At 40.2% G+C, this 288,358-nt stretch overlaps 3 protein-coding genes and 1 pseudogene across 4 annotated transcripts; 1 reads left to right on the top strand and 3 right to left on the bottom strand.

Moving 5' to 3' along the window:
• Positions 1 to 874: 874 nt before the first annotated feature.
• Positions 875 to 1,465, bottom strand: LOC308660599 (enhancer of rudimentary homolog; annotated as a pseudogene). The gene has a single exon. The product of its transcript is annotated as an enhancer of rudimentary homolog (transcript).
• A 120,443-nt stretch (positions 1,466 to 121,908) lies between these two features.
• Positions 121,909 to 126,251, bottom strand: LOC308660113 (retinol dehydrogenase 14-like). Its single transcript, XM_081314332.1, has 2 exons — positions 125,492 to 126,251; positions 121,909 to 122,936 (listed from the first exon to the last, which is right to left on the bottom strand). The coding sequence occupies exons 1-2, from the start codon at positions 125,867 to 125,869 to the stop codon at positions 122,319 to 122,321; spliced, it is 996 nt and encodes a 331-aa protein (XP_081170458.1). The 5' UTR covers positions 125,870 to 126,251; the 3' UTR covers positions 121,909 to 122,318.
• Positions 126,252 to 132,815: 6,564 nt separating this feature from the next.
• On the bottom strand, positions 132,816 to 140,817 carry LOC308660112 (cytosolic 5'-nucleotidase 1B-like). Its single transcript, XM_081314331.1, has 6 exons — positions 140,161 to 140,817; positions 139,391 to 139,558; positions 136,676 to 136,805; positions 135,383 to 135,505; positions 134,530 to 134,714; positions 132,816 to 133,559 (listed from the first exon to the last, which is right to left on the bottom strand). The coding sequence occupies exons 1-6, from the start codon at positions 140,314 to 140,316 to the stop codon at positions 133,197 to 133,199; spliced, it is 1,125 nt and encodes a 374-aa protein (XP_081170457.1). The 5' UTR covers positions 140,317 to 140,817; the 3' UTR covers positions 132,816 to 133,196.
• A 10-nt stretch (positions 140,818 to 140,827) lies between these two features.
• LOC308660114 (uncharacterized protein) lies at positions 140,828 to 268,846 on the top strand. Its single transcript, XM_081314333.1, has 4 exons — positions 140,828 to 140,974; positions 147,350 to 147,395; positions 169,393 to 169,528; positions 268,715 to 268,846. The coding sequence occupies exons 1-4, from the start codon at positions 140,883 to 140,885 to the stop codon at positions 268,789 to 268,791; spliced, it is 351 nt and encodes a 116-aa protein (XP_081170459.1). The 5' UTR covers positions 140,828 to 140,882; the 3' UTR covers positions 268,792 to 268,846.
• The last annotated feature ends 19,512 nt before the right edge of the window (positions 268,847 to 288,358 follow it).

The following is a 288,358-nucleotide window of genomic DNA, read 5'->3' as shown; positions in this document are numbered from 1 at the left end:
AGAAGGAGACACGAGGAGAGGCCTGGCTGCAAGGTAAGTGGGTGCAGGGCATGTGGGGCAGCTCCACTCCCCCCGCCCTAGCTTGATTTTTAGGTGTGAGCCTCACCCCAAAATTAGGGCTTATTTTTGTGGTAGGGTTTCTATTAGGCCCATCCCCAAAAATCAAGCTAGGGCTTATTTTTCGGGGAAGGCCTTACTTTTGGGTAAATCCGGTAGAAACAATGAAAAGTATAGGTTGATAGGAAGTTATCATTGTATCCAAAACTTTAGTCGGGCCTACAGGTAAAAAAGGTAAAGGTTTCCCCTGTCCAGTTGTGTCTGATTCTAGGGGGTGGTGCACATCTCCATTTCCTAGCCAAGGCAGCCAACATTTTCCGAAGATGCTTCCATGGTCATGCTTCCATGGCTTCTATACTGAGGAACACGTAATGCTGTTACCTTTCCACCAAAGTGGTACCTATTGTATGTATTCACACTTGCATGTTTTTGAACTACTAGGTTGGCAGGAGCTGGGGCAGGGACAGGAGCTCACCATGCTTGTGGGCGTGTGAGTTAATGGGGAACCTTGGTGTGGTTTTGCTGCAGAAATCCACTGAGATTAGGGATAGAGTAAAAAGATGTACCTGTCTGTATCTCCTTCCTAAGACACACTTGTACATATTTAAATAAGGCCTAGATGGTGTTTGTGTCTGGGTGATTTTATGAATTGGAAACCTCAGCTACTTTCTTGGACTGTGCATTCTTCAGGCATTTTCATGACATTCAAACTTCAAAACCAATATAGCATATACAAATATAAGCCATCTTCTCTCTCTCTTTTTTTTAACTAAAGAGCATTTATTTTATTTTTCACTATGATTTTTACTGCCTCCAAGTAATACTATTGATCCCCCCCCTCTCTGAGGAGTACATATAGCAATGATGGCGAAGGAGATGTGAACAATCTTGAGGACCCTGAACAAAATAAAACTAAGTAAAGTGAAAAAATTAAAACTAAATTCCTGTAAAAGACATTTTCTTCTGGAACTGAACAAGTCTCTTACAGTTCTAACTGACTCAGTCCTAGTCATAGGCTTATAAGAATGAATAGTGGACTACAATACAAGACTTTCACTACAGAATGCTGTACGTGCCCTCCCTCAGTGCCCCATTATTTGCTTGCTTGCTGAGCTTGTCTGAGGAGAAGAACATAGATCTTCTCCTTTATCCAATTTTTATTGTATGGCTGGTATGTCTGAATATCAGCACGATAGACAAGGCAGCTAAGGTCAGCCAAATCATTGATGAAATCAAATAACTGGCTAATATCATATGTAATGGAAGGGCTGTTAGGATTCATTCTCTTCAGGTGTTCTTCATACATTTTACAGACTCCTTCCATACATTCATTTACAGATTCATAATCTGCATAAGTCCTGCCTTCAAGTCATTTGGTAGGCTGAACAAGGAGAATTGTATGAGACATGGCGACTCGTTCCGCTCGGCTCAGGCGCGAGCCTTTTTAAATAGCTATTCTTTTTTTCTGTCTTTTTTTTCTCATATAAAGATTCAATTTATCAGGAATAAAATCCTTGGTTGATATTATCTCAGTGGGAAGAAGATCCCTTCAGGTGAAAACTGGAGTCTAAGTCATAATTTCATAGGAGTTTTCCAATCCAGCTTGGTAGACTGCAAACAAGTGAGGTCCCACCTGGTGGAAAAATCACAAAGAGGTTTATTTGGTTTGTCACAATTCAAGCTGTTTGTTAGGTTAAAAAATATCTGACAATGGAGCCGCTCTGATCTTTCAACTTTGCATTTAATATTCTAGGTCTGTCAGCCTGGCACCATTTGCCAGCAAAAGATAAATAATAAAGATGGAGGATATGGGTCAGAGGACTAAGTATCACAATTAACACTTGCTTATGCTTCCTAGAACAACAACTGTGTCTTTAAAGTAGCATGTGTAGTCTGAAGAATCCTGATCAAACTTCCTGAATTATTAAACACGGTAAGAAATCAATGCTCTCCAAAGTATTTTTATGTACAAAAACAACTTACAGCATGATTTACCCCTCTGCATTGCAATGTAGTAAATAATAGATTAGCTGTTTTATAGTCTGCCCTAGCTTATATCTTGGCTCCTCTTTAAAAGTAAATTAATGTGCCCAAACCATTTTTCCTAGTCAGTTCAGGATTGCAGTTTGTAAATTAATGCATGACCTTTTCCAAGAATTTATTGTGTTATATATTTTTTTCCCTTTTTCCCAAGTTGTGGGGCTCATTTTTTCTTGTCCGAGCAAGTCAAAGCTTGAGTTTATCCCAGCAGAGTGTCAACTGCTTTTGAACCTCACTGCCCAATTGTTTCATACCTTAGTTCCAATGAAAAATAGTAGCTCTACAAAGAAACCAGCATGGCTGCATAAAGAACTCTCTGATAAATTGAAAGACATAAAGGACAAGTATAACAAGTGGAAGGAGGGGCACATAACTAAGGCAGAATATCAGCAAATCGCCCGAGCCTGCAAAGGTGAAATGAGGAAACCTAAGGCTCAAAATGAATTAAGGCTTGCAACAAAATTCAAAAATAACAAAAAAAGTGTCTTTCAACATGTAAAAAACAAGAAAAAAGTCAAGAAAATGATTGGTCCATTAGTGGGAGAAAGTGGCAAGGTGACAAGCAACAGGGAGAAAACAGAGCTATTTAACTCGTTTTTTGCATCTGTCTTTACACAAAGGGAAAAAACAGCCCAACCTATAAAAAACAGTACTGTAAAAAACAGATTAGAAACATAAGTTAAGATAGGCAAGAAAATGGTAAGTGAGCACCTGTCCAGCCTAGATGAGTTCAAATCACCAGGACCAGATGGATTACACCCCAAAGTTCTCAAGGAACTGGCAGATGTGATCTCAGAACCACTGAACTATATCTTTCAAAGATCCTGGAGCACTGGGGAACTACCAGAGGACCGGAAGAGAGCTGATGTAGTACCCATCTTCAAAAAAGGGAAAAAAATGGATCCAGGAAACTACAGACCTATCAGCCTGACCTCAATACCTGGGAAGATGCTGGAAAAGACTTCTTAACCCAAGCAGGAACAACCAGGACCAGCTGTGGCTCAGAGATGCAGTCAAGTGACATACATCACTTTTTACACCTCTTCCCTTAATAAAGAAAATGGCAATTGGTCCCAATTAGGTCCCAACTGAAGTTGTAACATGATGACTACCTGTATTATGAAAATTGTCCTTCACCACCAAATACACTCCTGAAGAAATTGTTTCTGGCATCCCCTTCTTGTCTAGGGGTCAAAGTCAGGAAAATGCTTCCAGAAATTTGAGTGTCATGCAGGATGATTGTGCCCTGCAAGTTTTTGCCCTGAGTACCTGGGAGGTTAAGAAAGAAAACCTCAAGAGCGCCCAGGGGAAAGACATCAAGTGTGCTTTGGACAACAGCCTTGCCAGCCAAGTTGATACCTTCCATCTTCTCAAATGTTCATTTTCCTCCTCACCAGAGGAGCCAGACAAACAGTGTCTCTGCCATAAAAAATATGGTGAGACATAACTTTTTTTAAAGCATACCAGCTTGGCCATTGCCCTGGTTACAGGAACCATGTTAGGTTTGAAGTTCCTGGACATTTGGTGGAACATGGACTATAGGACTCATGGCTGCTGGGTGAGTAACCAGTCCAGCAGCCTTGCCCAAAATAACTCAAATTGCAAAGGTAAACCAGGGGAAGTTGGCAGTAGAAGAAGCCAGCCCAGCTATTGAACTGTTTATGTTTGGAAACCGGGAGCTTATTTTTTTGCCTCAGAAACAACAAAACTCTGTAACGAAAGAAATCGGAGAATTGAAACAAAGAATCAATGAGCATCTAGAAGAACACATAAACACATCATAAGGTTGTCATCATTGAAGCTTGTTCCAAAGAAACAGCTAGCACAAGAATGAAAAGATGCCAATACTGTAATAGCAAATATAAGCATTAGATCACTATAAGAAACAAACAAACAAACAAACATACAGCACCATTGCAGTTATAATTGAATACCCAAGCAGAAGGAAAATTGCCCTACAGCAGAGGAACAAGACCTCAACTCCTGACTGACAAGACAATTTAGGGAAACTGCAAGAAAAACAAGACTAACTTGAATGAAGCGTGGATTGATTATGAGAAGGCATTTGACTCCATGCCACCTGATTGGATAATCAAGTGCCTAGAAATAAAAGCAAAAGCTTTGTCAAAGATCAATGACACAATGAAAGACACAGTGGAAGGTCAATGGTGATAGATTGGGAGAGGTTAAAATGAAGAGAGGACTCTTCTAAGGAGACCCAGTATCACCACTACTGTTTGTCATTGCACTAATTTCTCTGTCGACAATAACTCAGGCTATGGCTATCAAACATCCAAAACATCTGCCAGACTATTCCACCTCCTTTACATGGGCATTCTGAAGCTGTATGAAAAAACACCATCTGAAATAAAATTGCTGCTCAACACTGTCTTTACTCAAGGAATAGGTTAGAATCAAACGTATCAAGAGAGTGAAGAAGATCTTAAAGTCCAAACTCATTGGAGGAAGTACCATCAAGACAATTAACACCTGAGTAATTCCAGGCATTAGTTATTCTGGACTCAAGCAGAACTAAGGGCCGTGAATAGGAAGATCAGAAAAATAATGACAATAAATCATACCCTTCATCATCACAGTGACGTTGACAGACTATATATACCAAGGAAAGTATATAGGTGTGGAATGTGCCCATTCCAGGTTCTTGAGAAGGACTCAACAGGTGAATAAAAATGCCAAATCCAGTCTGAACATCTGGCTGACTGTGCAGCGAGCCATAATAATTACTGACTACAAAACCCCATGCTTTCTCTCCTTTACAAGGATCCCATGTGGAAGGAGGCAGCTGTAAATATCCTTAGCAGTGCTGGTACAAAAGGAAGAATATTTTTCTCCTCCCATCCAGGGGTTGATCCCTAAACTCAGCTGTAGTAAAAAATCTGTTAGGCCTTGTCATCCATCTAGGTATGGAGGGAATTTAGATGACCACCAAGATTGGGAATAGAGTCAGGACAGGGATTAGCAATGGAGACCGATATGCTGTATCTTTCTTCCAGGATTGGGGAGTTGGTAGCGTACTAACAGCAGCCATGGGGAAAGGTTCCAATGTAACCACTGGCTGTGATGTGCTCATAAAATTCCACTAGATGGAGGCAACCTCTTGCTTTGCTGCATTGCTGAATTTCAGGCATGAGAGAGGATGTCAACGGCTTTTGAAGTATTTGTCCAAACAGCAAAATAGAATAGGAGAAACGTGAGGTAACTGGAAGTAAGTCTTGCCAACCAATGCTGTGAGATAGTGGGGGGGGGGGGGGGAAGCAGGCGAAATCTTATTTTCTGTGTGAAGATAAAGCAGTGGCTATAAATCACATTCGATAATGTCATGTAATTAAGCATATATCTAAGTGCTTAATTGCAGGGTGTCGTGCTGCATACCATGGTGAGGAAATGCAGTTACTCTTTAAGTGTAGATTGCTCAGGAGCATATATGATCAGACATTCAACTTTTAATTTGAAACTCATTTTTTAAAAAAAGAGTGATGTGAGTTGTATCACACAGGTTATCAGTGGGGGAAATAGTCACCTAAAACAATTAGACTGTTTGCAATAATTTTAACTCCTTCGTAGTATAGTCTTAAATATATAAAAGACTATACTGCAAAGGAGTTAAATTAATGGAGAAGGGAAGAATTACAGCACAACTCTACAACTTATACATGTTTTAGAGAAACATTTGTAAGAAGTGTCTCTGAGTTCCTATATCTTGAAATCAGTTCTCCAATTTCTTGTACAATTTCTCTCCCCCTCCTGCCCGCAAAGAGTATTTGATTCTTTTTTTTAAAAAAAAATCATTGTGTTTTAGACTTTGTTTGGGTTGGGCTACTGAATTTAATTACTTCAGCGGGGCTGGTAAATTATTGTTTAAGTTCAGCATCACTCTGAAGCCTTTCTTGCTCTGTCTGATTTTAAATTTCTCTCTTGCTTTCAAGGTTGGAAATGATTGGGATTACCGGTATATTAGAAGCTCTTCTACTTGAGGTACATAAACTATTAATTTCAGGGACTGGAGCTCAGTCTTCCAGAAAAAACAAATAATACACTCACTCACCTAGACTTTATTAACTAATTTATTTACATCATACCTTTATTAACTCAAGGTGGCAAACATTCAAGATACTCCTAATTCCTCCTATTTTCCCCACAACATTCTTGGATCCTAAAGAATTCAGATACTGTACTATTGCAGCTCAAAACTCTTGGGCCAAAGAATAAATATTCCCATATGCATTGGTGAACTTCCCATAAGTTTCATTAAATACATGTATGGAGAAGAAAGAAGAAAAAAAAAATAAAACTTTATAAAATGTTAAACATTCGTATCAAAACATATACAGCTAAAACCACAAAGTTCACGATTAAAATCTGAGCAATTATTTTTTTTCTTCCAAGTATTTTATATACTCTGTTACCAGCACTTGGGAATTCTGTAATAAGATTAGAAAAGCAAAAGCTCATAAATCTTTTTCCTCTAGGTTTATTCTGAATGTCAAACCTGCTATTTGGTGATGAGACTTTGGCTCAAAAAATTATGTAAGGCAAGTTTTGGAATTCAGTCATTTTTAATTTATTTGAAGTCCACTCTTCAAACCACCATAATTTAATTTGAACGTCAGCCAGTTAACCATTAATTTTTTAAAAATGCACTTAATATGTCTCCAGTTCTAAATAAATAAATAAATAAAATATCCAGCTGAGTTGGGGGGGGGGGTGGGGGGGAAATCCTACACTTTGTATATAAATCAGACCTCAAAAAGGAAAATGAGTAAATCTCAGGGAGTTAATACATTTGAAACAGAAGCTTTGAAAGTAAATTGTAATAAATCAGATCTCAGAATCAAAGGGAAAAACACACAGTGATATTCTTGTCTCCTAAACTAAGGAAAAGCTACTCCCTAATGCTCTCAGGGAGATAAAGTCTCGGCTTCTAATACATCCTGATATATTTATGGATGAATAGACTTACAAGCTAAAAGTTAGGGGGGGAAAAACATGAAACCCACTGCTACAATCTAGACATGCTTGACATTAAATAGTTTAACAGTCCAGTAATTCTAAGAATGTTTGGATAAACATAGGGCAATGAATGGCCCACACATTAAATGATGCCCTGGAAGAGTCTTGGAGATACCATAAATTATACCAATTTTTAATTAACAATAAAGTCACTTAGATGTAAGTGGTACCTGGACTGTTGTTTCTAGAGTGGAAACAAATCTTTCAGCTGTTTGTTAAATGATTCATAATAAATTAAAGAGAGAGGAAAGATCCATTGAAATTATTTCCCATTTTGGATGGAAATCAGTGGCTGCTCATTGCAGTTTTATGATATTGCAACATTTCTTCCCTCAGATTTCATTTAGAAACCTCACTAATTTCTGCTTACATGATTTGGCCTCAATTGAGGTTGATAAATATTATGCTTGTTAATATAATTTTGCTTAGATTTAGCAAGTAAGTGGTGGATTTGTTTCATATCGTTTTGCATTAACTATTCTTTCTCAGCATAAACTAGGTAGAGCACATTTTATGAGAAAGTTGAAATTTTGAATGTACTTTGAGTGACTTATCATTGCTGTATGTTCTCCCTGTTTTGTGGTTTGGGTTTCCTTTTCCTTTAAAGGTGAAGTACAATCTCTGTCTGTTCACAACCAGATGACTTCAAAGAACATAAATCCTTCCATTCACCCCCCCCTCCGCCCCACCCCCATTCAGTTAGAACTGAGGAAGCTTCTTGGATGAGAAGCAAAATGTCTTCAAGGAAAAACATCCAGTTGCCTTTTGAAAGATATACATACATACATACATACGTACGTACGTACGTACGTACGTACGTACGTACGTACGTATGTATGTATGTATATGTATATGTAGATCTTTGGTCATTCGGGTTTTTCCCCACATAGAATTGGAGGTATCAGGGCAACGTTTCGACGAAATCTCATCCATCATCCTCAGGCTGGTGACTTCAGCTTTGTTCTTCTGGGACAAGTGTGTGATAGTGGCTGTTTTTTCTTCTTTTTTTAAACTGCCAGAGGGGGTGTGTTCTGTGGGTGGAGGCTTGGCTGTGTTCTGATGGGGTGGAGGTGTGCTCTGATTGGGTGGGGGCTTAGCTGTGTTCTGATTGGGTGGGAGTGTGTTTTGAATGGGGGCTGTGTTCTGATTGGGTGGGGATGTGTTTTGAGTGGATGGGCTGGTCTCAGCTGCCAGCCTTAGACCTGAACTGGTGAGTTGTGCTGCTTTTGTTCGGCTCCGTGTTTGTGGTGGTGCCATGTTTTTATAGTGGGTGTCAGTTTGCTTATTGTGTGGTTTGGAGGGGTTTAAAGTGGCTAATGTTGCAGCTGTAGTTAGGTTTCTGTTTTGTGGTTGTGTGTCGTTATCGTTGTGGGTTCGGATTTGCTTTTTGAATGGTTGTGTGGTGGTGATGTCATGTGATGTTATCATGAGTTTGGGTCTGGTATCATTCTTGGTGGTTGGGACTCGTCTGTCAATCAAGGCGGGTTTCCAAATGGCTGGTAGGCGAGAGGTATCATCTCATTTGTTCATGCTGTGGGGGCATTTTTCTATCTCGATGGCTTCTCTGATTATTCTGTTGTTAAAATGTTCAATTTTGGCGATAGTTCTGGTTTTTTAAAAATCAATTTCGTGTCCCGTGGCTTTAAAGTGTTGAAACAGGGATGAAGTTTGTTCTCCCTTTCTGAGTGAGTTCCTGTGCTCTTCAATGCGTGCACTTATTCTTCTGTTGGTCTGTCCGATGTATGTGGTGGGGCAGGTGGTGCATGGGATTTCGTATACTCCTTGGTTTTCTAACCCAATTATGTCTTTGGGGTTTCTTAGGATGGTGGATATTTTTCTCTCTGTGCAGAATGCTGTTTTGATGCTGTGTTTTTGGAGGATCTTGCTGATTCTGTCTGTGGTCCCTTTTATGTTTTCTGAGGTTTTTGCGGGTGTTGGTATGTAGATCTTTGGTCATTCAGTTTTTTCCCCACGTAGAATTGGAGGTATCAGGGCAATGTTTCGACGTTTCTCCCAGAAGAACGAAGCTGAAGTCACCAGCCTGAGGATGACGGATGAGATTTCGTCGAAACGTTGCCCTGATACCTCCAATTCTACGTGGGAAAAAACCCGAATGACCAAAGATCTACACACACACACACACACACACACACACAAACACACACACACACACACACACACACACACACACACACACACACATATATATATATATATATATATATATATATATACGGTGGCTCAGTGGGTTAGGACGCTGAGCTTGTCGATCAGATGGTCGGCAGTTTGGCGGGTCAAATCCTGAGTGCCGTGTAACAGAGTGAGCGCCTGTTACTTGTTCCAGCTTCTGCCAACCTACCAGTTCGAAAGCACGTAAAAATGCAAGTAGAAAAATAGGGAGCACTACGGTGGGAAGGTAACAGCGTTCCATGTGCCTTTGGCATCTAGTCATGCTGGCCACATGACCATGGAGACATCCTCGGACAAGCGCTGGCTCTTCGGCTTTGAAACGGAGATGAGCACTGGCCCCTAGAGTTGGAAACGACTAGCACGCATGTGCGGGGGAACCTTTACCTTTACTTTATAATTGTATAATGACATCTTGCTTCTCTGTATTTCTAGTATTTACGTGAATTGTAGAGCGGTATAAAACCTATTCTGAGGGCTGAATACAGAGCTACATGCATGATGGGGTAACTCTGATATTGCTTCTTCTTCCTCTCACCTTTTTGGGTCACCTCTACAGTGCTAACATTGTGGTGTTCCAGAACAACATATTTATTTGGCTCATGCTGATGAAATCTGGTTGGACAAAGGGATGTCTCTGTATCTTTCCCTGATGTCTCCAGGAAATTTGAGAGGCAATGAAGTGCTGTAAACATGGAAAAGTATCCAGCTTAGCAGGCTTCCAATTTCAGTTGTCCATATCAGGTGCTGGAAATCTGGAATAGACTAGGGATTCTGTTAATTCCTCACTTGCTGTACTGCCCAACCATCTGCTTTCCAGGGCTGACAGAAATGGTTTCCAATTTGCCTTGAGAGGTTTTTTTTTTAGGGATCTCAACACTGATTTCAAGATAGCCTTATTTAGAGTGGCTTAGATTTCAAGCTCATCTGATATATTATGTCAGCCCCGGAATTTGTGGGTCTTCACCCACGTTGGATCTGATGCTATGTAATGAATGAAAGAAGCTTTGTGGGAGGATAATAACGGGAAGATCATTACCTGATCAGGTTGTTTCTCCAAACTGTTCATGACCTCATTGAGGAATGAATCAAGTTTGTCGAGTTTGCTGCTTGATGACCCCAGATGAAAATTAAGGAATCCAGATGGCTTTCTGACTACTCTAGGGGTCTTTCTTTTCATGTGAGGCTGCTTGGAAAACAGCTTTAGAGATGTATTCTTTCTGCCTTTCAAAAGAAAACTAATTATAGTAGTTGCAGCTGTCATCTGCAGCATTTGAAAACATATTTTAACCGGTTTATTTTTTTTTTAAGATTTGAAAGTAATTTTCTAATTTGCTTCTCCCATTTACTACTTTGAATTGTAAGATGCTTTGGAAAGAGGGTAGTATTGAAAATCTGCTAAGAAATGTTTGTAAATAAATGTAACTAAATAAATGAACAAAAATAAGAAAAGTGCACAAATGGAAGTTTTAGACTGTAAGAATTGGGAGGAGATCTTAGAGGTCCTCTAGTTCACTTTGCATTTCAACGTATGTTTTCCAGTGAATATTTGACCAAAGGCTGTCTCCCTCTACTTCATTATTTTCATTTTCATTATTTCCTGCTGGTTTTGTAACCAAGCAAGCTTTTTTTTAGTCTTTCATCTGTCCAGAATTTAAATTCCAAAGAAAGGGAATGTTTCTTTGCAAGAAAAGAAACTTCAGCCCTTCTGATGAGAAAGTATGTACAATTCAGCTTGTGCCATTTAATGGGCTATAAACATTGGATTTGACTTCTGGAACTTCTTAATCTACTTGAAGGTTACACATAACAAAATGTGTCTTTAGGTGGGTCTCCTGAGCCTTTTCTACAGTACTAATTTACTGAAACCCATGCAGAGTCAAAGCTGATCTGTTTTCCAGCAGTTCTGATGTTTCTAGCCTAAAAATTTTAGAGAACTTGCATTTTTGTTTGATAATATTAAGAAAAATGTATAAAAGTAAACCAAATGATTGGATACTATACTTACTTATCAAACCTGACTCAGATTTGGGGGTTAGTATATCTTTCTATGTACTGTTTCTACTCCTTGTGCCAAGATAAATCACACATCTACTGTTTTGACTGGATTTTAATAATATTTGCTCCCAAATTACTTTCCCCCTTAATGAATAGATAAAACAATTGTATTCTTTTGTTTGTACTTAAGGCTGCTTGGCAAACCCTTAAATCCTGGCACCTTAGAGACTGGATGTTGGCAAGCTGGAGTTAAGTGAAGAACAGCCTTTACTGGGCAAAGTAAGAGGAAATAAAGTGATTGTGGTCTCAGAGGCCCACTTGACCTTTCCAATTTCCACTGAATTAAAGGCCAACCCAGCCTTTGTCAGAGATTGTGCAGCAACACTTACCAGGGTCACATAAAGAGATTTTAAAAGTGGGTGGGATGCCAGTTTGGGCTAGTGGTTAAGGCGCTAAGCTAGAAAGTGAGACTGTGAGTTCTAGTTTTCTCTTAGCTGTGAAAGCTGACTAGGTGACTTTAGCTAGTCCCTCTCCTCAGCCCAAGCCACCTCACAGGGTTGTTGCTGTGGGGAAAATAGGAGAAGGAAGGAGTACTATGTATGTTCACTATCTTGAGTTACTTATAAAAAAATAATATAGGTAGGATAAAAGGAGCCTTGGTGGAGCAGTGGGCTAATGCCTCCTTAAGTAACACCAGCTGCCTGCAATTAGTGCAGGTTCGCATCCCACCAGGCTCAAGGTTGACTCAGCCTTCCATCCTTCTGAGGTAGGTAAAATGAGGACCCAGATTGTTGGGGGCAATTAAGCTGACTTTGTAATAATGCCGCTTGGGGTGTGTGTGAAAGCCCTAATAAGCAGGCATATACATAGAATGATGGCTACTGCTAAGCTTGTAAGCCGCCCTGAGTCTTCGGAGAAGGGCGGGATATAAATGGAATTAAAATAAAATAAGTAAATAAAAATAAAAATCTAATAAATAATATTAATTAATAGCAATAGCACTTCGATTTTTTTATATACCGCTTCCTGATGCTTAACAGCCCTCTCTAAGAGTCAGCATTTTGCCCCAGGAAATCTGGGTCCTCATTTCACCGACCTCGGAAGGATGGAAGGCTGAGTCAACCTTGAGCCAGTGAGAATCGAACTGTCAAACTGCTGGCAGCCGGCAGTCAGCAGAAGTAGCCTGCAGTACTGCATTCTAACCACTGCACCACCATGACTCTGTATTAATACTGTTTTTATATTAATGAAATTCTTTTCCAATGAAACTTTAACCTCTCCCTGACATAACATACCTACTTATCTTCGAAGACTACCTATCCCCACACATCTCATTTGCTTCCCAATCAAGTACAAAAACAAAATGCAGATGTAAAACCACAATAGCATCTCTCATCCCCTGTGCAGTTGCACATTAGTCTCATATCCAAAGAGGAAGTAGCATGGGACCTGAAGGGATGTTTTGGGCGGCAAGTTCTGCATGTATGCTTTATTTGTTGTTTGTTTCCAATATTCTCCTGAATGAAAAATACGCTATGCCCAAAAGGTGCTAGAGATGCCTTATGTCTGATGCGCTTATAGAATGGATATATTTTACCCCTTGGGATCCCATTAGCCTGGTTTGGGGAATTGTGCTGGAGATCTTTCTTTCTCCCGATGAGGGCAGGTGGTTACCATTACAGGGGACAAAGGATGTACAGCATACTTATACAATGAGCTATGAAAACCAGCTGAATTGGTTTTCTGGGAACTAAGTGCCAGCATCAAAATCATTTAGGCCTCAGGCTCGCAGACTGATTAGTTTGTCCAGGTTATTTTTCTCTCATCTACCAAGAGAATGAGGTTTTTGGTAATCAATGACTGATGAAATACTCTGATCTCCAAACCCAGTGTGGAATGTTGAGTCTAGAATCAGAATGTTAAATTGGACTCACCACCTGATAGCAAGCCAGTTGTGTGATTCACGTATTGCACTGATTAAGTGCGTCTAACAGTCAGGAGTGAACGTCCACATTTTTGGATGTGGAAAACCAATAAAGCTGGCTGCGGGTTTCAGCTGTGGGATGAGTGGGGGTTGGCTTCAACAATTTGGACTAGAAATTGCACACAGGAATGGGCTCCAATGTCATGTTTATGGATACTGCACAGTCCAGAAAACACATACATTCCTATGGTATTTGAGCTATTTGTGTTCTAGTCCTGGCTCTGTTGCTGCAGGGTACATTTTCGTATTCAGTCTATGGAGTCATCATCAACATTAAAGCCAACACAATTTGGGCAATAGTTTTAACCTGTGAATTCTAGACTGTTTAGAAGTTCATCTAGAATTCTGCAAATCATTCGGTAGGATAATAGAATTGTGAACAGAACAGTAGATCACTCGTCAGTCATTAATCACTCGGGCAGACATGCTCAAACGGTGGGTTTCAACCACAGAGGGGAATCATGAGCAACTTAAATAGGGGGCATCTTTTTTTAAAGCCAGTTGGGCTTGCCTGGTCAAGACAGATGTGCTGATCAAAACCTATTCCTCTTCAGACTTGCTCAGGCATATTGTGGAGCAAAACCTGGAGTATATTTAGAGAACACTTGGGTTACCTGTGCCTAAGGACTTTCAGTAAAATCAGGGCTGCTGTCAAACCCTACCTTTGCTTCAGGGGATGGATCCTATCTGCTGACAAGCATGTCGTACAGAAGACTGCAACTTGAAATGTAAGTGGAATAAATGGTAAACAGGATAATTAACAAATGACATTAACTAAGTGAAAGAATGAAAAAGAATGTTAAAAGAAAGAAGGATCTTAATGAAAGTGATTTGACCTTGTGAAGGAGGGGAATTGATGTATATGGAGGATAAGTTAATTACAAATGAGAAGGCTCAAATAATATATCAAAAAGTATGAGATTATGTTCTTTAGACTGTTTGGGGCAGGTATGAAAGGAGGAACCCATAGGTTGGTCATAGCTCTGGGTTAGGCTCCAGTGAATGGGGTTAATGGAAAAAGGAGATTAGTTTTAGTGAAAATCATGCCACATTTTAAATGACTATGATTCAAGGTCAAAAATTCAGTTTTAGCACAAGACAGTACAGGCAAAGTGAGTGGGCATTCCAAAAACTCAAGTATGAATGAACATTGTAATTGGTCCTCCTTAGAAAAAGATCTATTTCAAGTACATGCTTTATGTATGTTTGTATTCATGCATTTACATGGAAAAAGAATGAATTAAAACCATGATTGACTTGTATGTGTGAGACAGGGCAGAGATGCTGCCTAGGGAGCAGTCAGATAAGAGACAGCATGGCCTACAGCTGGATAGTAAGCAGGGCAAGAAGCTCATAAGGGACACTTCCCTAGCGTCTCAGGTTGTAAAGAAGATGGGAGAATTGTACTTTCAAATTTGCAAGATTCTGTTAATGTAGCTTTATGGTAAAGTAAAGGTAAAGGTAAAGGTTCCCCCGCACATGCGTGCTAGTCGTTTCCAACTCTAGGGGCTGGTGCTCATCTCCATTTCAAAACCAAAGAGCCAGCGCTTGTCCGAGGATGTCTCCGTGGTCATGTGGCCGGCATGACTAGACGCCAAAGGCGCACGGAACGCTGTTACCTTCCCACCGGAATGGTCCCTATTTTTGTACTTGCATTTTTATGTGCTTTCGAACTGCTAGGTTGGCAGAAGCTGGGACGAGTAACAGGCACTCACTCTGTTACGCGGCACTCGGGATTTGACCCGCCAAACTGCCAACCATCTGATCGACAAGCTCAGCATCCTAACCCACTGAGCCACCACATCCCCTTATGGTAAAGTACCATTAGTTTATATGGTCATATTTCCTGACTGATTTACCTGGTAAGGCTGACATTAGGTCTCTGTCTATGAAACTAGGTTTGTTGAAGGTATGGGGCAGGGGAAACCTGGCCTCACTATGTCTGTAGGCCTCAGGGGAATACTTCCCCTTCAATGTAATTATAGAAACTACTGAATATTGGCTTACCGTAGTCTCCCATTCTCCATCTATGTGGAGGTTCCATATCAATAAGTTGTAATGGTATGTAAGAATGACCTTGGAAGACAGGAGAAAGAGCCACAGCAGGTGATGTTAGAAAATGTAATCTTTCAATAAATTAGAACTAGTTCTTCTGGACATGCTTCCTGTCCACACTGCCTTTCAAGGCTGATATAGAGTCCTATATCTATAATGTATCCTAGCGCAGAACTTTCTTGTGTTCTGGGCAGGAGCAAATTGAATAGCCACCTCATATTTCATAGAATTTATTGGGATTATAGTCATTTGTTTGCCACAGGCTATGTCCAAATTGGGCAAGATAAGAAGGGACGCGGTGGCTCAGTGGGTTAGGACGCTGAGCTTGTCGATCAGAAGGTCGGCAGTTTGGCGGGTCGAATCCCGAGTGCCGTGTAACAGAGTGAGCGCCTGTTACTCGTCCCAGCTTCTGCCCACCTAGCAGTTTGAAAGCACGTAAAAATGCAAGTAGAAAAATAGGGACCACTATGGTGGGAAGGTAACAGCGTTCCGTGCGCCTTTGGCGTCTAGTCATGCTGGCCACATGACCACGGAGACGTCCTCGGACAAACGCTGGCTCTTCGGCTATGAAACGGAGATGAGCACCGGCCCCTAGAGTCGGAAACGACTAGCACGCATGTGCGGGGGAACCTTTACCTTTACCTTTACCTTAAGAATAAATGCACAAGCCTTTATCTGGATTGTAGATTCATGCATATCAGCTTGTGCTTGGTGGGTATGCTTGGAGGGGGAAAGGTGCCACGCATTGCCAATCAGATCAAAATACATAGGCTTAAAAATCTTACAACATCTTAAAAAGCACAGTTGAAGTAACAACTCCATTTATCAGTTTCAAAGAAGTGGTCGTGTGAATCAAAACATTTCTATCTTTTGTTCTCATCTACTTATTTAGCTAAAGTTTGGCCAAAAGGAAATATTGTAAGAAATACTGGTCTTTATCTCTGTGTAAATCAAATAGTTGGTTAAATAATTGACTTTAGCGCATGCTTAGCAGATGACTCGTCAATGGCAAAGAGCAGCTGGTTTGTATTTGATGTGCAGGTAGAATGTGCTTGTAATTGCTAGCTTGTATATTGTAGTTTTGGCGTGTTTTTGAACCAGATGTTTTAGATGGAGAAAAGCTAATTTTCATAAATGTATTGTCTGCACTGTTTTATGTGTCGGCTGCTTTGTTTACGATAGAGAATTAAAAAACCATTCATTTTAAAGCAAAAGGGCATGTTATGCAGTGAGCTTTGAGGTAGATTTCTTAGGACTATCATATCAGGTCTGGTCAAATGGTGACCACTTTATGACCATGTCATGGATGGTCTTGGGCAGCCATGTGATTGCAACAAAGAGATATTGAAACTATACCTCTTTCTTGCATTTGAGTACTTGTCTAGATTTTTGCAGCTCATAGCTCTTCTCAGTTGCATACCTGTAGTTATAGCCAATTTTTAGAATCTTATTTATGAACATTAGAATAAACAAAATATCCTGTATTAACTCAACTTACTATGGACACTAATTAAATACTTTGATGCTGATGTTCTAAGAAGGTGGACTAAACAGAGGTAGGCATTTCTGCATATAGTTAATTGAGTAGGGCAGGATACCTTCTCACAATCCTAAATAATTCCCTTGAGTGTTCTCAATAAATGCCGTCAGATAAAAAATCTAAGGTTGCTTCTCCTGATTGCTGCTGCCTAGATTTTGGGTAAATGTTGTCATTGTGCATCCCTAGGCTTGTGTCATAATCACTGAAGACTCCTTCTACTCCATTTCATTGCTTACAAGGCCAGGACTTTGTTGGGTAGTGTGATAGCTGTCATACCAGCAGAACCTTTGTCTTCACTTGATCATGAAATCAAGTCTTGGATGGGACTAGATGGACCAGAAACGGAGGTGTTGGTTCTCATAATTAGTGAGAAATAAGGTAGCTCAAACAAACCCAACCACATATCTCTAAATTCTAGATATATAATGACATTATTAATGTTATCTTTGTCATTCGGCATTGATCTACTTTCCAACAAGAACAGAGTCAAAACCTCTGGTAACTCTAGGGGACTTCCCAAATTTCGCCATACATAGAGCAGGAGAGGTACAGATACTAGAAATGAAATGCTCTACTTCTCATTGGAGACTTTCCTTTCACCTACCACCATATCTCCTTTTTCCTTTGCCCCATAGTTATTAATTATGATTAATAGAAGCATTAATGCCATTGGAGAATGACATATAAATTGGAACGTAAGCTGAATAAATTCTTTTTAGAGTTAAGCTTAATACTTAATGACTTCATGTAATATTCTGAACAATGAAAAGGAAATGATTTGCCACTTTTACTTCCAGGATATTTCTGTTTAGCATACAATCCTAATGTTCCTTAAAGCAGGGGTCTGCAACCTTGACAATTTTAAGACTTCTTTGACTTCAGCTCCCAGAATTCCTCAGCCAGCTATGAAGTCCACAAGTCTTAAAGTTGTCAAGGTTGCAGACCCCTACCTTAAAGAACTACCATTCAAATCAGAAAAGTGGAGCAAACAGGGGAAGAGATGGAGAATAAACACAGCTGCATAAAAGTATGGAAAAACAAATTAAAGTTAAAAAAAAGGAGCTAGTGAAAGATGGAATCCATTTCTTTCCCATCACATTCACAACATGACATACAGGCCTGACCCATCGCTGTTTCTGCTGCTCTGCTATACCCAGCTTATTGTGTGTGCAGGGAGGTTGTCCTGCAACAGCCCAAATGTTTATTTTATTTATTTATTTGTTAAATTGATTTGCCACCTATCTCGCCATGGGGCGGCTCTAGGCAGCTTACAGCAGTAAAAAGGAAGAAATGAAAAGAGGGCAAACAAGAGTAAAATAATAGAACAATAACGTAATCTATGCAAAAGAAAACAACAACAAATGTTCCCACTACCACCCAGATCTTGCTGAAACAAAGAGATCCTTTGAGGCTTCATCAGGGAGGGTGACTTCAGTCCTGGACTAAATACCCCCTCTTCCTTTCCAAGGTCTCCAGGCAATTGGATCAGCAACAAGCAGTGAAGCAAGAGTTTAATCCTAGGCTGTGTTTGATCATGAGGGGGAAGAAAAGGGAAGGTCAGGCTGCTTTTGCTTTCCAGGAGTGCATTGCCACTTAATGGAAACATTCCTCTCTGTTCCCTCAATCAGCTCTTTTGCTGGGCTACCTCAGCAAAGATGTAAATTGGAACGGCTTTTGCCTCACTTACGAGGTGATGCTGAAGGAGATCGAGACCTCTTAAGTCTGAAACATCTGCAACCACCGACAAGCCGCCTCTCCTTAGACAAACTCTGCAGAAGAGGCAGGAAAAGTGTCAAGGGCAGAGGGCTTTTCTTACAGGGGTAGTTGCAGTGAAGGTGGGGGCACTGCCTGAAGACCTTCCCTACGTGGCTCTGGGGCATATAGTGAAATTCTGCTACAATGAAAAGGCAAGTAGACGGCACCTTTTCCTTCCAAGATTTTTTTTCCTCCCAGACAGACAAGACTCCTGCAGGTTTCCAAAGGCTGCTATTTGCTTTGGCAGGAAAGGCCACTGTTCTGACTAGCTTCCAGAGGCACAAAGCGATGGAGACATCGCCGGCCTATGGGCCACTTGCTTTTATATAATTCTGGTGAGGTAAACCTCACTCCAGGCATTTTGGCCTGCTTTGCATCATGCTTCATTTTCTCCTCCTGAAACCTTATGGAATGATAGATAGATAGCGTCTATTGACATATCAACATTCTTAATCTCCCATCTCCCTCACAGAGGGGCTCTATTTAATGCCACCATTAACTGAGTGTGGCCGTGAATCACAACATTTTTAAAAATGGCAGCATCGACTTTATTTTTTCCCCCATTTTTAAAAATCATCTTGTTCCATGCCAGTAATCCCTGCACTGGAATGCTCTTTTTGTTTTGACCTGGCAACGGCTGCCAAGTTAGAAAGAACAGAAATATTTTAAATAGTTGTTTCAGCACGAGAAGTGCCTTTGGTCAAATTTATGATGTTTGAGGGGGGGGGGGGGAAGTAAATGGAAACAGGCTTTGAAATCAAAACTAAGAAGGAAACTTGCTTTCATGTATTATGCAGTTCAGAAGAATTATATTTTATGTTATTTAATTATAATTATATTTTGGAATGCACAAATTATTTGTTTTATTTATTCATCACATTTTAAAATCGCCTATCTCCCTCACAAAGGGGACTCTAGTTAATTGCTAGAGTGTTTTATGGATGGTGCCTCTTGTTCTGATTGCAGAGGGGGAAAGTCATGAGTGGATTCCCTCCACCCATCAGCAGAATGTAGTGAGTGGGACCTCAGAAAGGGGCCTTATGAGGCTTGGACTAAGAGGGAGCAAGGTACAACTTTGGAGCAGTATGTCCATCCCACATTAGACTTATGAGCCGCCAGAAAATCTGTGTTGTTCTGATCTAAATACAATTCCCCCTATTCTTCACAATGAGAAATATTTTCTAAAAGAAAACACCTCTATTGCCTCTTCTTTCTTTCTTTTTTTTAAAAATATGCTGATCTAAAAATATTCTAAAATATTCCAGTTTCAACTTAAGTTGTAATTAGTTTGCCAAAGCTTTAAAAATAGTTAACTGATGGAGGATGTACTCTCCTTTAAATATTGGTTTTAACAATTGCTTTACCAACGCCAAGTTGTAAGGGACCCAATAGTTCATATAACCCTTTGCCAGATACATAGATGAGCTTAAGCGGGTCTTCTTAATATCATAATCCATTTTTCCCCTATAATTTGGAGTTCATTGCTTTGTTTTTTTCCTCTGAAATAAAAAAACAAAAACAAATAAATGCTGGATGATCTGGTGGCAGTTCTTCAAATGTTTGAAAGTGTACTTTTAATTATATTTGAAGAAGGTTTGATCATTCTAAGATTAGATTCACTAATATTTCATTGTGATCATGAGAATATATATATATATATATATATATATATATATATATATATATATATATATATATATATGTATGTATATATATGTATATATACACATAAATAATAATAATAATAATAATAATAATAATAATAATAATAATAATAATAATAATAATAATATAAAGTTGGAAGGGACCTTGGAGGTCATCTAGTCCAACCCCCTGCTCAGGCAGGAAACCCTATACCATTTCAGGCACATGGCTGTCCAGTCTCTTCTTAAAAACCTCCAGTGTTGGAGCATTCACCACCTCTGGAGGCAGGTTGTTCCACTGGTTAATTGTTCTAACTGTCAGGAAGTTTCTCCTTAGTTCTAGGTTGCTTCTCTCCTTGACTAGTTTCCATCCGTTGCTTCTTGTCCTGCTTTCAGGTGCTTTGGAGAATAGCTTGACTCCCTCTTCTTTGTGGTATATACATATACATATACATATACAAATACATATACATATACATATACACACACACACACACACACACACACACACACACACACACATATATATATATATATATATATATATATATATATATATATATATATATATATATATATATAATGGGACTTATATGCCGCCCTATCTCCCGAAGGACTCAGGGCGGCTAACAACAGTAAAATACAAGTAAAAATACAAATATTAAAAATTAAACTATATCTATAGCCCCAACTACAACCAATAAAACCTTAAAAACCCCTTATCATCAGTCCAGGTTGGCCTGTTGGAAAAGAAATGTCTTAAGGTCACGACGAAAGGACCGGAGGTCTGGGGTCATCCAGAGCTCCAGGGGAAGCTGATTCCACAGGGCAGGTGCCCCCACAGAGAAGACCCTCCCCCTGGGGGTCGCCAGCCGACATTGTCTGGCCGACGGCACCCTGAGGAGGCCCTCTCTGTGTGAGCGCACAGGGCGATGGGAAGTCGTTCCTGGCAGCAGACGGTCCTGCAGGTATCCCGGGCCTAAGCCATGTAGGGCTTTGTAGGTAAGAACCAACACCTTAAATCTCACCTGGAGGGCAACCGGTAACCAATGCAGCTCACGCAGGAGGGGTGTAATATGGGAGTATCGGGCCGCATTCTGCACCAGCTGAAGTCTTTGGGTGGTCTTCAAAGGCAGCCCCATGTAGAGAGCATTGCAGTAATCAACACGGGAGGTAACGAGTGCATGAGTGACCGTACGTAGGGCATCTCGGTCCAGATATCCATATCCATATCCATATCCTTTCTGGAGTAGTAAAAAAGAGAAATTTTCTGAGATAAAAAATTGCCAGTGGAGCAGTTATTGGCAGAAAACAATCCAGATTAAAAGCATTCTCCAGACAAGGTTGCTGGGTTTTATTTTTACCTTTTTTTAAAAAAAATCACTTGTAAGGTCATAAAACATGACTCTTCAAAAAGTAATGAAGCAGAGAAGGTCTAGCATTAAGCATTCTTAATAATGGAATTAATTCTATAAATGTATATTATAAAGTATATCCTGAGTTAGTCGTCTTAAACCCAGTGAAATCAGTGAGAGTGAAATCAGTGAGACTTAAATTAGAGTCAATTAATTGAAGACTTATTGGATGTGAATCAGTGGATACATTTTAAGTAAAACTAACTTTAAATTTCACCCATGGAGAAACAAATTGCCATCAGAGCTCTGATGTATAAAGATTCAGTTTTCCTTTGCAATCAAATTGGGGATCTCTGAAGCTCTGATTTAACAGGAAGTTGTGGGAAGTATTAAAGTGATCAAGTTGATGTCTACAGGTAATTGAAATACCACTGAAAAACATTAGATAATATATCAACATATGCCATGGCAGTACACAAAGTTATTGAATGACTGTACTGTGTGTTATGTATCATCTGGAGAGACTATTTAATAGTCCTTACTATTAGGGAATTCCCCTTACTGCTTTTCCTGAATTTTCTTTCTTTTAAACCAACATGTTAGCATTATCCTGCTTTTGAATTCAAGGCCCCTGAAGGTTCCAGACTTTTAGGTATTTTGCAGCACAGAATTTTTCTTCAGTCATGATCCTCCTCTCCATATAACTCCTGTATATGAGTTTTCCTTATTAAACTTTATGATGACTTGACTTCCTTCCTCTAGTGAGTTGTCCTCTCACTAGCATTATTTTTGGTTCTAACTTTTTCATTGTTTAGTGTCTTGAAATCATTCAAGCCCCCAAGGATTGCCGGTCTATGATGACCAGTACATAAGTAGTGCAGGGAAATATACTATGCAACATTTTTGTCTTAACTAAGTTATGAAAATCTTGACATCTTGCAGATTTGCAGGACTACATTAAATATGAGTGAAATGAGATTGTTAGGGCCAAGTCAGGGTATGCAAGGCCTCTAAATAAAGTGCCTCTTGTTCCATTTTAATTTCTCACCAAACCCCACAGAAGAGTGGAAAATTATGTAAGTGTCCTTGTACCATATCAGATTAATCCACAACAGGGTCCCATATTGTTGGTGAACTGCAAGGGTACTTCTGCTTTTTTTCAGTTGACCTAGTAAGATGACAGGGAATTGTTCCTGATGTTTTATGTATACTCTCTTCCAACATCATCTTCACATCTGATTCTTCAATGAGTCTTTCTGCCAAGTAGAGTATGAAAGACAGCTAGGAGATAAATGAGCTTTCCAATTGTGGCACCCAGTTGATGGAATATCCTTCAAAGAACTGCCTGCTTGTGTCTATATCATTGTCTGAAGAAAGGCAAAACTCTTTTGATTTTCCCAAGTCTCTTTAATTGGGTTATACTTTTTATTTTATTTTATTTTTTTTGCTTGAGCTCTGAGGATATTTCATTTCTTCGTTCTCTTTGATCAGTTCTGAATTTATCCAGACAACTGCGTGTATTTTGGCTTCTTCAATCAGGCATTCCTCCCTGAGAAAGGGGGGTTTATTATATTGTTTGGACAATAGAAAAGATTCAGCATCATATGGCATGGCCACTGATGCATCAGTGTTTGTCTTTAGAAGTAATTAAAAATAAAAATAAAATGCAAGAATCTTAAATTGTTGGTATAGCCATAGCCAATGTTTAATACTATCCCCTGAAGGCAAGAAAAGAGAGAAAAGCCTGTGATAAACACTTTATTTATAAACATAAGTAATGTCTTTTAATGACAGAGTGGGAGATGATGTCCAGGGGCTTCTTTCTATGTACATGGTTCTAACTGTAGCCCAACTTAAATAGTATTAATTTGTGATTGTAGCAAAAGCACAGGTAGACCCTGGGTGGGTGGGGTCAGGAGAGGAATCTGCCTGGAGTTATTAGGTTCCCAGAAGTGGTCTAAGTCCAGCCCCTCCTGAATTCTGTTAACTCTTATCTAGTGCCAATTTAGTGCTGATCGTTAGTTGACAAGATTCTTGCCCATAGGCTTGACCAATAAATCATCTTGACTGGAACTTAATAGGTGGTCCTGATTCGTTGCACTTGAGACTTGTGCTATTTTGCCTATCAAAATTTAGCTTCTCAATCAGTTTCATTCAAGGACACTGGGATGCCTAGCAGTACATTGTTGCAGCTAGATGTTGGGAAGTGAATAAGGAACCAATTTACACCAAAGGTTGTGTAACTCCTCAAGAATTTTGTAAACTATGAATACATGGACAGGAGAAAAGAGACAATTACACCAGAGACAACTCAGCCTGTCTAATGCCCTATGTAAAGGGCACCTAACTGTTCTTGTAAATCAGTTTTCTCAATTGCATGGAAAGACTTCGTGCCCAGGTTTATACGCAGTTACCTCTTGCATGTAAACAGCAAAGATATTACCCAATTTAAGAAGAATTGAAGGGGGCCTTTCTTTGTTAAAGAACAAGTGATAGTTTTATTTTATTTTGAATCTGATGCTGCTTATGCAGCCAGTTCAAACAACTGGTAATGATATTTCTAGAGAAGAGTTGGGCATTTGGCTCCACACAGGCCCACAGTTCTCACAATATATGCATTATATATTAGTGCAGGTTCGCATCCCACCAGGCTCAAGGTTGACTCAGCCTTCCATCCTCCCGAGGTAGGTAAAATGAGGACCCAGATTGTTGGGGGCAATTAAGCTGACTTTGTAATAATGCCGCTTGGGGCGTGTGTGTGAAAGCCCTAATAAGCAGGCATATACATAGAATGAAGGCTACTGCTAAGCTTGTAAGCTGCCCTGAGTCTTCGGAGAAGGGCGGGATATAAATGGAATTAAAATAAAAAAAATAAAAAAATATAGTGTACCCTAAACAGACTGGAAAATAGAAATGCCTCATTTACTAGAGAGAAAACTGCAAAGAACATTAAATGAAACCTAAGAAATTCAGTGTCTAAGCCTATTGTCTTTTGGTGGATGAAGGGAGTGTAAAATAGTATTTTTTTTATTTGTTTCATTTTTGAAATGTTGTTTTCATCTTGCATTTTGTTAAACAATTGTTTGCTGTTCTGCATTTTTACAGATGAAATGATTTTATAAGTTTGCAACGCAACTCTCTGGGATTTTCAGAAGGTGTAGATGTCAGACTTGTAGCATAGTATTTTAAAGAAAAGTATTGAGCCTGAATGAGTAATTCAGAAATATTGGGAATGGAACAGTGGGTTTTAATGACAGTGGAGCCTATGTTGCTTGCCAGCGAACTTAGCAGAACAGGTTACATTTAATACCCCCCCTCCAAAAAACAAAAACAAAACAACCCTTCGTAAAGAAGGTACTCCGAGCATCAGTACTTTTCACTCAAGGGAATTCTATTATCAGAGAGCCATTTACTACAGTGATTAAAACACCAGACTATAAACTGGAAGGCCGTGAGTTCTAATCCTCCCTTAGGGTCAGTCACTGTTCAGGAAGAAGGCAATAGCAATCGACTTCTAAAACCCTGCCAAGAAAATTGCAGAGATCAGTCCAGCTGCCTGGAGACAAAACCCAGAGAGAATACCACCTCCCAAATCCTACTACAGTATCATGTTTTCCCTTAACCATTTTTCAAACTAAACATGTTCAGGGTTCCCCCCCCCCAACAATTCCTTGAAGGAATTGATTTCAAAATAGTTTACTTTCTTGATCACTCATCTTTGAGAAGTATGGTTCTTAAAATGAGATGATGCAATGATGAGTATGCGTGTGTGTTTATAGTCTCTCTCTGTGTGTATATAGTGTATGCATGTATGTGTTTGTACGTGTGCATGCACACTCACAAACACCTACGCATGCATACCCACAAGCGCACCCACGCTGCTATAAGAGCCTGTTTGCTGCAGTGATGAAGCTGCTGGCTTAGGAAGTAGGACTCTGAATTCTAAGCCTCTCTTAGGCATGAAAACCAGCTGAGTGACACTGAGTCAGTCATTCTATCTCAGCCCAACCTGCCTCACAGGACTATGGTTATGGGCAAAATAGGGGAAGGAAGGAGCATTAGGTATGTTCACCATCTTGAGTTGCCCAATGTCATATATATACTGCTCAAAAAGATAAAGGGAACACTTAAACAACACAATGTACTGTATTTAATAGTAGGATGTCTTATTTTCTGTTCCCTTTATTTTATATATATATATATATATATATATATATATATATATATATATATATATATATATATATATATATATATATATATATATATATATATATATATATATATATATATAAATGAAGATGTAGTAACAATAATAATAAGGGTGTTTGTGCATGTATAATGTGCGCTTGATATTTTGCATCAAAGGAATATTACGTGCAAAGAAAGGCAGCATTTTGCTACTTGTCTACAATAAGTATAATTTGCAAATTTATATTATTTTTCGTAATTCTCTGCAATTGTCTGCTTTAAAGTCATGCAAATATGCTATGAATTTTTAAAATGTTCTATTTAAATGTTTCAACCGATTTGAACAGGGTTTTTTTTTTAAGCTGCCGTGAAAATTGTGTTTTCTTTATTTAGGCTGCTTTTTTATTCTAAGACATTTTGTAATTAAGTTCAAAGTGAAACACAGTGCAAGGTTTCAGAATTAGTTGAAAGGGTTTTTTTTGTAAAAGCATAGGATTTTAGCAGGTCACCTTTTGCATGCTACTGGAGGATTTATTTTTTTTTATTTTTTTTACTGAAACTAAAAAGGAATCTTCGTCTGGTATTTGAGTACAAAACCTGATTTGCAAGCATGGTATTGTGCCTTTTATCAGACCTCCAACTATCTTTCTATAAAGAAATACTGTATGAGAACAAAATGCATTTTAATTAGTTGTGATCACTGAGAAGTTATGTTTGATAAAGTAAGATGAATTTGATTCCTCCCACAAAGTTTTTATTTTATTAAGTGAATTGTATGTACCATATCTACATTCCTCCAAAGATGAATTGCTTAAGATTGTAGGAATAGTTTTCAAGACTTTGGACCTCCTCTTGCACTGTGGAACTGACTGATGAGATAGGTGAAATGCTCTTTAAGTGCATTACATTCCCTAAAATGTACCTGAAGTAGGCTACTCCTCATTTTCATGGGTTCTGCATTTCTGCTAATGAATTAGTGAAATAAAGATTTAAATATCTGAAAAAGCTGTGCTGACCAGGGTTTTGTTTTGTTTATGCCCTGGTTGCTTTTTCGTTTTTTGCAGTTATTGGGAAAGGGAAGGCCTATTAAAATGGTAGCTCAAGATGGCTCTGCTTTTGCAGAGCTAATGTTTGTGGTGAAAAGAGAAGCTGGTAAATAGATCAGCTCCTTGGAACTCCTCTCTGGATCAAGGAGAGGACAAGGATCACCCACAAGTTTCTCATTACAGAATCTTGTTGAGAAAAAAATAGTAAAAGAGTGATCTCCAGCAGGCTTGAGAATTATGGGAGCTGGGGTGGGTGGCAACCATCTTGTCTAAGCCATGGTTAGTTAAGAACCTTCTGAAAAGCAAGTTTTATTTTGCCAGGAGAATCTCTTTTTTTCCTGGATGAAAGAAATTTTAAAGATTTTTAAAATTTAAAAGAAAAACTTTTATTTCTGAAAAACAGCAAAGGTGGGACTAGCATGTGGATTTTGGAAAGTTAAGAGGCTAGCTGGACTAGAAAGAATATTTCCTGTGGGATCCTTAGCATTTTATAAAAAAAATGTATGATGACTTTGAAATTAATTGTAAAAAATCCTCCTGTGGGAACATTTTGCGAAATGGAAAATAAACAGATAAGAAGAGACTTTGAAGGTTGACTAAAAGTTATCAAAGAAAACTAAGGATTATAATTAAAGGAAAAAACCAGTTCATACAATGGAGCAATAATATTTAATTATGTAAGAATTCAAGGGTATTTGAGAACAATGCACTCAGAAATGTCTTACAAGATTGTCTTTCTATTAACTCATCTGTTAAAACCATTTCTTTGATCTATTTGATGAGTTAATATTTCAGCTAAAATTAGTGAATGATTCCTGGTAAAGACTAGGGAATACAGAAGTTAGGAGCCTTTAGTAAAATGTAAAACTGAGGACTGCTTATACTTAAAAATAAAGGGAAGACAATTGCACTGTCAATCATAATAACTTTGGTTTCCTAGCTGAGAACACTGAGACCAGGTTAATTAAGAAAGAGTTCATTTCTTTTTCTCAGATTTATTATATTGGTGTCAGGTATGTCTACTAGGTAAGCTAAAAGTCATTTGATGTCAATTTGTCATATGATACCAGACAAGGATTGGCTTGGTTTGCGCATAAAGATAAACTATAATGGCATCTGTTGATTTAGTGTCATATATAAATCAGGTTTGTTATGGTTAATTCAACAAACCATGTTATAGCTGCCATTTAATCACATTATTTTGTCTTTTAATCTTGTTATCCACCTTGAGTAAACAGAAAAATGGGATAAAAATGAAATAAAGAAAACAATCACCATGAGAATTAATCAAAAGATAGACCTTGATTTCCAGTCCACCCTCTAAATACAGCAAATCAATCCTTAATATCTATACTGTATATTCCCTCCTATTTTACCTGAGACTAATGTAGCTTAATGTCAATAGCTCAAAGCTAAAGGCAACTTTCCTTTCCTAGTCTCAAGCACATCAGTCCACACTCTTTTAAATCACCATGCCTCTTTAGAATTGAAATAACATTTCTCCTATCAATCTGTAAAAAAATCAGTGAGGATAGACAAAAGAGCATGTGCTTACAGTTGAGGTTTTGGCAGCAGATATTCTGTACAATTGATGGTTAAAATATTGTGGTTCAGGATTGGAAACCAAATTATTCGTGAGTGGAAGGATTCTACAGTTCTGGGCAGCTGATCCTGTAATAAAATGAATAAGTAATAAAAAGTCACTTCCTGTTTTGAGAGTTTGTATTTCATACTTCCAACATTTACCTATTACATTCAAATTTCATACTTCCATAAATAAACCTGGCACCTCGTAAAATAATCTCCCAGCTGTTTTAAAGTAGAATTGTTTTATTTAAAGTCCCTTTGGGATCTAGACCAATAAGGAGAACCTAACATTTTGTGAAGAATCTAACATTTTGACATGGAAATATAATAACATTTTTTCCAACATTCTCTTATATTTGAATTCTTTCACAAGTAATAATGTTTTTGATCTTTTATTTATTTTTAAAACTTTAGCCAGGTTTTTTGTATACCCAGTAAACCGTTCTTTTCCAAGTAATTTTCTTGGTATGTCATTCTGTACTTTCTTTGTCTTGTCAGATAAAATTCTCTACTTTGTCTTGTCAGATAAAATTTGTTCTACATCTGTCATTCCTTTATTAACATCTTTTGGATGTGGTCTCTCCATAGAAGCAGACATCTTTCCTGACAGTGTTGATATTGTAGTCACTAAATTCTGGCTCCGTTCTTCAAAGATCTCTTTTACTATTTTTGATATTATAATGCTATGTGTCATTTTGAAAATCGTAGTATTAACCGAGATCAAGAACAGCCTTGCATTTTTCCCCCCTATGTTTAAAACCTTTAGTCCCTCTGTATCCAATTTTTAAAATCATCACTTATTTGTTATGACTTGCAATAACCAAGATAGCCAAAATAAGTCTCTTTCCCATGAGTTCTTTTTTATAGTTAATTTCAAAATCTTATAGTAAAAGTCAATATTCCAAGTTTATCGGAAATCCTTAATCCATTTATAACTTTCTTGGTTCAAAATCTTATTTTTGCCGTTTAATTCAAATTCTTTTAGATCTTACACTTCTAATTATTTTTTCTTTTTGTTCAGAGTTGATGAAGTCGTTTAAAACTTGTTATTCCAAAGGTCTCTAGTAGCTTTAAGATAGTTACTAGACAATTTCTGAAAGTTATTAGAATAAGCTTGAGAATGTTGTGTCTTTTCAATGTCTCCACCATGGTTGCAGGCAAGATGGCTGATCCTGCTGATTCCCAGTGCTCAAAAATGCAGAAACCAGTACCCTACGGTTTCCTCATGGGGAGCAGCTGTCTAGAATAAATGTTGGCAACCTCCCATCTTCTCCTTATTTGATGAGGTTCCAAGGAATTGGTCTACTCACCAGTTCCTTAGTCTTCGCTCAGTTGTAGCAGACCACCTCCAAACATTCAGACAGCTCTAACTCTTAAGGCCTTGAAGCTAGTAAAAACTTGGTTCTTTGGGAGGATTTTATTTATTGATGGACCTTACATACTGTAGTTCCCTATATCAATCATTGCGTCTCACAATACAAGCCCTAAAAATTATGATCCAATTAAACTACATATGTTGGGCTTTATTAACAACTTGCCCCAAAGCCTGAAGAAAAAGCCAACAAGGTTGATGCTATCTGAATCTCAGAGAAACAAACCATCCCATAAGGCCTAGGACAATGCATACAAGATGGAGGCCTTCAGTGCCTGTATTTGTCAACGTTTTCAGATTGTTATTACTGTACTTCGGTTTATTGTTGTTGCTTTATTTTTTATTTGTAAACTGCGTAGGTCCCTCTGAAGGGAGACAGGGATAAATCATGTAAATAAGTAACATTGATGCTTTCCAGATATTTTGGACTGCAACTCCCACAATTCCTTGCCTGTGGTAATAATGAAGAGCCAATGTTTTAGGCAACAGTACGAGGAATGTAAGCATTCAAGGGAACAGTTAAGATGCCTGACCATCTGTGGCTCAAAGAATTGAGGGAGTAGAATACAATACAACAAAAAGTATGTGCGATTGGAAAGTGGAACAGTAGTATCATTTAGAGCAGCAGTTCTCAAAATGAGGTCCGGAGACCACTGGGGTCTCTGAGACCCTCTTTCAGGGAGGTCTACAAAGCCAAATAAATGTTTTAACGTTTCTCAGTTTTAATTTCTAATACAGTAAATATTGCTTACATAAACCAAAGCTCTTTAGGGTCATCAATCATTTTTAAGAATGTAAAGGAGCCCTGAGATCAAAATGTTTGAGAGCTGCTGATTTAGAGTGTTGAGCAAGTTTAAGGTGGGTGGGAGGGAGGGGTTTGTGGTCTCCTCTTTAAAAGTAAGAAAAAAAAATGGATTCTGGAAAAGTAAACAACATTCTGTTCAGAAATGACTATTAGTAAGTCATAGAAACTATCCTTTTATTACAGTATGCAGTTGCTGGTTTTTTAGAGTCTGAAAATCATCAAAGATATTCTGCAAAACCCTAAGAAAGGGAAAAAAGAAGTACACATTTAATTTGAAGGCAAAGTACTAAACTGCTTTCAAGAAGAATGAAAGTATAAGTGTTTCTGACGGGTGCTTTCCTTGGAATATGAATTTATAAGGTTATTTTTAGGGCTTCTACAGCTAAAACCAGTCAGATGCTGTCAGTCATTTTCAGAGCATCCTGGAGAAAGATAACTTTCCTTCCTACTGGGTTTGTACCTGCTTACAATCAGCCACCCAACCAAAAGTAGCTTCTTAGTAGCAACAACAGACCATGTCATAGTTTGCATAGAGCAGGGGTGTCAAACTCAATTTCATTGAGGGCCGCATCAGCATTGCGGTTGCCCTCAAGGGGCTGGGTGGGTATGGCCAGGGTGGGCGTGGCCTACTGGGTGGTCATGGCCAGCTCTACATCGTTCGCATCAAGGGTGCCTATGGCAGTGGGGGCCAAGGCAATGGGGGCCATTCCCTCACTGTTTCCAGGATGGCTCTGTGACAACCCAGAGGGTCTTTCTGTTCCTGCATTTCTTTTGGCAACGCCACTACAGCATTTCATAATATCATCAAGACATCAAAAAACATACATCGATCCATCCTCCAGTGCGTTGCATATTATCTATCAGCAATGCCTGATAGACTTTACATTGAACAAACTGATGAATAACTATGCCCAACATAAATGGATACAAATATTAGAAAGTATCTAAACATTAATTTAAATTACATTTTAAAAAATATAATGTGTTCACTTTTAATTCTTATCTTCACATTTTTTAAAAAAATAAAATAAAAGGAAGCTAAAACATTCAAACAGTTAATATTCATAAACTGTGGAGATGGTACCAAGAAGGTTCAGCTTTAGAAGATGTGAAGCCTCAAATACAGGTTTTTTTGAAATAGGATTTTAAAAGTAGTTCTAGACTTCAATGGTTCCAAGATATCAACCCCATGAGGCAGCTGAGCTGATTTATTTCTATAATATTATTATCCTGGGCTTGCTAATCTATAACTCTATGGAAAGCTATCCAGGCAATTAACCTTTCTTGCCATCCAGTAAAGGTTTGCTAAAACTGGAAGAAAATAAACAATGGCATAGGATTACAACAAGAATATATAATAACTGGCAGCCATGCTCTATAAGGAAGACAATATGCTCCTAACTATAACATGACCTACTTACTACTTACAGTCTAAGCCAAAAATATAACTGCCCCCCCACACCCCTCTAAGGCCTAAACTGCCTAAAAGGTGTGTGTAAGGATATGCTGTTCACCTGTGATTCCTCCAGATGGGTCGAGATTTCAGCTGAAGAACTGTGAGTGGCTTCTCTGAATGGACCATGGAGGCTGGAATGGACTTCCTTCTCTTTCTCATCAATGCTTTGTAGCAGGAAGTGATGAGACAGGAAAGAGGAAGTATACTGCACCTACTTTGGCTAGCAAGGTCAGGGCTGCCAAACTTATTTATAAGGTAGCTAAATAGAAAGAAATTAACCCTGTCTTGCCAGAGCAGCAAATGCTCTGGGGGCAGAACAATTGTTACTACAGTGGGTTGCACAGTCATCCTTATCTTTAGACTGGATTTGATATTTTTACCTGTCTAGCAATAGCAGTAGCACGCAACCCTCCCTAAGACAGGGCTTTTCAACCAGTGGTACGGGTATCACCTGTGGTACATTGGCACCTGGCAGGTGGTACGCAACCATCCTAGAAAAGTGGTAGCGGGGGAGGGGAATGAGCTGAACCAGTGGCAGCACCGCACAAGCCTGAGCGAGAGACGGCTGGAGCTGCAGGGCTGTCAGGGCTCAGCGGAAGCGCCAGGATCAGTGCCAGGCTCCAGCTGGAGCTCAGCGCTGATCCCGGCGCTTCTGAGCCCAGAAGAAGCACCGATCAGCTGGAATGTTGCAGCATCTCCAGGGTCTTGTGATTTACATTCAGATGCTTGGCAACTGATTCATATTTATGACGGTCACAATGCCCACGGTCATGTGAAGTGACCAAAACCTGCTGCAACCACCCAGCAGAGGGGGGGGGAAATAAAAACCAAACACCCCCTACCCCACCCCCCACTGCCAATCCTCAACAGAAATGATCACAACAATGAAAACCTCGGACAGGAGGAAGAGTGCCGCCGGGCAGGCAGGCAGGTGTCTTGCTTGGCTGTGGCTTGGGGGGCACTTTTTTCAATGCCATTGTAACTTCGAACAGTCACTAAGCAAACTGTTGTAAGTTGAGGACTACCTGTACTTCATCACTTTTTTCCTTTTTTTTTGGTCAACATTTTGACACCTTGCTAGGCGGCTGGTGGTACTTGGATGTTGCCGTATCCTAAAAGTGGTACAATGGGTGAAAAGGTTGAAAAGCCCTGCAATAAGCGGTTTAACAGAATCAGTTTATTGCCCCCAACAATCTGGCTCCTCATTTTACTGACCTCAGAAGGATGAAAGGCTGAGTCAAACTTCAGCTGCTCAGAATCGAACCCGTGGAGTGAGCAGCAAGTCAGTCTGCAGTACTGCATTCTAACCACTACACCGCCATAGCTCTTAAGGACTGGCAATGGGCAGATGTTGCTTTCTTTTGCCACAGTTGTTCTACTACTATTTGCAGATTTTTAATTTTGTGATTTCTTTTACAGTTCTTTCTCTTTATTCTGTACAGCTGTGTTTACTATCCAGACTTTTTTTTTGTCTAATCAGCTATTTTTAAGTATGGGGTGTTATGTGGTAGCTGCTTGTCTGCTTGAATTCTAAACTCCCAGAGTATTTTAGCTTCTTTATTTTCTGTTACTTTCTCTATTTTTTTTGTTCTTGCTTACAGGCAAGTGGTATTTCTTGCAAATATTGCAATGCACCAATGTTGCTACTTTGTCATGCCATAGTTTTTAATCAGTCTGTGTGATCTTATTGCAGCAGCTAACTAGGTGGTCCACTGTTTCTTCAGCTTCTCTGCATTTACTATCCATTGTTGTCTTCTCAGCTTTGGCTTTGTATGCATTTGTTCTTAAGGCTTGGTCTTGGGTAGCTGGAATTAGTCCTTCTGTTTCTTTCTTCATTTCCCTGCTCTTAGCCCTCGCCATGTCTTCTTATCTGGTTTGCCTGCTAGTTTTTTTTTTTTTTAAATTTACTGGCCATGTAATATTTTGCCTCACCATGCCTCTTCTCTATTCTTCATTTGGTCTTTCTTATAAGCCAGTTTGTCTCTTGGTACAGGTAGTCCTTGACTTAAAACAGCTCATTTAGTGACTGTTCAAAGTTATAACAGCACTGAAAAAGTGACATGATAATTTTCACAATTACAACCTTTGTAGCATTCCCATAATCATGTGATCAAAATCCAGATGTTTGGTAACTGGCTCGTACTTACCTCTGTTGCTATGTCCCAAGGTCACGTGATCCTATTTTGCAATCAGCGGGGAAGTCAGATTCACTTAACAACCATGTTATCAACTTATCAACTGCAAGGGAGTTGAGAGGGATCTCGGAGTCCTAGTAGACAATCACTTCAATATGAGCCAGCAGTGTGCTGCAGCTGCCAAAAAAGCCAACACAGTGCTAGGCTGCATTAACAGAGGGATAGAATCAAGATCAAGTGAAGTACTAATACCACTTTACAATGCTTTGGTAAGGCCACACCTGGAATACTGCATCCAGTTTTGGTCACCACGATGTAAAAAAGATGTCGAGACTCTAGAAAGGGTACAGAGAAGAGCAACCAAGATGATTAGGGGGCTGGAGGCTAAAACATATAGGGAATGGTTGCTGGAATTGGGTATGTGTAGTTTAATGAAGAGAAGGGTGAGGGGTGACATGATAGCAGTGTTCCAATATGTCAGGGGCTACCACAAAGAAGAGGGAGTCAAGCTATTCTCCAAAGCACCTGAAAGCAGGACAAGAAGCAATGGATGGAAACTAGTCAAGGAGAGAAGCAACCTAGAACTAAGGAGAAACTTCCTGACAGTTAGAACAATTAACCAGTGGAACAACCTGCCTCCAGAAGTGGTGAATGCTCCAACACTGGAGGTTTTTAAGAAGAGACTGGACAGCCATTTGCCTGAAATGGTATAGGTTTTCCTGCCTGAGCAGGGGGTTGGACTAGATGACCTCCAAGGTCCCTTCCAACTTTATATTATTTTATTATTATTATTATATTATTAAGGATTCACTTAACTACTGTGGCAAGAAAGGTCATAAAATGGGGCAAAATTCACTTAACAAATGTCTCACTTAGCAACAGACATTTTGGGCTCAATTGTGGGCGTAGGTCGAGGGCTACCTATATTCAGTAATCTTCATGGTGTATTACAGGGGTCTTCAAACTTGGCCCTTTTATGACTTGTGGACTTCAACTCCCAGAATTACTCAGCCAACGTGCCTGGCTGAGGAATTCTGGGAGTTGAAGTCCACAAGTCATAAAAGGGCCAAGTGTGAAGACCCCTGGTGTATTAGCTTCAGTGCATCTTTTCACTGTCCTTCAGATATTCTTCCAATGGCATTTTTGTTCTTCAACTGTCTGACATACTTGCAACATTCCATGCCCACCTCTGTTCCATAGGTGAAACACAGCTGCCAGTTCTTTAGCTGGGTTGGCCTTCCTATGCATTGAATTTTTCCCAAGAACCTAGGACAGGGGTAGGTAACCTTGGCCTTTTTATGACTCGTGGACTTCAACTCCCAGAATTCCTGAGCCAGCCATGCTGAGGGGAAAGGGAGAGGTTTCCAAGCTGAGCCATGCTGGCTCAGGAATTCTGGGAGTTGAAGTCCACGAGTCATAAAAGAGTCAATGTTGCCTACCCCTGACCTAGGATGTCGTAATGTATCAACATATGTGTGAATCCAAGCAATGTATCCTTTTGTAATTTACAGATAAAATGTAATTGACAGATGGTTATTATTATCTGTTCATAACAATGTGAAGTCACAGCTGCCAGTTCTTTACCTGCTGTTGGCCTTCATATGCATCAAGTTTTTTCCAAGAAACTAGGATGTCATAATGTATTGGTATAGTATATCTGGGAATCCAAGCAATGTGGCCTTTTGCAATTGACAGATGGAATTTTTGTCAATGCACTGATTTTCTAAATGCCGTTCAAAATTTTTGGGTATGGTATCCAATGTATCAATAACCGTTGGGACCACCATAACTGTTTTATGTCCTTCAACTTTGCTTTATCTTCTATTATCCTCTGGTATTGCCGCATCAATTATCCACATGTTCTTCTTTTCAGCCACAGTTATATTTGGTGTGTTTATGAGCCAAGATTTTATCAGTCTGTATTTGGAAATCTCACAATATTTTAGCTTGCTCATTTTCTACTACTTTTTCATCTGTATGTTCCCATCAATTTTTCATTAACGGTGCATGACAATTTTACAGATGTTCCAGTGAATTATTTTGGTGACTGTGTTATGTCATTCCTTATTATCAATGCTTTTTTTAAAAAAAAAAGGTGCCGGAACTCACACACGTTATAGAACCCGCCTTGCCTACCCTACAACATTTACCTTTGTAGTTGAAAAAAAACAACCCATCAATTTTTAGTGTATCTAAAAGACTAGGATTTTGTTCAAGGTAAGTTAACACTATTAATCTTACCATGCACTGTGTGGCTTTAAATTACAAGAAGGCATTTTATTAATCTTTTGGAACATTTACCATTGGCATACCCATTTAGTTTAATGAGTGGAAATGTCAGCTTTCTATGTAGAATGAAATTGGCCCAATAAAACAAAATTTGGTTGCTTGTAAAAGATTGAGTTATTTTTAAGAAGTTGACAAACAAGGTGGAAAAATTTACATTTGGAGTTTAATATGGATATTGATTTGAAACAAATTAAAGTTGAAACTTTGTCAGTGAACAGATTACTTTTAATTTACCTTTAAGTTAAACCCAATTTAATAAATAGATCTGATTAAACCTCACACTATATAGGTCTACCTTTATATCTGACCAATACGTAATTAATATATATTATTATTAATACCGTAATAATACCTCCAAATCACAAGACATTGGCTTTATTCTTATTCTTCCCCTCTGCAGTTTGAATATAAAGTATAAAAGACTAAAAAGAGACTTTTGTAGACATCCCAGCCTTTGAACTACCCAAGGAACTGAAACAGCAAAGTGTCGCTGTTGGGCAAGCTTCCACGCCAGCTGCCTTTCTTTCCTCTCACTTCGCCTCTTTTTATTTTTTATTTTTTGTAAATATTTTATTAGAATTTTTTTAACATAACATAAATCATTATAAAACAGAATGTTGTCTGGGTAACATTTATAAGACAGTCCTTAACAATTAATTTCTATAATCTACGTATATTCCATATGTTAATTTCATTTGATTTTCCGTTTCCCCAACGTATCTTTCTTCACAAAACATTAGATTAAGACAATTTTATTTGCTGAAAAGGTAAAGGTAAAGGTTCCCCCGCACATGCGTGCTAGTCGTTTCCAACTCTAGGGGCCGGTGCTCATCTCCGTTTCAAAGCCGAAGAGCCAGCACTTGTCCGAGGACGTCTCCGTGGTCATGTGGCCGGCATGAGTAGACGCCAAAGGCGCACGGAACGCTGTTACCTTCCCACCGTAGTGGTCCCTATTTTTCTACTTGCATTTTTACGTGCTTTCGAACTGCTAGGTTGGCAGAAGCTGGGACGAGTAACAGGCACTTACTCTGTTACACGGCACTCGGGATTCGACCCACCAAACTGCCGACCTTCTGATCGACAAGCTCAGCGTCCTTAACCCACTGAGCCACCGCGTCCCTTTTTATTTGCTTAACAACAGTTAAATATATAGCTTCAATAATCCTTTGTATCGTTTTAGTTGTCTTATCATAAAACCTGTCACCATGTTTATTTCAGCTTATTTCTCCCCCCAAATTCTAAATATTTTCACAAGTGACCATCTTTTTAACACTTAACTATATTTACATTGGTGGATTTCATTCTGTTTTTTCCATACAAACCCTCTCATGCTTTTATATTACCCAATCAATAAGTAAAAAAGTAAAACAAAGCAAAGCAAAACAAAACAAAAAAAGAGCAGATTATTTCTCCCTCCAAATTCAAAATGTTCTTACAAATAACAATCATTTCAACATTCAACTATATTTACAGTGGTGGATTTAGTTCTGTTTTTTCCATATAAACCCTCTTATGCTTTTATATTTCTTAATAAGCAAAAAAATAAAAGTAGAAAGAGAGAAGGAAGAGAAACAAAAAAGAGAAGAGAGAAAAAAAGATGTACTAGACTACAAAAAATAACATATGAAAATATGTATTTCTCCTAATTTAATATATATTTATTCCCTCAATTTCTCATTCTTTTTAACCATAGCTAAGAATGTATTTAATCTATTTAAACTTTGAACATTCCATTCAATAGTTCTAATCATCTAATCCTTTCGAATTCTTCAACTGCTTCGCTGAAAACAGGAACCGGAAACCTTGCCTCTTTTTAACCTCACACACCACCTTCTGTAAGAGAAGGCAAAAGGCTCACTCACCCTCTCGTGAAAGATGGCTTCCATGTTTATGGGCCTCCCACCATCACCATCAGCTTCCACACATATGGTGTGACCCAGCCAATCAACCCACGCTCTGGCTGTGTGCCTCATGGCTTCTCCTAGAGGAGGCAGACAGCACCAGAGGGGACCTCGCTTGCACAGTACCGCCAGCAGGGCATTTTCAAAAGCAAACAAGGACAGGAAGGGAAACAATAGGAAAAGAACGCAACTGTGGAAAATCCATTGAAAAAAAGGTGCTGGAACTCTGTTCCAGTGCATTCTATGACAAAAAAAGCTCTACTTATTTATCAGTCTGTGTAATCTTCTAACATGAGCTAAGTATATGATATATAAGTCTAATAAACTAAACTAAACTAAACTACTGTTTTTTTTCCTGCTTCTTTGCACAATCTGCACTTTGAGTCATTTGATGCTGATCTTGATTTTAACCTGCTCTTGTGTAGCCCTTTATTACTTGTTTATTTGCAATGGTAGAGATCTGCAGAGGTGGAAAACTCTTGTGTCTCCTGTCCCTCTAGATCAGACATGTCAAGCTCGCGACGTCACGTGACATTGTGCAACGTATCGGGACGGTTTTGCCATTGCCGGCAGTGGGGTGGGCGCGGCTTCCAGATGACACATCTGGCCCGTGAGCAGGCAGTTTGACACCCCTGCTCTAGATCCTGACTTTCAACTGTCTGAGCAGGTTCTTTATAGAGGAGCAGACTTTATTTAGTATGGATGAAATAGAGAAAAATTCTAATCTGCCTTTCCTCTCTTTTTTTTTCCAGTAGGAGATCATCAGCTACACAAAGAGGCTGCCGAGTTTTTAAACTGCTGTTTATTTTCTGCTGTGTACTGTGGGAATGTTGTTTACACTGGTACAGTAGAAACAGTATTGGTGCGGAGCTGCCATGAGTAAGGCAGAAAGAAAACTTGTTGAACAATGACTGGAGTATCAGTCAGTCCTGTAATTTATTATGCCCTAAGATCAGCATTGGAATTTTTAAGACAGGGTGACTATTGTAAACCAGACCGCTTCCCTCCATTATGCATGCATGCTCAGATATGTTGTTTGCAAAGAGTGAAAGAAACGAAAGCAGGGAAAGGAGAGAGTGCTAGCAATTCATTTCATTACTATGTATTTGAGATAGATTTGTTCCACTTCTAGAAATTAATGAGTTCTATTTTGGAAAGATTGGGGTCTACGTTCAGTCCTGTGCAGATGTGCTATTTATTAATGATCTCTGTAGAAAAGGAACTGTCCCAATTGATTTCCTCATGAAATAGCTGTAGTGACAAAGAGAAAGCACTTTCTTATCCTCATACATTTATATATATATGGTTGACTCAGCCTTCCATCCTTTTGAGGTAGGTAAAATGAGGACTCTGTAAACCACTTAGAGAGGTCTGTGAAGCACTGTGAAGTGGTATATAAGTCTAAGTGCTATTGCATTACGAAAACACATGCACACCCATACAAAGATATGCAGTTCGGCCTAGAAAATCAATTATCTTTGGGCAACCATGTGTTTTAAGACTAAGACTTTTAAGTTGAGCAGTTGTTTGCAAAGCTTTCAAAATAGTCAACCATTTTGACACAAAATTTTAAAATTGAAATGACACCAAATCCTTATGTCAGCGTCCTTTGATCCAGACTATACAGTAAGCAGCCAGACTGCAGTTCCAAATTACTGATTTTGCAAGACGTTGCTTTTTTTTTTTTGGAAATATGTTTTTTTGCCACCACCCCCTTCTATAATTGACACAAACCCACCATTTCCATCACCCTCAGATCAGCTTTTCTTGGCTTCAGCTCTCTAAAAATGATATAATACTCTTTTACACTCCAAAACATCCAGTGTATTATTCCAAGAGCTGAAATCATTTTTTTTTGTTATTGTTATTGTGGTTTGGTCTTGCATTTTTAAGATCACATTTGGCTGAATAATGTAAGGGCTTTGGTATTTCATCTATGGAAATCTGTAATGAGATGGTGCTCTTGAGTATTGGGGTAGAGAACTGAAATAAAAGACTATATGATCAGGGCATAGTTCTATATTTTGCGATAAAACAAACAAACACACTTGCCTCTGATTGGAATCTAATGATGTACTTCCATGAGCAAGTTTAAAAACTGAGCTATTGAAAGTTGAAAGTACGATTTTCTGCTTCGCTATAGCTAAAGTGAGACCTTTCAAAGATTGGGCTATAATAACAAAACCTACCTTTTAAAAACCTGATTCATTCCTTACTTTCCTTGACTGTACTCTCATAGCTTTTGCTTCTTCTAGTGAGTATCTGTTATTTTCCAAGCTTCTTCCCCTTTCCTCATTTGTTATCAAATCTCCGTCTTTATTTCCGATCATGATTGATCTGCCAATCATCTGCTTCCTTCTGTTTCTCCAGCTGCTTCAACAATGCCACCTATAATGTATCTTAATGCTGCTCACTGTCAATGTCCTTTTCCCGATGCAGGTAAGAAATCATGTTTTTATTTGTCTCAAGCTAGAGCATTATTTAACTTGTCACTGAAACAAGAATCAGACTTTTGTCTGCAAACCCTGTGACCTCATCTGTGCATTTTCTCTACACCTCCACTCTAGAATATAAAGCAAAAGCAGTTTTTCCCCACCAGATGGCAGCAAAACATTCTGTAAGCTCAGCTGCCTCTTCCCGAAGAACAAAATTAAACGTTTTTACACAGAGAAGTAAAAACAAAACAAAAACAGCAAAAGGTTGACCAAAGAAGCAATGTACAAAATGTTAAAGGATTGGAGAAAGAGATTGATTTCTTTTTTGGAGTCAGTTACTGGATCCATATTTCCTCACTTGTTTCGTATCAATAATTCAAATAATTATTTTGCATCAATAGTAATCCCAACACGATCAAAAACAATTTGCCCAAGTATCTGAACGTTGGCCTCAGCAAAATCAGCGGTGGATTTCTCAGGTGGCAAATATTACCATAATCATGGTGCTTTATTCACAGATTTAATAGGGTATAGATGTCTGTTGGTAGCCAATATTTTTCATCATAGAAAATCTGTTGGAGAAAATATGGAGCCACAGGATGACTCCTGATTGACGTTGCTTGGAGACCCTTCCTTATAGTTCCTTAAAGTTTCTTCACCTTCATGGATGACTACCTTGTCGTGGCGAAGGGGCTTGCGTAATTCAATGAAGCTATGAGCTATGCCGTGCAGGGCCACCCAAGACGGACAGGTCATAGCAGAGAGTTCTGACAAAACGTGATCCACTGGAGAAGGAAATGGCAACCCACTCCAGTATCTTTGCCATGAAAACCCCATGGACAGTACCAAAAGGAAAAAAAGATATGATGCTGGAAGATGAGCCCCTCAGGTCGGAAGGCATCCAATATGCTACTGGGGAAGAGCAGACGGCTAGTACTAGTAGCGCCAAAAAGAATGAAGCGACTGGGCCAAAGCCGAAAGGACGCTCAGCTGTGGGTGTGTCTGGTGGTGAAAGGAAAGTCTGATGCTGTAAAGTTTTTTACTCCATAGGAACCTGGAATGTAAGATCCATGAATCAAGGAAAGCTGGACGTGGTCAAACAAGAGATGACAAGACTGAACATTGACATCTTAGGAATCAGCTAACTAAAATGGACAGGAATGGGTGAATTTAATTCAGATGACCATCAGGTATATTACTGCAGGCACGAATCCCTCAGAAGAAATGGAGTAGCCTTCATAGTCAATAAAAGAGTAGGAAAAGCAATACTGGGATGCAATCCCCAAAATGATAGAATGATCTCAGTTTGAATCCAAGGCAAACCATTCAATATCACAGTAGTCCAAGTCTATGCCTCAACCACCGGTGCTGAAGAGGATGAAATTGACCAGTTCTATGAAGCCCTACAGCACCTTATAGAACTAACACCAAAAATGATGTCCTTATCATCATGGGGGATTGGAATGCTAAAGTAGGAAGCCAAAAGATAACTGGAATAACAAGCAAGTCAAAATGAAGCAGGGCACAGGCTGATAGAATTTTGTCAAGAGAATACGATGGTCATAGCAAACACTCTTTTCCAACAACCCAAGAGACGGCTCTACACATGGACATCACCAGACGGTCAACACAGAAATCAGATTGACTATATGCTCTGCAGCCAAAGATGGAGAAGCTCTATACAGTCAGTAAAAACAAGACCAGGACCTGACTGTGGTTCAGACCATGAGCTTCTCATTGCAAAATTTAGGCTTAAACTGAAGAAAGTAGGTAAAAGCACTAGGCCACTCAGGTATGAATTAAATCATATCCCTGACGAATATACAATAGAGGTGACAAATAGATTTAAGGAATTAGATCTGATAGACAGAGTGCCTGAAGAAATATGGATGGAGGTTCGTAACATTGTACAAGAAATAGCAACTAAAACCATCCCAAAGAAAAAAGAAATGCAAGAAAGCAAAATGGCTCTCTGAGGAAGCTTTGCAAATAGCTGAGGACAGGAGGGAAGTGAAAGGCAAAGGAGAAAAAGAAAGATACACCCAATTGAATGTGGAATTCCAGAGAATAGCTAGAAGAGATAAGAATGCCTTCTTAAATGAACAGTGCAAAGAAATAAAAGAAAACAATAGAATAGGGAGTACTAGAGATCTCTTCATGAAAAATGGAGAGATGAAGGGAACATTTCATGCAAAAATGGGCATGATAAAGGACCAAAAAAAGTAAGGACCTAACAGAGGCAGAGGAGATTAAGAAGAGGTGGCAAAATTACACAGAAGAACTATACAAGAACAAGCTTAACGTCCCTGATAACCATGATGAGGTGGTCACTGACCTCGAGCCAGACATCCTAGAATGTGAAGTGAAGTGGGCCTTAGAAAAGCTGAGCAACAACAAAGCTAGTGGAGGTGACAGTATTCCAGCTTAGCTATTCAAAATCTTAAAAAACGATGCAGTGAAAGTGCTACACTCAATTTGCCAGCAAATTTGGGAAACTCAACAGTGGCCACAGGATTGGAAAAGATCAGTTTACATTCCAATTCCAAAGAAAGGCAGTGCCAAAGAATGTTCAAACTATCGTACCATTGCACTCATTTCACATGCTAGTAAAGTTATGCTTAAAATCCTACAAGCTAGACTCCAGCAGTATGTGGATTGAGAACTACCAGAAGTACAGGCAGGATTTCGAAGAGGCAGAGGAACTAAACTGCCAACGTACACTGGATCATGGAGAAAGCTAGACAGTTACAGAAAAACATCTACTTCTGCTTCATTGACTATGCTAAAGCCTTTGATTGTGTGGATCATAACAAACTGATGGGACAAACAAAGAGATGGGAGTACCAGACCATCTTATTTGTCTCTGGAGAAACCTATATGCAGGTCAAGAAGCAACAGTGAGAACTGGACATGGAACCACTGATTGGTTCAAAATTGGGAAAGGAGTTCGGCAAGGCTGTATACTGTCACCCTGCCTATTTAACTTACATGTAGAGCACATCATGAGAAAGGCAGGGCTAGATGAATCAAAAGTTGGAATTAAAATTGCCCAGAGAAATATCAACAACCTAAGATATGCAGATGATACCACTCTAATGGCAGAAAGTGAAGAGGAACTAAAGAGCCTCTTATTACAAGTGAAGAAGGAGAATGCAAAAGTTGGGTTGAAACTAAACATTAAGAAAACTAAGATCATGGCATCTGACCCTCTCAATTCCTGGCAAATAGATGGGGAAGAAATGGAGGTAGTGACAGATTTTATTTTCCTGGGCTCCAAGATCACTGCAGACAGGGACTGCAGCCAAGAAATTAAAAGATGCTTGCTCCTAGGGAGGAAAGCCATGGCAAAGCCCCATGACAGAGAATGAGGTGGCTGGATGGAGTCACTGAAGCAGTAGGCGTGAGCCTAAATGGACTCGAGAAGATGGTAGAGGACAGGAAGGCCTGGAGGAATGTTGTCCATGGGGTCGCGATGGGTCGGACACGACTTTGCAACTAACAAAGTTTCTTCACCACATATAATTGTGGACCATAAGGCTTTTTTGATGTAGTAGACACAGTTCTTAACTTACCTTGGCTGATCTCAGGATGTCAGCCCTGGTTAGTGCTTGGTTAGATTGCAGCATCTGTAATGGTCCCAAGGAAACTGCACAGATACAGCCACTAGGAGGCATAGGTGACATGAGGATGTCTTTATTATTCAGCTGCACCTACTGTGCTGGACCAGATTATAACCAGCTTAGTAGCTAAGAACTGTGTTAGAGTATTTAGCTTTTACAGGGTTAATGTTCTATCCTTAGCAGAATTGTATGAAAGAACATTTAGCTTTTAAAAGGTTAAACGGTGTTTCCTTAAGAGATGGCTTCTGGGAAATGTAGTCTAGTTGTTAGTAAATCCTATAGCTTATCTAGAACAGTGGGAGGAATTTCAAAGTTTATTGCAGGACTTCCTAGCTATGCGCCATTGTATTATCTCTCTGCATGAATCCAAGCCATGAGGCTCCTTTGCTCCATACGAACATGGGGTTATTTTTTTTTACACTGCTAGAATATTTGTTTAAAACCATTCTGCAGAGTTTATGCTATCTGGATCAGAATTATAGAGCATCTCTAATTCATGGTTCCAGAATACCTACTGTGTTACAGTAATCAGGTTCCTACCATTTTTAAGAGGCTCTACTGAAAATGAAAAGTTTAAATCTAGAAATTATCAGGCAGGGCAACGCACAACTGATAATTTTAGTGCTGTTGTTAGCAGCTAAACAATGATAGGTAGTCCTCAACTTATGGCCACAACTGAGCCCAAACTTTCTGTGGCTAAACGAGACATTTGTTAAGTGATTTTTGCCCCATGGTACAGCCTTTCTTACCATAGTTGTTAAGTGAATCACTGCAGTTAAGTTAGTCACACGGTTGTTAAGTGAATCTGGCTTCCCCATGGACTTTGCTTGTCAGAAAGTCACAAAAGGGGATCATTTGACCCCGGGACACTGAAACCACCATAAATATGAACCAGTTGCCAAGCCTCTGAATTTTGATCATGGGGATGCTGCAACAGTTGTAAATGTGAAAAATGATCATAAATCATTTTTTTCAGTGCCATTTTAACTTTGCATGGTCATTAAATGAACAGCTGTAACTCAGGGACTACCTATGTTCACAACATTCAATTAGGAATCACACAGGAGCTGAGGTGCATTGTTTGATAAGTGCTATATTGCGTATTCAAATGAGGCTGAAAGTGTTTGGGGAATTTATATATATATTTTCATGTTCATCAGAGCTAGAGATTCCATAATTTTTGTTGCCATGGAATAAGTACATGCAGATTTATCACGTGCACTTCTGGTTTTGAGCAATATTTAAATGTGTTGCCAACAGGAGCAAAAATCATCTGCCCAATTCCTTGTAAGGTAAGATGCCTAATTTTTTTTTGCCGCTGCAGTTTAAATATAAATAATCTTTTGAAATGCTTCTTTCTTAAGCATGCATTTAAGTTTTGTCCATACAAGCTATATTTTTTAAAATGTCATACACAAGTCTTACTCTGGATGGCAGTATAATATTTAATATAACACATGTGATAATATTTCCCAGAGATTGCCACAATTTACACATGTCTAGTTTTGTACATTTCTTATACTCTAAATTCAAGTATCATGGGGAATATCATTGAATTTATACTCTAAATTCAAGTATCATGGGGAATATCATTGCTTGCACTGGACTAGTTCATCTTCTTCCAATTCAGCTTCCCATAATATATATTCAGCATGTAGGTTGCATAAACAATGAGAGCGTATAGAGCTTTGTCTCCTTTGGTGGGATGCAGCCAGTCTGTTTCACTATGTTCTGTCCAGGGTGCGGCCTTCTGATCTGTCCATAGTTTTGCATGAGATGTTCTGGTTCCCTATTTCATTAAGCACATTTAACAGCTTGACATATTTGATGCAATTTAGGGCAGTGGTTCTCGACTTTTTCTTCACCATGGACCCCCTTTAAATATCTTTGGTGGCCATGGAGCATGGCCACGGACCCCCAAGACTTAACTCAAGATTTAAATCATAACATTTCTTCAACCTTTTGTGGACCCCCTGTGATGACATTGCGGTCGTCCCCCAGGGGGTCCACAGACGCTGGCTGAGGAATTCTGGGAGTTGAAGTCCACAAGTCATGAAGGGCCAAGTTTGAAGACCCCTGCTCTAGAACACTAATGGGAGGTTGGAGCCTCTTCCTGAGTTTGGAGTTGTTTTGGAAAAAAGTTCTTTCTTTTCTGATTTCCGTGCCCATCTTCAGCGTATTTACAGATGTTGTTGTGATACTTGTCTCTTCTAACAGTTGTCTTAAATTCTTTGTTAAGTTCCTTCCTGAGATGTTTGTCTTCCTTGGCCTCTCTTTGGGCCAATTTCCGCCATTTATTCTGATATCTAGTTAGGTTTCCCCCCCCCTCCTGTATTTGGCAGTCTTGTTTCATATTCCTCCTTAACAACTTCTTTGATTCATTCTACAGTTCCTCCAGTTCTCTATGAATGAGGTTCAAGACTTAAAAGTGATTCATGATGCTCTCCTTCAAAATGGTGGATCTGTGCTTGAGATCATTTCTTGGAAATTGCTTGGTTTCCCTCTTCCACTTTAGCTTGATTTGGAATTTAGACATGTGCAGTTCATCATCTGTTCCACAGTCAGCCACTGGCTAAAACTTTGCTGTTATAAGTTGGCTCTTTCACCTTCTTGTACCTATAATATGGTCAATTTCATTGCTTTGTATTCTGTCTGGTGATGTCCGTATGTATAGCCATTGTTTCAATTGTTGGAAGACTGCTAGCAATGTAAAAGTCATTACAGATTGGCAGAAACTGGTAAGTTATTCTCCTGCCTCATGTTTCTTTACGAGTTAATAATAATAGAGTTGGAAGGGACCTTGGAGGTCATCTAGTCCAACCCTCTGCTCAGGCAGGAAACCCTATACCATTTCAGGCAAATGGCTGTCCAGTCTCTTCTTAAAAATGTCCAGTGTTGGAAGCAGGTTGTTCCACTGATTAATTGTTCTAACTGTCAGGAAGTTTCTTCTTAGTTCTAGGTTCATCCGGTCCAACTGCATTTTCCCCTTTACTATATCTGAACTTGGCATTCCAGTGTCCAGCCACAAGCGGCAGCTCTTCCTTGCATGTTCAGTCAATATTTTATTCGTCATACTTAGATACTGCCCATCTCATTCACAGAGTGATTGTATTGCCTAAGAGTCATGTGAAGGCATGAAGATGGGATTGCTTGCCTCTTTCTACATTTTTTTTAACTTTTCTATCCTGTTTTTATCTTTTAATGTTTTATTGTACACTGCCCAGAGTCTCTCTCTCTGAGGGAGATGGACAGTTTAAAAATGTGACAAGCAAACAAATATTTGCCATCTGCATTTGGGGAAAAAAGCTGCAGCCGAGCAGAAATGCTTCCTGCTTCTGTTGCCCCAAGGCTCAGTTCGGTTCCTGCTTTTTCTCAAAGGGCCATAAAAGTTTACACCCCTAGAAACTTGAGAGGAGATGGACTCATTGATCCATTGGTCCTTCCTCTGTTCCCCCCCCCCCGTTGCATAGTGAGTTCTTTGGAAGCAGGAGGCAAGACCAGAGGGTTCAAAGAGGAACATTGCTTTATTGAAGTAACAGGAACAGAACTGAGAACAGAGGCTTCTACGTAGCTACTTATACGGTTGGCCACTAGGCGGCGGCCAATAGGTTTAAAAAGGAACCTATTCCCGCCCCAGAGCCAACCAATGATCATCCTGGAGACTGCATGTCTGGGCAGCCAGTGACCATTACACAGACACCCTAATTAAGCAATCTCAAGCAGCATTCAAAGACACCTGAAAACAGTTCAAGTAAAAAGGCCCAATATATTACACTCCCTCTGTCCGTTCATCCATCCATCCCTCTCCTCACTCAGTTTACTCACAAGCATCTTTGCTGGTGTTCCAGCTGTCTGATTAACTGAGTCAAGAAGAGCAAGAAACTCTCAGGCACTGATGCTACTCCTGCTGAGAGACAACAGCTGCCTTGAAGCAGCAACAGAGGAAGATGACACAGTATAATACTCTTCCTTTATCCCCACTTTCCTTCCATACCCAGGCCTCACCCTTGAGCTACCATGCCTGGAATAATAATAATAAAAAAGTCTTGGTGGCCACTAGACTTGGCACAAAGAAACACAGAAGAATGGATTTGGATTAAGAATTCTGGTTTCTCTTCAGATCCTATAAATCTTTCAACAGTTGTATCTCATTAATATCTCATGTAAATATTTGTTACTCTACACCACATTTCCTCCCCCCCCCATACATTTGGGATCCCAGAAAAGATTTATCAAATGCATGGAGCGGGAAGATGTTTGTTTGTTTAAGGGTGAACAAATGTTCATTAGAATTCAAATGATTCAAATTTAATTCTCTCACACACACACCGATAAACTTGGGAAATGTGGTAGAGCAGAGCAGAGCAGAGCAGAACAGAACAGAATATTTTATTGGCCAAGTGTGATTGGACACACAAGGAATTTGTCTCTGGCACGTAAGTTCTCATGTATATACAAACAACAAAGTAATATAATAGGATGCCAATAGGAGAAAGTAGTTGAAAAGATGTGAGGGGTAATAGTAACACAGCCATACTACATGGGTAAATGTTCTTAGACATAAGATTATCAGTATTGCTTAGTATCAAGTCCTGTGAAAATGGCTTACCAGCATTAGAAGGCATTAGAAGGCTTCTCCCTGAACTGGGCTAAATGAACACTAGTTGGATGCGTGGAAGACAGTCCCTTCATTAGGAAAATAAACATCCAGAAGCACAGGATGAATTGACAGGGATGTAAGTTCCATTGATCTCTGAAGGCAGGGAAAGGAAATCAAATAGTGTTTCCAAGGGCAACCAGAGGTCAAAGTTTGGAAGTGTGCATCTCATCAGCCCTGGTTTGCAAAACATTACTGGGCAGTAAAAGAGGGTATGTGGCACTTAAAGAGATGGGGAGGAGGAATTAATAGCTGGGAATGTTCAAGAAGAGGAATGGCTCAGCTAAAACAAGCTAAGACAGGAAGAAGCTACAGGAGAAAACAGAACACAATCAGATGCAAAACTGTAAAGGACGCTGTAGTTATATTCCCAACCTCCTGGACAACTGACCCACATTACCTCACCCTTGTCCAGGGGTAGGCAACCTCGGCTCTTTTATGACTCATGGACTTCAACTCCCAGAATTCCTGAGTCAGCTATGCTGACTCAGGAATTCTGGGAGTTGAAGTCCATGAGTCATAAAAGAGCCGAGGTTGCCTACCCCTGCCCTTGTCTGACTCCTTTTAAAATCTCTTTCCTTTGTGTGTAAAGACTTTTAAATTGTAAAATGGGTTTAGTATGTTGCCCTGGAAGTGGTTTTTTTTTTTTTGCTTCCAAACTCTGTGGCAAAAATGCTACAAACAAACAAGCAAAAGAACACAGAAACTGCAGAAAGTCACGGAGTGCCAGTTATCTCGGCATCATGTCAGCCTGAGAGCTCACATTTGCCTTTTTAGTTATGTTTGGGCTGCACGTGCGAAAAGCCTTCAGAGCCAACTAAATCATGTTGCACAAGGGCTTTCTTCAACAATGGCAGGTTACAGGTTCAGCTGTGAGTCTTCCAGGAACAAAAAGAGGGCTGTGAAATTGAACCCCATATTAGTACTGTAGATACTATCCTTCCAAGGCCCGTAAAATGAGGACTCAAATTGTTGGGGGCAATATGCCGACGCTGTAAACCGCTTAGTGAGGGCTGTAAGGCACTATGAAGATGTATACTGTATAAGTCTTTAAGTGCTATAGCTAAAAATAGCTATTGCTATTTTTGATGAAATGCAGAGAATAGAGAACCTGCATTGTTCTTTGCCAAAGTTTATGTTATTCTCTGGTCTATACTGCAATGTTAGCCTTAAAACTTTGCCAGTTTTAGAGGACCTGGGAAATTCCTGCTGTTGTTCTAGTTTTAGCTCCTGAAGTAAAATAGTGATAAAATCAGTATCAAAAAGAAGCTGTTTCAAGATTCCCTATGAAACCATACTGTTTCTGAATAATTTGATTGAATATAGACTTGTTAGCATATGGGCCCTTAGACCGTCTAGAATCCTAAAAATCACATTATACGCCCTGAAGTCAGAAAGAAAAAAGAGAGAGGAAAGTTGACAGAACCTGGCAGATAGGAAGCTTTAGAGCTTTTGAAATTTAGAGCAGTTTTTCTAAACTGGTACTCTCCAGATGCAGTACTCTAAAGCCCATAATCCAGAGCTTCTTGCCTGGCGTGTTACGCCCCCTTTAAGGTTTCTATGTACGTGCCTTACGTACACGGGCATCTGTGGAATAAGATCACTGCTTTCATCCTACCAAACTGATGGAATATGAGTCAGATAAATAAGGGATGCAATGAAATACAAATCAAATATGCTAAAGAAATAGATCAGGCCAGTACACAGTATAAGTGATCCATCCACTCTATACAGCCCATTTGGGATTATGTTTCCACTGTCGATTAGCCATTAGCCCCCAGTCTGGCTTTGCAGATAGCTTTGTTTAAGGCCAGCTGCTTTTTCTTGAGCTGATATGATGATGGCTCACTGCTTATGTTTGGGACATATGCAGAAATACAGAGGGAGAGAGAGAGACACGAAGAAAAATGGAGGGGACAAATTAATAAAGAGAGAATCAGGTTCATGACACTAGGCCCTGTCAGGCACCTCTGCATGCTGATTAATTCAGCATATACAGCTCTGTGCATGTGTAATTTCAGTATGCACATCCTTTCTCCCTGTGATCTTTTCAGGGCTTGGGCAAAGGTTTAGTTTTCAAGTTAATAAGAATGGTTGTTTTCCAAACTACTTTTAGATACTCTCTGCCTTCCTCCAGTCCCAAAGAACCAAAAAAACCCAAAACCCAACAACAACAACAAAAGCTTTCTTCTAGAAAGAAATGTTCACAGCTGAAATGGGATAGAACACAGGCCAGTAAATCACACATGAAATGAAAGAGTGAGATACAGTCCTGTAACATTGGACACATCTGTTTTAGGTGTTCTTAAGCAAGCAAAAAAGTTGCTATACGTTCTTGCATCCCTACAGGAAATGTTTTATCAAAAAGCTGGCTCTGCTTCTGCAGGTTAAGGAGGGATTGCCATATCTCTTCCAGATGTGCTGTGTTTCAGATCAGAAAACATTATTGCTTCTTCGTGCTTAGCAGAGGCAACTCTTTTCACCAGAATAGAGTCTGACTGGGGGTTGTATGTAGCTACTTTTGCTCCGGTGGGGAAATTCTCTTTGGTTTGGGCCCGAAGCAAAATCAGTTACAGAAAATGTCAATCCTTTGGGAAGGCTGTAGAGACAACGAATATACATTATTCCACAATTGCGGAATAATTCCAATTGTCTTTAGAGCTTCTGAATTCTAATAAACACATGATGCCAAATTAGAAATGGGAAACACTTGTGCACGATAATACTCTGTTATAAGTTGGCCCTGAATACTTTCAGAGCCCTTATTTATTTATTTGATCTATTATTTTTAAAATTCAGTTCAGAATAAGGAGGTTCATACATACAACATTTAAATCACCATTTCAGAATAAAGCGAGGGTGGAAAACCTGCAGCCATCAGCTACTGAATTGCAATTTTGCTTACCTTTTCCCACAGGCCACCTTGACTAGAAATCTTCTCAAATTGTCATTCAGCAATAGTTGGAAAGTCAAGGTTCCTGACATCTAGACCAGAGGCTAAAATTGTTACTTAGCATGGTAGAGAAAGCAAAAAGGTCTACACACTCTTACTTGCTATGGTTTGGATGTGACCAGGGTCAAATTTAGCTCCTTTTATTTTTTATTTTTGCTTCATCCTATCAGAGAATCTCCAGTGTTTTTCTCCTTAACAATAGACTTCTCCACCTCTACTACTGCCTCTGAAAGGGCAGTTTTGCTCTAAAAATATTGTAACTCTTGGCACTGCCTGTCTTCCACAGAATTTACTTACCAGTCAATACCCTAGGACTTCCTGCCCTGTAGCCCTCAACTTCTATCAAAATTTTTGCTTTCTCATTATTTGGAGTTCCTCTTTCTTGTAAAACCTAACCCAATAATTGCTGAATAAATGATTGGTTATTTCTCCTCAGTGTTGTGTTCTATTCTGAATTTTCCAAAACAGGTAGTGTAAGCAGTCATTACTTAACATGCCCCCTTGTTCAATGACTGTTTGAAGCTATGGCAGTGGTGAATGAGGATACTTACAACTGGTCCTTGTAGTTGTGGCCATCGCAGCATCCTCAGGGTGACATGTTTACCATTTGTGAGCTTCCCTACCAACTGGTGATAAAGTCCGGGGGTGGGGGGGGTGGGGGAGGGAAGCCTGGCAATCAGTGACATTGCACTTAATGAGTGCATGGGCTTTGCTTAATGACAATAAGCAGAACTGTTGCAACTACCATCACAGTCTGCACACTCATGTGATATCACACTTTGCAATATCACTTTTCATGATGAAATTGCTGGCCCCAGCGTGCCTGGCTGAGGAATTCTGGGGGTTGAAGTCCACAAGTCATAAAAGGGCCAAGTTTGAAGGCCCCTGTATTAGATACTGGAAATTATTTTCTGAAACATTTTGTATGGCATCCTTACCTTGTATAACTAATACAGTAGAAGCCCTTCTCCAAATTAGATTTGGATTACTGCATTGTGTGTGTGTGTGTGTGTGTGTGTGTGTGAGAGAGAGAGAGAGAGAGAGAGAGAGAGAGAGAGAGAGAGAGAGAGAGAGAGAGACTTTTCAGGCACATTTGTTTCTCATTTTCATTACCTATCAAAGCTGCTAAATTTACAGACACTCACCTGTTATCAGAAAGTTTTCCCAATAGCAGCACTAAAAACAAGGTTTGTTTAATCTGGAAATTGGAAAGGATGAAAGGTTAAAGCTCCCCCCCCAAAAAAGGGCTCTGGGCTTAGCTGATGAAGGTTGAGGACTCCCCTTGGCTGCTATATTTTAAACTTAATTATTAACTTACATGCAGAACCACTTGTGATTGTGTAATCTTTTGTTATGTCCAGATGCTCCTCACATTCTTTGTTTTATACCGTATTTAAACATGTAATTGAAATGCAAGCATATTCTCCTTACGCTACCCCTGCGGGGATAAGCAATATTATGCTGATTGCAGGGAAGGAATTAGCAAGCAGTGAAGCCAAAAAGTTAAAACATACGATAAGAAAAAGAAGTAATAACCTAACTGAACAATGCACAGCCATTTAAGTCTCAATAAGATTAAGTGGGAAGTTGGATTCACCCCATCGGGACCCACACAAACTCCAGTCACTGGGACAGGACCACAGCAGCATTGCTTGGCTGGCTAAGGATTGAAAGATGTAATTGTTTTTTTATTGGATTTATGTTCCCCATCTCATCTCGGGCTGACTAATTGGGCATCATCAGCATATTAATGATATTGATCCCCAACTGGCAGATAACCTTGTTCAGCATTTCATGCCAATGTTAAATAGGAAGGGAAAAAAGAGTCAAACCTTGTTGCGCTCCACAGAGGACAGGCCTAGAGAGCAAACTCCTCCTCCACCAAAACTGATTGGAATCTCCCATGAAGGAAGGAACAAAACCACTGTAAAATGAGGTCCCTAACTCCTCATCCTTGCAGCTGGTCCAGAAGGATACTAGGAGCAATGGTCTGGAAAGCCACTGAGGTATTAAGGAGCAAGAATGCATGCACTCTTATCCTGGTTCTGCCAAAGGTTACAGACCACGATGACCAGTGCTACCTCCATATTGAATCCTGGCCCGAAACAGGTCTAGATAATTCACTTCTGCCAGGGTTCTCTGCAGCTGCTGTCCAACTACCTTTTCAACACTTTATGAAGGTGATTGGACTGCAGTTCTTCAATTCTTTCTTTTTAGATTTACAAGAAAGAATATGAGGCAAAATGTTATTTATGCCCTGCAATTAAATGTTGGAATTCTCTTGTGATCCCTATTGATGACTTGCATGATCAGATGATCTCATGGTAGACTGCTTGAAAAAGATAATCAAGGCTTGGCCACAAAATTAATTGGCTGAAGCAACTTGTTCTTTTCAGTATGACCATTAAATATTATGCTAGTCGGCTCAAATTCAGGCACAGAAGTCCCAGTACACAGAAATTGCAGGTTGAGAAACACTGGCTTAAAATACATGCAGGTATAAAACATCCTATAATGTGTACCAAAACGTATACATTGTTGACGATGGGTTGGATACAGGGTTGGTTTTCTGTAGGAGAAAGTACTCATTCTCATTTTTAATTTATCTTATCAGGTTTATTCCTGCCTTAACTGCCAGGCTCCTTTGACTAAAGGAAAGCAAGATCTCATTTCTAGATTTCTTTTGCAACAACTATGTGGCAGTTCTCTAGGATTCCTTGACCCTCCAGACTAGCTTGGGGGTGGGGTGTTAGAGAAGCTTGCAGAAGGAAAAAGATTGCTTATTTGGGACATGAGATTTCTTATTGGGAATGTAGCTCTTTTTATTTGGTCTTTGAGCCTGACTGCATGCAAGAGTGACTGCGCCCTGCCTACATGATTGAAACAGCATTTGGTCTCCTGGGTATCATCAAACCATGATCAACAAGGGCATTGGGAGAGGGAACAAAGCCGTGGTTCCCTCTGTCCAATAGCCTTTCCTGACTAATGGGACTGAAAGATGGAACACAAATGGATACTGCCATAGACTATAGATAGGGCTGCCTCTGAAGACCATTTGTTATAGCTGATCCAGGATATGGCAGTGCAACAGTGATGCATATATTGCAATATACCCATGAGTCACCACTGCTTCCTGAGCTGCACTGGCTACCAGTTGGCTTCTGGGTTTAATTCAAGAAGCTAATTATTACCTATAATGGGGGCCTAGGGCCTGGTTATCTGAGGGACCGCCTGTCACCAATAGTTTCTGCCTGGCAGTGGTTTGTTCTCTGAGCTTGCCGTTTAGCTCTGGGATGTCTTGTTACCAAACTAAGTAACATCTTCAGCAGGACTTTGAGTGAAGTGTTTTGTTCGGTTTTCCTTCTGTTTATATAGGTCTTGCGTGGTGTTGTGGTCAATTGGTCGCATGACTGGTTGTTCACATGGCGCAAAATTCAGCTGGTGAGGAGGTGGTCGGCTCTGTTGTTGATTGGTTGATTCTAAGACTAAGTCAATGTCTTTATTGATGGACCTGTTTGTAGAGTGCCAGGCTTCAATGAATTCACCAGCGGAGTGGGTTTTTTTCTGTTCCTATATAAACAGGAGAGAAACTGAACAAGACACTTCACCCAAAGTCCTGCTGAAGATATTACCTAGTTTGGTGACGAAACATCCCAGAGCTAAACAGCAGGCTTGGAGAACAAACCACTGCCAAAATATACAACCCAAGGTATGAATATTCTCTACTTGTTTAGTTTCTGTCTAGAAACTAAAGAACAGGCAGGGTGGGAACACTTCAAGCCCCCTGAATTAAACAATGTTGTCTATTGGATCTAGGCAGTGGATCTAGGTGTTGTCTTTTTTCCAGGTTGCATGTGGTTCTTTATTTTATTGTTTCTTGTCCTTGAATGTAAATCACTAACAGTTGCCTAGGTGTGCGGTGGCTTCCAAATCTAAATAAATAAATAAGAGAGCATGCTCAAATGAAGCCAAATGGATTCCAGCCCTAAGGCCGGATACAAACAAAATATGTAATAATGCAAGTATTACATCCATCTTTAGATATGCATAACAGGAAAAAAAACCAGCAAGTATAATAGAATTTGCAAATAATTAAGAACGAAAATACTAAAATAAACCTAAATAAAATACTATTATAATACGTTGTAAAACTAAGCAATGGTGCAGCATATCATACAAATGGTAGCATAAAACTGGATGACTTTGCAGCTTATTTTGGAGTGTTTGTCTGAAAGAAGAAACATTAAAAAGAAATCACACTTCCTACCTAGAAATGTCTTCAAGACAAGATATACAAGGTTCAGTCTAGAGTTCTTTATATAGGACACATTTTGATAAAATAATAATAATAATAATAATAATAATAATAATAATAATAATAATAATAATAATAATAATAATAATAATAATAATAATAATAATAATAATTTTATTTGTATACCGCCCTTCTCCCGAAGTACTCAGGGCAGTGAACAGGGCAAACATATAAAAATACAAAAATACAAAAGTTAAAAGAGAATTAAACACAATGCCCAAGCTAAAACAATAAATAGATATATTAAAAACAACAATAAAATCCCAACCCATCCCCCATCAGGCCAGGCCGGCTTGTTCGAACAAGTGAGTCTTCAGATCGCGTCGGAAGGAGCGAAGGTCGGGCGCCATATATAGGGCTTAGAATTTCTATTGGGCCATCATTGCATGGACATAACTGAAGGTGCACAGGCTAAAATAAAGGCCTAATGAAGCATGCTAGTAACCTTGTCACCTACCAGTATTAAACTGCAGTTGAAGTGAAGAATGCAGGCTGGTTAATTGAAAGCAAAATGCTTTTCAAAATAGTCCCATCTCTAAAAAAATAACCTGTTAGGTGTCCTTCCCAATATTTACTATACGACAGCAGCAACATTGTGACTGTGTTGAGGTAGCACAAATACAGAAGCCTAGTGATCTCATTGAACTGTACTTAATGTATTATTAAAACCTGTATTAGATAGGATAGGATGATCCTTCCCATAGCCATTGCTTTCCTACCACCTCACGGCATTGTGATGTTTCATCTTCTTTTGCAACAGCAACATTCAGTACCGAAAACAGCAAGGTCAAAAAAGAAGCCCATCTTTATTTCCAGCTAGAAAGAAAACATGCTTCAAAACAGAAACAGCTCCAATCGGGGTGAAAATTCGTGTGTTTTTTTTTAAAGCCACATGTATGGATAGTTCTTCCTTTCCAACCATGTTGTCATTTTTTTTACAACCAGAAAAAAGGACTGTTTGTACGTGTATGCTTAAATACATAATACGCATGTCAGCGTGTATAAAAAGACTGGTTGTGTTTTTAAATTAAATATTAGATTAATCATTTGTATCAGTTCCAGGCCACAAAGAATGGTTGCCGTCTAATGGTTAAATGCCCTTTAGAATTTAAGGACTTTGATTTATTGGAAGAAACCTGCTGGGCAGAACATACGGTGGAGCTGATTAATGTCAGTTGCTGTCATCAGTTTCCACTTAGATTCTTGGCCAGCATCAGGATCTCCTCCCTTAAGGATCCAGAAGAATTCCAGGCCTGATCCAAGAGCTGAGCTGGCATGGGCTTTGCAGAATGTGGCACTTGCAAAATTAACGAGATGAATGGAAGTGGAATTTCATGTTCTCTACTGGACTTGTTTATTCGACTCATTTCTCTGGAGAAAGCAGACTAATACCAGGACCACACCAGCAAAGGGGAACAAATCAATCGCATGTTCGCAGAGTCTGTTACAGATGTCTTGCATTTCCTTTGCCGTTTTTACAGGCTCCCTCATAGGTTGTCAAAAGTGGAAAACTTGTCTAGAGCAAAAAGCAGAGCTACCATTGCTGTCTAGATTTACATTCGTCACTGAAGTTGCAGGTCTCCTCTTACAAATCAGTTGATTGCGTATGCTGATAAAGAGATGAGACATCCGTTCTCTAAACTGGGTTAGGGAAATAAGGAAGGGGAAATTTTGCTAAGTATCTGCGTATGTTATTTAGAAAGGTTGTAAATTATATATATATATATGTCTTATGTATATATAGAAGCATAGCTTTGCACATGCTTCTGATCCTTAATGCAATTTCTAATCAGTTGACATGAGAGTTAAATTTTTCAGGACAGGACACATAGTTGGAAATCTGAGCTCTATCCTTCTGTCAGTAATATGTTAACAGTAATCTTATTGTATATAAAACAAATAAGTCTGATATAAAACAGAACATACTAAATACTGTTGATAGTTCAATATATCCTCATCAACTTGAGTGAATTTGGGAATCAGGAAAACACTGTCATAGGTACAAATCTTACAATTGTTTCACGCATTTTAACAAATTCCAGAAGAGTAACCATGCTGGTTTCTTTGTTGTCATCTAGTGGTTGCTCAGATTTGTGCTTCCCAGATATGGAAACCCTAGTTTAGAAGTACTTATGGAATGGTTTCTTAAACTATGGTCCTGGGACCCCCCAAGACCTCTTAGGGCTCTGCAAAGTCAAAGTTATTTGCTAGCCTATGTTGAACAATAATCTAATATTAAAATCCCATCAAACAATTATGAAAAACAGTAGTGGCTACAGATGCATAATTTTTAATATGATAAATATTTATGAATACAAGCAAAAGATCTTTTGGTATCTTCCATAATTTTGAAAAGTGGGATGGGGTTCTGAGAGAAAAAAAGTAGAAATACAGCCCTAAGAAATAGCATATTTATGATCCATCAAGGGTTCTGTAATAATAGGTAGCCTTCAAAGTGCTGGAACATGTAGTCATAGTAGAATAATTACTCTTTACAGATGGAACAATTGCTATTACTATACTATAGCAATCCGTCCAAGAGGATTGCTAGGGGTTTAAAAGCATCTGTAATACATTGCACGATACAAAAACAGTAAGGCCAACAAGTTCTTTAGTGATACTGTAATAATATTGTCCCCCCCTCCCTCCAGTATACTGGCCAAATGAAACCATGTTTAAGGTAATTGCTAAAAAGAAACTATTTAAAAAATGGATCCATTTAGCAACATAATTCTACTGTGAATAATCTAATGGCAATAGCTTGTCAGCCGATGAATACTTTTCATATGGATTGTTTCAAGATTGCAAGCTGTGTACAAAAACTGGAAAGACTGAATCTCTTTGGAAACAGATGCACCATACTCTGTGCAAACAATTTACTTTTTACAATTAAATTTCATGAAAAGTAGTTTGGAAAAAATCTAATGATGTCATGAGGGAGGGACCACTCTTCAGCATTAAAGCCCAGTATTGCAAAAGACCGCAGAGTCATTCCTTAACGCCACAAGGGTGGTGTTCGGACTGTAGTGTGGACACTAGGTAGTTGCTGTTCTCACCATATGTAGACCAGACTAACTACAGCCATCAGGCTAAGCTGGGTGGGAATGATGAGATCTGAAGTCCAAACCTATCTTGAAAACCTAATGTATTTTCAGGGTGGGCACAAGAGAGGGAAGGCCAATGGGTATAGCAAATACTAGTTTGCCTTCTCCCATTCAGTTTGCCAGATGTCATCTGGGTATTTCTTCTGCATTCTGATAGTAATAGTGCCATTTTGGGGACGGATGGAGGCAAAGGTGAGTAGCTTGACAAGCTGCTGGAAACACAGTAGATGTTTAAAACTGGCACATCGGAGCCTACACAGTGAACCAGTCAAAGGTGATGATAAACAATAGCACAAAGCCCGGATATATCAGTAAAACTGTTAAGAACCCTCTGTTGTCAAAAATGGGTACCACCCTTGGCTATTCAGAGGAAAATAATTCAGAGCAGTCCTTTCTGCAGTGAAACTGATGGCAGAATACAAGTTGTGAGAGAATAGCAGACCTTAATCAGGAGCAAGAAAGTGGTCTTGGAGGCCCTTCCAGTGGATTCCTTCCATCAACTGACAAACACCTAGGATTCAAAAATATCTCTTAAAGCTTCTGCACCTCGTACAAAGCAAGCAAACCGCTGCCAATAGTTTCGCCCCACTTAACTCTTGGTGTGTGGAAAATAGGAGATGACTTTGATCTATTATAGGTAGTCCTTGACTTACAGCCAGCACTGAAAAAAGTGACTTATGACATTTTTCACACTGTTGCAGCCTCTCCATGGTCACGTGATCAAAATTCAGGGGCTTGTATTTATGACAGTTGCACTGAACCGGGATCACGTGATCCCTATTTATAGTCTTCCCAGCTGGCTTCTGACAAGCCAAGTCAATGGGAGAAGCCAGATTCACTCAACAACCGTATGATTCACTTAACAACCGCAGTGATTTGTTTAACATACGTGGCAAAAAAAAGGTTGCAAAATGGGACAAAACTCACGGAACAACTGTCTTGCTTAGCAACGGAAATTTGGGGCTTAGTTGTGGTTATAAATTCATGTACATTCATGTAGAATGGCCCACTGCCTGCCTCCCTGAGAAATTATAAAATACATTTAAATAATTGCCATCTTTCCTTGTATATTTTTGATTCAATCTTCACTGCGTGCCGGAGGTTGAACTACATCTTTACATGTGTGAGTAGCCATGAAGTATTTCATTTTAAGTCAGAATAAATTAAGTCAGGTTTCCTGATTCTTTGGCCCCTGTTCAGATCAGCATCGTAGGCTCTGCAATTTACATTTGCAAAAAGCAGTCCTTAGAACACAGTGTAATTGGAGGTGGGGGTCCGGGTGAGAGACAGGAAGAATCTTGGCTTTCTTTTCCAAGAGAGCATGCTTCCATAATGAAGACTAACCTTTAAAACCATTAGCAATTTCACATGTTTTTTTCTCTGATCCAAAACTGTACATATAGATTCGTAGCTATTTAATTCTCAGATGCATCACCTCAATGATAAGGCTATGCCACTAAAACTAGAAATGGCTGGTTTGAAGGAGATTATGCCTCTGAAAAAATAGAAAAGGGTAATTTATAGTTTACAATCAGCAGTTTTCTTACTTAAAACCTAATAGGCGGAACAGCTGCTTCATAAACCAATTCATTTCCTGGAGAGAATATCAAGTGCTTAACAACTTGACAAAGTAGAAGGCATGGACAAAACACTGAAGAAAGAGAATTCATTCTGGTATTTTGCTTGATTTTAGTAAGGTGCATGTAAAGTCGCGTGCTTCACATAGAGACGGACACAGAGCTGGGGTAAAGATGAGTTTATTCTGAACAGAACGAACTGGGGAAACAGGGAAGCCTGGCGTCTATTTGTACCTGCCCAGGTGGATGGCATCCAATCAGTTCAAACCTGGGCTTCCTGCCAGTGCAGGTGACAATGGGTGTAGATCCTGGCTTCCCACCAGGCTGACCATGCCTGGGGCTGTCAACAGCTTAACTCATTAGGCTTATCCTGAGTGAGCAGTTATCGCCCGGAGCTGTCCAACCCCTCTGCTGATCTGCACCATCAGCCTCCTGCTGTGCTGTCCTTTGTGTATGCTGGGAGGCATACACTGCAGTGCAAGGCAGTAGAAGTAAGACATGAGCTTGGCTTATAAGTACAGCATCTTTATCCCGCTAGAAGTCAGGAATATAAAGCAAGCCTTGCTTTTCATAGTGGTAAATCTGGAACAGAGACACTGAATAATGGCAAGGCAATTAATTATAAGTGCAATGCCAGTGCACTGATAAGTGTGGAAGCAACAGGAGAACTAATTCAGTAACAGGAACAAAAAGAAATTTGGCTTAGACTGTTGGCTTGAGAAGTTTCTCAAAGATTACATTGGACTGAGCTTGATTGCATAAAGAAGTATAAATGCTAGGAGACAAATCGTTATAACCATAACTATATCTCTCTATCAAGACAGATTCATAAAAATGAACCTGATTAAACCTAATACTTCTGTTTCTAATTAGTCCTCATAAAGCAAGAAAGGGAAGCCTGAAGCTTTGTAACAGAAAAATGTTTTACACCACTTCTGTGTCTGTCACAGAAAGACAGTGACAATTCTAAAGCCAGAATGGAGAGTTTCTCCCCCATTTTTCTTAGCCACTGTACATGCCTTCCTAAACTTTTTGATCATTCGAACGGGCCGGGATGAAAAGTTCTGAAATATATCAGTAGGGGAAGATGTATGAAAGGATGTTTGGCTAAAAAATGTTGAGGCAAGAATGGGAAGTGGAAACATGGTGATGCCGCTTATGGTTCCAATTGCAATATAAGTAGTACTCACTCAGTGACCATGCTGCTCAGCAACAATTCAAAATTATGACGGCACTGGAAAAATAACTTTTCAACCAGCCCTCACCTTTTTGACTGTTGCTGAGTCTCCATAGTCACATGATTGGGCCTGAGGCATTCACAAGTGGCAGACATTTGCAGTAGTCCCACAGTCAATGTGATTGTCGTTGACATGCTTCATATCTGGCTTCCGACAAGGAGAGTCAATGGAGAAGCTGGCAGTAAAATCAAAAGTTGCAGTCCCTTGATATCTTTTTAACCGCTATGGGTGATTTGCTTAATTACTATAGCAGAAGTGATGTATGTTATGCACAGTTAAGTGATATTTCACTCAGCAACCACATCACTTAGCCATGGAGTTGCCAGTCCCAATTGTAGTTTGATAAGGGAGGAATATCTTTATTGACTCTGTACCTCAGTCATCTGTTACTGCTGAACCAAAGGTGCTGAATATAAATATACAGTATATTACTTTTGTTATTAAATCTGGCTGCAGATTTGGACAACTATGGAGGGTTGCGATGATCAAACTAAAACAGTCTATGAATTACTGGCTTAATTTACCTTATCTTGTTTTATACTTCAGTAACCCATCTAGCAGACTTTCAGGATTTGAAAGCTAGGTAGAAAGGAGAGATTATGATACATCTCCTCAATAATCAGAGTCAATACTTTAAAGAAACTGGAATCTTTGTAAGTGAATGGGGGAAAAAAAGGAATTGTGGGCCTATATATTGAATGATATATGTCTTCTAACCAGGCCTTCTGTATACCTGCTAGCATCTCAGTCCATAAGCTTCTGAGGTTTGAAGGTCATATGAGCTGGGCATTATAGAAATTGATGTGTGATGGCTCAGTGGTTAAAGACGCTGAGCTTGTCAATTGGAGACCTGACAGCCCAGGTTGGAGACCTGAATTCTGTGCAATGCTCCTGTTACTTGCCCCAAACCTGGCACTTTGAAAGCATGGAAATGCAAGTAGATTAATAGGTACCATTTTGGTGGGAAGGTACTGCCACATGACCATAGACATTGTCTCTAGGCAATGCAGCTCCCTCGGCCAAGAAAAGGAGATGAGTGCTGTGCCCTAGAGTCAGACATGACTGACAGGGAAACGTTTACCTTTTGTATCCAATGATTATTTCTCCCAGTAGTAATTAGTAAGTGTCTGTCTGTCTGTCTGTCTAGCAATCAATCAGCTGTAGGGAGGAGAATCAGTACAAATCGATTTCAAGATTAAGAGCCAAAAGCACAAGTCATTTAAAAGGCAAGCAATCCAGTCTGTAACAGTATATACCCTAAATATTCTTAGAAAAGAAAGTTGTAGAAATCTGGAATTCTTCTATATACTTCCCCTTCAAAATGGATTTACACTGAAGCTCCAGTAACACCATCCATATTTGTTCTGCAGTGTTGCCACTTTCCATAACAAATAATACTGTGTAGAAAAACCCTGAAATTGTGGTTCAAGTGCTTTAAAATTATTAAGATGCATATCAAATGGCTTCTCTACTCTAGAAATTATATCTGAAAATCCATTGATTTGGGTTCAGGAAGTTAGTGTTAGGAAACAGACCAAATTATCAGCAATTCCCATTACAAATTAAGCTTCACTTTGGAGGATTTTACAAAGTTTTATGCTTGTGTTAACACCTGTGTCTACTCTGAAGTTTCACCGTCAGTGTATTTAGGTAAGCAGCTACTCCTGATAATATTTTTTTTTAAAAAAGATGGTCTATGACTGTAATAAAGATTTGATTTGACTTTTGCAGCTTTTCATTTTCACAAAATATCTCTTTATGCTCCATGACATTTTCCTGGCTCATCTATTTAACTTTGATGTGGTATAAAAGTTAGCCATGCTCACTGCTAGGAAGAAGTAAATTGCCTGTATTCAGTTTTTACAGGGGTATAAAATTAACTGATTTAACAACTGCAGCCACACTATTCTGTGTTTATAGGTTTTTATTCCACAAGGCATCTTGAAGCAAAAAGCATAGTGAAGCTGATTCCTAGTATATTGTATATTGTTTCTCTCTTCATCATTCAACTATAGCAATGTTTGTGAGTACATACTAATGGTGGTACCATCTGTGGTAAAAGGTGTGCATTTCTTCCTAGGGTGCCATTTTTCAATGCATTCTTCTTCCAAATCCTTGAAATATATCATGCCCCGTTGCAATACTTTTCAGTGGTATTAGCTGTAATAATTCTATTATTTTCAAATTACAGTCCATATCTGTAATGAATGTTATACAGGTGCCCAGTACCTGAAGTATATGTACTTGTGGTAATAGTTACTGACAGTGCTTTGACATCTTTACCTATTTAAATAAATTGTTTCTCCACAGTATATACTATACATGTAATTCTGGAGACCAGTGTATAGTAAACAAAAGATATATCTTCAAAAAGTTCTTCTTATCAGGATATGGAATTTGACTGGTCCAGCGATATCTGCAGCATAAAGGCAAAATAGTTCAGAAGAATCTCTCTCTCTCTCTCTCTCTCTCTCTCTGTGTATGTGTATGTGTGTTTTACAAATAGTCCATCTGTAAAAGATTGCAATGAGTTAGCTATCACTATGCTTGTTATAAAACTTGCTTTTGCTGAACTTTCACTAGACCTGTAAGATTTATAAAAACAAAATAAAATAATTGTCTGGCAAACGCTACATTAAGTTTCTGAATTTCTTTGCTCTCAAAATTTTCCAGAGATTTCATCATATATATATATTTTTTGCAATGCCTGCTTTTGCAACACTGCTAAACATAAGAGTAACTGGTTGCTGACAAGGAAGGTGTTGAATTTAATTGATTACTTTTAGAAACAAAATTACAAATAATCTCACTTGTCTTGAGAAATCCCTTTTTCTTCCGTGGTTGTTCTTTTGATATTTTGTTTTCACCAAAGATATGGCTGACATCATCAAAAATCTTCTGGGTGTTAACATTGACCTGTTACATAACAGATTGCCTAAACGGTGTCCAAAGCTTCTTTCATAAACTCATATGAATAAACAGGGACCCTGCTGTGTCAGTGTTGCTGTGTCAGTGTTCTGGTTCATTAAGTTCTCTTATTTCATTACTTCCTCTTCTAGAACTTTTATGAGGGGGCCCTCTTCATCCTGATGCATGGAGCCTGATGTATATTAGCCCAAATCTGCCATGACAGTGTGTTAAGTAGGAAATCTAGGTCAATAGTGCCACTACTGGTAGTCCTCAACTTTCAACAGTTCATTTAGTGACTGTTCAAAGTTACAACAGCACTGAAAAAAGTGACTTATGACCAGTGCTTTTTTTGTAAAAGAAAAAGGTGCCGGAACTCACACGTCATACAACCTGCCTTGCCTACCCTACAAGGTTCCATCCAAAAAAGGTGCCGGAACTCCGTTCTGAGCGTTCTATGACAAAAAAAGCCCTGCTTATGACCATTTTTTTCACACTTATGACTGTTGCGGCATTCCCAGGGTCATGTGATCAAAATTCAGACTTTCTGACAAGCAAAGGCAATGAGGAAGCCAGATTCACTTAAAAACAGTGTCACTAACTTAAACAACTGCAGTGATTCACTTAAGAACTGTGGCAAGAAAGGTCATAAAATTGACTTAACAAATGTCTCACCTAGCAACAGAAATTTTGGGCTCAATTGTGGTCATAAGTCAAGGATTGCCTGAATTCTAAATGGGTAGATACTTTATAGGAGCAGGATGATTCAAAGGCTCTCACCTCCTTTGCTGTTGCTTTTGTGACGGTGTAGACTTGTCAATTGGCCTAAAATATCAAAGCCTATGGCACTTGTGTGGGGCATCTCTGGCCTCATCACGACCTGTGGACTTCAACTCCCAGAATTCCTGGCTCAAGAATTCTGGGAGTTGAAATCCACAGATTGTGTAGGGACCATAGCCGCCCACCCCAGGAGTAGAAGGTTCCTAATTTCCCATACAGAGAGACATAGTGTACCATCTTAAAGACTTTGGGGTGTTTCATGTGCTCGGTATTTTGACTGCACAGAGTGTTGCTGGTTATTAAATCATTGCTATGGGGGAGGGCAGTTGAATATTATCTTAGTGCATGTACCCATCCAGTGTGATGAGGTACTTTGAACACGTGGCTCACACTCTCAAAGATGGTGTAATCCTTCACTTGTCAGCACTGTGCTGAAGGTTGAGTCTGGTGTTTCTCACTCTGCAAACTTCCATCTGTCAAGGGATGCTTAATTTGCAGCTTATTCTCACATTTACCCCAAGGCTGTCTAAATTTAAGAGCTGCCAGTTGTTGAGCTAATTCAGCTGAGAAGAAGGGTATGTGGGGGGTGGGGAGGGGAGGAGAAGTGGCATGTTATCCCCTACTCTGTCTGAATCGTAGGTTAAGAAGAACTCTGCTTTCTTTTCCTTTGATGGCTTTCCAGCATAACTGGAAAAAATAATAATGGATAACTTCGCTTTCCAGCAATGAGGGCTATTGGGGAAAGTCCTTTTGAATTGCAGTTCTTAAGCCAGCGTTGCAATTTACAAGGACATCGAAAGGCTCTGTTCTTTTACCATTAATGGCCAGCATAGCCCTGCAATTTCTGACCTACCAAATCCTTACAGAGCAGAATCTGCATATCCCACCAAGTAGGGACAATTTTGCTACCTTGGCAGGACTGCAAAAATGGGACCAGGTTGGCAGGAGTATCGTCCAAGGCTCTTGGTGGATGCAAATCCAGTGGTGGGATTCAAATATGTGAGCAACTGGTTCTCTGTGTGGATGCCCCTTCTGGAAGTCCGTTCTGGGCCTGGGCAACAAAAAAAATTAGCTACAAGTTCTGCCGAAGTGGTGCGAACTGGCTGAATTCCACCACTGGATGTGGTGGAATGTCAGCTGGCTTATATTTAAATTTAAAGTAGAATGATTCAAATCGTGCAGATATGTCATTGTAATGGTAAACCATCAGAATTCCATAGTATACTTATCTATTGCAAATATTGTTCTGCTAGGTATATGTTTCTGATACATCTCTGCAACTATCATGCTCTTTTAATTCACTGCAAATGATTCCCATGTTTCATTATATCGTCCATGCAATATCTAGGTCTGTAGGCAATCTGCTCATAGACAGCGAGTATAATCAGGGTGTCAACGCTGCTACCATTGGATGTTTTTGCATTGAAAACAGTTGGAAATGTAGCCATTTTCTTCCTTTTGCTTTTAGAGTTAGATGATCCTGGGGATTGGGGATGTGAATGAGAGTTCAGCTAGACATAACAACACTGGACCTAGCCTGAGAATCAAGGTTGTTGAAATTAAAGCTGATAAAGAATTGGTGGGCTGGAGAGCTGGAGAGTAAGCCCGTGCTTCAAGCTAATTGGGAATGTGATTTATGACTGTAAATTGGAGGAGGGAATTGTGCTTTGGTACTATGTGCCCAGGGGAGGGGAAATCAGTTTTTGGTGCTGATATTATGCTACTTGAATAAAAGATTCTTTAAGGTAAACAATGCCTTGAAGTTCTTTTGAAGAGTTTCATCTGTCGGAACCATGACACAGGGCTTCAATCACTGCGTAAAAGACGCCCTATATTTCTCTTTCCAATGCTACAACATCAGTTGTTTAGCCAGAGTACAGCCATGGAGAATCCATTTATGTTGTCTGGTTATCAAATTCCATGTAAGAAGTATGCAGTTTAAGAGAATAATATCCTCTGAGAATTTTATATTTTCTCACATAATCATATTTATATAATCCAGTACTTTGTCCCCAAACTTGGTAAGTCTAGCTCATTGCATAAATGTATGTTAAAGAAATATTATCCTTACTTATTTCCATACATCTTACATGGGCTTTTTTTGTTCACTTTTTTGTTGGAGCATTTTTATGTCTCTTTTATTTTTGACAACATATGTATCACTATTACTATCATTTTTATGTTTTGCTCTTTTTTTCTTATTGTTATTAATTAAAAAAGCGATAAAAGTACATTCTAAATGAATTGTGCAGGTATATACCACTGCCTGTCCGTTTTCCCCCCAATTTTTCTTCCCATGCAAAAGAAGCTTCTGTATTTCTACATTTATTTCTGGATGCTTTTCTGTATCTTTAAATGCTTTTTTTAAAAAAAATGGCCATTTTTTACAATCACAATCTTTGGGAAGGGTTCAGTTATTACTTCTTATGTTCAAAATTCTAGCACTAGTGTGCACACATGAAAGGGTGTGGATATTGGTGTCCAATCTCTACTCCAACAATTACTGCGGTTCTGGGTGGGGTTCTGGGTGGGGGGATTTGCCCTCTCTTTTCCTTCAATATTTGATATTTGAAGGTTTCTACTATCTTGGCATAGGCAAAGTGATACAAATGGCCTCGTGATAATCATAGTGGGCAGTTGTTAGCACAAGTGGTTGTTCCAGTGCTTTGGACAACCTGGTGCTTGTCTTTGTTATAGTTTAGAAGATTGTCTGACAAAATTGCTTTAGGGAAACAGCATTAAAATCAAATATGGTTGTTCTGTTGCACTGCTCTGTACTATCCATCAGAAGTCATGGGACTGTGGTAGAACTGAAACTCAATGAATGAATGAATGAATGAATGAATGAGTTGGTGAGTGAATAAAAAAAATTATGAGTAAAAAGTAAATCAAGGCCTCTTAATTACTGATATTGAGATGCTTTGAAATACAGTAACATTTTCTAGAGCCACCCAACCATAATTGTGCCAAATAGTAATGAGCAGGGCTTTTTTTCCTCATAGAACGCTCAGAATGGAGTTCCGGCACCTTTTTTGAATGGAACCTTGTAGGGTAGGCAAGGCGGGTTGTATAACATGTGTGAGTTCTGGCACCTTTTTCTTTTACAAAAAAAGCACTGGTAATGAGAATAGGCTTTATCTTACTTCAGTGCTGGGTAACTGATGTGAAGATGTTCTGAGTCATTAATACACAAATGATGACAACATGATTTCAGGAAAAGCAGGAGGAACAGGTTTGCCAACAAAATACTAGGCACTGATAAATTTCATTTATTCTTTCACAGCAAGTCATCCCTGAACCGGATGGATTTATCTCCCCAAATGAATGTGTCTGCTTTTCCAAATTTTTAAAAACTACAGTATGTAAAACTCAGAAAACTCATTTTTCTACCAGTGATAGTTAAGACATCTTATACTTGTGTGCCTTGTACAATAAAATGCACGCAAAATGTAAAGAATGCTCAGAAATACCCATTTTGAAGTAAAACAGCAGTAAAATCCAAGTGTATATATGCCAGGGGTGTCAAACTCAATTTCATTGAGGGCTGCATCAGCATTGCGGTTGCCCTCAAGGGGCCGAGTGGGTATGGCCAGGGTGGGCATGGCCTGCTGGGTGGGCATGGCTAGAGTGCGTATGGCCTACTGGGTGGGCATGGCCAGCTCTACATCGTTCGCATCAAGGGTGCCTATGGGGGCCTGGGCAGGAGTGGGACAGATCTGAGGGTCTCTGGCAGAAGGAGGGTCTCTGGGCCAGGGCCAAGGCAGTGGGGGCCGTTCCCTCACTGTTTCCAGGATGGCTTCGCGGGCCGCATGAAACCACTTCGCGGGCCGGATCCGGCCCCCGGGCCTTGTGTTTGACATGTCTGATATATGCATATCTAAATTTGGGACAGGAAGAAAAAGTATGAAACTGGCTTAATGCAGTACTGCAGGGTACTTTTGCTGCCAGCAGTTCGGCAGATCAATTCTCACTGGCTCAAGGTTGACTTAGCCTTCCTTCCTTTTGAGGTTGGCAAACTGAGGACCCAGATTGTTGAGGGCAATATGCTGATGCTGTAAACCGCTTAGAAAGGGCTGTAAAGCACTGTAAAGCAGTAAATAAGTCTAAGTGATATTGCTATTGCTATTAATCCAAATATCTTGACAGACTTGAATACTGGGCCCTATCTAACAAAATGCAATTCAATGGGTGAGAAAAGTAAGGTTTTACACTTAGGCAAGAAAAACCAGAAGCACAGGTATAGAATAGGTGGTAGCTGGTGCAACAGCAGTAACTGTGAAAGGGATCTGGAAGTCAACAGGACACCACTTAAATATGAGCCAGCAGTGTCTTGCAACTGCTAAAAAAGCCAAGGCACTTCCAGGCTGCATCAGCAAAGGATAGCATCAAGGTCACACGAAGCGTTAGCACTGCTTTTTACTGTACTGGTAAGACCATTCTTGGAATACTGTGTCCAGTTTTTGTCACCATGATACAAAAAAAAAAGATGTTGAGACTCCAGAAAGAGTGCACAGAAAAGCAACAAAGATGATTAGGTGATGGGAGGCTACAATGTATGATGAATGGTTGTGGAAAATGGATATGTCTATGCTAATGAAGAGAAGGACTAATGGAGATATGATAGAGAAGAGAGGACAAGAAGCAGTGGTGGGATTCAGCCAGTTCGCACCAGTTCGGCAGAACCGGTAGCTAATTTTTTTGTTGCCCAGGCCCAGAACGGACTTCCGGAAGCGGCATCCACGCAGAGAACTGGTTGTTCACGTATTTGAATCCCACCACTGACAAGAAGTAATGGATGGAAGCTTCTCAAAGAGAAAACCAATCTAGAACGAAGGAGAGATTTCCTGAAAGAACAATTAATCAGTGGAATGACTTGCCTCCAGAAGTTGTGGGTGCTCCATTACTGAAGGTTTTCAAGAAGAGATTGGACAGCCATTTGTCCGGAACGGTATGGGGTCTCCTGCTCATGCAGGGGTTTGGACTAGAAGACCTCCAAGGTCCCTTCCAACTCTGTTGTTCTGCATTCGGTATGTCATTTGGTATAAATTCTGTAATTAGTTCTGCAGTAGGTAGATTCCTATTTCAGTACAGAACTTCTGAGATGAATTTCATCCAGTTATTGACTCAGCCAATGTATCTGCTGCCTAATTCTGGTTGGTTTACTGAAAATGCAGTAACAAAACACAGCAAGACCAGGCCTCGTCTTTCAGAGGAGGGCATGCCGAAATGGTTTTCGGTTCTGTCATTTGTCAGCATTGCCTGAGCTGTGTCTTCTACATAGCTGGTCAACTATTTCTTATTAGTTGTAAGAAACCATGCAAAAGGGCCCATCAGCAAGCAAATTCGGTGAAGAAGAAAGGGCTTTTCATGCAGATCATAGGAAGGAAAAAAAAATGCTGTTAGCTGTGTTTCTACTCAAACGGGCTCTTAACTGAATTGAGAGCAGGCTCCATGAAAAAAAAAACCTGGACAGCGTTGTGCACAAGATTAGTACTGGTGGTATCTTGTTCTGATCTTTAACAGGTTCCTGTAAACAGCCACCGACATTTATAAACCATCCTACACAGCAGCAGCTAATATTTTACATGTCAAGAAAATCTTACACTTCTGCACTTTTGCTCTCACCCTCTCCTTTTGGTATACATGGTGACAAGACCCAGTTAAGAAAGGGAAAGAGGAGGAAAAGAAAAACATAGCATGTTGCCAAGAATGTCTCCATAGACACAAAAAAGCATCTTTTAATCGCAAATGAAAACATTTTCTTTAAAAAATGAGGAATTTCTTTCCCTCCAGCACCCTCCCCCCCCTTTGTTTAGATTTCCCTGTGGATGCATTCAGAAAGGGTAATTTACTCTTCCACACTTTTGTTCACAACTAAAGTATATATATAAAATACCAGCCAATATTAGTTGTAGACATTGTAAATGGATACTCCTACGTGGCTATTTTTAAAAAAAAAAACCATAAATCCCCTTTTACCCCCTAAAAATCTTTCGCTGACTTGAATTTCTTTTTAGAGTGGTAAACAAATCCTCCTTCCATTGAGTTACTCTTTTTCCATTTGGCAATTGCAACTCCTGCTGCCTTTCTCATAGCGTTTGTGCCAATTGGATCCATTTTGTTTTGTTTATTTCCTTCCTTTGGGGCTAGGAATCAATCATCAGTAACAATGCCAATCTCTTGTCTCCTCTCCTTATCTGCCTTCTCATCATCACCCATTATGAATATAAGCTAGGCGGATTTCATAAAGGTGTTCTAAAAAGCCTTTCTTCACTTGAGAAATGATTTGAAAACCCCCCCCCCCATAAAACTCACTAAATGTTATTAATGCATGCATTCATTTCCCTTACATTCATTCCCCAGAGGGAGCTTGAATTCCTGAATGTCTGAATTAAAATGACCAGGTTAAAATAACCCCATAAACAGCTTTTTTAAAAACCGTATTTGACATTGCTGTAGAGTGCCGACTTGGGAATTGTTATTTGCTAAGGAGTATATCTGAGGGCGCATGGCCTTGCAACGACTGGAGACCTTACAGTTAAAAATCCCATTAAGCCATAAATCCATTAAGCTCTTGGCTATCAGAACTGATACTCTGGTGAAATCTGTCTTCCAATTTTTAGAAATGTTTTCTGCCGGGCAAGATGTTCTAAAAACCTAAAGCATTGCTCTTGTTCTTTAGCTGCAAATAGAAGTACATTTGTGACCACCCATTCTTTTTTTTTATTGAAAAGTTTTACAGTACATTTTATTTTTACCACAACAAAACAAAACCCCTCCCAACCCCCTCCCCTCTTCCCAACCCTCCCCAACACCTCCCTCCCTCCCCCTCCCCCCTCCCCGACTTCCCAGAGCTAAATACAAGGTATAAAAATACAAACAATCCTAGTCTACCATATGCAAACAACAATAAACTATTAAATCTATCACACTTTAACTCTTATAAAATAACTACAAGCCATATAAATATCACATCAGTACTTATTCAAATGCTAAGTGAAACTTTTTAGTCCCATATTTATTCTGAATATAATCAATCCATTTTTTCCACTCCACAATATATCTCTGTTGCGAACGGTCTTTCAAATACGCTGAGATCTTTGCCATTTCTGCCAGGTTGGAAACTTTTAAAGTCCATTCTTCTATAGTCGGCAGTTCTTCCTTCTTCCAATATTGCCCTACTAAAAGTCTTGCTGCCGTAATTAAGTTCAACATCAACTTAATGTCCACAACAGTAGTGTCAGTAGTAATGCCCAGTAAAAACAATTGCGGACAAAACTTTATCCTTTTCTTAAATATCTTCTGCATATTCCACCAAATTTTAATCCAAAATGCTTTAACCTTTTTACAGGTCCACCATATATGAAAATACGTTGCATCTTCACCACCACACCTCCAACATTTAGGCTGGCAGTTCGGATACATACTTGCTATTTTTTTAGGATCTAAATGCCACCTATAAAACATTTTATAAAAGTTCTCTCTTAAATTTTGAGCTTGCGTAAATTTTACATTTCTCACCCAAATCTTTTCCCAAGTATCCATTGTAATGACTTCTTGAAAATTCTGAGCCCACTTTATCATACAGTCTTTAACAAGTTTTGTCTCTGAATCAATTTCTATCAGTGCAAGATATATCCGTTTGATATGTGCTTGACCTTGATCTCTAATTTGCTTTACCAAATTTTCATCAGTCATTGAAAAACCAATTTTCTGATCTTCTTTCCACCTGGCCTGTAATTGCCCATACTGAAACCAAGTTTGAACAATCTTTTCTTCTCGTAAGATATTATACGGCTTCAAATACCATACATTCCTTTCCAAACTTAAAATTTCCTTATATGTAGTCACATCATGTTTAAACCCAACACTTATATTTTCTATTGCGTGTTTCGGTATTGCCCATAAAGGTATCTTATAATTTAGCTTATGTCTATACTTTTTCCAAACTCGCAACAGAGCATATCTTAAAATATGCACCTTGAATACATTATCCACCTTCTTATCATACAATAGGTATGCATGCCAACCGAATAGCAAATCATGACCTTCAAGATTTAATAATCTCACTTGTGTTAAATTAATCCAATCACTTATCGCTGACAAAGCAGCAGCTTCATAGTATAGTTGACCACCCGTTCTTCAAAGAGGAGAAGCAATCACTTTTCAGGGTGTGCATCTGACTATCTTTTATGCCAGGGATAGGCAACCTTGGCTCTTTTATGACTCGTGGACTTCAACTCCCAGAATTCCTGAGCCATCATGGCTCAGCATGGAAACCTCTCCCTTTCCCCTCAGCATGGCTGGCTCAGGAATTCTGGGAGTTGAAGTCCACGAGTCATAAAAGAGCCACGGTTGCCTACCCCTGTAACTATGCACACTTTGAGTTGGACACAGTTGAGATGGAGATTCTGATATCTTCCATTCAGTGCCCCTCCATTCTCAAGCCAAGGCAGCATTCTCTATTTCCCTCTTCTCCTGATACTTGGGAGTTGCTCAGCAGTCTGATCCCTTATAGTCTAGACATGAAACTTTTTGTTTGTGTGAAACTGGGCTTTGTGGCCTAGGCTGAAGAGGATTGAATGGTCTCCAATTATTAATACTGTGCACTAATGTTGATGCTCTTGTATCTAATAGCAAAGCTAAATGCTTAAACATGTTCTTGGTGCATTTTGCTTTGTCACGTGAATAGATAAAATAGAACATAAATGTCATTTTTTTGTTGCAATTATCTGAGATATAAAATGAATACATGTACCTTTACAAAGTTTTCCAGCAACCTTTTACATTTCCTTTCTCCCAGAGCAACATGGAATCGGTTGGAACATCTGGGAATCAAGAGAGCTTCAAACACTGCCTGCTGGTTACAAAATCAGTAGCACATGAAACAACTGATTTCCCTTAGTGCAATCAGAGGAAAAAAATTAGTAGAGATGTTCAGGCATCTTTAGAATGTTCTTTAGAATCTTCACAGTCACAAAAGGAAACAACTGCCAGAAGGTTTGCCAGTTTCCATGTCCCCATAGAGGGGCAAGTTAATCTTTCCATGAAAAGCAGATCCCACGTTGTAGTTATCTGAATCAAGCTTTATATATATATATATATATATATATATATATATATATATATATATATATATATATATATATATATATATATATATATATATATATATATACATACACATATGTGTGTGTGTGTGTGTGTGTGTGTGTGTGTGTTTTCTGAGGTTTTCGCGGGTGTTTGTATGTGGATCTTTCGTCATTCGGGTTTTTCCCCACGTAGAATTGAAGCTGTAAGAGCAACGTTTCGACGAAATCCCATCCGTCATCCTCAGGCTGGTGGCTTCAGCTTCCTTCTTCTGGGAGAAGCATGGGAGAAGCATGGGAGAAGCATGCTTCTCCCAGAAGAAGGAAGCTGAAGCCACCAGCCTGAGGATGACGGATGGGATTTCGTCGAAACATTGCTCTTACACCTTCAATTCTACGTGGGGAAAAACCCGAATGACCAAAGATCCATATATATATGCACATGTTACATTTTACTGCAAAGCCATGTGCATCTTCAAACACTCCTCGTAAATGAAGTTATATTAGGAAAATTGAGGATGACCATGCCAATCACATCCAATGTTTCCCATGAAATCAGAGGTCGATATCTGCAGGATTGGGAAGAAACGTAGCTTGTAGCCCAGAAATGTTATAACTTTGGCACCAAACAGAATTGCACCATTTGGTGGTCATTCTGGAGTGGCTGCTGTTTCTAGAGCAGTAAGTTAGAGGCCTGAGCTGGGGAGATCTTTGCCCAGCTTTGGCTGGTGCTCCAACTGCGAGCTTTCTGCTCCAAGAGGCCCTGATGATAGTAACTCCTGCCCTCATAATTAGACTATTGCATCATTACCTTTATGAGCTTCCTTTGCTCATGATTTGGAAGCTATAATTGGTTGTAATAAGGGGTCTCAGATTTAGCAGTGTGATACCACCTCTAGGGTCATTGCATTGGTTACCTTTTTGCTTGCGGCTCCAGTTGAAAATGCTGGTTATCTTCAGTAAAGCTCTACGTGGCTTGGCCCTGGGATAATTGCAGGGCCATATTTTCCAACAAGATTCATCCCGCTGTACATGTTCTTCATGGGAAGAAATAGTGAGGTCCCAAACTGATGTGAAGTGAAGATGCAGGAGCCAAATGATGTGCCTTTTTTGTGGTTGCTCTGTCTACCATGTTTTCCTCAAAATAAGACTGGGTCTTATATTAGTTTTTGCTCCAAAAGATGCATTAGGGCTTATTTTCCAGTTAGGTCTTATTGGGGGGAAAATACAGTACCAAATGTGTCTGTCTGTCTGATATCTTATTTTTGGGGTGGGGCCCATATTAAAGCATCCTGAAAAATCATGCTAGAGCTTATTTTCCAGTTAGGTCTTATTTTCTGGTAAACATGGTGTCTGTCTGTCTGTCTGTCTGTTTGTCTGTCTGTCTGTCTGTCTATCTATCTATCTATCTATCTATCTATCTATCTATCTATCTATCTATCTATCTATCTATCTATCTATCTATCATCATCTTCTTAATTTACAAGAAGAAAGAAAAAAGATGATAGATGATTAATTAATTTCTCAATTTATAATAAATTCTAGATATAATTTTTAATTAACTTTCAGCAAAAAACAAAACAAAAAGGAAGGGTTAAGAAAAACATTAAAGAAAAAGCAAACCTAGAAGTGCAAAGGGGAAAGAAAAATTTAAAAAAGGGAAAGGGGAATAAAAGAATAACTTTCTATTTTCTTTGGTACATATAATATATATTATTATATATTATATAAACTATCCTGTGATACAGAGGGCCCCCAGCCTTCCAGCCTTTGGAAACGTGCTTGTTACAGTATTTCATGGGACCTTTGGCACTAATTATGATATGAATGCCCTTAGTCAGTTCTGAGGGATTTTCTTTGGGTTTGTATGCTTCTGTTGGTATTATTGTAAGCTAGCTTGTCCTAGGAAGTAGATAGTGTATTATGTGTGCGTCTGTGCGCGCGCGCGCGCACACACACACACACACACACACACACACACACACACACACACAGAGAGAGAGAGAGAGAGAGAGAGAGAGAGAGAGAGAGAGAGAGAGAGAGAGAGAGAGACCAGTTAGCAAACAGACGTATCTGCATCTTGTTTGATTTTGACTTAGCTACTCTATTTTTAGTATTATGTGAGATAACAGCCAAGTGGGCTTATCCCCTAAGGAGCCATCTGTCCCTCAATAATACTTCAAGTGCTTGAGGCACAATGGAGGCAGTTATGCTGCTCTCCCTCAGCATAAATGGCAGAACCTGGACTTAGCTAGACTGCCATTTAAGGAATCTCTCTAGTGTGTAGCTTTTCTTGTAAAACAAAGGAAATAATTTTTCAAAGCTGCCCACAACTGCACAAACCAGGCTTGGCTTACTTTATAAGGAATCTTGTCAAGAGGCTTTAAGCCCTGCATTTGGATATGATTGTTCATCTCTGGAAAACATTACTTGTTGTGCTTCCATCAGTTCTAGTATTTTTCCCAAAGGATCCTGCACATCTCATATAACCAAAATCCCCAGTTTTATTCTGTTCTTAACACCACACCCTTGAGTAAAAATACACAAACTACTCTGGATTGTGTTAAAACACCCAGCCATTTCCACAGCACAGTTCCATGTTTGCAGTATTTCTGTATAACAATGAAACTACAACTTGTTTTCTCTTTAGTGGACATAAACGTTCTGAGGGAAAAATTGAATCTGTCAATAAGCAGAGAACTCAGCAAAATGATGATAATTGCAACTCACAAGCCAGTAATATTAAATATAATCAGGCTACCAGTATTTGCTCTGCATGTTGATAGATATTAAATCTGCTCCAAGACACAATGCTATTGTTGGACAAGGATGCAAGTCAAGTCAATATCTTCTCCTGTGCTATCCTGGCTAAATTAAATTAGAGGACACAGCAGGGGCCTATATCCTCCAACACCCTCCTGCTGCTCCCAGCATTTACCATGTGGTAACTGTGTCATTTTGCCTTATATTAGGCCCATCCTGGCTCATTTACTGGCAATTTAAGTTTAGTTTCTGAGCTATATTAGGAGAGGGAGAGCCACTGTTTTACCTTCTGTTGATTTGAGTTAAAACATCTGGGTGAATTTATTGCCTATATTCAAGGCAACTAGGTCACTCCGTGTACTTTGATATTGCAAAACTAATTCAGACTGAGAAAAATGCCTCCAGCCCCCAACTTAAAATTATACTTTTGCCCCTATCCCAACACTACCTCAACTCACTAAAAGATAAAATTTTAGCCTGAATCATCCCATTTTGTATCACCCAGATTCCCATCTCCATTTTAAATATGTTTCTAAAATTTATCAAAACCTAAGAAATATTTAAAGTTTCTTTTCTTCATATTAGGGTGGAGACTATTGAATTGTTTTCAATATCTATGTATTCAGGCCTCTAATCCTATTGCCAATTTCTTTTTTAAAATGGCATTTGAAATGAATGTTAAAGATCTGAACCCAGATGTTAATATTCTAACAAGTTTCTGAAATATGCCGTACTTTGGAGCAATCCTCCGATGAGGTATGCTCCCTGAACAAATTTTTGCAATATTTGTATTCTTATACTGTTTCATCTTTTTCCCACTGAATAATCTGAACTCCGCTGAGATTCCCTGGGTATCCCAAATGACTGCAGTTCTTGAGAATATAAAGATGCTATTTTTACCCTTGGGAAGAGGGACTCATGTATAAAATATTTTTCCTGGTCAGAATCCACTAAAGTCACTAGCTCTTATGAAGAAGTCATGCTTGCTGACTTCAAGTAATGCACAGAGATAATTTGAGTGGTTGGGGAAATTCTCTTTAGTGGCTCTATTTCAAACTCCGCCCATGTTGAAAAATGGCAGCCAAATCTCCCTGGAGCTGGACTTTCTCTGACTGACTTTTGGGGTCAATTCAAGGGTTCTTGACATTGCTGGACAAATTGCTGGTAACATTCTTTCCACAACCTTGGGAGCTGATTGCCTTAATTGGTACCATATATATATGGTATGTGTATGTGTATGTGTATGTGTATATGTGTGTATATATATATATATATATATATATATATATATATATATATATATATATATATATATATATATATATATAAAAGGGACGTGGTGGCTCAGTGGGTTAGGACGCTGAGCTTGTCGATCGGAAGGTCGGCAGTTTGGCGGGTCGAATCCCGAGTGCCGTGTAGCAGAGTGAGCACCTGTTACTCGTCCCAGCTTCTGCCAACCTAGCAGTTCGAAAGCACGTAAAAATGCAAGTATAAAAATAGGGACCACTACGGTGGGAAGGTAACAGCGTTCCGTGCGCCTTTGGCGTCTAGTCATGCCGGCCACATGACCACGGAGACGTCCTCGGACAAGCGCTGGCTCTTCGGCTTTGAAACGGAGATGAGCACCGGCCCCTAGAGTCGGAAACGACTAGCATGCATGTGCGGGGGAACCTTTACCTTTACCTTTATATATATATATATATATATATATATATATATATATATATATATATATATATATATATATATATATATATATATATATATATATATATATATATATATAAAGGTAAAGGTAAAGGTTCCCCCGCACATGCGTGCTAGTCGTTTCCGACTCTAGGGGCCGGTGCTCATCTCCGTTTCATAGCCGAAGAGCCAGCGCTTGTCCAAGGACGTCTCCGTGGTCATGTGGCCGGCATGACTAGACGCCAAAGGCGCACGGAACGCTGTTACCTTCCCACCGTAGTGGTCCCTATTTGTCTACTTGCATTTTTTTTACTTGCTTTCGAACTGCTAGGTGGGCAGAAGATGGGACGAGTAACAGGCGCTCATATATATATATATATATATATATATATATATATATATATATATGGGGATCTTTGGTTATTCGGGTTTTTCCCTGCGTAGAACTAAAGGTGTAGGGGCGACGTTTCGACGGAATCCCATCCGTCATCATCAGGCTGGTGGCTTCTGCTTCCTTCTTCTGGGAGAAGCATGTGGCTGTTTGTTCCTCTTTTTTAAACTGCCAGAGGGGGTGTGAGGTGCTGATCAATCGCAATAGAGATATATTGTGGAATGGAGAAGATGGATTGAATATATTCAGAATAAATATGGGACTAAAAAGTTTCATTTAGCATTTGAATAAGTAGTGGATTTTTATGATGTATGATTAGTCATTTGTTATTTTACTAATATTATGACTATGGAGAGTTAAAGTCCGACAGAATTTAATGTGTTATTTTTGTTGTTAGCATATTTTAGTTTATGTTTGTATTATTATACCCTGTATTCAGCTCTGGGAAGTTGGGGAGGGAGGAGGGGAGGGTTGGGGAGAGGGGAGGAGGAGGAGGGAGTTTTTTGTATTTAAAAATGTATTGTAAAACTTTTCAATAAAAAAATGTTTTTGTAACTGTAATTAGGAGCAGGAGGGTGGCTCAGGCCACAGTTTCATCATACACAATATGCTGGACTCAGCATTTTAGGTGGGAAGGGACCATGCTTCCATGGCCATCATTGAAACAAAATGGAGGACAATAACTGGATTTTGTAAAGTGTCCTTCCTTTTTTATTAGGCTGAGGCAAGAAATTGGAATAAAATGAAATGTCCTCTTCTTAAAAGATTTTCCTCAGCTTTAGCTAAGTTAGAGAATGCAGCTATAGTGGATATACAGTATGTGCACCTCTGTGTGCCTATGTCTGTTCATGGAACAATAGCTAGTTTTATACTACTGTTTAAAATAAGAAAGCAACTGCTTTTCATGTTCTTTTTCTTTTTTAAGCTGTCTTTTGGAGGAAGTGGAACTTAACATGATTAAAATGTTGGGGGATTTAAATTCAGTCAACTTATGTTCATTATAAACAATCCCAAATTCCTAAGCTAGTATGGTATGACTAACATATGTCACACACTACAGTAAGGCTGATGTACCCTTTAACTTTTTAACAGTCCATCAGACATTAATGTGACTTAAACATCAAAAACAGGTTCATTTTGCCATTAATATCCTGAAACAAGAACATCTAATATACACATCCTGAGATTTAATCTGTAAACATAACCAAAAATGTCTGGGCTAGAGGGAGTTTTGTTTATATTTCAGTAGTGCTACTTCCATGAGGCATGAGTGGGCTATCTTTGGGGTTAACTTAAAAGGCTCTCTTTGTGATAGACTTCTGATGTTATAGAAGCCTTCTGTTGACATCCTAGCCCTTTTGTGGCGGCACCGTCATTGCAGTCAATGATAAATGTAGCTAACCTCCACCAGGAAAATGTCAGCAGAATAACAGCACATGGGCAACTTATGTGTGTGATTGTACGTATATCCTGTTTCCCCCCCACACTCTGAGTTGGATGTGAAAGAAAGCAAACCGCAACAGAAGCAACTTTAAAAAATACAGCAGTGAGAGTAACAAGTAGAATTAGAAGCTCAGACCATTCCTTTAGTAAGAACAAATGTAAGAATTGTGAATCTGGATGTTTATAGTCCAGTAACCCTTTACACTGGATTTCTTCAACTTAGCTTCCTCTACATAAATTGAGGCTGCTAGTTGCTCATTCTCTGCCAACATTGCAAAAGGTTCTCTTGGATGCGAATTTTGAGAAGTATAGTCACTCATCTGGGGACACTAGCTTGTGAACAGTGCACTGCTTTGGATCCACTCCTTGTTCAAAGCCAACTAGCCACCAGTTCTGCAGGGACAGAGTGAGGTTTATTAAGTCACGGGATGGATGCCTCCCCTAACTCAACCAGGAGCATAGAACAGATTTTTATAACATCATGTCCTTCAAAAATGGAGTTTGAGACACTTTTGCCTTCCCAAATCAGGGAAACATCAACTTGAGAAAACTTGAGGAGGGTCTACCTTAAAAGCAGGAGCTATTTGCTCTTAAATGCCACTTACTTACATGTTGGGATTTGTACATTTGTATGTTGAAGATCTGTTTAAGCAGATTCGAGCAGTTTAAAATGGAAGAAGCTGTGAAGAGCTTTAGTAACCTGAGAGTTGAAACGGTTACAAAGCAACTTCATTTTTCTTACTTTAATATTTGTTCAGCTCAAGAATGCACATGTCAACAGTGTGAAACAACACATAACCTCACAGGATTGTTGTTCCCACACAAACTCTTGTCAGAAGCTACTCCTTTTGGTCCCGCTGCAAAAAAATAAATAAAATAAAAAGATATTTTTTGACTTTCCTGCCTCATACTCAAAACCATATAACATAAAGGATTTTGTACAAATGGTGGAAAGTACACTACAGTGAGGCAACCTTGCTCACGAAGATGGCTTTAATGATAAATTGCCTTTTAAATTAATAAAGCCAAATCTTTAGAGATAAAAAATAGTATTGGGGGGGGGGCAAAAAGGCAGGAACAAGAACCACTTTGGTGTTGTGGTTAAGGCATCAGGCCAGAAACAGGGAGACTGTGAATACTTTTCTGTCTGAGACACAAAGCCAGCTGGGTGATCTTGGGCCTGTCACTTTCTCTCAGCCCTAGGAAGTGGGCAATGGCAAACTCATTTTGAAACCTTGCCAAGAAAACTGCAGGGACCTGTCCAGGCAGTTGCCAAGAGTCAAGATTGACCTGAAGACGCTAAAAGGAAAAGAAAAAAAAGGTGAAATACAAAGAACATGGTAACACAAGAATTACATTGATAGAATTTCTAAATAAAATCTATAAACCAGTTCAGTGGCAAGATTTGGAGAAGCTCCGGGAAGCAAGCCCCAAGTATTTAGGGTCATGCAACCTTCATCTATGAGGTTTCTTCTACATGGTTGCAATTTTAAACTTATTTTTGAATAAGCCACATTGAACTTTGTAGGGCTGCCCTGATCATTAGCTATAAACTTGTTCAGCCTTGTAGGTGCCACATTTGAATAAGCTTATAGAGAATCTGGCAATAATAATAATAATAATAATAATAATAATAATAATAATAATAATAATAATAATAATAATAATAATAATAATAATAATAATAATAATACAAACCTATATGATCCTGTCAGAAATTAACCCCTCTGAATGAGATCGGTGGGACATTTCCAAGTAAGAGTGTAAGAGTGCAGTGTAAAACTGTGACATAAATAACAATATTGTTCTAGCTCAATTGGATGTTCTTATGATTTTGAAAAACAAAAACAAAATATAATTAAAGGCAACCTGAAGGTTTTGAGGGATATGACCCATTTCTACTGTATGTAAATATATCTATTTGATGCTATAAAACAGAAGTTGGAAGGCAGGGAAAATCCACCCAGCCTAACCTTGTCATGATATCTTCTCCGTTTTACTTCACTATTCTTGGGTCACATCCTGATTTGCCAGAAAAAGGTTAACCACAGTGCACTCAGACATCATTCCAGAGACAGGTTTTTCAGACTTGCAAATCCACACTTAAAGCTGTGTCAGACCTAAATTTCTCAATTCAGATTTCTTTTTCTTTCCTCCCTTTCCTTTCCTTTCTTTTTAAAGCCCTTGTGGTTTAAATAAATTGGTGATTCCATCTAATGTCTTGGGATGTTTGGACTTTCAAATTCAACATTGTCAAATTCTATGCTTAGTGCCAAGAACACAGGTTAAATAAAGGTCAGGGCTGATATATAAGCTCAGGAGGCCGAATTTAGATTAGCATCTTTCAGGAAATCTATAATGGCTGTGCTACTACTAGCCCAATTTGCTTAATGATAATGTAGTATGCATATGTGTGTGCATTATGCACTAGCAGATATGCATAGGATCACACTTAAAGGGACTATAATTGGCTTTCTTTTCCAGTCTTTCATATCATTTTTTTCAGTGTCACTTTGCATTTCTGATGTTGCCAGCTGTTTATGCTTTGTATATGAGTTTCATTTACTCATTCATCAAGGCTGAAAATCTATACGGTACACACATGCTTGCTTAGGAAGATAATGAAGGTAATGGAAATTCATTTTAACTAAACAGGCATTTGTGTTGCCCTCAAAATTTGAAACCTTAAGGCAATTAATTCACAAAGAAATGAATTTGATTGCTAAATTCTGTAAAATCTATTAAAGGTTTTATTTAAAAAATGTACCTTACTATAAAGAGGGGTGGAAGGATGTGTTTGCATATTTAGCAGTAGCATGCACTCAGATGTCTTTGAGGAATATAGAAACAAATAACTGTTTTTATCAAAGCAAAATAAAAGAGGATGAAAGCAAGCAGATCTTTCCTTACTTGCTGCGTAAGTTGACCCCGTAGAATGAAGCAAAACGAGAACTTTGAGAGGAAACAAAATTAGAGCAGTATATAAAAAAAAAGGTACATAAAATTTGTCCAGAAAATAAAGATGTAGAAACTTGGAGTGGGTGGGTCAAGGCCTGTAATAGGAAGCATTTGTGCAATATGTTTGGGACTCCATTTGAATGGGTAAAAAGTAAAGTGTAGATGTTCACAGTAAAATCTACATTTTTCTTCAGCCCCATTCACCAACCCTAAATCAATTCCTTCTTATGTATCCTTATTCCATTCTTAAATACCTAAGTTTCATTTACTTGTTGAAAACCAGCAACTTCTATGGTTTGGGCTTTGATACGCAAAAGATTCACTGGAGAAGAGCCTAATGCTGGGAAAGATTGAGGGCAATAGAAGAAGGGGACGACAGAGAATGAGGTGGCTGGATGGAGTCACTGAAGCAGTAGGCGTGAGCTTAAATGGACTCCAGAAGATGGTAGAGGACAGGAAGGCCTGGAGGAACATTGTCCATAGGGTCGCTATGGGTCGGACACGACTTCGCAACTAACAACAACAACAACGCAAAAGAAAAACAAAAGTATTACGAAGGGACCTTGGGCAGAGATTAGACACCATAAATTCGACAACTCTACCATCACTAGGAAGCGCAGTGAGCTGTGAGGAGTGTTGGGAATCATCTTTGCAACATCTGAGTGCCACCAATTGCTTTCCACGGCCTTAAAATACCCTTGGCTCAATGTTTGACCTGTTATTTCACACAGTAGGTATTCTTCCTTACTACTTCCACTCCAGTTCATTTGATTCTTCTAGATCCAGTCTGCACCGAGAGTAGCTAGAACAGGGCAGGCTGAATGTGTATTGGACAGCCATTTATCCGGAATGGTATAAGATCTCCTGCTTGAACAGGGGGTTGGGCTAGAAGACCTCCAAGGTCCCTTCCAACCCTGTTGGTCTATGTTTTATGTATTCCTCTCTCTTCACTCTCGAAATGATTGCTCAAATCCACCAGAACACAACCCTATAATATACAATACAACTTCACTATGATGTTCAGTGAAAATGCTTTCTGTTTCCAGTCTGACCTACAATGGCCCATTCAGTTGTTTCTTTTTGGGGGTGCAGTTCCTCTGATGGGGAATGCCTGAGTGAGTCTCTTTTCCCAGGCCACTGTCTCTTTGCAAAGGCAATAAACCTCAGGCAAGGCTTTTAACTCCGTCTCCCAATGCCCAGGCTAAGACAAGCAGAACTGATTCAAAGCAAATTGCTGCTACTTGTAATAAATATTTCGTCTCCATTTTACCAGGAACCACCAGGCCACTGAAAAGGGGAAAGGGGAGAAGTGGAAGCATCTTATAAAGTCAACTCCTTTCAGGCTTTGTGTTCTGCTTAAAAGAAGCACATCATATTTGGTTATTATTTTGCTAAATCTGGTTTGTTTTTTTTTTTAGTTCCTAAACTAATATAAGCCTGCCTAGCTGTCAAATCATTCTTAGTTTTCTCCATGGTTCTGTCAATCCACTGGGACTATAGTGGAAAATTTGTTCTTACATGAATCTGAGTCAAACCTAGCAATCTCAAATTTGTCTTTCGGGGATAGCCCAGTTTACAGGATTGCTACTTTCTTTGTGACATGGCTTTCATTTGGGGATAGAATTAGACTATTAAGATCATTGTTTCCAGATGCAAAGGTTTGAGAAGACCAAAAGAATTGGCAGGAAAAAGATGGACAAACTGGTGGGATAATGCTAGGACATACTGAAACAATCTGAAGACAGAAGATACAATATTAGCCAAGGCTGTCAGATGAATGCTTTCTATATATTCTTTGTTATAAAGTATTGTATCTCCTGCAAAATCGTCCAGCCAAAAACTGGGAAATATGCATACAGAGGAAGGTTTCCTTGTTTGGCTTCAGTTATTTAGGACAAGAGCTAGTATATATTATTGGGAGTCAGAGCCATTGATTGGGAAGAAACATCTCAACAAATATGAACAGGCTTCTACCCCTATACCTGATTCTCAACAATTCTCAACCTATCAGTATACATGCTTTTGAGGGACTTTGCGCCGGCTTTTTCATTGCAATAGATACTTGCAATGAAGTCAGCATATCATGTAATCCCACCAGGACTCTGTATAGAATCAGCTCTGCTTAGCTTTAGCAAGATGGTTTCCCCTGGCCCTTTAAATGATGTTTTGGGAGAGAATGTTTATACTTTGCAGATATTGTGCATCATGTTAGCAGTGCTTAAATGATGGCAGAGGCTTGTAGGCAGAATATTCACCGGTAGTATAAGCAATTGTATAATATATTAAATGATGGTGCGGGGTTGATTCCATACAGCCTTGGTTGAGGTATGTAAGTCTTACCTCACCGTATCAAGATGTGAAGAAACCCTTTGCCCATGCATTTATCTCTTCTCTCCTATGTTTCTATTTCATCAAGGCTTCAGTTAACCATGGTTTCCTATGACTAAGAGATAGAACCATCCAAAATGTAAAGCAAGTCATATGCACAGCCTTCCATATCCAGTCTGTGTCTGTATCACATGCAGTCAGTGGTCAATCTATTTCATCAATCTTCTGCATGGTTGTGCCATTTTAATCTTTTGATTTCATCTTCGCTTTCCCTAATGTGCACATCTGATAATTGTGTACATGCTGTACATCCTATATATATATATATATATATATATATATATATATATATATATATATATATATATATATATATATATATATATATATATATATATATATATATATATATATATATATATATATATATATATATATATATATATATATATATTTGCAAGGAAGCTTCTCTAATATGCTCATATCCAAATGTATACATTTTTCTGCATACAACTGCTCTTAATGTACACTCATATTTGCATTTTCTTCTAATTAGATCTTTTTCGAATGCAAATATGCAGCCCAGAATGAGAGGTGGTCACTTAGCGGAACTGTGGATGATATACGCTCGCTTGTGCCATGATAGATTCCTTTTTGGCAGTGCACATAATTTTGTGTGAAAAGAAATCCATGATAGACTACTTCAATATGCCTACTTCACAAATTTCAGCCCATGGTTTAACTTCCTGACTCATTCTGAATTTGATAACCATTATCCTCTTCCTCCTCAATCTCCCTTGTCCTACATGAAAAACCTAACGAAGAGCTCTAGACAACATGACAATTTTCTCATCATCATTGTGGTTGATCCTGCTCCGATGAACTTGGATGGATTTTAATAGCTACACTTAGTTTGATTTCCACAAGGGGTCACCCAAAGCCCACAAAATTAATTGCTCCTCTTTATTATATATTTTCCAGATGGTTGTCAGTGGAAAGTGCTCAGGGCTCTCTTGGTTTGAATGACATTACAAGGCATGCAGCATATATACCAGCTGCCAGTACAACAGCTGAGTTTTTATAAAATGGGGAAAGTTCTCATTCTCAACATATTAGTACTATCTTAAGTGAAAAGTATTTGCTGTGTTGCAGCTTTGTTGGGTTCCCAAAAGGATAGAACAAATCCCTTTGAACAGAGACAGTCAACTAGTAAAGCAAGTGCAGATGGATTTTCCATTTTGCAAAATAAATTTTACCTTATTTATTTCTATTAAACTATTTCTCTTCTTCACAGTCAAGGTAACTAAACAACTATGAAAGCCAGTTGTTTCTCTATGCCTTGTTGTGTTGGAGGCTAAAATGTTCTCTCTCTCTCTCTGTGTCTCTGTCTCTGTCTCTCTCTCACACACACACAGACACACACACACAGAAAGAGAGAGAGAGAGAGATTGAGAGCAGGACTCTGGCCTGAGCAATAATTAGTACAGAATATGTTTAACTATAAAATAAAACACATTTCTTAACAGGAAATATGAAGATAGGCAAAGAAAACATTTTTAATTGGAAATACAAAGATAGGCAAAGCATAGCATCAACAAGCTAAGTCCTATCAGTAGAAGAATCAAAAGAGCACATGCTCTATATGTGTGCCTGGGAAGGAAGGCAGAAGTAAATGACCTCATATTAATAGTCTCCTAGGCAAAAAGCAGGCAGAGAAATAGATAAAGAGGGGTCATAAAGTAAACCCTTAACTTTCTATCTATACCACAAAGTCCCCTTGTGGTTGTGAGCCATGAGGTGCTGAAGAATACGTGCCATTAAGTTTGCATCCTTCAGCATTGTTTTCTCATTGACTTGTGTGTCTATCCACAATTCCCATCATCTTTTAAAGGATCCTGTATCATTTTCTGGGTAAAGGCTTAACAAATGTATCCACTGGTGTCTTCTGATGGACAGTACTTTTTTTTCTTCTTCCAATTTTTAACATTTTATTAGATTATAGAATAAAATACAAAAATACAAAAGCAAATAATAGGACACAGTGGGGAGGGAAAAAGGAAAGAAAAATGAAGAAGAGAAGGAAGAAAAAAGAGCATTAACTTTTGACTGCCTCTGTTGCAGTAGAATAAAGCCAGTGGTACGGGTACCACCTGTGGTACATTGGCACCTGGCAGGTGGTGCACGACCATCCTAGAAAAGTGGTAGCAGGGGAGGGGAATGAGCTGAACCGGTGGCAGCAACGCACAAGCCTGAGCAAGAGATGGCTGGAGCTGCAGGGCTGTCAGGACTCAGTGGAAGCACCAGAATCAGCGCCAGGATCCAGCTGGAGCTTGGCACTGATCCTGGCGCTTCTGCTGAGCCAGAAGAAGCGCCCAATCAGCTGGAATGTTGCAGCATCTCCAGGGTCTTGTGATTTACATTCAGATGCTTGGCAACTGATTCATATTTATGATGGTCACAGTGTCCCAGGGTCATGTGAAGTGACCAAAACCTGCTGCAACCACCCAGCAGACGGGGGGAATAAAAACCAAACACCCCCCACCCCACCCCCGCTGCCAATCCTCAACAGAAATGATCACAACAATGAAAACCTCGGACAGGAGGAAGAGTGCCGCCGGGCGGGCAGGCAGGCAGGTGTCTTGCTTGGCTGTGGCTTGGGGGGCACTTTTTTCAGTGCCATTGTAACTTCGAACAGTCCCTAAGTGAACTGTTGTAAGTTGAGGACTACCTGTACTTCATCACTTTTTTCCTTTTTTTTTTGGTCATCAAGTTTTTGACACCTTGCTAGGGGACTGGTGGTACTTGGATGTTGCCGTATCCTAAAAGTGGTACAATGGGTGAAAAGGTTGAAAAGCCCTGGAATAAAGTATTAACATTGAACCTCAACTTTTTATTTTTCCCCAATGGTATAAACTAGCCATTTTTATGACAGCAAATCAATCTAATCAGTAAAACCCAAAATCAAAGGTTCATTTTTTTTCCACCTCATGCACAAATTCCAGAAGCAAGTCTCCAAGTAGAAACCAAAGTACTTATATTCTTTTCTTTAACTACAACCAGTGCTTTTTTTGTAAAAGAAAAAGGTGCTCACACACATCATACAACTTGCCTTGCCTACCCTACAAGGTTCTATCCAAAAAAGGTGCCGGAACTCCGTTCTGAGCGTTCTGTGAGGAAAAAAGCCCTGACTACAACGGTCAATTTGGCCATCTCTGCCAACTCCATTCTGATGGACAGTCCTTCAATTCATTGAGACTCTCTTCTCGATCATTTTCCATCTACTGGTATTTGGTATCTGACTACTTCAATGTCTTCTTTCGCAGCCTTTCTCCATTGGTCTCCTTCAAGTTTGTTCTCTGTGCAAGGATCTTCCATTTATTTCTTTTTGATGTGAGACAAAGGACAGTTTCATTGTGGAACCCCTTGGTTGAACACCTTACATCATCTGAGCTGTATTCCCTCAATTTCTCCTTCTGGCTCTATCATGTGGTGAATTTCTAGGCACCTGATAAGGATCACCTTTGAACCTTATGCTACTTATGCTTTCCCTGGAGATGGGGAACAAAAAATGACACAAGATGGGTAGTCTTTTTTTTCAGGAGTTCATCAGAACAATGATTCTGAGCCTGGTTACCTGCAGAGCCTTCTTCTCCTCATTACATTGGCCTGTACACTTGGTCAGGCAGGGAAAGTATGCTGTGGACCCTGTCAATGAAAGAATTTTGACTGGTGAGGTCCAAGAAAATAGCCTTCTCTATCTTTGGAACATTCTGCTCTTGGCCTTTTAGAAATACTTGAAGACCTGGCTCTGCTGACTTTCGTGAGGCCCTCAAAAGAGCACATAGCCGTGGGGTTGCTTAGCAGCCTCCAGTCCCTTCCCACTTTTTAAATTGTAATTATTTTATTCTTGTTTTTAACTGTTTTTTATTATAATATTTCTATGTGTGGCTTTTACGTCTTTGTGTCTATTTGTACACCACCCAGAGTTGCTCTATGAGGGAGATGGGTGTTTTTAAATATGATATACAGGTAGTCCTCGACTTACAAGAGTTCATTTAGTGACTGTTCAAAATTACAACAGCACTGGAAAAAAATGACTTTATGAGCATTTTTCACACTTACGACAGTTGCACCATCCCCATGGTCACATGAATTACATTCCAATGCTTGACAACTGGTTCATATTTATGACGGTTGCAGCATCCCTGGTTCAAATGATCACCTTTTGCGACCTTCTGACAAGCAAAGTCAATGGGGAAGCCAGATTCACTTAACAACCATGATACTAATTTAACATCTGCAGTGCTTAACAAATGTGGCAAGAAAAGTCATAAAATGGGGGGGGGGGAAAGTCCCTTAACAGATTCTTTGAGGTTTTCTTCCCAATGTATTCCTTACTAAAGTTACATATTCTTTAACTTTTTGTTTCTAGCGCTTGACTTTTTTTGACTGAGCAAGAACCAAAATGGTTAACTTGTGTAATTCTTGACGAATGTGAGAGAGTATACATTTCCACCAGGTGTGGCTTTAATGGCTTAGTAGCTTGGCCTATATGCAACATGCACACCTGGACTGATTTACCGTAACTGTAAGCTTTCATTTGCCCACACCCTCTTTACTAATAGCATCTGGATCTCTGGGTCCTGTTCTGTGTGTCATAAATTTATGCAATTTCTATGGTTGAACTTCTTCGCTGTCTTTTCTGTATCTTCTGCACAATTTTATTTTTTTTAATTTTAATTCCATTTATATCCCGCCCTTCTCCGAAGACTCAGGGCGGCTTACAAGCTTAGCAGTAGCCTTCATTCTATGTATATGCCTGCTTATTAGGGCTTTCACACACCCCCAAGCGGCATTATTACAAAGTCAGCTTAACTGCCCCCAACAATCTGGGTCCTCATTTTACCTACCTCGGAAGGATGTAAGGCTGAGTCAACCTTGAGCCTGGTGGGATGCGAACCTGCACTAATTGCAGGCAGCTGGTGTTACTTAAGGAGGCATTAGCCCACTGCTCCACCAAGGCTCTACAAATTATTTTCCTGGAGCAACTCTCTGTTCTCAGTTATGTATCAATGGTTGTCTTTCTAGCTTACTTCACACCCACTCTGTGTGATATATTGTACTAACCATGGATGTACATCTTAAATATATGGCAATCTCTCCTTGGCCTAACGTACAACCAAAAATTGCCTTTTGTTTCTCCCGGCTGATGTTTTGCTCTTAGCCAAGCAAACGACTGATATACATTCACTGAATTCTGTAAATTTCTTTCTGTTTGATAAAATTAGAGATTGCTGAAAAATCCAAAGAGATACCATTTGATGGCCCATATGGCTCAGCATTTATTGCTCTTATCTTCTATCTGCCTTTTTTTTTTTTTGCTGAGCTTAAGCAAGTCAAGACCTTTGTATTTTGTCCCTTTCTTAGGACAAGAGATTTACAAATGACCTCAGTTATTTGCGTATGAAATGTTTCCTTTCTTTTCTCCTGGCCTTGCAAGCAAATTCCTGACTGAAAAATCACATTTTGCTCTTCTGAGTTATGTGAATTATAGATGGCTTGCTTTATTTATTTAATTTTTAATCCCACCTTTATTATTGGTTACAAATAACTCAAGGCAGCAAACATACCTAATACTCCTTCCTCTTCCTATTTTCCCCCAACAACACCCCTGTGAGGTAGCTTGGGCTGAGAGAGAGAGACTGACTGGCCCAAAGTCACCTAGCTGATTTTTCATGGCTAATGGAGGACTAGAACTCACAATCCCCCGGTTCCTAGGCCAGCACCTTAACAACCTTTACAAACAATTTATAATAAAACTAATACTTGCTTCATTTTCTTTGTCTCTATTGCTTGGTAACTTCTAGGCAAAAACAAAATGTTATTTATAATGAGGACCCAGATTGTTGGGGGCAATTAAGCTGACTTTGTAATAATGCCGCTTGGGGTGTGTGTGAAAGCCCTAACAAGCAGGCATATACATAGAATGAAGGCTACTGCTAAGCTTGTAAGCCGCCCTGAGTCTTCGGAGAAGGGCGGGATATAAATGGAATTAAAATAAATAAAATAAATAAATAAATTTCTTCCTGTAAGGGCAGGTTTAGTCACAAGCTGATTGACAATAGTTTTTATTTGATTTAAATATAGATTTAGATCCCTTCCCCATGCTTGTTGCATTACTTTCTGAAAAGATGCACTTTAGAGGCTGTTTATTTTTCCTTGTATAAATCTGAGTGGGTTTTTCTAAACCCTTTAAATGCACAGTAATGAAGTCATTCACCATCAGGCAGATCATTCCAGCTGTTCGGTTATCTGCAGTGGCCTAAATTCTCTGCCTTTGTGGGTCTTTTTTCATCTGGGCAAAGGCAAGTCCCTGAGGCCACAGAAGTATTTCTGTCTTGAATGCCCAAATGGAGGATTCTGACTCTTCCAGCTTCTCCACAGGCTGAAACTGTCCTGAGTCCATTTCTGATAGTTGACCAACCTGACAGTCAAAATGGGATGTTCATATCCACACATGCAGTTATTGAAGCTTTTTCAATATGAGGCTGCTGCTTTTATTCTCACATTTTATACTGTTTTTGCGAGTTGCTGCAAAATGTCAAAGAGATACATAGACAGACAGACAGACAGACAGACAAACAGACAGACAGAGATATATTTGAATCTTGATTCTCAAAACAACTTGAACTGAAGCAACTTAGTTTCAAACTGGAACCATACATTTGAATTGAATGTATTTTTTCTTTGACTCTCAAATGTTCAAATTGAACCAGAATTGATTCAAAGAGGTCTATCATCTATCTATCTATCTGTCTGTCTGTCTGTCTGTCTGTCTGTCTGTCTATCATCCATCCATCTTCAATGATTAAGAGGAAACATGACAATGTTTTCTCACTGTTTCTCAGTGTATGCAGATAGTATCAGCCTCAAAAGTTAGACCAGACTAAGAAATACCATACAGATCAGGATTACTTTTATTGCAACAGATAAACAGAATCTTTTAACTCCGAATATGTTTCCCCTTCCTTCCCTTTATCTTCATGTAAACTGAAGAGGGGCCTGTCTGAAATGTTTAGCCAAACAAATTTCTTGGCTTGGGCTCAAGTCCCTCTTATCTAACCATTGTCTTGGTAGCAGCTCTTCCTCCTGTACTTCAAGGCCATTCCCTATGTCCCCTACAGATAGCTTGATATATCTTTATTGATGATTCACTGTGGACTCTATGCGCTCCATCTGTTCTATATTGAAAGCGGCATGAAATAACTGTGACTGTTTTGCAGATGCTGGTAAACTTCAACATGGGGGATATAATCCTATTTTTTCAAATTGGATGGAAAAGAACAACTCATGGGCGTGTTTGGTGCTCTGCAGCTGCTCAGAATTGATTCAGAAAAGTTTCAGACCTATTTCCATTGTTCTTGAGTTTCACTCCTCAAAATCTCCACCCCCCCACTCCAAAGAATTCAAGGCCCTCCTTATTTAAGGAGTATAAGATCTGAGATGTAATGCTAAGACTGGAATGTCCATTGGCTAGCAGAAGCTCAACATTCTAGACCCAAACTCTGCATTAGTACAGGAGTAAGCAATGTATAAAGGGACGTAGTGGCTCAGTGGGTTAGGATGCTGAGCTTGTCGATCAGATGGTTTGCAGTTTGGCGGGTCGAATCCCGAGTGCCACGTAACAGAGTGAGCGCCTGTTACACGTCCAGGCTTCTGCCAACCTAGCAGTTTGAAAGCACGTAAAAATGCAAGTAGAAAAATAGGGACCACTACGGTGGGAAGGTAACAGCATTCCGTGCACCTTTGACGTCCAGTCATGCCGGCCACATGACCACGGAGGCGTCCTTGGACAAGTACTGGCTCTTCAGCTTTGAAATGGAGATGAGCACCGCCCCCTAGAGTTGGAAACAACTAGCACACATGTGCGGGGGAACCTTTACCTTTACCTTTACTAGGCAATGTATGGCCCTCCAGAGGTTGATGAACTCCAGCTTCCTTTAACTCCAGCCAATACAGATAGTGATACAATACAAAGAGTTGCACATATTAGACGGGCACAGGTTGTCTATGTGTTCTTTTGAACACACATTTTGGTATTCTGGAAACACATCAATTTAAATACTTTATTTTGGTCATAGGAATTTACTGTGCAATCCTGAATAAAATCCTTTGGTAGCTATCAGCAAAATAATGTGGATACTCCAAAATGTCCAGGATATGTTGAACCTATGACTTTTTTTCAGGAAAGAAAAGCAATGACAAAAAAAATAACTTTCGTGGAAATACTTGCTACATTACCAGCTGACGTGAAGGTTACTTGTAAAGAGTTTAGAAGATGACCTTGAAGGGGAAGGAAAAGTGTTACCAAGGCAATGATTCCTCCTAATTCTCAAGCAATAGTTAGACTTGCAGGACCCTGTTAATGTAGCCATTCTAATAAAAGTAGTTTTAGGCCTATATGGCATTTGTTTCTTGGTCTGGTCTCCTTTGTAGGGCTAACGGGAACAGAGAGGAAAAGATTATCTTAATATTAAACACTGTTCAGTAGGTGACATGCAGTGAGTTTATCGTGCTTCCAAAGCACATAGGTCTTTCATTGTCTGCAGTGTTGATATACCCAGATTTGTTTTGTTCTTTTCTGTCCAGACTGTAAATAGTTCTGGTTATACAACTACCACAGAATGTGCAATGTTTATTACAGAGTTCTACTGTGATTGCACATCAAAATGTAGTTGCAGTTTGAAAGTAACTACTTGGACAGCTTTCTATAAATCCAGTTTAATGTAGAAACGCTATAGCACGAGCAAAAGAAAATATGATATCCAGCCATTTACATAAGCCAATGCAATAAGCTTCTGTAAGGTGTTCCTTGTAAGACATGTAAGAAACTTGTTGACTTAACCTTGAAACTGATCCAGATTTTCTGAATCCTGGGTCTTAACCTCTAAAACATTCTTATTCAAAGGTGACCATCAAGATGAAATCTGCTATAATCAATTATTATTTTTTGTTACACTGTCTTAAAAGCTTATATCAGAAACATTACTTTGAGAATTCATTGGATTCCATTTCATTTTACTAGTCTTGACAATACACACACACACATCATTTCCTAAGATCACCTTTTTCCACTTGAACTGTTTAGTTTATGAATGATTTCTCTTCATTGAATGTTTCAGCATTTTTATGTTTTTAGAACACATGTTTATAATCACAAAAAATTATGAGCAACTCCAAAAGGCTTTATTATCTCTGAAATCAAATTTACCCAGGGGGGCTGGCTTCCAAGAAAATTTAGTCAGGATTAGAAAATGGAATTTGCTAACGCTCCAATAGTTTCTTTGCCATCATTTTTTGTTTTTTTCCCCCTCCCAAACTTCTGCCTGTTGTTCTTTTGTACTTTGGAAGTTTAGAATGTAAAGATTGTGGGAAAGCAGTCAATCCACAGCAAGAACAAGAGAAGGAGAAAAGTCAGCATGACTTCAAGCACGTTAAATTTAGTGGAGAAAATGGCTGATTGGTGGGTCTTCAGATGCATGGAAGAGACAGAGAAATAAAAGAAGAAAAATCATTTTACTGAATGGGGTGGAAAATTCAGCTGGCTTTGCTGTGCCGTATTTTTATGCAACTTGCTTTTAAGCTTATAGCATCTCTGATAGAGAAGATCCTGAAGAATTTGTCTTCCATGGGTTCTGTTCATTGGAACTCAGTCCTTCCAGTTTTGTATTCCAGTCATGATGATTATTCCATCAAGTGATGCTGATCAAATCCTGTTTCTTTTCTTGAGTAAAAATCTCTAGCTATCCCAGTTTATTTCCGTTAAAAGGTGTAAAAACATCTGAGCTTTTGAATGCCACATACTGTACTTCTTTCTGTGCTAGAATTTCCTGTGAATTCAGTCCCCATCCTTTCTTCTTCTTCTTCTTCTTCTTCTTCTTCTTCTTCTTCTTCTTCTTCTTCTTCTTCTTCTTCTTCTTCTTCTTCTTCTTCTTCTTCTTCTTCTTCTTCTTCTTCTTCTTCTCCTTCTCCTTCTCCTCCTCGCCTATAAATCCAGTTGTAATCTTATGAGATGCAACCTTTCTTTGATGACACTCTAAAGGATCTGGTGAGACATCTTCCAAATACCTAATTACCATTGCTGAAAGATAAATTCCATATCTTCCCTGGAGCCCCTTGTAAAGGTAGCACAGGCACCTGTCACCCAATCCAAACCCTTCCCAGTGACATCTTACATAGCCAGTTATTGATTTTCTAGGATTGTATACACTCTTTTTCTATCATGACCCACAACAGGAAGAAATGATGAGAAAAAAACACAACAAAAACTAAATGTACTCCCATTTTCCTCACCTTCTGGCCTAAGGCTTTATGATCTCCAGAAATTCTTTCAAGGTCTTTCTTGGCTATGTTATATTTCACATGGATTGGGAGGAAAGGAGAATTGCCAGAGCATTAAACTGCACATAATTACACTGTATCCCCTTCAGAGGGACTCACTCACTTCTGTAATCCTCTCTTTTCCTCAGGTCGACTGAGGAATTCTGGGAATTGAAGTCCACAGGTCTTAAAGTTGCCAAGTTTGGAGACCCCTGCTCTAGAGGAAGAGGTCATCCTGAGCTCCACTGTTACTAAATGTCTCTTTAACGTCTTGCTTCATTGGGTCACATTCTTCCATGTGATTTCCTTTGCCAAAGTTTGCCCTTGTTATTTATTTAGCGCTCTCTTCACTTCTGTGATTCTCTTGGAGGGCTTCAGCTCTCTGTGGGTTTGTAAAATATGTTTGCCCATCATACTGGATTTGTGTTTGCATTTACACCTGGACATATTGCTCAACTTGTATTTTCTTCAGGAGGAATGCATTTTTCTGGAGTTCCATTGGGACTAGGAGTTATTAGTTTTCATAAATTACCTGGTTGGAGGCGAGCAATGACAAATTTCCAGATGATACATTGGTTTGGCTTACCTTCTATATAAAGAGAGCCTGCATTGCTTCAGGCTTTTTAGTAGGTTGGGCAGGGGGGGGGGCTGGTTTGGGATGGTTAGATGGAAGAATGTGACTAAGTGGGAACATTATACAAGGTTTTGATGTTCTGCATGATCGAAAGAGGAAAAGTAGATAAAATTCTCCCTCTTTCTCATAATACTAAAAACCAAAGCTTCCATGGCAATATGTTTAGGACTGGGGGAGAGGGGGGGGAAAAGAGAAAATTCTTAACAGAAGCTGAATGTTCCAAAAACCAAGGATAGCTGCAAAGTCCAGATGGTGTTAAAAGTAAATGAGCAAAATTCTGGGAGGAGGATTGTTAGCTCTATTCATGGCTATCAACTATGATAGATAAGAAGATCTTTCAGATTCGGAATAGGGATAAAATTAAATTAAATTAAACTATTGTACAAATGACAATATTGAATTACACTAGCCTTCTTCTTTCTTCTAGAAAAAAAAAGTAAATGAAAATCTCATTTTCTCTGCAAAATACGCATCCAAACTTTCTATAATTTCTTAAGGATGGTATAAAAGTGACTGTGCAAAATTTGCAAGATGTGGTTTACTTAACAGGTACTTCTGTGGAGATGGCAGTTGCTGTTGTTGAAAACAGTGAAATCATTTTGCTTTGCTGGCAGTGGGAGCTGATGTACACCCATGCAGAAACCACCGTTCACAAGTCCCAAAGATGCTTTTTCAAGAGGCAAGTGGACTTTCTTGTTTTTCTTTGAAGACGTTTCACTACTCATCCAAGAAGCTCTGAAAGTCCAGTTGCCTCATGAAAAAGCATCTTTGGAACAACTATGACCTGAATGACTAAGAATCTCCATAGACACTGTTCACAAGGTGGGTTCTTTGATCAAGGAAGATTACACAAACACAAACACACACACACCCCTCTCTTTTTGAGATGCTCTTCTGAAACAGAGGGGTACAATATGCTTTTAATAAGGCGAATAGCCACCTCATGGTGGATCACCCAAGATCCATCTGCCTTCAATAAGTGTCTTCAGTAAGTCACACACACACACACACACACACACACACACAGAGAGAGAGAGAGAGAGAGAGAGAGAGAGAGAGAGAGAGAGAGAGAGAGAGAGAGAGAGAGAGAGAGAGAGAGAGAGATATTTTACATTGGGGAAGTTTTAAATCCCTTGAATCAGGTAAATTTATATGAAGGAGGGCAACAGGGGGATTTTGTAATAGAAGATTTATATTAACAACCCCATAAAGGATATCCCAACTACTCAAGAAAATTAAAATACAGCTCTACTAGGACAGTATTTTATACATTTATTTATATATTATCTATTTAACTATGCATTTATTTGTTTATATTTATCAAACTTGTTTGCTACCCATCTTGCCAAAGGCAACTCTATGCAGCTTTATAAAATGCACTATAAAACATTAAAATGATAAATATGGGTCTTAAATTTAAAATTCAATAAAACTGAGCAGGATGGAGAGGGAGGCAGCAAAGTACACACAGGGAGGAACTGAAGTGTTATCTACTCCATTAGCCACCTCCAACATGCTGCATCCCCATTGGGACCGCAAGCTAGTTGGCACAGTCAAAGGGTGGGAGAGGATCTAACTTGGGGGGGGGGGAGGGAGGCAAGATGCTCCAGAGGGTGAAAGCTATGGCAGAAAAGGCTCCTTCTGGATCCTACCAGCCAAAATGTCTTGGCTGACGGAGTCTGCAGCATGCCCCTTCTGCCAGCTCCTTCATTCCCACTTTATCTTTGAATTCCACTTAGGGACCCTCGATAAGACATCCTTATAACATGAACTTCCCGGCAATCCAGCTGGCTATTGTGCAAAGAAGCAGAATGAACCTGATGATCTTGATGACTTGATGGGAACTTTTTATAAATTTGGTGGCTTAATGGAATGATGGTGGCTTTGTTTTCTATACAGAACAATAAATCAGACTTCCTGGACTAAGAAAATGAAAGGAGTAAAAAAAAATCCTGCAGCTATTGATTGCCTTGCTTTCTCACAGGAACTTATAGATGAGAATGTTAAAAAAAAATTATGATCACTTATGGGAGTTAAATCTGTGGATCTGGATCAAGCTCAAATCACAGACAACAGAACAAGAAAGCTAAGCCTACTATGAAACTAATGGGTCTTTGACATCCTACCTCTAAAAGTATTTGGAAAAAGTGAGATTTCACATTAAGAAATCTTTCATACAGTCTAAATATGTCTTACATTTTAAACACCTGCCTGGTTAAATGCAAATGGTAGAAGAGGAATCTCATATGTGGGATATATCTGGAATATTTTATGTAACCTTTATGTGAAAATCCTTAATTAATCTAAGAGGTTTCACATATAGTAATGGCAAGTACAGAAATAATGGAGAACATATTCAACCTAACTTTCCCATTTATATTTTATTGGCCCCAATTTTTTCTCCCTCTCTGGGTGTGTTCATCACAATCTTGCCTTCTGTTGAGCTGTGGTAGCCTTTGCTACATTCCTTGACTTTAAAACGTTGGGCAGACAGTTGATACAACAGGACAGCAATTCATATGAATGGAGCATAATACCCACTTGCCCCACGCTGAGGTTTTCCCATGGATTTTATCTCCCTTCCTAACTTTGAGGGGAAGCAGGCATTCATTTCTGCACTGTTTCATGTGTGATATTTTGATATGGTTAGCAAGTGATTTGCACTAGGCAACCAATCAGGCTGCTTAGATGTCTAAATGTTGTTGCCGTTGACAATATTTAAACATCAGATGGAAAGGAGAGGGTAATGCTGAGATCCATTTTAATAACATTAACTTTGTACCGATTTCTTTACCTGATAATTTGTAGCACATTACTTAAGAATGCATTTAGGCTTGCTTATCGTAAGGGCATCCTTTGTTTTTATTTTAATTTCTTAAATTAAAAGTTACAATATAAAATGCAAATGAAAATAAAGATAGTAGGAAATGGGAGAAGTAAAAGTGTGGGGTAAGGGTCAGAAGAAGAAGAAAATATTGACTTCCAACTTTTTTCAGTGCACTAGAATAAAAATAGTACAGTACAGCCTCGACTCTTTAATTTTATATACATTGCATGCTAGCCATTTTTGTAACAACAAATCCCAATTTATCAGCAAATCCTGAAGTCAAACTTTCATTCCCCCCCCCCTGTCTCAGGCCATAAGAGGCATCCTTTATGATGCAGTTAGGACAAAGAAGTTCCATTTTACTTAACAAGCCTGTGCTCTGGATCCAAATTTGCTTGCAGGATATCATGAAATATAAAGAGAAATAATTCTGGGTAACGTATACTTTCCCAAACTATTAGTAGGTGTTTAAATAGCTGGGAATTGAATGTGTGGGATGTCAAAGGCAAAACGCAGTTGTGACTTAAAAGGAAACCTACAACGTCTCCTTTCCTCGTACTATAAAAGATCATGTGAATGAGAAGGGAAGCCGTCCCTTCTGTTCATCTATGGACCTCCGTGAATCAGAGAATATCCACAAGCATTTTGCTTAATCAAAATTGTGTTGGGATCCTAGCCAGATTCCCATGGAAACTAAGCCATTGTCTGAAATACCAAAATAAATAAAGAAAAGGACCTTAAGAATTTGATATCTCTTCAGGTATTTCTATCCTCCTGAGTAATCAGCCTCCAAGATAATACACAGTACATGAACTATTGGGAAACCAGAACAGGAGAAACATTACATTTTGCTCATATGCTCAAATATCCCTCATACTGGGCATGCACCTATTGGAAATGGATAAACAGCCTACTGCACCATTTCTCAAATTATTTTAGGTCACCACCACCTTAAGTTGTATCAAGTTTTTTTTAACATCCCTTATCTGATGTTTGTGTGAATTACAATTTTTTAAATAACTTATTTATTGCACATTTATTTTTGCAAACAAAAAATATTTTAACAACAGGTTATGTGGCCTGAACAAATTGGTACATCTTGGACAGCAGCCCATCAACTTTAAGTTTTGTGGGTGAATGCATTATTTGAGGATAAGATATCAAATATGAAGTCTACTTTCAATTTGCATTTATTGCATCAGTACAAGGCGTGTCTTTGTCGAAACCAATTATACAGAAAGGGGTAAGAAAAATATGGTAATGATAGAGGACTTAATTATGAAAAGTATAGAATGTTTCAGCTTTATGGGTTGGGGAGGCCTTGACATACAGAATCCCATAAAACTGACCACTTTCATGTATTCCATGTCTATACAAGCAACTATCTTACAGCAGGTTGTTGCAATAAACACAAGTAGTTCAAACACTTTTTAAGCACTGCTCTCTCTTTTTTGTATAAGGGACATGGTGGCTCAGTGGGTTAAGACGCTGAGCTTGTCGATCAGAAGGTCGGCAGTTTGGCGGGTCGAATCCTGAGTGCCGCGTAACAGAGTGAGCGCCTGTTACTCGTCCCAGCTTCTGCCAACCTAGCAGTTCGAAAGCATGTAAAAATGCAAGTAGAAAAATAGGGATCACTACAGTGGGAAGGTAACAGTGTTCTGTGCGCCTTTGGCGTCTAGTCATGCCGGCCACATGACCACGGAGACGTCTTCGGACAAGCGCTGGCTCTTCGGCTTTGAAACGGAGATGAGCACCGGCCCCTAGAGTCGGAAATGACTAGCACACATGTGCGGGGGAACCTTTACCTTTTTGTATAATTCAAGATTTTCCGCACTTGTTTTCAAACTGCAAACAGCACGTTAGCTCTATCATCCTGTAAGATTTTGAACAGCTCTGCTTGTATTTTATCAACTCCTCTATTTTTATTTGTTTGTTTTTCTGCTTTTATCATTAGCAATATTTTTAAGGGCCCATTTAAATTTTCTTTCCAGAATGTCAGGCTGTACTTCAAAGGACAAAGCTATACATACACTATCAATTTTGGTATTTTTGTGTATATTTCCTCCATGTATTCATATCATCTCTTTTTTATATCTTCTTTCTTCAGTAGATCTTTGCCTTTGTCTTTTATCCTGTTCTCCATTCCTGGTTTATTGCAAATGTCTTAATGGCAACTTGGTTTCCATTAATGAAGTTCCCAAGAATTGTAAATGGTTAGAATCCATTTCTAGCAATAGTAACCGAAACGTATGCCACACAATCTGGTGCAACTGATACAGTAATTATGCAAGGAGTAAAAGTCATTGAATCTGATAGGAATACCTTCTTTTGATACAAATTGCAGATTCAATATACCTTTGTAAAACAAATGTTAGCAGTCCCAATTCAAGACAACATTGTATTTTATTTGTTAGTTACTAGAATTTAGAACACCAGGGGATGCCTCTGTTTTAAACAATTGTACCTCTTCTTTACATTGTAATTTAGTTGGGAAAATATTTTTAAAAATTCTTTTTAAAACATAACACGAATGCCTGCTAATCAAACTGTATAACTGTACATCAGCTATTCTTCCATTAGATTAATAGTTTAAAATAAAAAGGTAGCTTATGTTTACCTACATCATCTTCAAACAAAAGGGAAATATGGCAGTTGTTATCAGCTCTGTCAAACTTACATAGCTAGAAAAATATTCCAGGCATTCCAAGGCCTTAATTGGAATGTTTTCATAACTGGACATTTCTAATCTCCTTGGACTTTTGAGCAGATGTTTAGGACTTCAAATAATTCCCTTTCAAGCGAAATCACTGGGCTTATTATAATATTTGCAATATGTTTCTTTTGATCCCAATATTGTGACATAGTTCAGGCATCTTCACTGTTTGCATGCTGTTTCTCCAACACTGGTGACAGATGATGTCATTCTGACCTTGATCCAGAAGGCAACTGGTGGGGCACTGGCCTATGTCTCCTGCTGCTTGAAGTCAGCGTGTCTTGCTTAAGAGTTGTTGGATTAGAGTTCCCGAGTTGGCAGAAGAATAAGACAATTGTGGAGAAGATCGTTGGAAGAAAACTTAAATGATAATAACTGTGGAAATTGGAAGAATGTCGGTTGTGCAGATGGTGGGTTGCAGCTGTAGCAAAGGCAGAGTTTGCGGCGCCAACTGGAGATACGGGAAGACAAGAGTTTATAAGATGCTTACCTTCAGAACTGATTAAGGATAAGAGGCCCTGCTCCTCTGAATGTAGATTCCATAATTTTGAACTTTTAAAGTATTAAGCTGAAATTGGAATGCTACAGCAATTGAAAAAAAGAGAAAGAAACTACCATTTGAAAAGTTTTCAATAGCAGTACTATGTATAAATAGATTAATTACATAGTGATATGGAGGAAGGTGTGTGACTGGAAACATTTTTTTTGTTATATAGGGCATTGTCATCCATTACAGTAAGAAATGAGTGAAAACAATTTTGGACGCTTCAGGTTTGGAACCTCAACTCCCTGAATTCTCAGCCAACATGGTAAAAGGCTTGGAATTTTGGAAATTATAATCTTAAACCAGGGGTAGGCAACCTTGGCTCTTTTATGACTCGTGGACTTCAACTCCCAGAATTCCTGAGCCAGCCATTCTGAGGGGAAAGGGAGAGGTTTCCATGCTGAGCCATGCTGGCTCAGGAATTCTGGGAGTTGAAGTCCACGAGTCATAAAAGAGCCAAGGTTGCCTACCCCTGCCTTAAACCATCTGAAGATGCTTAGTTATAGACAAAGCTGTATTGTCTGCACAGGACAGACATTGTGTTATATTATATAATGTTATATATATAAACAAGAATAAACTGGGAACATTTTTTTTGTTATATAGGACATTGACATCCATTACAGGAACAAGTAGGAGAAAACAATTTTGACTTCAAAGACACAGAGTGAAATGGATTTATTCCTTCATTATCTTAATTTCTCAAGAACACTGCTTAATCAGCAGCTATACTGAATAGCTTTTCTTAACCAAATACAAGCATCATCCCCAAAACAAACAATCCTTTATTTGAAAGCCTGATATTCATTCCTATGAATTACAATGCTGAAAAATCGGTGCTTCCTTCTCTTTCTCCTGTACAATCGAAGAGTGACTATTCACCTTTTGGCAACCTCAGTCTTGAGAATAGAATTAAACCCAAGTATTGTTTAACTTTGGGGATATCCTTTCTGGGCTGTAAAAAGTATTGCCATCTAGTGATGGTCTGGACCTTTGTGAACCAGAGGGAGAAGCATTAGGACTCTTCTCCCAGTCAATCTGCATGCCTCCCACTCTTCAGCTGAGTGGTATAAATTGTGCCTCTCCCAGAAGCTTAGGGATAGTGCATTATGGCCACCAGCAACATCAAAGCATTCTAGACCAGCGGTCCCCAACCTTTATGCTTGGCAGTTTGGCTGGGGAGGGGAAGAAGGGAATTGGGCCTTGTGAGTGGTGGGCTGGCATGTGTGCACATGCATGTGCAGTTCAACTTGTGCAAATTGAGCTGTGTGTGCATGCACGAGCTCACTGGGCCATCGCTCACATGGCTCGGTTCCAAATAGGCCACGGCCCACTAGTAGGCAGCAGCCCAGGGATTGGGGACCGCTCTTCTAGACTGTATGGCTAGATTTATCTACAATTAAAGGGGAAACAGTACTTTCCTACTAGAGGAACGTACAATAATTTCAGGCTGCCTCTGCAGCGGGCTGGGATAAAATTAAAGTGATGGTCATGAGGACATGCCTCTGCAAAATGATTGCTAGTTGGGAAATTCTGTGAGTTGAAGGCCATACATCTTTAAGTTGCTAAGGTTGAGACACACTGCTCTCCTATGACTAGATGTCATCATAATAAAGGCTAGGTTTATGTTTGAAGGGAGTTTGTTTTCTTTTAGAACGGAGTAGCAATACAATCCACTGGCATTTCAGAGTTCAGAATTTTAACCACTTTTATCACAGCACTGAGAGGCAAGTCAATATGGCTGGGATGGTGTACATCTTATAAAATGCTATATGAGGGAACTGATGCAAATGCTTCTTGAATCTGTTAGCCATATTCTGCTATCTTTAAAGATCAAACGTTCCTCCTCGTTTGTTGTACATTAATTCATGCAGGTCGGCAGAAGGCCCTAGTATGGTTAGACAAAAGCAGTGCTCTTGTGTCGAAGAGAGCATCTGGGGTAGATACGAGTTGCAATTTCATTTTTTCTTTATCACTTTTTCAGAGAGTATGTTCTGCAGCCAGGGTGACATGGAAAATGTGGTGATGGGAGAGTGGCCAGGTTATCATGTCCCTCACTATCTATGCATGTGGATGGCGGGAAGGAGTTGGGTCAGAAGCAACTTTGCCCAGGGCTACCATACATAATGATGGCCCATTCTTGAATAGAAGGAAGGAGTAGACAGGAGAAAAAAATTAAATCCCCCTTGCCACCAGCATTTTCCTCTAAATTGTTTTCAAAAAGCTGCCTTCCATGTGGCTAAGCTGTGTGGAAAGTAAACCTTTACAAACCCCACTCAACCCCCCCCCAAAAAAAAAACAAAAAAAACCCCCCAAGAAAACAATTTCAGTGGAAACCCCAGAGTGAGAGGAACACGGCATTTTCTTTTTTTTTCTTCTTACTGTTTAATTCCACTTTTTGATTCCACCATTTTATAAGGTTCTGGTCAAATTCTGCTTGGGATCTGCCCCTGCTGGCTCACTGCACCCTGAGCACTGCCATGTTTGCTGGCTAGCACTGTTCCAAAATTGTGACTTTGCTTATTAATGATTGTTCTCTCTCTTTTTTATTAGTATTATTTCTGGGTTACATGCCAATGGCTTCTGCCAGTACTACAAAAATAGCAAGGAGTCTGACTCGTTGGAATGAGCTGGCTTCCTACACAATGAGTCTAGCCAGATGGTGGATTGCTCTAATGGGGCACATTTGTAATACTTCAGGCACTGAATTAATAATAGTTAGTTTAGCCCAATGGGAATAGAACCTAATAGAGTGTCTCCTCGGCATATCTGGTCGCTATCATTGTGATTGCTTTGTGCCTGTGAGGTTTTACTTGAGGCTTAAGGGTGATCGCTCAAGGATTCAGGGGTTTAACTATGTAATGCATTCAGGGGGCTGGAGAAATAACAGGTAAGGGTTGAAGTATACATTTTACACACAGACAAATGAACAAAGTAAAAAGTGTGACTCTTAGAAGTTTTTCATCTGTATATTCTCTTAAGGATATTTCATTTTATTCCAGGCTTAGAGGGGTGTTCCACTGTTCATGTACAGGGCTAACATGTGTATGGGAATTGGAGTATGCCCATGAGGCAATCCTTACATGCTTGGCTCTGTAAAGAAATCCATACATGTTCTGGATAATTCAAAGAATTACAAATGACTTTCTTTGATGATGTTTAAAATCCTGTTCCCAATCAGAAACTCTGATTCATCGGAGTGCCTGAGTTCCAGAGCTGTAGAAATTTTTACCTTCTGTGACAACCAGTTTTACTTAACATCCATAGAGTTAATTTTACTATTGCAGTGACTGTTTCTTTTCCGTACATTTTCTCATCTGAGTCTGATGCACAGTTTAGTTCTAATAAAGCCATTCCCAATGAGTTTGCATGGAGCAGAATGCATTGCTGAAGGGCTTCTCGCTCGGCCAAATACACAGATTTCTGGAATTTAAAATCCTGTCATTTTCAAGCAGCGTGAAAACATCTCAGAAAAGCAGAGGCGATGAAGGTCTGGCTTACTAAGCTGTCTTAAAGACTCACCAAGGGAACAGCCTGTGGCACCAGAAATCTGTGAGCTCATTTAGAAGGAAAAATAGAATAAATGGAGGCAACTGAAATGAAAAGACTAGATTTTGACTAGGAAAGCTCAAAAAGTAGCTGAGAAAAAAAATGGTGGAAACGAATACTGAGTTTTAAAAGTTGGACTTTTAGTAGCGCAATATTGGAAGAAGGAAGAACTGCCGACTATAGAAGAGTGGACTTTAAAAGTTTCTAACTTGGCAGAAATGGCAAAGATTTCAGCGTATTTGAAAGACCAATCGCAACAGAGATACATTGTGGAATGGAGGAGATGGATTGAATATATCCAGAATAAATATGGGACTAAAAAGTTTCATTTAGCATTTGAATAAGTAGTGGATCTATATGATGTATAATTAGTTAGTAGTTATTTTATTAATATTTTGACGATGGAGAGTTAAAGTGCGATAGAATTTAATGTTTTATTGTTGTTAGCATATTCTAGATTATGCTTGTTTGTATTTTTATACCCTGTATTCAGCTCTGGGAAGTCGGGGAGAGGGGAGGGGGAGGAGGGGGGTTTTTTGTATCCAAAAATGTACTGTAAAACTTTTCAATAAAAAAAAAGTTGGAAATGTTTTGTTCTTGAGAAATTTTTAAAACAGTACAATAAACATACCTTTTCCTTTCACATAGTGAAGGCAACACAAATGGGATTTGCCAGCAGCATCGAAATTTGCAAGATGGTGGCTAAGATCCATGGTCTTCTCTTCTTCTCTGAGCAGAGAAGGTTGAAGCTTCGGCTGCAATGCCATGTCCATCATCCTGCAGATTGTGACACCTTGCCTCCATGGACACCCCTGGGATTTCCAAAATTTTTCCTTTGTTCCACAATAAAATGGAATTTTAATATTTCTTCCCTATGACTTTTATGAAAACGTATACAGATAAAGTGTAAAGATTTTTTATGATTAAGATTTATCCACTATATGGGAATAGGCCTTCAATGAACAGTACTTGCCCATCATACACATTTCTGTATGTGCTTTATTAGTACTACGTTTTTTATATTGGCTTCATTCCATTTCCCTTTCAATTTGTTTTAATGTTTATACAACTTTAAAACAAAGCATTACATTTTCGGAAGGCACTCTTTCCACAATATACATATTTTTTCCGTATGCAATTACCACTCACATTATGTATTTTTGTGAGCTATTTAGATATTCTCTTGGATTTTACAGCATACCTTTCCAAATACATTTGAAATATTTTGAGTGAGAATATGAATTTAAATATGTAGTTTGAAAAAAAATTGTAAACATATTTAGTCCTTCTTTTTTAAATCCCCAAATTAATGGTAAAAGAGAATGAAATCAGCAATAAATTATGCAAAAGTAGCATGATTAGATTTCAACTGATTTAGCAATCTCAGTAACTGTGAAGAATATACTTAAAAGGTAGATTTGTTTTTCCATCCCGATTGTTCATTATAACTATTATATACATTAGATTGAATCTTTCAGATTTTTAAACTGGCAGATACTTTCATTATTTGTATATAAATTACAGATATTTATAGTTAAAAATTGAGTGTGTGTGTGTGTAAAATATATGACAAAAATTTCTGCCACAAATAATCTGCCACCTGAGTTATTCATAGCAATTTTCATCCTATTATTTTAAAAATTAACAAAGATTCCATTATACATGCAACATACTCAACACACACACTTTAATAATAAAATTAATTTTAATGAGTCATACAATACCCAGCAAACTACTAGCCTGAATTTGACGTATAGAAATGGATAGTAAGAAAATCAAATTTCTTCAAGTCTGAATGTTTACTGTCAAGAAGAGAGAAGGTGAATCAGGAGAAATGCAAAAGAAAAAAAAGGCAAAAAAGAGAGGAAAACCTAATGTTTTTACACAAATAACTTTAAAGAGCCAGAAAAATACTGAATGGATAATGAGTGAAAGCTTGAGAAAGTAAATACGATCCTTTCTGAGAAACCAAACCAAATAAAAATATCAAAGATCAATAAATTGGAAACAATGCTGTAATGCATTGATAAAAAGCAGAGCCATCTATTAAGCACATGGGCAAATAAGTAGCAACGCCCCACTGCAAATTTTAAAACAAACAATATGCTTTGCTTAAAGCAGTCTACTTACTCGCTCGTTCAAGGGAACATGCTAGCTTTTCTAATTTGCTGAAAGGTCTCAAGATGGCAGAGTTGGGTTTGACATTAATTGGTTCAATAAAAGCCAAGGCTTCACACTCCTCCGTTCAGAAGAAACCCTGATGGAAAGCAAGAACAAAACAATCCTTGCCAAGAAGCTCAAGGATTCCTCAATAGCAGGTGTTCTTGTGGCCCAAAAGTAACCTGAATTTAGACATTTTAAATGAGATGTCTAAGCAGTTAAGTTTCAATGAGGCTACCTTTTGAAAGGATGGGAGGTACAAGGAAGGGTTTGGACGTCATGCCCTCCAATTTGATGCCAATCCATGTTGGTAAGTTAGCATTATGCCGAACAGGTGGCTAATGTGGAATGGTGGAAATTGTAGCCATCATCTGGAGTTCATCAGACAGGAGGAGGCTGGTTCACAAAATACTTTTGGAGGAGTCTACTTCATACCATGTGCCTGAGATGAGTCTGTTTACTGCCATTTAATACTGTTGAAAGAAAAATCAGGTCCAGTTCCAAGCCAGGAATAAAAAATGGAGACTGACTGCTGAGGAAAGAAGTTCCTGTTTATTGATGAGCAGAACCAGCAATAGCATGCAGTTTGGCTGTTTGGCGGGTCGAATCCCGAGTGCCGCATAACAGAGTGAGCGCCTGTTACTCGTCCCAGCTTTTGCCAACCTAGCAGTTCGAAAGCACGTAAAAATGCAAGTAGAAAAATAGGAACCACTATGGTGGGAAGGTAACAGCGTTTCGTGCGCCTTTGGCGTCTAGTCATGCCGGCCACATGACCATGGAGATGTCCTTGGACAAGCGCTGGCTCTTCGGCTTTGAAACGGAGATGAGCACCGGCCCCTAGAGTCAGAAACGACTAGCACGCATGTGCAGGGGAACTTTTACCTTTACCTTTACCTTTAGGTTTTTATACCTTCTTTGGGCTTTTGTATATGAGGTGCCTGTTCCTGTGCAGTGTACTTTGACCTGTGCTTGAGTGTGCCCTTTTGGTATTCTAATTATTGTTGCTTGACTGCCTTTGTGACTGGAAGGTCATGTCCTGTCCTTGGAGCTGGGGGGGGGAGAGGGAATGTAAATTCTTAATCCCATCAGCTGTGGGGGTTGAAGGCATTTTGCTTATGAATAGTGTGCCCCAGTCTTTCTGAATGGATTACTAAATCTGCATTTCTAAAGATTAGTCTCTGAGTTACTTTTGGTTTCAATATACCCAATTGAAAGCTAGGTGGAAGCTGGATCAGAAGGTTGGCATCACAATTACAGATGAAAATTTAGTAAAACAAATTAGAGATTCAAATTGTGCACATATAAAGAGGATATATAATGTTTTAATTGAATTGGATTCGGAAACGGAATTAGTTAAAGATTGTATGATAAAGTGGGCACAAAATATTCAGGAACCAATTCCGTTGGATACTTGGGAGGTAATTTGGGTTAGAAATGTTAAATTTACTCAGGCTCAAAATTTAAGAGAAAATTTTTATAAAATGTTTTATAGATGGCATTTGGATTCCAAAAAGTTGTCTAATATGTATCCTAATTTACAGTCTAAATGCTGGAGATGTGGTAGTTTAGAAGCCACCTATTTTCATATGTGGTGGACTTGCAGAAATATAAAAGCTTTTTGGGTTAAAATTTGGTGGAACATTCAAAAGATTTTTAAGAGAAAGATAAAGTTCTCTCCACAATTGTTTTCATTGGGTATTGTTGTAGATTGTGATGTTAAAGAAACCAATTTGATGTTGAATTTGATAACAGCAGCACGGTTACTGGTGGGACAATACTGGAAGAAGGATAGTTTGCCTACTATAGAAGAATGGGTATTTAAAGTATCGAATCTTGCAGAAATGTCTAAGATTTCTGCTTATTTGAAGGATCATTCACAAGAAAGATATATTTCAGTTTGGAGGAGATGGATAGATTATATTCAGAATAAATATGGGACTAAAAAGTTTCATTTAGCTTATGAGTAGATTTTAGATGGATATTGTTATCAATTGTAGTGTTAGTATTTATTATATTTTTGTTTAAGATATTATCATTATGTTTTAATACCTTGTATGTATCTATGTTAAAGGGGAGTTAAAGCACATTATGAATTTGGTTAATTTTATATTATGGATAATTTTAGTTAGAATATGATTATTATATCTATAACCCTGTATTCAGCTCTGGGAAGTGGGGGGAGAAGGGGGGTGGTTTGGGGTGGGTGGGTTTTGGGGATATGTATTGTAAAATCTTTTTTTGTAAAACTCTTTAATAAAAAAAATAAAAAATAAAGATTAGTCTCTGCTTGAGGCAGGAAGACTGGGGGCTGTTTTTTTTGTCTTTGTTAAGATTTGTCTCCATTTCTCCTTTAGGGGAAATATTCTATCCTGCCTTTTTTTTAATATCCCCCAAAATATTTCATTCCCTGGGGTGGGGGGTTGCTGACTCCCTACAATACTAAACACTTTTTTAAAAAAAAAATACTGATTAATTTTTAACCAACACCCCTAATTCTAAGTACTCTTGCACTTACAATCTCAACCAGCTGGAAAAATAACAGAAATCCTCCATCATTCTAGAGTCAGAGAAATTTTGAACAAGAGGAGAGAGCAATTTACAAGAAAGATCCACATTAGCTCTTACATTAGAACAATAGCAGCAATCCATGTAGATCTGAACATACTTTTTATTAGGAGCTTTGGTTGCTACTATCAGTTTGACAGATGATGAATACAAAATTTTATTTTTAGCCAGGGATATTATCCCAGATCTTCAGGTCTTCAGGGCACCAGATACAGATATTGTCTTAAAAACCAGAGTGTGATGCTTAGGACTTTTTCTGGGGAGGTTCAGTTAAAATCTTTGCTTATCTATGAAACTCTCAGAGTGGCTTGGACCAGTCTTGAGATCTCATAAACATGTAGATGGTCACTGTGGCAAATGCCTTTGATTTTTTCCAGCCTTTGGTCTGCATCACACTGGCTATGTTTCGCTTAAAGTAGATATTTTAAAATATATTATTCTGAAATGAAATAAGACAGTTTGCTGAACCTAGAAAAAACAGCTGCAGTGCTCGCCTTCTGTGGAATGACCACTAACAGAGCACTTTGCTTCTTTTTCTGGGTTCTGCTTAAGATATTTGAACACTGTTTTAATATTCAGAGAAGTTCTTAGATCTTTCGCCAGTCACAGCAGACCTAAAGGTGCTAGGGGTTGCTGTGAGACTGGGTGGAATAAGGCCATTTCCCTCTATAGCAAACAACAGCTCCACTCTCAAAAATAATACCCTGCTGTCTACATTGCTTGAGCTGTTTTGCCAGGTGACAAATACATATAAGACTAGTTTGGGGGGGGGGGAGGAAAGCGACATGAAAAGCAAAGAACGGCAAAGAAGCTGATTTGCATTTATTTGAAATACTTTTGGAATTTAATTTTTTCCACCACTTTAAGTAGAAAAGAATTAAGGTAGCTCAACTGGAAATCAACTCATTTCCTGACACCCTGTTTCTAAATCTAATTTTTAGAAGGAAATCTTGCTGTTTCAACAAGTACCCCCATAGTATAGCTTGATGAATGAAAGACATATAACATACAGAAACAACTAAGTATTCTTGCTCTTTTTTGTCTCATCCAATGTTCACAACTGTTTAAGATTGCACCAGCAGGGTATCATTCAAAATATGAGAGCCTTCGGGTGTAAGTGGTATTAAAAAAAGGCTTTATTTTTGTCTTGCGACCAATTATAATATCTCTTCTCACTCTGTTACATCTCACTGTTTAAGCTGCCAAAACTATTCTCTGCAAAAAGCATTGCCTCTTTAGGGTATGAGGTTTCACATTTGAAAAAAGCCAGTAGCCTTTTGAGAAGCACACAGAATATATCCCCTATTATAAATCTCAGTACAGGAGTAAGGGTTTTTCTGAAAATAAAAAAAAAAACATAATTCTGAAATAATTCATGCAGGTGTGTATCTGGGCATGAGATAAAATGTAATGAATACTTTTGTAGTTCTCGAATGTCTATATAAATCTACTCAGAGTGCCACATGTGGCGAGATGAATAGCACAGTCTCATTTTCAGAAATAAATCCCAGAATTCAATGGGACTTGCTCATATAGTCTACCTATCCAGAAAAAAATACAAATACGGTACTTTGAACAAAGCTTACTTCACATATCTGTGACATAGACTGAGAATACCAAACTTAACAAAAGCGTTACCTTTAGGAAAAAGTAAACAAAAACATAGATATGCTGTATGATAGGTGATAGTAAATAATTTAAATCGGTATACACAATTAGTCTACTTCAGACATGTCAAACACAAGGCCCGGCCTGCGAAGTGGTTACATGTGGCCCGCAAAGCCATCCTGGAAACAGTGAGGGAATGGCCCCCACTGCCTTGGCCCTGGCCCAGAGACCCTCCTCCTGCCAGAGACCCTCAGATGTGTCCCACTCCTGCCCAGGCCCCCATAGGCACCCTTGATGCGAACGATGTAGAGCTGGCCATGCCCACCCAGTAGGCCATACGCACTTTAGCCATGCCCACCCAGTAGGCCACACCCACCCAGGCCACACCCACCCAGCCCCCTGAGGGAAACCGCAATGCTGATGCGGCCCTCAATGAAATTGAGTTTGACACCCCTGGTCTACTTGATCACAGTCTGAGTCAGCAGTGAATTGCTAAAACAACAAAGTCAAATTCAGATTCCATCCACAGAAATATGATTTCTCAACCATGGAAAGTGAAGATTCTGAATACCTTGCATTACTTAATTCCACCCCAAGAGTTGCATTCTGGCATCAGAGCTGACAAAATAAATTGGAGAAACTATACTGGGTACAGAGAAAGGAACCAGCATGATTAGAGAATTGGAAAGAAGTAGGGAATTAGGTTAATCTTAAGAAATAAGGATTGATCCAAGCTATCCAGACTCAGGCTCTGGATATCTATGAGACCACCTCTACTTCTGCCTATCTAATGAGATCGGAAAGCAAGAGCTTGCTGGGGCTCTGTTTTTTGAGGAAATTCCATCTGCAAAGACCTGGAGCTGACATTTCTCAGTAACAGTCCTGTCAGGGAATTGCTTTCCTCCAGATGTCTCATTATGTCCCCAAAGGCCCAGAAAGACTAGTCTTTTTAGCAATGCACTTGGTTGTGTGGAGATTTGGGGATAGACAAATCATAACCCATTGGGTCATTGCTTCAGAGAAAGAGGATGACCAAGGGAAGGAAAAGTAGAGGGAGAGGGAACAAATTCTGACTTCCTGCTAACTTGACTGTGGCTGACCACCCTCCACCAGCAAAGGTTAAGACCAGTGTAGCCAGCCTTCAGAGGGCTAGGGCCGTGGTGGCAAACCTATGGCATGCGTGCCACAGATGGCACGCAGAGCCCTCTCTGTGGGCATGCGTGCCGTTGCCCCAGTCCTAGGCCTTCAGTTGGGTTTTATAAAACCTTTTCGGTTTAGGCCTCTGCTGCTGGGTGCAAAAAAAAAAGGTTCAATCAATCAATCAATTTCAACTTCTCACGGGGAAAAAAAGATCTCGCAAAGTTGGAATTGATGGAACTTTTTAGTCCCACCCAGTCTCCCATTACCACCACAGCCACGCCCACCCAATGGGCCATGCCCATCTGGCACCCGATGATACATAAGTGGGTTTTGGTTTGCAGTTTGGGCACTCGGTCTCTAAAAGGTTCACCATCACTGGGCTAGGGTGATCTCCAGCAGCCAAAGGAGGGCTGTCTGGAGAGCTCAGTGGGATGGGTGTACTGAACGTCCAGGTGATGGTGTGACAGCACTGAAGCAACCACAAATTTGCCAAATTTCAATCCCACATGAGGAGTCATGGATCCCAGATATTGGATGTATTCTGTAAGTTAGTCCATTTGAGGTAGCGTGGGTCAAAAATTGTGGCCTAATGATACACAGTTTTCCCGGTTAAAGGTTACAATCATGAGGGTTTCAGTGGCATATAGACTGAGAAATGTCAGTGTTATAGTACTTTGGTGGGTGGTTAAGGTGCTGATGTATTTTGGCATACTATAAACTATTTAGCCCAGGGCAAAAAAAGCACATCACAATTACATTCTTAATGAGCAAATATGAAACAATTTACTCTATTTAGAAGTTAAAAAGTAGACTGTTACATGAGGGAATTGCATACCAAAAGTCTCTGAGGTTTCCCTGATATGTGCTCAGAGGGCACTGTCTCACAATATGGCACGCAGTCTGCTTTGGAGCACCCCAGCTACATCCCAAAGAGGATAACATTCCTCATTTATGGAGAAGACTAGCAGACCTGCCATGTTGAGTCCTAATCCTATTAAGGATTGACCAGCTCTTACAGGGTAGGTTAAATCCTTTTGGTTCAGCTGTAAACCAGGGACGCTCTGGTTGTGACAATCTTAAAGAGCAGCAGAGGACCATAATTGTATAAAGGCCTAAAGCAGATTTGTTATCCAGCAAATTTCTAGCTGTCCTAATTAGGTGTAGGAGATGACCAGGCTGAGCCTGAGGGAGGAGTCAAACGCATCATAAGTCACGAGTCCCTGCATACCTGCAAGAAATCTAAGTATAGCCCATCTTAAATGCCTCTCTTATCTCCCATACAGTTCCCTTGACCATTAGTTGGTCGGATTCTTGTAGAGAGCTTAAGGTTGCAATAAATATTTATGCTCATTTCAACTGCCTGAATCTCCTGATTTCCCTGGCACCTGACAACAGGTGGATGTCTGGAGCAAAGCCTGTTGTTTATAGCATCAGTGATACCTGCATTGATTGGCAGGTGAAAATTACTAATTGTTTTCTTACACGCTTTATTTCCCTTTGTAGATGTGGTGGATTGTCTAGAGCACAGGTCTGCAACCCGCGGCTCCGGAGCCGCATGCGGCTCTTTCAGCCGTCTCCTGCGGCTCCCAGTCTTCTGCCGTGTGTAGTCCAAAAAAAAAAAAGTGGGACTAAAAAAGTTCAACCAATCAATTCAAATATGCAAGGTAGGCGCATATCTCGCCTTGGCTCCACTCTTCAGTCAAATCCTGTTCTACACATGCACGCATGTACGTGCATGCCCACACATTTTTTGTGGCTCCCAGTTTTTCCTTTTGCGAGGGAACCGGTTCCAAGTGGCTCTTTCACTGTTTCAGGTTGCTGACCCCTGGTCTAGAGGCTATAGGAACTTAGTAAAACAGATACCTAAGTATGTGGCTATGGCCGATTTGTGTTTGTGTGCGCACACACATAATAGCATTTTTTAAGTAACCTGAAAGAGGAAACATGTAGTCATTGAAGCGGTTGGGACACAATACAGAAAGAACTTCCGAATAGAGGATAATAGAGCTAAATGCCAGAGAAGTTGGAAGCTCATGGTTACATGGAAGCTAGTTAGCCACCTACCAGGGGGGGAATTCAAGGTTCTGATTTCGTGTTTAAAGTCCTTCATGATATAAGTCCTGGCTATATAAGGGACTGCTTATCACCAATTATTTATGCAATCAAATAGACTGAATATGTTCTGGGTCCCCATCAATTAAACAGGTTTATTGTACAGGACCAGAAAGCAGTCCTATTCTGTTGCAGCACCTGCTCTCTGGAATGATATTCCAAGAGATTTCTGCAGCTCCCACCCTTATGACATTCATGAACCCACTCAACACCTGATTGTTCTCACAGACCATGTGATAAGAGTGGTTGTGAAGCTCTCTTTAATTATATTTGGTTTATAATTGGTTGAATTGTTCTCCCACAGTCAAGATCTCTTTTTATGCATTGTAATTTTCTTGTCACCAACAGATTCATCAATTAGTTGGGCTTGGGCCCCATCAAAATTGCATAAGCAAATGAATAGAACAGAGCTGGAAGGGACCTTGGAGGTCTTCTAGTCCAGCCCCCTGCTCAAGAAGGAGAACCTATACCATCTCAGACAAGTGAATGTCTAGTCTCTTCTTAAAAATCTTTTAGTGATGCAGGGCCCACAATTTCTAGAGGCAAGCTGTTCCACTGGTTGATTGTCCTCACTGTCAGGAAGTGTCTCCTTATTTCCAGGTTGCTTCTCTCTTTGTTCAGTTTCCAACCATTCTTTCTTGTCCTTCCTTCTCGTGCTTTGGTGAATGTGACCCCCTCTTCTTTGTGGCAGCCCCTGAAATACTGGAATACTGCTATCATGTCTCCCCTATTTCTTCTTTTCTTTAGACTAGCCAAACCCAAGTCCCGTAGCTGTTCTTCATGTTTTAGTCTCCAGGCCTTTGATCATCTTAAATAAACGTTTTAATTTTGCCCTGAAGAAGGGGATGTCCTGAAAAGCTTATGAAGCCCCTTCCAGTTCTATACTGTAGTTCTACAAAAGTAAGCTATATTCCCATATTAATATGGGAAAACATACAACTGAAACTCTTTCTCAGAACAATGGAGTGAAATCTGGAGGCAAGTTAGTAGGTCAGGAAAGAATAAAGCAGTATCAATTTTCACTGTAACTGGAATAGGGGTCTTGGTGCTTTCAAGGTGCTTTTTTCAGTTAGAAAAGAGATCAAATGTTCTAGGTGGGTTAGACTTTCTTACTTAAAAAGGAGCAGAGGAAGTAATCAGGTTATGACATGAAAGCAGCTGGCAGACAAAAAAAAATGGCTATAGGAAGATTTTAGGAAGGAAAAGGTTGATTATGTTTCTTGTTGAAGGCTCCGTAATTGCTTATCACTTGATGTGGTATCATGTGAGCTTTAGCCTGGAGGAAGCCACCATGACAGAGAGACAGGGGAAACAGAAGCACTTAAGAGCATCTTAGGCAGATTTCCACCCCATCCCCAAATCTTTTTCTGGCTTCAGTTACTAATCTCCTGGGATAAAAAAAAAGTCTCCCAAGCAGCTGATAGTTAGGTTGTTCCCCTCAGAAAATGAAAACAATCTGAACATTCTATTTGCTTATATATTTTCTCCTGTTTTTTTAAAGACAAACTACTGTACATAACAGAAAAAAGCAGTAGTATTCTGATGGCTTGGTCCCCAAAAAAGTGATTACTTTTTTTTTTTTGCTCTAATCTAATGAGAGGAAACCTCTCCCCCTTTTTTATTGTCCTGATATCAATCACATTTTCCCTCCCCTGCCCCCTTTGCACTGGGAGAAATCTTTTAAAACTTTTGTCTTCTGTTACAACTCTTTGGCACACCAAGGCACTACCAACTTCCCTATTCCCATCACCCCACTTAAGTTTTTGAGAGATACATGATGCTGCTTCGGCCCCATTCCTATCCCACAGCGGAAGCAACGAAGAGCTGTCTTAGTTCTTCCAAACTGGAAGTATTTTTTTTTTTGCTTGATATAAAAGATAAACAATATACTATAGGTTGTTCTGGGAGAAACTTGAGGATGATGCAATTAGCAACGGCAATCTCCTCAGCTCGAGTTGTCCTGGCAAGTTGCTATGCTTCCACAGCCATCTTGAATTTGACCATGAAAGATCAGACATCTGTGGTTTTTTTTTTCTTGTTACACTATCAAACTTCCACTTCATTGCTAGGGACAGCAAAGAATCCTGTTATTTGGTGTGGATGCATGCTTTACGTTGCTCACATCTTGCATCCAATCTAACATCTTTCACTGGTGCACGCTTCCACAGCTAGGTTTTGTCTGGAAGAACCAGTGCTTTTTTTGTAAAAGAAAAAGGTGCCGGAATTCACACATGTCATACAACCTGCCTTGCCTACCCTACAAGGTTCCATCCAAAAAAGGTGCCGGAACTCCGTTCTGAGCGTTCTATGAGAAAAAAAGCCCTGGGAAGAACTCAACACCTTTTCATACCCCTTAAGTCTTCATGAGGGATCTGAAGGAAACATAAGCAGAGGCCAAACCAGAGAGCTCTGTGCCTCTAGATGTCTTTCCCTGTGTTTCTTCTGAATCATCTTTGGGTTAATTCCCTCGCCCACCCCCCCACCCCGATCCTACAGCTGTAAATGTCTATATGATCTCTCTAGCCTAGAGGCCCCCAAACTTGGCAACTTGTGGACTTCAATTCCCAGAATTCTGGGAGTTGAAGTCCACAAGTCTTAAAGTTGCCAAGTTTGGAGACCCCTACTCTAGCATACACACAAATATACACAACACCTTCAGGGACTCCCCCCCCCTCAAACTAGAGTGTCCAAAATCCCGATAGCTTTTTTAATTTTAAAAACCACTCAGCTATCTTTTTATTACGGCATTTGTGTTTTGTATGAAATATCCCCCAAATCATTCTTTTTTCATATGACATTTTTACTGTAGTATTCTGTCCCTGTCTCTCAGACACAAGGCTGCTGACTGGAAAGGTACAAAGCTTCTCGTTTAAATGAGGAAACAGAATGCTGCCACGTTGATATATTTTATTTCGGATAGAACTGTATTCACGAAATGTACATTGCATGAATTAAACCAAAAATGAATTATGTGAAATATTAACCGCTCTGCATGGCAGAGATTAACTAATGCAAATCAATACTAATTTAACTGTATTTTGAATAAGGTGCTTATTATACATACAGTATGTATATATTTTGCATGTGCAAATGTGTGTATGTATTTCATCTCTGCTCCTCTAAACCAGAGGTCCCCAACCTTTTGGGCACCAGGGACCGGTTCCGCGGAGAAGGGTTTTTCCATGGATCAGAGAAATGTATGGCTTTGTGTGCTACCTGCATCCCACGGATGGGGCTTTGCTTGTTTGTGTGGACCGGTTGCTGGCATGCCGTGGCCCAGTACCAGTCCATGGACCGGAGGTTGGGAACCCCTGCTCTAAACCAATTCAGAAATCAAATTATCACTTCAAAGACTGTGGAAGACAGGTTTCATACTATGATAAAGCCCTAGGAATCACTTAAACTTAAAAGCACTGCCCCTTTTGAGACTTAATCTTCGGAGTGCATTGAAGCAGCAGTTCTTAATAGCCCTGCCAAATGGAGATACGCCAGTTCCAACCACAGTCCATGGCCACTTCCTCCAACTATGTTTAACAGTCCTCTTTTACATTTATGCATTGGGAGGCATCCTTTGTGGTTTACGAAAGGCAGTTTCTACAGAATTATTTATGCAGTTGATAATTAAATGCATTTGGACTAAATTCTAATGTCTAGTTTCATGGGAAAGTCCCATTTATATTTTATTACTGCAATATTATTCAAAATTATACTGAAGATACTAACTAGACCCAACTGATAAATATCCTATTTTTTAAGGACATAAGAAATAAAAGGGAAAATCTAAGGGGATAAAAGGAAAGGGAAATAACTTCCATAGACTTTAATGAAAGTTACTTATATAGCTTAACAGATTTGTCAAGAGAGCAAACTGGCTACCTTATGGCTGACTGATTCTGGATAAAGACTCCAATCTTAGAAAGTATAGGTAGAAAGGCTGAGTAAATTTGAACTTGGGAGTATCCCTAAGAAGCTTCATGCTTAGCTTCAGATTCTGCCCCAGACTGCTTTTAGATTCTGGCATTTGCAGATAAGGGGAGAAGGGTATTCTCCTTGGTGGAGCAGTGGGCTAATGCCTCCTAAAGTAACACCAGCTGCCTGCAGTTAGTGCAGGTTCGCATCCCACCAGGCTCAAGGTTGACTCAGCCTTCCATCCTTCCGAGGTAGGTAAAATGAGGACCCAGATTGTTGGGGGCAATAAGCTGACTTTGTAATAATGCCACTTGGGGGGGGGCGAAAGCCCTAATAAGCAGGCATATACATAGGATGAAGGCTATTGCTAAGCACATTGGTTTGTGCTTTAGATTGTAAGCCGCCCTGAGTCTTCGGAGAAGGGTGGGATATAAATGGGATTTTAAAAAAAATACGAGCAGTATGCTTGAGAAATTGTATTTCTGAAATAATACAATAAACCAAAAAGGTTTATATTCCCAAGAGGAAAAAAAAATGGGGCAACCCAGGATTTATAACAAATGCACTACAATACACCCTCAGCAAAAAGAAAAAAAAGGCAGGGGTAATATCATTCAGATGCAGAAATTGCCTTCGACAACTTGGGAGTGGCCTTTCTCATTAACGGCTTTAAACAGAGTGGATCCAGGAGAAGAATTTTAAAACTGGATGGAGAGCACATATCAGTGGCCAAGGGCAAAGATCACAACAAACAAAATCATCTCCACAAGTGTTCCAATAAGCAAAGACACCAGGGGAGGGTGTCCATTTGACTCTCGTTATTTGTAATGGCTTTAGACGTTTTAGAGGATAAGATTCAGCGAGACAAACAAATGCCTGAGAATAAGATCTAAGGAGACAAATACAAGTTGAAATGCTAGGCAGATTATGTATTATTAACCACAGTGCAACCATGGAGCACTGGAAGGCTTTCATGGCAGAGCAGAAAGGCTGGCACGAGATATCACAAGCCACATTTTCTCTTTACAGTTTTTGACTAGGCTTCCTACCTAAAGCGGAAATGTAGGCCACGCTGAATGAGAAAATAGAAAATAGGTCTCTTTTGTTTTGTTTTAATAGAACATTGCTGCAACACATTTCAAATATAGCACCATGCACAGCTAATTCAGGTACAAAGCACCGAACTCTGAGCCCACAATTTGAAAATAGCCATTCTGGGTTTTTTTTGTTTTTTTCATTTTCACAGAGGATTTATATATCTCTCTTGAAATATATTAACGTTTTTCTTATTATACTCTAATTCTTTTCATTAAATATTATGTTTTCTTTCTATGGTAATTTTTTGTTTTTTGTTTTTTTAAAAAAAGTGGAAAGAATAAAGATTTGACACAGACTGCTCTGAATCCCAAGATAAGTGTCTCAAAAACCAAGGGGATAAAGTGCAAGGAAAATAACGAGTCTCAAAAATAGCCTCGACCATTGTTTCAATAAAGTGCTTCTTCTAGGTCATTTTAATAATCCCACCATCACTTCACTGATATCCCACAATTTTCTTGCAACCAAGTCATCTGTGGCCTTGGGCAACAACTGCTCCTCCTTGCAGTCTCCAAAATATTTCCCAGATATACCCTCTACGTCAGGAGAAGTGGCCAAATAAACAATGGCTTGGGCTCCTTCCGATGGAGACTTGAAAAATGCCCAAGATACCAAACTGAAAAGGGGCTTGGCTAATAAAGGAATATGTATATACCTACCTAGATTTGTTCTAACCATACCAGGATGTAATACATTCACAGTGACACCTGTGTTTTCTATGCGTCGGGCTAACTCCCTGGTAAACAATATGTTGGCCAGTTTACTTCGACTGTAAGCAAAGCTTTTGTTATAACTTAATTCACTGTTTAAGTCATCAAAGTTGATTTCTCCATATTTGTAAAGCTTGGAGGATACCACTACAATCCTGCTGGGAGCAGAACTTTTTAGAAGACCAAGGAGGAGATTTGTGAGCAAAAAGTGACCTAAGTGATTGACGCCAAACTGCATCTCAAAACCATCCTCTGTCTTCATATAGGGACACTGGAATATCCCAGCATTGTTGATCAGAACATCCAGCCTTGGTTCTTCCTGCATGAGAGAAAGAGAGAGAGAGAGTAAAATCTAAAGGGAAAAAAGGTGAAAGATTAATATTCCATGTTCACAAAGCATTTTGGTTCTTTTTTAAAAAATTTCTACTTGCACAATTTTGAAAGACTGTCAAACTTAGACAAATAGTTCCTGAGAAGAAAAAAAAAGCACGTCTAAAGAAAATCATGCACAACACAAAAGCAACATAGCCAATCCTTACAGCTTCCTTCGTGATTACCTGATTCTTGTGCTTTTTTAACACACACACAAACAAACACACAAACAAACACACTTGTTAAAATTATAATGCATCTTTTCTTCAGCAATTCACATGGAGATCTCCTTCTTATTCCCACAGCAACAACCTTGTGAGATTGGCTGGGTGAGAAACAACAACAGTCTCAAAGTCATCTACCGTAACACTCTCAACATGTCCATAGATGAAGACTATCTGGAACCTGAGTTCTCATGCTGGCTGCAGGTACTAGTGTATGGATTAGGAATGGGTGGCCATCCAGATGTTACAATTCCCAGAAATCCTAGCCACCAAAGCCATGATGGGCTGTATTGTTAAGCAACACTTATGAGGCTCATAAGTTTGGGACTGTAGCATTCCTTCCTATTAGTTGTGCCAGTTAGATTCAGGAACAATTACAGTACAGCAGCCATAGGAAGTAGGCACAGGTTTTCCATTTCTGCAGCAGGATAAAATCTATTATTAGCTGAACTTCTATCGAACAAGCAAAGGCAAACCCAACATTGCTCACATACTTATTTACTAAATATTTTTGCAATTCTCTTCATATGCTCTGGAGATCAAAACATTCCTACATTTTAGTCTGACATACAGTCTTCTGTTTGATTATGATAATTTAAAAATAAAACACCCTCCTCTGTTTCTTAAAATACCAAGATAATTTTACCTCTCACAATATGAGTACAAAAGAAGCCAAGAAGCCTGAAGGACCAGCCTATCTACCTCATCTACCCAATTTTAAATCAATAGATGATTGTGAGTATCTTAATTTTATAACATCAAAGTAGTGCTTAAGGTTATGGGGCATTCAATTGTGCAAGATCATCTTCTTAGCTAGTCTGCATTTCAGGCCTCACATCCTGCCCTCACCAGTTAACACACTCTGCAATGCTAATATTCATGCTGGAAAGGCTTTTCATTGCTTGTTCAGCAATGTTTGGGAAAAAGAACCCAGTCTCTTGATGTTCCATGCTCCCAGTGGAAAATCACAACTAATTTTAGCCTACCAACTTGTATACACACAATGCACTGTACATGTTGATATCCTTTTCCACATCTGCTGCATATTAATTCCCATAAGCTGAAGTGGTTTCTCTGGAGATATAAGGGAAGGATCTGTCTACATCAGCAATCCACACACATATCCTTCCTTACTGCAGCTCACAGGTGAGAAGGGGATGATAAACAAAGCTCATTTGCACTGATGAAGAGGCTGGATAAAACATGGATCTTTAAAATTCAACACAAAGGATCCTCCTGATTTCACAATTTTTACATAGCACCTACCAGAATCCAATATTAAAAAGTAAAATAGATGCATTATTGCCTAGTACATTTTAACTATCATGGATCTATGTTTAGCATCATCATGCTGCAAAAATATGAATGTAAACAACGGATCCTCTTAATGTTGCATGATTTTTGGAATACATAAACAATTAGTATCACATTACAGACAATTTCCATCTACAAGCGATGAGTCATCTCAACCACAGAGTTGACTATTTAAAGTGCCACCTGTAAGAGCTGGTTCACAAGCTATTAGGATGGCCACTAGGCGTTTTCAAAACAACAGGTGCACCTGACAATTCATAAGCGGGTTTTGGGTTTCAGTTTGGGCACTCGGTCTCTGAAAGGTTTACCATCACTGGTCTATGACTTTGCTATAATCATAACTATAATCATAATAACTGAACCTATGTAAAAATAATGTGAATGAAGAACCGTTCTCCAGATTCCCACATTAGCATACGGCAGGACCACAAAATAATCAGAGACAATTATTAGCATGCATACTGTGTGGAAAGACCACGAAGCCCTGCATAAAGTCACGTGAAATCAAGAGGATCTGCATCCAGAACCCATGTTTTTCTGTCAACGGATCAGCCTAAAAGGGCCTGACCTATTTGAGAGCGCAATAGGTTATTTACAGCCATAATCTATTCAGGTTTCAAGGTGAATCCCACGTAAAAGCCGTATCGAACGAGAAGACCTACGTTTGGTTCCAAGGGCTGCAATGCGGACCCTTGACTTAAGCATAACCTGCTGCAGAAGAAACGTTGCTGCCTCGGCAAGCGCCCTAATGCACCGGGCGAGGGTCCTCTTTACCTTCCAGGCTCAGATGTCCCAGTGGGATCCTGTTCGTCCCATGCACGAAGGATCCCAGGACCCCCTTTGTGTCAGAGGAAAGCAATTTCTGCACTCCCCGGGGCTGAAATGTGTCTTTCCTGGAGCAGGGAGAGTACCCGAGGGGTTTTAAATCTCCTCCGCCCCACCTCTGCTCTCACCCGACCCGTACCTTCAGCACCTGCTGGCAGAAGCTGCGGACGGAGCGGAGGGAAGCCAGGTCGAGCTCGTGCACCACCAACTCCCCGCGGCACTCGCCCCCGCCGCGCGAGCAGAGGCCCACTTCGGCGCGGAGCTCGCGGGCGGCCTCCTCCGCGCGGCCGCAGTCCCGGCAGGCCATGATGACCCTCGCGCCTTGCCGTAGCAGCTCGGCCGCCGTGGCCCGCCCCAAGCCGCTGTTGGCTCCGGTGATGATGGCAGTCTTGCCCTCCATCGGGCCGCCGGCCGGCATCCTCGGCGCAACTTTTCTGGCCGCGGAAGAGAAGCACCGCGCGAGGAAAAGCAACCCTCCCCCCAGAGCGGCGGCCAGGAGGATCCCAGCCACGGCCATCGCCTAGAGAGCCCCAGGCTGGACGGGATTGGGCGCGAGCTAGGCCGACCGAGGGATCACTCAGAGTTACGACCCAATGACATCGCGCGGCGGGCGGGGTGGGGTGGGGGCGGGGAAGGAACCTCCGGGAGTTGGGTAGGTTGGCTGGCTCTTCTCGCTTGGCATTCTGGGAAATATAGTTAGCGGGCGCGAAGTCGGGATTCGGTTTTTACCTGGCGCTCGCCCTGTTCCGTCCTGATTGGAATTTTCTTTTCTTTTTTTTTACATGTAATATTTGTCATTATTAGGCAAATAAATGAGCCCAAATGAATGTCATCTTGCTTTAGACATGTTGCACCGGTGCAAAAAGAAACCGGGTTTATTTGTTAGACTTATCAACAAAGCAGGAAATTTGCTTAGCTGAAAGGTTTATGCCAGGGGTCTTCAAACCTGGCCCTTTTATGACTTGTGGACTTCAACTCCCAGAATTCCTCAGCCAGCGTGTCTGGCTGAGGAATTCTGGGAGTTGAAGTCCACAAGTCAGAAAAAGGCTAAGTTTGAAGACCCCTGGTTTATGCTGTTATCAGTGTCTACAGTTAAGAATGGTCTTTATAATTTGGTATTCCTTCAGGTTCAACTTCCTTCTGACCTGTTTAATTTCCACTAGCTTACATGTTTTTCTTTTGTACTATGTGCAGAGGATAACGCTTTATGTATCTGACCAACTGGATTCTGTTCTACAGTTTAGGTATAATAAAATTAGTGTGTTTAAAATTGCCAACAGATTCTTCTTTTCTGTTTGCAGCATAAACATAGAAAGATTAAATTATTCACATCTAGTTCCCTGTTTGATTTAGGATCTCCAGTACAATTACTTAAAGGAGAACAAATTCCAGATGTCTGCATTCAACTGTTTTATAGAGTGAGGAAGGTCAGCTTAAGCAGATACACTTTTGCCACTTGGGATATGTTTTATTTAATAAGTATTGTTAGAAATTCAACCAAAGACGTGTGTACTTGTGTATCTGTATGTACATTTATATGTAATCACATCCTCTAGTTGGGCAGAAACAATCCAATTGAGGGATATCCATTAGATTGAAAAGTATGCATCATGAAAATTTCTGTCATGATGATGTCATGAAACAAATTACATCATTTTGTCAGCTCTAATATCATAAAAGGTACTAATTGCTGCAGATGTAATTTGTGTAATATAGAGGTGAATAATATCATTTAGACTACTTTCTAATGAAGTTGTCAAATGGTGGGTCAGGATAGGAGCTGATATAGTCACACACAGGGACAGCACTTAAAGAAATGAGGGAATTTATTCTAAACACTGCCAAACAAAGCCTTTAATCGCATATTTCCACTGTCCGGTATCTGAAATGCCTTAAATATGACACAGTCTCTTCTGGTCTTTCCATTTGTTCATAACACACCGGGATTTTCATCCTGGTCTGCTTCCTGCCTTCCAAAATCTCTGGATTTGTAGGCTCCACTTCATTCCACGTTTCCCAAGGGGAGGTCTCTCCAACAACATGTCCTGCAGTATCTGCAATTTTAAAAAATCCCTTCTCTGCTTTCTTTTATATCCTATATCTAGGACATACATGTGCCAGTCTACAAGTACCTTTCAACATTTCCCTCTACCTGCCTATGTGTTTACAGGTCTTGTGCTAAGTCATCTGTCTATAAAAACCTATGACGTGGGCACAGACCCAACCCCTTTCCTTTAGCCGGGCACTGCTGTAGTTGCCATTGTGCTAACGAGATAGATTGCAGGAGAAATCTGATGTGCTGTATGCAATATTTGTTGTGGCAAAATCAAGATTTCGGTGTAATGCCTTTGGACAACAACTTTAAACAACAGCCCAGGATTGTTATAAATCCAGTGGGAAAAGAATAGTAACAGGACTGTATAGAATCACTTAGATGAGATAACCAGAAATGTTAAATAATAAATATAGCAGTGTTGTTTTGAACCATTCCCGACTCCTTGCTAATCTCACTTTTAATTTATAATATCAATGGTAGATTCTCTAGGAGGGATGTCAGAAGCAGCAGTGTGTAGCCTTTAGTTGTGGCTGAACCCCCCCCCCCCAATGCACATCAACTTTATCTCAAAGCAAGATCTTGCTAGGGATGTCCTGTTCCTGCTCACCAAGCAGAATGAGATTCCCCTAACCTCTCCTTTTCCAAGACTAAAGCCTTTTTTATTATTATTTTATTTATTATTATTTATTAAATTTTTATACCGCCCTTCTCCCGAAGGGCAATAAATATCAAAATACAAAATACAAAAGTTAAAAAAGATTAAATAATTATGCCCAATAGTTAAAAACTATATTAAAACTCAAACCCAACCCCCAAACCCATCAGACCAGGCCGGCTTGTTCAAATAAATAGGTTTTTAGATTGCGTCGGAAGGAGCGAAGGTCGGGGGCCATCCGGAGCTCAACCAGCAAGCGGTTCCACAGGTCTGGCGTGCCCACAGAGAACGCCCTCCCCCTGGGGGCCACCAGTCGACATTCTCTGATCGGAGGCATCCTGAGGAGGCCCTCTCTGTGGGAGCGCACTGGACGGAGGGAGGTTGACGCCGGCAGCAGGTGCTGCCGTAGGTAATCCGGACCCATGCCATGAAGGGCTTTATAGGTCATCACCAGCACCTTGAATCTCACCCGGAGGGCAACTGGAAGCCAATGCAGCTCGCGGAGCAGAGGTGTAACATGGGAGTATCGGGAGACCCCCAACACAACTCGCGCGGCCGCATTCTGCACCAGCTGAAGCCTCCGAGTGGTCCTCAAGGGCAGCCCCATGTAGAGAGCGTTGCAGTAGTCTAGCCGGGAGGTCACGAGCGCATGGGTGACTGTGCGTAGGGCATCTCGGTCCAGATAGGGCCGCAACTGGCGCACCAGGTGAACCTGGGCGAAGGCTGAGAGAGCTCTTCTTATATGGGAAGAAAGAAAACAAAGCGTTTGCTGGTGTAGAAGGTAAAAACTGAGACATCACATTTAAGCTTGGAGTTTTGTTTTTTTTAAAAAGAGCAAGAACAAGAAAAATTGAATCAAAAAGGAAATATTGCTTGGATAAACATTGGCAAGTGACTAGTTAACATTGCATCCTTTATTCTTTATTTTCTTCTTGCTAGTCAAAGTTGTTATTACTGAAATTTATTTTACCTATATAAGCTCAATTATATGTGTATCCTGGCATAATTAATCAATTACCATTTTTAGAGCTGCCCATCTCAAATTTATAATTATGGACAGGTATGTTAAAGAAAATATAAAAATATGAATACAGAAAAACAGACACATGTAGAAAGAGTAGCTGGAACAAAACCAGACTCCTCAATCACAAATCAGCATAACCTATGTGTAGGCTCAGCCTCATCTCCTGACCCCTGGGCTCTGTGTCACAGTATCATTAGCCATCCATCAGAGCCTGTAATTTATATATTTACTTATTTGTATCCCATCTTTATTATTTTTACAAATAATTCAAAGTGGCAAAACTATCCATCACACTTTCCTCCTATTTTCCTCACAACAACAGTCCTGTGAGGTGGGGTTGGGCTGAGAGAGAAAAACTGGCCAAAATCACCCAGGTGGTTTTCATGGCTAAGGGTGGACTTGAACTCACAGTCTCCTGCTTTCTAGCCGGATGCCTTAACCACTAGTTTACCACTGAGTGTATATGTTTAGTAGTACTATCTTGACATTTTCAATAATCATTTGTAGAGCTACATCTTTATCATTTATCACTAACATTCTTTTTAGCTAGAAGCTCTAATAATGTATACTTCTCCAATTTTCTTGGTTAGAAGTTTGAAAAAAAAGACTTAAAGAAAAAAGTGTAGAAGCCCTTAAATTTCTGTCAATAGAATTGGTGGGATTTTGGATTGTTGGCTTGCTCCTTATTTTTGAACTCCATGGAAAATATGCAGAACACAAGTCAGGCATGATCAGTTTATCATGGATCCCACTCTTGTATCATGCATGGCAATAGAAATATTGGAAAATCCTTATTTCTTTGTGAGAGATTATGGCCAAGTCATGTAGGATGAACAAGTCTGAATCATTTGGTAGAGAAATCCTTTGCTTAGCCTAATTTTAGTAGACCTTTCCTTGTCATAGGATTTCCCAAATTTCTTTTCATCCTGAACCGTAATGCGTGTACTAAAGTAGAGGGAGAAATACAATGTCTTTTCTATCTTTTGTTACAATAAAAATGTTAATAATTATTTATTAGAAATTCTATTCTTTGAATTATCTTTCATTGTACAGAAAAAACTATACATTCAGGGATTAATTCTGTAAGATAATTGGTTAAAAATTTGGACATTCTCTTATAAAAAGTTCCTACGTAGAAAAATATGGAACATTTAGATTTTATTAAGGTGGTAAAGTAGTTTTAAGCAGAGGTGGTTTGCTTACAAGTAACAATAACAGACACTTTCAGTTGGCTCACGTGATCACTGAGCAGGATAAATACTGTAATACATTTAGGAAAGCTAAGGAATTAAAAATAAAGCCACATCTGATTCCATTGTGTGGAAACCCTAAATTGGGGTGCTTTGATCATACAGAGAATGAATGGAGATCAAAATGTAAAACGAACGGGAGGAGCAAATGAGTTGAGAAAAAGGGAAAGACTTGAGAAAGCCATGGCTAGATGGAACTGGTAAAATCCTGAGACTGGAATATGTGAATAGCTTAATGAATGAAGGTAATACATGAAACAATCTATGGAGGCAATGGAATCAAAAAATTTGCAAGGCTAGAGAGGTAGAGAATACTATCGTGGTGTAGATTAGCATTACCTTTATTTTCTTTATTTTGTTATGCGCTTAATTTCTTCCTTTTCTTTCAACTCGTATCCGTGTTCTGCAAACAGCCATGCAACTTACTATGAAAGGAAATGGCACAATAGATATATATTTATGTATGTATTATCAAAGCGGATCTAGTTTTGAATCCTGCAATGGTCAAACGCAGTGATAAATATGGAGCTGGGGTAGCATCAATTTAAACATTCCTTTGGCAGTGTGCTTTTACATTTTTATTGTTTTTCTCTTGCCAATGGAATTGGTACTAGGGCTTCAGATCCCACAAAAATACACAAACTCTTAAAAAACCTATAAATGGTTCTTCTGCATTTGTAGATGTTCCTATTAATTCTATAGGTTACTTTTCTATTATTTTGGAAGATGTTGGACAGTAAATTTTTAGTTTGTGCCAAGTTTATGGCTGTTATCTACAAGGCCAAAGTAGTGTTTGAAAAACTCTGAGGTTATTAGTTTTCAGAAAAACTGGACTTACGTGCCCAATTGCTGTAACTTGGGAAGAACTAATAATCAGCAAAATGCAACCATCGCCACTCTCACTATCTGTAAATGAAGAAAGGTGTTCACCATGGCCTGCTTATATATCCTTCCAAGGCAGATTCCATCAAACTCTAGTCAGAAAAATTACAGCTAGACAGTATACAGAGCAGAAATGTTCTTATCCTATATTGCTGAGAATTTTCTGCCCTACTTGCTTGATAGGGCCAAAGAACTTTACTTGCAAGTTCTCTTATGTGGTGAAAGGATTGTGACAGCAGCCAAAACATATGCTACCATATTCATTAAATGGCAATTATGTTAACCTAAATGTTCTGAATTTTAAATTAAAACAATACGTATGTTTGCATGAATGTTATGTATGCAGGAATTTATAGGGCAGATAGGCAACCTTGGCTCTTTTATGAATCGTGGACTGCAACTCCCAGAATTCCTGAGCCAGCCATGCTGGATCAGGAATTCTGGGAGTTGAAGTCCACGAGTCATAAAAGAGCCAAGGTTGCCAACACCCTGGTATAGGGTAATGATGGCAAACCTTTAGGGCACAGGTCTGCAACCCGCGGCTCCGGAGCCACATGCAGCTCTTTCATCCGTCTCCTGCGGCTCCCAGTCCTCTGCCATGTGTAGTCCAAAAAAAAAGTGGGACTAAAAAAGTTCAACCAATCAATTCAAATATGCAGGGTAGGTGCATATCTCGCCTTGGCTCTACTCTTCAGTCAAACCCTGTTCTGTGCATGCGCGCATGTACGCACATGTGAACACATTTTTTGCGGCTCCCAGTTTTTCCTTTTGTGAGGGAACCGGTTCCGAGTGGCTCTTTCACTGTTTCAGGTTGCTGACCCCTGCTTTAGGGCTTGGTGCATCAAAAATACAGAACGTTCCTGACTTGACTGCTGGCATGTCATACCTTATCCACTCTTGAATGTGGCTTCTATTGGGAGTCTATAGGGCAGACATGTCAAACACAAGGCCCGGGGGCCAGATCCGGCCCGCGAAGTGGTTTCATGCGGCCCGCGAAGCCATCCTGGAAACAGCGAGGGAACGGCCCCCACTGTCTTGGCCCTGGCCCAGAGACCCTCCTTCTGCCAGAGACCCTCAGATCTGTCCCACTCCTGCCCAGGCCCCCGTAGGCACCCTTGATGCGAACAATGTAGAGCTAGCCACGCCCACCCAGTAGGCCATACACACTCTAGCCACGCCCACCCAGTAGGCCACGCCCACCCTGGCCATACCCACCCGGCCCCCTGAGGGCAACCGCAATGCTGATGCAGCCCTCAATGAAATTGAGTTTGACACCCCTGCTATAGGGTCTGACAGCTTACATCCAACAATATAGTATCTAGTTAGTAGGCAACATAGTTTCCTGATCCCATCTGACTTTTAAAATGTATTCATCATGTATCTATCCATCTCTCATCTGTCTGTCTGTTAATCTGCCACACTGTAAAGCAAAATACAAGCTTTTCTTAACTTTTTTGCAACAGTACATTGGGGCTCACTGGCATCAGCCAGGGCACACTGGGGGCACCTTCACCTTTGGCAAGTGGGTGTTTTGTAATTGGCCATGTCAAGAGGGCAGCTGTTTTGTTTTTGTTTTTTTTAAAAAGAGGAAAGCTTTCCATTGCAGTCTTTTTCTGAGTATGTTCACAAAAGTTCAAATGTGCCCCCAGCTTTACAGGTTGTTTGCCTCTGGAAGAACATAAGCAAAAGTTCATAAAAACTGGTATATCTTGTGGGCAATTACTGTTTATTAAATTCTGCTCTGTGCTGTACAAATTTCATAGCTTTATTTCCTGACATTAAATAAGTCGGAGCTAGAATTATTGTCTAAAAACAAAATATGCTTTGGAGCATGTAAAACATTTTATTATTTATACAAGAATGTGAATATCAAAATGTGCCCCCACCCCCTAATAAACCCCATCAATATAACCTTGATACAAACCCACCCGTGGAAATGTTAAATCGAACAGCAAATTTAGGGCAAAAAGTTAGGAACTAATTTTTGGCTGGGCTCTCTTTCAGTTTGGATTTGTGATACTTCTGTCCAATGCCGTATGGTACATGTGCGGCAATAGTTCCCAGCTGCTGTGCTCCTTCTATGTGAAACATCTGATCGTCAAAGAAAATGTGAGGTCTGATTTTTGCCAAGATTGGACCCTTGGGTGCCCCTGCAAGGAAGAGGGCTTCATCAATCTGCACTCCCCAGCTGCGAAGAGTTTTCAGCACTCTGGCTCCAGAGCTGGCAGCACTTCTGGCTGTCACCAGATAAGTCCTGATTGGCGAGTCCAACCGTTCGTTTTTAAGGTAGAACTTCTTCTGGAGCCTTCCAAGGTCTTCCAGGAAACATTTCAAAGGACCCTAAAGGTGCAAAATATGACAAATACATTTAGAACTCTGCACCGTTTTTTCCTTTAAAGAAAGGCAGGATTGCTGGTCATTAATGGGACTTTCAATGCATTTCAAACTTGTTGACTACAGCACATATGTAGAGATATGTCTAGATTGCAAAAACCTCCTTTGTAATTTCAGTTCAGGGGCCAATTCCATGACGGCAAAGTCTGTATATAAAAAACCCTCCATAAAATAAGGGTGCATAATGTGTCAGAATCCGGCATCATCCTGAAATTAAGATTATTTATCGACAGGAGAAATGGCAATCCATGGCTACACATGGCTTTCAGCTCATGGAGTTCTCCCAAATGCACCATCCAATTTTAGCAGCCAACTGCTAAACTGACAGTAACGTTTTTGTCTTTTTATCTTTAAGTACAAATGTCATTATGATTCTGTGTATTTTAAAAATTATTACTAATTTTACTTGGTTTTGCCATCTTACTTTGCTATAGTAGGCCATTATAAGATCCTTTGAACTGGTTATATTTAAATAACATAAATAATGAATAAAGCTGCTTTATGGACGTCTTCCGCCAAATTATTTGCAGCTCTTAAAAGCTTAATAAATATTTTGAGCAAGGAGCACATACTTAAACCAAAACAGGGACAGATTCCTAATTCCTTTTCAGAAAAAAAATATCTATAAATTCTGTTTTCCTTGGAACCTGAAAGGCCTCTTTTATTATTTTCTTTTAATATTTAAAAAGTATACATAGGATTGATTTACAAACAAGGAAGAATAGCTTTGGTGACCAATGAAACAAAAGTTTGTTTCAAACCACCCAATAGCCAAAGTTCTCTAGGCAGTTCACCATAAAACACATTAAAAGGCACAATATGAATAAAAACCTATCTACTGTATATAATCAATATACAGAAAAAAAAACAGGCAACATTATAAGAACAAAGAAAACGAAGAAGGTGGCCATTCTACCTTTGCCAGAGGTGTGTTCTCATGGATCTTCTCATGCTCAAAAAACCTATCCAGGCCATGTTCTTTCACAATGATTTCAGACTCATCAGAAAAAAGAACAGCATCTCCATCAAAGGCTACTCGGAGTTGTTTATCATCATAAGGCACATTTTTATTTCCAGAAAATAAAGTGGCAGCAGCAATTCCTGCAGAAATATTACAGAAACAAGTCAGGATGCATTCTGCTAAAGCACAAGGTCAGTATTAATGTATATTTCCAAAATGTGCAAAACTGTCGGCTAGTTATGTGAGCAAAATTGCAAGATCTAATAATTTTCTGCCTTTCTCGCAGACAACTAAAGTTGCCATTATGAACATGCTTATTTAGACTAAGTTAAATGGAACACATTTTTTCTTCTTCTGTTCAATTGTGTCCATTTATTGGAGATTGTATAAGTCCCTGCAGTTTTCTTGGCAAGGTTTTTCAGAAGCGGTTTGCCACTGTCTCCTTCCTAAGGCTGAGTAAAGTGACTGGCCCAAGGTGACCCAGCTGGCTTTTGTGCTCAAAGTGGGACTTGAACTCACAATCTCATTTCTAGATTGGTGTCTTAACCTCTACAAAAAAAATCCAGTACACTTTGAGATAGAAGAGACAGCTGCATTACCTTCTTATTAAACTATTCTCAGGTAGGTAACGTCATGCCCATATTTTTCAATTTCTAATTAAGGTTTTGATTTTGATAACCAAAAACTTCCATTTTTTTAAATTAACAAATCTAAGTTGATCCAATTAAAAGATTTTATTGAAAGTGCAAATAATTCATCAATACATTGCTTAGCACTCAATCAAAGCAAAGAAAAATCCAATCCAAACCTGCTTCTATGGCTTCCTGGACTTTTTCAGAGTCAGCAGAAAGATACAGATTGGTAAGGTATCCTTTCAGGTACCCGATTGGACTCTTTCCTCCAGTCATACAGAAACGTTCAATTAGAAGACCTAGATATTAAGAGAAGAAAAAATTCTCTGTCCCAACTCATGCAGAAAAACTCTGGTTTGCTGCTGTTATTTATGCAATTATTCACAGGGTAGTTGTGTTCTGGTTAAAAAACAATTAGAATCTACATTAAATTTCAATAACTTGATGTTACATTTATGTGCAGTATGTCTGAAATCTTCCTAGCTGCACAATGCTAAAAGAAATCAGCTGAAAAAAAGCAGATGTTTCTTGTTGAAAGAATGCATTTTCAGCTAGGTTGGAAAATCTCTGTGTGTGGATTCTACTCAATGTTTCAAGGGAAAAACTATTTTCCTCCAGACTGATATTTTGCTAATATAATTACCTAGCAGTATAATCCTGGAGTGGTAATGCTGGCTTAGAAATAAAAAGGGTCACAAACTTCCTAAGTGTGGAATAGAGTACATTTCTAGGCAGAAGACTGAGCTGCAACCATGTCTTGAGGCAATTGTATAGCTCTGCTTGTAAGGCCACATATAGCTGGCCAGCATACCTTTTATGGCTCAGAGTAATTAGGATTAGATGTCTGAGCTTTTTTTTTTTTTGCATTTTGGGCTTGAAAGGCAACGCAGGTGGTCTAAAACAGAGGTGTCTCCAACCTAAGCACATTGATTTGTGCTTTAAATTGTAAGCCGCCCTGAGTCTTTGGAGAAGGGCGGGATATAAATGGGATTTTAAAAAACCACCTTTCTAGCTCCATGACCATCAGCGGGGGGGAGGGGGGGCTGGTTTCACAGTGCAACCTAAGTCCTGTGCATGTGCAAATGAAGCTTCAAGCACTCACCCGTTGCTTGCACGGCCCAATTTCCAACAAGCTGCAGACCAGAGGTTAGGGACCCCTGGCCTAAAAGATAAGATGGTCTCAAAAGAGCCGGTTTCTCCTTACTTTGGGATATGACCTTTGACATGCTACCTAAGTCTCATGAAACTCTTTGGCCAACAGGAGCTGCATACAATGGTGCACTGTCCTACATCACATCAACTCTATGTAGTGCCATTAAATCCTTATCTCTCAGCTCTGCTTTTCACACAAAAGGAACAGCAACGATTCAAGCACCCTGTTTTACTCTTAGAATTCTATAGGATACAGAGAGATGAAAGATGTCACAGTAGCCTAGCCAAATGCATAGACAACCAGACTTCAGACTCACCGTAGTGGTTAATGCTGTTGATAAGTCTCACACCCACCTGGGCATGGTTATTAGTCATGAGCACAATATCAAACAGCTCTTCATCGTCAGGATATAGTTCACGAAGTCGTGCATTGACATGTTCCACCGCCTGAGAGGAACAAGTGAATAAACACGCATATTACCTCATTATGTGGTTTTCATCAAAAGGCCTGGGTAGAATATGTAAGGCTACACCTAGAAGATCCATGTCCTTACCAGTCTAACCTGCCTATGACTTCTTGACCTGTTCAGAATCTGCTAGGACTTGCTGAAGATGTACCAAACCCATGTCTCTTCCTTTAACCACTATAGTAATTAAGACGCTCAGGAATATAAATAGGGATGGCTTGACTAAAAGAAGTGAGCTGGACACCCAAGCAGCAGCAGCAGCTTGATGTACAGCAAGTGACAGATGATCTGTCCAGTGTCTCTTAGGATACCTCCAAGCACGTAGAGGAAAGTGACCCATTTGCATTACTGAAGACTCAGCTACTAGTATGATGAACTTCAGCACCGGGAATGGGTGGAGGGTATAATGCTGCCCTTTGCCTTAGGCAATAAAAGTTACTTGAGGATTCCCTAGATGACTGTATTGAATGCATAGACGGAAAGTGACACATCAGCATTTCAGTTACAAGCCTTTCTCAGCCTTACCTGGAGAAACAGGAACCAGAATATTAAAAACTCTGCCTGATCTGGTTCAGCACAGTTTCCCAGCTTCTGTCATCATCTACTTTCTGCTTTTTCCCCAAACTAATAGTATAATCCCCTTGATGAAAAAAGCAGGGAAGCTTTGTCAAGGGAGTTATACTACTAGTTTGGAGGAAAAGCAGAGCTTTTTATAGCTCTAATTCAGGGCTCTTCAAACTTGGCCCTTTTTATGACTTGTGGACTCCCAGAATTCCTCAGCCAGGCAAGGGCCACGTTTGAAGACCCCAGCTCTAATTTATAGAGCTATAAATTAGCTAGGTTCCAGTTGGATGGAATAACCAGGAAAAGGTTCAGTGAAACAGCATAATTATTTGGATGGTAAATAGGTTCACAGCTCAGTATCTTCAGCCACTGTCAGTAAGTGTAGATCAGGGGTGTCAAACTGCCCGCCCGTGGCTGGTTGCATCATGCAGAGGCTGCACCCATCACAGCTCCGGCAATGCGAAAAGAAGTCATGATACATTGAGGGACATCACGTGACATGGTGAGTTGACACCCGTGGTGTAGACATACTGAGTTAAATGGAACATTATCCCAGTTTAGTTTTTAATCATTTTTTTATGCTCCTAAATAAGAGGGCTGTGCAGAAGGGTGAAAATGATGCAGTGGCTCAAATAAGGGTACCTACTGAGAAATGAAGGGAAAAGTGTTGATAATGAAGAGGTGAGAAGTTGGAAAGAAAATGGCAGTGAGAAATGTCTCTTCTAGCCAGCGATGGAAAGCTCTCTACAATGAAGAAGTTGAGGGAACACCAAATAGGGAATGTTTTGCAACTCACCCCATGTTTTTACACAACAGTTTCTAGCAGATCATAAAAGGAGGAAGTAAAGTATTGAGGAGGTTTTATAGGAAGAAAAAACTGCAACAACTCTGCTCTATAAGCAGCCTCTTTTGATGGAATGTTGAGAACACAAAATTAAGCACTAAAATCCTTTTAAATTACAGGAACTGGCAAATTTCTAACAAGTAACTCTGCCAACCCAGATGGTCTTTTTACCCATGTTTGAATGCTGCCACACAAACATTGACACAAAAGCTGCAGTCTTAAAAAAGTTTTAAATTCTGTTGAAATCCATGAGATTTGATGGCTACAAGAATCTCTAACATCTAAGATAGAAACCCATGCATTTTCATGCATTTCAAATATATATTGATTTAGTACAGATAGAATAATTTAATGCTTCTAGACATGACTTTGTTCCTTTTTTTCAGAAAACAGAAGGAGGTATAAAGGAGAAATTATGTGCAACTACTCATCCCATTTATAGCTCCAGCGACTAAGCTCTGCAAGCTGGAAAAAAACCTGTTTAAATTAGGGAGGACAAATAGGAAATGTCCATTAGTATAAATATACATCATGACAAAACCTCTCTGAATTTATATGTCAAAGTCTCTTAGAAGAAAACCTATATTCACTGCATCTTTTTATTTAATTGGATTTCAAGATTGTAATATCTTGGTGGAGCCTTGGTGGAGCAGTGGGCTAATGCCTCCTTAAGTAACACCAGCTGCCTGCAATTAGTGCAGGTTCGCATCCCAGCAGGCTCAAGGTTGACTCAGCCTTCCATCCTTCCGAGGTAGGTAAAATGAGGACCCTGATTGTTGGGGGCAATTAAGCTGACTTTGTAATAATGCCACTTGGTGTGTGTGTGAAAGCCCTAATAAGCAGGCATATACTTAGAATGAAGGCCTACTGCTAAGCTTGTAAGCTGCCCTGAGTCTTCGGAGAAGGGCGGGATATAAATGGAATTAAAATAAATAATAAATAAATAAATAAAATCTTTGTTATTGACCAGGAAACACCCCATCCATTACAAATATTGGGGCTGGCATCTCCAGTGGTCTCTATCAGATGGCAGAATGATGAAATACAGTCGTGTTATTTGGCTATGTGCTCCAGGAGAAGGAAGGACTAGAAGAGGTAAAGGAAGGCAGGGAGGAGACCATAGAAAAAGATCTCCATGGAAGCAAAAGGGAGTTTACCTTCACAAAGGCAAAAGCAGGCCCAGGTTTCAGAGTGACGTTCTCGTTGGCCTGTTGATATTCCACATACTTTTCCAGACCTTGCTCTTCATAAATTTTCCTCTCCTCCACCATATCGAAGAGAGCTCGGGAAGACACGGCAATGGTGATGGCATTTTGAGGCTTGGGCTGAAGGAAAGAGGGGGGAAAACACACACACACACACAAAAAACGAGTGAGCCAAAAAAAACCAAAGGGAGACGGGAAAGTCTTGGGAGAAGCCAATACCGGTAGGAGGGGGGGGAAAAGCGCCGGGGCCGGCGGGAGGGGGGAAACCAAGGGCCGAGGGGAGAAGCCACGCTAGGGTTCGCTCCACGGAACTCTTCCCCCCCCCCGCAGCCCCCCCCAGGCCAGGAGTAGGAGTGGCAGGGAGAGCAAAGCGCCCGGGGCCGAGACATTTTAAAACAGGGGTCTTCAAACTTGGCCCTTTTATGACTTGTGGACTTCAACTCCCAGAATTCCTCAGCCAGCTTTGCTGGCTGAGGAATTCTGGGAGTTGAAGTCCACAAGTCATAAAAGGGCCAAGTGTGAAGACCCCTGTTTTAAAGAGCCTGGAGCGGGGCAAAGGAAAAAGGAAAGCGCGCCGCGGTCCCTGCCCTGCTGGGGGTCGCAGAAGACGCCGCCCCCCCCCGCCGCCATCCTGCGCGCTTTGGCTCCAAATTCCGCCCCGGCGACCCTTCTCGGTGGAAACTCCCCCCCTCCCCCGCCGCCATCCTGCCCGCAATACTGACGGGCCGGGGTCTCTTGGTGCTGGTGAGGCTCTCGTAGGCAATCCTCGCCGCCTCCCAGTCCAACTCGGCTCCGTCGGCTTCCGTTTGGGATTGCTCCATTTCGCTCGCCGCCTCGCTCTCCTGAGCTTCCCCTTTGTCTGGGCTAGAGCCGCTCATCTTTGGCTTGGGCGGCTGCCGGGCAGAGAAAAAACAAACGAACAAACGATAATGGGTCTTCAACGAGGCCTGGAGAAGAAGCCGAGAAACCGCACCCCGCCAGGCATCCCGCGGCCCCGCCCGTCCGAGCAGGAAGCCGCACGACCGGCTCTTTTACGCCCGCAGCGGCGGAGTTTCTCTCCGGCTAGGCGCATCTACGTATATTATTATTCCTGGCTTCGCCACACCCTTTGCGCTCAAGCTGCGGCTGGGCTGAGGCGGAGAAGGGGCGAGTCGGGTGAGGGGTAACCTTGGGATTTTTTATTTTTATTTTTATTTTTGGTCGTGGTGACTTTGTAAAAAAAAAGGAAACCTTAAATACGGGTAGTCTTAAACCTACGACCACAACTGAGCCCAAAATTCATATTGCTAAGCGAGACATTGGTTAAGTGAGTTTTGCCCCATTTTACGACCTTGCGTGCCCCAGTTGTTAAGTGAATCACTGCAGTTAATAACACGGTTGTTAAGTGAAGCTGGCTTCCTCATTGACTCTGCTTGGCAGAAGTTTTGCAAAAGGTGGTTCACACATGACACCCCTCCCCCCAAACCGGCATAAATATGAACCAGTTGTCAAGCGTCCAAATTTTGACCACCCGACTATGAGGATGCTACAACAGTTGTAAGTGTAAAAAAAAAAAAGTCATACGTCAATTTTTTTTCAGTGGCGTATTTGAACAGTGACTGTGAACTTTGTAAGTCGAGGAGTACCTCTACACACGATCCATCTGAAAGAAATATAGTAGTGGTTCCTGACTGTTGGGTTGGATTAGAAAGTTTAGGAAAGAAGCAGTGAATGTCAACTTAGAAAATAATCACTAATGAGTTCCACAATGGGGTTCCTGCAGGAGAATGATAATGGAGAAGGATTTTAATGTCAGAGGCAGAAAAGAACCTAGAAGCAATTTTCATTTTTCTTGGTTTTGCCGCCCCCCCCCCCACCAATAGGTCTTATTAACTACTGGGAGTATATGATGGCAGCTGCTGCTGCTTTTGCTGTTGGTGTTCTTTCTGCTTTGCATTTCCAAAAGCATCAAAAGGGCTGATTTCTGCCTCCAAAGAGTTTACTTACTAAATGGGATTGCTTCTGAGTGAAAAAGGTGTTTTCCAAGGGGGTTAAACCAGTATTTCTCAACCTTAGTGACTTTAAATTGTGTCGACTTAAAAGTCCCAGAATACCCCAGCCAGCCACATCACTTAAAGTTGCCTAGGTTGAAAAATATTGAGACTGTGTTTGTGTCTGGAAAACCTGGGGATTAATTAAAACATTTAGAGGGTATTAAATTATATAAATTGAAAATTATATTTAATTTTTAATTTTTAATTTATATAATTTAATGCCCTCTAAATCACAAACAAAATGTGTATGAGAACATTAATAGAAGTAGATCTTCAGTCGTTATATGGCATTGAAATGCCCAAGATTATAGAACATGAAAGTTGTGCGTTGAATTTCTGGGAAGAGCTGACTTTTGTCCAAATAGAATAATGCCTTTGATGGTGTGTTTTAATTTTGCCTAATGAGGAAATGTTGTCAGATCTGTGAGAGGGCCATTCTTTAATTTAGAATTAATGGTGCTTAATCTTTAATACAAAGCCAGTTTTCTGGAGTGATTAAAGCATCAGGATAGAAATTAGGTGAGTTTGAGTTCTGCTTTAGACATGAAGCCAGCTGGGTAATCAGTCAGTCCTGGGAAGAAGGCAATGGTAAATTGCAGGATCGCCGGGGTAGGCAACCTCGGCTCTTTTATGACTCGTGGACTTCAACTCCCAGAATTCCTGAGTCAGCTATGCTGGGAGTTGAAGTCAGCTATGCTGATTCAGGAATTCTGGGAGTTGAAGTCCACGAGTCATAAAAGAGCCGAGGTTCTCCAGGATTAAAAAATGGTCTTGAAGGCCTGAAGGTTTTAAAACCTTAATAGATATTTTTAGGGTTGGTAGTAAATAGCTGAAGGTAAAAGGAAGCTTTCTCAGATGAGTTTGGGAAATGTGAACTCTTCCTTTACATATATGTATAAAGAAAAAAAGAACTGTAATATATTGGAAAAATAGTCTTTCCTTCCTCTGCTTGATGGAGAGAAACCAAGTTCACAAGTTTCTAGAAGAAAGAAACCCTAACCTAACCCTATTCTCTGCCTAGTTGCCAGCTGCTGATAATGGAAGTAGAGTGGCTAGCTGGAGGGAAGATTTATTTATTGATTCATTGCAACTGCTTGACTAAGTGGTTGATGTGATGTAGTGTGAAGTATGTTGGAAGCATATATTAGCCTAGATACAGGGGTCTTCAAACTTGGCCCTTTTATGACTTGTGGATTTCAATTCCCAGAATTCCTCAGCCAAGGCCAAGTTTGAAGACCCCTGGCCTAGATACAGGGGTAGGCAATTCTAATTCCATTCTAATTCCATTTATATCCCGCCCTTCTCCGAAGACTCAGGGCGGCTTACAAGCTTAGCGATAGCCTTCATTCTATCTTGGCTCTTTTATGACTCGTGGACTTCAACTCCCATGCTGGCTCAGGAATTCTGGGAGTTGAAGTCCAAGGTTGCCTACTCCTGGCCTACAACCATGTTTTTCAAACTTGGTAGCTTTAAGATGTGTGGACTTTTTTTTCCTTTGCCCTCTCCTATTGGTCAGCTGCAGTGAGTACTGATTGGCTTGTTAAATCTGGAATAGTGAAGAGTATTACAAATGGTTTGAATAGAGTGGAGAATGGAAATGCTACCAGAAAAAAGAGGAACAGCTGGAAATAAGTGATAATACTATAAACCAGTGTTTTTCAACCTTGGTAACTTTAAGATGTGCGGATTTCAACTCTCAGAATTCCCTAGCCAGCATGATATAGCATGAATTCTGGGAGTTGACGTTCGCACATCTTAAAGTTGTCAAGTTTGGAAAATTCTGACCTAGATCATATTGCTTTACTGGCAGAAGACAGAAGATATGAGTCTGGGAACAGAATAACATGGGACCAGGTATGAGGAGAAACTCAGTTGTAGGACTGATAGAAAAAAAGCAGAGTCAGTGAGAGCTTATGCAAGCAGTAGTGAAAGAGGCTATAGTCTGAGATGAAAAGTAAAATGCCTTTCCAAGTGACTCAGCCATGTGGAATCTCCAAGAGACAAAGAGAAGGGCTGTCACAAAATACTGTACTAGAGAATGAAAGTGAAAGTTTCAAGGAAGAGGGGAAAAAAACCTCTCTACAGTCAGGGCTTTTTTCCTCATAGAACGCTCAGAATGGAGTTCCGGCACCTTTTTTGGATGGAACTTTGTAGGGTAGGCAAGGCGGGTTGTATGACATGTGTGAGTTCCAGCACCTTTTTCATTTACAAAAAAAGCACTGTCTACAGTACAGTATTTAAAGCAGTAAAATAAGAGATAAAGCAAAGTAAACAGTAAACAGCAAAGTAAGAGTTTCAAGGGGGGGGGGAGAAAATCTCAACAGTACAGTATTTAAAACAGCAAAGTAAGAGATAAAAGGAGAAACTTATGTTTTTAATTTCAGTCCACCAAATGAAAATTACACTTTTAACCCAACGTGCATAGCATGGGACATGCTGTTGAAACTAAGAGGAAAACCGTGAAAAACTCTGCAAATAATATAATAGGCTTATAGGAAATGATCTGGGGTTTGGGTTAAGACAGTAAAAATTGAAGTAATTGAACTTATGAAGTATTTATTTATTTATTTATTTTAATTCCATTTATATCCCGCCCTTCTCCGAAGACTCAGGGCAGCTTACAAGCTTAGCAGTAGCCTTCATTCTATGTATATGCCTGCTTATTAGGGCTTTCACACACACACCCCAAGCGGCATTATTACAAAGTCAGCTTATTGCCCCCAACAATCTGGGTCCTCATTTTACCTACCTCGGAAGGATGGAAGGCTGAGTCAACCTTGAGCCTGGTGGGATGCGAACCTGCACTAATTGCAGGCAGCTGGTGTTACTTAAGGAGGCATTAGCCCACTGCTCCACCAAGGAGCACTTTATTGCAGGGGTCTTCAAACTTGGCCCTTTTATGACTTGTGGACTTCAACTCCCAGAATTCCTCAGGTAGGCATGCTGGCTGAGGAATTCTGGGAGGAAGTCCACAAGTCATAAAAGGGCCAAGTTTGAAGATCCCCTTCTTTATTGGATGGTCTGTCCAGACTGTGTCTGCTCTAAACCATCCTGAAGGAACCCATAATGCTGGCCTCCCACTAACAGTTTATTAAAGAAATATGATATGTCATGATAGATGGATCAGTAAAATAAAAAGAATGTTCTGAGATTTGGATTTTGACAGCCTTCGAATGATAGACTGAGTCTGCCATTCCCAGGATTTCCTGCTTGTAGTTACATGGAGGGAAGGAAGCATGCTTCATGCTAAATTCTGATTTCTTAAAGTTCAGCACCTTTAAATAGATACATTCTGGCAAAGTTCCTCTATGAATTGGCCTGGCAGATCAAATTTGGGATAGCCATCAGCTTTCCAAGTGATTCCATAGATTTACCAGCAAATATGTTTGCTGTTTTCCCAGGTAAAAGTGGAAGCAGAAATAAACAGTTAACGGCACCTTTTATTTTTCCTTTAACGATCTTATCTGTAAAGGTTCTCTGATGTCTCAAGTTTTTTTTTATTATGCCACCTGTAACTTTTAAATATTTAAGTTATTAGCCCTTCAGATTTGTGACCTTTGTTTTGGGCTTTTAAATTTATCGTGAAATATGACTATTATACTTCTTTTTTAAAAACTGCTTTGATGATACCAGACTTGCCATTTAAAGATAGGATTCTTCGCAAGATAATGAACATTTTTCATAATCTTTACTGGGCCTTTACTCTCCGAAGGGTTATGACGTTCCTACCGCTACATTTTTTTGTTTAGTGATTTATTTATGGTCAGTGATCATATAAAATAAAGTGCATCCCTCTCAAAGCCAAATGATAAAACAATAACATTAAAACCCTGGTAGACTCCTTCAAAATGATAAAGTTGCTGAATGAAGGGACTTGCCTGAAGTTACAGCACCATTGTGATCATGTGAGCTATTACCCCCCGTAGATAGGGCCCGCAACTTGGGGGTCCTTCTAGATTCACAGCTCTCTTTGGAAGAGCATATTGGAGCTGTGACTAGGGGGGCCTTTGCCCAGGTTCGCCTGGTGCGCCAGTTGCGGCCCTATCTAGACCGGGATGCCTTGCGCACAGTCACTCATGCGCTCGTGACCTCTCGTCTAGACTACTGTAATGCTCTCTACATGGGGCTGCCCTTGAGGTCTACCCGGAGACTCCAGCTGGTGCAGAATGCAGCCGTGCAAGTCGTCTTGGGAGTTTCCCGATACTCCCATGTTACACCTCTGCTCCGCGAGCTGCATTGGCTACCGGTTGCTCTCCGGGTGAGGTTCAAGGTGTTAGTTATGACGTACAAAGCCCTTCATGGCATGGGTCCGGATTACCTACGGCAACACCTGCGACCGGCGTCAACGTCCCTCCGTCCAGTGCGCTCCCACAGAGAGGGCCTCCTCAGGGTGCCGCCGATCAAAGAATGCCGATTGGTGACCCCCAGGGGGAGAGTGTTCTCTGTGGGCGCGCCAGACCTTTGGAACAGCTTACCGGTTGAGCTCCGGACGGCCCCCGACCTTCGCTCCTTCCGGCGCGATCTTAAAACATTCTTTTTCGAACAAGCTGGCCTGGTCTGACGGGATGGGGTTGGGTTTTTAAAATTAGTTCTTAACTCAATATGTATTGATTTTATGGGCATGATGTTTAATTGGTTTTTAATGGTTTTTTAATTTTTGTATCTGATTTTTATTGTGTATTGCCCTGTTCACCGCCCTGAGTCCTTCTGGAGAAGGGCGGTATAGAAATCAAATTATTAAATTAAATGTGATTGCCATCTCTGCACTTGGCAACCCATCTGCAGTTAGGATCGATTGCCAAGAGTCCTGTGATCATGTGATCTCTATTTGCAATCCTCTCTGCTGGTTTCCCCTGAAAACTAATGGGGAAAACATTAGCTACTAATGTTTTAAGCTACTACTACCACTTGTTGAGAGGACTCCCTCTTGCCTCTGGGGCTTGGCTGCAAACACCTCGTGCTGTAAACACTGCATGTCAAAATCCTGGATTTTGGCAAGTCCCTTTTTCAGCCAACCTCCAGAATCTAGGAGTGTCAGGATTGCAGTCACATGACTGCTTCACTCAATGACTGCTTCACTAAGTGGCTGAAGATTCCAGTCTCAGTCTCACTCTCCAAGAATTTATTGTTAACATATTGGCTAAAGGAGAAAGATAATATTGTTACTTTCCAAATGGCCATGATTTGCATAATTAACCCTTTGTGCCAAATTGAATAAAAGAGTCAGTGGACAAGATTGTGAACAAATGATCCACCTTTTGCCCAGGGGACAGAGACAGATATGTTATTGCTATATAGGGGGATGCCATTAAATCTCCCTTCTGCAACCAATGAAAGCAACACACAAAAAAATGAAAATGAAATCCTGTTTAATAGAAACTGGCTGAAAATGGTCTTTGAAACAAGTCTAAACCATAATTTGGTCCAGAAAATCAACTTCCCTCTCCCCCTCTCTTATGACCTTGAGAAGACTGTCTCTAAAACAATTGAGTCAAACTTTTAAAACTAAAATGTCCCATAACATTCAATTAAATCTGAATTCATCTCAGCTGTCCATGAAGCTATAAAATCACCCCAGATGGTCATAGATATTGGAGAGTTCTCAGAATAAACCAGTCTGAGTTAGTATTTGAATGCTTAACATCAATAGGCTTCATTCTGTGTTTGTAAACCAAGCCATAATATGGATTCCCACCTCAGTGCAATTTGGTTGGATCTGTTCCTAATAAAAAGCTGAAATCATTGTCCAGTTGACTTCTCTTCCGGGGAACTCGGTGTCTACATACTGTATGGAATCAGCTGACATCTTTTTTTGTAATTGTTATTTGCATTTTGAAAAATGGAGATCTTAAAATAATTCTTTGTTTTTTCCTTCCAGCCGTTTTAAGAGATCCTTGCTGGAGCCTAACATTCACCTGTGCCAGGTAAAAGCTAGTTTACATGTCTGAAGGCTCTCTTTCTTAATATACCTAGGACCGTGATTTAGTACAGGAACAGTTTTTGAAGAATGACCAAACTTCCCTCCCCTCTGTTAACCATTTAATCTGAGGGATTAGTTTGAGAAGCCTGAAAATTATCATAAAACTTTGTTTGGCCTAATTGATATGTGGTCTGGTAGATTTATGGTTTAGGATTCTTTACTTATGGTTAACACAGTTTTTACCAATTTCTATATCAAAACCTAACAATTTGTGGTGAGCATTGTAAGGAAGCTCTAAAAGGCTTTGGCTCCTTGATATGTGCTCATATGTTTGACACTTGCCTTCACAGGGACTTATTGCTAAGTGCATTGCTATATATATATATATATTCAAAGGGATGCGGTGGCTCAGTGGGTTAGGACGCTGAGATTGTTGATCAGATGGTTGGCAGTTTGGCGGGTCGAATCCCAAGTGCCGCGTAACAGAGTGAGTGCCTGTTACTTGTCCCAGCTTCTGCCAACCTAGCAGTTCGAAAGCACGTAAAAATGCAAGTAGAAAAATAGGGACCACTACGGTGGGAAGGTAACAGCGTTCTGTGCGCCTTTGGTGCCTAGTCATGCCGGCCACATGACCACGGAGACATCTTCGGACAAGCGCTGGCTCTTCGGCTTTGAAACGGAGATGAGCACCGGCCCCTAGAGTCGGAAACGACTAGCACGCATGTGCGGGGGAACCTTTACCTTTACCTTTTTATATAATTCAAGATTTTCCGCGCTTGTTTGCAAACTGCAAACTGTTCGGCTCCATGTTTGTGGTGGTGCCATGTTTTTATAGTGGGTGTCAGTTTACTTATTGTGTGGTTTGGAGGGGTTTAAAGTGGCTAATGTTGCAGCTGTAGTTAGGTTTCTGTTTTGTGGTTGTGTGTCGTTATTGTTGTGGGTTCGGATTTGCTTTTTGAATGGTTGTGTGGTGGTGATGTCATGTGATGTTATCATGAGTTTGGGTCTGGTATCATTCTTGGTGGTTGGGACTCATCTGTCAATCAAGGCGGGTTTCCAAATGGCTGGTAGGCGAGAGGTATCATCTCGTTTGTTCATGCCGTGGGGGCGTTTTTCTATCTCGATGGCTTCTCTGATTATTCTGTTGTTAAAATGTTCAATTTTGGCGATAGTTCTGGTTTTTTTTAAAATCAATTTCGTGTCCCGTGGCTTTAAAGTGTTGGAACAGGGATGACGTTTGTTCTCCCTTTCTGAGTGAGTTCCTGTGCTTTTCACTGCGTGCACTTATTCTTCTGTTGGTCTGTCCGATATATGTGGTGGGGCAGGTGGTGCATGGGATTTCGTATACTCCTTGGTTTTCTAACCCCATTATGTCTTTGGGGTTTCTTAGGATGGTGGATATTTTTCTGTCTGTGCAGAATGCTGTTTTGATGTTGTGTTTTTGTAGGATCTTGCTGATTCTGTCTGTGGTCCCTTTTATGTTTTCTGAGGTTTTCGCAAGTGTTGGTATGTAGATCTTTGGTCATTCGGGTTTTTCCCCACGTAGAATTGGAGGTATCAGGGCAATGTTTCGATGTTTCTCCCAGAAGAAGCTGAAGTCACCAGCCTGAGGATGATGGATGAGATTTCGTCGAAACGTTGCCCTGATACCTCCAATTCTACGTGGGAAAAAACCCGAATGACCAAAGATCTACATATATATATATATATATATATATATATATATATATATATATATATATATATATATATATATATATATATATATATATATATATATATATATATATATATATATATATGCATGCAGTGGCTCAGTGGGTTAGGACGCTGAGATTGTTGATCAGATGGTTGGCAGTTTGGCGGGTCGAATCCCAAGTGCCGCGTAACAGAGTGAGTGCCTGTTACTTGTCCCAGCTTCTGCCAACCTAGCAGTTCGAAAGCACGTAAAAATGCAAGTAGAAAAATAGGGACCACTACGGTGGGAAGGTAACAGCGTTCTGTGCGCCTTTGGTGCCTAGTCATGCCGGCCACATGACCATGGAGACGTCCTCGGACAAGCGCTGGCTCTTCGGCTTTGAAACGGAGATGAGCACTGGCCCCTAGAGTTGGAAACGACTAGCACGCATGTGCGGGGTAACCTTTACCTTTATATATATATTCATTCCTTGATAAGATTAAAAATGCGAATCTCAGGCATAATAAAATTAACAAACTAAGCAAACACTGGGATGGAATAAGAAAAACTAAAACAGTTTTTATTGTTAAAAGATCAAGCTTTCGTTGGCTAACTGCCAACGTCATCAGGATGGAAATGCTGGGGTGGGGAGATTGCGTTTATACTGTTGGTGTCTCTGTGCTCCGCTCATGGAGCGCGTCACTGGTCTGTTTGTTGAGGCCGGCTGTATTCCTTTGAGTCGTCGCACATCCATTTTGGTGGGATGTAGTTGTCTCTGGGAGTCTGTTGTCAAAGTGGATTGTTGACAGTTCCGTGTGTTATAGCCATGGCTCTAGTCATTGCCCATGTTCTTATACCAGAGGTTCTAAATAGTTGTTTCTCTTCTTCCCTGTGTTCTACAATGCAGGGTGATTGTATGTTTGTGCAATCTTGATTTTGATACAATGAGGCGCTCTGTAAGTGCTTGCACTGTTTGCCTCCATATTGTGCACGTCGTTCCTCTTCCCAGTTCCTTAGTGCCTGGTATGCAGGGGGGGAGGTCTATGTGCTGGTTGATAGAGGAGTGGTTTGAAAACCAAGCTTCCTTAAACAAGCGGCCGCCTTTAGTGTTGTCACTGGCAATTGCCTCGTCCCCGTTAGATTAAAGACGTGGTTATGTGTAGCAATGTGTGCCCACACCTGTGAATGTTGTTCTTGTCTTCTAATAGCGAGCTTGTGTTCGTGCACTCTAGTCCTCAGTCATTTTGCCGTCTCCCCAATGTAATTGCAATTGCAATTTTGGCATGACATCTTGTACACAACCGAGGATTTTTCTTCATTGGGGAGTGAATCTTTAGGGCGTGTGACACAAGCTCGTAAAGTCCGATCAGGTCTGTGGGTAACACCAACCTTGTGATGGGCTAGTATGCGCGCTGTGGCCTCGGATACACCATGGATATAAGCCAGTGTTATCTGTGATGTTAAAGTGTTTTCACATTGATGGCGGGTAGGTTCACCTGGCCTGCTGTATTGTCTAATGAAGTTAGGTGGATACCCTTTGTTTCTACAGACACGATAAAGGTGGCGTCTTTCTTCCCTTTTTGCCTTATTCATGCTGCAATGCATATTTATATGTCTAAAGAGGGTCCTAATACAGCTGGCCTTATGGGTTGTGGGGTGATTACTTTCGTAATGAAATATCCTGTCTGTATGGGTGGATTTATGGTAGACCGATGTGTGTAACGAGCCATCAGGTTGATGTCTAACCAACACATCTAAAAAGGCCAAAGCCCCATTGGTCTCTTCTTCCGCAGTGAAGTGAATATCAGGATAGATGGAATTGAGCTTCCTCATCAGCCTGTCCTTGTCCTGCCTTTTGACAATCACAAAGGTGTCATCCACGTATCTCACCCAAAGCTTGGGGCGATATGTGGATATCACCCAAGTCTCTAATTGTTGCAGGACTGCCTCTGCAATGACACCGGAGATGGGGGACCCCTTAGGGGTACCCTTCACCTGTTCATAAATGGTGCCTTGAAATGTAAAAAAACATTTTCAGGCATAGAGACATAAGCTGAAGCAGATCTTCGTTGCTAAGTAAATCTTGATGCTGCCCCGCTCCCTGCTGTTGCAAGCGGTCCCCAATTACAGCAAGTGCTAAGTCTTGTGGAATTGAGGTGAATAGGGAGGTGACATCATAGGAAACCATGATCTCCCCCTCCTCTATGCTGATGGATCTGATTTTCTCTAGAAATTCACTAGAGGAGTTCGCAGTGGTATCGTTGTTCATTACTAGATATCTTAACCTGCCATATAGCCATGGAGGCTCTTAATATCTATCTATCTATCTATCTATCTATCTATCTATCTATCTATCTATCTATCTATCTATCTATCTATCTATCTATCTATCTATCTATCTATCTCTATCTCTATCTCTCTATCTCTATCTCTATCTCTATCTCTATCTCTATCTCTATCTCTATCTCTATCTCTATCTCTATCTCTATCTCTATCTCTATAAGGTAAAGGTTCCCCCGCACATGTGTGCTAGTCGTTTCCAACTCTAGGGGCCGGTGCTCATCTCCGTTTCAAAGCCGAAGAGCCAGCGCTTGTCCGCGGACGTCTCTGTGGTCATGTGGCCGGCATGACTAGACGCCAAAGGTGCACGGAACACTGTTACCTTCCCACCGTAGTGGTCCCTATTTTTCTACTTGCATTTTTATGTGCTTTTGAACTGCTAGGTTGGCAGAAGCTGGGATGAGTAACAGGCGCTCACTCTGTTACGCGGCACTCGGGATTCGACCCGCCAAACTGCCGACCTTCTGATCAACAAGCTCAGCGTCCTAACCCACTGAGCCACCGCATCCCTTATCTATATCTATATCTATATCTATATCTATATCTATATCTATATCTATATCTATATCTATATCTATATCTATATCTATATCTATATCTATATCTATATCTCTATCTCTATCTCTATCTCTATCTCTATCTCTATATCTACATCTACATCTAATCTATATCTATATCTATATATATGTCTATATGTCTATATGTCTATATGTCTATGTCTATCTATCTATCTATCTATCTATCTATCTATCTATCTATCTATCTATCTATCTATCTATCTATCTATCTATCTATCTATCTATCTATAATCTGTAGTGATAAATAAGCATATCATGTAGATAGAAGTACTGGAATGAGATTTAGATTTGGTCTGAATTAACACTGAAGGCTACCTCCAGCCCGTTGAGTTATGTTTATAAAAAAAACAGCACTAGACTATGTGAAGCCCAGGTAGTAGCTGCTTGTGAAAGAAAGATCTTAAAAAGTCAAGAGAGCAGTGGCAACCCCTGTCTATACTGTTGCCAAGGAAAACACAGGAACCTCTCTATAAAACCATCAGGAGTCAAGCTCTACTTCATTTTTCCTAGAAATTTTCTTCTGACTTTTCCATGAATTGTCCACATTCCTCTCTCATTTTCCAGATGTGTGGAAAAATAAAAGAATAGTTTCTTATTAAGCCGCTTATATCATTTTAAACACTGGATCAAGAGGAAGGCATTAACATAGTTTTGATCCCTCTGTGCTAAAATTAGGGAAAGTTAAAGAATGATCTCACTTAGGGCATAGCCTAAAACAGTCAGGGGTGCCAAACTGCCGGCCCGCAGGCCGGATGCGTCATAGCGAAACCACGCCCACCACCCCATTGCCGGCAATAGCAAAAAAGTCATGATACGTTGTGACACGTCACGTAACGTTGCGAGTTTGACACCCCTGGCCTAAAGGTTTCATTCAAATACAGTTCACCAGCATTTGAGACAGCAGAGATGTCTATTAGTTTGGCAAATATGGTGGCTGAACCCTATTCTGCTTCAGTATAAAGGCTGGGGAATGGTACTCCCTCTAAAGTTTTCACATAGAACAAATTAAAATATTAGTGTTTTCCCTTGGTGCCATTTCTCCTCCTATTGAGGGTCACTTGCTGGTGGGACTGCCAACATCAATTGTCTTCCTTAATGGATAATGAGATGGTGCTAAGCGTAGGTATGTGCTTTGAGTGGTACGTTTAGCCATCTGGCAAACTCCTGTAACCAGTGCTTTTTTTGTAAAAGAAAAAGGTGCCGGAACTCACACATGTCATACAACCCGCCTTGCCTACCCTACAAGGTTCCATCCAAAAAAGGTGCCGGAACTCCGTTCTGAGCATTCTATGAGAAAAAAAGCCCTGCCTGTAACTAAGGATCCCACATAAACTCCCAAAAGGCAGTTTGTACCTGTCAAACATTATATAAACAGATGCCTCTGCAAAATCTAGTCCCCCCCCCTCTCCTCTGCAGCCCAAGCACAAGAGGGTAGTGTCCTGGGAAGAGAGGGGCTAAGCCAGGGGTAGGCAACCTTGGCTCTTTTATGACTCGTGGACTTCAATTCCCAGAATTCCTGAGCCAGCCACGCTGAGGGGAAAGGGAGAGGTTTCCAAGCTGAGCCATGCTGGCTCAGGAATTCTGGGAGTTGAAGTCCACGAGTCATAAAAGAGCCAAGTTGCCTACCCCTGGGCTAAGCAAACAAGAACTGAGCAGATCTCAGTTTATGACCATGTCATCAAGCACTAGTAGATGAGGCTTGTTAGGCCATGACTAAGGTGACAATTGGGTGGGGAAAAAGAGAAGACTTAAGTAAAACTGGAGCAGCCAGTTACGGTAGAAGAATTTAGTGGCTTTGTGAACAACAACAAAGATCTGACAATTATGAAATAATAGAAATGTTGCAATTGCAAATAGCAGAGATTGCAATGGATTACTTTTTAATGACTGACAGACAAAAAAAATATGGAGGAAGTACATTCTTCTGCTCTTCATTGGCAAGATCATGAAAAATTTCAAAAGTTTGCTTTCTTTTAGGCATTGTCCCTTTATTTTTTAGTGTGAGAACTTACTCAAGTTACTTATACATGTTTTATTTAGATTAGTAATTAGGATTGCATCAGAGTACCGTTAAGATGCAGAAGTAAAGAAAAATAACATTGTTTCTTGATCCTCCTAGTCATGCAGGGAAGGTATGCCTCTCCTACATAGACTGGTCTATTAGTGTCTGCTTTTCTTTTTAGAAATTGTTCCTTCTCATTAATCCCCATGCTTTTCCTTTCCTTTCCCAGATGTTTGCCCACATAGATGCCTTCTCCCCTCCATCCCTTCCTACTTTATCTCTTTTAACCCTAACACATATCTTACTTTCCTTTTACCCTGCTATAGTACCATCCTAGATCTGATAGAGAACAACCAAATATAAATATAATATAAATATAATAAATATATCTAATAAATATAATATAAATCTAATAAAATAAAATAAATAAATAAAATAAATAAATAGAGAACAGGTCGTACCTTCTTTGGTAGGTCAAAAGAGCAACATTTCTCTGTTGCAACTTAAGAGTGCTTAAAAAGTGGAATGGGATGGAAAGCCTGGGGATAAGGGGGTATATCAGAGTTGAAAGTATTAGCTGGTGACATTACTGTTACCCTGGGATGCCCAGTTGGGGGCTTCTTCATGTCCCTGTTAAGTTGCCCACCAAAATGATATCCAACTATCTATTCACGGCCACCTGCTTTCCAACTGTCAAGCCATTAGACATAGACAAAAGACATTAGGCTCCCTCTCCCATGCAAATAGTTAAGACTGAATAATTGTAAGTATTTGTGTGACAGAGTAAAGAGATGATAGAACAAGTCCATCATTTTGGGGAAGCCCAAGATAATCTCAACACTATATAAAATGAATGAGGGAGAAGTATGAAATTATGTTAATATAAAGCTGTGTAAGCATTTACACAACAGACAAAAGCAAGGGAACTGTTTTCAGTAAATACATACATACTATACAGCTGCTGGAATTGGGTATGTCTAGTTTAATGAAGAGAAGAACCAGCGGTGACATGATAGCAGTGTTCCAATATCTCAGGGGCTGCCACAAAGAAGAGGGAGTCAAGCTATTCTCCAAAGCTCCCGAAGGCAGGACAAGAAGCAACGGATGGAAACTAGTCAAGGAGAGAAGCAACCTAGAACTAAGGAGAAACTTCCTGACAGTTAGAACAATTAACCAGTGGAACAACCTGCCTCCAGAAGCTGTGAATGCTCCAACACTGGAGGTTTTTAAGAAGAGACTGGACAGCCATTTGTCCGAAATGGTATAGGGTTTCCTGCCTGAGCAGGAGGCTGGACTAGATGACCTCCAAGATCCCTTCCAACTTTTTATTATTATTATTATTATTATTATTATTATTATTATTATTATTATTATTATTATTATTATTATTATTATTATTATTATTATTATTATTATCTTGTAAAATGCCTTTCTATTCTAAATGCATATTATCTATGCTGAAATTTTTAAAAACATCCATGAGACATTAATGCTCTAATAGTTACTCAAAAATCACTTAAGATAGATTAGTTGCTTCTTGTGTCTTTAGATCAGACATGTCAAACACAAGGCCCGGGGGCCAGATCAGGCCCGCGAAGTGGTTTCATGTGGCCCGCGAAGCCATCCTGGAAACAGTGAGGGAACGGCCCCCACTGCCTTGGCCCTGGCCCAGAGACCCTCCTCCTGCCAGAGACCCTCAGATCTGTCCCACTCCTGCCCAGGCCCCCATAGGCACCCTTGATGCGAACGATGTAGAGCTGGCCACACCCACCCAGTAGGCCATACGCACTCTAGCCACACCCACCCAGTAGGCCACGCCCACCCTGGCCATACCCACCTGGCCCCCTGAGGGCAACCGCAGTGCTGATGCGGCCCTCAATGAAATTGAGTTTGACACCCCTGCTTTAGATAATCAGTTGCTTTCTTTGGAAATACACAGTTATGTCCAACCAAAGAGGCTGGCAGCCTTTTAGTCTTCCCATCCTAAGCCATTGGCCAATATGTAATCTAATGCAATTTATAGTAAGCTGGACAGTTTTGTTTATTAACTTGTGTGATTTTAGTTTAATACAGGCCTAGTTGTGCTTATCTTAAAGTAGTCTCTGCAGTGCTGAATGGGTTTTAGTCCCAGGTATTGGCAAGAAGAACCTTAGCACCTTCTCTAATTTAAAACCAGCACATTCCACTTGTGTGAATTTTAATTCTCAAAATGCCTCAGACACAGTACCTATTGCTGAAAGTTATGATATCAAGGAGGATGATATCTTCACACAAGTTTCCTTGTTTAAAAATATTTTAGTTTAAAAATCTAAAATAAATATATTGTAGTCAAATATGAGTCAATGCTACCATTTAGAAAGTAAGAGGAGCCTAACTTTCCTCAGTCTCTTTTGATTAGTGAAATCTTCCCCATATATTATAGATGCATTTTTAAAAAAACATATTTAATTACAATTTTTTAAAAATGCATTGGCGCGCTATTAATCCTACACTCATGCAGTGAGATACATGAACTTTTATTTTAAAAGGGGATAAGAGAAAATTTAAATTTCACTCACCCTGTGCATGAGGATCCTAGGTTGAATTGCAATGCTCTGTACTTTTATGTTTTTAATATCCTAGTAATATACCTCCATGATATACTATATATTTTGTATACTGTACAGTTTAGCTCCAAGAATGAGCAAACAACAAGAAATGGAGCTGTACCTTTCTGCTGTTATGTTGGGGTTGGATTGGCCCCTTTTGCATGATAACAATTTGAAGAGGGAGCTTAATTGAAGGAATCTAGACACCACTGAAATGTAGTATATTTCTTTTTCCGCTCCCCATTTCATCCTCACCAGTATTGTTATTGTGATTGTCTAAAGCAGACATGTCAAACACAAGGCCCAGGGGCCAGATCCGGCCTGCGAAGTGGCTTCATGTGGCCCGTGAAGCCGTCCTGGAAACAGTGAGGGAACGGCCCCCACTGCCTTGGCCTTGGCCCAGAGACCCTCCTTCTGCCAGAGGCCCTCAGATCTGTCCCACTCCTGCCCAGGCCCCCATAGGCACCCTTGATGCGAACGATGTAGAGCTGGCCACGCCCACCCAGTAGGCCATACGCACTCTAGCTACGCCTACCCAGTAGGCCACGCCCACCCTGGCCATACTCACCTGGCCCCCTGAGGGCAACCGCAGTGCTGATGCGGCCCTCAATGAAATTGAGTTTGACACCCCTGGTCTAAAAAGTAAAGTAAAGGTAAAGGTTCCCCCGCACATGCGTGCTAGTCGTTTCCGACTCTAGGGGCCGGTGCTCATCTCCGTTTCAAAGCCGAAGAGCCAGCGCTTGTCCGAGGACGTCTCCGTGGTCATGTGGCCGGCATGACTGGACGCCAAAGGCGCACGGAACGCTGTTACCTTCCCACCGTAGTGGTCCCTATTTTTCTACTTGCATTTTTACGTGCTTTCGAACTGCTAGGTTGGCAGAAGCTGGGACGAGTAACAGGCGCTCACTCTGCTACGCGGCACCCTGGTCTAAAGGCTATCTAATATTTGTTTGCTTGATTCTCAGTGGAAACCTGCATAAAACTTGACAAGCTTGATCCATACCTTCTTTACAAGTAATTTCTTGTTTAAGCAAAATACCTACCTAATTATTCACAAAACATTCTAAGCCACAGCTAGCTTGATTTATTGACTAAGTTCCAATTGTGTTGGTAGGTACCTGTGAATCCTAAAGATGACTAGATCATAGTTCACAAGAATGACTACAGACTGCTTTAGGAAATTAATGAAATTTGTAACCCAGGGAAATTAATAAAATGCATAGTACACTTTGTGTCTGAGTTTCCTCATAGATAAATTTAGCTGTAATACTGTCATCATGCAGTTCAGGATATTTTTAAAAAAAAACAACAAAATAATTTCAAGTCAAATTTAGAACAATGAAAAATGTTTATATATTTCATGTAGCATAAAAATGGGCCTTTGTGCATTTTTATTGGGAGCATAAAGGTGAGAACAATTTCCTATCCAAACCTTGAGTAAGAAAGGCACTGAGCAATCAGATAAGATCTACAAAATATTGGGAAGAGGGGATATGGAGAATATGAAATAGTAGACTGGCTGTCTCAAAGGAAAACAGGAATAAAAGGGAATTTGGTTTACACATTTCAGAAAAAAGATGATAAAGCTTTGCAAAATCGTAAGCGGCTGGATTTGCAGCCTGTATTTAAGTTGCTACAAATGTAAATTGGGTTTGCTTCTCTTGATCACCCTAATATATTACTTGTACTTTGGATGCTGAAACTCCTTGCTCTAAGGAAAAGTGTACATTTATTATGGATTCTTACTCATTTTTTCCCCATCCTACAAGACCACAGTAAATTGTGCTTTCTGGGCCTAGGAAAAAAAAGAAAAAGTTTACCATGAGTAGAAGTAAAAAAAGTTTGCCACTGACTTTGCTTTACAGTTGTGGAATCTCAGGAGGTGGCTAAGTACAAGCATATCCTCTATCTGCAATAGACATATATTTTAGTAGTTAAGCCTTTTCAGTTTCTAAATGGCCCAACCCTATGTGGGAAGTATCTATAAATTTGTATACATTGCATTAGAAATGTTGTATAAGAAATCACATATTGATTAACCTAAGCTTTGACAAAGTTACCGATCAGTGAGATAAAGCTGCTAATAGCTAACAGAAGCTCAGGAGAAGGGAGGAGAAAAAGCCGACAATCGATAATAGAAAGGAAATCCTTTAAACTCACAAGCAAACATAAGAATTAATTAAATACTTGCTTTAAATTATAAAAACAAACAAGCAAACACACAAAACTTAATTTTCACTACGTAAACTAAATTATAACACAGTTAAAAGGAAAAGTCTCAATCATCGCTTGATTTAATCAGCTCTTTTTCTGGGTTAATAAGAATGCCCCCCCCCCCAAAAAAAAATAAACAAGGAAAACCAATTAAGAAACTGATTTAGAATGCTATAAATATTGTTTCCAGAATGATTCATATTTTGTAGTCTACCTTCCATGGGTTTCGATTCTTGGAAATAAAATTTCCTCCTCTTCCAAGTAGCACCGACCTTTTCTTTCCTTTCACTGCTGAAATCCGGACTAGATTTTTCTTCTCACACTTTCCAACCACAAAGCATCAAATCATTTAGGATAAATTAAGGCCATATAGATTCAAAGATCCACTGCCACAGCTTTCCTATCGAATTTAACAAAAATAGTTCTCTACATTTATACTAGAAATGTTAGTATAAACTTGGAGCTGAGCTGTCTCCTGGACAAAGGAGGCTTGGGTTCAAGGCCTTACTTGACCATAGAGCTCACTAGCTACATTGGGCTAATTATAATCTCTCGACCTTCTTTTTGTGGGGAAATTGTGAGGTAAAGACGCAACCAGTATGTCGACTTGAGCTCCTGGAGGAAAAGAAGAATAACAATTGAAAAAAGTAATTAATTAAGATTAATTAATAGTTTAAAAAGTTACTTTTAAAGTTTTAATTGTTTAGTGCTCTAATTGTTTTATATTGTGTTTTGCACTATTGCAATAAATAAATAAACTTAGTGAGTCTTCGATTAGAGCACATTGGTATAATTTTGAATTTACTTCAACTTTGGAAGTTATGTACCCACTGCCCACTATATTAGTTAAAATCCTTTGGCAGAATAGGCTGTAATGCAGGAAGATACAGAAGAAAAAAAATAGGATGATTACCAGCAAAGTGGGTAGACTCAGTACAGTGCACCCTTGGAAGAACTGAAGGACCGGGTTAGGGATCATTATGGAGAAAATCCATGTGGTTGCTAGGAGTTGAAAACAACTTCATGGCACATAATCAGTCACCTTAAGTTCCCCTCTTGTCCTGTTTCAGGCTTCAAACTCGCACTTGCCTCACTAGGTGTAAGTAGCAGTTTATTCAAGGCTGAAGAAACAACAACAGTCAAGGAAAGGAATGTAGATCAAACAGAGTCTCTGGAAAAGAAAGCTTGCTTGGAGTGGTGTCACTTTCAACAAGCGCACACAGAAGAATAGTCCAAATCCAGTTCAAAATGCAGTAAGCCCAGTCAGGTTTATCAGATACTTCAGGGTCAGAGTTTCTCAAGCAAGATCCATAGAAATAACACTCCAGAACAGGAAATCGGAGGTCGTTTCCAATATAGACCAGGGGTGCCTCTTAAATCAGGCTGCAGCCAAAAGAGTTCCTCCTTTCCTTGGCAAGGAGCCTCATAGAACGTCTTTACTCTGCTATCCACTCTCTTGATGCAGTAGATCCTTATCTGACTTCTCCAGCTGCTCTGATAGTGCCTGTGTTGGCCAATGTCTTCTCAGGCTGACATTCCACTGATTCAGCTGGACCAGCTTCTTCAGAGTCTGAGTCCAGTGCCATGATACCTTCCAGGGGATAAATCTGGTTATGAAAAACTTAATACTGTACATATCTTCCAGAGGATTCCAATTTATAGTTCTAGATTGGACATTTAAAAACATCTCAGAGTCCTGGCAGTGGTTGGAAGATGACCCCATTGAAATTTTTTGGGTCTACTTCCTCCAGGTTGGTACATTATCTTATGCTTAGCTTGCATTCCCCCTTGGCTTACCAATGTGCAGCTCTTCCTTTTAACATTGCATTGGTCATATGGGAGAGAGCAGCTACATTGATTTGAAGGGCTGGTAGCCTCATCAAGTTTTGAAACTGATCATCTTGGGAAATATAAGGTAGTATAAAAGAGAAGATAATACCTATATTTTCAGGAAATTCTATCCTGGCCTAGAGAGTGCTTTATCAGGAAGGAAATCCATTTGCCAAAATAAATCTCTTTGATGAAAATGAATCACAAAGGCATTCCTTTCAGCTTATTCTTTGACAACCTGGCACTTTTAACATGTCAAAGACAACAGTTTGTTTCATATAGTCCAGACATATGACTCTGTGGGTTTCATATAGTCCCTGTCAAACATGAATCTATATAATATTCCCAGACTGCAGAGCCTGTCATACTTGCATTTTAAGTCATCTACATAGTTCAACTTTTAACCCCCTTGGCTTCCTTTTTCGCCATTTGGAGAGAGTGAGCCTTGACATGGCCAGTAAATCCTGATCTTCTAAGATAGCAATCTTAGCTCCAGTTAAGAAGATCCCACTGCCTATTTTTATTGTTTTATGATATGCTAACTAAGACTGCAGGTTTTGCAGCAAGGATAAAGAATCTGTTGCCCTTTAAATGCTGTTGGAACTACAGCTCCCAGAATCCCTCACCGCTTGCCAGGCTAGCTGAAGCTGCAGCAACACTTGGGAGGCCATAGCATCCCAATCTCAGTAGTTTTATGCACACTTACCTTCTGGGAAATCCTATTGGACACAGTGAAGTTTCTTTTTATTTATTTGTTCAATTTATATGGGGCCCATCTCATGTATGTGATTCTGGGCAATTCATAACACTTTAAAAAAAACAGTGAATGAAATACAAATGAAAACCAACATACAAAATCATACAAAAGAATCTTTATTAAAACCATAATTTAAAAAAATCCACAAAAACATAATTGGTGGCATTCTTAATAATTGCCAAGTACATGTGCATTGGGACATGCAGTTTAATGCAGACATGCAGTTTAGTGGCATTTACGGGTAGAAATAACGAACTTTACATTTTAGATTAATTGGAAGAAAAACATTTTGAAAAAAAGATAATTTTTTTTCTTTTTGATCAATGAGATTGCAAATTGTGGTCACACATTTGTTATTTGGTCCTGCTGCATTTTTCCTAATAGGAGACACAAAAATAGACTTTTAATAATTTTCAGTAAATTAAACTGTACCTTGCTGGACATATTTTTCACTCTGTCCAAACATTTTTCTATCACATAGAGTCACCCTGTAGGGGTGCATAATAAATAAAATAAAAGTAAAATAAAATTAAAACATTCACTTGGGCTTAAATTTTGACAACTTTCACCCTTTTGGATTGAATAACTTGTTAAAAAGCAGAAAAGTGAACAATGGATGCTTCAAGTTAGTTAGTTAATTAACATAGTTCATAATGTGCCAAACTGGTAAATAACATTCTCCTCATGATTAGCTTTTGTAAACAATTGACTAATATATATCCTTGATGACGTCATTGTTCTCATTTGCAAGGAAGGCTCTGTCTTCTATGACACCTTGAACAATTTCCCTAGTTAATTTGTACTGTCATAATAAGGTTAGCTTTGAATGCAACACTCTCTAGTGGTGTTCTAGGCATTGTATTGTTCTTTTATTAAAGACATCTTCATTTCTCTAAAACAAAATTCTTACCATAATAAATCAGCGACACTTCAAGGCTGTGCCAAGTTAAATATATACAGTTCCTGGCTATTATGTAATTTCCAAATCTGCTACAATAGCTGTTGCTGATAAGCCGATCATCAGAAAAAAGAAATGTTCCAGACTGATCTTTGTTACCGTGTCCTTCGCTAATGTATGTAAACCAGTCTTTCTGTTCTCTGCTTTTTTCTTCCCTCTCTTTTTTTTTTAGAAAAGGGGTGCGAGAGAACATAATTGCAGCTTTCCTCTCTTTTGAACGACTCTTCATCATAACAATTTATATCTGGAAAATATCACAGAAAATGTGAAGTGGAGGCAAGTTAAAACCAAGAAATCAGACCTCACTGTTATTAGTAGAAGGGCTCAAAAATATTTCTCGTAATGTGTTTGTAATAGTTCTGTCTCGTAAAAAAACTCAACAGTGATATATTTCTCCCCTTCTCAGGTTGATTTGGCATTAGGAGGCCAGACAAAAGCAATTTGTAATAAGGTCCCTGATCCATGCCTGTAACATGCAGAAGGGCTCAAACGGCTCCATGATCATTTAAAGCTGTTTTAAATGATTAATAGCTAAAATCCATTGCAAATTATCAAGTGCTTTCCATGGAGAAAACAGGGAGCTTTTCAGGAGACTGCCATAACATTTCCTCTGCCAGTAACCAAAGGTAAGGAATCAGACAAAATTAGCAATTGCAGCACATGAATGAAACAGAGCATTCCTTTCAGAAGTTAATCCAGTGGTGGGATGGGTTGTTTTTTTTAATTTAGTTAGTATATTTTGTTTACAAAAGACTCAGCTGTCATCATCAGCAGATGAGAAAGAACTTTCAACTAAATAGAATGAATGAATAGCTCACGAAACAGAAAAAGTAGCTGAGCTCTGTTCTGTTTGAAATTGGTGGAACTTTAAAGAGAAATGACTTGTGGGGTGAGGGGGCAAGTAAAGTGTTGGGAGATGCACCACTTCTGAAGCTCAGACCTGCCGGAGGTTTTGCAAGAGGTTCCCAATTTTTCTAGGCTGATGGACATTTTCGGATTTAGGAAGCTGGTTATGGACACTCTTATAGGTGACGGCCATTGTGGGAAGCAGTCTGGCATAAAATGCCAATTTCCTAAAATGTAAACTGGTGTGGTTCCTTTCTGTCACCCCATTTTGCTTATTGCTTACTTTATTGCTGGGCAGATAAACATATTTCTAAATAAAATTTTGGGCTGCACCTAGTCACCATTTGATTTTCTAAGAGTGCCTCTGAACATAATAGATGGGACTAGAAGAAACTCCAGTGATGCTTGTGGCTGCAGCTTATTTTGTACCATGCTAGCCAAGTATGATAAAATAATGAAATGAGACCGAATGTCCAAAGGCAAAGGCATCAAATGTGTTGGTGCCCATATTTTAAGGATCCAGATGCTAGAAAGTTCTCCAAGAATATTCCTTTTAGATCAGTTTCTCCCTCCTGGTTTCAGTGAGGAAGAACTAGCTACTGTTGCATGAGTGGTCTTTGTGGGATGGCCTTTGGTCAGGGGTAGGCAACCTTGGCTCTTTTATGACTCGTGGAATTCTGGGAGTTGATGTCCACGAGTCATAAAAGAGCCAAAGTTGCCTACCCCTGCCTTTGGTTATGGTCCAAAAATTGTAACTAGTCCAGACTAATTCTGCCAACTGCCAGCAGTTCAATCCTGACCAGGATGACTCAGGGTTGTCTCAGCCTTCCATTCTTCCGAGGTCAGTAAAATGAGGACTCAGATTGTTGGGGATTCTGGAAACTGCTTACAGCAGGGGTGTCAAACTCCTGGCCTGTAGGCCAGATGCATCATAGCAAAACCACGCCCACCCCATTGCCAGGAATGGAAAAAAAGTCATGATATGTCACGACCCGTCATGTGACGTTGCGAGTTTGACACCCCTGGCTTAGAGAATTTAATTTAATTTAATTTAATAATATTTCTATACCGCCCTTCTCCCGAAGGACTCAGGGCGGTGAACAGGGCAAGAATAAAAATACAGGATTACAAAAGTTAAAAAATAATTAAATACATGCCCATATACTAAAAACAATTAATACATCTTAAAACCCCAATAAAATAACAATAACAACCCCCCCAATCCCCCATCAGGCCAGGCCAGCTTGTTCAAAAAAGTATGTTTTTAGCTCGCGGCGAAAGGAGCGAAGGTCGGGCGCCGTCCGGAGCTCAACCGGTAGCTGATTCCATAGCTCCGGGGCGCCCACAGAGAAGGATCTCCCCCTGGGGGCCACCAATCGACATTCTCTGACCGGTGGCACCCTGAGGAGGCCCTCTCTGTGGGAACGCACAGGGCGGAGGGAAGGTGATGCCGGCAGCAGGTGTTCCCTAAGGTACTCCGGACCCCTGCCATGTAGGGCTTTGAACACCATTACTAGTACCTTGAATCTCACCCGGAAGACAACTGGTAACCAATGCAGCTCACGGAGCAGAGGTGTAACATGGGAGTATCGGGAGACTCCCAACACAACTCTCGCAGCTGCATTCTGTACCAGTTGGAGCCTCCGGGTGGTCCTCAAGGGCAGCCCCATGTAGAGAGCGTTGCAGTAGTCTAGTCAAGAGGTCACGAGCGCGTGAGTGACCGTGCATAGATCATCCCGGCTTAGATAGGGCTGCAACTGGCGCACCAGGCGAACCTGGGCGAAAGCCCCCCTAGTCACAGCCCCTATGTGATCTTCCAAGGTAAGCCGTGAATCTAGGAGGACTCCCAAGTTGCGAGCCCTATCTACGGGGGGTAATAGTTCACCCCCCATAGAAAGAGGTGGAATATCCGAATAGACCCGGGATGAAGGTATGCAAAGCCACTCAGTCTTGTCGGGGTTGAGTTGAAGTCTGTTCCTCCCCATCCAGACCCGAACCGCCTCCAGGCAACGGGACATCACGTTGAGGGCATCACTGGGGTGGTTTGGGGTCGAAAGGAAAAGCTGGGTATCATCAGCGTACTGATGATACCCAACTCCAAAACCACGAATGATCTCACCCAGCGGTTTCATATAGATGTTGAACAGGAGAGGCAAGAGGACCGACCCCTGAGGAACTCCACAAACGAGAGACCTCGCGGTCGACCTCTGCCCTCCTATCAACACCGACTGCGAACGTCCCTGGAGATAGGAGGAGAACCACTGTAAAACCGTGCCTCCCACTCCCAATCCCCTGAGACGCCGCAGCAAGATACCATGGTCGATGGTATCGAAAGCCGCTGAGAGAATGCTGTAAAGCACCATGAAGTGGTATCTAAGTCTAAGTGCTATGCTATTGCTATATCAAATTTGTGTAGAAACAGTTCCTTCCCAGAGTTTGTATTTTAAAGCCATCACAATAATGAAGAATGTACACAATGAATGAAGTAGCATATCATTTTTGGTAGCAGTGTTCCAATATTTGAGGGGCTGACACAAAGAAGAGAGGGTCAACGTATTCTCCGAACCACCTAAAGGCAGAACAAGAAGCAATGGATGGAAACTAACCAAGGAGAGAACCAACCTAGAAATAAAGAGAAATTTTCTGAGAGTGAGAACAGTTAATAGTGGACAGTGAACAGTGGAACAGCTTGCCTTCAGAATTTGTGGGGGCTCCAAAACTGGAGTGTTTTTTTTTTAAAAATATTGGACAACCATTTGTCTGAAATGGTATAGAGTTTCCTGTTTGAGCAGGGATTGGACTAGATAGAAGGCTTCCAACTCTGTTAATAATTGCGGTCCTTGTGGAGATGATGTTGGATTGTTTTTCATAGAGAAACCAGGGATGTATAGTTATTTTTATTCATTCCTCCCTTCCCATTTCTCTTTTCCCTCACACTGGGAACTTTGACAATATAGGTTTACCTGTACCAATTTCATCATCTTTTCAAACTTCAGAGTAACAACATTTTGGAGGCAAAGTGGCTCCATACTATATGTGCATTCCAAGATCATTAATTCTCCTAATAACCCCTTTTTCTGGATTCCATCACCTTTATAGCAGTTACACAATGAGTTGAAGGTTTTACTGAGTTGTCCAAGAAGATTTCAGACTTTCTTTGATTTGTTTCTATGAACAATGTCTCCCTGCTGAAGGTATACTTTAGTTTCATCTTTTCTCTTTTTCTTCTCTCCCCAGCGTGTATCTCTTTACACTGATTAAAAATGAACTGTATTTTCCTTTGATTGAGTCTTCCTTACCTGCTTTGGAAAAATGATTTTGAAGCTCTGGTGATCCCCCATGTTACTGTTTAGTATACTTTGGTGTCATAGCAACTTGTTAGATGAAGTTGAATTTCATCTCTCAGCAGCTCCAACCAGCAATAGAAGAAGCTAGAATTTGTAGTTCAGTAACATTTAGAAGGTCTCAAGTTCTTCATCCTGGTCCATTCTTAAGATTAAGGAAGACCCTGGTAACATAGCTAATTATTAGGAGTTAGGAACATTGAGGTCTAATTTATCTGGAAGAATCAAATTGCCTTTGGATATGTACCTGTCTTCTTATATTCACAGAACAATATATTTTGCTCTGTGCTTCCTTTCTTCCATCCACCTATGTATAAAAAAGTCAAGAGGTGATGCCAAGACCAAATTACAGAGGATGCCCTCTTTTTAAATGGTCAATTTTCAGAAAAATCTAGAGCTTCAGTTAATGTTCTCCTTTTATACTGAAGATTCTTCAAACTGGTCAATGGATGATTTTGCAGTTGAAGTCATGGGAGCTGTGAGATTTCAAATAGGATTTTAAAAGGTTTTGATTGTAACAGACAGATTTGACACTTTTAAAAACGGGAAACTTTAGAATATTTGCTCGTTCCTTCTGTGGGAGAGCCCCTGTGCAATCTAGGACATTTTACTCTGCATTGCTCAAATCTCTTCCAGACAGGAAGGATGGAGATCTAAGAAATTGTGCTTTCCTGCTCTGAAGATCTGATGTCTCTGGAGATCTGATGCCTCCATAGCTAGAGGACTTCAAACTGAAAAGTTCTTCTCTTTCCCCTTGTTTTCTGTCAAGCAAGGAATAGATATCACTTATATAATATTTCCTGGATGAGTTTGTCTCACTTCCGTGCACATGAAAGGAGAGTTTGCATTATTACTGGAGGAGATTTGCAACTCACCTGTCTCCCAATTCCTATTCTTTGACCTGACTAGCTCGTTGCAGGACTGGTTTAAAAAAATGCTCAAATACATTATATTGGTATACCAATATTGGTAAATGTTGAAGAGTTCAGAGGCATGCTATCATATCTGAAATGATATAGGATCTCCTGCAGGGGATTGGACTAGATGACCTCCAAAGTCCTTTCCAATTCTATTATGTCAGAATATGGAAATATGGCTGGATGATATAAATACGTTCATTTTTATTTTGAAGAGGGGGTAAAGGGTGTTGGTGTGAACTTTGGGGTGAGGGGCATACAATACAATGCAGTCAGTTAATGATTGATAGCTGAGGATTGATTGATTGTTTATTAGTTCATCTATAGATAATTCATCTAAAGTACTCATGCTGATTGGTGGAGGCTTTCTACTCATATTTTTGTTGTAGTGTTCTATGAAACTCTGAGTCCCCAGCTATACAAATTCTTCCTCAGTCTTTCCTTCTCAAGGATAAATATGAAAAATTCCTTCAACTTCTTATAATAGTTTCTGATATCTGATCATCTTCAGTGAACATGTTCAGGTTTGTCTCAATCTTTCTTTAAAAGTGCTGTCTAGGATGGGATAAAGGGCTTGAGGTGGTGTCTCTGTGTGTAAGTGCAAAAAGTAAATTAGGACTGTTATGTCCCATGATTTACATTCAAGATCAAAACACACCTTTTCAGGCTTTAAAAAAAAGTAGTAATAACAAATAATATATGATACTCAGAAGAGGCCAACTCTGCCAATAATCACGTCAACAAGCATGACAACTCAGAAGAGCAGATAATGAGAGGACAGTGCGCTTTAAAATCTTTCCTAAAAGTTCAGTATTAAAACATTTTGACAGTTTTTATTTTACAAAAGGATACTTTTCTTAATTGCTTCTGTACAGCTTTTAAATAGGTTCTTTCCTGGACAATTTGGAGATTGCTGTAGTATCTTTTCTTCTACTCCTTGTCTTAAAAAGAGGTGTAGGAGTAAAACTGCTTCAAAGAGGCATTTCAGTAAAGCCCTTGAAACTGGCCAAAACTTTACAGAAGCAGTAACCTTGCAAAGGTCTCCCTTTAGTTTTTTTTTTAAAGCATGAAATTTCATTAACTTTACTAGCAAATGCTTGCGTGCCTGAGTTTGGAGCTCTCAAATGGAGCTTTGTTCAATCCTTAAAGGAAAGTTCTCTTTTCTGGATGACTTGCAGATGAAAAAGAACAATTTGTAAAAGTCCTGCTCTTTTTTTTGTGTCTCTTTCTTCCAAATCTCTTTCCTACTTTCTGTAATGCTATTTTTTCCCCCTCTTCCCTCCGATGCTGAAAACTCCATTGTGTAGCTAAACCACTTATTCTGTTCAATCTCTTTCTAAGTTTATCTTCTGTAGAACGTTATTTTTCAAAACGAAGGAGCAAAAGATTACTCCGTCTTGTTACTTACAGACTTTCATTGATTAACTAATTGTTGACAGCACCTTTTCTCCATCCCCCCATTTAAGCATTAATTAACTGCTAATTAAATCCAGTGTGCTGTTGATTATTTTAAGTTAAAGCCTGGTTTAAGATAGCTTGCAGGATAAACCACAGAGAGTCAACAATATGTGGCCTTACAGATATTGCTACTGTACTGTACTCCTGATGGTCAAACTGATATGTCCAGTGCAATGATGGAATTTATAGTTTGGTATCTGCAATTTTAAAAGGTAATATGTTGTATATTTAGGATAGACCTTTATAATCTGAAAGCAATTTATACATGCTTGAGGATAAAATATTGTGGAACAGCTTTTTCTCTCACTAGGTTTTATTTAGCTTTAAAACATCCAAAAAAAGGCTTGCTTTTACTTTATCTTTGGAGTTGCACCCTTAAAACATTTTTGTTTTGCACTGCACGCCCCTTCAATTTTTCCTTTAGCATGTCTTACTTTTTAAAGTATAGTTTGCCTTAGAAAGAGGCATCTGTTGTTTTGTTTCTCCTCCAGACTGAAGAAGTTTATTCTGAAAAGAACCATAATACCAGTGTATTCCAGGTGTGCAACAACTGTGTGATGACTCAGCAAGTGAACGAGGAGAAAACGGAATATACAAATATACAAAATGTTCATAGAACAACACAAGGTAAGACACATTATTGAGTTAACTATGTTTTTTTTTATTAAAAAGTTTTATCATACATTTTATCTTTAACAAACCCCCCTACCCCTCCCCTATCCCTCCCTCCTTACCCCTCCCCCCCTCCCCCCCCCCCCCCGACTTCCCAGAGCTAAGTACAAGGTATAAAAAACAAAAAAAAGAATCATAAACAACCACATGCTAACAACCGTAAACTCTAAAATCTATCACTCTCTAGCTCATATAGAATAACTACAAACACTATTAATATAAAATCTTCATTTCAAAAAAAGGATTTAGGCAATCTAGCATGACTTGGGACGCGCTTAAAAACTCCAGCCTTGTCCATCTGTACATCCAAAACACCATTCCAATCCCCCATAAAAATAACAGATTTATAATCCAACTGGGTAAGCTTTGTATAAAGTAAACTAAAAAAGTCAGCTTGTTGTTAATTAGGAGCATATAATCCAACTAAAAGCGTCTTTTTGCCTTCTAGCAGCAGCTCTATCATAACGTATCTTCCATGCTTATCTGCTTCAATTAAGTCTGCTGTTAAAGCACTTTTAACATAAACAACCACTCCATTTTTCTTATTCATTGCAGAAGCAACAGATCGCGTACCCAACCTTGAGTTCAGTAAATACTTTTGATCCACAACCCTAATATACGTTTCTTACAAACATATAACATCTATCTTGAATTGTTTTAAATATTGAAAAACTTTCTGCCTCTTCTGTGGTGAATTTAGTCCATTAACGTTCCAAGTTAAAAATTTAGTTGTCATGCATATCATCCCAAAGCTCTTAAAGCGCTGCTCTGATAGGACTATCTTTTTTAGGCCGTGCTCCTCCCACTGCTTGGCTATAAGTACGTTGTGAAAGTTCCATAGACTTCTGCTGATCTTGTTCTTTTATTTTTTATTTTTTAATCGTTTTAAAGCAGCACGCGTCACCCTCTGCTCTCTAAGATCATCCAAAGAAGTTGTAGCTTGATCTCCTCCAGCACCGTTCTCCTCTGTCTGTCCATCTTCAGCCTCTTGATGTTCTCCTTCTCCAGATCTCTTTGCAGCTTCCAAAAGTAATAATGGGGTTGCTTTTAAAACGTTATTGTAAAAATCACGCGCCTGCATCACAGTAACCAAACGGTACCTTTTACCTTCGTGCATCACCATCAACCCAACTGGGATCTCCCATCTGAACCTTATATCTCGTTGTTTGAGCTCTTGCACAAGAAATGTAAAATCCTTCCTTCTCCTTAAAATCTTTGGAGGAATTTCTTTTAGAACCAAAACTTCTTGATCAGCAATCACAACTTTAGAATCATAGGCAGCTTGTATAACTTCATCTCTAATTTCCCTCTTTACAAAATAAACCACCACATCTCTAGGCAGCTTTCTCTGTCTAGCAATCCATGAATTCACACGAAACACTTTATCCATGCCTCCCTTTATTTCAGATGCTGGCTGGTTCAATACCACTTCCAGAGCCTCAGAAATCAGCTGCTTTAGATCTTCCTTAATATTCTCTTTTAAGCCTCTGATTCTAACAGCAAACTGCATCTGATAATATTGAGCAAGACTCAATTCTCTGTCCATTTTGTCTCTTAAATCTTCATTCTCCAATACTTTTGCTTCTAATATGGCATTCTTTTGAGTCAAATCTTCCACTTTTTCATCCAGGTCTTCCACACATTCAGCCACTTTATACACTGAAGACAAAATGTCTGCCTTCATCACACTGAACTTCTGTTCCATCCTCTCTTCCATTCTCTCCTCCAATTTCTCCAATTTCTCCTCCATCCGTGCAAATTTATCACCCATTGATTCCAGAATTACCTGGGCATGTTTTTCAAGAGCATCTTGTAGATCCTTCGGTGTCAATACATCAGGAGGATGCAACGCCTGCAATGATGATTGTTGCGTCGGAGAAGTTCCAGCACTCCGAAGAGTTTTTGAGGGAGGTTTAGCCGCCATCTTTTACTTCCACTTGTGACGCACTTTCACTTTAAGTTTAAAAAAGTCCATCAAGCTCGAGAGTAAAATATAATAATCCTCTTCATCCTTTCCTCTTGTACCGCTCTGCCTGCTCCTTTTATTCCATAGTCCTTCCTTCAGGCAGGGGTGGTCGCAAACGCCTGGCTCTGCTCCAAGAAATCCGGAGCAGAGACGCTGGCCAGCTGGGAGCGACCCAGGCTACGGGGGAGTTCGATCCTTCAGCCGCCCAAGCTACAAGCTCAGGCGGCCCCGGAGAACTCAACCCCTACCTGGGGCCTCACCCCCTCCTCTTCTCTCGAGGAGGGGGCTTCAAATTCACCCGAACAGCTGATCGACGCTGTTTCGGGTGAAAATTACTCAGCTGAGCCGCGGGCAGCCCGGGAAGGCTGTCTCCGGCGCCGCGCAGCCACCGGAAGCTCCTCTTGAGTTAACTATGTTAACTGGATACTAAAACAGTCTGAAGAAAGAAAAGACTGTCTGTATATGTGTATATGTATATGTTTGTATACACATAAATATGCACACATGTTTATGCGCAATAGTAGATTTATGCAGATGGTGAGGGTGCAAGGTCCTGGCCTGTTAATTTTTTAGGAGACTATTAAGTGGCTTTTGCAAGCTATGAATTAGGGTTAGGGTTAGAGGCTGACTACAAATGCTTCAGTTAAAGGAAATGTTAGCTTAGGTGAGTGTATTTGTAACTGTGCTGAAGAATTTTGCAAATTGACCCATTACTGGAACAAGAAACGTAACATGACATTTTGCTTAAGTTGTGGTTGAAAATGTCCAGGCAAAGGTCCAGATGTAAAAAGTTCATTATTAGCAAGTTAAAAAACATAACCAAGATGGAGAATTTAGCTAATTAAGTGCACTCCTCATGCTTATTATATGATGTTAGCCTAAAGTGTGCATGTCTTCGATAAATTAGGAACAAGTGATAAAATATCAGGAAACTCTGATATGTATATAGGGATTTATAGCATATGTGGAAGAACAGCCTGCTAGACATGCTTGGTTTGGAAATGGATTTCCAGCATCCATCTTTTGTGCAGAAATAAAGTGTTGACCCTCAGTTTCCTCTCTCAATGTGGTTATTGGCTCAAATTGCACTGGATGAAAGAAACCAGGGTTGGACTGGGCCAACAATAGAATGCCAAAAACTCAGGAGATAAGACCAGACAGAAGTATAGTTAAGGAAAAAGGTACCAAATGTATCTTAAAGGTAAAGGTAAAGGTTCCCCCAACAAAATGAAGCTAATGATCCATATATAAATACAGTGAACTGTCTTAAACAAGCTATTCTACTACAATTTTGTTTTACTGCTTAGCAGTCCATTAACCTTAAAAGGTAAAGGTAAAGGTTCCCTCCCCCGCACATGCGTGCTAGTCGTTTCCAACTCTAGGGGCTGGTGCTCATCTCTGTTTCAAAGCTGAAGAGCCAGCGTTTGTCCGAAGATGTCTCTGTGGACATGTGGCCGGCATGACTAGACGCCAAAGGCACACAGAACGCTGTTACCTTCCCACCGTAGTGGTCCCTATTTTTCTACTTGCATTTTTACATGCTTTCGAACTGCTAGGTTGGCAGAGGCTGGGACGAGTAACAGGAGCTCACTCTGCTACGCGGCACTTGGGATTCGAGTTGCCAAACTGCCGATCTTCTGATCGACAAGCTCAGCGTCCAACCCACTGAGCTACCGCATCCCTTAAATGTATCTTATGTTTCTCTTAGTTTCATATGAAAATACCAAACAGATTATTACTGACTTTTATTTCATTGATTGAAAACACCAAATCTACAGCCACCCTAAAAATAAAAAGGATAATATTAGTCTTGACTTTGTTTCTTTGTTTAATTGAATTTGTACACCTCCCCAAGACTCTTGAGTGGTTTGTTGTTTAGGGCCTGCCATTCCGAGTACCCAGAGAACAGGCAAAATGGAAGATGGCTATAACGGTAACAAGGAGCAGGGCTACTCAGTGTATGTAGAGGGCTGAGCAAGTTAATACCCTCCTCCCCGTGACCCCATTCCCTGATAAGTACTTTCAAGTCATCTGCTTCCCTTCATTACTGTAGGGAGACTTTTCTTTTATAATTTCTCTTCAGTCCCACTCAACTTTGAATGTCAAGATTAGAATGATCCATACATAGAAAATTTCAATGCACTCCTGATAAGAGTGCATTGGAATTTTCTAGTTTTATTTATGAGCCTAAATTGATAAACTAATAGCATACCATTATTCTCCAAATTGAATGACATTGTTCTATCTATTTTGCTTTATTGAATTAAAGTGGCATTCATGGTGTTGTCAAGACCAACATAGTTGGAAGCAAGATACCTCATTAAAGTATCTTTCTTGCAAAACTAGGGTACATCCAGAATCTTGCAAATGGTATGAGGAATGTCCCAGGTTCCATTATAATGCATACATTAAGGTGGAGTTTTAAAACAATTTGAAACGCTTCTCAAATTTCTTCTCTCCTGGGCCTGTTTACATGATATACTGCCAACAGACACATCTTCTGCATCTGGATTGTTTTTGTTTGTGCTCTCTTCCATTCCTTTTCCAGCCTCTCTTATAACTTTACAAAGATTCTACGCTTGTAAAACAATAATGGCAAAACACCAATAAAAACCAATTTCAAAGTATAGATTCAAACATTTGCCTGAAAAGATTCAGCAGTGCTGGCACTGCCAACAGTGATGCTCTGACCCGATAAGATACTTCTGACATTGTTCTTTGTATTATAGAAACAAAGACATTCCACCAAAGTTGTAATAGTTCTCCAAGACTGCATCCCCAATTCCCAGCTAAAAATTCCCAATCCTTTCCTTCATATTCATTTTATTCTATTTATTTTTTATCCCACTTTTATTATTTTTTATAACTAAGACGGTAAATGTACATAATACTTCTTTTCTCACAGCAACAACCCTGTAAGGCGGGTTGGGCTGAGAGAGAGAACGAGTGGTCCAAAGTCATGAGGGGCTTTCATGCTTAAGGTGGGACTAGAACTCACAGTCTCCTGGTTTGTAGCCCAGTGCCTTAACTACTAGACCAAACTAACTAGACCATTCCATCCCATCTCCCACTCCATTCCCTTTTCCATTTCATTCCAGTCTTCCCCTGATTCATTTTTTAATATGTAATTTTATTAAAGAAAATTATAGAAGAGTAAAACCCATAAAAATTTTGAAAGAAAAAAATAAAGTAAAAAAAAGTAATAAGTAAGGAAACAGAGAGGAGGGGGAAAAAGGAAAGGAAATCTTAGGGTCATTATATGAGATGGATAATGTGTGACTCTATACACTGAAAAAATAAAGACAAAAATATTGTCATCCTGTTTGCCATTTGAGTAGGCTTTCCTTTTCCTTTTTCTTGAGCTATGTACATAGTAGATACAGTCATCAGTCTACCAGTGTGATGGTGGCATATTTCTCAATCCCATGTCACGTAGGATGGGATGGTTTGGACTGTGAAAAATGCATACTTACATTGTTATTGAGATATTGGTACTTCTGGAAAATATTGGTAGCCCATAATGAGACTGATTTCAAGCTAAGGTATTTAATAATAAAAAATTCACACCCCTCTCATTTTAATGCTTTTATTTTCATGATAAGTAAGGAAAAGCTAAACCTGGAAAGTGTCCAGCCTGCCTCACTATACTTTTCTGGGAAGAAATCCTCAAGCAAGTTAATTATATGGTCCACAGTGCTATCTACACTTACTGGAGAAGAAGTGACTTTGCCTTGGATGAGGGGACCACCAAAATCTCAATGTGTGTTTGGAAGCTTTGTTTTATTTATGCTACATGGTCAAGTCAAGTGGAGCAAACAGGCATTCCTTCAGCAGGCAGAGGTCCAATCCTTAGCTGCAACTTGAGGCAACCCTCTAAGATCAGCTAGTAAGTAGAAACTCTAATCTGTTTGCTTCTTTCTTTTCCATCTTGAAGATTTCCCAAACCTGGTGCTGGATTACACATTTCTGAGCCAATGGCCACACTTTATAGCAATTTTGTGAGTTGACATTCAGAACATCTGGAAGACAACAAATAAGGGAAGCCTGAAAAAAACAAAACCATTTCCCAGCTGAACTGAAGTCCTTTCCACTATGCAGAAGAATTTAATTAATTTAATTTAATAACATTTATATACCGCCCTTCTCCCTGAGGACTCAGGGCGGTTCACAGGGCAGAATAAAATAGCGAATACAAACATTAAAATAAGATTAAACAAATTGCCCTAGTTAAAAACAATATAAATACAACACTAAAAACCCCCAGAAAAGTTAAAAAACGAAAAATAAAATAACCCCAACACTCCCCCTCAGGCTAGGCCGGCTTGTACAAACAGAAATGTCTTGAGATCGCGACGAAAGGAGCGAAGATCGGGCGCCATCCGGAGCTCAACCGGTAGCTGATTCCACAGCTCCGGAGCGCCCACAGAGAAGGATCTCCCCCTGGGGGCCACCAATCGGCATTCTCTGATCGGTGGCACCCTGAGGAGGCCCTCTCTGTGGGAACGCACAGGGCGCAGGGAGCTTGATGCCGGCAGCAGATGTTCCCTGAGGTACTCCGGCCCCATGCCATGGAGTGCTTTAAATACCGTTACCAGTACCTTGAATCTCACCCGGAAGACAACTGGCAACCAATGCAGCTCACGGAGCAGAGGCGTAACGTGGGAGTATCGGGAGGCTCCCAACACCACTCTCGCGGCTGCATTCTGTACCAGTTGGAGCTTCCGAGTAGTCCTCAAGGGCAGCCCCATGTAGAGAGCGTTGCAGTAGTCCAGACGAGAGGACACGAGCGCATGAGTGACCGTGCATAAATCGTCCCGGCTAAGATAGGGCCGCAACTGACGCACCAGGCGAACCTGTGCGAAGGCCCCCCTAGTCACGGCTCCTATATGGTCTTCCAAAGTGAGCCGTGAATCTAGGAGGACCCCCAAGTTGCGAGCCCTATCTACGGGGGGTAATAGTTCACCCCCCATAACTAGAGGTGGAATGTCCGAATAAGAAATAATTATTCCAACATAATAATATAAAATGTCAAACTCTTGATGTGCATAAGGAACCATACTTGCTAACCTCCCATCTTTGTTTCACCTCTGCTGAAAATGCAACTTTGGGGTTCTTTATAAAGATTTTTAGAAAAGCTTGTAATTCTTACATACGTACAAAATGGCTGGGATGTCTTTTCCATTCTTTTTTCTGACGTTAAACCGTCCTGTCCTAGTCTGAGTTTCAACAGTTGTAGCCTTGGTGTATTTGAAGGCACCCTGTTGACAAGGCTATTTTAAGCAAGACATCACATTCAACACTGATTGTTGCTTGCTTTAAACATCTTTTCAAAATGGCTCAGTATGTCGTTGTGCTGTGATGTTCTCAACCCTCTTTTTTTAAGCAACTAAGTGTGCAATAAGTTGCTTTTTAAAAAAGAAAAAAAAACTAAAGACGGGACAGGAAGACCACCCAGCTACCTCATCAACTGGAATCTGATCCAACCTTTTTCTACCACCACCCAAATATTTGTCTCCCTCTCTCAATCTTTGGATTTCCCCCTATTTATAACCCATAGAAAGTCCAAGCAATATGTGTGGTTTAGGAAAGCCCTAATAACACAATTAATCAATTATAATTATACTATCAGTAGCATAAATGTCTTCATTATTCAGTATTGTGGTGGGGGTCCAATTTGAGTAATACTTCTCAGAAATATCAAATGAGAAGTGCCAAAATATATAGGATGAATTCCAGTCTATTAATAATTACAATGTTGCTGAACAATGTACAGTTTGGAAACTCCTAAATATCACAGTTTTGATCTCTTGGAGAATACAAGAGTTTCAGAGGATGTGCCGTTATCAGCTTCAAAATGAAAACATTTTCTCAAGAATCCCATACATTTTTCATATCATTTTGAGTAAATTACAAACTAACTGAATTTATAAATATTAGGATGTATAGAAAAAGACCATTGCTTGAAGAGTTTCTTATTGATAACCACTAGTTGCCATTTATTACCAATAACATTTTCTGACTCTTTTTTTCTGCTTTTGTGATTTGTATTTGTGATAGCAGGTACTGAAATATATTCTTACAGATTAGGATATGTTATGAAGTATAAATCTACCAGTTAGTCAGCAAAACACTGAGATACTTTTACTACTTTTTCAGTTAGAGATAAATGGCTTCAGCCACCTTCTCACACATATATTCACATTTTTATTTTTATTTCTCCATATACAGAAATTTTTGTAAACCTTTCCCAGGGCACAGAGTTGTAAAAGTTGGGGTTTTTTTTAGTTTGATACATTGCTTTATGTATTTCCTCTTATAATATCCATTTTGGTACACATTCTTGATTTGGAACACTCTTATGGTGGATATTGGCATGCACATCTAATTTATGTACAGTCTTGGGATTAGCAGATTGGCTGCATTTATATATTCAAATATAAATCTAAGATAAACATACTTCTCCTCAGTCCTTATTTCAGGAGTTCTCAAACTGTGGGTGGTGACCTCTTAAGGAGCAATTTTGAAATTCTGCAAGCTTGCTACTTGGGAAAGGGCTGCTGACAGAAGTTTTTATACTCTGTCCAATCACAAGGTGGTCCAGGCAGAACAGGAAGGGGATCCTGTTCTAGATCCCATTGGGGTCCTGTGTGGTCTTGCAAGGGTCCATCCCTGAGCATCAATGCCATTTATGCCTGTGGTTGGATTGCTGTGTATATGGCGAGGGGTGGGAGAAGATGGACCTGGAAGGATTCAATCCAAGGCTTGAGCTTATGGGTTTGCAGTGGGCACCCATGGAAATTAAGAAGGGGTGGCATGTTTATCTCTTGCGCAGCCCTATCCCCTCTGAAGTCATTGGTTTGGTTGATGGGATGGGGCGGGGCAGGGGGGGGAAAAGGAGTCACATAGGCTCATTTATTATTTGGGGAAGTTGCAGCGCCATAAAGTTTGAACCCGTTTGTTCTAATCAAGTATTTTTCTTGAATGTATTCTAAAATTGCTCTTACAATTGTAATTAATTATAAACTTAAAATATGCATCTAATTGTGGTCTTTTTGCTGAAAGAACACCAATCTACAGTTAATTCTGTGACTGGAAGCAGAAGGACATAGCCTTTTCAGATAGTTCTCTTTCTCCTGAAGTCCTATGAGGTGATAACATTGCATTTATATCAGTCTGTTCCAAGATCCTCATATAGAATTTGGGTTCTTACGGTACAGCAGTGATTTAATGTATATATTGTAACCTCTCAACTGCTTGTAACGTTCCACTGATAGTTACTTTAAGTTTTTATCTTCTACTTATTCAAAGATAGTTAACATATAAGACTTGCATTCCTTTCGCTGTCATTTATCTGTCCAACAGAAGGAATGGAAGATTTCAACTTTTTAATCTTAATTTCTTCTACTGTTTGCACCATGAATATAATTTGGGAAGAAAAGGAGGATAAATTTTTTATTGCGGTTTTTTTTACACTTTTATTTATTGTTTTAGCTTGGGCTTATATTTAATTCTCTTTTAACTTTTGTACTTTGTATTTTATATGTGCCCTGTTCACCGCCCTGAGTCCTTCGGGAGAAGGGCGGTATACAAATATAATAAACTTAAACTTAAACTTAAATATCACTATCACCCACCACCACTACCACCATAATCCTCGACTTGCTTTCTTATTTCTTTGGGATCCACTTCTGACTTTGATTTTTTTAAGAGCCTTGGTGGAGCAGTGGGCTAATGCCTGCTTAAGTAACACCAGCTGCCTGCAATTAGTGCAGGTTCGAGTCCCACCAGGCTCAAGGTTGACTCAGCCTTCCATCCTTCCGAGGTAGGTAAAATGAGGACCCAGATTGTTGGGGGCAATTAAGCTGACTTTGTAATAATGCCGCTTGGGGTGTGTGTGAAAGCTCTAATAAGCAGGCATATACATAGAATGAAGGCTACTGCTAAGCTTGTAAGCCGCCCTGAGTCTTCGGAGAAGGGCAGGATATAAATGGAATTAAAAAAAAATAAATGTCTTTCCTTCTTCCATTGTATTTCCAATATTTTGGTCAGCCTTGGTTAAATTATGAACTTCACTTTTAAGCACCACATGCACCTATTGCTTTTTGCACTCGAGTCAGAAGCACGAAGGCGCTTCCGGGTTGAAAGGTTAGCTGGTGACATCACTGTTGCTCTGAGGATGCCCAGTTGGAAGCTCCTTTCACGTCCCTGTCAGGAGCTGGAGTGAAGGACGAGAACTCAACCCCCTCCCCACAGCAGCTCTCAGGTCTCGAACGCGGGCTTGCTCACTTCTTGCCCAGAGTTCCAACAACTTGAGCCACCGTGCTCCTTCCGCATGCATCTAAAACACAGAGACAAGCGACACCCAATTGTTGGATATGAGGCTTTCTGTAAAAAAAGTCTGCAACCACCTCAAACTTATTAGCCACTGTCCCCTGACACGGGCCCCTGTTTTCTTCACCCCGTCTTGCTCTTCTAAGTATATTTATATGCTTACGTCTGGTGGAGTTCCACCCTTTGGTGTCTGAGGAAAGTTCTTATGATTTGAGAGACCAGTGGGAAAATCCTGCTGCCGTTACGTCTGAGAGAGTTTATTTTCAGGGTCAGCTGGCAGGCAGGGCTCCAAATTGTAATCCCACCAGTTCTTCATCCCTATGGAGATGACTGTCTCAAATCTTCAGTTGTGTGGTCTGGAGCATATGGACCTCCTGCACATTGCTAGGACCGGGACATGAGGAATTATTTGTGCAGTTTAATAAAGTGCTAAAGTACAACATGACCCATAACGTAATCCAAGTGCACATCAGCATGATATTGTTTTAAATATATCTAGCTAATCAGGGGAATGGAGCAGCCCAGCCATGATTCCTATTGCCAATGTTGTGTGAAAATAATAAATAAGCTTGAAAGAAGACAGAGGGTCTCTCCCCCACCCCTCCTTCCACTTTTTTTTTTTTTTGCTTTCCAGATCTTAACATTATCTCAGGCTAAGGAAAAAAAAAAGATGATAAATTTGCAAGGGATGCACACACCAGAGAGTCTACTTGATTGCGATCTGGCCTTGCTCTCAAAGAAAACACAGCCCAATTCTCATCAGGCAGCAGGCCTGTTGGAAGCAAAAGGAATTTAAAATAACAGCACCTCATTACGTTCGAAAAGGTTGCAAGGACTAGAGGAAAGGAAAAGGAGGAGGAAACAAAACCCAAGAAATGAACGCTCTTAAGAAACACAATAAGGAGACAATTCACCAGGGTCCAAATGAGACTGAAAAGACCAGAGAACCAGAAGATCTGGGTTTCGAAGCAACTTCGGTCGGTCATGTTTGACATCGCATGGAATATTACAGAGCAGAATGAAACCCCTGCAGCGTCGCAGAAGTGGAGGGCTAAGGCTTCTTGGAAAGTCCCCAGGTTCATGCCAGAAGGCAAGAGCCTTGGTGGAGCAGTGGGCTAATGCCTCCTTAAGTAACACCAGCTGCCTGCAATTAGTGCAGGTTCGCGTCCCACCAGGCTCAAGGTTGACTCAGCCTTCCATCCTTCCGAGGTAGGTAAAATGAGGACCCAGATTGTTGGGGGCAATTAAGCTGACTTTGAAATAATGCCGCTTGGGGTGTGTGTGAAAACCCTAATAAGCAGGCATATACATAGAATGAAGGCTACTGCTAAGTTTGTAAGCCGCCCTGAGTCTTCGGAGAAGGGCGGGATATAAATGGAATAAAAATAAAAATAAATAAAATAAAACTTAAGTCTCAGGGTCAGAAGCAACGGGGGAGAAAAATGGCCCAACCAGAGCATTTATGACATACCCACCCAGATGTGTGCCTCTCCTACAGACACTGTTGAAGAATAGATGCTGGCCAGCTTTCATGGATTTGAAGATAACCACAGTTTCATTCCTTTCCTTTGGCCACACCAAAGTATGGGAACTGCTGACAAGTCCTGCTGTAGCTGTAAATGATGGTCGTGGCTCTTGGCTGGCTTTCCCTCAGAAACATAGCAGAACAAAACTGCAGTGCATTATCACAACTTCATCATTTGTTCAGCAAACAAATGATGTAGAAGTAAGTGGAGACTATTGTGGCATCATCCTAACCCCAAAGAATGTATGTTTATAGGAACTGGGCTTGTCACTTGTTAGGCTTCAGACATTACAGTTTTAATTACAGCTTTCAAATAGTCATTTTGCTTATTGTAGGCAGGGCATAACTGCAATCTAAGGAGGAGGAGAAAAGTGTAATTATTAAGGGTAAAAATCCTCATTTGCAGCATTAAGATGACTTTCGATAATATTTTAGATATAAAGTTAACAGTGCAGAGATAAGTGAATTATCAAATGAAAGCACTGAAAATGGAAATGTGCAGCAAACACAGTACTGTATTTGCTGGATTACCTTCACAAGAAACAAAATATTGGCCTAAAAGCATAGTGCAGTCTCTGAACCATTGGCTAATCTGTGCTTATTTGGTTGAAGTAGGACTTTTATAGCCATTAGCTCAGCTACAGAGATATTAATATTTACAAACATTTGAATTTCTCAGGGATTTTTAAAACTATCCAAACATAGACAAGGCTAGAATGATACACTTTTCAATGAGGTAATCCATTAAGGAAAGGACTATTTGGTAATGCAGAAATGACTGGGCACCTTAGGTAGCTAGGGAAATTTCCAGAGGGTTAGTAGCCTCATCCATCCATCCATCCATCCATCCATCCATCCATCCATCCATCCATCCATCCATCCATCCATTGTTTTGTTAAGCTAGCCAAAATTTCATGGACAATACTATAATCAAATAATATCCCTGAAGAAGGTGACGCCAATATCTGAAGCCTGTTTCGTCCTTTTGGGAGGATGTTGTTGTTAATATCTGAACAAACTTCTTTCATTTCTTGCCAGAAATGGATAAAGAATTATTCCATCATTCTTTGCAAGTTTGCCACTGAATTCTGGCACTGTGATAAATCCTACTGATAAAAAAATCTGAAATTGCATGTGATAAAGCCTATTGTTAGCCTGCATCTGCCATGGACTTGTTTTATTGACTTGCTTTCCTGCTGTGACATCATTATATGACAAATTCATCAAAATGTTCGTGAACTAAATCTATTTGCTTAATAAAAAATTTTCTTCCTTTCCTGGATCCCTCTGACACTATGTCAGAAAACAAATTGGGTGGTGAAGCTACTAGTCTATGTATGGTATTAGTGCTGTTGATAGATGGATAGTTAAATGCTTCCTGGAGCTAGATATGTGCAGTATTATCAAAATATATCCTAACTGCATCCGTGAGTAGCATGAATGAAGATATTTGTGTACTTCGGAACATGAAAAAGTAAAGATGATCGGATCCAGGGAAAATATTTAAGATCACCCAAAAATGACACCTATGAATTTTTACAGGGAAAAATTGCGTCAATTGTATCATTTAAAAACATTGTTTATTTCAGTATGCATATGAGACTTTTTTAAAAAAGAATTTTCTCCCTCATTATTGTTTTTATAAATAACTCAAGGCAGTGAACACCCACAACAGTCTTTCCTCCTCCTACTTTTCCCACAACAGCATCCCTATGAGGGGACTTGGTCTGAGAGAGACTGGCCCAAAGTCACCCAGGCAGCTTTCATGCCTAAGGCAGACTAGAACTCACAGTATCCTGGTCACTAGCCCAAAGTAGCTTTCTTTACAAATCATCATTAGAACATGCCATTTGCAATGTAAATACGTTCCCGATCCATTTTCTGGATCACACTTCTCTAGAACTATTTTCTCCTAGACTTTAGATATGTTAACTGTTTTTTGTGGGGTACTATGGGATAATTTGTAATTAAGCAAATACGGAGGAATGCAATTCTATTGGCCAGGAGATACCACCAACCGTCTAATGGGGGGGGGGAATAGAGTATTAGTGCTTTGAAGTACCACAGTTTTGGGATATTGAACTGTGGAACATCTATATCTGATTCGATTATTGATTCCAGAAGATACCAAGGCATTTTGCTCCATCCCTTAACAGCTAGATAACATCTACTGTATGTAAAACTTCTAGAAAATGAAATATGGAAGGAACTTTAAAGTATTTTGAAATATTTTAACATTTAACCACAGACCAGAGGCATTTTGAAACAAGGCAAAGTCATTCTGTCAAGTAAAACCCGACAGTGAAACTCTGTTGTTCCCCTGGCTTTGTCACGTGCTTTTGCTTCAGTTTCTTTCCAGGCCTAATTTCAGAGCATTTGTTTTCATCTTTCAAATGTTCTATAGAGACTGAACGTCATGGCCCTTACCTGGGTTTCCAAGTAAAATGGAGCAGATGGTTAATAGAGAGAACCCTAAATTTTATGGAGGCATTTATATAGCTTTCCTTGGCAACAGTATCAAAAGTGGTTTGTCACTGCCTTCTTCTTATGCTTTTTTGACTTTTTAGTTAAGTCTTCAACCTGAGATTTTCTGGTTGTCTCCCATTCCAATAGTAATCAGATCCATCTGGACTTACGTTTTTTTTAAAGATCACCAGGATGTTGCCACCAACCTTGGTATACCTCCCCCCACTTCCAGATCAGTGCCTGATTCCTATAATGTAAAATTTTCAACATCAAAGTGACTTTTTCCTTAAAAAAAGAAGTTACACATACTGTACATTATACATACTTTTTAATAGTTTATGATAGTTTTACATTTTATGGCAGTTCGGTTTTAAGACTGCTTTTGATTTTAACTTAAATTTTATTCTGGCTTCATTTCTGTTTCCAGAACTTTATTTTATTTACACTGTAGTTTTTAAACTCTTGGCTAGTGGCCTCCTCCTCCTCCTCCTCCTCCCACTTCCCCAAGCTAATTTGAAGATAAGACTTTTCAGGGAGGCCTGAACTATTCAGTCATTCAACATATATCGCATAGATTCATAGAGATGGAAAGATCCGTTTAGCCCATTGCATCCAGCCCTTTTGCTCAGCGTAGGTATCTGATTTCATCTCATTCTTCTGAAAATAAGAAAGCAAGTTTCAACTGTTTCCTTCTCCTGTTCATCAGGGAGTAGGGAAAGTCCCAGGTTCATAGGTCAGATGAATAGGTAAGGGGCCTTTTATGTCCCACCTCCAGATCAATGCCAAATATAGGTAGTCCTCGATTTACAACAATTCCTTTAGTGACTGTTCGAAGTTACACTGGCACTGACAAGTGACTTATGACCTTTTTCACACTTGCAACCACAGCAGCAGTAGTCCTGTGGTCATGTGATCAAAATTCAGATGTTCAGGAACTGGCATGTAGTTATGACTGTTGCTAGGGTCATGTGATCCCCTTTTGCAACCTTCTGAGAAGCAAAGTCAATGGAGAAGCCAGATTCATTTAACCACCGTGTTACTAACTTGACAATTGCAGTGATTCACTTAACAACTGTGACAAGAATGATCATAAAATGGGGCAAAATCACTCAACAAATGTCTCGCTTAGCAGCATAAATTTTGGGCTCAATTATGGTCGTAAGTCAAGGACTACCTGTAGCAGACAGATGTTTTTCTAGGCTTACTTGAACACATCAGGTAAAAAGAGTGTTTATGATCACTTTTTCTCTTTTTTTAAAAAAAAAATAATTTTATTGAAAGTTTTAAGTAAAGTAAAGTAAAAAAATAACATAAAGTAAGAAGGAAAAAAATGAAAAAAGAGAAAGCTATAGTGCAAAAAGCAAAAAAGTAGAAGAAAAATAAGAAAGAAAAGAGAAAAACTTTCTCATAACTGTAATAAAGAAAAATGTTGGCAGATATGCCCCTCTGCCCTCAGTTGTTCTCTTGATTTCATTTTTTTTTATTTTTTTTATTTTTAATCCCATTTATATCCCGCCCTTCTCCGAAGACTCAGGGCGGCTTACAATTTAAAGCACAAATCAATGTGCTTAGCAATAGCCTTCATTCTGTGTACCGGTATATGCCTGCTTATTAGGGCTTTCGCCCCCCCCCCAGCGGCATTTTTACAAAGTCAGCTTATTGCCCCCAACAATTTTGTATTTCCTTTGACAGAATTCTAGTATGTTGTGGTACGTTGACCATTTAAGTTAGCCTGTTATTTCTCTTGTATAAAATGCTTCTGCTGCTGCAAGCCACAAACGTGTTTTCAGACATATCCTGGATTTGTATCTATTCCATATTCTCAATATGGCATATCTAATATAGAGATTTTTAAAATCTACATTACGTTTATTGTACCACAAATATCCATGCCATCTAAATCTCAGGTCACGTCCCTTTTGTCATATCCTCATATTGTTTTGCAACTGTTTGAATGATGTATCAGTTATGAAAACGGGTATTGTCTGAAGCAAAAATATCAATCAATCAGAATCAATCAGAATAGAGCTGGAAGGGACCTTAGAGGTCTTCTAGTCTAACCCTTTGCTCAAGCAGATGAACCTATACCATTTCAGACAGGTGGCTGTCCATCCTTTTCTTAAAAACCTCCAGTGATGAAGCAGACACAACTTCTGACGGCAAACTGTTCTACTGGTTAATTGTCCTCACTGTTGTTAGGAAGTTTCTCCTTAATTCCAGGTTGCTCCTCTCCTTGATTGGTTTCCATCCTTTGTTTCTTGTCTTGCCTTCTGGTGCTTTGGAAAATACTGCCACTCTTGTTTGTGGCAGTGCCTCAAATACTGGAATATCGCTATCATGTCATCCCTAGTCCTTCTTTTCTCTAGACTGGCCATACTCAATTCCTATAACTGTTCTTCTGATGTTTTTGTCTCCAGGCCTTTAATCATGTTAGTTGCTCTTCTTTGGACTTTTTCCAAAGTCTCAACATCTTTTTTGTAATGTGGTAACCAAAACTGGATCCAGTATTTCAGGTGTGGCCTTACTAAGGCTTTATAAAGTGGTACTAATACTGATTTTGATTCTATGCCTCTGTTTGTACAACCAAGGATTGTATTAGCTTTTTGGGCTGCTGCCGCACCCTACTGGCTCATGTTTAAGTGATTGTCCACTAGGACTCCAAGGTCCCACTTACAGTTACTGTTTTTGAACCAAGTTTCACCTAATTTGTACTTGTACCTTTGGTTTATCCTGCCTACGTGTAAAACCTTGCTTTTCTCTAAGTACTGATGTAGTATCATTAAGAATTACTCATTGAGTATGCTTTGTCAGCCAGTGATTCTGTCTTATCAGACTCCATGTGTCTATCACTCTGACTATCACTCTGTTTATCGTTCTATCTGTCTGTCACTCTATCTGTCTATCACTCTAGGCATGGCATTCATTTTTATTACAGAAATTCTCCCCAATTGTAATTTCTCCCATCTTCACATATCAAACTTTCTCTCAATGGCTTGGGTCCGGGATATCTGAGGGAACACCTGCTGCTGGCATCAAGCTCCCTTCGTCCAGTGCGCTCCCACAGGGAGGGTCTTCTCAGGGTGCCACCGGTAAGAGATTGCCGGCGGACGACACCCAGGGATAGGGCCTTCTCAGTGGGTGCGCCTGCCCTTTGGAACCAGCTGCCAGTGGAGCTTAGGACTGCCCCCGACCTCCGTTCATTCCGCCGGGACCTGAAGACCTGGCTCTTCGAGCTCTCTGGCCCAGGCTGAGAATTTTAATTTTAGTTTTAATTTTAATTTTAACTGGGGTTTTACTTATGCAGGGACGAATATAATTTTTTAATCTGTTTTTAACTTTTGTATCTTTGTTTTTAATCACCCTGTAAACCGCCCTGAGTCCTTCGGGAAAGGGCGGTATATAAATGTAATAAAATAAATAAAATAAAATAAATAAATTGTCTCTGCTCAGATAAACATATCCAGGTCTCTTAACACCACCGTCCAACCCAAGATAGAGATTCCAATTTATTAACCAACCTCAGCGATTGTCTGAATCCTTCTTAAAAGATGGTGGCTGGAATGAAACAACCTTTTTACATTATCTAGAATGCGGGAATATAATCTATAACATCTGGGGAGGGGAGAGAATCCATTATGGTGGGAGGGGGTTGTAATTGCTACTTGGCACAATAGTCCAGCATCTAGATTTGTCACCTGTCTAAGCTCCTATGAATCAGAAGAGAAGCAGCAGAGTGGTAGTTGGGGTGGAGGCCGTCTCATCTAGGATTTCACTTCCCTTTTAACTGCAGCAAGAAAAGACAACAACTTCACAACACCACCTGCTGCGCTGCCCGTTTTTGACCTGACCCCTTTCAACTTCCCTTGTTATTATAAACAGTGAGCCCTTTAAGTAAGCACTGTTTAAAGGACTGGGGTCCCTAAGTGTTCCTTCCTGGAACCAGATGCAGGGAGAGGCTGAGGAGCTTTTGATCTCAGTTTTATGAGCGTCTGATGAATTGCCTCTGGCACCTGGCAACTGAAATGTCACTATCTGGAAATGTCCCCTTCTGTCAAACAATGTGGCAAATCTCAGAGTATGAGTTACACTAAGCTACGGTTATTTTTCTTTTTTAGATTCTAAAGAATATGGTGCTTTCCAACTTTGCCCACATTCTCTCTCTCTCTCTCTCTCTCTCTCTCTCTCTCTCTCTCTCTCTCTCTCTCTCTCTCTCTCTCTCTCTCTCTCTCTCTCTCTCTCTCTCTCTCTCTCTCTCTCTCACACACACACACACACACACACACACACACTATGTACTGTGACTACGTTTCAATAGAAATCAGCATGTAGTTATTGCGGTCTTTCCTTGCTTAACTTAGTGGGTTTGGCAGTACAAGTTGACCCTCTAGCTTTAAGACCAAGAAGCAGTGTGTTGGGAAGTATGGGAGGTGGAATTCCCACACAGATGGGGATTGTTGGGGATTTGAAATCCAACACACTGGAAAGCAGGCACTTGGGAAGACTGCCTTAACTGCCTCTGACTATATCATATGGCAAAGTATCCCTAGCCAAGGAGAAAACAGGTCTGTTATTAGAACTCAGCCATTCTGCTAAAAAAGACAGTTCATCTCTGTTTGTGTCTTCATCCAGAATCCTTTCCATCATGTTAATTGTTTACAAATGTTTTTGCATGTGAGAAGCTGGGTATTGAGCTAAACTTGAGTGAATTTGCATATAACTTCTTTTTAGTACCACTATGAGCTCTGATAGTCTAAGTTAATAGATTACTTTTCAGACCATAATTCTACCCTTGGCAGTGATAGAGCCATTCGCTCTGAAAAAAATATATATACTGACACATCTAAAAAAATAATCTTATACAGGGAATTGGTACAGGATAATGATACCAGATGCTTGTTTGTACTGAATCCAGCTTATTCAAATGAAGGGAATGCACATCTCTGAAGATACCAAAATAATAAAAGAAGCTGAAGAAACCATGAACTATCTAGCAGCTACAAGACGATCTCACAGACAGACTATAAAGAACAGCATAACAAAGTAACAACAATAGTGCACTGGACGTGGATGTAATCCCAAAACACTGAGAGCACCACTTGAACAACATCAACATTGACAAAATCCCTAGCAGTCAATAGCAAAAGGCAGCTTTACCTGGAGCAACTTATGACATATCAGTGACATATCTTTAATACCATTAAACATCTGCCTATCCTAGGTCCCTAGGAAGAACTGGCCAAATCCAGTCTGAACATCCGGCTGACTCTGCGATGATCCATAACAATAATCAGACCCAAATGCCAACAAATGACTACAAATTTAAATATTGATTGTTCTTACTCTTCCGTATGTTCCTGTACTATTACTAGTGAAACACAACTTTTATTTACTTTCCAAAATACATAAACCAGGTAATCCAGGCCATCTCACTGCCTCAAACATTGGTATTGTTACAACTGGACACAGATTTCATAGCGTCTATAATCAGACCTTAGGCCATCAACACTTCCATACTACAGACTTCCTGAGAAGACCAAAGTCTCCTCAAGAACACCATTTTAATCATCATGGATGCTGAGGCATGATACAGTCACATTCCCCATAAATATGAGCCACATTGTACTTGATGTCAGAACTGTACACCTTGTTACCAGACTGTGTTTCCTTGTACTCTCCAATGACAACTTTGTTTTCAGCAATAATATGCATCTTCAAATCAGTGGTGCAGCCATGAACATACATTTAGCTTCTCAATATACCAATATCTTCATGGCAACTTCTCAGTCTTACAGCCTGAGAGTCATTGATGGCACTTGTGTGATCAGGACCTGTGGAAATGTATCATCAAATTCCATCATAACTTCAACAACATCCAACCTCAACCTTATAGAGCAACCTTCCTTGATGTCAAAGTAAAACTGTAGAATGAACATAGAAGCATTTTGTTAAATAAGGATGTAAGAAATTTTGTTTATATAAAGCAGCACATAGAGCACACAAAGAGTACAGTCACCATGTGCTTTACTGCTAAATTATATTACTGTAACAGGAAACTGGAAACTATTTAGAACAAAAGAGCATAGAATATATATTATAGATGCAGACTTGTAAACACTGCCATCTACTGGCTAAATACTACTATAGTTGTTGCATACAAATACATTCCAACAATGAATTCCAACAATGAAAACTACAGAATGCCATATGCTTCTTGCTTTCACCCAGAACACACCACTAAATCTATCATCTATAGATTTATATTGATCATCTACAACCCCATTTTTTCTGATCCATTTGACAGAGATGCTAAACTGATGAAATTAAACCATGCATTCAAGGAACTGAACTACTCACTCAAATCAATAATGTCAGATTGATTCCCAGGAGGACCGATAAAAAGACCAGAAAAGCAGAACAAAAGAACATATCTGGTTCACAGAAAAAAGCAATCAGATGTTTATTATTAATGAAGAATAGCCCACATTGGACAATGTTAATGCCCTTTCTCAGGCACTGGGTGACAAGCTCATACTTGCAGATAACTACCTATCCTGAATCAGATCCTCACAAGCAACAATGATAGGACAGTGATACTAACATGGGAATCAGACCTTGCAACAAATTCAAAAGTCTACATGACTACATTGCTCAATACAGCAATGTCATAGCCCCCAACAAATGTACACAGATGATTAAAGGTGCCTTTACATGTCCTTCCTCTAAAGTGAGATATGCTGTCATCTGGCCAGGAATGTTCTTCTGAATTCTACCAAGGACAAATGGGACAAACTTTACACAAAAGAATTAATTGACATAAGTTTAACACCAGGATGCAAAGCAAGAACAAAATAATAGAGCATTTTGATCTACCAGGACCTCAAAAGAGCTATTTTGAGAAAACAAGACTTTAAACCAGGGTGTCAAACTGCCGGCCCACATATACAATCCTAGAAAGTCAGTGTTTATTAATCGTATGAGTGGGAGCTGATAGGGTGACCCTTAGATTGGCAATGAATTAATTGTATACTTTTTCCCCCTGCCATGCTTTTTGCTTCTCTTTTATTAGATCTTGTATGATCCAACCAATGCTTAAGGGTGCACTGATGCCACAAGATAATTTTTGGATCTTTTGAGTAGTTCTGCTTACATTTTGGATAGGAAAGTATACATTGTCCAGATCTTCCTCTCGCCCTGGATATCTTTTTTCATTAATTGTATTGTCTTTGATAGTTCATCCATATTTTTCAAAATTATAGCAAAAGTTTGCCTCTGTCCATGCACACTTCATAACTCTGCACAGATATCTTTTAACAAAGAAAATAGATCAAGGTGTTTTTAAGTGTAAAAACTTGATAAGCCAACTAACAAAAAATAGTCTTTTTGTAAATTACACCTATGTACAATTGATCTCATTGAAATAAAAAGTAAAAAACAAACAAACCCTGAATCACTCATGTTGTAGGATCTCATCTACAAAACTATCACTTTGCATAGAAGAAAATTATATCATGTTCCAAATAAGTTTATGTGCAGCCCTGAAACAGACAATATAAAAGAAGCTGTCTGCCCAAGTGGTCAGAAATTGGGGGTCCAAGGACAAGCTAACATCTTGAAAAGGTGCGACCTAGGGAACTGCCTTTCCACAGTTTGATGTCCTCCAGATGTATTGGCTTTCATGTCGGTGAGGGCTGATGGGAAATGGAGCTGAGCAACACTTGGACAAACAGAAGCTCTTTTCAAGAGAGTTGTGGATATTTTAGCCTGAGAAGTTGGCTTGCCTCGCCATCACTCTGGCACTGCAGGCAACAGACTTGTTTTTGTGATGTTTGAATACCTTACTTAAAGGCAGTTTGCTTGTAAGGCTGTCAAGTTATTTATACAACCACCTTCTCTACCCAGTCCTCTGAAATCATCTTCAGGGTTGCCACTTCCTTGAAATGTAGCATCACAATTAGGGATGGCTAAGAACAATGGGCATCTCCTCCTCAGGTGCTGTAGGGGTCCACACCCAGGACTTTTTGGAGGTTTATTTGGAACCTGCCGAATAAAGGTTTGGAAGAAGACAACACTAATGCAGCATATTCATTCTGGAAAGGAGGCTGGTAAGTTATAATAATATGTGGCCTTTAGAGAAATCCAATAGAAGGTGAACTCTGAAGGCTGAAAAGATCATGTGGCTTCATTGCACTTCCCCCCCTCCCCACTCTTCCCCCTCCCCCCCGGCTCTTGATTTCCTTATACCCGGCTTGTTGGCATTTTGCTAATAAGATGCAGAAAACACCTGGTGCTATGAGATGAAGGCTGCATGGCAACTCCAGGCCACCTCTGGGGTCTTTGATTTGGCAAGACAGAAGAGGGTCTGTCTTTTCCCCTCTTTTCCCCTCTCCTCCATTTCTTCCTTTTCGCCAAGAAAGGTGTTTTAACATTGGCAGTTTGGAACTATGCTACGTGCGTTGCAAATATTGCTGATGGTTTTTGCAACATGGATGATATTGTTACTGTGATTGGATGAAAGACTCATTTCAACTCACAAATGCTCTCTTTTTGCTATAACTAGGAGCACAATGGATACATCTGGGTGCCGAGTTCAAGCAAAGTGCAGCCTTATTATTATTTTTATTCTCAATCTCTCTCTCTCTCTCCCCTTGCTTTGGAGTGTCAGTGTTCTCTATCATGTAACCATGATATATGATAAAGTGGAGGGTGAGGGGGATCGCAGCCAAACTCTGCTGTGTTCAAAGCAAGGTGCTAGTGAAAGGAAGGGATGGAAAGTAAGCACTAATGGATTAATGGGCCATGATAAATGCTTTAGCTAGTGAGTGATTAGATAATTCTTGCTTCCAAAAGTAGGATTTAAATATTCCTGTCTGGCATGCTACCAAAATAAATAAATCACTTAACTATCTAGTTTACATGAACGTGCATACTCATACATACATACAGTATACTTGAATAGGGGAAAAATAATACTGTATTTTGTTTTATACAGTAGGTGCTAGAAATGCTGACAGCCACTGCATCACAATAGGTTACTGTTTGGAACTGCTCTGACATGAAAGAAATAGAACATGCACAAACACACACACATACACACACACACACACAAGTAGAGGGGCGTGTCTCTCTCTCTCTCTCTGTGCATGTATTTGAATGAATTGGTTATATGAATTCTGCACATCCAAATTGGTTGTTCGATTGATTTTTTTATTTTTTTTATTTTTGATCTTGCTTGCCTTTTCCTGCCTGTTATAATAAGAAACCATTAAGATTTTTTTCTTCTTCCTGCTCATCAAAGGACTGCAAAAAGCCAGAAGTGGGTCTGACAGTACTCCTCAGCATTCTTCGATGGCTGATCCTTAGGAAGATTGCAAAATGAGGACCCAGATTGTTGGGGGCAATTAAGCTGACTTTGTAATAATGCCGCTTGGGACGGGGTGTGAAAGCCCTAATAAGCAGGCATATACATAGAATGAAGGCTACTTCTAAGCTTGTAAGCCACCCTGAGTCTTCGGAGAAGGGCGGGATATAAATGGAATTAAAATAAAAAAATAAATAAAAATAAAAAACCTTTTGTTTCTTGGTTCAGAACACCTCGTTCCCATAAACCTTTTCTGACGGATTTTATCTATCTATTGTTTCTTATATTTATTGATCAAGTTTTTATGCCACCCATCTCCCTTACATGGTGACTCTGGGCGGATAGCAGAGAAATTCTGTTTTCCACAAATGCAGGGCTGGATCAAAGCTGTGATGGCCCTGAGGCTAGCAGAGTAGTTCCAAATGCCCACCTGGAATTTGAAGCTCTGTATGTCTGAACTCTCCCAGTTGGATTTAAGATTCTAAACGTGGAAGAGATGTGCCTTGATTTCTATTTGTCCCATCCAAATAGCTTCTTCTATATAGTGCCTTCTTAAAAGTGAGTTAAATTGAAATAAATATGTTTTATTTAGAAAAAAAAGAAAAGAAAGAAAGAAAGAAAGAAAGAAAGAAAGAAAGAAAGAAAGAAAGAAAGAAAGAAAGAAAGAGAAAGAAAAACAGTTTATGAGTGTCATACAAGATTGGCCTTTTCTCTCTTAAATGAAGGCATAACAAAAATGGGCTGCTTTAAAGGCTGCTGTACCAGCAGTCAAACTATCAGAATGATTTCTTAAAGGTTTACAAATGCCATAAAAATACATTTTTAATGAAATAAAATTATACAAAGCACATTCCTGTCATTCTCACAGGCTGTGGTCTGCAGCTGTATATGCTACCCCCTAACGTTAGATTAACATTCTGAATTTCTTAATAGTTTCTGTGGGTAGGGGCCACAATAAAACTTGAATTTAAAAAGAATCAGGAAGCTCTTTTGATAGATTTATCTGTGTTGTGGTTCCATCGGCTTCTTCCTGGAAGACAGAAGAAAGTTCTTTCCCACAATGACTGAACATAGCTGCAACAGTATGCCAGTTTTTCCTCAAGGCAAGGACTTTGCTCTTTTTAATTTGAAATTTTGAAATATGAATTAATTAACATACCTCAGGATACGGTGAAGACTGTGTACCCTTTATGACTAATGATTTACCTTGAGCCCAACCTCCCCCATGCTGGTTAGAATCAGCATTTATTTATCTATTTATTTCATTGGATTTGGCAGCTGCTTGATTCCCTGATGACTCTAGTTGGTTTACGTCTCAAAAAGAGGAATCAATCATATACAGACAACAACTGTACACATCTGGAAAAAACACAACATGCCAAAAAAAGCATAAACCAAAAGACCCAACAACAACAACAACAAAAAATCTGCCAAGGGGTTGGCAGTCACCTGAACCTTAGGGCTGGGAGCAAAGCCAGGTTTTCAAAGACTTAGAACAACTGGAGGGTGGCAGCTGTATAGATCTTGGGAGAAATTCTGTTCCAGGAGTCAGATATTACACAAAGGAGGCACACTGAGTCCAGATAAATGGCATCATTTAATTGAGGGGAACTGCCGTGTACCCTCTTTGCCCACTCTTGGTGGGCTGAAACTCTTGGAGATAGGTGGTCTTACAGAGGACTTCACCCTAGGCCATAAATACAATTGATTTATAATGTTTTATGTCGTGTTTTTTAAGTCAAAAGTACTCAAAGCGATTCTAAGCAGATAACTAAACATCAAATAATTGGTGCCCATATTTAAAACTGCAATTTAAAATCATACAATATATAAACAGTTGTTTTCAAACAAACGTGTTTCAGCGTAAAACTAAGGACAGTGAAACTAAAAGTAATGAGGCCTTGTGTCTGGTAGCTGGGAGGTTAGTGTGTGGAGGAGAATTTCTCAGGGGTACGTTTGAACCAGAGAATAGGGCACAACTTCACTGATGCACAAATTGACAGAACTCATCCAGGAGGCAGAATAGAGAAGCTTAAAGGGGGGTGGGTGGTTTACAAGTTCTCTTTATAGACTTATGCAGTGGTGGGATTCAGCCAGTTCACACCAGTTCAGCAGAACTGGTAGCTAATTTTTTGTTGCCCAGGCACAGAATGGACTTCTGGAAGTGGCATCCACACAGACAACTGGTTGTTCACATATTTGAATCCCACCACTGGACGTGCAAATTCTTGTGGCCTTTAATAAATTTCAGTCCAAATTACAAGGCATTGTTAGTCCTGTGACTGAGCACAACAATTAATGAGCTGATAAAATCATGCCTAAAATCATAGGCATACTGAAGAGCTGGGAAAAATGAGAGAATATTCCCCCTACATAATGTGGATGGATATGTGAATCCTTCACATTAAAGAAAGGGGTCTAAGGTTTGGTGTCTACAGTTGCTATTTTATCTTCGCTACTATCTAAAAATCTTGTGTTCCGAGCACTAATTCTAAGTAGCTCAGTCTGCCTACTTGTGGTTAAAACTTCCATGTATCTGATTAGTGCTTGTTATACTCAGAGTATAACAAGAGAATGAGGTGGCTGGATGGAGTCACTGAAGCAGTAGGCGTGAGCTTAAATGGACTCCAGAAGATGGTAGAGGACAGGAAGGCCTGGAGGAATGTTGTCCATAGGGTCGCGATGGGTCGGACACGACTTCGCAGCTAACAACAACAACAATACTCAGAGTGGCTCAGAATTCCAATTGCTAATTGCATTTTAGCTGTTTTATATAATGCATAAATATAAACACATTTCCAAGATTTACAGTGTATATAAAATACTGTTTTATGAGATGAGATGAGATAAACTTTATTGTTATTTTTTACAATGTGCACATTGGCCCCCATTAAAAGTGAAATTCCATTGCCTGCTCTCAATACCTACACACACACACACACACACACACACACACACACTAATCACTGTTGATTTTGAATTCATAGCAGAAAGAGGAAAGAATATGGATGGATAGTATAGTATAGGGGGGTACCTTGCTCAGTAGTAATAACTGTGAGAGGGATCTCGGAGTCCTAGTGGACAATGACTTAAATATGAGCCAGCAGTGTGCTGCAGCTGCCAAAAAAGCCAACACAATGCTAGGCTGCATTAACAGGGATAGAATGAAGATCACGTGCAGTGTTAGTAGCACTTTACAATGCCTTGGTAAGGCCACACTTGGAATGCTGCATCCAGTTTTGGTCACCACAATGTAAAAAAGATGTTGAGACTCTGGAAAGAGTACAGAGAAGAGCAACAAAGATGATTAGAGGTCTGGAGGCTAAAACATATAAGGAACGGCTGCTGGAATTTGGTATGTCTAGTTTAATCAAGAGAAGGACTAGGGATGACATGATAGCAGTGTTCCAATATCTCAGGGGCTGCCACAAAGAAGAGGGAGTCAAGCTATTCTCCAAAGTGCCCCAAGGCAGGACAAGAAACAACGGATGAAAACTAATCAAGGAGAGAAGCAACCTAGAACTAAGGAGAAACTTCCTGACAGAACAATTAATCAGTGGGACAACCTGCCTCCAGAAGTTGTGAATGCTCCAACACTGGAAGAAATTGGCTGACCCTGATCTAAGCCATAGGCTTTCCTCTGTCCCCAGTGTAAGGGCCCTGTTTAGGATCTTAATCATAATCATAATAATAGAGTTGGAAGGGACCTTGGAGGTCATCTAGTCCAACCCCCTGCTCAGGCAGGAAACCCTATACCATTTCAGACAAATGGCTGTCCAGTCTCTCCTTAAAAACCTCCAGTGTTGGAGAACCCACACTTTCTGGAGGCAGGTTGTTCCACTGGTTAATTGTCCTAACTGTCAGGAAGTTTCTCCTTAATTCTAGCTTGCTTCTCTCCTTGACTAGTTTCCATCCGTTGCTTCTTGTCCTGTCCTCATGTGCTTTGGAGAATAGCTTGACTCCCTCTTCTTTGTGGCAGCCCCTGAGATATTGGAAGACTGTTATCATGTCACCCCTAGTCCTTCTTTTCATTAAACTACTAGACATACCCAGTTCCAACCGTTCCTTATATGTTTTAGCCTCCAATGTGATGCCTCCACAAAATCTACTCCAGAGGCTGCAAATGAAATGTTAAAAACAGGGACTGAATGTGGCTCAAGAAGAGCTATGGGGGATGGGAGGGGCTGTCCATCAGTGGGAAGTGCTTCCGTTAGGGAACCCCATGGTTGGATTTCAGCCAGTGTCTCCTGCAGCGGCTTCCTAAGTGGATGCTTATAGTCCTGCTCTCACCTCCTGTAGGAATATGCCAAAGATCCCCACAATAGCGTGTCCAGGTGCTGTATTGTTAATATCTCCAGGCAGCAACCTTGCAACTGCTCCCCCCCTCTGGATTGCTCTTCCAGCTGTGCAACTTCATTGCCCTGGTGGTTTTTGGCCACAGGCCAGAGTTTCACCCCAAGTAATTATACTCTTCTTATTGTTTGACACAAAAGCAGAGGCAAAGTATGGAAAACATCAGCCTTCTTTTTAATGTCAGACCAAAAAAGTCGGAGCAGATGTTTTTAAGTAAACATGGACTCTTTTTTGTCCATTTCTGAGAAGTTAAGAGTAGCTTTTTTTAAAAAAAAATCAGAAACCTTTAAATCTGTATATACTTTTCCATGTAGTCATAAATTACTTGCAAAATGATTGGGAGCCAATCACAGAGGAATGAATCTGAATATACAATATCTCAGTTTCTCAATAAAAATGTCAAACTGGAATCAGAAGTGGGTAGAATTAAAGTCTAGCATGCAACACTTTTTTTAAAAAAATGCCCATGAAGAATTTAACAATGGTATGTATTTCACAAATCCAATCAATATAATTCTATACTATCTTCAGTATGTCACTTCCAAGTTGTTGTACTAAAATAATATTACTATGGACTATGCTCCTTCCCTTTGTCTAAAAATAATGGCAGCTGTCATTTAATGTTCCTGAGATAAAAAAAGGGGTTGATGAGGGGGTGAGGAGACTGTGTGTAGGGCAGGGAAGTGATAATTCAGTTTATATTCATATTATGTTTTTTTTTTCTCCCTAAGAACTTAACAGCTTAGTGGCTGGGGAATTTCTGTTGTCTGAGAAATCCCATCTAAACTCAGTTTTACATTATGTATTTGTCTCCTTTCTTCCAGCACTGCAAACTGAATTAGGACTATGGCATGGGAATTATGCGAATGGTTGTCCCCCATACCTGCAATTGATGCTGAGAAAAATCTCAGTTGCTCCAGCTGAAGAGTTTCCCACATTTGATACAAATATTAGCTACATGTTCCCTAATCCAAACTGGATCCCACTATGGAAGGTCAGAAGAGACCATTCATTGTGGTCCTGGTTGGGAATCAACCCATACCTTACAATGGAACGAATGTGTGAGGGATTTCTTTCATATAAACTGAAGGGGAGTGGATTTGTGGGTAGACCTATTTGTGCGCGCTTGTCTGAAGTATGGGTGAGTAGATGGATAATCGGTATGTGCTTGAAATTCCCAATATGTTATCCTCAAAGGAATGCAAATTTCAGAAATAGAGTGATGAAGATCCTTAGCCTCTGATTTATGGAGGTTTAGAAGAGCGATATCTCCAGATTTATAAAATTTAGAGTGAAAGTTAGTGTTTCTACCTAACTTTCACTTTCAATTATAGAGATTATGGGAGGCTCACAAACCCATCGCAAAGGCCTTCTTTGTTCTTTTTACGAAAGAATGAAGAATGGTCAAAGTAAGAATGCACAGTACAGTTTCTCTGCTGAGCTGGCTAACAATTAAGTTCTGCACAGAAGGAGCAAGTGAAATGGAGCTGAGCATGAAGAATCAAGGAGCTTTCTGGCCAAAATAGTCTTTTGACAGAAGTCTGAAGTTGCTCAAGATTTCACTTTATGGCCTATATAGTTTAATAGTTAACCTGGCAGAGCAATGGCACAAGACATGTATTTTGCATGCCTCTGGCTAACTGCAGCAACCCAAGTAAAGGAGAAAGCCACAAGTTTGCTAGTTAATTTGCCAGAAACCTGGGTTCAATTTCTGCCTTTAACCACAGACTTCCCACGTGGATTTAGCCAAGTTACTTGGTTTTTCTTTGGCTGATGTCCAAAGTTTGTCGAAGTTAAGAAAAGAAGTCTTAGACTGGGAAGAATCTTCTCTTCCTCCCCCTCCTCCCCAATATTCTGTGAAACCCAATTTAGTCAAAGGGTTTGGGAGGTATCCCAAATGTGGTAGAGATAAACCATCTGGAGCACTTTTGATGCAACCAAGCAGAACAAAAGCAAACAATGGAGTTGGCAGGCAAATTTCTGAATGTAGGAGGGAAAATATAAACTAGGGTTAAGAGGTTAATTCTTTCACATTGATGAATGTTACCAATCTCATGTTAAATATCAGTATGGAACATGAATTTATGATTCTGAATACTACCCTTAGCATCGGAAAAAGCATCCCAGAGTCAGAAAAAGAATTAGCTTCCCAATAGCTGGAAGCCACCACTCCTCAATGCCTCACTAGATGGTTGTTTATTTTTTATTTTATTTTATTCATTTAAACTTTTCTATAGCCACCTATCTTGAAAAAAAACTCTGGGTAGCTTGCAACCCCAAAACAAAACAATATCTATCTATCTATCTATCTATCTATCTATCTATCTATCTATCTATCTATCTATCTATCTATCTATCTATCTATCTATCTATCTATCTATCTATCTATCTATCTATCTATATATATACTGTATAAAGGGTATGGTTAGCTGATGAAAGCAAAGAAGCTCGAAATAGCTATCCTAGCCTCCCATTTAACTCAGCAAAAAGAAATTTGAATACATACACATACACATACACACACACACACACACACATTGTACTATGACAATACATCACCATGTGGCATTTCTTTTTACTTGAAACATGGGATAAGAGGTAGAAAGAAAAGGCAATTCTGAGAATCCAACTGCCAGTGAGCGATCATTGTTTTGTTCATTTGATTTATATAGCTTCCCATTCAGTACAGGTAGCCCTTGACTTAAAACAGCTTGTTTAGTGGCCATTCAAAGCTACAATTGCACTGAAAAAAGTGACTTATGACTGTTTTTCACACTTATGACCGTTGCAGCACCCCCATGGTCACCTGATCAAAATTCAGATGTTTGGCAACTGACTCATATTTACAACGTTTGCCGTGTCCTGGGGTCATATGGTCACTTTTTGCAGCCTTCTGACAAGCAAAGTCAGTGAGGAAGCCAGATTCACTTAGCAACCGTGTTACTACCTTAACAATTGCAGTGATTCAGTTAGCAGCTGCAGCAAGAAGTGTGGCAAGAAGGTAAAATGGGGCAAAACTCAACAACTGTCTCACTTAGCAACATAAATTTTTGGCTCAATTGTGGTCATAAGTCAATGACTACCTGCACACAAATCATGCAGCTGAGGTGCCTCAGCTTCTTATTCCAGACCAGGTGTATCCAACCCATGGTCCACATGCGGCTCTAGACAGCTAATAATGCAACCCACAAGATCATAAACTTTTTAAATCATTATGTAATTTTTAGCTTGTTATTTATATACATGATATCATATATTTTATATGCAGCTGAGACAACTCCTCTTCACTCAGTGTGGCCCAGGCAAGCCAAAAGGTTGGACATCCATGTTCTAGATACTCAGTCAACAGAGGATCTTCCAGTAATAGAAAGCCATGATGATTAACAATGTTTTTCTCCAAATAAACAACAACAAAAAATCAGATCTAACACCAGAGGTGAATTTCTGTAAGGAAGAGGCACATATTTTACATTATATACATTCCTTCCATGGAAGGCAGAAATAACTTACATGACAAGTATTTGTGTGAGATGTATTTCCTTCTTTTTAAATAAAAATTCTGGAGGTGAATTCCTACATCTAGAGACTAAAAATATGGAGAGGAATGTTAAATTGTTACATGATTTTTTAAGACACAGAGTTCAAATAAAAGACTGATATGACAGGATGGATAAGCAAAATCGAAGTTAGATATATCACTCTCCAAGAATTTTTATATCGAAGCCAAAAATGCCTATAAGAGTTAGAAATATTTTTTTCTAGGCAAAACTCCAAGAATACCTTTTTGCCAAAGTTTCCATGTATAGTTGAAAGCACTTTAAAAGTGGGGTCGGGGGGTCGGGGGGTGGGGGGTGGGAGGGAGGAAACCTATGTAGCTATTTATTCAATCTATGTAGATACTAAACTTTGTATTTCTCAATAGACTGATGTATATAAGTAGAATTTTAAAGATTCAATCATGTTAAAAGATGGATTATAGCCTCACTGAATTACAAGCACAAATAGGAACCTGCCATTTCCAGTGTAACATTACAATGGACAGAATTAATGCCATTGTTAATTAAAACAAATGTAAAATTTGCTTCACAACTGGCGTCTGCTTACCTGAGCCAATGCTATTGAATTCAGTATGATGCACTCCTGAATAGACAAATGTAACGAACACGATAGCATGAGGAAAAGATAGTGTATCTATGGAGACTGTCAGTTATCCCGGTCAGGGCTTTTCAACCAGTGGTACGGGTACCACCTGTGGTACATTGGCACCTGGCAGGTGGTACATGACCATCCTAGAAAAGTGGTAGCAGGGGAGGGGAATGAGCTGAACCGGTGGCAGCACCGCACAAGCCTGAGCGAGAAACGGCTGGAGCTGCAGGGCTGTCAGGGCCCAGCAGAAGTGCCAAGATCAGCGCTTCCTCGGGGCTGTCAGGGCTCAGTGGAAGCACCAGGATCAGCGCCAGGCTCCAGCTGGAGCTGGGCACTGATCCTGGTGTTTCTGAGCCCAGGTCATGGTTAGCCCAAAGGTGCTTTTTCAAGAGGCAACTGGAGTTACTTTGTTTTTCCTTGAAGACATTTTGCTTCTCGTGCAGGAAGCTTCTTCAGTTCTAAACTGAACTTTGAGATGAAGAGATTGTGTATTTCAATAATAAGAGTTGAATAAGGCCCCACCATAAACTTCATCTATGCCTGCCAATTCCCAGGGATCTATCGTGTGCTAGATTACTTTGAACAGGATTCTGATTTCTGATAATTGAGAATGAAAATATTGGACAGACTTGCCTCTTAGTACCAGGGGCTGGAGGGCATGATTACTTAGTTGTATTATGTGCTCTGGTCCCTCTTAGTCGCTTTCTTCCATCTGGGAATGACTGGCATTTAGAAAAAACATTCCCAACCTTCATTTCATCCCTGTCTCCAAGGGTATTCTGAAGCAAATTCTCCATTTGTTTTTCTTCTAGGCAGGGAAGGCATCTGAATAATATACTTTTCAGCGGGAAGAATCGTCAGGAAGCACTGCAATATATTTGTCCACCTAAAGGCTTTCAGATTTCATCCCTTTTCATTTTACATTCCAAAAGAAATTCCCTCCACCCCCTTGAAAATACAAATCGTTCTATCCTCCCCCTCCCCCCAAAAAATCTGGCTTATAAATGTAAATAATATAATGGTCTTTGCCTAAGAAAGCACTGTACATCATTAAATCAAGGGGAGCTACAGCTATATGATTTGTTATGGGCATCCGCTCCTGGAATCAATTATCTATATATTTTAGAGAAACACAAAATTTACAGGCTTTTCAAATAAGGGATGATGGTGAGTTGAAGGAAAACACAGATCTTTCAGAGTGATGCAAGCACAAGCAAGAAATCAATGGAAGTCTAAGAAGGGGAATTATTAAAGGAAATAATAATTCCAGATTGATGTGTCATATTATACAGATCATACCCCTCATGGGGGTTATAATTCAATTATTTGTGGAAAGAAATTTTACCTTTTTCGGAGGTACATATTTATCAGGGCAATTTCAGTAGGAAAAGATAGAGGAGAAAGTAGGAGCACCAGAAGCTCCCTTTAAAATGAAAAGCATTGTTTTGGATCATGCTTGAGTCTCATTCAACTGCACTCTCACTTTCAAACTAATTGAAAGTATGTAATCCATTGTACCCCTTCATGGATTACTGCCTTGTCATGGCGAAGGGGCTTGCATAATTCAATGAAGCTATGAGCTATGCCGTGCAGGGCCACACAAGACAAAAAGGTCATAGCAGAGAGTTCTGACAAAACGTGATCCACTGGAGAAGGAAATGGCAACCCACTCCAGTATCTTTGCCATGAAAACCCTATGGACAGTACCAAAAGGCAAAACGATATGACACTGGAAGATGAGCCCCTCAGGTCAGAAGGTGTCCAATATGCTACTGGGGAAGAGCAGAGGGCTAGTACTAGTAGCACCAGAAAGAATGAAGCGACTGGGCCAAAGCCAAAAGGATGCTCAGCTGTGGATGTATCTGGTGGTGAAAGGAAAGTCCAATGCTGTAAAGATTTTTTCTCCATAGGAACCTGGAATGTAAGATCCATGAATCAAGGCAAGCTAGATGTGGTCAAACAAGAGATGACAAGACTGAACATCGACATCTTAGGAATCAGTGAACTAAAATGGACAGGAATGAGTGAATTTAATTCAGATGACCATCAGGTATACTACTATGGGCAAGAATCCCTCAGAAGAAATGCAGTAGCCTTCATAGTAGGAAAAGCAATTCTGGGATACAATCCTCAAAATGACAGAATGATCTCAGTTCGAATCCAAGGCAAACCATTCAATATCACAGTAGTACAAGTCTATGCCCCAACCACCGGTCCTGAAGAGGATGAAATTGACCGGTTCTATGAAGCCCTACAGCACCTTATAGAACTAACACCAAAAATGATTTCCTTATCATCATGGGGAATTGGAATGCTAAAGTAGGAAGCCAAAAGATAACCGGAATAACAGGCAAGTTTGGCCTTGGAGTACAAAATGAAGCAGGGCACAGGCTGATAGAATTTTGTCAAGAGAATGCGATGGTCATAGCAAACACTCTTTTCCAACAACCCAAGAGACGGCTCTACACATGGACATCACCAGACGGTCAACACAGAAATCAGATTGACTATATGCTCTGCAGCCAAAGATGGAGAAGCTCTATACAGTCAGTAAAAACAAGACCAGGAGCTGACTGTGGCTCAGACCATGAGCTTCTCATTGCAAAGTTTAGGCTTAAACTGAAGAAAGTAGGAAAAAGCACTAGGCCAGTCAGGCATGAATTAAATCATATCCCTGTTGAATATACAGTAGAGGTGACAAATAGATTTAAGGAATTAGATCTGATAGACAGAGTGCCTGAAGAACTATGGACAGAGGTTCACAACATTGTACAAGAGGTAGCAACCAAAACCATCCCAAAGAAAAAGAAATGCAAGAAAGCAAAATGGCTGTCTGAGGAAGCTTTGCAAATAGCTGAGGAAAGGAGGGAAGCAAAAGGCAAGGGAGAAAAAGAAAGATACGTCCAATTGAATGCAGAATTCCAGAGAATAGCTAGATGAGATAAGAATGCCTTCTTAAATGAACAGTGCAAAGAAATAGAAGAAAACAATAGGATAGGGAGGACCAGAGATCTTTTCAAGAAAATTGGAGAGATGAAGGGAATGTTTCATGCAAAAATGGGCATGATAAAGGGCCAAAATGTCAGGGACCTAACAGAGGCAGAAGAGATTAAGAAGAGGTGGCAAAATTACACAGAAGAACTATACAAGAATGAGCTTAATGTCCCTGATATTCACAATGAGGTGGTCACTGACCTCGAGCCAGACATCCTAGAATGTGAAGTGGGCCTTAGAAAAGCTGAGCAACAACAAAGCTAGTGGAGGTGACAGTATTCCAGCTTAGCTATTCAAAATCTTAAAAGACGATGCAGTAAAAGTGCTACACTCAATTTGCCAGCAAATTTGGAAAACTCAACAGTGGCCACAGGATTGGAAAAGATCAGTTTACATTCCAATTCCAAAGAAAGGCAGTGCCAAAGAATGTTCAAACTATCGCACCATTGCACTCATTTCACATGCTAGTAAAGTTATGCTTAAAATCCTACAAGCTAGACTCCAGCAGTATGTGGATCGAGAACTACCAGAAGTACAGGCAGGATTTCAAAGAGGCAGAGGAACTAGAGATCAAATTGCCAACATACGCTGGATCATGGAGAAAGCTAGAGAGTTCCAGAAAAACATCTACTTCTGCTTCATTGACTATGCTAAAGCCTTTGATTGTGTGGATCATAACAAACTGTGGCAAGTTCTTAAAGAGATGGGCGTACCAGACCATCTTATTTGTCTCTTGAGAAACCTATATGTGGGCCAAGAAGCAACAGTGAGAACTGGACACAGAACCACTGATTGGTTCAAAATTGGGAAAGGAGTCCGGCAAGGCTGTATACTGTCGCCTTGCCTATTTAACTTATATGCAGAGCACATCATGAGAAAGGCAGGGCTAGATGAATCAAAAGTTGGAATTATGATTGCCTGAAGAAATATCAACAACCTAAGATATGCAGATGATACCACTCTAATGGCAGAAAGTGAAGAAGAAGTAAAGAGCCTCTTGTTGCGGGTGAAGAAGGAGAGTGCAAAACTTGGGTTGAAACTTAACATTAAGAAAACCAAGATCATGGCATCCGGCCCTCTCAATTCCTGGCAAATAGATGGGGAAGAAACGGAGGTAGTGACAGATTTTATTTTCCTGGGCTCCAAGATCACTGCAGATGGGGACTGTAGCCAAGAAATTAAAAGACGCTTGCTCCTCGGGAGGAAAGCCATGGCAAATCTAGACAGCACACTAAAAAGCAGAGACATCATCCTGTCAACAAAAGTGTGCATAGTCAAGGCTATGGTCTTCCCAGTTGCAATGTATGGCAGTGAAAGCTGGACCATAAAAAAGGCTGAGCGCCGGACTTCCGGTGGCGACGCGACGCCGAAGACAGCCGTCTTCGGGCTGCCCGCTCCGCAGCTGTGTTTTTCCATCGTAAACAGCGCCGATCAGCTGTTTAGATGGATTTGAAGCCCCCTCCTCGAGAGAAGAGGAGGGGGTGAGGCCCCAGGTAGGGGTTGAGCTCTCCGGGGCCGCCTGAGCTGAGAGTTTGGGCGGCTGAAGGATTGAGCCCCCCCAAAGCCTGGGTTGCTCCGAGCTGCGCAGCGCCCCTGCTCCGGGATTTATGGAGCAGAGCCAGGCGTTAGCAACCACCCCTGCCAAAAGGAAATACTTTTGATTATCAAGATGCAGGCAGAGCGGTACAGGAGGTCAAGGTGATGTGGACTCTTATCTTTACTCTCTAGCTCAATGGATTTTATAGCTTTAAAGTGAAAGTGCGCAATAAGTGAAAGTGGGGGAAGATGGCGGCTAAAACTTCTAAAGCTCTTCGGAGTGTGGGGTCTTCCCTGTTGCAACAGACCTCATTGCAAGCTTTGCTTCCTCCTGCACCTCCTCTGGCATTGACGCTTAAGGATTTACAAGATGCTCTTGGAAAGCATTCACAATTGATGTCTGACATGATGGATGAAAAGCTGAAAAAGTTGGAGGAGAAACTGGAGAAGAAGATGGAAGAGAAGTTTAGAGCAATGAGGGTGGACATGTTGTCTATGATTGAATCTGTAGCTGAATGTGTGCAACAGCTGGATGAAAAAGTGAAGGATCTCAGTCAAAAGAACTCTATATTAGAAGCAAAGGTATCAGAAAATGAAAATATAAGGGATAAAATGGACGGAGAATTGAGCCTTGCTCAGTATCATCAGATGCAGTATGCTATTAGAATCAGGGGTTTAAAGGAGAACTGTAAAGAAGATTTAAAGCAGCTGATTTCTGAGGCTCTGGAAGGGGTATTGGGCCAGCCAGCATCTGAAATTGAGGGAAATATGGACAAAATTTTTCATGTAAATTCATGGATTGCAAGACAAAGGAAGTTACCCAGAGATGTGGTGGTCTATTTTACAAAGAGAGTAATTAGAGATGAAGTTATTCAAGCTGCCTATGATACTAAACTGGTAGTGGCTGAGCAAGAAGTCTTGGTTTTAAAAGAGATTCCTCCGAAGATTTTAAGGAGAAGGAAAGATTTTGCATTTTTAGTACAGGAACTTAAGAAATGTGATATTAAGTTTAGATGGGAGATTCCAGTTGGACTGGTGGTGACGCATGAAGGTAAAAGACATCGTCTGGTTACTGTGGCCCAGGCACGTGATTTTTATAGCAATGTGTTAAAAGCAACCCCCCCTATCATTTTTGGAAGCTGTTAAGGGATACGGCGAGGGAAAGCTTCAAGATGTTGCAGACAGACAGATAGAGGACAATGGTGTTGGAGGGGATCAAGATACAGTTTCATTGGATGTTGCAGGAGGCCAGAGGAAGACGCGTGCCGCCCTAAGAAGAGCGAGACGAGAGCAAGAGCAAGACCAGCAGATAGTTATGGAATCTCCAAAGTGTATTTACAGTGAAGATGTGGGAGGGGCGCGGTCCAAAGAAGTTTTGGGGGTCATGACAGACGTGCTCCAAAAGTTTTGGGGCGTTAAGATTGCTGATTAAATTTTTAAATTAGTATCTTAATGGATTAAATTTATCATAGAGGAGAAAGAAAGTTTTTTTTTAATATTTAACACAATTTAAGATGGATGTTATTTGCTTGTTAGAAAAGTACATTAGGGTTATGGACTAAAAGTGTGTGTTGAACACATTTGGTGTGATACATGCAAGAATTATTTTTGATTATGGTTTAGTTTGGTTGGAGATTATTAAGGTTAATAGATAGGCGCTTTTGGCGCGTAACTGAGAATTTGTTTTTTTTTTTTCTTTGAAATTAATATGAATAAGGACTGGGATTAAGAAAATCTATTCTGAGTAAAGCTCTTTTCTGTTTTTCTCTTTTTCTTTTTTACTTTATTTGTAATATTAATATTGTTTGTATTCATTTTACATGAGCTAGAGGGAGATAGAACTAATAGTTTATTGCTGATAACATAGGGGTGCTTATGTTTGTTTTTTGATTTTATACCCTGTATTTAGCTCTGGAAAGTCGGGGGGGGGAGGAGGGAATGGGGGGAAGGGATAGGGAGGGTTGGGTGGGGGTGGGGGAGGGGGGATTAAAGTTAAAATGTATTGTAAAACTTTTTAAATAAAAAAAAAGGCTGAGCGCCAAGGAATTGAGGCCTTTGAACTCTGGTGCTGGAGAAGACTCCTGCGAGTCCCTTGGACTGCAAGGCGATCAAACCGGTCAGTCCTAGAGGAGATCAACCCTGACTGCTCTTTAGAAGGCCAGATACTGAAGCTAAAACTCAAATACTTTGGCCACCTAATGAGAAGAAAGGACTCACTGGAGAGGAGCCTAATGCTGGGAAAGATTGAGGGCAATAGAAGAAGGGGATGACAGAGAATGAGGTGGCTGGATGGAGTCACTGAAGCAGTAGGCGTGAGCTTAAATGGACTCCAGAAGATGGTAGAGGACAGGAAGGCCTGGAGGAACGTTGTCCATAGGGTTGCGATGAGTCGGACACGACTTCACAGCTAACAACAACAACAAATCCATTGTAAAAGTTAAAATTCATCCTATGGTGAATGGAATTGAATTCTGTTTTGAAACAACCAAGTTTGCAATACTGTGGATGTTGTTAGGTGCCATACTACCTCTGCAAACTCATCCTGTGGCCCAAAGCACTTTCTACCAGATGAGCCTGACGGTTTTTTTAAAGCCTTACCTAAGGCGATAAATTTAGAGAAAATCTCGCCGTTCACCAATGCCCCTTTAGGAACATCTGCAAGGGAGATATTTCATTGGCTGTAAGGGAACCAGGCTTCCAAATAATAATGCAGAGTCCTTGTTCTCTTGAAATGCCATCTTTGTTGGGTGGAGAATGTGTTACATAGTGATGATGATGATACCTTTATTGTCACTTTGAATGTACACCAATCGGCATACATCAAAATGAAATTTCATTGCATACAGCTCTCAAAGGGTCACCACCTCCAATATATACTCCTTGTTCGGGGCCCGCTCAAATTTCACATTGTCCATTTTAGTCTCTAGGGAGTGAACGATGGCAAACAGGACAGATGGAAATGGGGCTCCCTGTGGATTAGCCCTCAAGTTAACTTGTATTCTGACAACCTCGCCTTCTTTCCTTTTTCTGATCCTGACTCTTCCACCTTTTCCTTAAAGAGGCCTTGCTTCTTTTCGCCCCTGGAGCATGCTGCTGCCGCCGCCACCAACTCCTCCAAAAGCCTCCTCCAAATTACCTACTTAACTAAGTTAGGGCTATTAAATAACGTCAACACAACAAGACTGCAAAGCCACCTGGTGAGTTTACTTTCATTCCAGAATAAAAGAAAAACTATAAACTTAAGAATTTGAAATACGTGTCAAAAAGTAAGTAATCTAAGACAGGGCTTTTCAACCTTTTCACCCATTGTACCACTTTTAGGATACGGCAACATCCGAGTACCACCAGTTGCCTAGCAAGGTGTCAAAAAATTGATGACCAAAAAAAAGGAAAAAAGTGATGAAGTACAGGTAGTCCTCGACTTATAACAGTTCACTTAGTGACTGTTCGAAGTTACAATGGCACTGAAAAAAGTGCCCCCCAAGCCACAGCCGAGCAAGACACCTGCCTGCCCACCTGGTGGCACTCTTCTTCCTGTCCGAGGTTTTCATTGTTGTGAGCATTTCTGTTGAGGATTGGCAGCAGGGGTGGGGTGGGGGGGTGTTTGGTTTTTATTTTCCCCCCCTCTGCTGGGTGGGCATAACATTTCAGTGGCTCCAGGTCTGCTTCAGAGTAGAGTTCAAAATGCTAGTGCTTTCTTAAAATTTTCAGTGATTTAGGGCATAAATAATCTTTGCCATCCTAAATGCATTTTTCTCCTAGAATCTAAAATGAGGCATATGACAACTAGGAAAGTGATTTTCTCAACGATGACTCCCTAAAAAAATGTCCAGGGGATGCTTAGCTGATAACCACGATGCATTTTGAATGACCTTCCTCATTTTCTTTGGTCTTTAATAAATTTCAGCCTTCTCCGTTTATAATCATTTCACTCGCTTTTAGGACTATACTGTGAATGTCCTTTTATAAAGCTCTTTACTTATAGTATGCCAGTGAAGTATTGAAAGATAATTATTTATTTTATTCATTATTTTTAGCCTAATTTCCTCTGGCAGCTCAAGGAGGCATACAGAGCACTTACTTTTTCAGCTTTTCTCTGAAACACCCCTATGAAGTATGTAGTGCTTTTTTTTGTAAAAGAAAAAGGTGCCGAAACTCACACACATCATGCAACCTGCCTTGCCTATCCTACAAGGTTCCATCCAAAAAAGGTGCCGGAACTCCGTTGTGGGGCATTCTGTGAGAAAAAAAGCCCTGTGTAGGACTGAAAGACCATGACTGACGGTATATAACAGTGATGGCAAACCTTTTAGAGACCGAGTGCCCAAACTGCAACCCAAAATCCACTTATGTATCATCGGGTGCTGGGTGGGTGTAGCCCATTGGGTGGGCATGGCTGCAATGGTAACGGCAGACTGGGTGGAACTAAAAAGTTCAGTCAATCAATTCCAACTTTGCAAGATCTTTTTTTTCCCGTGAGAAGTTGAAATTGATTGATTGAAACTTTTTTTTCCTTGCACACGGCGGCGGAGGCCTAAAGCGAAAATGTTTTATAAAACTCGGCTGAAGGCCTAGGACTGGGGCGATGGCGCGCGTGCCCACAGAGAGGGCTCTGCGTGCCACCTTTGGCACCTGTGCCATAGGTTTGCCACCACGGATATATAATATATAACCGTAATAAAATTGAAGTTTACATTAATGGTTCCAGGATCAATCTTGAAAGGTCCCCTGGAAAAGCCAGATCTTTACAGTTTTCCTGAAAGTCCCAAAGATGTGGGTGCTCCTTGCATCAGAAGATAAACTTCCCCATAGGAAAAAAACTTTTACACAGAAACGTCAGGGCCCCTCCCTTTGTACATCTAGGTAAGCGGAGATAGAGTTGGATGCTAAGGGAAAGATGGCTTCACAAACAGCTGAAGCCATCAAAGGCCTTAAACGTGGCAACCAGGCCCTTGAATTGCATTCAGAAAAAAACAGGTAGCTCAAGCGGTTCTTCCAGCAACATGACAGAATTGAGACTGACCCATAACATGTGGGCTGCTGCCGTTATGACTGGATTATACAACCTGAAAATATTGGTGGAAACTAACATAGAGCAGGAAGGATCAGGAGTTCTTCTGAAGGGTATTCGGGTTGGGTGATAATCATGGTTAGGATTACAGATTGTTTCTTTATATTCTTTCAGATCTTTGTGTTACACTTGGATTGTGGATGCTGTATGTATTGTTCATCTTTGGGAAGCATCAAAAGTTCTTACAGATGATAGATAGATAGATAGATAGATAGATAGATAGATAGATAGATAGATAGATAGATAGATAGATAGATAGATAGATAGATAGATAGATACCGTAGATAGATAGATAGACAGACAGACAGACAGACAGACAGACAGACAGACAGACAGACAGACAGAAAGACAGATGTCATCTGGACATTTAGTCTGCAATTCTATTTACCGTACTTGTATCTGAGAATACATCTATTTTCATTACTTGAGAGATATGCATAGTGCTGCATTTTAATTTCCATCAAAAAAAATTGTCTGGTGAACCATTGGATTCTTAGGTTTTTGAGTGATGGCTGTCAATTCAGTATATTATTAGCAGGACATTTAGAGTAATCAGGGCATATGGCTTATGGGACTGATTTTGAAGCAATACCCATAAGGAAGGTGTTCATTAAGAATTACTGACACCACTTAATCCAGCGAAGTTATTAAGCAAAGAGGGAACAAATTACCTTAGAGTTTAAAGTAAACTAAAACCATGCTCTGGGAGCCTGAAGCATGGGTTCAAAAGATTTAATTCTGGAAACTCCCAAGCTATCCCCTGAAGTGGCATGGTCCAGCAGAGGCTCAGAAGTTGGTCCAACCTACTAACAATACTGTGTGCTGGATGTTAATCATTTGCTCTCATTGTTAGACTACTCACTATACACCTGTTCCTTAATTAAATTGAAACTAACCAAGGAGAGAAGCAACCTAGAACTAAGGAGAAATTTCCTAACAGTGAGAGCAATCAAACAATGGAATGACTTGCCTTCAGAAGTTGTGGGTGCTCCATCACTGGAGGCTTTTAAGAAGAAACTGGACAGCCATTTGTCTGAAATGATATCCTGCTTGAGCAGGGGGTTGGACTAGAAGACCTCCAAGGTCCCTTCTGACTATGTTATTCTATGTTCTAGGATGTTCAATCTGAGCAAATTTGGAGTCTTTAATATTTCAGTCAGTATCTTGAAAAAGGTTTAAAAAGGGGAGTCCTACTGTTTTAGTCTACTGGCTATTTTAAAATAATTTTTATTCTTGACAGTTGATTAGTCTACGGAAAACTGGAGAAAATCGAGGCCATATGAATTTCTAGGACTTCAGGCCCCCGTAGGGAATTCCCCAATACATCAAGCAGTCAGTGGCTGGTAATTCCCCGCTCGGTTCCACTGCTCAGCTGGCCTGATGGGATATGGTTTTCCTAAATAATGTCTGGCCTGCATAGTCTTACTTTCTCAAAGTGCTGTAAGAAAGATTCGACGTCTCACAAGAGTCAAGTCAGCATTAAATCAGTAGGAGTGGAAACATGACCCTTGCTACGATCGGAACATTTCACTGACGTGTTCTCAGAATCTACTGAAAACAACCCTTTGCTTTAAATTTGTTTCTACATACATGAATGAACCTTTATTGTCAAAGTACAACCATGTCAACATTGAGATTGCCCCCACCCCCCAACTTACAGTGACACAAACCCTCCATCTTATTACACCATGTGAACTAATTGCACAACACACCGGCCTCTCAAGTCAATTATGCAATTATTTCCCGTTCAAAAGCCTAACAGCCCACGGATAAAAGCTGTTTTTCAGCCTGTTGGTGTGGCTGGCTATACTCCTATATCTCCTACCCGATGGTAGGAGAGTAAAGAGATACCATCCAGGGTGTGAGTCATCCCTGAGAATTTTCCTCACTCTTCCAAGGCAGCGAGCCCTGGCGATGTCATCCAGTGGTGTCAGGGGATAGCCCACAATGTCTTGTGCTGTGCTCACCACCCTCTGTAAAACTTTCCTATCTGCGGTTGTCAGACCAGCATACCAAACCACAATACCGTACGAGAGGATGCTCTCTATAGTAGACTGGTAAAAGAGGGTCATTAGTCATTGTTCTACCCTGTTCTTCTGCAAGACCCTGAGAAAGTGAAGTCTCTGTTGGGCCTTTCTGGCCACCTGGGTTGTATTAACTTTCCAGGTAAGATCTTCGCAGAGGTAGACTCCCAGAAATTTAAAGGAGGAAACTCTCTCTACACAGTCCTCCCCGATGTAAAGTGAGGCAGGTTCCTCCTTTTTCCTCCAGAAGTCTAGCACCATCTCTTTCGTCTTGCCGAAGTTCAGGTGCAAGTTGTTGTTACAACACCATATGGATAGTTTTTGTACCTCCACCCTGTATGCTGTCTCATCCCCATCATACAACCCCTTTCTCAAGACAAATGGTTTGCTCAGCCAGTCTTAACGATTAAGTAAAGTTTTTGTTTCTGTTTTGGGAAGATTGATTTGTTGTTAGTGAGATGTGCAGTGTGGGTATCTACATAGCCCGATCTCAAGGACTCCCATTTCCACTGTGGGACTCTAGTCTTTTGGTACAATCTGTCCTTGACAAATAACCCTCTCTCATTACATCACGTAGCTGAGGTTTCATTATGGTTTTGAGAACTTGCCACAATCTGTATGTTTGTGCTTGATAGGGAAACCCTGTTCCTGAGAAGCAAAAACCAAGGGTCAGTAGGGAATATTGAGTGTCGTTTCCATATTTTTCTTTTTAATGAGCTGCCAAGTGCAAATGTTTAAGCTGCAAAAGAAATTCATTCGACTGGTAGTAGTTTTTAGGCTTTTCGCATCTCAACAAACACAGCTGGCATGTACGCTGTGGTGTGAAAACACTGATTTGTGGTTTGCTAAGCGTGTTCATAAAGCTGAAAAGCGGCGGGGGTGGGGGAGGGAGCAAGCTGCAGTTAAACAGCAAATTGACCTAAAAGGGTGCAATGCATAATGAATAAATTGTTCAGATGCAAACAATATGGGACGTTGAGTTTGCACATTTGCACTGAGGTCTTCCAGGGGTGGGGGAGGGGGCTCAGAACGTGAAGATGGAGGACACGGCCTCATGATTCAGGTTGCTTTTCTATATGTGTCAATATACATACCGGTATATATATAAATAAAGGGAACACTTAAACAACACAATGTACTGTATTTAATAGTACGATGTCTTATTTTCTGTTCACTTTATTTTTTTGAGCAGTATGTATATGTATGTGTGTGTGTGTGTGTGTATATATATATATATATATATATATATATATATATATATATATATATATATATATATATATATATATATATATATATATATATATATATATATACACACACACACACACACACACACACACACACACACACACACACACACACACAAATCAAATACATACAAAGCCAGTGGGGCTGGGAATGTGATGCTGTGCCAACCGTCTTGTCCATTTCAAACCTCTCTTCCCCCACCCAGTGGATGCCAATGCACATTTAAAATATTGAGTTCATGTTGTGGTCACTCTCATAAACTGGCTGCGTAAGAAGATTATTATTGGTGGAGCAGTGGGCTAATGCCTCCTTAAGTAACACCAGCTGCCTGCAATTAGTGCAGGTTCGCATCCCACCAGGCTCAAGGTTGACTCAGCCTTCCATCCTTCTGAGGTAGGTAAAATGAGGACCCAGATTGTTGGGGGAAATTAAGCTGACTTTGTAATAATGCCGCTTGGGGTGTGTGTGCGGAAAGCCCTAATAAGCAGGCATATACATAGAATGAAGGCTACTGCTAAGCTTGTAAGCCGCCCTGAGTCTTCGGAGAAGGGCGGGATATAAATGGAATTAAAATAAATAAATAAAATAAAATGGCGATTAAAAACATTTATTCACCAGAAAGTGAGCCAATGAGTTGCTCTCAGTCCCCTGACTGTTATGCTATCTAGTATGCTGTCTGGACATTGTCTTTTCTTATGTCCAGTGGTCACACTTCTAAAAAAAAAAGCACCCTATATTTTATTTTCTAAAAATTTGCATGGGGCCTTTTTAGAGGCTAAACATATTTTTTTTAAATTAAATGACATTCAATGTGCTTTATGTAGCATCACGTCATCTTCTCGTTTCATTTTTTTTCATTTAGATGACTCTAACCCTAAGGCTTCAGGAATTTGTGTGTCATCCTTGTGCAGGGACCACACTAAATTTCTCTATATCATTCCAACAAAAAATTAAGAGTGCCTAGACCAGGGGTAGGCAACCTCGGCTCTTTTATGACTCATGGACTTCAACAGTTGAAGTCCATGAGTCATAAAAGAGCTGAGGTTGCCTACCCCTGGCCTAGACGATTCTAAGGAAGATACCTTCGAAGGTCATTGATCCCATTAATTGTTGATTTTGAGTCAATATATAGGACCTTTCAAGCCAGCCCTGCCAGAATATTTTCTGAATCTTAGAGAGTTGTTTTCTTTATCATAACCAGAGACCTATTTACCTTATATTAGGGAGATGCCAAGGGAAGAAGCATCCATCAGTGCTGGAATAAGAATATCAGCAGAAAGAAAATGCAGACTATCTTTCCATGTGAAACGTACTGATCTATATCTTTATTCATAGAAAGTGTTAGGAATACTCAGTTAGCAAAACAGAGTTATGGGAAACCAAAACAACGAGAGGCTAACTTGTGAACAACTTTTTAATACAGGGAGGTATTCAAGGAGGGGAGAACTTTCTCCAAATGTCGTTTTCCCATTGACCGAAATTGGTAGCCCACCAGGGAAAATGGTTTCATGTAAGTAATGTGTTGAATCGTTGAGCTATGGGCTCTGCCAAACAAAGTAGGTCTTGAAAAGTAAGCCTACTTCATGGCCTACTTACTGTATTACAATTTACACACTAGAGCATTTTGTTTTGTTTTTTAATAAGTAGCCTGAGCATCACTGAAGGCATGATGTCATTTATTGATAGAGTCCCTGTCCCCTTGAAGTCTTCGTGCTGAAACAGAACTCAATATTTCAGAGACCGAAGAGGCAAATGCAGGTGCAAGAGTGCAAAATTATTTAGTTAAGTTAGAATTCACAGGTTTCCCAATGGAGACTTGAGAGGGTTTTTTTTAACCCCAGATTTAAACATTTGTAGAGAGGAACATGTGGCTTGCGGATGATAGTTTGATGGGCAGCTTAGATGGGTAACTTTTGAGAGGATTGGCTGGCGTTCAGTTTCCTCTGTGCTGTTTCTTTACTTCAGAAGCACCCAAAACTTCCTTAGCCTTCTACATTCTTTGCATATGCAACAATCATACTGGGCTTGTGTTTCTTTTCCACTGGACTCATGAGAAAAGGTGTCTCTAGCCTATACCATTTCAGACTCTTCTTAAAAACTTCCAATGTTGGAGCATTCACAACTTCTGGAGGCAGGTTGTCCCACTGATTAATTGTTCTAACAGTCAGGAAGTTTTTCCTTAGTCCTAGGTTGCTTCTCTCTATCATTAATTTCCATCTGTTGCTTCTTGTCCTGCCTTCGGGTGCTTTGGAGAATAGCTTTGTGGCAACCCCTGAGATACTGGAACACTGCTATCATATAACCCCCTGTTCCTTCTTTTCATTAAACTGGACATAGCCAATTCCAGCAACAATTCTTAGCCTCCAGTACCCTGATCATCTGTGTTGCTCTTCTCTGCACTCTTTTTAGGCAGTCCTCATTTTGTCTGATGCTAGACAACTTGCTTTCAAAGAAGTGCGCAGTTCTTCCATTTATTTAGTTACAAGTAAATCCCCCCCCCACACAAAGTATTATGAGGTACTTCCTTTCTATGGACTTTTTCTTTTTTTGATGAGAAAGTGTGGGCTGCTAGGGAGGCTAATGTCATACTAGCCAGTCATGAAAACTGGTTAAAAAAAATAATTGCCGAGATCCTATTGCACTGCCTCCACAAGCCAACCAGGCACCAAAGTCAAAATAAAACTAGAAGCCTTTTGAAAATAAAGTAGAAAATCAGAAGTATCTTTCCTAAGGGAAGAAAATCATTGAGAAGTTGCCAGGCAGATTTCATTTATCAAATGCTATTTATCAAATCTGTAAATTTGCTTGACTTCATGACCATTCTGGATGCTACATAGTGTTAAAAATGATAAACCATTTACCCCAAAACGAAAAAAAAATGAAGAGCCTCTGGAAAGCAAGTAAGAAAGTAAGAGAAGCATCTTCTCTACCATGCAACATTCCCACAAGAGGCCCAGTCCCACCCTCGGGGGAAGAGACAGCCTGCAATATAAACAGCAATAGCATTTAGACTTATGCACCCCTTCACATTTCTTTACAGTCTTCTCTAAGTAATTTACTGAATCAGCATATTGCCTCCCAACAATCTGGGCCCTCATTTTACTGACCAGGGAAGGATGGAAAGCTGAGTCAACCTTGAGCTGGTCAGGATTGAACTGCTGGCAGTGGGCAGAGTTAGCCTGCAATAAGGTAAAGGTTCTCCTGCACATGCGTGCTAGTCATTTCCAACTCTAGGGGCCGGTGCTCATCTCCGTTTCAAAGCCGAAGAGCCAGCGCTTGTCCGAGGACGTCTCTGTGGTCATGTGGCCGGCATGACTAGACGCCAAAGGCGCATGGAACGCTGTTACCTTCCCACCGTAGTGGTTCCTATTTTTCTACTTGCATTTTTACGTGCTTTCCAACTGCTAGGTTGGCAGAAGCTGGGACGAGTAACAGGCGCTCACTCTGTTACGCGGCACTCGGGATTCGACCCGCCAAACTGCTGACCTTCTGATCGACAAGCTCAGCTTCCCAACCCACTGACCCACCATGTCCCTGTTAGAATGCAATACTGCATTCTAATTACTGTGCCACTAAGGGCCCATTTAAAGGGATGGAGCAATACAAATTTCTGGGAGATCTTGTTCCAGATACCAAGTGAAAGAAGGCCAACTTCCTAAGTCATATATATATGTGTGTGTATATATATATATATATATATATATATATATATATATATATATATATATATATATATATATATACAGTATATACATACATACATACATATATATTATATATGTATGTATATTATATATGTATATTTATTTATTTATTATTTTATTTTAATTCCATTTATATCCCGCCCTTCTCCGAAGACTCAGGGCGGTTTACAAGCTTAGCAGTATGTATATATATGCGTGTATATGTGTGTGTATGTATATGTATATGTATATATATGCGTGTATATGTCTGTATATATATATATATATATATATATATATATATATATATATATATATATATATATATATATATGCAAATTATTCAAATTGCTAATAAAGAATTTGGGAGGCTGAGATGGCCATTTCGAACTCTTTATGTTCTCATCAGTCAGTCATACCCTTTATCTGAGATTCGAACCTGGGCTGATTATATATTAGGCAGTGTTTTAACTTCCTGAGCCACAGGTTCTTTCTCTCTTTTTATTAGCTAGAAGGCAAGGCATAATGAGCTGTCATAAGTTGACTATATCCTGTAGATAAGCCTTGAGACAGGCCAAAACAGGAATGAAAGAGTTAAGTAGCAAGGTGCTTTCAAAAAAAGCCTTGACAAATACTATATATATATATATATATATATAGTATAGTATATATATAATCTTAGGAAGTTGGCCTTCTTTCACTTGATATCTGGAATAATATATTCCAGACACACACACACACACACACACACACATTGTCCATAACTTGGGGAAAGGTAAGATTCAGTAGATAGCTATGTTTCAATTTATGTATTAATCTCATCAAATTGTTTCATACAGGATTTTACAAAATCAAGTGTGCCTATGCAAACTATCATTACTGAATTAAAAAAAAATGTGGTTATAATACAGAATACTCTACCCTGGAGAACTCTTACTTTTTAATGCATTCTAGGACCATTTTTCTACTCTTGTGAATATGGCAGGCAAATGACACTTACCGTGGTTTGGTTTCAGTTCCAAAAATGCTCCTGTGGCTGCATTTAGACCTCAAGGGGTTTTGTTTCTTTACAAACAGAAGCCGTGGTGTTAAAATAAGAGTGCAAAAGCTGCAGTTTTCTAGTTATTGATGCAAATCAGAGAAATATTTTATCTGAATGGGATGGAGGATGGCAGGCAAGTTAAACAAACGATGTTTGTACCTCTTAAGTCATAGGTCCTTGTCCTATTTTAAAACATTAGTTCTTCTTTTCCAAGCATTGGTGACAACTAGTGGGAGCTGTGTGGGAGTTTCTGGATGTAAACTGGAAACTCTGAGGAGGAGTAATTCCATAGCTAAAATATTACAGTATGTGACATGTTTACATGAAGTGGGATCAATCCAAGTCTCTGATCCAAAGTCCACTGAGATGAGTTGAATTCTTTCAGAAAGTGGTAGAAATGTTGGACCAACTATGATTCTCTCGGGAGCTGTAATAACAAAGAGATGGTGGGCTGGTGGGAGGATTCACACACACACATGCAAGGTAATAAAGATAATTCAGAAACTGGAATTCCTCAGAAGGAAAACTTTAATATCTTTAAAGGAGCAACTAATTAGAATTCCAAGCTGGTTGTGAATAATGTGAGAAAATGTTGCTCGTCCAGCAAAAACAGAGAGAAAAAAGAACTGAAATTGCAGTCCAAATATTCTGTGAGATAACTGGCTGAAATGAGCTTAATTTAGCAGAGATGGTTGAACTAAGTAGTAATCATCTGAGAACTAATAGATAAAACTACATCATATGGGGCCTGGACTCACTCATCTGCAGGTACTGAAGGTGGAAAAGGTCTATGGAGATTCTCAGTCATCCGGGGCATGGTTGTCCCAAAGGTGCTTTTTTTACGAGGCAACTGGACTTTCTTGTTTTTCTTTGAAGACATTTCGCTTCTCATCCAAGAAGCTTCTTCAACTCTGACTGGATGGTGGGGAATGGAAGGATTTATACTCCTGGCTGACATTTGCATTCTTTTAGAGAGTCATTGAAGCCACTTGGAGGTTTATCTATGTCCTCAAGGTCACCTGAATGGTGCAAATGGGTGTGGAGCCTTCTTTTAGCCTGCTGAAAGGACTTTGTTGTAGACTGGAGCAGTGGTGGGATTCAAATACCTGAACATCCAGTTCTATGTGTGGATGCAGGCTTGGGCCTCCAAGGCCTAGAATGGAGTTCTGGAAGTGACATCCATGCACTTCCTGTGGGCTGTTCTAGGCCTGGAAGGCCTCCTCCAAGCCTCCAAGGCCTAGAACAGACTTCCAGAAGTGACATCCATGCACTTCCAATGAACCGTTCTAGGCCTGGGAGACCTCCTACAGGCCTCCGAGGCCCAGAATGGACTTCCATAAGCAGCATGGGTTCATCCGGTTCTCTGAACTCAACAAAATTTAGCTACTGGTTCTACCGAACCAGTGCGAACCGGCTGAATCCCACCACTGTACTGGAGATATATGATGTCATATCCCTCCCCCTCTGTTGAGGGAGGGGGTGTTCAATTTTTTGACCTCTCTTTCAAACCAGTGGTCCTCTCTGTCCAAAATGTGGATTCTGCTTTCTTCAAAAGAGTGGCCTTTGTCTTTTAAGTAGAGTTTAACCATAAACGTTTACCACAGCCTCATATTGCATGCATAAGAAAACTGCCAAGAGACTGTACCTTCTTTAAAATCTCCCAGATGTAACCTGCTATAGTTGATGGAACTTCAGGAACATAAGAACAGCCCTTTGGATTTAAAACAAAGATCTGTTTGAACTAATATTATTTCCAGAGAAAATTTGTAATCATGATTATTTTCTTTGATGTGGATTCATTCATTCATTCATTCTCTATGGGTGCCCAGCTTAAGCACAATTCCGGACAGCTCATACTGTAGCAACAACAAAATCATAGAATCATAAAAACACAAAACTGTAAAATAAAACCCCAAATCCACCTGGGATGCTTCAGCAACCATCCCCATTGGTCTGCTTTTACAATATAGTAAAACATAATGTGATTTCTTCAACATTGGTTTAACATGTTGTGGGAACTTAGCTCTTGTGATGTATTCATTAAACCATGCTTAATGTGAAATCCTATTAGTGATTTCTGGATTTATGATGTATTCCTCTCCATCTCCCAATTCATCCGATTTAGATTATGTTCAAATAATGTCTGCAGAAAGCACACTCTAAAGAAGTGAGAAAATGGCAAAGAATGTGGGGATGAGGGTGTGTGTTTGTGTGTGGAGGGGCTTGCAATGCCTTTCAACATTGGCCATGCCAGATTGTGGCTGCTGATTTGAACATTAATACTTAATTTATGATTTATAGGGTACCAAACAACAATTACACCAAGGGGGGTTGCTAGGATGATAACAAACTTGAAAGTTTATTAAGAAATTGTTTCCAAATATACTCACAGTACCAGGGGGGCTGTACTTAAGTCAAGGGGGTTGTGACTATTGGGTACATTTTATAGCCTTGTGACCTCTCTTTCTCCTTCCACTCCTAAGGTTGCATCGGCAAAGGAAGTTTGGATATTAATGAGGACTAAGTGTCTAATGACAAAAGAGGGAAATAATTATCTTACTGGGTTTAGAGCAGACATGTCAAACTTGTGAGGTCACATGATGTCGTGAGACGTATCGGGACTGTTTTGCCATTGCTGGCAATGGGATGAGCGTAGCTTCCGGATGATGTGTCTGGCCCGCAGGCCAGCAGTTTGACATCCCTGAGTTAGATCAATACATTTGTTATCTCCCAATTTGCAAGCGTAAATTGTTTAAGAAGCCTATCTTTGGAGTATTAAATGAAAAATACAGGTCAGTTATAGGACATGGATGAACCTTGGCTATGTTGGAAACAGTTTTTTCAACAGCTGCTGGAGGACCACATGTTCCCTACTCCTAAATTAAGACGATCAAGAAAGACATGAAAAAGTGTCTGCACAGAACCATCAGGCTTTTGTTGACGATATCATACTTTACAAGTATTCTCAAAAAATTCCATTAAAACCAATTTACTTTTCACAAAGATAGCCCTGCAGAGAAATAAGTTATTCATGAGACTTGACTTCAGACATAAGACAGCTGCAGGATGGATAGAGAGTGTTCTGTCTCAGTGTGCTCTTCGTTGGATGACCAAGTTGACTAGAGCTGGACTTAAAAATGGAATGTGTTTATCCCGGGGACGGCTCTTCCCATGTCTTCCTTCCCCTCCCCTGCAATCCTCCCTACTGTGCATATGAACATGTCTTTGTTCCTGCCAGACACGCAGTTCTAAATTCTCATCTCTCAAAGCCAAGTCTGTAGCAACTGAATATGGCAATGGTTTCTACAAAGGAATGCCCATGATTAAGAGCTGACATTTCTTTTTTCCAGTTCAAATGGGTAGAATACCATACTGGAGTAGAATTCAGCCGTCCCAAAGAGACACATTTGGTGGCACTTCTGGGGACCCTCAAGTATTTTTTGGAAAAAAGTGATAGAAAAGAAGTAGCACACAAGATATTTATACTGAAGGCTTCCATTTAAGCGTGATACTTCTTATCCAGAAACAGAGGCAAACAGCAGAGCTGAGTTTCACCATTTAATACAACACACCTACCTCTAAGCACTCATAAGAGAAAGATGAGCAGGGTAAAGATTAGGCAGACCTACCTCTGCATTTAGTTATCCTGTACATCAACAGGAAACTAACACAAGTGCCATGACCTGTTCCAATATCAGCTCAGATACCTTGGCCATTCAAGAGAGTGAGCAAATTCCAACAGAGATGCATTGGATAAATCTATCCAGAATATTTTCCCAGGAATCTACACACATCAAATCTAGCCCATTCTGCCACTGACTGCATTATCCCCCTATAAAAGCTATCTCTAAGAGGAGAAGAGAGTATTTGTAATTAATCACCTAATTTTTTTCAGCCCTATGTGTTGTGCATTCCTTAAATTCTTCAGTTATTTGTTTAATGGAGATTCTCAGTCATCCAGGTCATAGTTATCCCCCAAAAAAGCATCTTTGGGGTCTTCAGTTATTTATTCCATGTACTACCCATAAATGATTAAAGGATTCTATGGGGTAGATTACAGGACCTACTTTTTTAGCAGATTAGCAGACACAATATTTGCCTGGTTTTTGTATGTTTTCCAGAGATAAAACTACACTTTCACCACTTTGAAAATAAGTGTAACCATCTCTCATAATATTAGTTCAGGGAAGTTGCAGTCTTGATGCATACTTGCGCACTTTTTTTCTAATGAGAATGACTATTATCATCAAAACATGGTTCAGTTCAGCTGATGGATATTTCCAGTTCTGCAAGTAAATAAAACTCAGTCTCTTTGATGCTGGGATGTCTGTATCTCAGTGCTGATGAGCTGCTCATTTTGGAGAGCGGGATTTCTGGGATTCTCTTTGCTAACCAGGCCAAACAAACAAACATTGGCCATCTTTGCAATCCATCCGCAGATAGTATTTGAAAATTAGCTGCCACTGTATTTGAGATCTAATTTTACAGAAACCGTTGCAATTACCATTTTATTTTAAGAGCTTGGCAAGGCATTTTCCTGGATTGGTTTTGCAAGCCTTGTGACTTTATACCAGATGTACATATTTTAGTTAAAACCTTAGATGTAATTTGGAGGGCTATTATTCAACTTCAGAAATAGTATATTAGCTATGTAAATGTTTCTTTCCCTACCAAAGGAGCCCTCTGCATTCTTCATGGGTTTCAAAGAAACCTTAGTTCAGAAACAAGCTAGGAGGGCAACAGAAGACTCTTAAAAGGCTCCAACTTTGATGGCACTTGGCATAAAACCCAATGAAATACCACTGACATATGTAAAATCTGAAAATTGCCAGATTTCTTATCTTCCCTTATCCTTTCCTGCAAGTTTCACCCAGATATGTTGTAAAAGTAAAAGTTTCAACTCTGCTCATTTGGGAAACCCAAACGATGAAATAAAACCTTCCTGTAAGACAGAAAGGAAATGAAACAACATAGACTTGTGAACTTATAAAATGAAGACTCATCTCAAATGAAACAAAATCCAAATGGATTTTTTTAAAAATAAATTGCAGAGTACACTCGTAGAATAACAACAAACGTAGAGAATTTGTTAAGGTTTGTGTTAGTACTTTCATTATGTATTAGCTGTTTCAGCAACAGAGCTCTTTCCTTTTTCTTTACTCTTTAATTTTGAAAGTCTTTTCTGAGATGGTTCTGACACCACTCATATACAACTGAAAATTAGGAGCAGGAAAGGATATCCACAAGCTGTTTAGACTAGTAGCTGGTTTTTTCAGGCCCCGTTAATGCAGCACAAATTAAGCAACAGACTGTTCTTTCAGGAAGCCAAGTTGTTTTTAAATGCTAATCTGTTTATTGACTAATGCTGGCAGTGTCAGGATGAATGTTTGAGTTTTGGAATCTAGTGTAAATGTCTCTAGGAGCTGTCAAGAATACAAGCTGCAAAGCAACATAAGCCACCTGCAGGGGTTTGTCATGGTCAAGAATCAAAGCGCCAGAAAAAAAATGGAACATAGATGCCAAGAAGAGAGAAAGACACACATGCGTGCACACATGCATACACATACCACACACATATACAAGTCCACTGCATGATGAAGGCCTCTACACTGAAGATTATGGACTGTAATCTGTCATCTGATCTTTGTGGATAGATGGGTTTTGACTTCTTGTCTGGAGTGTGTGTGGAGAGAGAGAGAGAGAGAGAGAGAGAGAGAGAGAGAGAGAGAGAGAGAGAGAGAAAGAGAGGGAGAGAAAGGAAAGAAAGAAAGAAAGAAAGAAAGAAAGAAAGAAAGGCTAAAATTTATCCAGCCAGTTTCTGTGCCAAAAGAGGACTGGAACCCAAATCTCTCCACTCTTAGTCCAGCAAATTAACCACTGCATCATGCTGGGGTGTTTGTGTGTGTGTGTGTGTGTGTGTGTGTGTACATACACATACTTATTTGTATACTATGCACATGTAATAGGCTAGAAATCTTTGGAGGATGAAAAATGGCTACTAATTTTAGTAAGATGTTCTTTGACTAATGGAGCATGTCATTTGTAGCTTCTCTGGAGTTGTCCCAGTGCCTGCTTGGAACAAGACAAGAAAATGTTTTCTCCCATTAAAAACCTGCCCCACCAGCTGACAGCTGCTCTGCTTTTTCAAACAATGCTGAGATTTAAATCTTTGCTGTTTTCCTCCAAACCCTGGCTATTGTAGAATCAGGGATGACTTCTCTGCAGCTGAAATGAAACCAGGATATTAGCTTCATTCAAAATGCCATTAGCTGACTTCAGTTGCTACTTTTCAAAAGCCTTACAGGGATAGCTGCTCTGCCATCCTTATGGAGCTGAGCCAGTCATAATAAAATTGAAGTTGAAAGATTATGGCATAAACTGACCATAATGGTGATCGACACACTAGAGGCCATACCCCAAAAATCTTGGACTGCACTTAGAAAATCTGTCAGTCGCAAAAGGCCACACTGCCTGGATCTACACATATATTATGCCAATATATTATGACTTCCAAGTTTCTTGGGAAGAACTCAATGCATATGAAGGCCAACACCAGCTCAAGAACTGGCAGCTGTTGTGTGTATAATAGTAATAACAAGAATCAAGCACATCCCTACAAAATGTCTTAGTAGTCTTAGAAAACACACTGGTGGGAGGGGGCAGGGAAAAGACCGATTTACTATCCTCTTCTCCCCTCCTTCAAGTTGCAAACAGCAGATTGCCACAAAACAGAACCCAGCCATTTTTTATTTCTTCAGAACAAATGAGCCTAAGACCGGTTCTTCTGTTCTTAATTTATGTCATGGATCCTCAACAGCAATTTAATGTGAAGCAGTTGGAAGCCAGCTACCAGTGCCAAGTTGTTTGCGCAGGATCACAGGCTGGAGATAAGAAGCTGCAACTCTGACCACTTCAAAGACATGAGTAAAAAGGCTGGATTGTTTCTCTCCAATAGGTGACACAAGTGCTGGTCCAAAAAGGAGTAAAAGGGAACACATGGACACCAGGGCCGAGACTGAAATGGAGAATGCTATTGATTAGCGCAGTGGTTAGAATGCAGTACTGCAGGGTGACTCTGCCCACAGCCAGGAGTTTGATCCTCAGCGGCTCAAGATTAACTCAGCCTTCCATCCTTCTGAGGTCAGTAAAATGAGGACCCAAATTGTTGGGGGCAATAGGCTGACACCGTAAACCACCCAGAGAGTGCTGTAAAGCACTATGAAGTGCCACAGAAGTCTTATAGCTATTGTGTGTTCTTTCATTCTTTTTCCATTATCATCAAAACGTGGGGCACCTAAAAAACAACAACCAGGATCTTCATTTCTAGACATGTAAAACAATGTCATGAATGAAGGCAAATTTACTTGTCCCAGGATAACTTTGCAGGATCCAATCTGGGTTGGTCACCGGGATTTAGTCTTCCAAGCTCTCAATTTGATAGCCAGCCATCAATACCCCAATCAATCAATAATAATAATAAAAAGTCACACACAACCAGGCACCACATAAACACGAAGCAGAGAATAGCCCAAAGGACACATTCTGGTAGCAAGAAGTTCCCTGAGGATGGGTTCCAGAAGACTAAACCTCCGTATTTGGTGACCGGCCCAGATTGGATCCTGCAAAACAGTGGCAGTTGTTCTTTATTCAGATTCAGGGGAAAACTGAAAAGTGCACAGGAGGCTATTTACATGCCCTTGCACACACTACAGTGCCTTCCTGCTTTGAAAATTAAGTCGTCTACCAGCACAGCCCTACTGGAAACAGCAGTTTGGGAATGTGCCATGGCCAGTAGCTCTCTTGGGATTCACAGTGCTGGCTATGGTGAGATTTAATTTAGCATCATAAAGGTTAATGCAAAGATTGTCCCTGAGCTGGTCTGATTGGGTACAAGTTATCTATGCCTAGCTCTATTCTGTGTTGATAATATAACATCTCATAGCAATCTTTTCAAAGTTTCTGAGAGCTGCATAGAGGGTTACAAAACATGATACTGAGTTTGTTAATTGATACAAGGTGCAAGGAGCAAAGTGATCAGCTGCCTGAACTAATTGAATCATCTCCAAGAAAAATTCTCACAGCATTCTCTTTAGCAAGATTTATTGATCCGAGAGAAATAGGAGTAACAGTACATGAATTCCAGCAATCAAAGGAGAAATTTCAATTGTCTACATAATGGTTCTTTGGATGTTTAGCAGTCTGAGAACCATTTCTTACACTTAGATGGCAGCAAGGAGATGCAGGAATTCTCAGTCTTTGTCAGCTCATCCAATGTTTTGCAGCCTAGAATGCCCTGAGCCAATCTGGCAGTGGTTTGTATGTGCAAGTTCCAGACACCTGAACAATTCTTTTGTGACAATATGGGGCCCTAAGAAATTTATCTTGGGGTCCTGAAAGCTCTACTTTTGTCTCTGATTTTAGCCATATGATATAACAACAACAACAACAACAACAACAACAACGTTGGAAGGGACCTTGGAGGTCATCTAATCCAACCCTCTGCTCAGGCAGGAAACCCTATACCATTTCGGACAAATGGCTCTCCAGTCTCTTCTTAAAAACTTCCAGTGTTGGAGCATTCACCGCTTCTGGAGGCAGGTTGTTCCACTGGTTAATTGTTCTAATAGTCAGGAAGTTTCTCCTTAGTTCCAGGTTGCTTCTCTCCTCAATTAGGCATGTTATTAGGCAGTGTCCTTAGAAACACAAAGCCTGCTGGAGTTGTGATGTCTTGGACAAATTGTGTTTCTTTTGCAATAAGTATTATTGCAAGAGTCACTATACAAAATAGATGCAGAAAGGGGATCTTGAGAAAGTGTCTTGTTCTTTTAATAATATTAAGCAGTGAGGTATCTTTGAGCATGTTGGTGCCAAGATTTTACAACTTAGCTCATTGTTCTTTCAGATAAAAACACTTTTTCACTTCTTCTTGGGCTCCTCAGGCTTAATGGTAGGGTGGTAGTCCATTCTTGACACTTTCAGTGTTCCTGGCCTGGGAAATTCAGCTCCCACAGTCTCAGGATGAGACTGTGTAATAACAGCAGTGGTAGAGATTTAAGCCTTCTTTTCCAGCTTCGCTACCAGAATATTCCTTTATGTAGATTTAGTCAGATTCATCTGGAATCTTTGACTCCTTGTGATTTCATTTCATTTTATAAATGATTATGCCATTTACTCCTAAATGACTCTAGGCAACTTTCTGTATAAAAAGTCAGCGTGTGTCAAATAATCAAGAAAGTAAACATAAAACCTCAGAGTTATGGGATATACACAGTGCTTTTTTTGTAAAAGAAAAAGGTGCTGGAACTCACACATGTTATACAACCCACCTTGCCTACCCTACAAGGTTCCATCCAAAAAAGGTGCCGGAACTCCGTTCTGAGCGCTCTATGAGAAAAAAAGCCCTGGATATACAGATGAGAAGCCCAACATTAAACCTTGGATGCTTAGAGCCACATATTGTTCATCCTCATCTCTTTCTCATTTGCAAGGCCAATAAAAGCACAGGGCTCAAATCTTAGTTCCAGGTAAAGAGGGATTTCACCAAATGAGCAATTGTCTGTTGACCTGATACATTCTGTTTGATATCTAAGTTACCTAAATAGGCCCTGCTTCTCTACAATAGAGTTGGTTTTTCCCCCCCCATCCAAGACGTTTCTTCAGTTCTGTGAGAAAAATCTTGGAGGAGAAACAAAATGTCTTCAAGGAAAAACAGACGAAAGTCCAGCTGCCTCTTGAAAAAGCACCTTTGGGACAAGAATCTTTATGCTGCTCCATTGCTTTGTTCCTCTCTAAAAGGATGAAATTGCTCTCCAGCAAAAGGATGCTGCAGAACAGCCTCTCTTTTGCAATAAGGATAGGAGTGACAAGCTGGGTTCTTCCTTCCCAGCTTGTGGCAAGCATTCCAAGTCTTCACAGATAAGTAGGGGCCTGCAAATCCAGTTGTGTCCTTTTTGAAAGGCTCTGGGGAAAAAAAATTGGCCGGGATGACTTGGAATATTTTCTCTACAGCCAACAGATAAGGGGCAGTTGATGCTTATCTTTATTGAAAAGGGCAAGTTATTTTGCGTGGACAACAGCCCAGGCTCCTTCACCTCCAAGGATGGAACTGAGAGAGTTTATTGAATGCATGCAAATGTTGACTCTGATTACCCATGAGGTTCTGCTTAATTTTAGCCTTAATTTTTCCCACTGGGCAGGTAGGAGGCGCCATTTGACAGCTCATGAAATAAACAAGGACTTCGAGAGAGGGAGAGTCAGTGAGCATTTATTCACTCTTCCTCCACCCCCCCCACAAAATATTTCTAACTGACCCAAATTCTGTAGCCCCAGCTAGTTAAAATGTAGATAAGTAAAGTAAAATATGACATAGGAGACAAATGCCTGAAATAGAATGAATGCTGTGTTTCAGCAGCTAAAAGTTATATACCGTATATACTTGAGTATAAGCCGAATTTTTCAGCCCACTTTTTGGGCTGAAAAAATCCACTTCGGCTTATACTCCAGTCAACAAAAAAAAAAGAACTTACCGAGGACTTGCGCGCGGCCGAGCTACTTTGCCTGACGCTGCTGGGGTCGCCCGGACACCTCTGCTCGCCCTCAGCAGCACCTGGCCCGGAATCACATGCGAAACAAGCCCGGCAGAGGAGCCGGAGCGGCGAGCAGAGGCGCCCAGCCCAGATCCTGCAAGGCCCGGCCGAGACACGCCCCCAGCAGCGGAGCTGCTCCGGCTCCTCTGCCGGGCTTGTTTTGCATGTGAGCTACTTTGCCTGACGCTGCTGGGGTCGCGTCTCGGCCGGGGCCTTGCAGGATCCGGCCCGGGCGCCTCTGCTCGCCCTCAGCAGCACCTGGCCCGGAATCACATGCGAAACAAGCCCGGCAGAGGAGCCGGAGCGGCGAGCAGAGGCACCCGGCCCAGATCCTGCAAGGCCCGGCCGAGACACGCCCCCAGCAGCGGAGCTGCTCCGGCTCCTCTGCCGAGCTTGTTTTGCATGTGAGCTACTTTGCCTGACGCTGAGAAGACCCGCTTGGGCACTCGGGTTGGTGTCAGTCTCCGCAGGCCCTTCTCGTTTCCAGGAACGTCAAGCGCGCTTGGCTCCCCACCCCCACGGCAGGGCAGGGCAGGGCAGAGACTTGCTCGCCCTTCTGACGGCCCTGAAGAGAAACGAAGGGCTTGCAAACTCCCCGCGAGAAGCTGGGCGAAGCGCGCGGCTGGGCGAGTGTGTGCCTGCGCGCGTATTTACGAAAGAAACGCTCCGAGAGTTCTTTCTCCGCCCCCTTGGGGGGAACTCTAGCGACTGCTGTAGCCGCGCTTCTCTTCTCGGCTCCGAAAATAGGGATTTCTACTCTCTCTCTCTCTCTCCCCTCCCCACCCCGCATTCTCCTGCCTCTTCGATTGCGACAATAAAAGGGCGAAGGGTGCGCTGGTTTCTTCCTCCTTCCTCCCCCCCTCCCCTCCCCTCCCCGATTGTCAGGTGAGGCAGCTGGAGGTCTGGCCGGGAGATTGTAGCCGTTTTGAAACGCCGCGTCTTGAAACGCCCGATCAGCTGATTTTCGGGTGGAAGAGCCGCGGCTTGAATCTGTTTGCATCTGCCTGAATTAGACCGAAACGGCCTGAATTTGACCAGAGTTGCTTTGTAATGGCTGGAGGAACTGCAGAGGAGGTCTTGCCGGGAGATTGTGGCCGTTTTGAAACGCCGCGGCTTGAAACGCCCGATCAGCTGATTTTCGGGGCGGAAAGAGCCACGGCTTGAATCTGCTTGTATTTGTTTGAACTTAACCAGAAACGGCTCGTAATGGCTGGAGGAACTGCGGAGGGAGTGAATGCTCCAGCCTGGAATATTTGGAAAGGCTGGGGGAACCGGATGAACTGCAGCTTAAGCGACTGTTGCCGGAGGAGCCATGGCTTGAAACGCCCCAGTTTTGGGGCAGCGTTTGCTTGTTCCGGGTAGAAAAAACGCTGTCGACCCCGGCATCTTTTGCGGGGAGGGGTGAGGTGGGGTGGGGTGGGGTGGAGGAAGCAGTTTGCGAAGCAGCCGAAATGGGGGTATATAGAGGATGGGAGGTTCCCACCGAGAGAGCCAGCAGAGTTGTTGTCGAAGCGCGTCACACGCCTTTCCAACCACCAGAGAAGGGAGGAATAAGAAAGAAACACAGACACACCAGGAAATCGAGGAAGCTTGCGTAAGATCTGAAGGAGACACGATCGTGGGAAAGGCCGTGCCGTGGAAAAAAAAGAAAGGGTGGACTTGGGCTCGGCTGGTTTCGCAACGGGAAATGGGAAATCCCCGCAAAAGATGCCGGGGTCGACAGCGTTTTTTCTACCCGGAACAAGCAAACGCTGCCCCAAAACTGGGGCGTTTCAAGCCATGGCTCCTCCGGCAACAGTCGCTTAAGCTGCAGTTCATCCGGTTCCCCCAGCCTTTCCAAATATTCCAGGCTGGAGCATTCACTCCCTCCGCAGTTCCTCCAGCCATTACGAGCCGTTTCTGGTTAAGTTCAAACAAATACAAGCAGATTCAAGCCGTGGCTCTTTCCGCCCCGAAAATCAGCTGATCGGGCGTTTCAAGCCGCGGCGTTTCAAAACGGCCACAATCTCCCGGCAAGACCTCCTCTGCAGTTCCTCCAGCCATTACAAAGCAACTCTGGTCAAATTCAGGCCGTTTCGGTCTAATTCAGGCAGATGCAAACAGATTCAAGCCGCGGCTCTTCCACCCGAAAATCAGCTGATCGGGCGTTTCAAGACGCGGCGTTTCAAAACGGCTACAATCTCCCGGCCAGACCTCCAGCTGCCTCACCTGACAATCGGGGAGGGGAGGGGAGGGGGGGAGGAAGGAGGAAGAAACCAGCGCACCCTTCGCCCTTTTATTGTCGCAATCGAAGAGGCAGGAGAATGCGGGGTGGGGAGGGGAGAGAGAGAGAGAGAGTAGAAATCCCTATTTTCGGAGCCGAGAAGAGAAGCGCGGCTACAGCAGTCGCTAGAGTTCCCCCCAAGGGGGCGGAGAAAGAACTCTCGGAGCGTTTCTTTCGTAAATACGCGCGCAGGCACACACTCGCCCAGCCGCGCGCTTCGCCCAGCTTCTCGCGGGGAGTTTGCAAGCCCTTCGTTTCTCTTCAGGGCCGTCAGAAGGGCGAGCAAGTCTCTGCCCTGCCCTGCCCTGCCCTGCCGTGGGGGTGGGGAGCCAAGCGCGCTTGACGTTCCTGGAAACGAGAAGGGCCTGCGGAGACTGACACCAACCCGAGTGCCCAAGCGGGTCTTCTCAGCGTCAGGCAAAGTAGCTCACATGCAAAACAAGCTCGGCAGAGGAGCCGGAGCAGCTCCGCTGCTGGGGGCGTGTCTCGGCCGGGCCTTGCAGGATCTGGGCCGGGCGCCTCTGCTCGCTGCTCCGGCTCCTCTGCCGGGCTTGTTTCGCGTGCGAGCTACTTTGCCGGCCGCTGCTGAGGGAAGATCTCTGGAGAGGAGCATAAGGTGAGCTGCTGCATTTCCCAGCCTCGGCTTATACTCGAGTCACCAACTTTTCCCACTTTTGGGGGGTAAAATTAGGGGTCTCGGCTTATATTCGAGTCGGCTTATACTCAAGTATATACGGTATACTTCAACTATAGAAATTTTAAAAAGCTGCTTTGAAGCACGTGAGTTTTTAGTTCTTATTCATTTCAGAGAGCATTTATGTATTTAGTTATTTATTTACTGTCTTCAAAAGCTGTCTGATTTCATTACACAATAGAACTACAAAACAATATAGTCCAATTGTATAAACAGGCCTGCAGGAAATGAAATAAGCCAAATAAGCCATTTATATTTCTTTAACAATACAGCAACCTAAACATAGAAAGTTATTTATATTGAAAACAAATGCATAAATTATGCAGTTAGGGCATGAAATATTAAAGAAGTGTTCCAAAATGTTTGCTGTTCAAGGACAGTGAGGCAGTTAGATCCTTTTAGACTGGACTGAATAAATTTACCAATTCCTTTCTTTTTAGCTGTTAATCTATTTATTACATTTATTGGCTGCCCATCTTACCACAGGGCAGCTCTGTGATGTATATTATTTTATATTGGCAAGGCAATCTGCTCTGTTTGGGAGCAATTCTGATTCATTCAGGTAAGTAAGTGAGGATTGGAATATTGCCTAAAGGCTTTTCCTTGTGTCACACCTTGCTGTTCTGCTGAATGGAAGGAGGACAGTGCATTCCTCCATATGTCCAAAGGAACATATTATTTCAAGGGGAATCCAATTAACATCTGGAAGTTATAGAAAGCAAATTCAGATATCGTCAAGTGATAGTCATGAAAAGAGGGTTTCTTGAAAGAATGTTATAAAAGTCATTGTTGAGATACATAGTCATTAATGTTGGTATCCCACTGAAAGGCTTCAATTTAAAAAGTGACTGGCTTCTGTAGAAAGCCATGTTGTGTTTTAGCATGGTTTGATAAACAAATCACACATCATTCTGAACCATAGATAATGGTTTCCAAATCACAATGACTGGCCTCAACCACTATAATAAGCTCAGCCAAAATAACTGCACGATGGGTGAAAATGGTGAAGTCTATATAGCCAGTCAAGAGCAAGACCTATGATTAACATGAGAACCTGTTTAGTATAGTGGTCAATACTATACTAACCTGGCTTAAGGCTATACCAGGTTAGAAACTGGCAGACTGTGAGTCTAGTTCCATCCTAAGCGCAAAGCCAGTTGGGTGATTTCAGGCTTAAGAAGCAGGCAATCACTTCCGAAAATACACTGCCAAGAAAACTGTAGGATCTTGTCAAGTTACTTACTAGGAGTCAAGATTGACTTGAAAGCATTTGCACACCAATGAGCATGTATTTTCTTTCTATTCTTTGCACCATTTATCTATTCTTCTTTGTATTTTACAAAACAGTGATACCTGAATACATGAAATCTTACATTACTATCACACGATACACCGTTTTACAGAAATGAAATTAAGTTCAGTATAATATTCACCACTCTTTGAACGTTTTTTGTGGTGGCTACAAAAGCTGTTGCATTTGTGCAATTCTTATAATCTTACTTTAAATTTTAAATTATTAGGATATAACTTAGTACAGGTTAAAGGACTTCTCCCCCCTCCAAAATATGTTTAAATGACCTAAAGGGGGAGCTCCAGACCACTGTAACATTTAATTACATTGCATTTGATTATTCAATAGTTATACAGAAATTGAAATAGGAATTGTTGCTGCCATTTTTAATTGTGTGGATTTTCCCCTAAAGAACCAATGGAAAAGGAAAATAGTGATGTTTTTCCCCCTTTCCTCTTTGTCGGGAAAAAAAATATTCTCCTTTTTTCAAGGAATGGCTTTTTGGTTAACTGGGCAATGCTGTGGTTCTTTATCTGCAAGATTTACATTCTAAAATTGTTTGATATGAACTCACCAGATTAATTTTTTTTTTGCTTGCATGAGTTGTCTACTGCCTCACAGATAACGATGATATCTTCTATTTCTTCTAGTTCTAGCTGGCTAGGGAATTCTGGGAGTTGAAATCCACACATCTTAAAACGGCCAAGGTTGAGAAACACTGTTCTAGTTTATACACAAACAATTTATATATAAAACAAATGTTCTTTCTGCTTGAGACATTTTCTGCTTTGGTCCACTGATGGATTACTTTGAATGAACATTGGCCTGCTTCTTCTTATAATGATGATGATAGTCTATTTTTTTTAAAAAAAAGCTGTTTGTATATTTTAATCCAATCTGCCTTTAAGTATTCACACGGTTAATATGTCCCCAAATTGGAAAATGTTACTGGATATACTGCTTATAAGATTTCATTCACATATAGGCAGTCCTCAACTTAAGTCCACAATTAAGCCCCAAAGTTTCATTACTAAGCAAAACAGTTGAGCTTTGCCCCATTTTATGACCTTTCTTGCCACAATTGTCAAGTGAATCACTGCAGTTGTTAAGTTAGTAAAATGGTTGTTGAATGGATCTGATTTCCCCACTGCTTGTCAGAAGCTCGCAAAAGGGGGGGTCACATGACCTTGGGACACTGCAACCGTCATAAATACGAATCAGTTGCCAACTGTCCAAATTTTGATCACATGACCATGCTGCAATGGTCAAAAGTGTGAAAAATGACCATAAGTCATTTTTTCCAGTGCTGTTGTATCTTTGAACAGTCACTAAATGAAGTGTTGTAAGTTGAGGACTTCCTGTACAAGAGCCAGTTTGGTCTAGTTGGTTAAGGCATTGAGCTAGAAACCAGGAGAGTGTGAATTCTAGTTGTGCCTTAGCCATGAAAGCCAGCTGGTGACTTTGGGCCAGTCATTCTCAGTCTAACCACCTCACAGGGTTGTTGTTGGGAAAATAGGAGGAAGATATGTTGGATATATTCATGCCCATAGATATAGATAGATAGATAGATAGATAGATAGATAGATAGATAGATAGATAGATAGATAGATAGATAGACGATTGCTAAATATAGGATGAATGGATGGATAGATGGAGATAGATAGATAGATAGATAGATAGATAGATAGATAGATAGATAGATAGATAGATAGATAGATGATTGCTAAATATAGGATGAATGGATGGATAGATGGATAGATAGATGGATAGATAGATAGATGATTGCTAAATATAGGATGAATGGATGGATAGATGGATAGATAGATAGATAGATAAGATAGATAGATAGATAGATAGATAGATAGTCTCCTCTAGCCAGGCTGCCTGCTTTTTTCAGAAAGTCAAAAGCAGAGGTTCATTCTACTTGTTTCATTCCAGAGTTAATGTAACTTGCTTTGATTTTTTGACTTGCATGACGGAAAACTTATGAAACATTCTTAAAGTGTGTGTGAAAAATCTGAAATTGTAAATTAAGTTTATTTATTAGTTTCAGGTAGCAATTCATAAGCCCTTTCTATTAATAAATTCAGCAGCATCAGGAGCATCAGGAGAAGATGTAGAAGTCATAGTATTCTGCATCCCTGTTGTTTTCTTCAAACTGCTTATGTTACATTTGCCACTTCAAAAAAAACACCAGGAAAATACTACTCAAGTATTGAAGTACGACTTAGGAATTTCAGTAAAATCAGTTTACCAGTTGTTCTAAGTAAGATTACCACAGCCTGAAGCTGTAACTGATACTTGTTCTACTCAGTGATTGTTATTTGAGCCCTTCTTGTTAATGTTAAGTCAGTTTTAATGTTAATATTTATTATTTTATTATTTTAATGTTTTATCTTGTTGCTTTTACTTGGTTCTAAGTGAGAAGGGTAGTGTATAAATTAAATAAATAAAACTGAGATTTTAAATGAATTACAACTTGAAAGCTTGATATGTTAATAATATCAAGCTTACAAGTTGTAATTCATTTAAAATCTCACTTTATTTTAATAATAAACTATCAATATATTAACAGCTTTTATCCCTGCTTTATATTGCAATTTTAAGTGCAGTTTTACAGATTTCAGTAAGGCTCATTGTCAGGTATGAGGACAGAAGATTGGAACTTTAATATTTCTTTTCTGAAGTTAATTACATATTTTGCATTCATCTCTTAGCCATTGCCCATCAGAAACACTAAGTTCTGGTTTATGTTTTTTTTCCATTTGAAAAATCCATAAATCTGTTTCATTAAAATAGTTAAAATGGAAGTTTAAAACGTAGGACTGATTTTGTATTTTAAAAAATGAAGTCATTGTTTAATTGTCATTAATATTTCTTTGTTAGCCAGAAGCTCATAAAAATACCAACCCAAACTTCCTTATCTAACCATTACAGTATAAAAATTGATTTGAACAACTGGAATTTCAAAGGTCTGATAGAAAGAGTCATGTGGATTTTAACAGAGAGAAAGTTTAATTCTGAAAGACAGCTACTAAAAAGCAAGAACAAAAGATTATGTTCTTGTCAAAATAACACAGGGAAGTTAAAGCTTTATTAAATACGAGATCTTAAATAGGAAAATATAGGACAGAAGACGTACAATTTTTTATTGGGCCAACTTTTTTTCAACATGGATATTACAGTGTTGTCTAATGTACACAGAGAGAAAAATAACAGATTAAATGCATGCTATTATTGGAAAGTTGCCAGAGATTACAAAATTTTAAAAGATAGCAGGAAGTTTAGTGTTTGTGTGTGTGTGTGTTTGTGTGTGTGTGTGTGTGTAGGGGGTGGCTGGTGGGATTGATGAGTGCATTTCTGCATGCACACACATACACACAAATAAATAACAAAGATTTGAATTTGTTTTTCTGTATAATTGAAAACAGTTTCTAAAGACAAAGCCATCGTTCATGAATTATTCATAGAAAGCATAACATTTTTGAATCATGGCAAAATGTTTTACAAGTGTATATACATAAAAGCATAAATTTTAACTACATTTTCAATAATACGAGAAGACACTATTAAAAGAAACTCCCAAGTCCCACTAGCACCCTACTAGTTTTTTTTATTTAACTTTGACTTGTGCTAAATAAATTGCCCAAGGATGTCATTAAATCTAACTAAATATTACCTCTTTGCACCTATTTTATATGAAATGGATCACTGAAAGAAATAACAGTTAAAACTGCAACATGCTAAAAAGTGTCTGAAATAATAAGGCAAAACCAAGCTTCAACTCAAATTTCTTTTTTTAAAATAAAGGTAAACTGCTGTTTAACAGTTTCCCACTGTTATATAAACTTTCTAAGAAGCATGAAATGTTGGTCTCTGGACATCACTTAAAAGAACCACAAATAAATAAAAAGCCATACCACACTTCTGTTCTCTGATGTTTAACTAAAGTTTAGCTGAGACAGAAAGTGAATCCAGTCTTTTTCTGTTTATCTGCTGTCCTGTGACTTGTAAACACAAACAAATAAAGCTGGACCAGATCTCTCAAGCTGAAGCAGAGCCGGGTGGAACAAATGTGCAGAGTGACAGCTAGGAGGTAAGCAGAATCCATTTAACTCTTCTGCAGGATCAACTTGCCTTTTATATCTGTAATATCCTGGGACTGGGATATATAAAAACGGGATGCTGCACAATTAAATGCACAACAGCTAACCCCCCCCCCTCACCACAGCTTTGCATAAATGGGATGGAAATTGGCTTATACAGAGGCAACTAGACTTATTTTGTGTCCTCTTAAAAACCTGAAATCTAGGATAGCACCTTGGGATATAGTTATATTGCACGGGAAAAGATTGAGCACATTTAGATACTCCTGGTTTATTTATTTTGTTGGTTTTGCTTTGGTGCTTTCCATTCTGGTGAGGGTCTGAATTAGTCCCTGCAGTTACCTAGGTAAGATTTCAGAAGTGATTTACCATTGTCTGCTTCCTAGGAGAGTGATTGGCTCAAGGACACTTAGCTGATTTTCTATGTTTAAAGCAGGACTAGAACTCATGACCTCCCAGTTTCTAATCTGTTCTGTCCTGTTATTCAAAGCTGAGGTTTATTGACAAAGTACCTTTAGCTCTTGTAAATTTAATTGCCTTAACTATTTCACTGGAAAAGCTCTGAGTCCCAAGTGTTCCTGGTGCACTATTCTGGCACGATTTCAGCCATAACCTTGTAGTTATAAAGGAAGAATCTACTGCTTTATTTTGAAGACTTCTTATGTTGATTCCTCCACATTATTATCTCCTCGTTGCAGGGCTACCTATGACATCTTTGGGGGGAGGCTTTGCATGGGTATAAAGTTGAGACCAAGGACACTCTCATTTGCAATTTTTTCTCCAAGGCAGGGAAAGGCCACTAGTGGTATCGTCTATCACACAGTGATCACCTTCTGCCCTGGCATTTTGCTTACCATGGTTATCTCAGCAGCATCAGTCAACACATTTTCAATTTTGACAGTTTTTAGAAACAGGGCTAAGATTTTAATAAGAGCAGACACCACCCCCTAGTAGCAATAGACTTAAAATATCCCTTGTTTTAATGTTCCTAAGTTCCCTAGTTACTGATATGTTTAAACTGCTGTCTGTTTTAATGCAAGAACTCTCTTGACAGTGGAGAGTTTTTGTTAACAGAAAGGTTCAAATTAAGTAACAGATTCAATCTTCACTCCTATTTTAAGCTGTCCTGAAAAAGACGGTGCCCTCTGTATTCTCCTGTAGGCACCAAAATGCAGAGCTGAAAGATTGATTGGAACTGATAGGGGATCTAACTTCATACATTTCCAGAATAAATTACCTTCTATCATTTTTTCCCCTTAGTGCTTTGCTCATTTCTAAAAAGGGCTCATGCCACTTGCCACATCTGCTGGGTCTATGGGTCGATTATTTTATATAATCAACATTTGGGGGTGTAAATCCTGGGCAGAAATTTGGTCCCCCAAATCAGTCAAGTATGATAAGGGCCAAGGAGTTACGAATACAGATCTGATACCCAATGTCTTCAGCCCCATCTTGATAAACCCGGAAGTGGTTCTATTCACTTTTACCTGAATTCCTTGCCCTATTGTGAAATTTGCTTTATGCATTTTTCTCCATTAAATTTCAGACGACTGCTCATACAAGCCAGTTAGGATTTGCTGCTCAATAGGAGGAAGTAAGGAACAAGGTGGGAGGGCTAGAGCAGGGCTCTCCAAACTTGACAATTTTAAGACTTGGGGATTTCAGCTCTCAGAATTCCCCAGCCAGCCTGCTTTAACACATCCACATCTGCCTATCCCAGATCTTGATAGGTGGGCAAAAATGCCGAATCCACTCTGAGCATCTGACTTTGTGGAAAACCATAATAATAATAATAATAATAATAATAATAATAATAATAATAATAATAATAATAATAATAATAAATAATAATAATAATTAATAATAATAATAATAATAATAATAATAATAATAATAATAATAATAATAATAATAATAATAATGAGTTGCCTTTTTGGTCATGGTGCTTGCCCTCTGGAATGATATCCTTGCAGAGACCCATTTAGCTCCCATTTTGATGATGTTTAGAAAATCTTTAAAGACCTTGGTGCTCTCCCTGCTTTTGGGGTCCCTGGTAGTCCATGGTTTGCAGAGGCCTGGTGCGTTAGTTGTGCAGGTTAGGGAATAATAATTAAAAATACACACGTCCCTGTCTTCAGGATTACCATTTTAAAAAGATACTGTTTTTCTTTGTAGGATTTTTCCTGCATGTGTAAGGTTTGCTTTTTTTATGGAGGGGGGAATCAACCAAATGTTAATCCATTGGTCTAACAGGAACTGACTGATTACCTTGTCACCAGAGCTTTTAAGTCAGGGACTGAGAGAGAGCAACGGGCCCTATTATGTCGTGGGCTCTGATGAGCAGGAACGAGAACACGCAGAGGAGTACAGACGAACACATACTTTATTTAAGCAGAAACTGTACTGAGAGATTGGAGTCACCCTGCCTCAATATATATAGCCAGGCCCTATGGTATTAACCAATCGGATCGAAGCTATACTTGCCGCCCAAAGTTGACCAATAGCAGGACTGGCGCCGTCCTATCTGAGATGCTGGAGAACCGTTGGTTCTTCAGCAGAGCACATGGTGATATTCCAAAAGCCCAGTACATAACAGGCCCAATGTTAGCCAGCTGGCTGTCATGCCTAAAAAGGGACTAGAACTCATGGTCTCCCACTTTCTAGCCGGGCGGTTTAACCATTAGATCAGACTGGCTCATTACAATATAAAAAGATGCTGTGTGGGAAAAAAGAAAAAAAAAGGAACTCAGAAGATAAAGAAAAAAAATGATTCATGTCTATTCTTTTTTGTGGGGTGCTCTGGGAAGCCAAGATGATACCCAACACTCTCCCAAGTTAGTTCTGAGGGCAGGACAGCTATAGCGAACCCTCCCACGTTCCCGTTGAATCAAGCCGCTTTGATCTGAACCACATTTGGTCTGGCTGGGTAGCCTCCTTGGAGGGTGTAGGTTAAAGGCAATTTTTGTGGCCACCCTCAGATTTGTCAAATAACAAACTGTATCTCTATGTATTTCAGGGGGATTCAGTCTTAATGTCACTGGGCCCAGTTGCTGAGAAAGACAGATTCTCTGGTGAAGACCTATGTGTGCTCTCAAAGACTGAGCCTTGGGTTCATGTGGGTTTTCTCACAAAAAAAAAGAAAAAAAAAGAAAGAAAAAAAATCAGCTGATTTCTGCCTTAGTTGTTTCCTTTTCTCACTCTCTTAGTGAAACTTGGTTTGAAAAATGGAATGAGTAAATATATTTAAGGTATGATGATGATGCTGCTGCATGAAATGGCCTTAAAAATGCTTAAATCTGTGAAGGAAGTATATGAAGTTTTCAGTGGGGCTCATTTGAATGAAAAGCTTCTTCCCTCACCCCTTGTCTGACCTCCCGTACTTTATCTTATATGAGAATCAGCTTTGTGGTGTTAATTGTGGGGTAAGTAAGCAGTTACTTCCTAGCACAAATCAGCTAAAGTCCAGGTTTGCTATAAAGGTCTTAAAGATCACAGTTCTGGGTTTCTTCAGGTTTTAATTTACCAGGCCTGAAACACTTAAAAAGCAGGAGGAGGAGCAGTTGGGGGAATGGTTGTTTTCCAGATGACCTGGGATTTCACTGCCTCCTCCCTCTCTTAAAGTGACAGCCCTGCACTAGCCTCCCTACAAACAGATTTCTCCTTACTGAACTTTACATCTTGGTAACTTACATTAATATGTGAAATTGCCTGGCCTCCTGGAATGGTGTTAGCAGCCATTCAGGGAAGCAAAATGTCCTTACCTATGAAAGGAGTAAGAAATTGAATGAATTTTTTTTGAACTGAAGACACTGAACTGTTGCATTTGTATTATAATACACAGGTTCCCTATCATTGGGGCCAATCTGCCTCTCCTCCAATTATTTTGAAAGGGCATTATTTAATGGGTGCTCTTGCAGAATGGCTGTGAGTGATGGCATGACTGGGAATAAATCACCCATATGGCAGAGCACAATTGTTATTCCTAGCTGTAACTTGAGCAGCAGGGTACACATCCAAGCAAAACCCTTAGCTGCAGGTACCTGCCATTTTATTTTATAAAATCCTTTTTACCTAGGGAGAATGCATTTTAAATGAGTCATCTACATACATGTATATCAACATATGCTTGCAAGCATACACATATAAATTAATTGAAGTGTACCTTACTTCTGTTGAAGATCTGACAATAGATTGCCTTTTAAATAGGCAAGATAAATTCAAATGAAAAACTTCAGTTCATAGACTGGGGCTAGGTATTGTCCAGTCTAAGGGTAATAAATTATGGAACTAGACAATAATTTTTCTATTCAGTAGCTAGGTAATTGGATGGCCTTGAAAGTACCTACCCATTGTAGAAGGCAAAATCCTGAATACTCACCAGGATCAGACTTCACTTTTTTTAAGCACTTGCTGTTTTCCAATAATAGAAATAAACTATTGGATTCTTGGTGTATTCTGAGATATTTTTTCCCCAGATGTTTTACTGCCCGGTTAGGTACCATCATCAGTGTAGAGGAGAGTGAAGTTTGTGGGCTGCTTATACATAATAAATGTTGCTGTCACACATCTCACTTGACAACATGCAGGATAAGAAATGTACAGCCACTAAGTAGAACAGGCAGATAGGAAACCTGGCAGAATTTATCTCTGAACATCAAGTAGCAATTGGAAAACATGAGGAAAATTCATCAGCCCAGACATATTAAAACACAATTTCCACTGGGAAACCGTTGACATTCTAAACTGTTTAGGGAATTCTGGAAGTCCGTGCATGTTAAAGTTGCCAAGGTTGAGATCTAGGCCTGCAGGGATTGAAACCCCAGCCTTCCTATTTTTCATCCAGGGCCCTCATCAGTAGGATAAAATCACTGGGTCTTTATTTTTTAAAATATGCCTGTGGGTCCTGCATGGGAAATTAGAGGCGTTCATATAAAATGGTGAAGGGTATTTTAGTGCTGTGATCATGACTGTGGAATTTCTTTCCCAAAATGTCCCCACTGTGGAACTCAACTGTGGTTCCTCTCCAGATTATACGAATCATATTATGTTATCCTGATTACTTTATTTATTATGAAATTCCATTTTTTTTTTCCTGGAAGAGAAGAGAAAGAACATGTGTTAGATCAGCCAGTCCAAACACAGCCTCAAGTTTATAATTCACAGAGCAAACTCTTGCACGCATAGCCACTTGTAAACAAGAGTGTTTAGGAGGAAGATTTCAAAGGGGCTTCCTTTGGCAGCCATTTTCTCTGCAGTGGCCTTTTTCTTTTTCCCCAGGGGAAAGCTTTAAATAAACAGACTGACAAGTGATGAAAATGAGCTTTAAATAGGGAAGGGACAATTTCTGTGCATTATTACAGGGGTTGTATGTTTATTTGTTTCTTTTTTAAACTCAATGGATTCCAAGAAAGGGTCTTAGATCCTCCAGCATTTTTTAAATTAAGAGTGCAATAAGATGCAGAAGCAGTAAGCACTCACATATTTTTCCCATTTGTCCCCTTTTATTGGCCACAGCGGTTGAATCTGCAATAACAATTATACATTAGACTATGAGAAGCTTCTTTCTATTGTCATCCATGACCCAACTTGAACAGCAGAATTACTTCAAACAACATTCTACGGTTGCCAAATTCCCTGTGATGTCTTGACAGAAGATTTTTGCAATATGCAGCTCTGCCCTATCATATTTCTTCTAATTAAGAATTTAATTAATTCAGTCTCATATTTTATATTTTGCTTTCTGCTTCTCCTATCTAAAACGTCAGCCAACTCACCAGTGTGAATCAATGGTTGCACCCATTTGTATCCCTGTGGAATGGACAACTCACCATGACCAACTCGCCATGACCAACTCGCCACAGGACAATTTAGCGACTCAATTTAATTATTTAAAATAAATAAAAAATAGTTTAATTTTTGCCATTCACATTTCATTCTGTCCCTCCTTTTGCATCCTTTCTTTAATGGCTCTGTTCCACCATTTCTTTGATATTAGTGTAATTCTTGTCCTGCAGCAAGTTGTCCCGTGGTGAGTTGGCCGTGGCAAGTTGGCCATGGCGAATTGTCATAGACCCGTATCCATGGCCCAGCCTCTTCTATGTAGTACAGGGGTCTTCAAACACGCTGGCTGAGGAATTCTGGGAGTTGAAGTCCACAAGTCATAAAAGGGCCAGGTTTGAAGACCCCTGGTTTAGTACCACTGGTTCATCACATCGGTTCATCTGAAAAGGCTGTCAGTAATCCTGCCTCTACAAAATGTCATCTGTCTAAAACGTTAATGAAAGCTTTTCATCCTAACCGAATCATCGCAGAATGGCAGCATGTCAGTTTCTAATGGGCTTGGTTTCATCACACCAGCAAAAAAAGGTGGCCTTTATATTTTACTCAGGGAGCAGGGTGTGAGTTGATGTGAGAAGTAAAGTTAAGGAGAAAGAGCTAAGCAGCAATTTTCAAGTCACCATATTACAGAAGACATTTTTTCCACCTTTGTTGGTTCGTCAAATAATGGGCTGAAGGCCCACAACATTTAATTCAGAGGCACCAGGTTAGAAAGTGGGAGACTGTGCATTCTTGTCACGCCTTAAGCACAAAAGCCAGCTGGGTGACTTTGGGCCAGTCACTCTCTCTAATTCCAACCCAACTCACCTCACAGGGTTGTTGTTGTGGGGAAACATAGCAAGAGAAAGGTATGTTGCAAATGTTTGCCGCCTTAAGTTATTTATTTAAAAAAAGAAAGGCAGGACACAAACAAACACACTCTCAGACAGGCCTTTGTATCATTTAATAATATATGTCTCTTGCCTGCAGATGTACCCATTTCTTGCAGATGTACCCATTTCTGGCCTTAGGCATGAAAGCCGCTGAGTGACTTTGAGCCAGCCACTCTCCCTTAGCTAAATTCACCTCACAGGATTGTTGTTGTGGGAGAAATAGGAGGAGGAAGAAGGAATATTAGATATGTTTGCTGCCTTGAGTTGATAAAAAATAATAAAGGCAGGATATAAAATATAAAGTAAAAAACCATTCTCTCAAGGTGAAATATCAGTAGCACGGCACAAAATATAACAACATCTTGATGAAGATGACAACCATGTAAATAGTGAGACTGCAGCATGCCATGTTACTGTGGTCTGATCCCTTCCTACAGCAGACATTTAAAGGACAAAAACTATGCAGTTTTACCCTCACTTTTTCCTGTTATAAATAAGCCATTCCTAAAGTGTAATTTGAAGGTAAGGGTTTATTGGGTTTATTGGGTTTGAAGGGTAGAATAAAAAGAATATTAAAAACTGGCCTTACTCTATTTATTTGTATAAAACATCCTTCTGGTAAAACTAAACAAAAAACAAATCAAAAGAAAAAAAAACCTTGAAGGTTATATTTTGGATTTACTGAAATGGGTTTGATGTGCAATTGTGAAATGTTTTTTCCCCCTTTTTCGGTCAGGCATCAGCCCCCTTTTCTTTCTTCTTAAAAGACCGACCCTATGATGAAAATAAGAACTTGCTCAGAGTGGAGTCATTTGAGATCAGAATGTCTATATAGTCTCTGTTTACCATTACCTTTTTTTAAAAAAATATATTGGGGAGATTTTTGTTGGTTTTAGAAAACAAAACTGCAATTTGATGAAAGACGCAACAGGGAACAGACAGTTAAGAAGTACATAAAAACTATGCAAGGATTTTAGTTATGAGAAAGGGTGTGGGTTTTTTTTTTGACCTGCTTTAATATTCCTAGGTGAGTGCTCAGAGCTCTTCTAATCATATTTCAAAATCTGTCCAAACAGAATCTCCTAGGAGTACTCTTAATCAAAATGTGATAAGCAACCATTTCAGTTTGTTTTCCATGGGAAGATTTCTGGGAAAACTAACTGTTCACAAGCAGAGGTGGTTTGACAATGACCTCCGAGAGACTGCAGGGAATTCTCCTGCAAGCTATTTGACTATTTCAGAAATTTAAATTGAATCCAGTGATGTCCAGCTAAAATATTGCTGAACTATCATTTTCACTCACATTCTCAAGGACTGCAATGAAACATATTAAAGTACTGGGCTTTAAAACACACTGGGAAATGCAATATGGAAACATACCATTAAATTTATGATGGGTTATCATTAACTCAATTAGTAGAGTTGAACCTTGGGAACAAACATCAAATTGATCCTAAGGATTTTATCAGTTTCTCGCTCAGTATATAGCACAGCTTTGGTAGAAATCTTAAGAGGCGGGCTGTGAATTGTCTTTCTTACTTTGTGAAGGGATGAGTAGACCTGAGCTGAGGCTTTAAACACACGCGCCCGCACACACAGAGACACATACACAACCCTCCAAGTAAACAATTGCCAAATTAAATAAGCTGCCAAAAGGAAATGAGGTGTCACTTAGTTATAAACCAAAATTATGCTGCATAATAAAATGAAGGATGTCATTTTCTTTTGTGATTTGTGAGCCGAAATACCTCCTGGCTTAAATTGGCTCAATTCCATTGCCTTCAATTGTGTTCCATCTGTGTATATTAAAAGAGAAATTAGGTTGCTGCAGCCCAGAATGTTTGCCTTAAAACATTTCATCTATGTAAACATTGTACTTGAAAGCAAGTGGACCACACTGATGCATTTAAAAAAAAGAAAGAAAGAAAGAAAAAAGTAGAGCTTGCTTTCATTGTGACCAAGTGAAATAAAGGACAGAAAAACAAACTTTATAATTAGAGAAGTGAGACTGCCTGGCATATTTCAGTGGGCTCATCTCTGGAACCACTAGAAACAGAAATTCAGGTTTTGGATCAAACAGTTTTGTGCTGAGCATTCCAAGTTGCTTTTAATGTGCATTAAAACACACTGTACAAACATACACACACACAAATACATTAGATCAGCCCTTTCTCCTTGCAGCATATGAAAGTCAGAGAGGTGAGGTGGTTGAAGTGCTGGGCTAAGGAACCAGGAAACCTACATACAAGTCCCCACTCAGCTACAGAAGCTCACCGGCTGGCTTTAACCTCCTCTCCACACAACCGACCTCACAGGGTTGTTGCAAATGAAAATGAGAAGAGGGAACCCCATATGCACTGCCTTGAATGTAAAATAAAAAGCAGGGTATGAAAGTAATAAAAATTGAAGAGTTAGCTGAGTTACATTTCTATAACTCTTGCTAATTCAGTTATACCCATAGAAATGAGTAAATTATTTTAAATTACATCCATTTGACTATGGTAAAGAAACTTTGTTGGGCTTTTTTTTGAGTAGCCAGGCATTTGTTCTTGCTTCTCATGAATTCTTATTATTAAACCAGACTTAGGGGGGATCTACATTGCCATATAGCCCTAGTTTTGTCCCATGTTGGAAGAATTCTAGCTGTTTTGGATTTTTGTGCCCTACAGGACACCCTTGCTGCCCACCACTGAAGCATAGCAATAGCAATAGCAATAGCACTTAGACTTATATACCACTTCACAGGGCAGTTTACAGAGTCAGCATATTGTCCCCAACAATTGGGTCCTCATTTTACTGACCTGGGAAGAATGGAAGGCTGAATCAACCTTGAGCTGGTGAGAATCGAACTCCTGGAGTGAGCAGTGAGTTAGCCTGCAGTACTCCATTCTAACCACTGTGCCACCTCACTCTTAACACATGTCTGTCCTGTATCAATGTGTCACAATGGATTGCTGTAAGGGATGTGATTTGCAGTTGGAATTCCAGCCATAGCTGACATTAGCTAACACACGCAAGCTTGTCAACATTCAACTTGCTGAATGAATAATTGTTTTTTCTTTATTTATTGTATTTTCTTTCTTTCTTTCTTTCTTTCTTTCTTTCTTTCTTTCTTTCTTTCTTTCTTTCTTTCTTTCTTTCTTTCTTTCTTTCTTTCTTTCTTTCTTTCTTTCTTTCTTTCTTTCTTTCTTTCTTTCTTTCTTTCTTCTAATTATTCTAATTATTTCTTAATTATTCTAGATGTGCCATCAATTGCATGGCTCTTCAAGGTCATCTGGTTGACCCATTAGCACTGACTGCACAAAACCATGTGCTGGAAAGACATATTTTGATGAGTTAGAAAAGCAACTCTTAAGATGTTTACCAGGCCACTGCAGATTTGGGTGTATGAGGGGAAAACTGACTGTATGGGGAACTCGCTGCCTAAGACTATAAGGCTGCCTTCAAAAAGAGAATTGTCTTCTGCAAAACACAAAAGTGGCTACCACTTACCACTGGGCCATAAATACCACCATAATTGGTTGGTTTTTACTGCACAGGTCTCTCATTTCTTCTGGATTATGCAACCTCTCATTCTTATCCAAGGTAGAGCTCTTCCTGCATGTTCTAATTCCCTAAGGAGGATATGGAAACATGGTTTTTTAAAAATCTGTATATATGTGTATCTTTTAGAGGAAGGGAACATATAGCGATGAGAATGCAATTTGGATTGAAGAAGTAGTAGATTTTCTTGAAGGGAAGCAAACTCTTCCAAGTCTGAATTATGTTTCATTTGTGCAACAATAACAAGTAACTCCATCTTCATAGTTACTCTTCCTGGAATTAAATCCACTACTCAGGGACGTCCTTAGATGGCACAGAAGGAATAATATATATACAACCAAAGTATGTAAATGATTTTTATTGATAGCTGAAGCTAGCTGAGGTAGTCCTCTTTTGAAGAAATAGAAAGGAACAGTTGTCATCATCATCATCTTGATTTGTATCCATCCGTTTTGCTCAGACAAGAGGAATAAAATTGGTTAAGAAAAATGTTAGATTTTCTCTTCTTTTCTCCTGCAGTAATCTTTCAGTTGCTCATCTGAAGTTTACTTTTGTTTTGTTTTGTTTAAATCAGGGTGCAAAAAAAATGCAGCCTATGCTCTAAAGTCTGGCTGATCCAGCACTGAAGTGGTATTAGCCTGAGGGACTTCCCTTTTGGTGCATGGGTCATAGCAAGTAAAACATTATGTTCCCCAAAGCCAGTGCAAATAAGTTTCCATCAACACATTACTGGCATGAAATTCCCAATAGTGGCAGAGTGATGAGGCCATGACCTATGTATTTAAAAACCCAGTGCTTTAGCTAAGAAGCAGGCGAGACAGCAAGTTAACAATTTAACTTTTATTCTGAACCAGGCAAAGAACAAGGGAACATGACAACTATTTATACTGACAGCTGCCGGCGGATCGACCAATCCCGGGTGAGTCTTCTCCCGCGCCGTGGTCTCCGCCAATCGGGTTCGTTTGGTTTTGACAGCTCGGAGCTGTCATCTGTAGCGCGTGTTGAGCTGTCACTTTTGGCGCTTGCGCGGTTTCGCCCGGCAGCTTTTGACAGCTGTCAAAAGCTGCCGCGGTTTTACCTCAGTTCTGTAACTTCTGTTTAACTAATGTAAATAACAATTAGTAATACACAACACCCCTTCCCCCTCCCTCTGATTGAGTTGATTTTACCCCAACTGTTTCTTCTTTGGTTTTCCCCATTCATAGTCTTTCAGGTATGTGGGAGGTTTCTTCAATCTCTCGGAGCGCCGGGGGGTAGCCTCGGTAGTATGTTCTGGTTCTCTTGGCGCCTCTTGGGTCGGTTCCGGGGGTGGGGGGTTTGGCTCTGCAGGATCTGCGTAAATTGGAGTGGGGTGTTGAACTGGTATGCTCCGATCAGGGGAGTCCTGTCGTGCCAGTCTTTGCGCCGGTGCTTCTGTCGGTATTTCGTCGTCACCCCTTCCCCCTATAGTTTGAGGACTGCGTTGGCGTAGTTGGTCTATGTGTCTGCGGATGTGTATATTTTGTCCGATGTCAATGATGTAAGACAAAGGGCCTGTTTGTTCGATGACCACCCCTTGTGTCCATTTGTTTCCTCCCCCGTAGTTTCTCGCCCAGACAGCTTGCCCAGTGGTGAGAGTTCTATGATGGAGGGGTAGGTCTGGGTCTGGAGGGGATCTGTCTGGGTGGAGACGGTCCAGTCTGGTGGTCAATCTTTTGCCCCAGCGAAGCTCTGCTGGGGACTTTCCGGTAGTTGTGCAAGGCGTGGTGTGTTGGGAGAGAAGAAATTGTGCCAGTCGTTGGTGCCAGTTGCCGGAGATGATCTTGCGCAGGGCCTCCTTGGTTGATTTTACCATCACCTCTGCCAAGCCGTTCGATGATGGGTGAAAGGGAGCCGAGGTGGTGTGCCTAATAGAGTTCGCCGTTGTGAAACTCTGGAATTCGTAGGAGGTAAATTGGGGCCCGTTATCGGAAACTATAACATCAGGGAGGCCGTGTGTGGCGAATAATCCCCTTAAAACTTGTATAGTGGCCGAGGAGGTTGTATTGGCTACCGGCGCCACTTCAAGCCATTTTGAAAAGCTGTCTACGACAATTAGGAATGATTGTCCCTGGAACGGACCTGCATAATCTATATGAATGCGGGACCAAGGTGACTTTGTCGTTTCCCATCTATGTACGGGCGCCTGTGGCTGAGCTGCTCTAACTAGCTGGCAGGAATAGCAGCCAGCTACGTGTGCCTCAATGTGTTTGTCTATACCCGGCCACCACACATAGCTCCTGGCCAGAGCCTTCATTTTGACGGTGCCCGGGTGCCCTTCGTGGAGGCTATCTAGCACCTTAAGCCTGTGTTTGTCAGGGATGATTACTCTGCAGCCCCATAAGAGACATCCCTGATGGGTGGATAATTCCTTTTGTTTTAAGAAGTAAGGTTGGAATTGTGGTTCCTGGGGTGCATATTGCCAGCCCGTTGTGACATAGCCTAGGACTCTGCCCAGGATTTTGTCTCCCGCGGTAGCTGCGGAGATATCTTTGACAGTTAAGGGGCATTCTGGCAGTTCTGAGATAGCCAGTATCCTTCCAGCTGGTGCTGGGTCTGGGTCAACAATTGGCTGCGGCAGTCTGCTCAGGCCGTCTGCATGGCCCATGGTTTTCCCTGGCCTGTATTCTAGTTTGTATGAATAGGCTGATAGAAATGTAGACCATCTCAGGATGCGGGGAGATAATATTTGTGGTGTTAGCCTGTTTACTGTAAAGAGTCCTAATAGGGGCTTATGGTCAGTATAAATAGTAAATGGTCGACCATACAGGTAATCATGAAATTTTTTTACGCTGGCCACTATAGCTAGAGCCTCTTTATCGATTTGAGCGTAATTCCGCTCAGGTTTTGACAGCGTTCTCGAATAGAACGCTACAGGGGTCTGTATTCCTTCTGTAGTTAAATGGCTTAGGACCGCTCCGATGCCGTACGGGGAGGCATCACAGGCGAGACATAAGGGCAGCTGTTCGTTAAAAAGGGCTACGGTTGTGCTGCTGGAGAGTAAGTTTTTTAGGAAGTTAAAACTTTTATCATGCTCAGGGGTCCACGTCCAGGGTTTGCCCTTGTCTAGTAATCTATGTAAGGGTTCTGCAATGGAGGCTTTATGCGGTAGGAAGGTGTGGTAAAAGTTGACTAACCCTAAGAAAGCCTGAAGTTCTTGTTTGTTTTTGGGTGTCGGTGCTGTTTTGATAGCTTTAATTTTTGTGTCCGTGGGGTGAATTCCCTTAGCGTCTATTTTAAACCCTAAGAACTCTGTTGAGGGCACCCCGATGGAGCATTTGTCTTTTTTTAATTTGAGACCAGCCTTCCTGAACCTTAGGAGTACCTTAGTTAGTTTGTCAGCCAGGTCATTTTCTGATTCCCCTGCAATTAGGACGTCATCAAAATATGGGCAGACCCCGGGGATTCCCTTAAGTGTTTTCTCCATGATTTCCTGGAAGATTCCCGGGGCTGCAGAGATGCCAAATTGAAGGCGGTTAATTTTGAATGCTCCCTTGTGGGTGACTATTGTTTGAGCCAAAGCAGTGTCAGGGGTGACAGGCAACTGTAAATACGCCTGCGCCAAGTCTAATTTGGCAAATATGGCGCCTGACTTAATGGCCGCGAGGATGTCTTTGACAGCCGGGACCGGGTAGGCATGTGCGTTTAAAGCGAGGTTGAGGGTCGCTTTATAATCGGCGCATAATCTTATTTGGCCGTTTGGTTTAACTGGGGTCACTATGGGTGTCTCCCACTCGGCCCCTTCTACCGGTTCGAGGACCCCTAAGTTTGTTAATCTGTCAAGCTCCGCTTCTATTTTTTCCCTCAAAGCGAAGGGAACCCTTCTGGCCTTGATTCTGACTGGCATCACATTTGGGTTCAGTTTAAGTGATACGGGCGGTCCCGTGTATTTCCCTAGTGAGCTGTCAAAAACGTCCGCGAATTGACGGCAGACGGATTCCAATTTTGACAGCTGAATGGCGTTGACACCTGTCAACGCTATTCCTAGTGCCTCAAACCAGTCTAATCCTAGCAGGCTTATTCTGTTTTCTTGGGTCACCAAAATAGGAAGGGATCCTTTAAATTTTTTGAACTCTACGGAGACGGAAGCTTTTCCCCGGAGTTTAATGGGCGTTTTCTGGAAGTCGGCTAGGCGGAGTTTGGTGGGTCTAAGGGCGGGTCCTTCCTTACTACGGTTACAAATGTCCCTGTACGTTTGCCAAGAGATTAGTGAGACGGAGGACCCAGAGTCCACCTCCATCTCACAGGGAATTCCCTGAATCCGGACGTCCACCTTAATTTTGGGCTTAAGGATGTTGTGGACTGTATGTTTCTCCGCCCTTCCCCTTACGTTAGACACTGGGGTTCTGGGGCTGTGCCTAGCTCTTAGTGTATATGGGGCCATACCTTCGGCTGTCACCTCCAGGTCGTGCAGGTTTTCCCGGCTCCGGCTGCGGCATACGGCTTTGAGGTGACCTGTCTTCCCGCACCCGTGGCACTTGGCACTGCGGAACCGGCACGTTGCCCTGGGGTGGCTTCCGCCGCAGCTGGCACATTTCGCCCTGTTAGTCGGAAAATTGGGCCCCCTCTGATTGCCGGCAGGGCCCCCCCTGTAGTTGCGTTGCATCCTCAGTTTCTCGAACCGCCGTTGCACCGCGTCTATATCTGTGGGGCCGTCGTCGTCCTCAGAACCGCTGAACCTGCCGTCTTCCTGGTGCACGGACCCCCGAGGTCCGCTGTCCGGTACCCGTCGGTCGTCTCCGTGGCAGTCTTCGTATGCGATGACTTCTCTAGCCACATCGGTCATTGTCATTTCAGGCTTGGCGATCAGCTTCTTCCTCAGCCGTTCGTCCTTTAGCCCTATGACAATCTGGTCCCGGATTCGGTCTTCCAAATCCGGGAACCGGCACCGACGTGCGGCATGCCTGACCCTGGTTATGAAGTCATTTGCTGACTCGTCAGGAAGCTGGAGTTTCCGAGCGAAGTTCACTCTCCAGTAGAGTTCTGACTTGAGGGGCATGAAGTATTTACTCAGCCCCTCAGTAAGGTCTGCATAAGAGATGGTGGCGACCGGCTCCGGGGTGAAGATCCCCACAGCGGCATCATAAACGGCGGGGCCGCTTAGCCAGAGGAGGGCGGCCGCCTTGGCCCGGTCATCCGTTATCTTCTTGACTACCAGGTACCCTTCTACCTGGCCCAGATGCGATTCCCAGCCTTCTGGGTGGCGGGTATCGAATTCTCGAATGTGGCCGTGGTTCGTCATGCTGTCTGTCTTTGAGGTGCCGCTGCTTGCGTTAAATGGAAGTTTGACTTCCAGTGACTTCAGCAAGTGACCAGCTCGGCTAAGGGAAAAAATCTCTTCTCCCCTTAGGTAGTGACTTCAGCTAAGCAAGCAGCATCCCACCCTCGTCGCCAGTGCTTTAGCTAAGAAGCAGGCGAGACAGCAAGTTAACAATTTAACTTTTATTCTGAACCAGGCAAAGAACAAGGGAACATGACAACTATTTATACTGACAGCTGCCGGCGGATCGACCAATCCCGGGTGAGTCTTCTCCCGCGCCGTGGTCTCCGCCAATCGGGTTCGTTTGGTTTTGACAGCTCGGAGCTGTCATCTGTAGCGCGTGTTGAGCTGTCACTTTTGGCGCTTTGCGCGGTTTCGCCCGGCAGCTTTTGACAGCTGTCAAAAGCTGCCGCGGTTTTACCTCAGTTCTGTAACTTCTGTTTAACTAATGTAAATAACAATTAGTAATACACAACACCCAGAATGCTGTATGCTGTTTTTGTTGCAATCTCTTCTAGTTAAATGTTACGTATAGCCACTTTGGGCTTCACAGGAAAAAGGGGGAATATGTGGCTTGAAATCTAGAGAGCCACTGAGGAAAGGGTAAATCACCAGAGAATATCTCATAGGTGCAAAATGCTTGAGATGACATTGAGGTTAAAGGTCATCATAAGGGATCAGCACCAGGAGATGATTGTATGCCTCTCTATTGGCAAAACAGTCTGAAAAGTGTTATTGCCATTGTGAGGATGCTTGTTATTAATACTTAGATCAACTGTATGTGCCAAACAGTGGAAACGTCCTTAGAGCTGAAGGCTGAACTTGACGACATGCTAGGAGTATCTTGGAAGGATCATCACCCAAGAAATCAACCTATACCACAGTTTCGAAGGGGAAAAAATTAAAATGAGATCATACAGTTACTGAGATCAAAAACCAAACAGGTCTGTGGAAGATCTGAAGTCATTCCTTTATTTTGAACTACACACTGATATCAACTGCACAGAACAAACTATTTAACGGTGTGTGTTTTAACAACAGAACCTAATGAAATAGTCTCTACCGTGGTGACTGTCAGGGTTGATTTTCTAGAATTTATTATCACTGACTGTATTACAAAATTTACTATGACAAATATGCTACTTCAAAAGAAGCTGTGTGTTTCTAGAAGATTCAGAAAGTGCAGCAGCTGACATGAGAGGCAGAGCTACAATATGAAAGGAAGTGGCAGTGGAGCACAAAACTAGATCTGAAAGTTAAGCCTTCTAGCTTGTTGTTATTTCAGATAATTCTCATTCACTAAATTCTGACGGTTCTGTATTTCCAAAGGCAATTCAACATATCAATGTATTTTTCTCTAAAATGACTCATGATAACAAATGCTGGAGAATCATCAGAGAACATCCTCTGTAATCCTGAAACTGTTCAGTGCCACACAATCAAAACTTCAAATGCAGGCCCAAAAACTGATCGAACATCAGGTTGGGGAGATATAAGACACTATATCCACCATTATGCCTTGACAGGATCTTTTGGGAAAGAATCTTGACAAAGGCAAATGGAATCACCAGAAAATACATTCTTTCAAATTTCTGCATAACTTACTATTATGGCATGACATATTATTTGAACTACATGTTGTATGCAAGAAACTCGAAGGTATATCTTAGTGTTTCTAAAGCAAAAGGACACCTTAACAAAGCAAAATTATGCTTGCAATCCTACTAGTCAGTTCAGGAATTTGAAAGAGTATACAGAAGTTGGCAGGGGAACATTCTAAAATTATTTTCCCTCTCATTCAAGAATCAAAGACTCATTGAAGAACACATTTTGATTATGAGACATAAAATAATCTTATAAGACACTTCCCCCCCAAAAAAAAATTGAGAGTTGTATTCTGTAACCAATTACACTTCAGTCAACTGAAGAATGTTTTAATGCTGCTCATAGAACACAGCATTATACTCAAGAAGACGGCTGATATTCCCAAATTCCTCACCAAATTAAAAAAAAAACGTGCTGAAAATTAAATGTGAATATGAATAAGACATAACAGGCTAGCTTGAAATGACTGTTCACAAATACAAAGGAAGTTTATATTCTTGGATGAAAGATGCATATTAATTCCAGTAACCCTGAGTGATCCATTATATTTCTTCTAAGAAAAACAAATGCTATTGTGAGATAATGTACCATATGGATTTTTCTATCAAGTTGGTATTATATTTTCACTGTCAGCTGAAAGAGAAAGGAACTTGGAATGAATAAACTCTTACGTTGCAATATTTATGATTCTACTAAACTGCCTCAATATTAAAATGTAAGATTAAAAACCTGAAAGTCCAATGGTACAATTTGTTTTTAAGACAAAACACTTTTGAATAATAATCCACAACTGAAATCTATGATTGTTCTTTTATTTAATAAGTGATCCCCTTGGTGATAAATCCCGGATATTAAAGTTCATTTAATTCAATTGCTACAGCTGTTTTAAATTGATACACAACAACGTGCCAAATGATAGCAAAAAGCATGCATGAAATAATTTTAAACTTTGGTTGACTGTCTCAAGCTGATCCAGTTTCAGTTAATAGAGAATTAATGAATAAGAGAGGAAATTTCTCCTAACTGCAGATGACAAAAATGTAGGCAATATGCATTTACTGTACCATTTCAAAAATTAGGTGGCTCATTATAATTAATTGGGGAATTCAGTGATTTACTTTTATATCCTTAGTGTATTGAGCAACAAGAAAAGACTGCACATGACATAATTTTTACTTTGTTATAAAGCTAGTCCTCAGGTTAAATGTTTCAAATCTTAAATGATACTATTGACAAAGAATCTCTTGGAACCTAACTGATCAATTAATTTACATAGCTGGTTTTTCTGGAATAGAATGGTCTTGATTTTATCCAGAAAGCTCATATGAATTCCCTATTTCATATCATAGGTTATGTATTTAACTATGTCTTAATATGTAAAATATAAGCATGTAATAATTTTCCATATAACAGTAATCCTGAGATTTTCTTGCTTCTCTCTTTGATTAGTTTCCATCCATTGCTTCTTGTCCTGACTTCAGGTGCTTTGGAGAATAGCATAACTCCCTCTTCTTTGTGGCAACTCCTGAGATATTGGAACACTGCTATCATGTCACCCCTCACCCTTCTCTTCGTTAAACTACACATACCCAATTCCAGCAACTGTTCTTTATATGTTTTAGCCTCCAGTCCCCTGATCATCTTTGTCGCTCTTCTCTGTACTCTTTCTAGAGTCTCGACATCTTTTTTACATCGTGGTGACCAAAACTAGATGCAGTATTCCAGGTGTGGCCTTACCAAGGCATTGTAAAGTGGTATTAGTACTTCACGTGATCTTGATTCTTTCCCTCTGTTAATGCAGCCTAGCACTTCGTTGGCTTTTTTGGCAGCTGCAGCACACTGCTGGCTCATATTTAAGTGATTGTCCACTAGGACTCCGAGATCCCTCTCACAGTTACTACTACTGAGTGAGGTAGCACCTATACTGTACCTGTGCATTTGGCTTTTCTTGCCTAAATGTAGAACCTTACTTTTTCCACCACTGAATTTCATTTTGTTAGATAGCGCCCAATGTTCGAGTCCATCAAGATCCTCCTGTATCTTAAGCCTGTCTTCTGGAGTGTTGGCAATTCCTGACAGCTTGGTGTCATCTGCAAATTTGATGAGTTCCCCATCTCTCCCCTCGTCCAAATCATTGATGAAGATGTTGAAGAGCCCAACTTTTCTTTCTCTTTTCCCTCCCCACTGTGTCCTACTATTTGCTTTTGTCTTTTTGTCTTTTATTCTATAGCCTAATAAAATGTTAGAAATGAGGGGGGGGGGGAGAAAAAAGGAAAAAAAAACCTACACCAAATTGTTTTTCAGAATACATCTTTGATTAAATCAGTCCATGTAGAATTAGCTTCTGCAAGAATTGTGTGCCTGGAACTGTTTGGCAGAGAATTTTCTTCCATCAACTGACTAGAAAAAATAATGGAAAGCTAGATTTGTATTGTTCTCCAGTATATCCCTCCACCTCCTTCCCTGTGAGACGTTTGACTGTGCATAAACCCTTTCCCACAGAACCTCTCTGCAAAATGCGAATCTTCTCTTGGATCCAACCCAGCGCATTTTACAGAAAAGCCAAAGAAGTAGCTCTTCCTTTTATGTGCATCCAGGGAACTGGACATTGTGCTCACTTTCCCCTACCTATTTCCCCTTTTATGTACACACATGTACATACATACATGAATAACACACAATTATCCAGGCAAGTCACTGTATGTGACTGTTGTGGCAGAATTCCAAATATTTGGGAATGGAGAGCTGGAAAAGTAGCATTAGTAGAGTCCCTCCCCAGAAGTGACTGTTGTGGCAGAATTCCAAATATTTGGGAATGGAGAGCTGGAAAAGTAGCATTAGTAGAGTCCCTCCCCAGAAGAGACAGATGTATGCCTTCAGAGTTTCCACCAACATAATTCCCACAGATAACCAGGAAGACTGACCCATCCAGAACTGCATTATTGAACTCTTAGGCATTTTCTCATTGCAACCCCCCAATCCTTCTCTAGCTCCCAGCCTGGTTTTTAAGAGGCTTTGGGGAGTTGTTCTCCATTTTTCAAACTGACTTTCATTTTGATTTAATTTTTGCTGTCCTATCTGTTCTTTATGGGGGTCAGTTATCGCTTGGTGGCTCAACGGTTTCATCTGAAAGAAAAAGCATCTCTCCAAAAACCCTTCAGCAGAGATTTCCAAGCATATCAGGCAGGCCATGCTGGTATCAAAAGTTCTCATTCAATTCCCAGGGACAATTTCTTTCTTTCTTTCTTTCTTTCTTTCTTTCTTTCTTTCTTTCTTTCTTTCTTTCTTTCTTTCTTTCTTTCTTTCATTTATTTATTTATTTATTTATTTATTTATTTAGAGGTTTTTGAAACTAAGAGAATGGAAAGATTCCCCGGCTCTGGAAAGACCTCAATCACAGTATACTGTGCTAGAACTTTAGCTCATTTAGATAACTCCCCAGTGCTAGGGAAGGGAACTGGGCAGGCAGTTGGATGGTTCATCACAAACAAAAATTCTCACAAGGAACTTTTAAGTGCAGGGTCTCTTGAACGGGAGCAAGATTAGACTTGCCTCAGACACTTTGGATAACGGAGCATCAAAGAACGCAGGCTATTACCTTGTTCAGCCAAAGTAAAATCCCCCTTTTTTAGACCTGCACTCTGCCATCTAACAGAAGCTGTAGAACCTCACAAACGGGGCTTCAATGAGATCTTGCTGTCTTTTGTATTCAATGTGCTGCTTCTGAAGAACATGATTTTGAAATTACGTTACACATTACTTCTTCCCACATTCAACCCATTTCAACCTGCAAATCCAAAACTCGGTGCTAGTTCTGTCCACTTTCAGCAAAAACTCCAGGGCTTTATAAAAGTACTATTGTCTTTATCTCTAATCAGATAAGTGATTTTATTTTTCCAGTCTTGTGATGTATTCCAACATTGTTAACCCTTAATTTCACATTGAAATATTGTTGTAAGACTCTGTTTCCGTCCATATCTTCTTTTGCCCATCTTTTTTTTAAATTTTTAGTAATAGTAAAAATCAACCCTCTCCTTACTATTTTTACCAAGTTGTTCTGTAAATCCTCCTGTCTTTTATAAATCCAGCAGTAGCCATGTCACTTGTTATCTATTGATTTAATGTTTGTACTTCCCCCCTCTCTTTGTTATCTCTGTTTTATTTTCCAAAATATCTGTTATATTTTCCAGAACCTGCACCTTGACTTCACTTTGAAATTATCTTTCGTCTTGATTTTCCTGTAAATTTTTGAAGATAATTTTTGTCTTCACTTTCATCTCCTCTTTCAGATCTCATTTAAATGATACATTTACACAGGCAGTTATTGACACTATTATTGTAACTATAACATCATTTACTGATTCCTCAAACATCTTTTGAAATGTCTCAAGTATGAGATCTTTTGGTGTCATTTCTATAGGTTTTACTCCTTTTCTTATAATAGTCATTTTATCAAGTCTAAAAGTCTTTTTTTGTCTTTTTCTTTTTTCCTCCACCAATTGTCTTTCTACTAGAACTCTAAATAATCTGCATTTCCACAAAGATATTTTATTTACTTGTTTTTTTTTAAAAAAAATCTGAATAATTCAAATTTCAGTGGTCCTTTGATCCGTTTCAAACATTCTTAGGTTATCTTCTTGTTAAGCTTTTGTCCTTTATTTTAAATTCTTTCAACTGTTATTTTATGTTTTCTTTAATTTGGAAACATCCCTTTTAGCTTTGAAATAATTGTAATTCAAATGTGCTTAAGAAAGTGAGGGTTTAGTGAACCCAGTATCTTCAGAGGCTCTGCTGGGGCTGTGAGCTTAATGTCTTTCTGCAGCGCCTCATGCTTTGATTCATGAGTTGATCACAATCCTGCAGTCTCCTTGCACGAAGCAGCTATCCAGAACACAAGTGGGTGATCTTTTGGCTTCTCCTGTTGTCTGACTATTAGTGTCCTCTTAACATCTCCACTTCCTCACAGAAATCTTAGTTCACTATTGACTTCACCTGGGAATCCCGGAGTAGTTGTTTTTAGAGTACCACTGAAAATAGCAGAAAGGAAATGTGAGCAGAAACTACCTGTGGCACAACCTTGCCCCCAAGACAGGATTTATATAGCTATGCTTAGTATGCCAAGGGCCATACTTCAAAAATGGGCAGTAACAGAAGCCACCTTTCCAGGATTTTAGGGTTTTTAGTGTTTGCCATTCTTAAGACACCCATTTTTCCTATGAAAATATGTAAGGATAGAATAGAATAGAATAGAATAGAATAGAATAGAATAGAATAGAATAGAATAGAATAGAATAGAATAGAATAGGAATAGGAATAGGAATAGGAATAGGATATTCTTTTTTTGGCCAAATGTGATTGGACATAAAAGAAATTTGTCTCCGGTGCATAAACTCTCTCAGTGTACATGCAAACTATAAAGTGATAGGTCATTGATCATAGTTACAATCATTAATCATAAGATACAACAAGTGATAATTATAAATACTAATAGGAGAAGGTAGTAGGAAAGATGAGAAGATGAGAAAGATGAAAAGAAGAGAAGGATAATACTTGTTTTGTACTAACTATTTGGGTGGGATACAATATAAGAACTGCTGAAGAGGTTGTGTGCTGCATCTATCACAGGGTTTTCTATACCTTTCTACACTTCTTCAGGAACATGCACATTTATAACCACTTGAAATGGAAATATAGAAGATGCAGCAACTGCCAGCCAAATATGTTCTACCTGGAGGTAAGGCTTCTTCTCACCACTTACTTCTTGGTTGTCTCAGAACAATCAAATGACAAAATTTTGGGGAAAAGTTTTACTCTTAAAACAAAACAAAAATTCTATTATTTTTCCCAAATGCTGCCCGCAGGGATATTTTCTTCTATCACTCATGATAGCTGTTCTCTGCTAGCTATGGTGGGTGTCAACATCCAGGCAAAAGGGACATACACAGTGGTGGGATTCAGCCACCACTTTGGGAGAACCAGTAGCTAACCTTTTGTTGCCCAGGCCCAGAATGGACTTCCGGAAGTGGCATCCACACAGAGAACCGGTTGTTCACATATTTGAATCCCACCACTGGACATACAGTGTAAGAAAACCAACAGGAGAATCTCACTGTAGGAAGATCTCATGTCCTAAAGAAGACTACTACAAATATCTCCTCTATCTTTGAGCAGCCAACTACCTTTTCCCTTATATAAAGAAAACGATTCCTTTAACCAGCTTTTGGCCCGAGAGTGTTACTATACTCGAAACTTAAACATTCATTTGACATTTGGTTTCTTAACTCCCAAATGAATTTATTTCTGTGAAGTTTGAAAATTTTCACAGAAGATTGGCTTCAGTTGTTACAGCATATGTTGAGTATCACTGTGTAAAAATGGGGGAGGGGAGGGAATCCTCTCTGGTTTGGACTAATAGTAAAGGCTCCAGTCTAGAAACCAGGAGACTGAGATTTCTAGTTCCAGTTTAGCTATGAAAGTCAGTTGGATGACCTTGGCCCAGTCACTCTCTCTCAGCCCAATTCACCTCATAGGATTGCTGTGGGGAGAAGAGGAGGAAGAAGGAGTATTAGATGTGCTTGCCACCTTCAGTTATTTATAAAAAAAATAAAAGTGGGATAAAAACTCTAAAAAACCCCCAAAGCTTACAATCTTTGGAAAGTCAGGTGCTGGTGAATATAGAATAGATAGGCCAAAGATCTACTTCAGCATCAAACACGTTCTTATATTCCCACAAGTAACACCAGGTAAACGTTAGTCTACAGGTGGAAAAAAAAGTATTACGTTTGAACAACACAAGGGATTTTTCTTAATGAACTGCAGACAGAATAATCACCCATATTGGAGTAGGCCAAAATATTAATGGAAGGGAGAGGGAAAGAGAAGGTGAAAAGGAGGTCAAAATAAAGCAATCAGTGACTTCTTGTGAGTTGTATGTCACCTAATAGGAAAAGAAACGGGAAGAGTTATTATTCTCTCTGGAAAACTAAGGCAAAAAGTATGCATTCTGTGCTTTAATACTGTGGTGTGGTAAAAGGATGTTGTAGGGAGCTTGACAAAGTGCCAGAAATAAACTTCTTTTACTCTAGGAGACAGGCAGATATAGATGGAGGAGGGAGGTTCAGGAGCTTTATAGCTTGCTGAACTGAAGCCAAATTCTGTTGGAAGAAACCTAGAAAGACAGAGAAACTCCAGACCCTGCCCTGTTTTGCCTTCTAAAGACTGTCAGATTATGTGTGCTCATGTGCGTGGGTTAAGACTCAGAATGTAAAGGCTGTATTTCAATCATTTTACAGGACTACTTCTATATGCCGTGGGAGCCTTCAAAGGGTGAAATAGGATCACTAGGGATTGCAACTTGGAATAATATTAAAGGGCCTTTTCTTAATTTCTAACTGATTACTGAGCTTTCAGTTGGCAGTTGAAATGGGATAAATATTAGCCCAATGGGGAAAACAAGCATTACATGAGGAGGAGTAAGAAGTTAGGAAGAATTGTTACATTATCCTGTACTTTCCATTGGAGAATATTCATAAAGTGGCTTTTAGTAAAATGAATACACAGTGTGAAATCTTCATAGAACAATAATACAAGCGGAGAGTTTAAAACCATTGCTCAGACATCACCCAGATCAGGGTGACAATTATCCGAAGACAGAAAGATACAGGTAGCCTTCTACTTATGACCAAAATTGAGCCCAGAATTACAGTCATAAGTTGTTGCAGTCATTAGTGCTCTCGTGATTGTCTCCTTCAACAACTGCAATCTCGACTTTTCTGATAGTGGTCATTAAGTGCCTGCACAGGTCATTAAGCAAAGCGTAGGGTGCCTCGGGGAGTGTGGGAGGCCCTGTGAGGTCCAGGTTATGCTCAGGCCTACACATTGTTTCAGGCCCTGGCCTGCACTGCAGCATTCTCCCATGTGGTTGGATTTGGATCTCCCATAGCCTCCCCTCCTCCAAGACACCCCTTGCACAACTTCTTTCCCTGCTGGGTCCCAAAGGCCTTGGGCCTGCTACCTGTCTGTCTGGGTCCCACAGGTCTTGGACTTCATCCCCACCCTGTCACACCTTGCTCTATTTACAGAGACTGCCTTGTGACATCCCAGAAACAACTATCAGTCTGGAAGTGCCTGCCATTCTCGCAATCTCTCAGAATAGTGTGTGTAATGTATTGGGCCTTTTACTTGAACTGTTTTCACATGTCTTTGAATGCTGCTTGAGATTGCTTAATTAGGGTGTCTGTGTAATGGTCGTTGGCTGCCCAGACATGCAGTCTCCAGGACGATCATTGGTTGGCTCTGGGGCGGGAATAGGTTCCTTTAAACCTATTGGCCGCCGCCTAGTGGCCAACCGTATAAGTAGCTACGTAGAAGCCTCTGTTTTCAGTTCTGTTCCTGTTACTACAATAAAGCAATGTTCCTGTTTGAACCCTCGCGTCTCGCCTCCTGCTTCCCAAGAATCCACTACATAACAGTGTGATTTTCCAAATTGCATGATTTTTCTTCTGATAAATTGTAAGATTGGCTCCTGCTCTGAGGCTCATGTGAGACAGTTTGGCTCTGTAGGAAGGCTGTGCATTGCATCAGCTGGGTGCTCTTTTGGAAAGGTGTGGTTTTTGGAAGAGATAAATGGAGCAAGATGGGATGGAGCACATGAACACAGAAACACTCAACTTAGTGAAAGATGTAATGAACAACTATAAACTGAGATCTTAGGCATCAGTAAATTGAGATGGTCAGAGGTTTGACACTTTCAGTCCAACAATAATTTGTGTTAATACCTCGGAAATGAAAAACAAAGCAAAATCAATGCTGCTTTTATCATTAGTAGATGTGATGGAATGTAGTCTGGATTCCCAAGAGGGAGGGGGTGCTTTCTGAGGGAGGGGGTGCTTTCCAAAGGAGTAAGAAGCAGCTCAGTTCAGATAGTTTGTGTGAGAGAAAGCGGGTGAAGGCAGCCCCTTCTAATAGTTCTCAGAATATATGCTTGTTGTAGACATTAGGATGGTTCAGTTTGGTAAATTCTGTCTATAGATGTGGAACAATCAAGACATCTGCTTGGAATAATCACCAGATGTCTTTCTTGGTTTTTGGAGCCTGTCAGAAGGGTATAACAAGCCCTACATGGCATGGGTCCGGAGTACCTTAGGAATCACCTGCTGCCAGCGTCAAGCTCCCTCCGTCCAGTGCGCTCCCACAGAGAAGGCCTCCTAAGGGTGCCGCCGTTCGGAGAATGCCGTCTGGTGGCTCCCAGGGGGAGAGCGTTCTCTGTGGGCGCGCCGGACCTATGGAACCGTTTACCGGTTGAGCTCCGGATGGCTCCCGACCTTTACTCCTTCCGACGCGACCTAAAAACCTATCTGTTTGAACAATCCGGTCTGGTCTGACAGGTTCTGTTTTAATTATTTGTTTTAATGTAACTTATCTTCTGCATTTGGGCATTAGGGTTTAACTTATTTTCAATTTCTGTATTTGTACATTTTTGATATTTATGTCACTGTTCACCGCCCTGAGTCCTTGGGGAGAAGGGCGGTATACAAATCAAATCAAATCAAATCAAATAAATAAATAAATAAATAAATAAATAAATAAATAAATAAATAAATAAATAAACGGTACTTGGCCTGAATGCAATCAATGACCAAATAATATTGAATAGACTTTGTGGACAACCCTTTGATATGATGATCATTCAAGTTTATGTTCCAACTACTGATACAGAAGAAGAGGAGATTGTTACATTTTATGATCAGGTTCGATTCAAAATCGGCCAAACATGCAAACAAGATGTGTTGTTTGTGATTGGTGACTGGAATGCCACAGTTGTAAACATGAAATAGGAAAATGAAGTTGGATTATATGGCTTAGGAAACAGAAATGGAGCAGGAGACTGACTTATTAATGTTTCATCAATTAATGTTTCCAAATGAATGGATCCTCAATGGAAGCTACAAAACTTCAGCGTAAAGGTGATAAAAAGTAGACACAGGGCTGTTTTTTAATTTTTGAAATATCCCCTCCCCAGTCCCTCCCCTGTGACTGGATGATACTATAGACAGAGAAATGCAATTGCAACAAATAGCAAGCTTGATTTGAGTTATCTGTCAAATAGGAGGCAACTATGTATGGAACTAGTCATTCTGTGAGGAAGATGGTTGGTCTCTAAATATGATATGTAAATAAACAAAATGCATCAGAATTAACATATCAGAACGGACAGCAGTTCAAAATTTTTGTTTCTGACATGCTAGTTTATCTTTGGTGTGCAGAAGCATTTTCAAATACCTCTCTGAACAGTATGAAGTGGTACAGCCCAGTTGCAGCTACTTGGTTTGGTGACCCAACTGGTACCGTTGTCACCTTGAACTTCAAGCCAATTGTCAAATCTATGTATCCTGGAGTAGCCCATTTCTGCTGATGTGTTTTGCACCTGAGCACATACCCCTTGACAGGGAGACTTGCAAAGGATTGTAAACAGGAGCTGTAAGGCAAATAAATTTAACTGTAATTTGAAAGCGCAGGAAAACCCTTCCAGCAGCTCCAGCCATGGAGCCCCAGTACTGAGGCGCTGATTCTAGCATTACCTTCACTTCCTCCCTTTGGTTACAAATTCTTCTTCAGAAAGTAAAACTTTTGTGTATTTTGAAAAGTCAAAACACAACTTTAAATTGGCTTTTTCTCTGAGAGAAAGCATATTGCTTTTCTCTTGAGTCATGCAATGGGAATCGAAGGCAGACTAGAAACTCTAGGAGAAGGCCCACAAACCTGCCCAGACAGTGAAGCGGTGGCCACGGGACTCAGCTGCAGTTAATTTTCATTCCCTGTTTGTATATAAATGCTTTTAATACTTAAACCAAATTCAGTTCAATTAAACTAATGTTGTTTGACATAATATTTCTTGTTCCAAAATCAATATTCCTTCATTTGACAGGCTTTTTTCCCCTGAATGCAGGATGTTTATTATTCTTAAAGCTTACCTATAGACCTGTTTTTTATCCTGGATGATGTAAAACAGTTCTTCTTTGCCCAGCCTAAGCCAAAATATAATAGGGTTCACATTTCTCTGGTAAATATCTTTAATTGTAAGACCATGTCTCCTTTATAGCACCAATTTCCTATCCAATTCCCTTTTATCCTCCCTACCTATCCTCCCCTCCTCACCACCCCTTTGATAGAAGATTACCAAAAGCCACTCTACTTCTAATGGCTGGGTGGGGGGGAACTCTTCTGGAATTTTCTTTCTGGTAAAATACTTTGGTCACCATAATGAGGACTTTTTCTCAGAAGAAAATTTGGCTTAGGGGCGTTAAAGAATCCACTGAGGGGTTGATAAAGTTACAGCAAGCTTGCTGCTTCTCAGATCTTTTCATAACCACCTTGGGATCCCCATTTAGAGTTGGTTTGCACAACCAGATTGCCTCAGCAGAAATAGAGGCCATTAATTGTTTTTTTAAAAGATAGGAACACTCATCCATTCTCTACCCAGCTACTAGTCTTCTTGACCCATCTTTTTCCTGCTGGGGATCACAAGTGGTGTTTTCCAACTTATGGTGGCTCAAGCACTATTGACTGATTTGCTTGATGTCTTCATTTTGAGGTAGGCAAGCCTCCACACCTTTTGGCCCCATCTACTCTGGTAGTTTGTCATTGATCCCCATGGCCATTTCATCCTGAACTGCTATTTGCCTTCCCCTTTCAAAGGGACCTTGGCAGATATATGTACATATGTATTTTCACTGGTATCATGGTGAATATACATATCTGGGGAAATTGACAACAATTTCCCCATTCAGTTCAGGTTATAGGAAGAATAGCACTTGTGGCATTTCTTTGTTTTATTGGCACACCAAGAGACAGGATGGGATAGGATAGTTTAAGGGAGAATCTTACTAAATGTCTCTTAATACCATACTTCCAGAAATACCCATCTATGGAAAATAAAGTGATTGGATCTGGTTTTCCTGGCAAGGATGGGAAAGATAAAACAAGAGACTCCACCAATTAGAGGCACCATGCCATCATCGTGGCCAAAATGGGGGAAAGAGTTGAAATCCAAAAAGGTATTTCTTAAAACAACTTCATTTCCAGTGAATTGAAAGAAACATGGGAACTTAAGATGGCAATATAGAAAAAACCTTAAGAGAAGACAGAGAGAAATGTACGGTATGTTTCTGTATGTACACTTATACCTATACACATAGCAGTGTGTCACAATATATGTGATATTTTTCATATTTTTCATCTTTATGTATATAGACATAGGTGGTCAGAACCCCTGTTCTTAAAATACTTGGATTTCAATCTTTTCTTTAGGTATAGGGCTACCAAATCTGGCCTACATTTTTTTAAAAAATGATCACGGCAGTCATTTATTGATTTTTTTTAAATTTTACAGTATTTTTGCAGCCCAGTCTGGAAGCCTGATTCATTATATCATCTTGGATGTTGTCACACGACTTCTCCCATGCATCCATGCATAAACTATGTTGCTTTTCATGGTTTTTATTTGTAAACTGCCCAGAGTCATATAGGAGAGATGGACAGTGCAGAATTGTAATTAATTAATAAACAAACAAAAATAAAATCCTGATATGTTTTTCAATATCTTTAAATCAATTGGCTCTTCTGTTTATTTATACAACATTTTAAGCACATAAAAGATGACCCAAAGGTGTTTTTTCAGGAGACCACTGGACTTTTTTGTTTTTCTTTTCACTTCTCATCCAAGAAGCTCCTTCAGCTCTGACTTGATGGTGGGGAATGGGAAGATTTATATCCATTCCATTCCCCACCATCCAGACAGAGCTGAAGAAGCTTCTTGGATCAGAAGTGAAATGTCTTCAAAGAAAAACAAGAAAGTCCAGTTGCCTTCCGAAAAAGCACCTTTGGGAAAACCATGACCTGGATGACTTGAGAATCTCCACAGACACATAAAAGATGAGCATAAATTTTCCCAATCACACTAGAAAGTAATTAGTACTACATCATGAATAACATTAATTCAAGAAGTAGCTACTTGTTCCTTTACCTTTTATGTAGATCAAGCTGTTCCTCCAGATTTAAAGCTGGGATTTCAAGTGGACTTTTGTTGAATTTTGCTGCATATGAGTGTTTCAGCACGTGAGTAAGAATTTAGGAATATAAAATGCTATTTTCTCTCAGACCACATTATTTGTCCATCCTGTCCTGGATTGCATTAGCCTCTTATGGATGAAGCTTGCTCAAAGCCAGAAGTGGTGAAACACAAAAGCTTCCTGAGCTTAGCAATCTATAAAAGGAAGGAAACGTGAAGATGTATTTAAAATTATCAATAATTCTTGCAGGTCTCATGACAAGACACTTCATCTCTTGGAAGAATATGAACCTGGAGAAAGATTCATGCAAAACATCTAATTCCTAGACCAAGCAGTCAGAACAAATGCACCCTTGTACTACAATGGATTGTCCAGAGGTTTGAGATTTCTAGAAATAAGACTTTAGATCCAGACTGTGATAAATAAATGTTAACACCGACCTTAACATTCTTTGCCTGAATAGAAGCATAGTCATGCTGTTTTCATTTCTTTGCCCAGAATCTGCCTTTCCCAGCCAACCAATTTATGTCCTGGGATTAGATGTCATGATGTCTAGTTCTAGAATCCTGAATTTCATTGGCTTAAATCACAAACATTCCACTGTTTGTTAGACTCAGCCAGAAAAATTCCTTAAGTCACTGTAACTGGCTCTACCCAGGGCTGAGAATAAATATGACAAGCAAAGAAATCTGTTGTAACAAGATAAAGGAAATAAGAACGAGGAGCATCACAGGAGGATGCTGGTGGTGATGCCAAGGCAACCAGACTTTTTACTGAAGGAATTTCTCCTGGCTACATTAACTTTTTTCAGGTGCTTCTCTTTAAAGAAGTAAACCTCTCTCTCTCTTTCTCTCTCTCCCTACCAATATTTTGTGTGTGTGTGTGTGTGTGTGTGTGTGTGTGTGTGAGGGTTTAAGAGAAAAGGTCAGATTTGTAGCTTGATATATTATTATAATGTTTTCTACTTCTTTCCATGTAAAACGCTTTAGTATCAAAATACTAGATTCTGAAACTAAATAACTTGATAGAAAAATAGCTATATCAGCCTCAGAGTTTCACTTTTTTACTGCATTGTCTCCTACATCTTTATTCAAAGTCCTATGCCAGTTGTTCAGGATCAAACTTCCTTTGGTTGAGCTCCATTACACCACTGTGCTGCCCATAAAGTGTACTTCTAACCTTAATTGACCATCTTGCTATCTCATATTGGGGAATAAATTTTATTAAGCTCAAAGAGAAGCATCTAAGAACAGACTGGTTGTTTTCTTTGGGCTTCAGTGTTATACCCCACTTCCTTACACCTTCAATCAATCAATCGATCGATCAGTCAATCAATCAATCATTCACAATAGAACTGGAAGGGACCTTGGAGGTCTTCTAGTCCAACCTCCTATTCAAACAAGAGACCCTATACCAGGGGTGTCAAATTGCTGACCTTGTGGGCCGGATGCATCATGCAGAAATGTACCTACCCCAGCTCCGGCAAGGGGAAAAAGTTGCGATACATGTCACGTGATACAGTGAGTTTGACACCGCTGCCCTATACCATTTCAGGCAAGTGACTGTCCAGTCTCTTCTTAAAAACCTCCAGTGATGAAGCACCTACAACTTCTGAAGCTGTTCCACTGATTAATTGTTCTAACTGTTAGGAAGTTTCTCCTTAATTGATAATAACTTGATAATCAGGTGCTTTGCTTTCATAGTCCAAAGCCATCCCCACCTTAAAAGTAATTCCATTTGAGGCCACAGAAATGTTACTTAAGCAGAGCATTTCATTCATTAAAATTCTTGAATTTGGCCACTGCAGTTTGTATCCCCCCTGCCCCCTTTGTTCTATTCCCAATTTAAACAAGAGACAGGTCAGGCCTCCAGCATTTCTTTGCCTTTCTACTGTGATGCTTATAAATCTTTTGGTTCTGTTGTGTCTGGCCCTTGTCCAGAAATAAACCTGCCTTGAATGAAAAGGCGATGTTGGGATAATTTATCAATGTTAACAGTGGGAATCATGGGATGAACAGTAGTTTTGTGCTGGTCCTGAGCAAAACCACTTACCTAATTGAAATAATATGGCACATGCTTCCATAATTGCTCTCCTTTGATAACTTTGCTTAGGTCATGTTTTCTCAGTTAATTGTAATAACGTGTGTGTGTGTGTGTGTGTGTGTGAGAGAGAGAGAGAGAGAGAGAGAGAGAGAGAGAGAGAGAGAGAGAGAGAGAGAGAGAGAGAGAGAGAGAGAGAGAGAGAGAGAAAGAGAGAAAGAGAAATAAGGACATGGACTCAAGTAAATGAAAACAGGCCACAATGTGTTTTGTTTTCAGACACAAATGTTTTCTTTAAATTAATTACAATGGAAATGACAAGACTTGGCATGCACTGGAAATGTAATCAACAGCTATGATTACTGGATAGTTTGTTCAGCAGAATGGAAGAAGCATTAGCGAAACCTAAGCTTGGCTGTTTCTCTTGAGCTGCAGGGTAAAAGCGGAATTCTAGCCAATTCTTCTTGCACCGAGAGAAAGTTCCAAGGAATCCACCTTGGAAGCTGCAACGCGCTCCTATAACTAGCTAGGGGGTAAACACATGACAGGAGAGGGGAAATGGAAAAACACAGGAATCCCTGTGCAGAGCTGCCGAAAATGAGCCACCCTCTCTGCCCTCTATTTTGTTCTGCAGTGATACCACTGCACTTAAACTTGGTGGCATCATTTGTGTGTGTACGTGTATGTGAATCTGCTAGAAGATTTAAGGGAGCGTTTTTATGTTTTACCATTCAAACCACAAGGTGTTGGTGGAAAAATCATCCACCAGAGAATTCCTCAGGACAAGCACCAAAGAAACATCAATATTATGTATTGCTTTAGAGCCAAAGCAGGGCAGATTTGGCTGACATTTTCTCTCCTTATGAAATATTGGGGGGGGGGGTTGTTGATAGGGCATAATGGGTAATTGTAAGTTTGTTATGCTCCCTGGCATGTATGTAAAGGTTTATTCCCAGTTGGGTCTGGGGGCTAATCTTGGATGGGTCCTTTGCATCCTCAGTGCTGCCACCATCATCCATCCATCACCTGCTGCCTCTGACATCCTCCAACTTTCTGCAGTACTTATTTCGCCTTTTGAACAATGCATGAGGCCCACTGTCGGCACTGGACTGAGTGCTTCATTTATAGCACTTTAGCCTGGACCCACAAATGGTGAGAACCAAATGAGCAACGTTTTTATTAATGCTCCAGTGAAATCTGCCTCAATAGAGGCTTCTGTTAATTTGATTCTTAATATACCTGAGAGTTTCGTTCTAACTTTTTTGGGTGCTATTTTAAAGCTTACTAGGTGGCAGAAGATGTTTGCTGCAATGTTAAGCTTACATAGGAAGAGAGGGCAAGTTGCAGATCATTGAAAGGGTGATTGTACAGTGAAAGAGAAAATATTCACATAAGCTGCTTGGTACCTTGTAAGGGGACCAACATCATAATCTCTCCAAAGTTTTCTCTCCCTTTGAAGCAAATTTCAGAAACAAATTCCCTTTCATCAATCTGAATAAGAATCAACATGGCAAATGGAACACATGCAACATTTAAACACATCTGGAAGATGTAACAGGTACATAAAATGGCCTCTGGCATGCTAACCAGGATTATGATTCCTGAATTAAAAGATATGCACAATGCAGTAGTTGTTCAGTAGGCACTCTACTAAAGACCTAAATTGCTTAAGAGAGGGTTCAACAGCACACAGTCTATGGGACCTCCAAAAGCCCTCCAGGTTCCTGAGATCATGGTGCTAAATTTGGTGGCAAAATGGCTGCACAGGTTTCTGCTTCTTCTCATTTCTGAATGAAAATGGGAATGAGAGTTGAAGGTCACTGGGAGGGGAAGTGTTCCAATTCTCATCTTAAACCTTTCTTTAAATAAGCTGTTGGAATTTGGTGCAAAACAATCAATTGTCAGCAGCATAATTTACGCTAAATTATATCTATACTGTATATCTATATCTATACTGTATCTATATATTTATATCTATATCTATAGATAGATATAGATATAATAAATTTAGATAGATATAGATATAATAGATTTATCTCTCTCTCTCTCTCTCTCTCTCTCTCTCTCTCTCTCTCTCTCTCTCTCTCTCTCTCTCTCTCTCTCTCTCTCTCTCTATCTATCTATCTATCTATCTAGAGCAGGGGTGTCCAAACTTTTTTCAAAGAGGGCCAGATTGGATGAAGTGAACATGCTGGAGGGCCGAACATTTTTCCGAACATTATAACAACCTCAAAATTCAGAGCTGTTTTCAAACAGGTACAAAATTCTTGCATGAAAATACCCTTGGGCATATGTGTGTGTGGGGGGGTTGCTCCCAGGAGGCCCCCTAAGCACGGCCATCTGGAGGTGCGTCCTCCCTCCCCTCCAAAGCACGCAGCAGCCCCCCACCCTTCCCCGGACGTCGCCTTCGCCCAGGGGAGCCAGAGGGCTTTGGAGCCGGGGCAACTCTGGCGGCAAAGAAAGCGCGCCCTGATTCTCCCGGGCCAGGCCTGCCCCGCCACTGCCTCACCTTCCTCCCTGCCGAGGAGGAAAGAACCAGCGCCGCACGCCCCAACCCGCTAGCCTCCGCTGCCCGCACCGGGCTCAGAGCCTCGCTGGGAAGGAGGGGCGCTCCTGCCCCACCCAGCGGAGCCGCGACTTACCTGGGCCGCGACTGGAAGGCATTCTGCATGTGCCCAGAGGCGCCACGCCCCTCCACCAATGCGGGCGGCCCCTCTCTTGAAACCAAAAAGCAGCTCTCCCCAATTTCTGTAAGCCCCCCTCCCCCCGCCACCTTTCCCCTAAAGAACGCCACAGCCAGCTTTCCATGCAGGAGCCTTGCGCCCCCCGCGTGCCGGCTCCCTTGCTCTGTCAGCCCCTCCAGTCTTTCGCAGAAGAAATGGGCTGATAGATGTTGGTGGAAAGGACCCCCCACCCCTTGCCTCGCCTTGAGGCTGCTGAAGAGCCTCCAGCAATGACCCGACCTACTTCCCTCACTTGCCTTCTCCAACTCCAAACTCGCTTGTCCTACGCTTGTCTTCCAAGTTTGGGCGGTGACGTCAGGATCGGGCTTCCGATGCGGCCCTCTCACCGCCCTCCCTCCTGTGGCAGACAGTCTTCTGCTTGCCGCCCTCAATCAGAAGGGAGGGCCGTGGGAGGGCCGCATTTACACAGAGCAGGGAGGGCTGTTAGAGGGCCGTATTAAACTGTCCCCCGGGCCGCAAATGGCCCCCGGGACGGACTTTGGACATGCCTGATCTAGAGAGAGAGAGAGAGAGACAGAGACAGAGACAGAGACAGAGACAGAGACAGAGACAGACAGACAGATAAATATAGATAAGAATAGGAACGAGAAGCCTCTGGAAGGCAAAGTACTTGCATTCCCATTTGTACCACATCCCTCATCCAAGGACCAATAATTCTCAAGTCAATTCCCTTTCAGTGATGTCACTTCACTGGAAGGCATCCTTTACCTGTGGAACATTGCAAAGTTGAGTCCAAGCCCTCTGCAGAGCAGAAGTTGACCATCCCTGGTTTATCTGAGGGACACCAATCATTATGATCACTCCAACTCCAATTCAGAGTTGCAGCATAAACTCTTTGGAAGATGATCCCACTGTCAGTGACACATTTATCTAGCTAACAGTAGCAGTATGTGCATAGTTTGAACATAAGAAGGAGCTTGAATGAGTTGAGAAAGGAGAATGAGGATGATTCCATCTGCATCTTCATTTAACTGTTCCAGGTTGTTCTGGAAAATAGGAAATGGTGGTTATCCATTTTCCAGTGTTTAACGTGCTCTGGATAGCCAGAATTTCTGGACCACAGACTAGGAGTCCTGAAGCACAGCAATAAACTCTTATGAAGTCCAAAAGAATAATAGCTGTGGTATTATTATTAATAAGGTGACCAACTTTTTTACAATGAGGAGGACACAAATAAATTGAAGGAAAAAAAATCGTAAATAAAAGAAACATTTTATTCATTGCAACAATGATACAGAATACGCTATAAATATGATAAATGCATAATAAAAACATTTGTAACAATAACATTTTATTGTAATTATGCTACATGCCTATTTATTATTATTTAAATGAGTACTTTTCCATTGAATGAATATTTTTTGTCAATGTATCATCTTCTAACAATATATTGGAAATATCTGAACAAGAAATATCCTTCATATTGAATTTTACGGCAAGTGCTGCAGCTAGAGTATCAATATTCAATCTCGATTTCTCACTTTTCCAAAAATCATTAGCAATTGAAAAAGCCTTTCAACTGCTGCATTAGGTCCAGGGCAGCACAACGTAAATTGAACAAGAATAAATAAATTTTCACATGGAATATGTTCATTTTTGAAATGGCTGAATATTTCCACCCATCTTTTATCAATTTCAATGTGTTTATTTTCCTTCCTTTTTTCCTTTCCTCCCTCTTTGTCCCTTCCTCCCTCCCTCCCTCTCTCCCACTGTCCCTACCTTTCTTCTTTCCTTTCTTCCTTCCTTCCTTCCCTCCCTCTTTGTCCCTTCCTTCCTTCCTCCCTCCCTCCCCTCTTTGTCCCTTCCCTCCTTCCCTCCCATTGTCCCTACCTTTCTTCTTTCTTTCCTTCCTTCCCTCCCTCTTTGTCCCTTCCTTTTGCAAGCAGGAAATCTTGCACAGGAATTGCAGCCAGGGATCTCTCTCTCTCTCTCTCTCTCTCTCTCTCTCTCTCTCTCTCTCTCTCTCTCTCTCTCTCTCTCTCTCTCTCTCTCTCTCTCTCTCTCTCTCTCTCTCTCTCTCTCTCCCTCCCTCTCTCTCTCTCTGTGTGTGTGTGTGTGTGTGTGTGTGTGACACACACACACACACACACACACACACTTTCCCTGGCTTGCCCTCGCATCTGGGGTTTCCTTCCTGGCAGTCCGGGTCCTGCGACAGGACAAGCGGGGAAGGCGGCAACGGTTGTGTCGAGCCCCGTGGAGGGGGGGTTTACAGGCCTCACTTTTCCCCTTTGCAAAACGGGCTTCAATTGAGCTGTGCTCTGACTTCGGGCACTGTTCCTTGGGAATTCTATCTCCCCACCCCAAAAAGCAGAGCTTTTGCTCGCTTTTCGCGCTGCGCAAGGGTGAGTCATGCAAAGCGTGGCAGCGCAAAAAGCAGAATTCAACCTGAGTATTTCAAAGATTTTCTTTCAAAAAGTATTCACCCGTAGATTATAATGAGAAGGCATCACAATATATGCAGCTGCTTCATTGTTTGGGCAGAATGGGATTGAAAATAGCACACTTCTGATACTCACTTCAGAGTGCTACCTTTGTATACATTCATGGGGCTATCTTCAAGGTTTTCACTGCAATAAATTTCCTTCCCTCTGGATTTCTTTTATGACCAAATGATCAGGAATGACATAAGGGCAGTATAGCAACCATCAAATTGCTTTCAAAAGCCGTAAATGGCATGGGTCCAGATTATTTACGGGAGCACCTTCTGCTGGCGTCAACTTCCCATCGTCCTGTGCGCTCCCACAGAGAGGGCCTCCTCAGGGTGCCGTCGGCTAGGGAATGCCGACTGGTGGCCCCCAGGGGGAGAGCATTCTCTGTGGGCGCGCCAACCCTCTGGAACCAGCTCCCTGTTGAGCTCCGGATGGCTCCCGACCTTCGCTCCTTTCGCCGCGACCTGAAAACATGGTTATTTGAGCTTGCCGGCCTGGACTGAGGGTTTGGGATTTTAAATTTTTAGAATGTGATTTACTTGTTGGGGCTAATTTAATTTAATTTCTTTTTAACCTTGTATATTGTGTTTTAACTGCCCTGTACACCACCCTGAGTCCTTCGGGAGAAGGGCGGTATATAAATCCAATAAAATAAATAAATAAATAAATAAATAAATAAATAAATAAATAAATAAATAAATAAATGGAAGGAGTTCCTTAAAAAAGGTGTTCTGAACAAATATACAAGCCGCCTAACTTAAAAATAAAAATGTTTAAAGAGTAAACCCTTACTTTCCCAGTTATTCCACTAGTACTAGACCAGACATGTCAAACACAAGGCCCGGGGGCCGGATCCGGCCCGCAAAGTGGTTTCATGTGGCCCGCGAAGCCATCCTGGAAACAGTGAGGGAACGGCCCCCACTGCCTTGGCCCTGGCCCAGAGACCCTCCTTCTGCCAGAGACCCTCAGATCTGTCCCACTCCTGCCCAGGCCCACATAGGCACCCTTGATACCAATGATGTAGAGCTGGCCATGCCCACCCAGTAGGCCATAGCACTCTAGCCACGCCCACCCAGTAGGCCACGCCCACCCTGGCCATACCTACCTGGCCCCTTGAGGGTAACCGCAATGCTGATGCGGCCCTCAATAAAATTGAGTTTGACACCCCTGTACTAGACAGAACCGAGTGAAGACTTTTGGCTGGTCACATTCAAGAAAGTGGGAGAGGAAAAGAATCAGGAATAAGGTAGCTTCATTTTCTGACTAATGTGTTTTATTTATTAAGGCATAGGTTTTCAGAAACTGCCACTCATTTCATCAGCTTCATAGAGTGATTAAAATGACTATGATTTAAATTGTGGTGAGGGGAGGTAAGGAGAAGAGAAGTTGGTTATGCAGACTCAGGTTACATGTGAGACTTGTTACAATTACCTTATTAATTAACAATTGTCATATATTGATAATAATATGTGTTATCATATTCTTGTACTTCCATTTATTTGTATTGTTTTATTCCTTTGTAATTTACATTTTTATCATTCCCCCTCCCCGTTTTATTATTGTAAGCTGCCCAGATTAGCCCTACAGTGAGATGGGTGGCAAATTTAACCAACCAACAAATAAATGATAAATTAAAAACCCATTGCGTTGACAGTAAATGAACAAAATCCACACCAGGGTTATCCTTTTTATTTCAAAAGATCTAAAGTTTAATGAGGAACCAAGTTAATTGGCTGGCTGCTCATATTAGTGTTCAAAAAACTTACCACATCTTCCTACTTACCCTTCATGTTTTTCATACAGGTAGTCCTTGACTTACAACCATTTATTTAGGGACTGTCAGAAGTTACAATGGTACTGGAAAAAGTGATTTGATAATCGCAGCATCCCCACAACATATGCTTGACAACAGGCATATAATTATGACAGTTGTTGCATCTTGGGGGCCTTGTGATTGCTAATTGTAACCTTTCCAGTTAGCTTCTGACAAGCAAAGCCAATGTGGGAAGCTGGGCTTGCATAATAACTACACGATTCACTTAACAACTGCAATAATTGCTTAACAACCATGGCGAAAGAGATAATTAAATCAGAGGCAGCTCACCTAATCAGTGCTTTGCTTAGCAACAGATATTCTGGACCCAATTGTGGTTGTATGGAATTGCAACCTAGGGTGTTTTCTCTAACATCATCAGGAGCAGGAGAACAACGTCTGCAAAATCCTTTGAAAGGCTACAGAATGCTCTGAAGACACCTGATTCAGAAGCAGAGCCTGTGGTCTGATTCAGGAATCCCCTCCCTTGGATTGATTTGAGGGAGGCTTTTATCAGACTGAAGCATTCCTTCAAAGCTTCATGGAACCAGCTAAATTAGAGTGATTCTCCTAACACAGCTTCACACGGGCCTATGTTTTGTGCAACCCTTTCATTATGTACAGTAGGGATGGTGCCCTCGCTGAAGAAATCTGTGCATCCATCACTGCCTTTGAAAAACAGTGGATTGAAAAACAGGGCACCTGTGCACGGAAGGGGTTCTGGTTCAGGGCACTGAGGTTAAAGAGCCGTATATAAATTTTGTTTCAAAGCTGTTTTCCTTCCAGTTGTATTTTAGTTTACCCTGCAGGAGGCTAAGTATCGAACAACTCAAGAGTAATGGCTGCTTGCAGCGCTTCTAAATTAGATTAGTATATCAGCGTGACACTCTGCAAATGGCTGGGGGAAAATGGGTTGTGTGTGGTAGTTAGCATTAACACCAATGTGAAGGACATACCGAAAAGAGTGAAACTTATTGCTAAACATGATGTCAAACTCAGTTACTGTACATCACTTCCAGACATGAAAGGGGCAGTGTCAGGTCAAATTAGGTTCCACTTTTTCTCTTAAGGAAGAAATATAAAAAGGGCCTTTGCAAGCCTTGTAACTCAAATGGTTTCATGATGTTTATTAAAATCCCAAATGGGATTCGTTTTTTAACAAGCGAAAAGATCCCTTGCTGTGTTAGCCACACAAAAATCAGGCCACAGTGGAAGATTGACTGTTGGCCTCAGAAAACCTAAAAATTATTCATGGGGGGGGGGGGAAAGTTTCTTGAAATAAATAGAGTCGTGTTGCAAAAGAAAAAAAAAGACTGAAAGGGAGTTAATGTTTTAGCTTGTCCTGCTGCAATCAAACAGAAGAGTTGAACGGGTGGAAAACGAATACGGGCATTTGACGATTATTTATAAAATCGTTTAAAAATAAATGTAAGAGAAGGGCTTTAGCATGTGGAAAGGTCTCAGTTTCATTCTCTAGCTAGCATCTCCAGGAAGGGTTGGGAAACATGGCTTGAAACTCTGAAGAAGCACGGCAAGTATGTTTCCTGAGCTAAACAGGCTAAAAATCTTACTTTGGTGTGTGACTGAATCCTATGTCCCTGTCCTGCTTCACAGCTCAACAGTGACATAATGATAACTTTAGAAAACTGGTTGCAGTTAAACAAGTACTAGAGTGAATAACGCTGACGCATAAAACCCTAGCAAAATAATTAATCAGAAGTAAAAAAAGGGAGTCCCTACAATTTTACTTTGCTAGTCATTGCCGATTGTTGGGGCCAGTACTCATCTCCATTCTTGTTGTGGCCCCGACCCCCGTGCCTGTCCTAACCGAGGAAGAGGACTCTGAGGATGATGGGGAGGAACTGGCAAGGCCTCCTTCTCCGAGGCCCTCCTCTCTGGCAAGGCCTCCGTCTCCATCTGAAGGCCGAGAGGAGCAGCCTGGGAGTAGCCAGGCTGGGAGCCAGGCTGGGACGGAGCTCGAGCAGCTGGAGCAAATACAGTCTAGTGAAGATGACTCATGGCTAGACCCTCAAGAAAGACGCAGGGCCAAGCGTTTATGAGTAGGAGGGCCAGGGAGTAGCTGAGTCATTAAGCCACACCCCACAAGGTACAAAAGGGGGTGTGGCTGCTCTCAGAACTTTGTGACGAACAATTAATTCACCACAGCTTCTGGTCACATCTGTCGGATTTCTCTACCTGTGTGAACCCTGGTCTGGATTTCGTGACTATGCTTCTTCATCTCTGCTTTTGGGTTTGTTTGTCTGGACTTTCTTGGAATTACTTGTTGGCAGTTATCTCATGTCAGCGAACATTTGAGATAACTAGTTTATTTTGGCTGACTGTGGGTAGCTTGCTGCCAAGACTTTATTGGACAGCAATTATATTGTAGTATAAAGCATTAACCCTTTTGTTTCGTACCTGCTTGTCCGGCTGTTTGTACCTTGAGGGAGAGGGAAAAGAACAATTCCAAGGCCACTGAGCCAGCACTGTCGAAAGACATTTCTGTGGTCATGTGGCTAGCATGACATCATAAGCGCTGTTACCTTCCCGCGGAAGTGGTACCTATTTATCTACTCGCATTTGCATGCTTTCAAATTGTTAGTTTGGCAGGAGCTCATCCTCTCACATGGGGCTTGAGTCTTGAGTCTTTCCAGCTAACAAGCCTAGCGTCTTAATCACTGAGCCACTGAGCGACTCCATTATGAATTGACTTTTTATTAATAATTATTTTTTTATTTTTAATTAATCAAATTAATTAAATTAATGAGAAGCAGCAATCAAAACAAAATCTTAGCAGAAAATAAAGATCTTAGTCAAACACCAAGCAATCTTCATACAAACAGAGGGGGCGGAGAGAGAAAAAGGAAGTGCAGTGCCTATCTGGACTTTCATGATGTAAGAAGTTACTCTAGTTTGGGTGTGATGTTAAAAAAGTCCAGCCCTATATTACAGAGCAGAAGGTGGAACAAGCCTTCATGTAAAGACATAGCAGATAAACAGGCTGATGAAGGACAGAGCATACACTGATCCTATTTAGAGCACTTTTACTTGGCAACCACCATATATATTCATTTTCTAATTACTTTTTTTAAAGGAAATGAATTATAACCATTGTTTTTTTCTAAAAGAAATGGTGAGTTAAAATGAATTCTAAATGCCATATGTTTATTAATAGATAGTTGTTAGTGCTTATTCATTGCTTATATATTAATTCACTACTTATCCAGACTCATCTTTTTTGTGTGTATTTGGAAATTGCAAGTGAAGGAGAATATAATCCCTAAAATGGATTTACGGACATCTAGGCACTATGGATGAAGAAAAGTTGAACTCAACTTCTATTACTGATCAGGTAAGAAGTCGCATAAACCATACAAAGAATTTCCTAAGGTTATGGTCCTTAAATTCAAATCAAAGACTGAACACAGGCTAGATACATATAGAGAATTCTGTCAAGAAAAAAGGATTAAAAGGAATCAGTGTAACCTCTGAGAAAGGTATAATCACTGTTGTTAAACTGAGGACATAGACCATATGTTAGTTCTGTTGAATAAAGAGCTTACTAAATTTTCCAGTAAAGGAACATTCTGTGCATATGGTCAAGAAAATCCCATTTATATAACAACAACAACAACAACAACAACAACAAAAACAACAACAACAATAATAAAGTTGGAAGGGACCTTGGAGGTTATCTAATCCAACCCCCTGCTCAGGCAGGAAACCCTATACCATTTTGGACAAATGGCTGTCCAGTCTCTTCTTAAAAACTTCCAGTGTTGGAGCATTCACCACTTCTGGAGGCAGGTTGTTCCACTGGTTAATTGTTTTAACTGTCAGGAAGTTTCTCCTTAGTTCTAGGTTGCTTCTCTCCTTGACTAGTTTCCATCCATTGCTTCTTGTCCTGCCTTCAGCTGCTTTGGAGAATAGCATGACTCCCTCTTCTTTGTGGGAACCCCTGATATATTGGAACACTGCTGTCATGTCACCCCTTCTCTTCATTAAACTAGACATACCCAATTCCAGCAACCGTTCTTTATATGTTTTACCCTCCAGTCCCCTAATCATCTTTGTTGCTCTTCTCTGTACTCTTTTTTAGAGTCTCAACATCTTTTTTACATCATGGTGACCAAAACTGGATGCAGTATTCCAAGTGTGGCCTTACCAAGGTGTTATAAAGTGGTGTTAACACTTCACGTGATCTTGATTCTGTCCCTCTGTTAATGCTGCCTAGCACTGTGTTGGCTTTTTTGGCAGATGCAGCACACTGCTGGCTCATATTTAAGTGATTGTCCACTAGGACTCTGAGATCCCTCTCACAGTTACTACTATTGAGCGAGGTACCACCTATACTGTATCTGTGCATTTGGTTTTTCTTACTTAAAGGCAGAACCTTACTTTTTTCACCATTAAATTTCATTTTGTTAGATAGCGCCCAATGTTCAATTCTATCAAGATCCTTCTGTATCTTAGGCCTATCTTCTGGAGTGTTGGCTATTCCTGCCAGCTTGGTGTCATCTGCAAATTTGATGAGTTCCCCATCTCTCCCCTCGTCCAAATCGTTGATGAAGATGTTGAAGAGCACTGGGCCCAGAACAGAGCCCTGGGGCACCCCACTACACACTTCATTCCACTTGAGAATGACTGATAGAAATAAAGGGACTGTGATTGCATCTGATGCAAACTAGTAAAGCTATTGCTCCACAAGGTCATCTCATCTGCTCTCCACCTATCATAGCCAGAGTTCCCTCTCCCATTCTCTCTCCATGCATCATGACTAGACTTGGCTGTGAAGGACCTACACAGATAAACGTCTTCTGATTTTTCCTCTTCTAAAGAGAGATGTTCTCTCAAATTCAGCTCTAACTGTTGCCATAATAACTAAAAGTAAAACCTAGTCACCTAGATATTTTGCATGGTACTTTAGCCAAGGCATCTTTAATGTATGTTCTACTGAAGTAAGCTATACCTTCTGATGAACAGAGTATTGCTAGGTGAGACATACGTCAGTATTTTTTAATATCAAGTTTGGATATAAAAAAGTCCAATAGTGTTATGCTTTGAATATTGACATCCTAAATTGTAACTAATGTTGATATTAATTAATATCACTATTAATTACAATTTAGGATAGCAATATCCCAGGCATAACATTGGTTGAATTTTTCATACAAATATAAATATAACATTGAAAAAAAGAACACTGCATTGAAGTATTCATTAGATGATAACAGTTTCAATTTTCTTTGATTACTTAGCATTAAAGTCTCTTTTATAAAATATATAATCTGTCAACATTCTTCACTGTACTTCTACCTACAATGCAGCCTACTATTCTTCTGATTAATGATACCTGATAACAGCCCCTCCCTGCTAAATTTTCCTCCCCAAATATAAAAAAACTATTTCTTTTAAAGTTAGGAGAACATCTGAAGAAGAATCTGGTAAATTAAGAATGAGGTAAATTTCTTCATCTCTTGAAGATAACAGGTTGAGAAAAAAATTCAGTCTTAAGAAAATAATTTCAGATTTCTCAACAAACTGGATCAGACGTTGCTTGAGAACATCAGGCAAAATTTCTACACAGTGATATATGGGATTTTAGTTCCACATAGTTGCTAGGCAGCATCCAGGTAGAGCTATAATTTGGTTTACACTAGAAGTGATCCATGTTTCAAATTGAACACTAGTGTGCACCTTCTTAGTGTAATCCCCTGTCATCCATATTCCAACAATGTTGTCTCACTTACCTTCTCCCCCCCATATAATTCATTTAATAGCACTTTTATTGTAAGGTAATAAATCTGTCTTGAGCTATTTATTTCTCAGAAAGCATTTTATCCCCACACAGCTTAGAAAAACCATTTGACTTGGTATAGCCATATAAAATGCCAAGAATTGTATTGTCTATAAATATGTCCTGTACAATGCTGCTCAGGAAGTACTGCAAGGATACTGTAGATTGTGTGACACTTAATAACTCTGCATTGGCTTCGGTTTTCAAAAAAAAGCATATCTGTTAAAAATGACATCTGACCTTGCTTAGCACCAGAAAATGACCTAATGCCTTCAGTGAGAAGGATCTGCTATGTACGTTTAAAACAATCTAATTTTTCACTCCTCCAATCCTTGAGACATGACAATGTTAATGTTTCAGACTCTAGTATTTCTATATTTACATTTCATGGCAAATTAGTACCACCAGCTGTCTTGGTATGCAAATCCTTTATGGCAGCCTGTTGTTCATTTATATTATCTGTGAATGGTACGTTATACTTTATAAAAACACCCTCCTTGCAGATTCCCAAAATCTGCTTTGTGGGGGATGAGGAATTCCTAGAATGGTTTGGGGGAGGCATATAGAGGCTGGAGGGAGGAAAAGAAAAAAAAAATTTCCATTGAAGAACAGACATCCACTGGCATAGCATTAAGATGCTTGCAAAATTTTGGGGGTTCTTGATGAAATCCATTCATCAAAATTCATCCAGCTCTTAAAGGAGCCTCCTTCCCTTTCCTTTTTCAAATTCCAGGAGAAACCAGGCAAAGGACAAGATTGAAAGTACTTTGTCCAAAATATTTTCCAGTAGTGCAATGCCCTATGTTAGGTACCATATGCATCAGCATTGTTTTATGAAAACCACATAAGCAAAATTCTCTGGCAGCCATTTTAAGATTCCAACTTCATAGCCATCAATTTGCAAGCTTTTTTTTTCCTTTCTTCATAAACCACATGCACTGTGCTTTAAGATCCTGTGATCTGTTAGTGAGACTTTGCCATGGAAAGGGCTGCCATTATTCTTGGCTACAAATATTGTTCAGGAAAATTATATAAAAATGCTACCAAAATCTGAATCTGTGAAGAATGATAGGAATTGAAGGCCCCAAATCCAGAGGTTATCGGATTTGGGAAGATTACCCTTGACAGTCCAGCTAAACTATGAGGGATTGAGCAGGAAAATAGATCAGTTTATTCAAAGAAGAATATATTCAAAGAAGAATACAAACATAGAAGGAAAGCAAAATACTAGGTTTTAGAAAAGACCAAAGGACATGAGATCAGAGAGGTAACCTAAAATGGATAATGGCGAGGGAAAGATGAATTTAAGGAAACGTATTTTTGCTTTATTGATGTAGCAATTCCTTTGATTGGCAAGATGATGCCAGAATATTGAATTTATTAGGCCTGCTGGTTTGTGCACCCCCTGCTTATTCTTCTGAGGAACAATGTTTGGAATTTATTGAAAGAATGGAGTAGTTCAGAATAGAGAAGAAATACATGTCCGCCATCCTGTTCCCCTATATATTTCACTTGTACAGTATAGCACACATAGAATTAGAAGAAAGGAGACTGAAATAAAAAATGGAGGTTGCGATAGTAAAACTTGGAGATCTGTAGACAATACCATTTACTTAGCTGGAGATACAGAGATGTTAATCAGGAAAGTAAAAATGAAAAATCTGAATTAATGTTAAATATGAAGACAATGATAATATCAGTCAGGATGCTTACAGAATTCACAATTGATGGCGGAGAAATGAAGGTTGCAAATTTTTTTTGTTGGGTTCAAGAACAATTAAGAATAGACTGTGCTGGAGAAGTAACAAGATCAACCTCAGGGGGAAAAAAACAATGAGAAATTTAGACAAGATGACAGAGGACAAGGATATTCCTGTGACAAAAAAAAGTCAGAATAGTTAAAACAGTGGTCTTTCCACATGTGATGAGTGATTGTTAACCATGAACATCAGGTAAGAGCAAGAGAGAGAAGATAAGATGCCTTTTGAATTATGAATTTGGAGATGATTACTAAGAGATACCACTAATATATTTTATTTTATTTTTATTTATTTAGAGAATTCATATGGTCACACACTCACTTTCAGTGACTCTAGGCCAGGGTGCCTGGCTGAGGAATTCTAGGAGCTGAAGTCCACAAGTCATAAAAGGGCCAAGTTTGAAGACCCCTGCTCTAGGCAGCTTACAAACAATAAAAAACCCAATATAAAAAGAGTAAAAACAATAACCCCACACCTGGGGATAATAAGCACATGATGGACTCCATCCCGCTCTGGGTTCCTCAGGCTTGTCGGTGAAATCAGGTCTTCAGAGCCTTGCTAAAGAGTGTCCAAGTGTGTGTGTGTGTGGACAATCTAATCTCCAAAAGGGTTATGTTCCAAATTATATCTTGATAATGTGAATAGCAAGATAAATGAGCAGAAAAAAGGGAAAAAGAAATGAATAGATGGACAGAACAAAATGACTATCCTTGGAAGAGCTACCATTTATTATTAGAGAAAGCTCAGGCTCAGGAGTTGATTCAATGGCAACCGGTAATTAATAATACCGGTTGGGGAATTCTGGGAGTTGAAGTCCACAATTCTTAAAGTTGCCAAAGTTGGACACCCATGATCTACAGCATTCTTCTTTTATCTCCAATATTAAGTTCAAAAAAGTTTCCACTGATTTTGTTGGCATTGCCTCTAAGAAGGGAAACTTTAGACATGCCCGATCTGTAGTGCGTAGGCTGCAACATTAATTTAATGTTTTACTATATTGAACATAGATCTCTTCTTTTTTTATGGTTAATGTGCAATGAGGAATGCAAAGTTCCAAAGTTGGCAAAAGCATGCTGTTGGAATGGCTTTCTTATTTTGTGGGACTTTTTCAAGGGCATAATTTCCAATCTGAATTGTAACCATTTCCTTCAACTTGTATTCTGTTCACTACTCCTTGGAAAATGGATATTCAATTCAGTTGTATTCTTGCTGATTTTTTTAAAAATAAAAACTACCAAACTGTTATTCAACCCTGGAACGAATTGGACTGGAAAGTAATTTTGACATTTCCCCCCCATCTCCAGAATTAAGAATGGAACATTTCTAGTTTCCTTTTCATTTGCTGTAGAGAATGTTTTACAGCATCAGTCAGAAAAAAAATAAAACTTATCTAACCAGGCACAAAATCCAATTTTCAGTAAGATGATAATGGAAATGACACTATTGTTTGATCTATCTGTACAAGTTGTTGTCCCCTTTCACTTTGGCAGATATGTGAGATGCCGATTTAGATGTACATCATACTTAGGGGGGAAAAACCCTACAGTTTTTCAACTATTTGGTTGGGAATCTATTTAGGAATCGCTGAAAGTTACATTTTGTTCAGCACTTCCAGTCCTCTTAAAAGAATACCAACAAATTCAATCCCTGATTTACATTGGACTTCTGGATGAAATTTAGTCGTTCTGTAGAAAGTAGAGCAAACTGGTTAATGTAAAGACTGAGGCTGATACACTGAGCAATTTATAACACAGCTGCAAGAATTTAATATTTATTTTTTTAAAAATCTAAGAAACGCTCTAAATAATCAAATATTTGGCAAGAAAAAATCAAGAAGAACTTCAATAGCATCTTTTTCTTTTACTCTGATAGAACAGAAATGTTATACAGTGAAGTCTGTCTTCATATTTTAAAGAATCCTTCCCAAACCTTTGTCATCCATATACAGCAGGGGTGTCAAACTCAATTTCATTGAGGGCCGCATCAGCATTGCGGTTGCCCTCAGGGGGCCGGGTGGATATGGCCAGGGTGGGCGTGGCCTACTGGGTGGGCATGGCTAGAGTGTGTATGGCCTACTGGGTGGGCGTGGCCAGCTCTACATCATTCGCATCAATGGTGCCTATGGGGGCCTGGGCAGGAGTGGGACAGATCTGAGGGTCTCTGGGCCAGGGCCAAGGCAGTGGGGGCCGTTCCCTCACTGTTTCCAGGATGGCTTCGCGGGCCGCATGAAACCACTTCGCGGGCTGGATCCGGCCTCCGGCCTTGTGTTTGACATGTCTGATATACAGTATACTGGAATGAGAACAAAAACAAAAAAAATTTGATTATTTTATAGAAAGAATTCATATACTTTTGTAAAAAATAATGAAAATTGCAAGAGGAGCATGATGAACCTTCTACCCTAATGAAATATTTTAGGAAGAAATCTTTTCTCTCACATTCATGCATGTATCTCACTGGTTCATGATAAAATAATTTTTAATGGTGCTAAATATTAAACTTAGATATGTTGTTTATTACTGACAGATAGGTACATCTGCTTAATATCTTATTTGTGCTTTTGTTTTTTTTAACTGTATGGAAATTAATATGCAGTTGATACACATTTATCCCAAGATGCATATTTTGCATCTATGTGTAGGTTTAAGCATATTCAGTTTGATGTCTTTGGAGATTCTCAGTCATCCAGGACATGGCTGAGAAGCGAAATATCTTCAAGGAAAAACAAAGAAAGTCCAGTTGCCTCTTGAAAAAGCACCTTTGGGACATTCAGTGGTCAAAGCCACTGGACTAGAAAATGGGAGATTTTGGGCCCACCCCTCTCTCTACCATAAGGAAAAAACAATGGCAAACTTCTTCAGAACATTTTGCCAGGTAAACTACAGGGACTTGTCCAGGCATTAGCTAGGAGTCTCTAACCTGATGACACCAGAAAGAAACCAAAAAAGAGATCAAATATGTATAATATTTATTAATATGCATACTATGGCAAGCAATTTCTTCTAATGCAATTGATTTTATATTTTCCCTTAACATACAGCCTTGATTCAGAAGCCACATCACAAAAAATTGGAACACTATTAAAATTGGATAATTGTGTTTTAACTTGCCTACAGGTAGCCATTTAGGTACATTTGCATTTATCCATCTTTCTCAAATATAAAGTGTGATACCTCAATAATATGCAAACAAATGTTTTTCATTGTGACCTTCTGCTGAAATTGTTTCCTGGAAAAATAGCTCTTCGTTACTAGAACAAGCATTTTGAACAATGCTATTTAAACATAATCTGAACAACATATTTTAT

This window comes from Vipera berus (genome assembly GCF_964194415.1).
Source record: "Vipera berus genome assembly, chromosome: 1".
NCBI classification, from domain to species: domain Eukaryota; kingdom Metazoa; phylum Chordata; class Lepidosauria; order Squamata; family Viperidae; genus Vipera; species Vipera berus.
Note: the sequence above shows the minus strand (reverse complement) of the source record. Positions and strands in the feature narration are given on the sequence as shown.

Excerpts from the sequence above, each read along its gene's own strand:
- LOC308660113 (XM_081314332.1), bottom strand. The coding sequence starts at position 125,869 with ATGGCCGTGGCTGGGATCCTCCTGGCCGCCGCTCTGGGGGGAGGGTTG. Across the intron at positions 122,937-125,491 it reads TCTGCCAGCAGGTGCTGAAG|GAAGAACCAAGGCTGGATGT; the intron begins GTACGGGTCGGG and ends TCTCTCATGCAG.
- LOC308660112 (XM_081314331.1), bottom strand. The coding sequence starts at position 140,316 with ATGAGCGGCTCTAGCCCAGACAAAGGGGAAGCTCAGGAGAGCGAGGCG. Across the intron at positions 136,806-139,390 it reads CTGCTTTTGCCTTTGTGAAG|GCGGTGGAACATGTCAATGC; the intron begins GTAAACTCCCTT and ends TGTTCCTCTCAG. Across the intron at positions 134,715-135,382 it reads CCAGGAAGCCATAGAAGCAG|GAATTGCTGCTGCCACTTTA; the intron begins GTTTGGATTGGA and ends ATATTTCTGCAG.
- LOC308660114 (XM_081314333.1), top strand. The coding sequence starts at position 140,883 with ATGACACCCCTCCCCCCAAACCGGCATAAATATGAACCAGTTGTCAAG. Across the intron at positions 140,975-147,349 it reads ATGAGGATGCTACAACAGTT|CCGTTTTAAGAGATCCTTGC; the intron begins GTAAGTGTAAAA and ends TTTTCCTTCCAG. Across the intron at positions 169,529-268,714 it reads TGTTCATAGAACAACACAAG|GTCTCATGACAAGACACTTC; the intron begins GTAAGACACATT and ends TAATTCTTGCAG.